The 250,433-nt window shown below is 38.5% G+C and overlaps 3 protein-coding genes and 1 non-coding gene across 6 annotated transcripts in view; 3 read left to right on the top strand and 1 right to left on the bottom strand.

Annotated features, from left to right (window-relative positions):
- Nucleotides 1-38,786: 38,786 nt before the first annotated feature.
- LOC123324218 lies at nucleotides 38,787-38,937 on the bottom strand. The gene has a single exon (XR_006539698.1). It is a non-coding gene; the product is annotated as a small nucleolar RNA SNORA62/SNORA6 family (small nucleolar RNA).
- Nucleotides 38,938-41,845: 2,908 nt separating this feature from the next.
- MOB1B (MOB kinase activator 1B) lies at nucleotides 41,846-101,107 on the top strand. 2 transcript variants are annotated; one of them, XM_021702353.1, is made up of 6 exons: nucleotides 41,846-41,915; nucleotides 84,652-84,818; nucleotides 89,323-89,416; nucleotides 94,951-95,084; nucleotides 97,639-97,802; nucleotides 100,862-101,107. In XM_021702353.1, the coding sequence occupies exons 1-6, from the start codon at nucleotides 41,902-41,904 to the stop codon at nucleotides 100,937-100,939; spliced, it is 651 nt and encodes a 216-aa protein (XP_021558028.1). In that variant the 5' UTR covers nucleotides 41,846-41,901; the 3' UTR covers nucleotides 100,940-101,107. The 2 variants fall into 2 exon arrangements, with proteins under 2 accessions (XP_021558028.1, XP_044768645.1); XM_044912710.1 differs by lacking the exon at nucleotides 41,846-41,915 and adding an exon at nucleotides 79,354-79,382.
- A 10,244-nt stretch (nucleotides 101,108-111,351) lies between these two features.
- DCK (deoxycytidine kinase) lies at nucleotides 111,352-192,164 on the top strand. Of its 2 annotated transcripts, XM_021702394.1 has the most exons (8): nucleotides 111,352-111,489; nucleotides 116,478-116,593; nucleotides 134,288-134,481; nucleotides 135,482-135,629; nucleotides 137,513-137,628; nucleotides 138,420-138,510; nucleotides 173,079-173,141; nucleotides 192,036-192,164. In XM_021702394.1, the coding sequence occupies exons 1-7, from the start codon at nucleotides 111,399-111,401 to the stop codon at nucleotides 173,097-173,099; spliced, it is 777 nt and encodes a 258-aa protein (XP_021558069.1). In that variant the 5' UTR covers nucleotides 111,352-111,398; the 3' UTR covers nucleotides 173,100-173,141; nucleotides 192,036-192,164. The 2 variants fall into 2 exon arrangements, with proteins under 2 accessions (XP_021558069.1, XP_021558068.1); XM_021702393.1 differs by lacking the exons at nucleotides 173,079-173,141; nucleotides 192,036-192,164 and adding an exon at nucleotides 140,902-140,928 and having other exon boundaries at nucleotides 111,399-111,489.
- A 35,884-nt stretch (nucleotides 192,165-228,048) lies between these two features.
- Nucleotides 228,049-250,433, top strand: part of SLC4A4 (solute carrier family 4 member 4) — a 346,412-nt gene continuing 324,027 nt past the window's right edge. Inside the window, exon 1 of the mRNA XM_021702448.1 lies at nucleotides 228,049-228,126. The gene's annotated coding sequence lies outside the window, so the exon portion shown is untranslated. The remainder of the gene's footprint in view (nucleotides 228,127-250,433) is intronic.

Below are 250,433 nucleotides of genomic sequence, written 5' to 3'. Positions count from 1 at the left end.
GACAACTTTTCATCCCTGGGCAAGTTTAGAAATCAATGTAGAGATATTGGAAGCAAATCAACCCCATTTCTGTTAAGCCAGAGAACACTCCTAGAAATACTCGTTTGAGAATTGTCAGTATAAATGAAGCTTCTGGTTTGGATGAGATTGCTAGGACCAAGTTAGAGTGTGAAGGCCTAGAAACAAGTGAGGTACTACCACAGTGAATGCCCTGTAGAGGAAAATGAACTTGCAAGAAGAGAGAGAAGGAGCAGCAAGAGAGTTAAGAGCAAATTAAGGAAAGCCAGCAGAGTGTTTCTCTGGAAGTAAGTAGGGAACATCTAATAGTGTCAAGTTACTAAGATCATTACTTACTTGTCAAGTGAGATGAGAACAAGAAAAAGTGTCTTGGATTTAGTGATATGGGAAGCCTTCAGTCATCTTGTCTACAGTTGTTTGGGGGCAGTGATAGCAGAGGCCAGAATAAAGCAGGGGTGAGGAAATGGAGATTGAAGTGCAAAATAAGTTTGATTTTGTAGGTGAGAAAGGGATAAGGCAGTAAAGGAAGTATAGGTCAAAAGTGGGTTTTGTTTTTCTTGTTTGAATTAAATTGGGTTAGATTAGAGCATGTTGAAATGATATTGGGAAAGGATTCAATTGCTAAGGATTTAATTGAGTAATCAGGAGAAAATAGGCATAGTTGATATGTGGGTTCTTAGAAGGGTGGAAGAGGTTAGGCATCAAAGCTCAGGTGCAGAGATTACCTTTATATGGGAGAGAGCGCTGCAGTTTCTCTAATTAATCATAAAGCATATTGTTCTTCCGGTACGGTCATTAGCACTTACTACAGTACGATATACAGAGTAGCACTAACAAAAGTGTTAACCTACTTCTCTGACGACAATTTATGAGGTAGAGCTAGTCTAAGTTGGTGGAAAGAAACACTCCAGATTTGGGAGAGTAAGGAGAAGGACTGAGAAAAACAATCACCTCCCATTGCTAGGAAAGAATTTTCAAAAAGAAGTCCTCTTAGCTCTAAAGAGCACATTATTGTTAGCTGGGAAAAGACCTGGAAGGGAATGATTGTTCTTACTAAGAAATAAATGAAGGAACACATTTTATTGTCAGTGCCCCTCAATTCTTGGAGGTGAACATACTTTTCTTCTGATATGCAATGAAGTTGAGTTAATCTTAAAGGTCCCACCCCACAGCCTTCTTTGCATTTGAAAAGAACAAAAAAATCATGAACCATGGATGTCAATAAACCTAGGGTGGCAAAAGGAAAAGGAATGGAAGTGAAGTACCATAAAGAAATGGTGCCCATTTGTGTAACCTGTGTTTAAGGTGCTATTCATCATCCAAGATTAAAGGAAGAAATTTATTACATTGAGTAGATGCAAGAGAACTTCAAGAAAGTTACCTCCAAGGAAAGACAAAGAGGTGCATTTTATCACCACTACGACTGCTTTATTCTTTTATCTGACAAGGAAAATTAATCCACGGGAGCCACAAACTCAAAGATTTGTTTTTTGCTGCAGTGATGTGTTTCTTAGGTTAGCTTTGTCAATTGACCTATATTTACTAGTAACAAGTCCATGCTAACCAATTTTTATGTTTCTCCCATAGATTGCATTTGGAAAATCATTCTGTGAAGGAATATAATGTACCTATTTATGATTGACACATGACAGGCCAATAAACTTCTAAATACTGCAGCTTCTTCACTTGTTAAAATTAGCTTTTTGAAGTTAAGATAGTTCTCTAGGAAAGAGAGTAGCTGATTAGCTATTTAAATGAAATGTACTGTCAAGAAAAAGTAATATAAATATAAATAAAAATATTATATTAATAATGGCCCATTTTTCCCATGGCAAATATGAACAAGACTGGAAATAGGAACTCTGTTCCCAAGGGAATTCTCAGAACACATTATCAAATACAGTTATTACAAGGAACTAATTTATCCAGATAGAGGAGGTGGGCACAAAACTGAATTCTCTGTGAATGCTGAGTTGGTACTACTGTGTAAAGCTCATACTGAGGATATTTAGAAAGCGTAATGATGGGCTAGAGCATCCTCTGGCCATATTTACAAAAATAAGGTGGTTTTTACGAGTCAGCTAATAAAAAGTAATCACATCAACTCGCTTTTCGTAGGAGGGCAGAAGCCAGGGTGCAACCAGAGCCCGAGTCTGTGGACATCAATTGACACGCAAGATGCAAAATAACCAAGAAGCCTTTTTTAATAGGCATCATTCTAAATAATAATCTCCTTAAAATAGCTAATACATGGGGGCACCTGAGTGGCTCAGTTAAGTGTCCCCCTCTTGATTTCGGCTCAGGTCATGATCCTGTGGTCGTGAGATTGAGCCCCACTCAGGCTCCCCAGTCAGTGTGGAGTCCGCTTCAGATGCTTTCTCCCTCTCCCTGCCCCTCTACTCCTCCCCACTGGCGCTCTCTCAAAAAAATAAATAAAATCTTTAAAAACAAAATAAAATAGGTAATACATGAACATAGTGTTAAAAAAAAAGTCAAGCCATGCAAGATTATACATACACACATGCACACACGCACACACAGAGTAAGGTTTGCCTCTACCCACTGTCCTCTAGTCATCCAGTTCTCCTCAAAGGTACTGTTCTTGTGTATCCTTTCAGAGATGGTCAGTGCAGTTTCCTCACTTCTAAATTTGGTAATTCTGCTGTACTTGGGATTTTGACAAGTTTTCGACCTGCTAAGAAAGGGTGTTCTGAAGCCAGTGTATTCCTAAATTGAGAGCTAAAGGACAAGGAAATGCAAGAGACAAATGAGATCCTGTCACAAGAAACAAAGGATACTGGGGAAAAAGGCATGAAAGGAAAAGATAAATCAGCTACGATATTTGGAAGAATAATGTTTCCCTCTTTAACAACACAGCTTAATTAGGAAAAACAAAACTTTAGAGTCACATTCTTAAAAAAATTCAGGCTAGGTCATTGTCAAGCTGTGTAACTGGTCATTACTCAATCTTTGAGCTTTCCTCTCCTAAATTATAAAGATAATACTAACTACCACAGAGAGCTGTGAGGTATCCAGCACTTAGGAAGAGCCTGATAAGTGGTGTGTTTTCATTTTCTTAGGTACTGTCTTTTGTTGTTGTTGTTACTTTTTAAATACTTTATTTATTTGACAGAGAGAGCACAAGCAGGAGGAACAGCAGAGGGAGAGAGAAGCAAGCTCCCCGCTGAGTAGAGAACCCGATGCTGGGCTCCATCCCAGGACCCCTGGATCATGACCTGAACCTAAGGCAGACGCTTAACAGACTGAGCCACCCAGGAGCCCCTTAGGTACTGTTTAAAGGAAATGGTTATTGTATTTTAATTGTTTCTTCCCTCTGATTCTACCCCAGCATTTATTTGTTTTTAATTGAAATGTAATTGACATAAACCACTTTAATATTTATTTGTTAATAATGTATCTAAGGATTTAAAATTTATTTTTTAATTCCAGTATAATTAACATACACTGTTAGTTTGTTCATTTGTTTTGTTTCTTGAATTCCACATATGAGTGAAAGCATACGGTATTTGTTTTTCTCTGACTAACTTATTTCACTTAACATTATACCCATCTAGATCCAACCACGTTGTTACAGATGGCAAGATTTCATTCTTTTTATGGCTGAGTAATATTCCATTGTATATATTCACCACATCTATCTATTCATCTATCAGTGGTCACTTGGACTATTTCCATATCTCAGCTATTGTATATAATGCTGCAATAAACATAGGGTGCTTGGAGCATATATCTTTTCAAATTAGTGTATTCATTTTCTTTGGGTAAATACCTAGTAGTGGAATTACTGGATCATATGGTATTCTATTTTTAATTTTTTGAGGAACCTCCATACTGTTTTGCACAGTGGCTGCACCACTTCTATCTAAGGGTTTAAGTCAGCTTCCTCCCTGGGAAAATAAATTTCCCTTGGAACAAACTGTATGGAATTAGAAAACACAAAGCCAAAGGTTAAACTCTAAGAGGGCTGTTCAAGTACATCTTAGGGTCTAGGGAAAATGTATATACCCTACTGGTCTGAAGGACATCATGGGAATGAGAATCATCACTGTAAAAAGATCTTGGAAGTATATACCATATTTAGTCTGTTTTCCCCACTACATTTACAACAAGGCTTTGTATCATAATAAAATCTTTATATCTATCTATCTATCTATATGATATATATCTGTGTGTGTACAAAACACATATAGGTGAATAACTTACCTACACAGTTTTTTGCTCATAATCAGTATTCAGTAAATGTTTATCAAATTAAAATCAGTAGACTATTTTTATTTATATCCACATACATACGTATACACATGTGTGTATGGATTAAGGGATATAGTGCTGGTTTTGTAAATAAGACTTCTGTTTGGCCAAAAAGTAACAAAAATGAAAGAAAAAGCCAATGGTAAATTGGACATCAGATAGGACATTTTTCTAGTAAATAAAGGAGACTATTTTTTTTTCTTTTTAAAGATTTTATTTATTTATTTGACAGAGAGAGAGAGAGACAGCGAGAGAGGGAACACAAGCAGGGAGGGTGGGAGAGGGAGAAGCAGGCCTCCCGCTGAGCAGGGAGCCCGATGCAGGGCTCAATCCCAGGACCCTGGGATCATGACCTGAGCCGAAGGCAGACGCTTAACGACTGAGCCACCTAGGCACCCTGAGCCTATATTTTCTAATGGTCTTTATATGTATTTTTAATTTGACTGTTTGTAGACTCCATTTACTACAAACATTTACCGGAGGCTACCAGAAGTATACATATGGTGCCATGTTGAAGTCACTTAAGTAAATATAATACCATTATCATTTGTAGGGTGGCATGGGAAATATATATCATATATAATTCCATTATGATTACTTGTTATACTTCATTTATACAAAATTAATTATTCCACCTACTACTGTAATCATAAATTATCCCTCAAGATTTCAAGAGAAAAAAGGTTAACTGCAATCTGTGAGGCCTGCTTTCTAGGTTTTTTCCTTCAGATAAGAACATGGCATAGTAGGGAGTGTAAGCTATCACAGGAATTATCCCTAGAAAAACACAAAGTTGCATTTCCACATCCCCCCCCCAACTCCACTCCCATTCTGTGCTCCTTCTTGCAACTTCATGGACATCTCTGTGAGCTCCTAGGTTTCTTCTCCATTCAGAATTTGTATGATGGACTGTGTTTCAATAGTGTCCCCTCCCCAATGTGGTCTGGCCCTTTGAGATATTACCCTACAGTTTGGGGGGTTTTTTTTCCCCCACTCATAACAATTTCTGTTGGTAACAGTTATCGTGAATGTTGACCATGAATCTGACCTTATGCTTTGATAAGATCCTCTATTTGGAGTCCTCTATTCTGAGAGTCATTATTTTTGGAAATATTTACTAATGCATTCTTTGTACTAGACACTGAGAAATATATAATGAAAATAATCCCTACCTTTAAGGCTCTTACATTTTAGTAAGGAAAATGGATAAGAAAATTAATAGCAACATATTGCAATTACTACTATAATGAGGTATATCTGGATACCATTGGTCTTCAAAAGAGGGACTTCTCTCACTCTTTTTGAATCAAAGACTATTTCAAGAGAGTTGACACCAAAGTTGGATCTTGAAGGAATAATAAAGATTAGCAAAATGAAGAAGGGAATGCTGTCCTAGGCAGAGGGAACAGTTTTTACACAACCCCAGAGGCATAAGAGGACTTAGAGAATTCAAGGAATTGCAAATGGTTTGTGGTAGCAGTATTAACATAATGGGAATTTTGGAAAGACTAATAGAAATCAGGTCATTGAAAAGCCTTATACATACATCGTAAGGAACTGGAACTTTATATGGAAGATAATGGGGTGCCCATTGAAGTGGGAAAGTGATATAAGCACATTTACATTTAGAAATTGGACTCTGACCATAGTTTGGAGGAGAACAAGAGGTAGTTACGGAGCTAATGCAATAATTCATAGGATTAAAAAGGAGTGTCTAGACCATAAGAACAATTTCAAGAGCTATTTGGTCTAATGATAGAAATCCTACTTTCCTGAAAGTGTCTTCTATCAGCCTCATGGGAGCCCTGGACACGGGCTGCCAGGTAAAGGTCAAACTAAAGGAGCTAACAGACATGTATCAAAATGTTACAAACTGGGGAAATATCAAACCAATAAAATAATTTTTGCTATATCAGAGAGCATGAAGTCTTTAGGAGAGGAAAAAATGTTAAGGTTATTGAGAGATTCTCATCCAATGTTTGAATCCCCTTTATAGCATCTCTGTCAAGTGGGGATCCATCCCATGTTAAATAATTCCAGTGAGAACAATCCACCATTTCCTAAGAAAGGTCACAAACATTTGCTCTAATTTTAAAAAAGGAAAAGAGAAGAAAAGAAAAGAATAACGGAAAACAGCAAGCTTTGTAGGGACTTGCAGGTCAAAATTCTAGGTGCTATTCAGATTTTCTATTGACTTCATCTTCACTCTTCCTAAAATTCATCCCTGTATAGTGATTTATATGTAGGACTGACTTTATGGGAAGGCTGCCTTTTTTTTTTTTTTTTTTAAGTTTTTATTTATGGGAAGGTTGACTTTAAAGGAAGCTATTCCCTAAGTAATGTCATTTTGGGGGCCAGGAAGCAAAGCTTCTCCACCCTTAACCACCCCTGCCCCAAACTATCATAGAGTCTCAAATCACACCATTAGCATTTCTAAAGAAATGGCACATTAAACTAAGTCGCACTAGGGTGTTAATGACATATCAGATGGATTTTATCCTGACATTGGGGACCCTGAAAGTAAAGAACCACTGGCAAAGGAAAGAGCACTAAAAGTGAAGAAAAAAGCAACACCAAGGCAAGATAAGCCAGTTTGCCAGTGGTCCACATACAGAGATGTTTAGTTGATTGCATACAAAGGACTGGGAATTTGTTCAAAATATTGTTTCTAGGGCTCCTCCTTGTATTATTTTGTCTCAACAGAACTGGGATGAATTCTTGAGCAATTCTGATATGCAGCTAAATTTAGGAACTGCTAGCTGTGAAGCCACATAAAAAAAAAAAACACACACACAAAACAACATGACCCCCCCCACACACACACACACACCCGCCTCACGTAAACACATAAAAGCAATGTCCCTATTCTGCCTAGGGCCATCTTGGTTTGTTTATACAAAGCTCTTGTTCTAAAGTCTCTAAGGTAAAGGTTATGGGGAGAATCAATGGCACATTAGGTACCTCATGAAATGTGCTATTGACTTTTTTAAAGTTTCTAAGTTTACTCAACAGTAGGTTTTCAACAAGCAGAATATGTTGATGAGTACAAAATGATACATAGCACTTTGCCTTTAAAACTTCTTTTGGCAGTTGCAGCATATGTCTCTAAGGATCAGAGTTTTATGAATTTGTAACAAACACTAGGTCATTGGGCCTAATGATATCTTTGTGAATCCAGTGGCAAGTTTCAGCTCTGATTTTTCTTTAGGAAATGGACAAGGAGATAAACATATAACTATTGTTATAGTAGTGCAATGACAGAAAAGTGTTCTCATAATTATGGTTGAAGGACTCAGGTCAAAGATATAAAAACAATAATTAGCATTTGTTTAACACTTTATAGTTTATAAAGCTCATTTGCATATTTGATTCTTCTAATAATTCTGTAATATTGGTAGGTGTTGAGATAGATGAAAATTTCTCAAAACCCCAAGTGTGAGGGAATTTCCCAAGGTTTATAAGAGTATTCTAAGTTTTTTTTTTTTAAAGATTTTATTTATTTATTTGAGAGAGAGAATGAGATAGAGAGAGCATGAGAGGGGGGAGGGGCAGAGGGAGAAGCAGACTCCCTGCCGAGCAGGGAGCCCGATGCGGGACTCGATCCCAGGACTCCGGGATCAGGACCTGAGCCTAAGGCAGTCGCTTAACCAACTGAGCCACCCAGGCGCCCAGAGTATTCTAAGTTTTTAAAACAATTCCAGCTATGAGACAGAATGTCATACACTGTTTTTTGTTTTCTAAATAATTCTAGTAAATTCAAAATACGAATTCAGAAATGTTAATAATGTATACAAAGAGTTGTTTTATCACTCCTGGACATATGTAGTAAATAATTACAGAATTATCTTTGGGGCACCTGGATGGCTCCGTTGGTTAGGCATCTGCCTTAGGCTCAGGTCATGATCCCAGGGTCCTGGGATCAAGCAGGGATTCTCCTTCTCCCTCTACCCCTCCCCCTGCTCACACTTGCGTGCATGCACTCTCTCTCTCTCTCTCTCTGAAATTAAATAGATAGATAAATAAATTTTAAATAAATAAATAAATAGAACTATCTTTTATTGAGCACCTAGTCTGAGCTAAGCACTGTGTCAGGTGCATAAATTATCTCCAGTCCTCATAACAATGCTGTACTTATCTTGCGAAAGAGGAAATTGAGACTCAGAGAGACTAAGTGAGGTGCCCAGTAATTAATAATAATTAACAGATTGCAAAGACAGCATTCAAACTCCCATCTTTCTGATTCCAAAATTATTTTCATTACCCCTTTCTTCAATGATTACAAGGATATTTCCCTTCAGTCATCAATTATGAGTCACTTTAGACTTACTCATTTATATACATATAATATCAGTTCATTTATATGACCATGCATACTGAAAACATTTTTCTCCCAGACAGATTATTTCTAGGGCCTGAACATTAGCTGTGTACTGAATATAAAATGGAGAAAAAAATATCCCTATTATGGAGTTTGTAGTCTAGCCTGGGAACTCTATCAGTGAACAAATAACTAGAATATAAAGTGATGACTACTGCTTGGGAATATCTGCCTATAGCAACTAACAGGAAGTCGTCACTGCCTCAGCTGTGCTTTGGTGTACTAATTTCAAATATGTAAAATATTAAAACCTTTAGTGAACAGCACTTAATTGATTTATTTAATATTATGTAATGTGCTTATAGGTAATGAGAAAAAGTAGATTTTTTTTTAAAGATTTTATTTATTTATTTGAGAGAGAGAATGAGAGATAGCACGAGAGGGAAGAGGGTCAGAGGGAGAAGCAGACCCCCCAGCTGAGCAGGGAGCCCGATGCGGGACTCGATCCTGGGACTCCAGGATCATGACCTGAGCCGAAGGCAGTCGCTTAACCAACTGAGCCACCCAGGCGCCCCCAAAAAAAGTAGATTTTTAAGAAATTCTTTTCCAGGGGGCCACCTGGCTGGCTCAGTTGGAAGAGCATGGGACCATCAATCTCAGGGTTGTGAGTTCGAGCCCCACATTGGGTGTAGAGATTATGTTAAAAAAAAAAAACAAAAACCCAACCTTTAAAGAAATTCTTTTCCTTTTAGAAATGGAAATTTCACAATAAACTCAAATAGTAGGTAAATGCCTTAAGGCATTCAGAAGTTTATGTAATCACTGATGTGGCTAGGGTAATTTTTTCAGTTTAATAGTTATGACTATTACAGTCCTCATTTTTACTCCTGGTCACATGGTTGTAGCTGGTATTTATAACTACTGTCAATTCCATAGTTCCTTTGCCCTCAGCAAACTCCTTATCTGGTTCCTTGCCTGGTAGGGTGACCTCACCTTCATCTCTGAAGGGTGTGGGCCATTAGTCCTGCCTGAACTGGGTTGCTGTAGTTTCTCTCTTGGCTTAAATCCAGGATGTGGCAGTGGTAAGAGCGCTTTGAGAGATCTTCCACAATCCAAACATGCTCTTCCTTATCCCCACTGTGCTGTAGTAACCCAATTTCCCCTTGGTAGTCAGGATCAATCACCACACCAAGAACAGTAACCACCTGCTTTGCCTGTTGATTCATCAGCGTGAGGAGCCCAAAGTTCACCAGGGAGCAGTCTCAACTTCCAGCTTAATGGAACCATTATTGTGTCCTCTGGTGGAAGCACTCCTCCCTTTGGAACTGAGACCTGTATACTAACAGAACCAAAGTCACAAGAATAAGAAGCAAAAAGTTTGCTAGTGGATCACTAGGGATAATAATGAAAGGCGTCACTCCCTTTCCACCCCCTGTAATTCCCAGACCCATGAATTCTGTCTATAGGAGAAAGAGCACCACCTGTATTATTACCTGATTTAGAGCAAATACTGCCTCTTGGAGGATGTTGCCTCAGCTGCACAAGGTATGCCATATGTCATTTAGCTGGTGCATAAATGAGTCTTCAAAAAGCCACTCCATCGGGCGCCTGGGTGGCTCAGATGGTTAAGCGTCTGCCTTCGGTTCAGGTCATGATCCCAGGGTCCTGGGATCGAGTCCCGCATCGGGCTTCCCTCTCCTTGGGAGCCTGCTTCTCCCTCTGTTTCTGTCTCTCGTGAATAAATAAATAAAATCTTAAAAAAAAAAAAAGCCCACTCCACCATTCTATCAAGTCAGTGGCTTTAGGATGAGGGGGGACAAGGTAAGATTTACAGGGTTGATGCTATAAGAAATACCATGAGAGTGGATAAGCCATTCCATAAATCTATGGATGGTGGTTTGGGCATAAACTTTATGCCAGAATGGAGAAGGAATCTCTATATATAGAGTAAGTGTCTATTCCAGTGAGAACAAAGTTCTGGTCTTCCCATAATGGAAGTAGTCCAACATAATAAACCTGCTCCCAGCTAGGTGACAGGTCCCTTTCTGGGAATGGTTCTGTATAAGGGGCTCAGTTTTGATTTGCTCTAGCAACAAAACCACATCTGGAATAGCAGCCATGATTGGAATTGCTATCTAATTGAATTTACAATAATCCACTGTCATTCTCCAAGATCCATCTGTCTTCTACAGGCTCTCCCTAATAGGTAATACATTACAGATGGAATTTTTACTGGCCAATAGGTAATACATTACAGATAGAATTTTTTTCTTCTTAATGTTCATATAGGCATCTTTTTCAATGTGGACACTTAAAGAATTCTATCAAAACTAGAAGGAAAATTAGAGAGTATTTTTATTTTTATAAAAGATTTATTTATTTATTTGAGACAGAGAAAGATAGTACATGTGTGTTGTGGGGGGGAGGGGCAAAGGGAGGCAATCTTCAAGCAGACTCTCCACTGAGCAAGGAGCCCAACTCAGGGCTCATCTCACAATCCTGAGATCATGACCTGAGCGGAAACCAAGAGTCAGATGCCTAACCGACTGAGCCACCCTGGCACCCCAAGAGAGTATTTTTTTTTTAAAGCACTACTTTGGCAACCTCTGCCATAAAGGAAAAAATAAGCACTTTTATCTCTTTATTTATAATAATAGTTACATTTATTGTGAATTTATCCTCATAACAACCTACAAATTAAATATTAACCCCATTAGTTAAATTGGAAAACTGAGATGCAGTGAAATTAAGTGAAATGGTCCAAGTTCCAAGCAGAGTAGAACAAGGTCTTAGCCAGATTTCTCACTCCAAAGCTCTTTCTGTTTATACTCTACAACATTCTAACACAAGAGATTATGTTATTCTCTTTCTAGCACATGTTCTCATATTGCATGATACAATTTTATTCTTTTAAAAGGGATATAAGTAGGGCACCCGGGTGGCTCAGATGGTTAAGCGTCTGCCTTCAGCTCAGGTCATGATCTCAGGATCCTGGGATCGAGTCCCACATCGGGCTCCTTGCTCCAGGAGCCTGCTTCTCCCTCTGCCTGCCATTCCCCCTGCTTGTACTCTCCCTCTCTCTCTCTCTCTGGCAAATAAGTAAATAAAATCTTAAAAAAAAAAAAAAGATATGGGCGCCTGGGTGGCTCAGTTGGTTAAGCGACTGCCTTCAGCTCAGGTCATGATCCTGGAGTCCCGGGATCGAGTCCCGCATCGAGCTTCCTGCTCGGCAGGGAGTCTGCTTCTTCCTCTGACCCTCTTCCCTCTCGTGCTCTCTGTCTCTCATTCTCTCTCAAATAAATAAATAAAAATCTTAAAAAAAAATAAAAAATAAAAAGATATAAGTAGGAGGGTAATGAAAATAAAGTTATATGTTGTCAGGCACTTTTAAACTTTTTGTTTTAACATGCATTTTGAATTTCATAAATACTTTTGTAGCATTTACCTCTTCCGTGTTTTCTGTTCTTCAAAGTAAATAGAGGAGGGGCACCTGGGTGGCTCAGTCGTTAAGTGTCTGCCTTCGGCTCGGGTCATGGTCCCGGGGTCCTGGGATCGAGCCCCGCATCAGGTTCCCTGCTCAGCGGGAGGCCTGCTTCTCCCTCTCACACTCCCCCTGCTTGTGTTCCCTCTCTTGCTGTGTCTCTCCCTGTCAAATAAGTAAATGGAGTCTTAAAAAACAAAAACAAAGTAAATAGAGGAAAATAATGCTAACAATTTTTATGGAACTTAATCAATTCTTACAAAAATAATACCTATGAAACAGGTTTGAAAATCTGCAGTTCCCTATACGGATGCTAGCAATTATTATTTATTGACTCTTCAAATATAGAATATAGAAAAGTTAAATCATATGCAAAAGGTTCAACAATTAATAACTCATGATCAGTCTTGCTTCATTTTTTTACATACGCTTATTTCTTCCTTCACCCACCCATTCCCAGATCATCTTAAAGCAAATTCCTAGATAATTTCATTAGTTGTAAGAGTGTATATCTTCCCCAAATTAAAGAATCAGCAAGAATGTCCTAATGGATATCATTGATCATCAAATAACACATTGTATGAGGTGGGGTCACCCAAGGTTTCATCTTCAAGATGTTTATAATCCTTTCCTGAAGTGTATTTTCTCAAAGTCTGGAGGCTTAGCTCCTGAGGAATGTCTTTCTTTGAGCTACTAAAACAAGATAACTCTGACTTTTTTGACCATACCTACATAGAGCAGAGACTGATGATGGTCCTTTCGTAACAACACTGAAGTTTTTGCCAGGCCATCCAGCTAGACTATTACAGCTAATTGCAATCATTTTTCTAAATCTGATCAATGGAATATGAGAAGTGATTTCTGCCACTACCAGGTCTTTTCCTCAAAGAAATCGGCATGCTTTCAACTTGTTTTTTCCTCTAACCTTCTGGTCTGGATGCAAAAGTGATGGTGGAGGCAAGAACAGCCAGAGACAAAAGCCACATGTTGAAGATGGCAGAGCCTCTTTACCAGCCCAGAACCACCTATTTCTTAGGTAAAGGAGATAAAATGACACCTTTCTTTAGGCTACTGTATTTTTAGATCTCTTTGTTTCAAAAAGCTTAGACTATACTATAATTAATGTATCTATAAAATGTTGAAACTGAAACCAAAGGATTAGATTTTTTGTTTGCTTTTTTTTTTAATAAGCACCTTTTGTTTATATAAGACCCATGGGGTGCCTGGCTGGCTCAGTCAATAGAGCCTGTGACTCTTGATCTCAGGGTTGTGAGTTCAAGCCCCAAGTTGGGCCTGGAGACTACTTAAAAAAAAAAATATGAAGAAGACCCATATTTCTAAGATCTTCAAGGACAGAGATTATGCTTATCATTTTTGTATCACCAGGACACTATCATTTTTGTATCCCTAGAGATATATAGAAATAGTTTAATAAACATATCCCAGGATTTATTTATAGATATTTATATATTTGTATATATTACATAGTATTATATATTATTTATGTTATATATTTATGTTTATATATAATAAATATATCCTTGGATATATATATCCAGGGAGCTTTGGGCCTTCCTCAGATTTCTCTACCAACATCTTAAGTATTTTAACGTGGACTAATCCTATGCTTATATCATTTCTTTCAAAAGAGAAACTATAGAAGCCACAGATGGCAGCACTGACTTGCCTAAAATCATGTGGCAAAAGGACAAGCCTGCTGTTATTCCTTTACTACTGTTCTATAAGAAGTCTTTGGAAATAAAAACAAAAATCACTATCATCTGACAAAGAAATAGAAAAGATACATCTCTACTCAATTTCAATGCCTGACTTTGTTGCCTGGTCCTTTTTTGTCATCTGACTGCTATGAATTGATGTTTTTAGAAATGTGAAATTTCCTATTTGAAATTTGGTTCCATTCGCCTAGATGTGAATAAAAGGTAGAGTTTGAGTTGTAGTGATGTTGATGTAATCCATCGATACAATATGTTATTTTGTGAAAGCAGTCTTTTTTTTTAAGATATTATTTATTTATTTATTTATTTGACAGAGAGAGAGAGAGCACAAGTAGGCAGAGTGGCAGGCAGAGGGAAAGGAGAAGCAGGCTCTCTGCTGAGCAGGGAGCCCGATGCGGGGCTCGATCCCAGGACCCTGGGATCATGACCTGAGCCGAAGGCAGCTGCTTAACCAACTGAGCCACCCAGGCGCCCCAAAAGCAGTCTTTTTTTTTAAGATTTATTTATTTATATGAGAGAGAGAGAGCATGCACACATGCATGCAAGCGAGTAGGGCGAGGGGCAGAGGGAAAGGAAGAAGGAGAGAAGCAGACTCCCCACTGAGGGCAGGGCCTGATGTGGGGTTCCATCCCACAACCCTGAGATCATGATCTGAGCCAAAATCGAGAGTCGACCGCTTAACCAACTGAGCCACCAGGTGCCCCTTGTGAAAGCAATCTTGATATTAACTAATAATAATGCCATTTCATTAAAAAAAATTAAAGTGGTGTTTCTTTCATGCAGCTAAACAGGAACTTAAAGATAGTTTCATATTTAACACTAGCTGTGGGCCTGATTTTCATTGACTGACTAGGCTATTTTAGGAAAGTAAAATTGAGTCCAATTATTAGGAGGGTTAATCCTAAGTAGAACTCAGTTAATTATTACTTGACAGTCACTGGTCAGTTTTTTAAAAAGTAAAAGATACTGAGTAGGTTTTATTACAAGATACACTCTTCAGCAAGATAATAGAATTTTATTAATATATTGAAAAGTAATTAAGCTGCTTTTCTCCTTTCAGTATACCATTTGATAAGAAGAGGACTACTTTTGTCAGAAAAGAGAAATAAGTCCAGTTTTTTTAATTTTAATTTTTTTTTTTTTTTATTCCATGAGAGTCAGAGAGAGAGAGAGAGGCAGAGGCAGAGGGAGAAGCAGGCTCCCCGCCCATCAGGGGGCCCGATACGGGACTCGATCCCAGGACCCCGGGATCATGACCTGAGCCAAAGGCAGACGCCCAACCATCTGACCCACCCAGGCGCCCCAGTCCAGTTTTTGTTTTGCTTGTACTTTGCTACTGACATTCAAGAAAGTATATTGGGTAATTTTAAAGCTAGCAATTATAAACCATATAGTTTGTTCAAAGCAACTGTAATAATTCATGTTTGCTGGCCTAGGTCATGAGAGCAAACTGCTTTCAGTAGAAGTAAGTCAATTATATGAAACAGTATTTTTCTAGATAATTAGGGTAATAATTACAAAGGGATCTAATATTTAGTCACTGATTTCCCTTAGTGACTAAATATTTGAAATAGCTGCCGTGCCCTTGGAATGAACTTTAAATTCTTATCCTCCTACCAAGCTGGATGCATTATGAGACAAAGAGGATGGTATGTATGTAGAGGTCTGAGGAAGGTGTAAAACCATAGCTAGAGGGCACCTGGGTGTCTCAGTCATTAAGCGTCTGCCTTCGACTCTGGTCATGGGATCAAGCCCCGCATCGGGCTCTCTGCTATGCAGGAAGCTTGCTTCTCCATCTCCCACTCCCCCTGCTTGTGTTCCCTCTTTCGCTGTGTCTCTCTCTGTCAAATAAATAAAATAAAAAATCTTAAAAAAAAAAAACAACAGAGCTAGAGAAGCATTTTACCCATTATTTCAAAATAAGCTGAGAACCCATAGCTTCTAATGTCACCCTTAAAAATGGGCTAGTATAGCATTTTCCAAGATTTTCAAACCTAAGTTTTTTCTTTCAAATTATTCTCACACAAAACCTAATACATACTATAGAATAGATATGTAAGGAGTTTCCCTTTGTGGTCCATATGTCTAGGGATAGGGAGGGAAGCAGAGATCCCACACAATAAGTTCCTGCCCCAACAGCTTCTGCTGATCCCTACAGTGTTTCTGAAAATCTGCTCCCCAGATCCTATTGATCAGAATCAAACCTACTGAATCAGCACTACTATTTTCCCTCTGGCCAAAGGTCAAGAAGATACTGTATCATATGATGGAGTATTGGGGCTAATGAATAATAAAAGTTTGCTGACTGATAAAAGTTTGTCTATTGAGAAAATTTGGTTCACTTGAAATAGTCATGTTTGAATACCAATCAGATGCCCTTTGTCATTTGTGTTTTGTTTTTCCATAAGTGTACAAAGTAAATACTTCATCTTCATAGCATAGAAAAATGAATTAAAAATGGAATGATTGGGACGCCTGGGTGGCTTAGTTGGTTAAGCGACTGCCTTCGGCTCAGGTCATGATCCTGGAGTCCCGGGATCGAGTCCCGCATCGGGCTCCCTGCTCAGCGAGGAGTCTGCTTCTCCCTCTGACCCTCCTCCCTCTCATGTACTCTGTCTCTCATTCTCTCTGTCTCAAATAAATAAATAAAATCTTAAAAAAAAAATGGAATGATTATCTGCAAAGCTGTAGTAATCAAAACTGTGTGGTAGTGGGACCAAAACAGATACATCGATCAATGGAACAGAGCCCAGAAATAAACCCATGCTTATATGGTCAATTAATCTATGACAAAGGAGGCAAGAATATACAATGAGGAAAGGACAGCCTCTTCAATAAATGGTGCTGGGTAAACTGTTGAGCTACATGCAAAAGAATGAAGCTGGACCACTTTCTTACACCAAACACAAAAAGAAACTCAAAATGAATTAAAGACCTAAATATGAGACCTGAAACCATAAAACTCCTAGAAGCAAACATAGGCAGTAATTTCTTTGACATCAGTCATAGAAACATTTTTCTAGATATATCTTCTAAAGCAAGGGAAACAAAAGCAAAAATACACTATTGGGACTATACCACATAAAAAGCTTTTGCACAGTAAAGGAAACCATCAACAAAACTAAAAGGCAACCTACTGAATAGGAGAAGATATTTGCAAATGAGTTATCCAGTAAAGCGTTAGTATCCAAAATATATAAAGAACTTATATACAGGGGCGCCTGGGTGGCTCAGTCATTAAGCATCTGCCTTCGGCTTAGGTCATGATCCCAGGGTCCTGGGATTGAGCCCCACATCGGGCTCCCTGCTCAGCGGGAAGCCTGCTTCTCCCTCTCCCACTCCCCGTGCTTGTGTTCCTGATCTCACTATCTCTCTCTCTGTCAAATAAATAAATAAAATCTTAAAAAAAAAAAAACTGCTTTCATTTAAAAAGAAAAAAAGAACTTATACAAGTCAACACCCCAAAACAAATAATCTAATTAAAATGGGTAGAGGACCGGGCGCCTGGCTGGCTCAGTTGGTTAAGCGACTGCCTTCGGCTCAGGTCATGATCCTGGAGTCCTGGGATCGAGTCCCGCATCGGGCTCCCTGCTCGGCGGGGAGCCTGCTTCTCCCTCTGACCCTCCCTCCTCTCATGTGCTCTCTGTCTCTCTCATTCTCTCTGTCTCAAATAAATAAATAAAATCTTTAAAAAAATAAAAAAATAAAATGGGTAGAGGACCTGAATAGACATTTTTCCAAAGAAGACATACAAATGGCAAACATACACATGAAAAGATGCTCAACATCATTCCTCATCAGGGAAATGCAAATCAAAACCACAATGAGATATCACTTTATACTTTTCAGAATGGCTAGAATAAAAAAAGACAACGACTGTTGGCAAGGATGTGGAGAAAAAGGAATCCTTGTGCAACTGGTGGTGGGAATGTAAATTGCTGCAGCAACTATGGAAAACAGTATGAAGATTCCTCAAAAAATTAAAAATAGAACTACCACATGATCCAGTAATTCCACTAATGGATATTTACCCAGAGAAAACAGAAACATTAATTTGAAAACATGTATGCACCTCTATGTTTGTTGCAGCATTATATATAATAGCCAAGATATGGAAACAACCCAAGTATCCATCAATATATGGATGCATAAAGTAAATGTGGTATGTGTGTGTATATGTATATATATACATATATATGTGATGGAGTATTACTTAGCAATAAAAAAGAAGGAGATTTTTGCCATTTGTGACCAATGGATGGACCTGGAGGGTGTTATACTGAGTGAAATAAGTCAGACAGAGATAGGCAAATACTATATGATTTCACTTATATGTGAAATCTAAAAAACAAAAACAAATAAACAAATAACTGATGGTTGCTGAAGGGGACAGGGGTGGGAGGATGGGCAAAATGGGTCAAGGGGAGTGGGAGATACGGGCTTCCATTATGTAATGAATAAGTCATGGGAATAAAAAGTACAGCATAGGGAATATAGTCAATGGTTTGTGATAGTGTTGCATGATGACAGTTGGTAGATGCACTTGTGGTGAGCTTGTCAAATCACGAGGTGTATACCTGAAACTAATGGAACATTGTGTGTCAACTGTACTTCAATTGAAAAGTTTTAAATTATTTGCCCTGATGGTATGAAGAAACAGGCTAAGTCAGCAATAGAGACAACTAAATTATGCTTTGTGAATTTAAATGGGGGAATTACAAAATAGTAGTAAAGTTTATCTTATTTTAATAAAATCTATCATTACAGCTTTTTATTTTTTTAAAGATTTTATTTATTTGAGAGAGAGAGTGAGTGCGAGAGAGCATGAGCTGGGGAGAGGGTCAGAGGGAGAGGGAGAAGCAGACTCCCCACTGAGCAGGGAACCCGATGCTGGGATTCTGGGATCATGACCTGATGCTTAACTGACTGAGCCACCCAGGCGCCCCATTACAGCTTCTTCTTAAATTACAAATCTGATTGGCAATCATCTGCTTAAAAATCCCCCATGGTTCCCCACTGCTCATTAGATCAAGCTCAGATCATTACCCAGGCCACAAAATTGGACTTGGTCTGGTTCCAACCAGATGTCGGAATCCCCCCCAATTTCTACCTGATCTGTTTGTTCCCTGCACTTATGCTCCAGCTGCACAGAACTTTAAACAGTTTTCTGAACAGACCCTGTTATGAATTTTCTTTTTTATCGTATTATAAAAGGAAAACATGATCCATCAGAAAATGCTGAAAAGAAAAAAACCTGAAGTCATTTCCATAATCTCAACACAGTTTACAAAGTGGTGTTGTACTCTGAAAATGAAGAAATGGATGGGGCGCCTGGGTGGCTCAGTCATTAAGCGTCTGCCTTCGGCTGAGGTCGTGGTCCCAAGGTCCTGGGATTGAGCCCCGCATAGGGCTCCCTGCTCAGCAGGAGGCCTGCTTCTCCCTCCCTACTGCCCCCTGCTGTGTTCCCTCTCTCGCTGTGTCTCTCTCTCTCTCTGTCAAATAAATAAAATCTTTAAAAAAAAAAAAAGAGGGGCGCCTGGGTGGCTCAGATGGTTAAGCGTCTGCCTTCAGCTCAGGTCATGATCTCAGGGTCCTGGGATCGAGTTCCGCATCGGGCTCCCTGCTCCTTGGGGGCCTGCTTCTCCCTCTGCCTTTCTCTCTCGCTCTGTCTCTCATGAATAAAAAAAAAAAAAAAAAAAATCTTTAAAAAAAAAAAGAAAGAAAGAAAATGCAGAAATGGAGACACAAGCCAAGGAATGTAGGCAGCTTCTAGACTCTCTGCAGGGGCTCCAGAAGGAACAGTCCTGCTGATACCTCGATTATAGCCCTAGTGAAACCCATTCTGACCTCTAGACTGTAATACAATAAAGCTGTGTTTTCTTAAGTCGTGAAGTTTGTTACAGCAGCAACAGGAAACTAATATCATACCTTATAAAATTTAAGATAGCAGAAGAGCATAGTATATGCCTATTTTAAAATGTATTTTGGCACTAAAGTCCAATGCTTTTATTCGGCCCCATAGTTTTTGAGAAAGTGTATTTGGGAAGTTTCCCAATGCTATAGAAATTTTACAGGTAGTATTTTATGATAACCTTGGGTTATAAGTTAAAAATAAAAGTTGATTATATAATGAAGCTGCACAATAAGAGATGTGCTATCAATGAGGATAGGAACCATATTGATTTTGTTCACTACTGATATTTAATATTTATAGAGTGCTGGGCATATGGCAAGTACTCAGTAAATGTGCATGGAATGAACTGAATGAGTGAAATCAGATTCTTAAACATTCTTCTAAGAGAAGCTACAAGAATACTCATGCATAGGTAATTATCACGCTATTTTGATTAGTACGTGTACTAAAAGTGGGCTTTTCTCTATTGCCAGTAATGTAGGTGAATTCAAGCTCTGGACTTTTTTGTGTGATACATGCATATGAAAGAATACATAATGAAAAGAAGTGGTAGTAAAGAAATATTCATTGGTGAAAGAATAAACCCTTCAAAAGGGCATTTACTAACAAGAGTTCTAGAGCTCAGCAGTTTTTCTGAAGCTGTGAGCTCTGCTTCTTTGGCAAGGTATATCCATTTATCATTTCAGCCATTTACCACCGTTGAAGCAGTTTACAGCAGAAACATTCTGTGGTAGGTTCACTGAGTGGGCCAGTGTCTCTTCTTTTCAGGTGGATGAGCTCAAGAGCTAAAACACAGATTATGTCTTCCAGATAATTGCCACTCCAACACCCCATTGACTACTTACAGAACCTTGTTTTCAGGTCAATAGCATGAGTGAACTCAAATAAAGCTGTTTGAGAAGGGGCACTTTTCTGAGACTTTTATTAAATAGAATATAATGGAGAATCAATAAGTAAACAAACAAACAAAAAGAGATTTACCCATAAAAGATGTTACAAAATCCACAGATAGTCATCCATTTCTTCCTAATTTTAGACCTAACACCAAATTTACTTACCTGGTTTCCGGCACAGATAAGAAGTAGTGAATCAGCAGCAGCAAAACGGCACTGCATGGGCTAACAAGAAAATAGCACAAAAAGAAGTTGTATGAAGCCGTAAAGTATCACCATCAGGAGCCCCCAGGAGATTATAGTAAAATTACCGGTGTAGAGGCCTCTGGGTGGCGCAGCCTGTTAAGCGTCGGACTCTTGGTTTCAGCTCAGATGGTGGTCTTGGGGTCTTGGGGTCGTGGGATCGAGTTCCATGTTAGCTGTGAGCTCAGTGAGGAGCCCGCTTGTCCCTCCCCCTCCCCGTCTAGTCTCCCCCTTATTTATCTCAATAAATAAATAAATAAATCTTAAAAAAAATTACCAGTGTAGCATAATGATTTGGGAAACTGATTCCATTTCAGCAGATTTGGTTCAAATATCAGCTTTACTACTTACTAACTAGTGACCTCAGTTTCCCCATCCATACAACAGAGACAGTAATAGTCGTTACCACATAGTGAAAAGGATCAAACTACACACAACAAGTAAAAAAAAATGTGTTTGGATATGGTAAGTGTTAAGTAAATTTTATGTTTTTCTTTTATTAATTTTATTATCATTATTGCCACTTATAAATCATGTAATCTTAGGAAAGTTACTCAGTCTCCCCGGAACTTAGTACCCTGCCTTACCGCACATGATTGTAACAAAAATATATGTATAGGGGCGCCTGGCTGGCTCAGTCAGTAGAGCCTGTGAACCTCCATCTTGGGGTCATAAATTCAAGTTCCACACTGGGCATAGAGATTACTAAAAAAAAAAAATTAAAATTAAAAAATTTTTTAAAAAGGAAATGTACATGGAAGCCATTTTTAAGCTGTCAAATAATAAATATGTGTATTTTAAGATTTTATTTACTTATTTATTTATTTGAGAGAGAGGGAGACAGAGAGTACATGTGTGCTGGGGGTGGTGGTGGGGAGGAACAGAGCGGGAGGGAGACAGACAAGCAGACTCGGATCCTAACAGGGGGCTAGATCCCAGGACCCAGAGACCACAACCCTGAGACCACCACCACCACCACCACTGGAGCTGAAATCAAGAATTGGCCCGTTCAACCGACTGAGCCACCTAGGCGCCCCAAATATTAAATATATTCTTAAAGGAACAAATCATCCTATAACCTTTCATGGTGTAACCAAAGAGCTACAGTGAAATAGAGCAGAAAAGGGTGGTTGTGGTCATAATGATCTTGAATCATCAAAAATGCATTTAACTAATTTCATTCATTTAGCCAACTAATATTTATTTGATTTTTTAAAAAAAATTTTCATTGTTATTATTATTTTTTAACTTAAATTCAATTAGCCAACATATAGTACATCGTTAGTTTCTGATGTAGTGCTCAATGATTCATCAGTTGCATATAACACCCAGTGCTCATCACATCACTTGACCTCCTTAATGCCCATCACGCAGTTACCCCATCCTCCCACCCAGCTAATGAATATTTATTAAGGAACCCCAAAATGCTATGTGCTGTACCAGGCCCTATCGGGTAGAGCCTCCCTAGGACTTCCTAGCCTGATACAAAATAGTTCGAATACTTCAAATGTGATATGATACATATTGTAATAGATCATGGAAGTAGGAGAAAAAGTACCTCGAAGGGATACTTAAGAGAAATTATAGTTGAATTAAGTGGGTATTAAAAGCTCAGAAAGGGCGCCTGGGTGGCTCAGTTGGTTGAGCGACTGCCTTCGGCTCAGGTCATGATCCCGGGGTCCTGGGATCGAGTCCCGCATCGGGCTCCCTGCTCTGTGGGGAGCCTGCTTCTCCCTCTCCCACTCCCCCTGCTTGTGTTCCCTCTCTCGCTGTGTCTCTCTCTGTCAAATAAATAAATAAAATCTTAAAAAAAAAAAAAAAAAAAAAAAAGCTCAGAAAGAGGGGCGCCTGGGTGGCTCAGTCGTTAAGTGTCTGCCTTCGGCCCAGGTCATGGTCCCAGGGTCCTGGAATCGAGCCCCGCATTGGGCTCCTGGCTCTGCAGGAAGCCTGCTTCTCCCTCTCCCAGTCCCCCAGCTTGTGTTCCCTCTCTCACTGTCTCTCTCTCTGTCAAATAAATAATTAAAATCTTAAAAAATAAATAAAATAAAATAAAAGCTCAGAAAGTACTTGCCTCTCTGGGGAAGAAAGCATTCTCAGTATTTATGGAGGGGTAAAAAGGCATAGCATGTTTGGGAAATTATGGAAAATCCAAGTATGTCCTGGGGATGACATGGAAGAGAGAGAAGCCTACCAAAAAAAAAAAAAAAAAAGTGGGGCCTTGTAGGATTTGCTAAGAGATGTGTATTTGTTGAGATTTTACTGTTATCTGGAGTTGGAATTTTTTATTACAAGAAATTGGAAAAAAGAACATTATTACACAAGCTGAGGGACTCACAAAATCAGCAAGAGGCCGAAGATAAGATTTGGAAAACAGAAGAAAAGTAAGGAGCTCCCACAGGTCAAAAACCAGTACAATAGCTGTTTTTTAGTTAGCCTGGCAGGAGCCCACCTCCACCAGTACAGGCAGGGTGGTTCTGCAGGTTCCCTGAATAGATCTGAGTGTCCCAGGGTTTCAGTGTAACCACCTCCAGAGTCAATGCCCTGGTTAGGAGGATGCAATCTCTTTCCCCTTCAGTTTCCATAGTAAAAGACAGGGCACTGAATCCTATCAAAACCACACACAATAGCAGATTCTCCCAAAATAGGAAAAGGAAGCTTGATAATTGACAACAAAAACAAAAAGCAATCCACAAAAACAATTCCAATAGTCAGCAATACCACCAATAACAAAAAAACTAATACAAGATTTTAAATAGGCAGTGACAAGATCAGACTTATTTGTTCAGCAGCAGATGGCTATAAAATGACTTACATGATGTAAAAGCGGACACATTGAAAAATAATTCTCTTTCCTTCTTCTGATGCCAGGGTTGATATTTGCTCTCCCTAATGACATTTTACCATTTTCTTGCATAATCAAGAACATATGTATATACTTCTATGTTTTTTATCATTTTGGTTGCTAGGTGGATGGGATATTGCTTTTTATATATTAATTTTATAGTCAGCTACTCTAATGAATTGTTTTATTGCTTATAATAGTTTCTCAGTTGATTCTCTTTGGCTGATCAATTTTCCTGGTGTGGCAGGCAAAATAATGACCCCCCAAAAGGTGTTCATATCCTAATCCCTGGAACCTAAGACTCTTTTTTTAAATTTATTTTTTTTATTTAAAGTCAATTAATTAACATATCATGTATTACTAGTTTCAGAGGTAGAGTTCAGTGATTCATCAGTCTTATACAACACCCAGTCCTCATTACATCATCTACCCTCCCTAATGTCCATCACCAGTTACCCCAACCCTCCCCTCCCCTCCCCTCCAGCAACCCTCAGTTTGTTTCCTATGATTAAGAGTCTCTTATGGTTTGTCTCCTAAGACTTTTTTTTTTTTTTTTTAGTAAAGTGATAGAAGCTTATTACGCAAGGATACAGAAAAAGCTCTTCAGAGTGAGAGGGGTCCCAACAGGACTGCCACTGAGGGCTTTTAGGGTTGGTCTTTTATAGAAAGCTAACCAGGGAACTTAAGTCCTTTTAACATCTCTTGATATCACCATTGAGCAAGGACTAGTGATAACACCTTCAATGGCTTACTTCCTTTTTAGGGTCTGGTTATTTGTTGGTCACAGGTGATTATCATAAAAAGACACCCACCCCACACGCCTAGGGCTGGGTGGTCCAGTTTGTTTCCTTATCTCTGGTTTTCCCACACTTCCACATTTTGGGATTTCTATGAGCCTGATCACATAGCCCCCTCCCTATCTGTCTCTCCCTACCAGTCCCTTACTCATCCTCCCCGCACCCCCCACATAACCCTAACTGCCATTAGGGAATAGGATGATGACCACTCTGGCTGCTTCAGGCTGAGAAGGGACGGCTTGAGGGTATGGCAGTCAGAGGCACTCAGGGGTTGGTCAAGAGGTCCATGGTGTGGCTCCAGAGAGATGTTGGAAGGCATGAGGCAACACAGGCATCCGACAAAGACAGAGAGAAAACAAAGACCAATGATTATTCCCACCAGCAAAATGGCATCTCTGAAATATTAACCCCAGTCTCCGAGCCAATCGAACAATCCAGGAGAGACCCTGATTTTGTCCACTTGGGCTCAAATGTCATTTATTAATTGTGAAACCTTATAAGAATTGTCAGTTATATTAAAACAGCACCTGTGTGGGGGCGCCTGGGTGGCTCAGTCGTTAAGCGTCTGCCTTCGGCTCAGGTCATGATCCCAGGGTCCTGGGATCGAGCCCCACATCGGGCTCCAAGCTCTGCGGGAAGCCTGCTTCTCCCTCTCCCTCTTCCCCTGCTTGTGTTCCCTCTCTCGTTGTGTCTCTCTCTGTCTCTGTCAAATAAATAAATAAAATCTTAAAAAAATAAAATAAAATAAAAGCATTTAAAAAAAAAATACAGCACCTGTGTGGAAACTCTTTACAACCTAAGTGATGCTCTGAAGTAGTAGTCAATGGTTGCCCGATTTTCTAGAAATCCTGCCCTAACTTCGCTCAGTTCTTGATTTAGAACTAATGCTTGGGACGTGTCATTTAAGGTTCTGCTGAGCAGGCAGACAGTTTGTTTTATCTCATGATGTAAGATTTTTCCAAGTGCTGGGGGTCAATTTTTAGACTATCCCCTTTACCCAGGCCACATCAGAGGCCACAGGCTATCTTGTGGGAGGAATGCTCTTGGTTTCCATGATTAATAATGTCTTTCAAAGCCTAAATGAATGTCATTTCACACTACACAATGTTACTCGCACAAATCAATTTAAATCAATTTAAAATTTGATTTAAATAAATGAAAAGATAGCACTATTATATGAAGACATCAATGCTCTAATTAAACTATAAATTTAATGCAGTTCTCCACCCAAAAAATATACCATTAGGATGGAGATTTCAAAAAAAAGATAAGATTTTCCAGAAAACCTGAAATGTGCAAGGTTAGCCAGGGGAATTCTAAAAAATAAGGATAGTGGGGTGGGGGAGCAGTTTGTCTGATGTTAAAACATTATAAAGATACAATTTTTTTTGTTTTTTTTTAAGATTTTATTATTTATCTGAGAGAGAGAGGGATAGAGCACAGCAGGGGGAGCAGCAGAGAGGGAGAAGCAGGCTCCCCGCTGAACAGGGAGCCCGATGTGGGGCTCGATTCTGGGACCCTGGGATCATGACCTGAGCCGAAGGCAGACGCCCAACCGACTGAGCCACCCAGGTGCCCCAAAGATACAATGTTTTAAAGCTTGAAAAGTAAGCTAGATCAATAGAAGAGGATAGAAAGAAAAAATATAGATAAAAAATATATAAAGTCAATGCAAGAAAAATAGATTATCCGGTAAATGATAATGGGACAACTGGATAGCCATCAGAAAAATCTTGGATCTCTACCTTAATTTTTTTTTTAAGATTTTATTTATTTATTTGACACAGATTGAGAGAGACAGTGAGAGAGGGAACACAAGCAGGGGGAGTGGGAGAGGGAGAAGCAGGCTTCCCGTGGAGCTGGGAGCCCGATGCGGGGCTCGATCCCAGGACCCTGGGATCATGACCTGAGCCGAAGGCAGATGCTTAACCGACTGAGCCACCCAGGCGCCCCTCTACCTTAATTTTTTATACATTAAATTTCAAGTGGCTCAAACATTTAAACATAAAATTGAATCCATAAAAATGCTAGAAAAGACATTAAAGATTTTTTTAAAGATTTTATTCATTCATTTACTCATTCATTTCATTCATTCATTCATTCATTTCATTCATTATTCAAAAATCTTACATCGTGAGATAAAACAAATTGTCTGCCTGCTCAGCAGAACCTTAAATGACACGTCCCAAGCATTAGTTCTAAATCAAGAACTGAGCGAAGTTAGGGCAGGATTTCTAGAAAATCGGGCAACCATTGACTACTACTTCAGAGCATCACTTAGGTTGTAAAGAGTTTCCACACAGGTGCTGTTTTAATATAACTGACAATTCTTATAAGGTTTCACAATTAATAAATGACATTTGAGCCCAAGTGGACAAAACCAGGGTCTCTCCTGGATTGTTCGAGAGAGGCAGAGAGAGCACACAAGCAGGGGGAGAGGCAGAGGGAGAAGCAGGCTCCCAGCTGAGCAGGGAGCCCAATGTGGGGCTCGATCCCAGGACCTGGAGATCATGACCTGAGCTGAAGGCAGATGCCCAACCATATGAGCCACCCAGGTGCCCCTAAATATTTTTTTAAATACTCTTATCAGGGAGAAAGCCTTTCTTCCAAGCTTGACATAACTCCAGAATCCAAATCCACAGATATTCACAGCAGATACTGATAAATTTGATACATGAAAAAAATTTCCAATAATGAAAAATGTTGATAACACAATGTTTAAGTTGACAAATCAGAGTGAGTATTTACAACATATTTCAGATGTAGTGCTTGTTTCTTTGCCTTATAAACAGTTCTTGTAATTCAGTAAGAAAAAGATCATAACACAATTTTTTTTAAAAAATAGGGGAAAATAAACATAAAGAGAATACTCGGCAACTGCTGGATAAATGTGGCAGATCTATCTGAACTGATTTTAAATGATCTTTCAGGGTTTCAGGGGCACCTGCCTGGCTCAGTCAGTAGAGCATGGGACCCTTGATCTCAGGGTCATGAGTTCATGCCCTATGTTGGGCATAGAGATTACTTTAAAGAAAAAAAAAAGTTAAAAAAAAAAGTAATACATAAGTGATCTTCCAGATATATTACTAAGGGGAAAAAAAGCAAAGGTACAGAAAAAAAATGTCGTAGTTTATCGTTTGTTTTTAAAAAAAAGAGGAGGGGAGGTATTTAAAAGACCACATTATCAATTTCTTTATTGTTGCTAAAACAAATTACCACAAATTTAGTGGATTAAAACAGCACAGATTTATTATTTTACATTTCTGGAGGTCAGAAGTCCAAAAGGGGTTTCCCTGGGCTAAAACCAAGGCATTACCAGGGCTACATTCCTTTTGGAGGATCTAGGTGAGAATCCATTTCCTGGCCTTTTCCAGCTTCTAGAGTGTGCTCACAGTCCTTGACTCATGGCCTTTTATCATTCTAGTAGTTGTTTCTTCATCACCTCTCATTCTCTGACTCTTCTGTCTCTCTCTTCCATCTTTTAAGGATCCTTGTGATTATATTGGACCCACCCAGATAATCCAGGATGATCTCCCCATCTCAGGACCCCTAATTTACTATGATCTGAATATCCTTTTTGCCATATAAGGTAACAACAAAGTGTCAAAGAAACACCAGAACCATGTTAAAGTGGTAAAATCAGATTTTATTCAGGACTATTGCAATAGAGGAAAATAATAGGGTATAGAAGTGAATACTACACGGACAAGTGGGGATTTACAGCCAGGGAGGAGGGTGGGGGTCAGTGGATAGAAAATTACTAAGAGGAAACATCAAGGGTAAAAGGGGATTTCTGGCTAAACCGACTTGACAGGATTATTACTCAAGGCAGGCCAGGGCGATCAGGTATCGCCTGGGGAATGGTGGAGGATGAGGAATTTACTCAGGTATCTAGAATGATTAGATATCAAGGGTGGGTTCCTAGCTAAATTGACCTAACAGGGTTCTTGCTAAAACTGGGCAATGCAAAGACAAACACGGAAGCCCAAAGGTCAAGACCTGGTTGAGAAGATGGCTCCGGGGAGCCTTTTATTAAGGTTCGATCAAGGAGAAAATCTATCAGGAGTCTTAGGAGGTCTCCAGCTCTCAGGCTGGTTACAGACGGATCTAGGACAACTACTATTACCTGGCTCACAAAGTTGGAAGGACATTAAATCACTACATCAGGCTTTTCATCTGGGTAGAGATAAATCTTATCAATTGGTCAAAAATATTTACTGGAAAAATTTGTCAAAAATAGTTCAGCAAGTAACTTCTGCCTGTGAGGTTTGTCTCAGAAACAATCCTCTTGGCAGAAGACCTGCACCTCCGGACAGTCAAAGGACTGGAGGCTATCCTGGAGAACACTGGCAATTAGACTTTACCCATATGCCAAAATCAAGAGGTTTCCAATATCTGCTAGTATGGGTTGATACCTTTACCAACTGGGTAGAGGCCTTTCCATGCAGGACTGAAAAAGCACAGGAGGTAATAAGGGTTTTGTTTCATGAAATAACACCTAGCTTTGGCTTGCCTAAGAGTTTGCAAAGTAATAATGGTCCCTCCTTCAAGGCTACTATCATCCGGGGGATATGGAAGGCCCTGGGAATAGACTATCACATACATTGTGCTTGGAGACCTCAACCCTCAGGAAAGGTAGAAAAAAATAAATGATATCCTGAAGAGACACCTATGGAAGTTATCTCAGGAGACCCAGCTCTCTTGGACTTCAACCCTCCCTATAGCATCAGTCAGAATAAGAAATACTCCAAAAATTCAAGGACTTAGTCCATATGAATTGGTATATGGACATGTCTTCCCAACCAATGATTTTCTGTTTGACCCTGGGACAGATGCCCAAATTAAACATATAATATCTTTAGCTCAGTTTCAGCAACAACTATAACAACTATCCAATAAACAGCCATAGGAAAAAGGAACTCCTGTATATCAGCCGGGGGATCTAGTGTGGGTTAAAACATTACCCACTAATTCCCCTTTGATGGAAGAAATACGGGAAGGACTATATCCTGTCATTCTCTCTACTCCCACTGCTGTTAAAGTTTCAGGTCTCGGGGCGCCTGGGTGGCTCAGTCGTTGGGCGTCTGCCTTCGGCTCGGGTCGTGATCCCGGGGTCCTGGGATCGAGCCCCGCATCGGGCTCCCTGCTTGGCAGGAAGTCTGCTTCTCCCTCTCCCACTCCCCCTGCTTGTGTTTCCTCTCTCGCTGTGTCTCTCTCTGTCAAATAAATAAATAAAATCTTAAAAAAAAAAAAAGAGGTTCTAGACCTATCTGTATGCTAAATACTTTAAAATTAGAAAGTAAAGAAGTATTCTTGAGATAATAGCAATACTTCATGAGATGGAATGTAGAATGTGCAATAAATAGAAATTGAAAGATGGCTCAAAACTTTGAGCCTAAGAAATTTGAGAAAAGTTTGGTTCAGTGACAAGAGAACTGATAAAAGAAGTTGACATGATCCAATGAATGTTAAATAAAAATTGCAATTGAAAATGAAAACCCTAGGGGCCCCTGGGTGGCTCAGTCGGTTAAGCGGCTGCCTTCAGCTCAGGTCATGATCCCAGGGTCCTGGGATCGAGCCCCGCATCGGGCTCCCTGCTTAGCGGGAAGCCTGCTTCTCCCTCTCCCACTCCCCCTACTTGTGTTCCCTCTCTCGCTGTCTCTCTCTGTCAAATAAATAAATAAAATCTTAAAAAAAAAAAAAAAAAAAAGAAAATGAAAACCCTAGGGGCCCTGGGCGGCTCAGTCGTTAAGCGTCTGCCATCGGCTCAGGTCATGGTCCCGGGGTCCTGGGACCGAGCCCCTGTCGGGCTCCCTGCTCCGCGGGAGGCCTGCTTCCCCCTCTCCCGCTCCCCCGGCTTGTGTTCCCTCTCCCGCTGTGTCTCTCTCAGTCAAATAAATCAATAAAATTAAAAAACAAGAGTTTCCGGTCTCAAGTCCTGGATCCATTATTCCTGTATTAAGAAGTGGACATCAGACCTCGACAGTCCTGCAAGTGATCCTCTCACCTATTCCTGTGAGCCTGCAGAAGACCTTCATTCACTATTCAAAAAACAAGGCGAGTGGACCTAAGAACCATGATTTGGGGGTTACTTTTACTATGGAAGGTGTTTTTTTTTACTATGGGAGGTTAGTTTTACTCTTCGGGGTTTCTTTGACATTCATTCTCCATTGCTGTTCTGTGAGAGTGTATAATAAACTCTACTATAAATGATCTAGTTGAGTAGATTTATTATTCTTAAAAAAAAAAAATCCAAGAAGAGATACCTTATAATTACATACCAGTTTACAAAGTGCTTTCACTTGTATGATCTCATTTACTCTGTCAATAACCCAGTAAACTAATGAACTTTGGAGGTAGAGAATTTTTCAGCCATTTAATCCTTAAAAGCAAATAGGCTGAAAAATCTGAGGTTGACTTTCAGTAATCTGAGACTGTCTCTGGATAATTTCCATTTTTTCCCACTGTCTTCTAAACATGGCTGGGTGTGAATGTGAGGTCCCAAAATGCAGTAGTCAATTTACCACCATGTTGAGGATGAAGCTGGCACACAGAGAAAGGCAGACTACTCAAGTGAACCATAGAAAGATGGAGCTGGATCCATTGAATTAAGGCCACCCTGAAACCTTCCCAATTTTGGAACTTCATTACTTTTTTTTTAAAGATTTTTATTTATTTATTTGAGAGAGACATAGAGAGAGGGAGAGCCATAGAGAGAGTGGGAGAGAGAGAAGCAGACTCCCCACCGAGCGGGAAGCCTGATGCAGGGCTCGATCCCAGGACCCTGGGATGATGACCTGAGCCGAAGGCAGAGGCTTAACCAACTGAGCCACCCAGGAGCCCCCGAAACTTCATTTCTGTGAACCAAAAATTTCCTCATTGTTTCAACCAGAAATAGTTTGTATTCTGCCGTGTGTAACTGAAAGCATACTGTCTGATATGGCATCAATTACACTTTTACATGTATTCAAAAAGCTGAGAATAGGGCCTTGGAGGAAGAGAAGAGCGCCTTGGAGGAAGAGAAGAGCACCCTTGATTGGGGAGGGAGGGCTCTAAGAAGTCTGGACCGTCTGTGTCAGTTCATGGGTATGTGTGTAGAAGGGGGTGTAGGGCAGCAGACTGATTGGAAGAGGAGGCAAGAGAAGAGGAAGGAGGTCAATGAAAAATAAAGATAAATTTCATATACTTATTAGCCCAGCTCCTTCTAAGTTGTTTGGACACTTTTAAATTTGAAAGGAAACTCAGAGCATAGTCATCAACCTGTAAATAAAAATAGTAATTGCTGCTTTTTATAATTAAATTTCAGATAGCACTGTAGTAGAGCAGTGTTTCTCAAACTCCAGGTTTTCTCATAACATGTTTAGGTATTTGTCATGTCTAAGTCATGTCATGTCTAAGTCCTATTTTTACCTGGTATTTTCTTTTAAATCAGTAATAACCGAGGGTTATTTTGCCCCTGTGAGGGCATTTGGCAATGTCTGAAGATATTTTGTTTGTCATAACTAGGTGCTACTGGCATCTAGTAGATAGAGGGCAGGGATGCTACTAAAAGTCCTATAATCCACAGTGTGGCCTCCCACGACAAAGAATGGTCTGGTCCACAATGTCAGCAGTGCGAAAGATGAGAAATCCTGATTTAAATCAGCTCATTTTCGGGGCACCTAGGTGGCTCAGTCAGTTACGTGTCTGCCTGTGGCTCAGGTTGTGATCCCAAGGTTCTGGGATCAACCAGGATCCCTGTGTCTGTTGGGCGTCCCTGCTCAGTGGGGAGTCTGCGTCTCCTTCTCCCTCTGCCCTTCCCCCTGCTCATGCTCTGTCTCTCTCTCTCTCTCAAATAAATAAAATCTTTAAAAAAAAATCAGCTCATTTTCTCCTAAACTTCATAATAACTAACATTTATTGAGCAACAGTGTGTTTTGAATATTGTTCTAAGTGCTTAATATGCAATATCTCATTGAATCCATACATTAACCTATGTAAATATTACCATCAAACCTATTTTACAAGTGAGAAAACTGAGGGTTACTTAATGTCCAAGGTCTAATAGCTAGTAAGTACATGAACCTGAATAGTATGATGCTAGAGATCCTGAGCTTCACCAATGAGATCTAATTTCTATCACTACTATAAATGAAAACCGGTATCACATGCTTCAAACAGTAGAAGAAAATATAAATAAATTCAATAGGAGCACAGTCTTATTAAGCTCTAGCTGAATATTGTTGCCGGGTGGGGTCTCTGTATCTATAGCCTGTGGCTCTCTCTTAAAACCAGAGACTTAAGTGTTAAAGAGGTGTTAAAGACACACTAGTTACTAGTATCCAACCAAAACTTCCTCCTCCATAAAATCGGAAGAAATGTAGACAAATTTAAGGGGGAATAACTTTCCTAATATGTGACTCAATATTATATAATATTGTGTGTTTGTGTGTTTGTGGACCACTTAAAATCCCAACTCTTCAATAATATAAAGCCCTGGGATGTTCTGATTCCCCATGAATTCGATAGTACCTGGGTTCAAATTCTGAATCTGCGGGGCGCCTGGGTGGCTCAGTTGGTTAAGCGACTGCCTTCGGCTCAGGTCATGATCCTGGAGTCCCTGGATCGAGTCCCGCACCGGGCTCCCTGCTCGGCAGGGAGTCTGCTTCTCCCTCTGACCCTCCCCACTCTCATGCTCTCTCTATCTCATTCTCTCTCTCAAATAAATAAATAAAATCTTTAAAAAAAAAATTCTGAATCTGCTACTTACTACTGGTGTTATATTAGGTGTGATTTAATACCCTCATTCATAGAACTAGGACAGTAGCCTCTGCCTCAGAGGGGTGTGGTGAGAATTAAATGAGATACAGACTCTTGCAAGATTCCTGGCAGAAAATTACACAGCATAAAATAAATACTCGTTCCCCTCATTTCCTGAGGATTCTGTGGTCTCTTTCCAGTACTGGCTTAGATTTTCACATGCTCCCACGATTATACAAGCTCTCTAAGAGCCATGGCAGGACAGGCAGCCACAGTTGGCTCCAGACTATTACAGCAAACAAAGAGCTGCTTTCAGTCCTATCCAGAGTAGCTACTAAGGCTCTTGGGAGGCACCGGCCTTTTGAACTGTGCTGTGTAGCCACCAACCATCCCTTCCCACCCCCCAGCCTCCTGTGAGAGTTGCTGATGATCCAGGGAAGATTTATGGAAATTGTAAGCATGTAGACCCCGTGACAGTAATTCTAATAGATGGCGCAAGTTCCTGGAGATTGCTGGAGGGAGGAAAGAGGCCACGGAGAAGGAGTCTTTGTCCCTCGGAACAGAGTTGTGGCTCCATCTTAATTTCTTTACACACACACACACACACACACACACACACACACACACACCTGCTCCAATTTTAGACCTGCCATTTGACCATGCAGTCATTGAGTTATGGCTAAAGGCTATACTTTAAATATTCCCAGCACTTACTATAGATTTAATTTGCAATTCTGTGATATCAAGTAAAGCAGAGTTCAACAGAACATTGGTATTATTTTCTGCTTGGTGGTCAGAAGACCTTTTTTGTCTTTATGCTGTGACTCTAGAATTTCTTCACTACTTGATTCCTGATAACTTTACTCTTCTAAAATATTGCTTTAATAAGGCTTGAGATTTCATGCCATAATTAGGGATGATGAAAATGCAGATACAACTGGAGAGTGCCTGGGTGGCTCAGCTGGTTAAGCGACTGCCTTCGGCTCAGGTCATGATCCTGGAGTCCCTGGATCGAGTCCCTCATCGGGCTCCCTGCTCGGCGGGGAGTCTGCTTCTCCCTCTCCCACTCCCCGTTTGTGTTCTCTCTCTCGCTGTGTCTTTCTCTGTCAAATAAATAAAATCTTTAAAAAAAAATTAAAAAAAAAAAAAAAGAAAATGCAGATACAACTAGAGTTAATGCACTGCCAAATTCAAAGTATCTCCTCCCCACTAGAATATAAACTTCTTGGGGTCAGGGAATTTGTTTTGTACCCTACTATATCCCCCTAAATGCTAACATAAGTAACTAGCATATGGTTAGTACTAATAAATACTGTTGAATGAATAAATGAGAGTTCATACTACGGTAGTTGGTTGTAGCAGTCAACATTTCCTTTGTTTACATATGTATTTTTTTTCATGCTTCTGGACTTTACACATGTGGCATCATCTTTCTGTAATGCCTTCTCTCTTCCTTTTACTCCTCTATCACCCCTTCCTGATTTGGAGAAAGTCCATTAACTCTTTAAGCCTTGTTTCTTTGGTAAAAGTCTCTGTGACCCTTATCTTCCTTCTCAAATTAACTCTTTCCCCAGCTGAACTCCTGTAGCCCTTTGCACATAATCCTGTTAGATTTTGTGCTGTAATTATTTGTTTATAGGTCAGTCTCCGGCACTAGAAATGAACTCCTTGAGGATTGTAATGTATTCCTTTTGTATCTCCATCCTTGGCATGACTAGTTTATGGTTGATCTTTAATAAACGTTACTGACTGACTGAATGAATATTGCAAGGGGTCCTCTATCCTGCAGGGCTCCAGAAAGGTCTCAGATCCCTTATAAGGAGTGCATTACAAGATCACTTCCTTTAAATGCTTTATTTTGGATAGGAAATCTTCTTGCTCACCATGGTTTCATTCTATAAAGCCCTTCCCGTGTACTCAAATGGAATGAATGGTGTGGAAACACAGAGTAAAGCCTATAAATAAGGGATTTGGAAATGGTCAAATTTCAAGGTGGGACTGATTATCCTGGGCTGCTTCTCTGTAGATGCGTCCTGATTACCCTGATGCCATACAAACCTTAAAGGTGGTGATATTTTGGGAGGGTTGAAATATTTCTCCCAAGGAAAAACAAATGGTTGGACTATCTGGGACCAGATTCCTGTTGGTGCAGTACAGGGGAATTATATCGTGTAAAGCAGTATCTCACGTCTCCAGCTATAAGAGGATTGTGGCCTGCTCAGGTTGCTATGGTTGTGACCATGACAACTGCGAAAAACATGACAGAATGCCAAGAAGAGGGTGTGGTAATGACCATAAGCAAGAGAGAACAAATGGCCAGGACTAGGGACTGCCTAGGGTCCCCAGAGTCCAGCGGTTGTAATAGGCAAGGATTCAAGACTATATTGGAAGATCTGACTTCCACGTTTCATTATTTACATTGATGCAAACCCTGAACAGCTCGTAACTAATCTCTATTATTCATCCATTCTGCTTTAAGTAACTCTGAGGAGGGGAATGGAGATGGGGGAAGCAGCCTAAGAACATAGGGCACAATTCAAAGGCCTTCAGCTCTTGAGAATAGGCACTATTTAATTAAACCAACTGTGAATTTGTGTGGGTGAAAGTAACAGCTGCTGATTCTTAGGGTATTTTTAAGTTGCAGCCAGTTGGGATACTCTCCATGCCTATATATGGTCCTTCATGCTAAAGGACCTCATGGAGATGGGTGGGCTGAAAACATAGACTCCTTGAAACTGTATCATCATCTCTTGGTCTCTGACAGCACATAAGCAGCTTGCTCTCAGGGAAACTTCAGCAAGGTTAAAAGTTAAGCTGCACATCTGACATACTCAGTAGTGACTCTTCCAGCCCCCAGCCCCCACATTGTTGCTAGGCCTCTTTGAGATTAAAAGAGACTTATTTGTTTAGTCCCCATACACTTTCAAGCTGCTTAGCTACCACATCTTATGCACAACATGCACTCCAGGCAAACGAATTTTCAGGGCACAGCAGACTGATGTGGCAAGCAAGCCTACCAGATTGAACCCCCTGAGCCCATATGCTATATGAAGCAAACCAAAACACAGCTGGTAGAGTTAATTTTAGGCTTTCTGACCTTGGCAATGTCCTATCTATTTGGGAAAAGCAGCTTTGATAGGTTCAAAAAGGACCCTTCCTCCTCCTTCTCCCAACACAGCTGCCTGGGAAAGTGACTACATGGTTTAAGTTTAGTGGGAAAAACAATTAATTATGGCCAATAATAAACTTGACAGATCGAGAAATTCAGTATTTATTGAGCAAGTGCAGAGTCCATGCAAGAAATCTTTTATGATTTTTGTCTTATGAACTAAGATTCTAACAATTGTACTGAAAGTAACACCTTCTAAAAAGTTCTAAAACTGGCTTCTCGAAAACAAAAATCAATTTCGAAGTCATGGTGCTTCAAAACAGCAAAAGTGGGCTGACAATGATAAGAGGGTTAGTAGTTTTATTAAACTATGCTGTTTATAAATATAACAGGAATTTAAATGCAAGGAGTAAATATGTACTATTCATTTCTGAATGCACAGGATCCAATTTTCTGAGAACCAAAAATAGGTAAGGTCCCTGTAATATACGCTCACATATAACATGGACTTTTCCTTCCTGAAACTTATACAATTTTTAATTTTGTTTTTATTTATTTTATTGCCTGTATTTCCCAATGACCTACAGGATTCATAATTTTTTTGCTCCCAGAGGCCATAGTAGACGATAAATACTTGTTCAGTGGATAAATGATTTGCATCCCATCATTGTCTTAAATTTAATATTCTGCTGCACAAACCTCACCTTCAAAAGAATGAACAGCTTGGGGGGGTATTGGGAAGATTTCTTCTTCAGCTATAACACATTAAATAAGCTTTGTGTTTTGATACTTTATGGCTTTTAGTGATAAATGAATGCACTGAGACACACCAAGTTTCATGAACCAATCTTTTATACTTCCATTCTTTTCTCTTATATCAGAATAATGTGTCCTTGAGAAGCATTTATAACCATACACTGGTTTGTGAATAACCATACATGGTTGTTTTTAATGAAGCAAGGTACAGAATTAAAATCTGAAGAGCATTAATAAGGGTTAGGTTGAATTGCTAGGTATGTTAAGTGGGATTGTGTAGCATGCCAAAATTCATTTAGGATATATTCATTCTAATTTAGGTCATCCTGGGAATGGGGAGAGGGAAATGGGCTTTACTGAATTCAAACTGTACTTATTAGCTATGTGATTTTGAGCAAGTTAAATACATAACTTCTTAGCATTAGTTTCCTTACCTATAAATGGGGGAAGTAATACCTAACACCAACTGTATGAGGCAGTGTAAGGAATAAATTACATAAGGATAAAATATATGAAAAGCTTAGCAGAGTGACTAGACCATCAGAAATATTCAATATATGGGGGTGCCTGGGTGGCTCAGTCGTTAGGTGTCTGCCTTCCGCTCAGGTCATGATCTCAGGGTCCTGGGATCAAGCCCCACATCGGGCTCCCTGATTGGCAGGAGGCCTGCTTCTCCCTCTCCCACTCTCCCTGCTTGTGTTCCGTCTCTCGCTGTGTCTCTCTCTGTCAAATAAATAAATAAAATCTCTAAAAAAAAAAAAAAAGAAATTCAATATATGGTAGCTATAAAAACAATCTTATGAAATAAACTAATTAGACGGAATAATTACCACATCAGTCTAGATGTTATGTAACCAAAATACTGCTGCACAACAGAATGCATTTTATCAGGTTACTAAAGATTTGTTGCCCAGGTATACCTTTTCTAGTATTTGCTGTTCAGGTATCTATTCTTTCACAGTTAGATCACATTTCTGAATCAGAAGGGATCAGCTACTTAAGAAATACGGAGGCCCAGATTTAGCCACAGGGTTTGAATTTAGTGTTTCTTCTCTCTGGCATTAACAGCATTTGCTTTTACTTTTATATGTAAAAGAATATCTTAATATATAGGCAGAAAAATCTGGCTAATATGAGGGCAAGGAAAGAATGCTCTAGTCCAAAGAATCATTGTCTGTAACAGCAAATTTTAAGTTCCCATCATTAATAATACCTTTCTAGTCCTCTTCAAAAGGAGACCTGCTATTTATTTTTCTTTTTTATTATGGAAAATTTCAAAACAAAACAGACAGGAGAGTATAAGGATCCTCGCGTACTTGTCTACCTGGCTTTGACAACTATCAGCTCATGGCCAATTTCATTTCATCTATACTCCTACTTCCCTCTCCTACATTATTCTGAAGCAAATCCCAGGCATAGTATTTCACCTGTGAATATTTCAGCATATATTTATAAAACATATGGGCTCTTTAAAAAAACATAACTACAACATCATCATCACAACTGGGTAAATGGTGATCAGAAACCAGAGATATCTGGGAAGAGAAGTAAAGAAAGAACAAACTCAGATGCTTACAGGTAACACTTTGCTATGTCTATCCTTATTGGGCATGTAAATTCCTTTTTGGAAGCCCATCTTATGGATTCAAATACTTTTTTTTTTTTTTAACTTGTAGCAAGAATTACTACTAAACTCCACTCATTGGGCCAGAGACACTTGTGGTATTAGCCAAAGACTTGCCCCTCATGTAGCACACTTCTTACACTTGTGAGTTCATTGGCCAACCAGCCTCAACTCCAAGCTCTAACAATGTGCGGGGCTTCAAATACTATTTACTTACTGAGGTCTGCATGCATGCCTCTAGTTCAGATCTCCCTACTCGCCCTTTGCACAGTAGTCAAAACTCTACCTGACATCACTACTTTGATGTCTAATAGACATCTCAAAGCTAACATATCTAAAATGGAATTTTTAGGGCGCCTGGGTGGCTCAGTTGGTTAAGTGACTGCCTTCGGCTCAGGTCATGATCCTGGAGTCCCTGGATCGAGTCCCGCATCGGGCTCCCTGCTCGGCGGGGAGTCTGCTTCTCCCTCTGACCCTCCCCCCTCTCATGTGCTCTCTCTCATTCTCTCTCTCTCAAATAAATAAATAAAATCTTTAAAAAAATGGAATTTTTAGTTTTACCCCCAAAATGTGACTCATATCTTCCCTATTTCAATAAATGGCTATTTCCATTAGTTGCTAAAGCCAAAAATTATTGGAGTAATCTTTGATTCTATTTTGATTTGATTTGATTCTATTTGATTCTAAATTTCCCAATGCTTTTGAATCTGAATAATTTTAAGTGACAGCCATGGTTTGATTTAAATGTTTAACCTCTGGAATTATATTCTGTATTATTAACATGACACCTCTATCATTTCTAAGACCAATATATTTAAGTTTTATCAGCTGTTTATTTCAGGCAACTCTCCTTGAGATATGAAAAGAAGAACTCAGCAGGTAGTTTAGCAGAGTCTCTCCTCTGCCCATCATTATCCTGATTCAGTGTCATAGAATTCATCTAAATTGTGTTAGAACATCTAATTCTAATAGAATTCATCTAAATTGTGTTAGAGCAAAGCTACATAAGCCAGTTACCAAATCAGGGAGCAGATGGGAACTGTATGCCAGTCATTTGAAGGATACCCCTGACATGAAGAATTTTAGAACTGGAGGATATCTTACAGATCATGTAATAATCCAAGGCCCTCATTTTAACAGGGGTGAGACTGTTGTTCTAACAGGTTAACTGATTTACTCTTCCCAAACATAACTTCCTAATCTGGTAATTCAAGTTTTACTTTCAGAAGACCCTCAAGGAATTAAATAGTAAATTAGTAGTACCAAATCAAGATCTGGGCTTTTGTCATAAATCCATTATTTTCACTATATTAAGATAAATCCTTTCTCCCCCTTCTTTCCTCCATCTTTTGAGTCTTTTTTTTTTTTTTTTAAAGATTTTATTTATTTGACAGAGAGAGACGCAGCGAGAGAGGGAACACAAGCAGGGGGAGCGGGAGAGGGAGAAGCAGGCTTCCCATGGAGCAGGGAGCCCGATGCGGGGCTTGATCCCAGGACCCTGGGATCATGACCTGAGCCGAAGGCAGATGCTTAACGACTGAGCCACCCAGGCGCCCCCATCTTTTGAGTCTTTAAGTCTTCTCAAATTACTTCAGTGACCTCTGCTATTTCCGAGATAATGTCAAGAATCCAATATTTCCTTCTGTTTAAAAAAAACGGCTTGATTTACTGACATACTGAACTAATACTGCACAAACCTCTCAGAATATTTTTCATATTGTTACTTTTTTTTTTTAAGATTTTATTTATTTATTTGACAGAGAGAGACACAGAGAGAGAGGGAACACAAGCAGGGGGAATGGGAGAGGGAGAAGCAGGCTTCCCACTGAGCAAGAGCCCCGATGGGGGGGGGGGGTCTCAATCCCAAGACCCTGGGATCGTGACCTGAGCCGAAGGCAGACACGCTCAACTGACTGGCCACCCAGGCACCCCAAATAGCTGTACATTATTTAAGTTTTGTTCAGATACTTTGAAAACTTACTTGTGGATTTGATGCATGTTGTGAATAAAGAAGATGGACATCTCTTGTGTAAAATAAATGGGTACTCGAATTGATAATGTTGTGGTAGGCTGCTCATCAGTGGCAATGCTGATTAAGCATTTATGGGGCCCAAGACCATTATAACCATTGGACCTTCTGCTGCACAAAACATTCTAGAGGCTGATTCAGTATCCCTTATAGAGAGTCCTGCATTTCGGAGTTAAGGGGTTCAGGGCCAGGCTTTATAATCTATTTAAGAATGCTCCACATACCTTGAATATGTCACTACAGCAGTTTTCCCAGCTACTGATGACAGCCTAACTTGCCTGTCGAAACACTGATGGACCCTGACCTCTCCTAGTTCAGGGTTTTAAGATACAACCATAAAATGACAGGGAGCTTGATTTAGACTTTCTCTCTTCTGGCCGAACCACACCCAAACCATTCCAAACACGTTAAACTTCCTTCTGTTTTTATTTACTAACAAAGAGACTCCATAACCTTTCATCATCCTTTGCTGAACACTTGCAGCGGGCAGAACTCTGGTGGCAATTCCATCCCTCACTGCAGAACCCTGACATCCCAGAGTTGAAGCCCACTTCCTTCCTGACTGCTGAAACCCAGCTAAGCAGTTCGGAGGGCTCTGCCACGATCCCCAATTGGGTGGACTGGCCTTCACTGGCCTGATGGCTCCAGTGTACTCGCTGGGCGTGGTCCGGGGCTGCAAAGATGTCCAGAACTTGGCTGACCCACGGCCACAGCGGGAGGAGGAGGGTGGGCGTGCGCCGCTCTCGCGAGAGCTCGCGGCGTGAGGGCCGCGGGGGGCTAGGGGTTAGGAGGGGGAAGAAGAGGAGTACGGGCAGGTGCGGCGAGCAGCTCAGCAGCCGCGGTGGCTGTTCTCCGGGAAGCAGGCGTGTGGCCCTTTCCCCGCCTTCTTTTCCTTCCCCTCCCAGTGAGTGATTCGGGCCGTGCGCTTCCCACTTCCGCCCCCTCAGCCTGCCATCGGAACTAGGAAAGCCGAACAAGTTGTGGCAGTCGAGCAGCCGGCGCTCCCCTTCCTCCTCCTCTCCTCCTCCTCTTTTCTCCTTCCCTCTTCTTCCCTGGCCGCTGCCGGAACCGCCGCCGCCGCCCCGAGGCCTAGAGACCGCCGAGCCCCCCCAGCCCACGCCGCGGCCGACATGAGCTTCTTGTTGTGAGTAGCCAGGCCCAGCGCGCGCCGGCTTTGTTCGGGAGACCAGGGCCGGGGGCCCCAGCTCGCCTTGCCCCTTGCTGCCCGGGCCGGGCATTCCAATGGAGAAGGTCTCTGGGAACATGCCTGGTGCGCTGGCGCTGCCTGACGGCTGTCGCCTCCACAACCCGCTTCGAGCTCGCCTGGAGCCCTCCAGCCCCCAAGGAGGCTCATTCTCCCCGGACCCCAAGTCCTGACACACCCCGGTGCCTGGATCTGCATTTCTCCATCACCCCGATTGTTCTCTTCTCTCTTCTCTTGGGTTTGTGGGTTTGGACGCCCAGCGCAGATACCACCCACTCCCCCTATGCCCCCTACGCGTCGCGTGCCCGGTGGCCCTGTCTCCGTTTCACTTGCCAATTGCATTTTTCTGGGTCCCAAGCATAGAAAATCGGGGGTTATACTTTTCCCTGTCACCCCAGCACCCCTTTAACTTCCCTCTTAGGTTTTAGGAGTGGAAAGTTGGGGTGACAAGTCCTGTGGATATAACACCCTTAATGAGGCTGCTTTCGGTTCGGGATCCCATTTGGTCTTGGGGTCTGGAGCAGCTCCTTACTTCCCCGAGGCGCCCTTCTTCCCAGTGTGCTCCCCTGAAAAGTACGGGCTTTATCTTTTTAGACAACCACCAAGGAGTCTGAGTATTGTGCCCCGGGGTTGATTAGGTCCGCTGGGGAGTTGTTTTGCAAATCATTTGTAAATGCCGACTTCACGTCACATTTAGGGCTGGTCATTATTTCATTTACTTAACCTTTATTGTAGACGAGTTTGGGGGGATGGGCAGAAAGATGGGATGGCCAAATGGGGGTATGGAGGCAGCAGCCAGCCTCAGGTCGTCAGTAAACAGGACATTACACCCTTGGAATTCCTCTTTTGAAAGCTTCGTTGTGATTCACCTATGTTTAAATCGGTGGTTAGAAAGCTCATAAAAACTCAGAGATTGAAACTCGCACCATATACTCCTTTACTGTTGTGGATAGAATAGCATTTTTCTTCACAACAATAACAATAGCAGTTCTGTTCCGATTCTCCCACCTGTAATTTTTAGTCATCACTTTGGCACTTGGATCCTGAGAATTGAATTAACTCTTAATTTCACGTGCTCAGATGTAGAATATTAATCGTTTTTCAAGCATTCAAGCAATACTGAGTGATCACAGAAGGCTAACTGGCAGGCCGAATTGCTGTTTCTCATATGCACAGGAGTCCTGGCTTGTGTCACCCTGCCTAACGTATGTGAGTTTGTGAAATCTCTTTCTTAGGCTCATTCTAGAAGTTGATTCTGAGTTTGTCATGTAGGTAGTGCTAGATGAGAGGACTGGGTGACTTCGTGAAAGACTTTGTTTCCTATTTTAGATTGAATCAAGGTACCCAGGTATCTCAGCTTGAAGCTTCTCATGTTGACTATATTTTACATTGCTGATGTTTGGTTTCTTAAAGAATTTAAAAGCTGTCTTCAAAATAGCAATGTAGGTGATGTCCATGACTGCTGCTGATGGGCTTATGTTCTTGGAACTCATAGCTAAATTGGTTGGAGCAGGGAAGAACCATATTTGGCTGAAACTAGGGGATGGAGAAGGTTTTGGTGGTATTTTCTGAATACAAATAGAATAGTATCCTATTTTTACATGGCTCAGTATTTAATAGTTACAGAAATGCAGTGGACAAGTTCATTTCTTCTGAAGCATACTAGTTACATAAGAAAAATCTTGCCATGATGAATATATATATATAGCACCTTAGAGGGTTTGTACTATTTGGAGCACAATTTTGCAGTCGGGTCTCATGTAGCAGTTAATGTATTCCCAACATATTTAGCCGTTGTGCTTGACAATACAGAAAAGTAAATCCAACCTTCCTGGTTTGGGGTTTTGTACACCAGTAGTTTTAAATCTAAAGTGGAGACCTCATAGATAGAAATAATTATTATCAGACGTGAAAGAACAAAGTTTTGGTTATTTCATATATATGTTAGTTGGTATAGCTTTCTGAATATTATTTCTCTACCAGTAGGTAAGCAGAGAAATTAAGAGTTGCAGGTTAGGAAATAAATATAAATATTTTCCTCTAGTTCTTGGAAGCCTACTTGTAAGGCTACTGTGAGTGGATGGAGCTGAGGAATGTTTATGAAGGTGCTGACTCATAACTCCTTAGGGCTTTAAGACAGAAGGAAAGAATTATTGATTAAAAAAATCATTTAATGTGCCAGGCACTGATGTTGGCACTGGATATCATTTATGAACAAAACCAACAAAAATTCCTGTATTAGTTCAGCTTATGTTTTGGTAAGTGACCATAAACACCGAATGTCAGTAAATTATATTACATGGTAGAGGATGTAGGTGCCATGGAACAAAGTAGAGCAGGGTAAAGAGGTTTTTTTGGATAGGGAGATGAGGTAGATTAGGTAATCTCCAGAGGATGCCCAGATAATCAGCAGCAGTGATACCTTTTGTAGCTTTTGTACAAATGCTGAGAATAAACTTGTATGGGATATGTAGATATGACTGGGACAAAGCTTTGGTTGTGCTGCAAATTGGTCTTTGTGTATCTTCAGATTAATAAGCTAAACTCCCAAATGTACATAGGGAAACTTCACAGGAACCTAATTTAACTTTGTAGATTCAAATCTTTAAACATCCTCAGCACCTGCTGTGTGCTAAGCATTGTGCAAGATGTGGGACTCCAGAGTGGTAGACAGTTTATAAATAGTCATCTGTAATAGATGCAGTACAATCATGGGGGGTCTAAGAATACGGAGCAGTTTGTTTTATTTGGGCTGGAGGAAGGCTTCATGAAAGAAGTGATGGATAGTTAATGGGATGTATAACAAGGGTTCTCTAAAAGGGTATGGGGAACTGGAAGATTTCAGTCAGAGGAGACATCATAGAGATACGAACTTGGTTGTGAATTGTTCATTTTCAGGTTTGTCCAAGAGGCTGTGGAATTGTGGAGCTAGATGGGATCCATCCATAACATAGCTTGCTCAGCCTCTTAGTAAAATGGCAAAATCATCGACATCAGGTTACTGGTCTAATTATGGGGTTGGGTTCAATCGGAACACAGGTAGGTCTCTTAGGGTTTTTCCTCTTATGGCATTTTATGCATATAACATTCAGGGAAATTTAGGATCAGAGTGAGTTCTCAACATTCGCTCAAAGTATATTGAGTGTTCTCTATGTTTCTAGCATTTTGAAATTGCTAGTCTCTTCTGACCAGTAGAATTTCACAGAAATACTTGACTTGGAGAAGACCAAGGTATTATTTCCTAATGTAGGGCTACTTGGTTGGAACAGAATTAAAACAAATACTTGTAGTTAACTTTAAAATGGAAGTTGGAGGAAAGGTGGTTTAGGGATGTGAATGAATATAAACCAGGTCTGTTTCTGTATAGGAAGAATCAAAGAGATAGGTTGGGAAAAGAAGGAAATATTTATTGAGCATTATGCTGGGTAACTTCAGTTTATCTTTTCTAAAAAATACCAATTTAGGGACGCCTGGGTGGCTCAGTCAGTTAAGCGGCTGCCTTCGGCTCAGGTCATGATCCCAGGGTCCCGGGATCGAGCCCCGCATCGGGCTCCCTGCTCAGTGGGGAGCCTGCTTCTCCCTCTCCCTCTGCTTGTGCTCTCTCTGTCAAATAAAATCTTTAAAAAAATAAAAATTAAAAATAGCAATTTAGGAAAGGAGATGTAGCTGTGTTTATATGTCTGTCTCTGTCACCCTCTCCTATCTTTCCCCCACCCCCAGTAATCCCAGCATCTTTGTTTTAAGGCAAATGAGTTGACTGACGTGAGTGCTTCAGCATCTTCACCTATGAAAGGAGTTAATAATAATGTTATCATTGGGGCGCCTGGGTGGCTCAGTCGGTTAAGCGGCTGCCTTCGGCTCAGGTCATGATCCCAGGGTGCTGGGATCGAGCCCCACAACAGGCTCCCTTCTTGGCGGAGAGTCTGCTTCTTCCTCTCCCTCTGTCTGCTGCTCTACCTACTTGTGTTCTCTATCTCTCTGTCAAATAAATAAAATCTTTAAAAAAAAAATAATGTTATCATTAATAATAAATCTTGCTAAGTACTTGCCATGTGCCAGGCACTAAATGTTTTAAATGATTAACTCAGTTCAGTAACTAGCAGGAACCCTAGTAATTTGTTCAGAATTATGTAGCCAGTGATACAGCTGGGGTCTGAATCCTAGCGGTCTAGATCCAGGGATTCTGCCTCATACTGTTGTATCTGTAATTGATAAAATTATATAAAAAGATAGTATTCAAATAGGCGTTGATTTTAAGAGAAGTCTCTGTTCCCAGGTATTAATATTTCATACTCCTGGGACTGTTTGTTAAGGGTCACCAAGAATATAATGGTAGAAGAAAAAAATATATAAACTTTTAAATTTAAATAATACTTTAAAATTATTTTTGACCTCCATTTTTAATGTAAAAATAATACACATGTTGGAGAAATCACAATATAGTGCTAAGAAAAGGAAGAAAATAAAAGTCACTCATAATGATTACACCTTCCAAAATAACTGTTATTTGTATTGTGTGATACAGTTTCCTAATCTTTTCTGCCATGTTTCTACCATATATAGATTAGGTTTTTCATTTGGGAATTTTTTTTTTTTTTTTTTTTTTAAAGATTTTTTTTTTTTTTTTGAGAGAGAGAGAATGAGAGACAGAGAGCATGAGAGGGAGGAGGGTCAGAGGGAGAAGCAGACTCCCTGCCGAGCAGGGAGCCCGATGCGGGACTCGATCCCGGGACTCCAGGATCATGCCCTGAGCCGAAGGCAGTCGCTTAACCAACTGAGCCACCCAGGCGCCCTCATTTGGGAATTTTTTATGTCAGTAAACATCATTCAGCAACATCATTTTGAATGGCTTTTGACCAAGTGTTAACAGTTTTGTTGCCTGACAACCTGATTTAATATGTTATGTTTTTTTGAGGGGGAGAGGGCATAGAGTAAGTGTGGTCATCTTTTTAGAACTACAGTTTGGGAATTGTAGATATTTGGCTGGCTTTAGTTTATTTTTCATCTCTAATATAGGATTGCTTTTGCTTTACATTACTGAATGCAAAATAATTACTATGTGATTACTTTTACCATTACTGACTTTTTTCCCCTCTGTATAGTTGCAGAGTTTTTGTACTCTGGATTTTCTAATATACAAAAGCACATGTAGTACATCTTTTCAGCTGTATATTCGATTAGGAGGTATTGAGGCAGAATAGCTTTGGGTTACTTGAAAAATATGAAAAAAAATGGTACCTGTTAGGAATGTTGAATTAAGTCCTACAGAGAATTCTTTTTTTTTTTAACTCTCCTTTTCTTTCCACGTTTCCATTTTTTAAAATTGAGATATAATTGATGTATAGCGTTGTATTAGTTTTCCTCTGTGTCAGTTATCTAACTTAAGGCCATCTTTTATAGAGCATTTAGTTAAAAGTGTAGCTGTGAAACCTGTTCTTTTGCAGAAAGTAGTTTTTAAATTTTATTTTGAAAGATTTTTGAATTTTTAGAAAAGTTACGGGGCGCCTGGGTGGCTCAGCCCTTAGGCGTCTGCCTTTGGCTCACGTCATTATCACGAGGTCCTGGGATCGAGCCCCACATCGGGCTCCCTGCTCCGCGGGAAGCCTGCTTCTCCCTCTCCCACTCCCCCTGCTTGTGTTCCCTCTCTCGCTGTCTCTCTCTCTGTCAAATAAATAAAATCTTTAAAAAAAAAAAAAAAAGAAAAGTTGCAAAGAATGGCACAAAGAATGCCTACATAGTTTTTATCCAGAGACCCTATTTAGTGTCATCTATTGCTCCCATAATGTTATCCTCAGCGGAAGGATCCAGTCATGAATCACACCCAATTTTGTTCTGCAGCCTTCTTCAAACTGAAATGTTTCCTTAGTTTCTCCTTGCCTTTCAGGACCTTGATATTTTTGAGGATTATAGTCCAGTCATTTTGTGGAATATCCCTCAGTTTGAGTTTGTCATATTTTCTGGTGGTTAGACCTGGTTCTGCATTTGGGGCAAAAATATCACAGAAGTGTTCCGTGTTTATCTTACAGCTTCTTACCAGGTGCATATAATGTATGTTTGTCCAGTATTGGAATTGATCCTTTGATTAAAGTGTCTACAAAGATTCTCCAGTGTGAAGTTATTATATCTTTTTTTTCCTCTTAGTAATTAATATTTTGTGGGGAGGTGTTTTGAGACTGTGTGACTGTCTCATACCTCATTTTGTTTTCATCCAGTAGTTTTAGTGTTCACTGATGTTTCTTGTCTAAATTATTATTATGATGGTTGTCTGTGTTCTAATTCTGTCATTGCCTTTACATTTATTATTTGACATTTTTACTGAGAACTTACTCTTCCTATTTATTTATTGATCTATCAGTGTGGGCACTTAGATTCCTGTTTTATTTAATGAGTTATAATCTATATACTTAATTTTGGTGCTCATATCTGTTTTGGCTAGTGGGAGTCTTATTCAAGCTGGCTTCTATGTCTCTCTGCTTCTCTCTGTCTTTCCTAGCTTTCTGGCACAACCAGATATTCCAGGTTTATCCTATACTTTCTCTGCCCTATCCCTGCAAATGGTCATTTCTCTAAAGGTGTTGGTTCTGTTCATTGAAAAATACTATTGAGAAAACAGAATGTAGGTAATTGGTATGCTCATTACTGCAGATATGTTTCTGCTCCCAGACCCTCTCAGTGGACAGTGCTAGAAAACAACATTTCCACACACATTTACATACATAGATTTTTTTTCAACATTTCCACACACATTTACATACATAGATATTTTTTTCTATCTGTATATATTGAATGAGTTCACACTAATACCTGCAGTTCTGAGCCAAGTAGCACAGGGTTCATCCCAGCCTTCTCCCTTTACATATTTTTTACTTTGTTAGTGAAAAACTAGGCTCCCATAATCCTCAATATAATGTATTTGCTCAAACCACTGTATATAGCCATTCTCCTAACCCTTCCTGACCACCCTTCTTGTGGCATGGGCCTCCACATGTCATCCACGTCTCCTGAACATGTGCGGGCCCCTGCTTCAGCCATATTACTGTTGAAAGCAGTCTGAGACTCCACTGTGTATGGTATGAGTGTGACAGCTAATCTTTTCTCTATGAATCCTGTGTTTAGGATACCTCAGATGGTGGGAGGATTAGAGATACAGATATGTGAAAGGCCTAGCTCAATAAATTCTAGTTAAGTACAGCAGTGATACCTAGTTCATTATCAATAACTCAGCAGTGTCATGATTGCTAGTAGTTATTATTTTTTATTGACATAGTCATCATTTCTGATTACTTAAATCATAGCCAATTTCTGTAGGTTTATAATCATATGTATCAGAGCTGCTTTGATTTTCTGCAGTTAGAACTTAAAAGCAGGAGTTTGAAGGTAAGCAAATATTTGGGTAATAGTTTATGTCATAGCCAAGTAGCCTTATTATTTATAAAGAAAAGTTTGAATTTTCTTTTATTGCTACTATTGTTTTATCTTTCAGCCTAAAACCTTTTGTTCTCAAATTGAAATTTGATGGAAATAGTTCAGTAGTTGTGGTTTTGGATATTAGAGAAATATTTTTTGTGTGTTTCTTTGTAGAAGTAGGTAATGGTATAACAAACACTTTCTTGGGACACCTGGGTGGCTCAGTCAGTTAAGTGTCTGCCTTCGGCTCAGGTCATGATCCCAGCATCCTGGGATCGAGTCCCGCATGGGGCTCCCTGCTCAGTGGGGAGCCTGCTCCCCCTCTCTGCCTGCCACTCCCCCCCGCTCCGCTGTGTGCTCTCTCTCTCTCAAATAAATAAATAAAATCTTAAAAACAAAAAAACAAAACCCAAGTGCTTTCTTAATATTCAGTGTAAATATAGAATAATTAAGTAGAAGCAGTAGGGGTGAAAACCTTTTATGGCAACTTTTCTGGTTATCTTGGTGCCTAGATTATGTTCCAGACAGAGCAGCAGCATGGCCTCTTTGCTCTGTAGAGAATCTGTTTGCTTGTTAGTGCCCTAGAGCATTAGATTTAACTGCTGAAATAACTTTGTTTAAAAATTCCCCATGGTTATAGTTTTTTACACACATATGCCTGGTTCCATTCTCCCTAACTCTTCCCCACATCCTGCCAAATGTTCAGCTGGCCCTCTTATTTTCAACTCTTAAAAATTTCACTTTTGAATCCGTGAACAATAAACTGATTTGACAAAGCCAAATTCTCTCAACTGGAGCACAGCTTTGTTTTGAGGACTGATGCTTGCTTGTGTCTCTAGTCTATTGTTAGGGACTCCCAAGGGGGTCTTAACAGTCAGCCTGTTTACCTTTTAATCAATCCTTTGTCAACCTTGTCAATTTTTGTTTTTTTGTTTTTTTTTTAAAGTAAATTCTACCTCCAACATGCAGCTCCAACTCTACCGACTGAGCCAGCCAGGTACCCCAACCTTGCAGTTTTTAATTTGGGAAATGACAAGTTATCAAGAACAAAAATAAAAGTTTTTTTTTTTTCTTCCAAACTACAGGTACAGCCAAACTGTTCCAAAAAGTACAAAGTACAATTAGAAGTTGCTAGACATTTGGGAACCAAAATGTGCCTCAATTGAGATATATTGATTTTAGCTTTTGCTTAAGTGGGAACATAATTTGGATGTTGGGACTGTATTCTCTCGTGATAACTCTAGGTTCTAGAGATAACTTTTTTTTTTTGACAGAGAGACAGTGAGAGAGGGAACACAAGCAGGGGGAGCGGGAGAGGGAGAAGCAGGCTTCCCACAGAGCAGGGAGCCCGACGGGGCCTCGATCCCAGGACCCCAGGATCATGACCTAAGCCGAAGGCAGACGCTTAATGACTGAGCCACCCAGGCGGCCCAGAGATAACTTTATTATTATTTTTTAATGCCATTCAACATATAGAAAAAAGTACCACTGTCATTTTATAGCAGCATTCGGAAGAAAGGTTGCTGTTGGCTCTCTGGGGACAGAAGGCTACCGCCCGGACTAAGGAAATCAATATCTCTACATAATTATAGCTCTTGATAAATCTACTTTAGATCCTTAAAGTGTGAAGCTTTGGTATCACCTAGGAGCATGTTAGAAATGCAAGATTTCAGGCCTGAAACCTTGAATTAGAATGAATTTTAAGATTCCTAGGCACGTTCAAGTTTGAGAAGCTTTAGATAATAGCAAGTGGACGATGCCTGTATATTGAGTTAACTGATTCAAAATAAGGTAAAGAAGAAAAATCCTTGAGATTCAATATAGCACTACCTCGGGGCACCTGGATGGGTCAGTCGTTGAGCGTCTGCCTTCGGCTCAGGTCATGATCCCAGGTTCCTGGGATGGAGCCCCGCATTGGGCTCCCTGCACAGTGGGAAGCCTGCTTCTCCCTCTCCCACTCCCCCTGCTTGTGTTCCCTCTCTCGCTGTCTTTCTCTCTGTCAAAAAATAAATAAAATCTTAAAAAAAAACAAACATATATATATATATAGCACTACCTCTGTTCTTGGATACATTCTGTGAGTCCCTGACAGATTCAGTGCTTGACCAAACTTTAGTAAGGCTCTTGAACCTTCTTCTAGGCTCATCTGTGCACTTACAAAGTTTACTTTCAGCAGGAACCCTGCTTGTTCAGTTTAACCAGAAGCCCTTCCCCCAATTTCAAAATCTGATTTAGCTTCGTCATCCTCCACTGTCCCTCAGGTGATGTTTAATCACCTGGCCTGTCTTCAGCAAGAATCCCATTAGGTCAGTCTAGCCAGAACCTTCCTAACACTGATGTTTTCTCCTAGTAATTTTCTGTCCACTCATCACCATACCCTGCTCCTACTTGCTGTAATTCCTTGCACATGCTGTATTTAGATTTGAACCCAATCTCTACCTGTGCTCCGCCCCCCTAGTGTAAAATCCCATTGCACTGGTTCCTATATCTATCTCATCGTTCCTGAATAAAGTCTGCCTTACTGTCTTTGACAATTGTCACTATTTTTTTCTTTTTTAAAGATTTTATTTATTTATTCGTAAGAGACAGAGATGGAGAGAGGCAGAGGGAGAAGCAGGCTCCCAAGGAGCAGGGAGCCCGATGCGGGACTCGATCCCAGGACTCTGGGATCATGACCTGAGCCGAAGGCAGACGCTTAACCGTCTGAGCCACCCAGGCACCCACTATTTTTTTTCTTTAACCACTGTCAAGGAGTTTAAGTCCCTTGGTTGTCTTTGCCCATCTGTGATTATTTAAATTATTAATTAAGGTTTTTCTTCCCTTCTGGACTGTAAGTTTCATAGGGTTTGTTCACTGTTTTATTTACCAGGATGTTTGGACCACTTTCTTCCTGCAGTTCACTTGGGTTTTTCAGGTAGAGACTGGAGTATGCTGGCAGTGGTTGGCAAAATCCCAAGGCATAGAGAGCCTCTGTGATACGGTGTTTCCTTATCACACCAGCGTCATTTGTGCCTTCCTTCCATGTCCTCCCCCACAGAGCCCAGCCATTTTATTTGCATTTCTTTTTTTATTTTATTTTTTATTTTTTGGAGGGGGAGGGGCAGAGGAGAGGGGGAGAGAGGGAATCTTAAGCAGGCTTCATGCCCAGCACAGAGCCCTGGCAGGGGGCTTCACAACCCTGAGATCGTGATCTGAGCTGAAATCAAGAGTCGCATGCTGAATCGACTGAGCCACCCAAGTGGCCTGATTTGCATTTCTTTCAACATGCAGTTCTCCCGAGTCAGCCTGCCTTTGTAAATGCTGTTCCTGTTCTTCTGGCTGGACTGCCCTTCTCCTTCCCACCCTCATTTCTTTAGCTCAAGAGCCAAGTCTTTTTCCCTACCCTGTGCCCCCTTTTCAATTTGTTGGATACCATTTCAGATTCCTTCATATTCCTTATTATAGCCCTTATCAAAAGGATACTGTACTTGTCAGTTTTCAGGCCTTTCTTCTTCATCAGAATGTGTGACCTTGCAATTTCAATTTCAAAAGCCGATTTTAAATCTCTTCCACCTAGCACAGTGCCTAGTATATATTACATACTCAGTAACAAAAATTTTTTTATTTTTATTTTTTATTTTTTTTTAAAGATTTTATTTATTTATTTGACAGAGACATAGAGAGCACAGATAGGCAGAGCGGCAGGCAGAGAGAGAGGGAGAAGCAGGCTCCCCACTGAGCAGGGAGCCCTGTGTGGGGCTCGATCCCAGGACCCTGAGGTCATGACCTGAGCCAAAGGCAGCCACTTAACCGACTGAGCAACCCAGGGGACCCCCAAAATTTTGTTAAATCAGTGACATTTTCAAGTATTTTCATGGTCGTAGGTGGAGGTGTGAGTATTCCTTTTATCCTGCTCTAATTTTGACCTTCAAGAGATTTCTTGGGAAATATAAATAGGTGGCTGCTGTGCACAGAAAGGTTTGGAACACCTGTTTACTGGATTTTTATCTCACAATTTTTTTTTATATTTTAAAGATAATAAACTTTATTGCCCAGCAATTACAAGTTTTCAAGCTTGTATTTTTTTTTTTTTAAGATTTTATTTATTTGACAGAGAGCGCACAGGCAGGGGGAACAGAAGGCAGAGGGAGAGGGAGAAGCAGGCTCCCCACTGAGCAGGCAGCCAGATGCGGGGCTCGATCCCAGGACCCCGGGATCATGACTCGAGCTGAAGGCAGAGGCTTAACCGACTGAGCCACCCAGGTGCCCCCAAACGTGTATTTTTCTACATAACTTATTGTGATGTGATCAGTGTTAAAGAAAATATTAATTTTCATCATTTGTCTCAAGTCATGTCTCCTTGACCAATTCTTCATTTTTCCTTCCAATTGCATGCCTTTGAGGCAATGAAGAATTTTAACCACGGTAGTTACGGACTTGATATTCATCTGCAGCTATCTATATGCTCATTACATGCAGTTGTGCTTTTAGTGGTTTTATTACAGCCGTCCTTTGGGGGTTTCTGGAAAACAATCAGGACGACCTTCAGTCATCTTCATCTCATAGGCTTTGTTGCACCTCGAAGAGCCCAGTGACTGGCCTGCAGACGCTACTGCCCGGCCTGCTTGGCCGATGGTGCTTCAGGCACCCTCCTCCTTTGGTGTCTGCTCAGAAAAGAAAACCATCTCACAATTTTGTAGAGACCTTCTGGTCTTACCCTTTTTTCAGGATTGATATATGCCAGCCACGTTTCCTACCTGCCACTGTAAATTGTGTTCCAGTAGCAGTGAGTATGAGTACCCATTTCCTTGCATCCCTACCACCATTGCACTACTAAGAATAATAATCAAGAAAACTTCTTGGCTTCTTGGGGTTTTCATATTAATACCAAGTAAACAAGTGGTTTTTATTTATTTATTTACGCCCAGCGTGGAGCCCAGTATGGGGCTTGAACTCACAACCCTGAGATCAAGACTTGGGCTGAGATCAAGAGTCGGATGCTTAACCGACTGAGCCACCCAGGCACCCCTGAAGTAAACAACTTAATGGTAAAGATTCTTCCAAAGAATTTCTGTCCCCTTTATTTATTTTTTCTTTCTTTTTTTTTTTTTTTAAGATTTTTTTATTTATTTGACAGAGAGAGACACACAGTGAGAGAGGGAACACAAGCATGGGGAGTGGGAGAGGGGGAAGCAGGCTTCCCGCTGAGCAGGGGGCTTGATCCCAGGACCCTGGGATCATGACCTGAGCCGAAGGCAGACGTCTAACGACTGAGCCACCCAGGTGCCCCATTTTTTTTTTTTTTTTTAAGATTTATTTATTTGACAGAGACAAAGCGAGAGAGGGAACACAAGCAGGGGGAGTGGGAGGGGAGAAGCAGGCTTCCCGCTGAGCAGGGAGCCCAATGTGGGGCTTGAGCCCAGGACCCTGAGACCATGACCTGAGCCGAAGGCAGACGCTTAACAACTGAGCCACCCAGGCGCCCTGTCCCCTTTCTTTCTTTCTTTCTTTTTTTTTTTTTTAAAGATTTTATTTATTTATTTGACAGAGAGAGAGCTAGCGAGAGCAGGAACACAAGCAGGGGGAGTGGGAGAGGGAGAAGCAGGCTTCCCGCGGAGCAGGGAGCCCAATGTGGGACTCGATCCCAGGACCCTGGGATCATGACCTGAGCCGAAGGCAGACGCCTAGCGGCTCAGCCGCCCAGGCACCCCTGTCCCCTTTATTTTTAACAAACTGGTTAGAGTACTTGCTTCCATTACCATCAGTCTTTTTCCTCTTTTATTTTGAAAGGGTAAAATAATATATTTTATGTTATAATTTAGAATGGAGCTCTTTGAATAATTAAAATTTAAAAATTAACTGTCATATAAAAATAATAGAATATAATTAAAAATTTTTTGTTGATAAATGTGTTTAATGGTCACAAAATTAAGTTTTAAAATACTAATAACTTATTAGGAAAATACTAATTTTCTCCAAGATCTGCACAGATAATAGTCTGTAAAGGGGGATTTTACGAAATGAAATATTTATTTATTTATTTATTTTTAAAGATTTTATTTATTTATTTGACACAGAGAGAGAGACAGCAAGAGAGGGAACACACAAGCAGGGGGAGTGGGAGAAGGAGAAGCAGGCTTCCAGCGGAGCAGGGCGCCCGACGCGGGGCTCGATCCCAGAACCCCGGGATCAGGACCTGAGCTGAAGGCAGACGCTTAACGACTGAGCCACCCAGGCGCCCCCAAATGAAATATTTAACGTGAATTTCTTGTTATATTTCTGATATTTTAATGCAGATAATAAACCAATAATTTAATGCAAATAATGAACATGTTTGGGAGGCAGATGGCATACATGGAGCTGTAAAAACGACTTATAGATTCTGAAGATAGATTTAAAGCTGCTTTTTACTTATTTTAACATACTGCTTTTCTCATGGAGTCTGATAGGGAGCTCTGCCTCTCTGTATTATTTTTCTCTCTGTATTGTTTCGAGGTAGAGAGTTTTTTTCCCCCAAAATATGAGTAAATAGTAGTATCTAATTGCTGTTGAATCTGAAGCATATGCTTTTATGAAGTGCTTATAGTTTTGGGCATTTATAGGCTGACTATTTTAAGCCTGAGTAAGTTAATTGGTATCACAACTCAGAACACTTTATCATTTTATCAGTAAATACTTCGCATATTTGTACATGGGAGAAACCCTGCTAACTTTAATGAATTTGTTCCTTTTTCTGATACTTACATTTCACTTAGTTCAAAAAAGAGACTGGAGATGAGGAGAGATTTTTGCAATTAGTTTTATGCATTTTTTTTCTTTTTCTCCTCTTTGGTGGTTTTCACTGATTTGTGTTATCCTTTCATAGTTTTAAATGGCTGCAGTTGAAGCCCATTGCAGGTACTGGGGAGCTTTGCTGAATCCCAGATAATGCAAAAATGTTATTTTTACAGTATTAGGATTAAAGGGGATTTTTTTTTTTAATTGTACTGTTCCTGTACAATTCCAGGAGTTGGTTTTTTTTGTTTGCTTGTTTGTTTTTTAAAGATTTTATTTATTTATTTGAGAGAGAATGAGAGAGAGAGAGAGCACATGAGAGGGGGGAAGGTCAGAGGGCGAAGCAGACTCCCTGCCGAGCCCGGAGCCCGATGCGGGACTCGATCCAGGGACTCCAGGATCATGACCTGAGCCGGAGGCAGTCGCTTAACCAACTGAGCCACCCAGGAGTTTTATATAGCCCTTTCTCTGCCTTGTGTTCCCCAGTTTGACTGCATCTGATTATTTTCATAGGGGCTTTCCTGACATCACACTGGTAACTACAAGCCACAGGTCTTTGCTATAAAAGATAAAAAGATGGTATGAATATATTTAACTGATACCAGTTATTGAGTGCTGACTATGCACAGGGTGGTTTTTTACATTTCTGTACATATCATTTAGTTTTCAGAACTATCCTACATGGTAGGTGATATGATTTCTCTTTTTTGTAATCAGAATGATTAAGTAGCTTACCTAAAGCCATATAACTAGTACAAGCCAAATAAGGGATTTCAGGATACCCAACTGCAAAATTCAAGGTTTCTCCTATTCCACATGAAATAGATAATGGCCTGAGTTAAATGTTATTATAATGTATAATGTTATTCCAGGGACATAGGATTCCAATTAACAGTCACTGTTCTCCCACTACTCTGTGCTACATACAAATCTCAACTTGATATGTATTTAATTGATGGCTTTTGGTTTTTTCAGAAACCATTGGTTTATCAAATTGATTGAATCTGGCAGTTTCTAAGGTGAATGAATCTTTTTGAAACAATTGGGTAGTAGAGCTAAGTAGTAGCAGCCACCAGCTAATAAACCATTAGGATGAGAAGTCTCCGTATATATAGGTGATTTTGACTTACTGATCTATGGTGAACTGTAAGTATGATGAGTCATAATTATATTGCATAGTATGCTTTGATTTTAAAGATAGAGCAGTTTATTAACATTTCTGTAAATAATCCATTTTATTGCCATGTTTTCATAAGCATTCACACTGGTTTTTAAATTAAACTTACATAGTTTTAAAAATTTATTTATATTATACATGTACATGATTTAATTTAGAGTTAAATAGTTCTGTAAGGCTTGTCATAAAAACAATCCCTTTATTCCTGCTTCAGGATACAGCCATTTGAACTCCTTTATCTGATTGTTGTAACTTCTTATCTCTAATTTATGTTGTTACTTACTTTTTTTCAATAATAGATTTTTTCTTTTTTTAATTGAAATATAATTGACATATACAGTTAGTTTCAGGTGTACAACAGACTGATTCATTTGTATACATTGTGAAATGATCACCACTATAAGTCTAGTTAACATGTGTCATCAAAGTGTGATGCAGTATTATTGGCTATATTTCTTATGCTGTATATTATATCCCTATGACTTACTTATTTTATAACTGGAACTTTGTATGCACCCTTACTGCATTTCTTAAATATCCATTTCTTAAAATATCCAAGGTATGGAAACAGCATAAGCGTCCATCAATAGATGAACGGATAAAGAATGTCTGTCTCTCTCTCTCTCTCTCTCTCACACACACACACACGAATACTACTCAGCCATAAAAAAGAATGAAATCTTACCATTTGCCACAACATGGATGGGCCTACAGAGTATTATGCTAAGTGAAAGAAGTCAGACAAAGACAAATACCACATGATTTCACTTAAGTATGGAATCTAAAAAACAAAACAAAACCCAGACACATAGATACATAGAAGAGACTGCAGTAAACATAAGGGTGCATATATCTTGTTCATTTAGTAGTGCTTTTTCCCCCCTTGGATAGATAGTAAGTAATGGAATTGCCGGCTCATATGATAGTTCTTTTTCTAATTTTTTGAGGAACCTCCATACTTTTCAGTAGTGGCTGTAGCAGTTTACGTTCCCACCAACAGTGCACGAGGGTTCCCTTTTTTCCACATCCTCAATAATACTTGTGATTTAATCCATGTTGAGTTAATTTTTGTGTATGATGTAAGACAGTGATCAGTTTCATTTTTTTGCATGTAGCTGTCCGGTTTTCCAACGCCATTTATTAGATTGTCCTTGGGGCGCCTGGGTGGCTCAGCCAGTTAAGCATCTGACTTTTGGTTTCGGCTCAGGTCATGATTTCAGGGTTGTGGAATCGAGCCCCATATGGGCTCTGAACTCGGTGTCGAGTCTGATATTGGTATTCTCTCTCTCCCTCTCCCTTCCCCTGTGTCCTTTTCCTGCCTCTATGTGTGCGTGTGTGCACGCTCTCTCTCTCAAATAAATATTTTTTCTATGCTTTTTTATTTTTTATTTTAATTCAATTAATTGACATATAATGTATTATTGGTTTCAGAAGTATAGGTCTGTGATTCATCAGTCTTATATAATACCCAGTGCTCATTACATCACATGCCCTCCTTGGTGTCCATCACCCAGTTACCCCAACCCTCCATTCCCCTCCCCTCCAGCAGCCCTCAATTTGTTTCCTATGATTAAGAGTCTCTTATGGTTTGTCTCCCTCTCTGGTTTCATCTTGTTTTATTTTTTCCTCTCTTTCCCTATGATCCTCTGTTTTGTTTCTTAAATACCACATATCAGTGAGATCATGGATAATTGTCTTTCTCTGATTGACTTATTTCGCTTAGCATAATACCCTCTAGTTACATCCATGTCGTTGCAAATGGCATGATTTCATTTTTTTGATGGCTGCATAATATTCCATTGTATATATATACCACATCTTCTTTATCCATTCATCTGTTGTTGGACATCTGGGCTCTTTCCATAGTTTGGCTATTGTGGACATTGCTGCTATAAACATTGGGGTACATGTGCCTCTTCAGATCACTACATTTGTATCTTTGGGGTAAATACCCAGTAGTGCAATTGCTGGGTCATAGGGTAGCTCTATTTTCAACTTTTTGAGGAACCTCCATGCTGTTTTCCAGAGTGGCTGCACCAGCTTGCATTCCCACCAACAGTGTAAGGGGGTTCTCCTTTCTCCGCATCCTCACCAACATCTGTCGTTTCCTGACTTGTTAATTTTAGCCATTCTGACTGATGTGAGGTGATACCTCATTGTAGTTTTGCTTTGTATTTCCCTGATGCCAAGTGATGTTGAGCACTTTTTCATATATCTGTTGGCCATTTGGATGTCATCTTTGGAGAAGTGTCTGTTCATGTCGTCTGCCTATTTCTTGATTGGATTCATTGTTCTTTGGGTGTTGAGTTTGATAAGTTCTTTATAGATTTTGGATACTAGCCCTTTATCTGATATGTCATTTGCAAATATCTCTCCCATTCTGTCAGTTGTCTTTTGGTTTTGTTGATTGTTTCCTTTGCTGTGCAAAAGCTTTTTATCTTGATGAAGTCCCAGTAGTTCATTTTTGCCTTTGTTTTCCTTGCCTTTAGAGACGTGTCTAGCAAGAAGTTGCTGCAGCCCAGGCCGAAGAGGTTGCTGCCTGGTGTTCTCTACGATTTTGATGGATTCCTGTCTCACATTTAGGTCTTTCATCCATTTTGATTCTGTTTTGTGTATGGTATAAGGAAATGGTCCAGTTTCATTCTTCTGCATGTGGCTGTCCAATTTTCCCAGCACCATTTGTTGAAGAGACTGTCTTTTTTCTGTTGGATATTCTTTCCTGCTTTGTTGAAGATTAGTTGACCTAATTAGTTCAGGGTCCATTTCTGGGCTCTCCGTTCTGTTCCATTGATCTGTGTGTCCGTTTTTGTGCCAGTACCATACTGTCTTGATGATTAAAGCTTTGTAATAGAAGTCTGGAATTGTGATGCCACCAGTTTTGGTTTTCTTTTTCAACATTTCTTTGGCTATTTGGGGTCTTTTCCAGTTCCATACAAATTTTAGGATTATTTGTTCCAGTTCTGTGAAAAAAGTTGATGGTATTTTGATAAGGATTGCACTGAGTGTGTAGATTGCTGTAGGTAGCATAGACATTTTAACTATATCTGTTTTTCCATTTCTTCGTGTCTTCCTCAATTTCTTTCATGAGTGTTCTATAGTATTCTGAGTATAGATCCTTTGCCTCTTTGGTTAGGTTTATTCCTAGGTATCTTACGGTTTTTGGTGCAATTGTAAATGGGATCGACTCCTTAATTTCCCTTTCTTCTGTCTCATTGTTTGTGTATAGAAATGCAACTGATTTCTGTGCACTGATTTTATATCCTGCCACTTTGCTGAATTCCTGTATGAGTTCTAGCAGTTTTGGGGTGGAGCCTTTTGGGTTTTCCACATAAAGTATCATGTCATCGGCAAAGAGTGAGAGAGGTTGACTTCTTTATACCTATTCGGATGCCTTTTATTTCTTTTTGCTTTATTTCTTTTGAGGCTAGGACTTCTAGTATTATGTTGAATAGCAGTGGTGAGAGTGGACATCCCTGCTGTGTTCCTGACCTTAGGGGAAAAGCTCTCAGTTTTTCCCCATTGAGAATGATACTTGCTGTGGGCTTTTCATATATGGCTTTTATGATATTGAGGTATGTTCCCTCTATCCCTACACTGTGAAGAGTTTTAATCAAGAAAGGATGCTGTACTTTGTCAAATGCTTTTTCTGTATCTGTTGAGAGGATCATATGGTTCTTATCCTTTCCTTTACTTATGTATTGTATCACATTGATTGTTTTGCAGATGTTGAACTACCTTGCAGCCCAGGAATAAATCCCACTTGGTTGTGGTGAATAATCCTTTTAATGTACTGTTGGATCCTATTGGCTAGTATCTTGGTGAGAATTTTTGCATCCATGTTCATCAGGGATATTGGTCTGTAATCATCCTTTTTAGTGGAGTCTTTTTCTGGTTTTGGAATCAAGGCAATTCTGGCCTCTTAGAAAGAGTTTGGAAGTTTTTCTTCCATTTCTGTTTTTTTGAAACCGCTTCAGAAGAATAGGTATTAATTTTTCTTTAAATGTTTGGTAGAAGCCATTGGCCCTGGGCTCTTGTTTGTTGGGAGGTTTTTGATTACTCCTTCAGTTTCCTTGCAGGTTATGGGTCTGTTCTGGTTTTCTATTTCTTCATGTTTCAGGTAGTTTATATGTCTCTAGGAATGCATCTGTTTCTTCCAGATTGCCTAATTTGTTGGCATATAGTTACTCATAATATGTTCTTATAATTGTTTGTATTTCTTTGGTGTTGGTTGTGATCTCTCCTCTTTCATTCATGATTTTATTTATTTGGGTCCTTTCTCTTTTCTTTTTGATAAGCCTGGCTAGGGGTTTATCGATCCTATTAATTCTTCCAAAGAACCAGCTCCTATTTTCATTGATCTGTTCTACCGTTCTTTTGGTTTCTATTTCGTTGATTTCTGCTCTAATCTTTATTTCTCTTCTCCTGCTGGTTTTAGGAATTATTTGCTGGGGGCGCCTGGGTGGCTCAGTTGGTTAAGCGACTGCCTTCGGCTCAGGTCATGATCCTGGAGTCCCTGGATCGAGTCCCGCATAGGGCTCCCTGCTCGGCAGGGAGTCTGCTTCTCCCTCTCCCACTCCCCGTTTGTGTTCCCTCTCTCGCTGTGTCTTTCTCTGTCAAATAAATAAAATCTTTAAAAAAAAAAAAAAGGAATTATTTGCTGTTCTTTCTCCAGCTTCTTTAGGAGTAAGGTTAGGTTGTGTAGTTGAGACCTTTCTTGTTTCTTGAGAAAGGCTTGTCTCACTATCTACTTCCCTCTTAGGACTGCCTTTGCTGTATCCCAAAGATTTTGAACAGTTGTGTTTTCATTTTCATTTGTTTCCATGAATTTTTTAAATTCTTCTTTAATTTCCTGGTTAACCCATTCATTCTTTAGTAGGATGCTCTTTAGCCTCCATGTATTTGAGTTCTTTCCAACTTTCTTCTTGTGATTGAGTTCTAGTTTCAAAGTGTTGTGGTCCAAAAATATGGAGGGAATGATTGCAGTATTTTGGTACCAGTTGAGACCTGATTTGTGACCCAGTATGTGATCTGTTCTGGAGAATGTTCCATGTGCACTAGAGAAGAATGTGTATTCTATTGTTATAGGATGGGATGTTCTGAATATATCTGTGAAGTCCATCTGCTCCATTGTGTCATTCACAGCCCTTGTTTCCTTGTTGATCTTCTGCTTAGATGATCTGTCTATTTCAATGGAGGGGGGGGGTGTTGAAGTCCTCTACTACTATTTTATTATTATCAATGTGTTTCTTTAATTTTGTTATTAATTGGTTTATATAATTGGCTGCTCCCATGTTCGGGGCATAAATATTTACAATTTTTGGATCTTCTTGTTGGATAGGCCCTTTAAGTATTATATAGTGCTCTTCCTTATCTCTTATTACAGTCTTTGGTTTAAAATCTAATTTGTCTGATACAAAGATTGACACTCCAGCTTTCTTTTGATGTCCGTTAGGAGGATAAGTGGTTTTCCACCTCCTCACTTTCAATCTGGAGGTCTTTGGGTCTAAAATGAGTCTCTTGCAGACAGCATATTGATGGGTCTTGCTTTTTTATCCAATCTGATACCCTGTCTTTTGATTGGGGGCATTTAGCCCATTTACATTAAGAGTAACTATTGAAAGTTAGGAATTTAGTACCATTGTATTACCTGTAAAGTGACTATTACTGTATATTGTCTCTGTTCCTTTCTGTTTTATGTTCCTTTTGCGCTCTCTCTTTGCTTAGACGTTCCCTTTTAATATTTCTTGTAGGGCTGGTTTGGTGATCACAAATTCTTTTAGTTTCTGTTTGTCCTAGAAGGTTTTTATCACTCCTAATGACATTCTAGCTGGATAACGTATTCTTGGTTGCATATTTTTCTCATTTAGCACTGTGAATATATCATGCCATCCCTTTCTGGCCTACCAGGTCTCTGTGGGTAGGTCTGCTGCAAGTCTAATGTTTCTTCCCTTGTAAGTTACAGACCTCTTGTCCTGAGCTGCTTTCAGGATTCTGTCTTTGTCTCAGATTTGTAAGTTTCAGTATTATATGTTGGGGTGTTCACCAATTTTTTTATTGATTTTTGAGGGGGGTTCTCTCTGCCTACCAGATTTTGATGACTGTTTTCCTTCCCTAGATGAGGGAAGTTCTCCGCTATAATTTGCTCCAGTATTACCTCCTGCTTCTCTCTCTCTTTCTTCTTCTTTGGGGATCCCAGTTATTCTAATATTATTCATCTTATGGTATCATTTATCTCTCGAATTCTCCCCTCATCATCCAGTAGTTGTTTATCTCTCTTTTTCTCAGCTTTTTATTCTCCATCATTTGGTCTTCTGTATCACTAATTCTCTCTTCTGCTTCATTTATCCTAGCAGTTAGAGGCTCTTTTTTTTTTTTTTTTTTTAAGATTTTATTTTTTATTTATTTGACAAAGACACAGTGAGAGAGGGAACACAAGCAGGGGGAGTGGGAGAGGGGAAGCAGCCTTCCTCCAGAGCAGGGAGCCTGATGCGGGCTCGATCCCAGGACCCTGGGATCATGACCTGAGCCAAAGGCAGACGCTTAACGACTGAGCCACCCAGGCGCCCCTAGAGCCTCTATTTTTTTTTTTTTAAAGATTTTATTTATTTATTCATGAGAGACAGAGAGAGAGAGGCAGAGGGAGAAGCAGGCTCCCAAGGAGCAGAGAGCCCGATGCGGGACTCGATCCCAGGACCCTGGGATCATGACCTGAGCCGAAGGCAGACGCTTAACCATCTGAGCCACCCAGGCACCTGAGCCTCTATTTTTGATTGCATCTCATTACTAGCCTTTTTGAGTTCAACTTGGTTAGATTTTAGTTCTTTTATTTCTCCAGAAAGGGATTCTCTAGTGTCCTCTATGCTTTTTTCAAGCCCAGCTAGTATCTTTATAATCGTTATTCTGAACACTAGTTCCGACATCTTACTTAGGTACATACTAATTAGGTCCCTGACAGTACTGCCTCTTGTTCTCTTTTTTGAGGTGATTTTTTCCCTCTTGTCATTCTGTCCAGAGAAGAACAGATGAACGAGAGAACAAAATACTAAAATGTCAACAACCCTAGAGAAATACACACTAATCAAATCAGAAGAGACTCAAAACCGGGAGGAAAAAAAAGAATATAATCAGACAGGTGAGGAGAATAGAGCAATACACTGGATTCTGTGTGTATTTTGGTCTGTTTTTTAGAAAACTAGTTCCCAAAATTGTAAAGAAAGAAAAACTTATATATGTACAAAAATAAAATTAAATACAGTGAAAGGATAGAATGTAACTGAAAAATGGAAATTAAAAGACAAGAAAAAAACAACAACAAAAAAACCAACAACAACAACAAAAGGGATATAAACAGGGAGGTGAGGAGAACAGAGCAATATAATATCTCCTGAGTATATTTTGGTCAGTTTGTTCGAGGAAACTACATCTCAGAATTGTAAAGAAAGGAAAACTTATATACATAGAAATAAAATTAAATACATTGAAAGGATTGAATGTTACTGTAATATGAAAATTTAAAAAGACTAACAAAAAAAAAAGAATATGATCAGACAGGTGAATGGACTAGAGCCATGCACTAGATTTTGGGTGTATTTTGGTGGTTAGAAGAAACTGCATTTCCAAAATTGTAAGGAAAGAAACATATATACACAAAAATAAGATTAAATACAATGAAGGGTTAGGATGTAACTGTAAAAATGAAAATTAAAAGATTTAAGAAAGGAGTTGATGATAAAATTGGTTCAAAAAGGAAAGAAGAAAAATTTAAAAAAAAGTAAAAAGAAAAAATTAAAAAAAAATTAAAGTTGAAAGACTAAAGAATCGTGGGGAAAAAGCCATATGAATTCTCTGTGCTGTATTCCCCTAGCTCTGGAGTTTTGCCATTCTCATTGATCAGTAAACTTGGTCTTGGCTGGATGTTCTTGCTGATCTTCTGGGGGAGGGGCCTGTTGCAGTGATTATCAATTGTTTTTGCCCCAGCTGGAATTGCACCACCCCTGCCAGGGCACCAGGCTAAGTAAGTGGCTCTGGCTTGCTCTATGTGGCTTTTGTTTCCTGAAAGCTTTTGGTACAGCTTTAGAGGATGAGAATGAGAATGGCGGCCTCCCAGTTTCCTGCCCCAGGGCGAGAGCTCGGGGCCCCACTCCTTGGTGCGCCCTCATAGAAAAGCAGTCAATCACTCCTATCTCCCTGGTCTCCGGCCACACTCCGTGCTCACCTGGCCTGTGACCGAGTGTTTCTGTTTCAGGCACGCAATCCCATTTGGAGTCTCCAAACCCTGCAGATTTCTGTAGTGCGCTCCCGTGCCGCTTCTCCCAGAGGAGAAAAGGGGGTCTCACAGGTTCTGCCGCTTGTTGGGCTTCTCCCCAGAGAGCACGCCTGACTGTGCCCCGATTCACAGCGTAGGGCAACCCTGAGCTGAGAGCTCACTCCTGGGCTCACCGTTTGCACCAGGCTTCCCTGCTCTGATGCCTGGGAACTCTGCTGCACTCAGGCACCCCCAGTCTTCCCTGACCCCAAGGATTCTGAGAGCACACTGTCCCAGGTAGAGTTCTGTCCCTAGTGGAGTTCCGTCCCAGCTTAGCCACCTGAGCAATGTCCCTCAGCAGAGCAGACTTCTAAAAGTTCCGATTTTGTACTCCGCTGCTCTGTCACTTGCTGGTACCTGGCTTATGGAGGTTGCCTCCCCCTGTGGTCTGTCTTCCCATATATCTCCTAGGAGATACTTCTCCACACATCCTACCTTACTAAAAGTGGTTGCTTTTCTATTTGTAGAGTTGTAGCTATTCTTTTCTTAGATCTCTGGTTGAGTTCAAAGGTGTCTAGCTGAATTCCTGGGACCAGACGAAACTAAGGTCTCCTACTCTTTCGCCATCTTGGACTCCTCTCTCAATAAATAAATCTTTAAAAAAAAAAAGAGGAAAGAAGAAAAATTTAAAAAAAAAGAAAGAAAATTAAAAAAAAAGAACAGAAAAGTTGTATACTTTGTATACAATAATTGTATATTTTTGCTTCCTTTGTTGTAAATTTACTATATATGCATGAGTTTATTTCTAAGTTCTCTATTCTGTTGCATTGATCTGTGTGTCTGTTTTTATGCCAATACCATACTATTTTGATTACTGTAGCATTGTAGTATAGTTTGAAATTAGGGAGCATGATACATCTGGCTTTGTTCTTTTTTAAGATTGTTTTGGTTATTCATGGTTGAATTCTTATAATGGAAGAAGAAAATATCACACTCCCCTCCTATACCACATATATACATACTTCCCATTCTGCCAGTTTTCCATATAGTTAGGACTATGTAAACACTGTTCACAATTGAGCCAAGTATGGACTGTAATTTTTTAAAAATATTTTATTTATTTATTTGACAGAGAGAGAGAGCATAAGCAGGGGGAGCAGCAGAGGGAGAAGCAGGCTCCCCGCTGAGCAAGGAGCCCGATGCGGGGCTTGATCCTGGGACCCTGGGATCATGACCTGAGCCGAAGGCAGCTGCTTAACGGACTGAGCCACCCAGGCGCCCCATACTATAATTTTATTTTTCATTTCCTAAACAACTTACAGTGTCTCTGGAAATGTTTTATTTTCTATGTACTCATTGTTCTTTTAATACCCCAGTACTCCCCCAGTTAACCTTTAAAAACATTCATATTCTTTCACTCTATTTTCTTGAATAAGTGCCTGTTGGACTTTTCTGACCTGCTCTAGTCTGTCTGTATTGGCTGATGTTATCTAGTCTTGCTGCATAGCTGTTACTTTTGGAATCTCCTTTCACCTTCATTCTGCGGATTCCCCCTTGCATGGCTTTTGGGTTGGATTTCTTGTTTCTTGGATCTCATGTCCTTTTTCTTAGTTTCCTCCCTTATTTTGGTGGGGCAGATCTGTAAAAACTCCATAGAAACAGTAAGCAGAATGTAAATATTTTGAGACCTTATGTATATAGAAATATATTCTACCTTCCTACTTGATATTATTTTTATTATGTCAGAATATAGAGTTCTAGGTTGTAAATAATTTTTCCACAGAATTTCAGTTTCAACTTATATGGGGTTTAAGCTCCAGTTCTTGAAAAGTCCAGATACCTTTCTGATTCCTAACTCTTTATATGAAACTTAGTTTGTTTTTTTTTTTTGTCCCCTGGACCATTGTAGGGTCTTTTCTTTGTACATACAGTTCTGGAGTTTCATAATGGCATATTTTGATGTGGGTCTATTTTCATCCAGTGAATTGGTGGTCTCTCAGTCTAAAAAGGCATTTTCAATTCTGGGAAATTTTCTGATTTACCTTGATAAAATATTTTTATGATAAAATATTTCCTTATTTTTCTATCTTTTTGGAATTTCTTTTTCTTGGATATTGGGCATCTTAGACTGGTTCTTGATTTTCTCCTTTCCATCTTTTTATTTTGTATGCTTGTGTCCCAAGAGATTACTTCAAGTTTATTTTCTATTTTTTCTATTACGTTTTTGATTTCTGCTACCATTTTTTAAAAGTTTCAAGTGTCTCACTTAGTTTCTCTTTTTTTTTTATAGTGTCCTATTCTTATTTCACAAAGCAATGTTTGTTTGTTTTTTTCGCCTGTAAGTATTAGTCATTATTTTGGAATGGGGTCATTTTTATTCTTCTGCATTATTTATTCTTCAAGGTGCTTTTTTCTATATTAGTGTCTTCTTTCATGTTAGAGGCTTCCTGCAAGTGCCTGGTAACCTTTTTGCTTTCTGCTTTTATTTACAAGTAGGATAACTGAAAAGCTAATTGGAAACTGTGTGCAGGTGTGTGAAGGGCATGTCAACTGTGGTCTTTGTTGAAGGGTGATAGGTCTAGGCTGTTTCCCTGAAGAACTCCTAGGATGAATCTTTTTAGGTCTTTCTACATGGGTGGTCAGATTTGTCAGGAAGAGCTCTTCTGGTGTTTGCTTGGAGATTATTATCCTGGCTGCAAGGTTTTTGGGATCCTGTAGGGGGGGGCAGGTGCAGGGGAGGCTAGGTAGAGGTCTTGACTTTGATTTTTCACACTCATCCAATCTCCCAGTGTTAGTCATGGTACATTTGCCTGCAAGTGTGCCTGATTTCCCAAGCCAGACACCATCTCTGTTTTGCCCTTTTCATAGCATAACTTTAGTTCCTAGTCTTTTCTTAGGATGGGGATAGTATTGAAGCCCACTGTGCAGATTGCAGAGGGAATTTGGGTGTGTAATTTCTTAGACTGTGAAAGTCTTGTTTCATCTTCACTTCCACTTCCAGAGTATTTTACTTTATTTCTGAACCTTTTGTGGGATCTATGGTGTAAATTGGGTTGCTTCTAAGTTTAGGATTAGGTTTCCTTAGGTACGTTAATGCAGTTATTTATTCATCTACTTTCTAATTTTCAAAATTTTGTTGTCTTCCTTTCATTCTCTTTGTCCTTCTGGGATTATGATTTTTAAAAAATTACTTTAGGAGCGCCTGGGTGGCTCATTCGGTTAAGTGTCTTGCATTCAGGTCATGATCCCCGTCTTGGGATCTAGCCCATGTCGGGCTTCCTGCTCAGCAGGGAGTCTGCTTCTCTCTCTTTCTCCTTCTGCCCCTCCCTACCGCTCGTTCTCTCTTTCTCAAATAAATAAAATCTTGAAAAAAATTTTAAAAATCACTTTATTATCATTTTGAGCAGGGAGTGGAAACTAGTAGCCCACCATCTTCAACTATCAGTCTTCAAAATAGTCTTATTATAAATTCTAATTCATTTTATTGCCACATTCTGTTAAGTATCAAGTTGTATGATGTCTCTAAGTGAAAGGAAATTATGTCTCTGTTAAACTACTCCGTTTCTTGAGTTGTTTTTGTTTCGGTGATGTATTAATAGGTAGTGAGTCTAAAGGTCCTTTTTCCAACTAACAGGGTTTAATAACTTATTTTTACAAGGAAACAGAGTAATCCAAATTTGACCTGTAAGGAACTATCTATTTTTATATTTATTATTAGTCTCTACTGATTTTCCACATTATTCAGGTTATGCTTCTGAAGTATGTTTTAGCAAATCTCATTTAAATCTTTAATGTCTTTGACTTTATTAATTGGTTAAAATTTATCTCTAAATCAGGAATGATCTGTTTTATTTAAAAACTAATAAAAACCAGTCAACTGCATTGGAAATTATATATATATATGTTTTTAAGGATTTATTTTATTTGAGAGACAGAGAGAGCAGGGGGAGGGGTAGAGGGAGAGGGAGAGAACCTCAAGCAGACTTCGAGCTGAGCACAGAACCTGGTATGGGGTTTGATCCCATGACCCTGAGATCATGACCTGAGTAGAAACCAAGAGTCGGACGCTTGGTCCGCTCAGTCAGAGTGACTGAGCCACGCAGCTGCCCCTGAAATTATGTTTATAGGAGAAAATGATTTATAACTTTTGTATTCATATCTCCGATATCTTTCTCCAGCTCCAGTAAATAAAAGAAATAAAGTCTTTTCCCATTTTCCTGGACACTTGATCATTTTTCATAGGCAATCATGAGCTTCCTTATTTTTCTTAAGACTATTTAATGTGTTGGGACACCTGGGTGGCTCAGTCAGTCAAGCGTCTGCCTTCAGCTCAGGTCATGATCCCAGGGTCCTGGGATTGAGTCCCGTATTGGGCTCCTTGCTCAGCAGGGAGCCTGCTTCTCCCTCTCCCTCTGCTGCTCCCCTTGCTTGTGCTCTCTCTCTCGTTGACAAATAAAATCTTTAAAAAAAAAAAAGGCTAATGGGTTGAATTTCTTAAAAATGCTATGGTTTTGAACTTTAAAGTATTCTACAAATATGATCAAAGCTTTCTGTTAGAATCACTGTTTATTAAAGAATAAACCATAGAGTATAAACTGTATATTTTTTTCATTGAATAGAAGGCCTGTATTTATTCATCGTGAATGTCTATGTGGTTTTATCCAAAAGAATACATTTATAGGATTAGCAAATAAATGTGGAGCTCATAGAAGATTTCATGAAAATGAATGTTCTTGTAATAGCCTGAGAGAAAGGAGACAGATTAGGGCAGGAGTTCTGTATCTGGGTTTATGAACAGGTTCTAGTGCCTCCCTGAATTCCTGTATGTAAAATATTTTGTCTCTTATGTCTCTAGAGAAAGTTCATAAATGTCTTTCAGATTATCAGAGGCACAAAAAGATTAAGAACTAGAGGCAAGAAAGTCCATTATGAAAAAAATGTTGTTTAAGTGTTTAAGAACATTGTGGGAGGTGTATTTCTATATTATGTAGCTCAGAGATACGTCTTAGGCTCACATTCACTGCTTTAGGTTTATTTTTGTTTTTGTTTATTGAAGTACAATTTATAAACAGTGAAATCCTCAGATCTGAGGTATATAGTTTGATTAATTTAGACAAATGTATACTCTTATGTAACCCATACCCTTTTTAAGACCCAGAACATTTTCATGACCCCAGAAGGTACCCTAACTTTTTTTTTTGATTATTTATTTATTTATTTGAGAGAGAGAATGAGAGAGAGCACATGAGAAGTGGGGAAGGTCAGAGGGAGAAGCAGACTCCCCGCTGAGCAAGGGAGCCCGATGTGGGACTCGATCCCGGGACTCCAGGATCATGACCTGAGCCGAAGGCAGTCGCTTAACCAACTGAGCCACCCAGGCGCCCGGTACCCTAACTTTTTAAAGTAAAACCAAAGGCCATTCTTTGTAGCCCTTTGGTATAAGGACACATTCTTTGTAGCCCTTTTACATACATTCCCCTTCACTTCATGCAGTTCTGGAGAATGTTAACTAAATGAGTTGCTCAGCATTTTTTTTTTTCCGATTAAGCTCAGTGTCCAGTGAGGGGCTTAAACTCACAACTCCAAGATCCAGTCTTACACTCTGCTGACTGAGCCAGATAGGCAGCCCATAAATTTCATTTTATTTTATTATTTTTATTTCTTTTTAAGTAGGCTCGATGCCCAACAGGTCTCTAACTCACGACCCTGAGATCAAGAGTCACACCCTCTACCAACTGAGCCAGGCTGGCATCCCTTGAATTGCTCAGCTTTTAGACTAATTCTCCCCATTGGACAACACAGCCTTTTTTTTTTTTTAAGGTTATTTACTTATTTTAGAGAGGGAGAGAGAGCAAGTGCGAGTGAGGGGAAGGGCAGAGGGATTGAATCTCAAGCAGACTCACTGCTGAACTGGGGGGCCTGATGTGGGTTTAATCCCAGACCCTGAGACCATGACCCCAGTCCAAATCAAGAGTCAGATGCCCAACTGACTAAGCCACCAGGCGCCCCTGGACAACACAGCCTTTTAAACTGATGATCTTTTAGGTGAGCAAAGCACTGAGATGACACTTAAGTACTTCACCTCCTAGGTTCCTAAAGAAATTAGCTCATGTGAATTGTTATAGTTAATCCTGTTACTCACTTAACCCACAGTGGTTAATCAACATCTGATATAATGAGTGAAAGAACTTTAATAAACTTTCCTAAAAATAGTAGTTCAAGGAGTAACAACTTCTAGAAAGATTAACAATTATTGATGATTTATTGCATTAAAAGTAGCTTCTGAAAAAATACCCACATGAGTAAGAGGTGTAGGACCAGCTCTTAAGCACATGGTAATAAGGGAGACAGACTGTAGCATATAATTTTTCAGTTTGGTAAATACAGAAATAGAAGACTGCACAGAGTACAGTATCACCAGGAGGAAGGCATGGTTAATTCTTTAGGGGATGGTCAAGGGCAGTTTCTCTGAGAAGGTACCTAAGTAGGTTTATGTGTGGATAATTGAGAGAATCAGTTATATCAGCCAGCTTCTAATTTTCCATCTGTCAGTACCTTTAGTGATCCTTAAAATGGATAGAGACTAGAGATTTGGGGGCCCTTCTTGAGAAAATGAATAAAATATTATGAATACAAAATTCGGTAGCAAAGTAAATATTTTGAGTAAAAATACCACAATAAATTATATACTTAATAAAGCAAAGTCAATGAATATCACAAAATATAGAAAAATAACATTTTTTAAATTAACTGCCTGATATACCTTAATATATTTTTACTTAACATTTTTTGGCTGCATACTTTTCAGACCTCTTGTCAACACTTTGTAAAATAGGGTTACTGTTTTCTATTGAGAGAATGGAAGGATTATTTCCTCTTTCTTCTAGCATGACTGATCAAAATGTGTTTATTATTATTATTGATAACTTTCAAGAGTTTCAGAGTTGTAACTCATTTTATTGGGAATGTCATGTACTATTTTAAGATTGTTGTCAAATTTGAGTATTTCTCTACTAAGTTTCTCCCATAGGTGATGCATATTACAGTGTTCTTATGTCTCTGCCAGTATCCTGTGGAGCTCATATCTAGATGACTCTGATCCTGTGCACTAGTGTAAATGACACCAGATAAGGCAGTGCTTGGGTGATAGGAATATTCCTGGAAGTCATTCCTATACCTAGACTGGTGGTAATTTAATCATACATGGAAGTGATTGAGAACTACACATATCCTGTGAAACCTAAATATATCTCCCACCTCAACCTCCTTTTAGTGAAATACCCAGAATACCACATTAACCAAGGATGGAGCAGGAGTTAGAGAAAGCAGTCTTACCATTTGCAATTAGCTTACTTTTGCAACTTTTGTGAAAACATATGACCATGGGAACACATTGTTAGGACTCTTTCTCACACTGGAAGGGACCCTGCCATTGAGGATCCCTGAAGTTTAAACTGTTATGTCAGGGTAAATCCAGTCCTACAGTCTCAAGCTGTAATTTTGTGCTTAGACCATTCCATTTGTTAATTGACTATCAAAATGTTAGTTTAAAGCAAAATATGTATACCACTATACATATGTAGTAATGTAGTATGTGCTATGCTATTTATATCTGTTAAGACTGAACCTAATTTTATAAGCCCAGAATATGAATTTAGCAAACATTGCCAAAATATTTGCTTTACCTTACCATTTTTGGCCTGGAGTCCTTTATTGGTTTGGTTCAACAGACATTTATCGAAGATCTAACCTATGCCTTCTGCTAGGTTCTGGAGATGCAGTGTTGACTTAGAAGTAGTTCTTGCTTTGAGAAACTCATAGTACATTGTAAAATAGAGACGCATGATAGTGACCTATGTGAATACAGAGGAGGCTTCCTTAATCCAGTTTAGGCTATCAGGGAAGCCTCCTGAGGAAAGTGATACCTGAATTAATTCTCTGGGGATGACTAGACATCCAGTGAAAAAAGAAAGTTCAGTTAAAAGTATATGAGATAGGGGCGCCTGGGTGGCTCAGATGGTTAAGCGTCTGCCTTCGGCTCAGGTCATGATCCTGGGATCGAGCCCCTCATCAGGCTCCTGGCTCAGCGTGGAGCCCGCTTCTCCCTCTCCCTCTGCCTCTCCCCCTGCTCATGCTCTCTCTCTCTCTCTCTGTATGTCTGTGTCTGAAATGAATAAATAAAATCTTAAAAAAAAAAAGTATATGAGATAAGGAGAGTAGGCTCTGATTTTAACTTCGTATTTTTTTCCTAGTTAGGCTGGTTTTATTATAAGAATTTAATTTCCTAGCATTTAGACCACAACACTGCTATATTTTGCATTGTATACCTATTGCTTTACTACTTTGTATTTGTAGGCAAATGATAGACTACAGGAATTGTAGGTGAACCTTTGCTCTTAGTGTGAACTAGAGATCTATATCTGATACAAAAATTGTTCCAGGGGACACATGGTGGCTCAGTTGGCAGAGCATATGACTCTTGATCTTGGGGTCGTGAGTTTGAGCCCCATGTTGGGCATGGAGCCTACCAAAAAAAAAAACAAAAAAAAGATTGTTCCATTACTGCCAAGGCTGCAGACTTGGTCCTTTATTGCATCCTTTAAAATGGGTCATAGTATTGGGTTAAATACCAGGGTAATTCTGCTGTTTTGCTTTGGAAAAAAAGAATCCTATTATTACAAGGGAAGTGCTTATTAGCTTTTAAAGTATGATTAAATTACTTTAAACTATGGGAGGATATGGCAACCTGTTCAGTTATTAAAAAAAGATATATATATATACACATATATATGAATACATCCACAGAGATGAAAAGTATGGTGTAGGGGCTCCTGGCTGGCTCAGTCATTGGGCGTCTGCCTTCAGCTCAGGTCCTGATCCCAGGGTCCTGGGGTCGAGCCCCGCATCGGGCTCCCTGCTCGGCAGGGGGCCTGCTTTTCCCTCTCCCGCTGCCCCCTGCTTGTGTTCCCTCTCTCCCTGTCAAATAAATAAAGTCTTAAAAAAAAAAAAGTACAGTGTAGAGAATATAGTCAATAATTTTGTAATAACATATGGTGAAAGATGGTGACTACACTTATTGTGAGCATTGAGTAACATATAGATAATTGTTGAATCCATATGTTGTACACCTGAAACTAATATAACATTGTATGTCAATTATAGTTCAATAATAAAAAAAGTATAAAAACTAATTCTTCCCTTCCCTCCCCCTCAGTGGGAGGAGTAAGCTTGTTTAAAATTGCTGAGATGTCTTGCTTTGATTGACCAGTTTTTTTTTTTTTTTTAATTCATGAGAGACAGCGAGAGAGAAAGGCAGAGGGAGAAACAGGCTCCCAAGGAGCAGGGAGCCTGATGCGGGACTCGATCCCAGGACCCTGAGATCATGACATGAGCCGAAGGCAGACGCTTAACCATCTGAGCCACCCAGGCGCCCATGATTGACCAGTTTTTAAACCAAGGTTTAAGTAGGGCAGGACTACAAAGGGCCCAAGATTGAAAATGAAATTTTGGTATCAGGATTAGGAACTAACCCCGATCCATCTGCTACTTCTTTTGTTGCAGTTAAAATCTTTTAGATTTGTTGTGCCAAATAAAGACAGTGGATCAGTTTTTTTTTTTTCTTTAATATTGGGACCAACTGCTCCTTGCAATAAGAACAGTTTTTTCTCCCCTTTCAACATCATTATTTAAAGTTAAATAAACATTTATTAGGTATCTGTTACATCCCAGGTTCTGTGTTAGGTACTAGGGATTCAAGGGTGACTGAGACATGATCTATATTCTTGACTAATTCACATTCTAGTGTGAAATGCAAACAAATAAGCAAGAGAGGGAATGATTTAACCCTTTATGGATTAGTGTAAGTGTGGCAGTAGAATTGCTATGGTCTGAATGTAGATCCCCAAATTTATATGTTGAACTCCTAATGCCCAATGTGATGGTATTAGGAGGTGAGGCCTCATGACTGGGGTTAGTGCCCTTATTCAAACAAACAAACAAAAAACCACAAAAAACAAAAACAACCCACAGAGATCCCTGGCCCCTTCCACCATATGAAGATGCAGAGAGAAGTGGGCAGGCAGCAACCCCAGAAGAGGGCCTTCACCAGTACCTGACAATGTTGGCTCCCTGTTCTTGAACTTTCAGCCCCTAAAACTGTGAGAACTAAACTTGTATTGTTTATTAGCCACTCAGTCTGTGATATTTTGGTACAGCAGCCTGAACAGACTAAGACAGGGATAAAATGAGGATTGGTGTTTTATTTATACATATTCATATACCTATGTGTATACATGCATGTAAATGTGCATATACATATAGTCATTCATTCCCTGAACATTTTAAAGCTGTCAGTTCCTATACCGCGCATATGCTGTGTGACAGCTACCTTAAAACTAAGTTTCTTTAAATATATTGTCATAATAGTCCTACATAATTGGTGATACTAATCTCCAGTGTACTATCTAAAAAAGAACAAACACAAAAATACACACATAAAGTATTACAGGTACTTTAAGCTACAGTGAAACACGAGAGAGAATAGACAGTTTTTCCTGGGGGGTTAGGAAAAAATTTTATAAAAGAAGTGATGTTTAAGCTCCCTAGATGTGTCTTGGTTGAAATACCAGTATATTTGGAATTATTGCCAACTCAGTTGCTAGATTGATGTTCATTCTGATCTCTGCACAAGCAAATTTCAGTTTCTTCCTTTTAATAGTGCAGCAAATTGTATAGGATTCTGAAAATGGAGTCACTGCTGTTGCATGGAAATCACCCAGATATTTGACTCTGGGCACTTCCTAAAATCTCTTGCGGTTTCAGTACCTATTTACTGACTGGAATAATGAACTTAGTGCTGGCAAAGGAAACTGCAGCCTATATATGACTCAAAAGCTCAGAGGGTGGTTGGAGATGAGTGATTAAACTTTAGTGTCTTCGCCTGTAGTTGAGATAATGCCTCAGATCACTTCACAGGTGTAGAAACTAATTGGCCTTTGTGTGTGAAGTGCTTTATTATTTTCTAAGGATTAGATTGTAAAATGTTGTGGGGCATTAAATAGTGAATTGACCAACCCTCTACCTGTTCTTATATGAAGTCACTGAGTTATACTTTATAAAGTTGTAAATGTTGTGAACCTGCTTTACACTGAGGGGCAGCCCAGTTATCAGTTTAATATACTGGTGAAATATTCCCTAATAATGTGTTAAAGACTTTAGCAAGATGTTAAAATACGGAAGAAAAGTTTCCATGACTAAAGATGTTTGGGAAGCCCTGGACTAAATCATAAACAATTTTCTTTACTACTATAGGACTTCTCATAGCTTATAAAATACTCATTTAATAATACACTAGCGCATCTTTTGGCACTGTGCTAACCAGTGAAATTAGCAAAATTATCTGTTACCTTTAGTCTGATCTTTCCTCTGAGCCTGAGTTTTGTGAATACACTTGCCTACCTAACATATCCATATGAATGATAGATATCTCAAATTAATATGTCCAAAACCCATCTCCTCAAACCTATCTCAGTAAATGGCCCATCTTCTACCTACTTGAAACTAAAAACCTAGGTATCCTTGATTCTTCACCGCTTTCCACAAATCTTGAAATCCGATAGTGAGTCTTGTTGGTTCTACCTACAAATAATGGAATCTTTCTTCTTTCCATCCCCACCATGAGAGTAGGGATCTTGTCTTGTTCAGTGCCGTGTCTCAGTGCTTAGAAGAGTGCTACTTAGAACATAGGTGGTGGTCAGAGTATGTTATTTGGAAGACAGAGTGCAAGGTGGATAAGTGGATGAAAGAAACTGACTTACTGAGGTGGTGAGAAGCATTTTTTAATAATAAAGATTATTCTTTGAAAAATGTAAAAAATGGAACACACTATAAAACTCATCCTTTAAAGTGTACAATTTAGTGGATTTTAGTATATTAACAAAGTTGTGCAATCATCCTGGCTATCTAATTCCAGAACATTTTCATCACACCCCAGAAGAAACCTTGTATCATTAGTAGTCACTCTTCCATTTCTTCCTCTCCAGTCCCTATTTTCTGTCTCTACGGATTTACCTATTCTGGACATTTCATATAAATGGAGTCATACAGTATGTGATACTACATATTTTGTGTCTGGGTACTTTTCACCAGCATAGTATTATCAAGATTCACTCATGTTATAGCATGTATCAGTGGGCATGCCCTAGGCCAGGTTTTTTAGATTTTCTTTTTTAAGATTTTATTTATTTATTTGCCAGAGAGAGCACGAGTGTGAGAGTACAAGCAGGGGGGAACCACAGGCAGAGGGAGAAGCAGGCTCCCCGCAGAGCAAGGAGCCTGATGCAGACTCGATCCCAAGACTCTGGGGATCATGACCTGAGCTGAAGGCAAAAGCTTAACGGATTGAGCCACCCAGGCATCCTTTTTTTTTTTTTTTTTTTTTTAATGTTAGACTTTCTCTGTCACTGTATCTCAACATTTTTTTTAAATCTGTGTTTTTTTATTGAAGTATAATTGACATATAATATCCTCCTAATTTCAGATGTATTCTCATCAGCTTTTTAATCTTACCAGAATTCCTCAATTTCTGGTCTACTGATAGCCTTCTTTCTTGCTTTCTAGCAATGTTAAGGACTTTTTACTTTCCTAACATTAATGCTAGCAGCAGTAGTACCACTAATAACAGTGACTTAAAAAGAATGTTAGACATGGGGCGCCTGGGTGGCTCAGTCGGTTGAGAGCCCCACTCTTGGTTTTGGCTCAGGTCATGATCTCGGGGGTTCTGGGATGGAGCCCTGTGTTGGGCTCCATGCTCGGCGGGGAGTCTGCTTGGGATTCTCTCTCTCCCTCTGTCCCTTTCTCTCCCTTCCCCTGCTTGTGTGTGTGCTCTCTCTCTCTCTCTCAAATAAATAAATCTTTTTTAAAAAGAAAAGAATGTTAGGGTTAGGCAGAAATATAAGTAGGTATATTTGTTCAGATTGCTAACTTTCTTGGATGAAGATGGTCTTTTTGATACTCATAGCTTTTAGCCTATAGCCTTTAGCTTTATTATTTTTAGAGCATGTTCTACTTGATTTTGGTAATTTCTAACTTTTTTTGCTGGCACATATCTGCCTTTCTGAAAGCATTAGTATGTTTGGCACCTTTGTGAGAGAAATTGCTCTCTGGCGGGATTTTATTTTTCCTTAATGGTAGTACTAAATATTCATATAAATTAGAAGAGATATGAGGAGAAGAAATGGAATTAAATAGTTTGAAGATTGTTTTAAAAATGTGCCTGATAACTCTCTCAGTTTGAATTAGTCTTGTGCTTTTTCATAAGTGGTTTGATTAAACTATGGTGATTTAGGAAGAAAATTGTTAGAAATAATTGGATAGAAGATAAAGGTAAGCATCATGTAGTCTTTGGTAGTGGGTAAAAGAATGGGCTTTAAAGATTTAAATCCTAGATTTAAATTCTGGCTCCTTTATCTACCACTCTTATAATCTTGAGCAAATTATGTAAGTTCTTTAAGCCTCAGTTTTGTTATCCATAAAATAAAATAACAGCCTGTACATCATAGAGTTAAAAGGATTAAATGAGATGTTAACATGTAAAATACTTCTGAGCACAAAGCCTGTAGTAAATGTTAGTTAATATATCATGTATGTATAATATATATATGAAATAGATAATATATGTTATATAATACATTCATCATTACTATTCTGCTGTAGGAGTTCTTAACCTGAAGTTCATTGAAACTGTCAATTAACAACTGTTTATCAAGTACCTGGTCTTTAGTACTGGACTTAGACCTATGGAAAGAGCTACTGATGTGAATAACAGGTTGGTACCTAGAGGTGGTGCAAAGAGAACAAATATTAGTGGAGTTCTTACCACAGGGTTCAGTAGTAAGGTAGATATTATTATTCCCATTTTATAGATGAGGAAGCTGAGGCTTGGTAATGTTAAGAACTTGTTCAAGATAACTGTCGTGTTCTTCAGTGTCAATAAAACATACAGATACCTTCTAACCCTTGCTGGTGGCCCTGTTTTGAGTTCTCTATGTATCTCCCCCTGCCTCATTTCCTTTAGCCTTAAGATTCTCCTGTCCAAATTTGAAAATATCAACTTCATTGATAGTTGGATTGGACAATAAAGGATTAAAATTAAGGGTAATAATGGATGTGACAGTGTTGAGATGGTAGGAAATGGTTTATGGGAATTAACCTAGGTGTCACTGTGGGAGCTAATCTATTCTTTAGGTTCTCAAAGAGGAAATAAATAATGCTGTTGAAACTTAGAAAAGGTAGATCAAATTGGATGACTAATTAAGTATAAGGGAGGTGGGTTTAGGGTTTTCCCTTAGGAAAACCAACCTGTCTTGCTTTAGAAATTGATTGGCCTGACTTGTGTCAGGCCAACCCCGATGTTTATAGCAGCAGTGTCCACAATAGCCAAACTATGGAAAGAGCCAAGATGTCCATTGACAGATGAATGGATAAAGAAGATGTGGCATATATATTCAGTGGAATATTATGCAGCCATCAAAAGGAATGAAATCTTGCCATTTGCAATGACGTGGATGGAACTGGAGGGTATTATGCTGAGTGAAATAAGTCAGTCAGAGAAAGACATGTATCATATGAACTCACTGATATGAGGAATTCTTTATCTCAGGAAACAAACTGAGGGTTGCTGGAGCGGTGAGGGTGGGAGGGATGGGGTGGCTGGGTGATATACATTGGGGAGGGTATGTGCTATGGTGAGCGCTGTGAATTGTGTAAGACTGTTAAATCACAGACTTGTACCTCTGAAACAAATAATACATTGTATGTTTAAAAAAAAGAAGAAGATAGCAGGAAGGGAAAAATGAAGGGGGGCGGAATTGGAGGGGGAGACGAACCATGAGAAACTCTGAGAAACAAACTGAGGGTTCTAGAGGGGAGGGGGGTGGGAGGATGGGTTAGCCTGGTGATGGGTATTAAAGAGGGCATGTACTGAATGGAGCACTGGGTGTTATATGCAAACAATGAATCATGGAACACTACATCAAAAACTAATGATGTAAAATGTATGGTGATTAACATAACATAATAAAAAATTTGAATATGAAAAAAAAAGAAAAAATTGATTGGCCTTCTGATGTGAATAAGAGGACTGACCAGGACAAACAATCCTGAATCCTGGTTGTTTATTTGGAAAGAAAAGACCTCAGGGTAATGCCATGAATTATCAATTCAACTCCCTTATATGTAATGTATCATTCACATTTTAATCAGAAAGCTCCAAATTCTCATAAAGTTATGATACTGTGTTAGGAGCTGTACAAGAATAATTAGCAGTTAGAATCCTTGTCTAAGACTGAAAATGTGCATAGCTATTTTCATACATTGTTAATGGGATTGTAAAAGGGTACAGCTTATTTGGGGAAAAAATAGACTTATATAAAATTTAAAAATGTGAATGTCCTTTAGCACAGCAGTTTTATTTTTAGTGATTTATCCTTCATATATGCATGTGCAGGAGGATACTTACTTCAGTGTTGTTTGTAATAACAAATGACTGGAAACAACCTAAATGTTTATCATTAAGTGACTAAGACATATTATACATTTATATAAGGAAGTACTATTCAGTCTTAAAAAGAATAAGTTAGATCTACTTCTATCTTAATATACAACCATCTCCTGGATATGTTTACTGAAAAACATTATTTAGTATAGCATGCAACAATTGTGTAAAAACAAAAACAGGCCCAGGTGTTCTTGGCCTTGTTTAGACATAGACTCTTTGGAAGGATATACAAGATATTTCTTCTGAGATTCTTTTGATACACAGATTTCTTCTAAGGAGGGTGGGGTGGAAGGGCAGCATACTTTGTGTTATTGAAAATGTTTTTGAATATTTGCATCAAATGTCTTAAAATGCCATATGAGATATATGCATTTGGCCATACATTGTTATTATGAGAGCTTGTACTCAACGATGAGGACTTTTGTGTATATGCTTTCACATTTGTGCTTTTGAACTTGAGGACTCTGTCAGTTGGTCTTTTGACTTAGAATGGGGAGCAGTACTGACCACCCCTTCCAGGGTAGGGTGGATACTGGTAGAAGTTTTAGGTTGAAAAAGCTGAATGTGGTTTTTAAAAAGAATATTTAGAAAATATAGAGGGTTGAAATGGTTAGGTTATTCTGCCTGAATAAAGCAGAAAGGTTAGAGAGAAAGAAAATTAAAGGACTTGAGAACATTTTGGAAGTTTGAAAGTACTTGGAAAAGAGGAATGGAGAAAGGAGTCAACAGTTTCCAAGGAACTAAAATCATTTTATAAACATTATCTCATCTCTTAAATTACAACCTTTTATAAAAAGTTATTTTCCAGGCTTTCAAAAAACAAAGAAATTGAAGCCCAGATGATAATTTGTGGTTTCCTAAGTAACATAAGAAGAAAATAGCAAAATGAGGAGTAGAACCTTGTTTCTTGATTTCCAGTCTAGCCCCACAATTAGCATCAGATCACCTGAACTTGTTAATGGGAATAGCATGAAAAAACAGAACAAAATTTTTAAAACTTCTTTTGTAAACTTGATGTGTAAAAGCATTTGTTTCCAAAGTAAGGTTATATTTTCCCCCCATCAAGTCTTAGGAGAAGAGGGTGGGAATAGTGGTTGAATCCAGCTTTGGATATTGCTCTACCATTTCCTTTGTTACTCTGTCATTCTGGTTCAGAAACAGGAAGGACAGTGAAAAAAACTAGCATTTTATGTGCACAGCATTTTACGGTTTTAAAAACGTTTTCACATATATTTTCTCATTTTGCAGCAGATCTATCATACAGGTAGTGGTGATGTTTTGTTATTTTTATTAGGCTTTCACTGTTTAAAAAAGAATAGACTCAAGAAAGTTGGGGTATTTGCCTGAGAAAACATAGCTGGCCCTCACAAAATCAAACTCAGATTTTTTTTTTCTTTCTACTCAAGAATAAAGTCTTATGAGATAGATTTACTTAGCTTTGTGGAAGACCAATTCTGGATGGAGCATCAATCAAAAAACATTTGGAAGCCTAAAATTTTGTGGCACAGTGATTCAATAAATAGGGGGAGACGAACCAATAAATAGGGGGAGACGAACCAATAAATAGGGGGCAGGTGAGGCTCTGACCTTCCTCTGAGTGCAGGCACAACTGATGTCCTTGTAGCTCTCATGTACTTTGTCAGCCCTTTTCAGAACAGCATTTCCCATCCTCAGTTGCTATATTAATCTGAAGAGTGGCTAATTAAAGGGAGTGTACTTAACTTACACCCTGCCTGAAGACATGCACCAGATTAGTCACAGGAGAGTTATTTTTGTAATTAATCACACATAAATTAGTGAAATGTCTTTGTCGTTTCTCACACTAAATTTTGATAAACAAAGGGTGAGAAGAGCAGGAAAATGAAGTAAGTCTCAAACTTAGTGTAGCCATAATGATCTTTTCTGTGTTTTTGTATTTTAGAGATGCTGGGAGAGAATTTGGTGTTTAATGCATTATCTGATTAAACTGAAGAAGAGTTTCTGTACTCTACTGTTGGTCCGGGCCTGCCTGTGTCTAATGTTTGACATTTGGATTTACTTTGAGAGCATTGGAAAACCACTGAGTGGTTTTAAGCAGAGGAGTAATGTCTGATCAGGGCTTTTAGAGATACCTTGACTGTTAAGTAGAGATAACCTGGCAGGGAGAGGGGGCAGTGTTAGAGTTGAAGAACCTCAATTTAGTCCAGTTGAACACCTGAGAAGAGACCGGTTTAAAGGAGAATGCCATTGCCTTAGAAATGAAAAATACTTGTCATTTGATTGGATATTTGGGTTGATTTGTAGATTCTTAGTTTATCTCAGGATCCTCAGTACTTTTTGGAAAGCACATCAAGTGACTATAATATGTAAGCAACAAAGAGAACTACCCTTTACCTTGGGGAAGACAGGAGAGATCATGGGGTTAAGCTTGGGAGAAGGGGTAGTGAGTGAAAAGCTATGGAGAGCTTGGAAAGTATAACTATTGTTCATTTATTCTTTTTGGAATTCCTCTTTCATATTTATAAGCTCACATGTCTGAATGTTTTGTGGTATGGATTTAGTAACATTAAACTTTACAGAGTTGCCACTTACCCAGCCTCCTCTAATTCATTCTTAACTGTTCCTTTTTTATATGAAGAGAAGAAAAGGGAAGTATTGAGAAGGGGTGACTGGGATATAATACAGTTTGATAAGAATTTGATAGCATTAACAGAAAAATCCATCTCTTAAAAACTCAAAACCATTTCTTTTTTTTAAAAGATTTTTTTTTTTTTTATTCATGAGAGACAGAGCGAGAGAGAAAGGCAGAGGGAGAAAGGCAGAGGGAGAAACAGGCTCCCAAGGAGCAGGGAGCCCGATGCGGGACTCGATCCCAGGACCCTGAGATCATGACCTGAGCCGAAGGCAGACGCTTAACCATCTGAGCCACCCAGGCGCCCTCAAAACCATTTCTAAGACTAGTTTCATTTGACCCATTTAAAAAATGCATGTGTGTATCCACACGAATTCAGAAATTTGAGCAAGTCAACCATATTAATGTTTAGCTACTTATCTGCGTATGTGAAATTCTGGATTAAGATTGCTGATGCTTCCTATAATTGGGCAGAACATGTAGATTCTCTTTCTCACTCTAGGATTTTTGTGTTTTATTGACATAAAACTATATCTTTAATGAAGGAAATAAATTATTTGTATTAGAACGAGAGACTTAATAGGGGTGAAAAGGAATAAAATGACTGGAAACAAGTACTTTGTAGACTACAACCTATAATCCTGAATCATTAATTTATTGTGAAAAGCTGGATTAATTATAGCTAAAAATTATCTTTCTCCTAGGGAGTTGCAGTAGGGAATGTAGAGGTTTGTAGGAGTTTTGGGTATCAAACATAGTAGCTACAACAATTATTTTGCTGGGATTTAATGTAGCCAATACAATTTAGGGCTATTTGTGGACTTTAGGATCACCTCAGTGTTATTTTATTCAGTAGTACAATGTAGAATATTCTGTTGAAAGTCATGACTTAAATATTGAGGTTCTTTTTTTCTTTTCTATTCGTAGTGGTAGCCGGTCCTCTAAAACGTTTAAACCAAAGAAGAACATCCCAGAGGGTTCTCACCAGTATGAACTCCTAAAGCATGCAGAAGCCACACTTGGTAGTGGCAATCTCCGGATGGCTGTCATGCTTCCTGAGGGGGAAGATCTAAATGAATGGGTTGCAGTGAACAGTAAGTAGCCTATCTGTTTCTAGGTAGACTCTAAATTAGGTTAGTAGCCTCATTGTAGGTGAGTGGATGTTGTTTGTTCAAGGATCTAGTTATCAACCTAATGCCACAGTTATATGATACCTCAATCCACTTTAGCCTTTATGTTATTTTATTTGTGAGTATGGAGTTTTATGAAATTTTTATCTCCTGTTATAATGTAATACAAAGCATAGATTTACCATCTTCAGTAGAAAAAATGGTAATAATAATTAATATTTAGGGAACATTAATTCTATGTCTGGCCCTCAGTTACCCTTTCTACATGGATTCTTTTTATTTCATCTTTATAGCCTAATGATGTAGGTTCTATTGTTATTTCAGTTTAATATAGATAAGGAAGGTGAGACAGAAAGATTAGTAATTTGCCTAGGTCATACAGCTATCAGATGATAGAAACTGGGCTCAGATATAGAGCTTTAGAATTTTAGAAACTACACTTTTTTTTTTTAAGGATATTATTTATTTGACAGACACACAGTGAAGAGAGGGAACACAAGCAGGGGGAGTGGGAGAGGGAGAAGCAGGCCTCCCGCCCAGCAGGGAGCCCAATGCGGGGCTTGATCCCAGGACCCTGGGATCATGACCTGAGCCGAAGGCAGATGCTTAACAACTGAGCCACCCAGGCGTCCCAAAACTACACTTTTTTTTTTTTAAGTTTTTATTTTAATTCCAGTTAGTTAACGTACAGCATTGTATTAGTTTCAGGTGTACGATATTGTGATTCATGACTTCCATGCATCACCCAGTGCTCATCATGACAAGTAGAGACTACACTTTAGCCACTATGCTAAATTGCCTCTTTCAGTAGCATGCTCAGTTATTTGTTTACATTATGCTTTTTTTAAAAGGCAATTCAATAATGATCTTATGAAGTTAGTAAAATATGTTTGAGATACTCTTTTTATTTTTGGGTAGACTTTTTAAAAAATTTTAAATCCAGCGTAGTTAATATACAGTGTTATATTAGTTTCAGATGTATGATAGTGTTTCACCAATTCTATACATTACTCGGTGCTCATCAAGATAAGTGTACTCTTAATGCCCTTCACCTGTTTCACCCATTTCCCCCCCCAGCCCCCACTGCCTCCCCTTTGGCTACCACTAGTTCTCTATAGGTAAGAGTCTGATTTTTGGTTTGTCTCTTTTCTTTGTTTCATTTCTTAAATTCCATATAGGAGTGAAACCATATGGTATTTGTCGTTTTTGACTGGCTTATTTCACTTAGTATTATACTCTCTAGATCCATCCATGTTGTTGCAGGTAGCAAGATTTCATTCCTTTTTGTGGCTAATATTCCTGTGTGTGTGTGAGAGAGAGAGAGAGAGAGAGATATCTTTATCAATTGATCTGTTAATGGACACTTGGTTTGCTTCCATATTTTGGCTGTTATAAATAATGCTGCAATAAATATAGGGGTGCATATATCTTTTTGAATTTAGTGTTTCTGTTTTCTTTGGGTAAATAACCAGTGGTGGAATTACTGGATCATATGGTAATTCTATTTTTAGTTTTTTGAGGACCTTCTATACTGTCTTCCAGTGGCTACATCAGTTTGCATTCCCACCAGCACTGCCTGAGGGTTCCTTTTCTTCACATCCTCTCCAACACCTGTTTCTTGTGTTGTTGATTTTTGCCATTCTGACAGGTGTGAGGTGATGTCTTATTGTAGTTTTGATTTGCATTTCCCTGATGGTAAGTGATGATGAACATCTTTTCATATGTCTGTTGGCCATCTGTATGTCTTCTTTGGAGAAATGTCTGTTCATGTCTCCTGCTGAATTTTTAATTGGATTATTTGTTTTTTGGGTGTTGAGATTTTTAGTTCTTTATATATTTTGGATATTAACCCTTTATCAGATAGGCCATTTGCAAATATGTTCTCCCATCCCTGTTAGTTTTGTTGGTTGTTTTCTTTGCTGTATAGAAGCTGTTTATTTTGTAGTTCCAATAGTTTATTTTTTCTTTTATTTCCGTTGCCTCAGGAGACATATTTAGAAAAATGTGGCTCTCTTCTGTGTCAGAGACATTACTGCCTGTGCTCTCTTCTAGAGTTTTTATGGTTTCATGTCTCACATTTAGGTCTTTAATCCATTTTGAGTTTCTTTAGTGTTTGGTGTAAGAAAGTGGTATAGTTTCATTCTTTTACATGTAGCTGAACAGTTTTCCCATTGCATTACTCTTTTCCTGCTTTGTCAAAGATTAATTGACAGTATAATTCTGGGTTTATGTCTGAGTTTTCTGTTCTGCTCCCTTGATCTATGTGTCAATTTTGGTGCCAGTACCATACTGTTTTGATTACTACAGCTTTGTAATACACCTTAAAATCTGGAATTGTGATACCTCCAGTTTTGCTTTCCTTTTTCAAGATTGCTTTGGCTAGTCAGGATCTTTTGTGGTTCCATACAAATTTTAGGATTGTTTATTCTAGTTCTGTGGAAAATGCCATTGGTATTTTGATAGAGATTACATTAAATCTGTAAATTGATTTGGGTAGTATAGACATTTTAACATTTGCTCTTCCAATCCATGTCCTTCCAAGACATTCCTATTTCTTTGTGTCATCTTTAATTTCTTTGATCAGTGTTTTATAGTTTTCAGAGTGTAGGTCTTTCACCTCTTTGGTTAGATTTAGTAGGTATCTTACTATTATGGGTGCATTTATACATGGGATTGTTTTCTTTTTTTTTTTTTAAGAGAGGTTGTGTGAGGGGGCGAGGCAGAGGGAGAAGACGAGAGAGAATCTTTTTTTTTTTTTTAAGGTTTTATTTATTTATTTGAGAGAGTGTGTGTGAGAGAGACAGAGAGCATGAGTGGTAGGGAGGGGCAGTGGGAAAGGGAGAAGCAGGCTCCGCACTGAGCAGGGAGCCCAACATGGGGTTTGATTTGACCCCGAGATCATGACTTGAGCCGAAGGCGGACGCTTAACCGACTGAGCCACCCAGGCATCTCAAGGACGAGAGAGAATCTTAAGTAGGCTCCACACCCAGGTCGGAGCCCATCATGGGGCTTGATCTCACAACCCTGAGATCATGACCTGAGCTGAGGTCAGATGCTTAACTGACTGAGCCACCCAGGTACCCCAGTGGGATTGTTTTCTTAATTTCTCTTGGAAGAAAGCATATTCATTCGTAGTCAATATGAATGAATGTTGAAAAACCAGAATATTAGGATTGTTATTACTACACCAAGATTATTATTACCAATAGATAAATTTAATAAGATTATTACTGGAGTCAATATAAAAATTAGAAATAGCATCAAAAATATAAAAAACCTAGGAATAAATCCAGTGAAACATAGAAAACTATATTATTAGTCCTTTTTGTGCTCTTCTTAAGAAATTTATTTGTGGAGGGGCGCCTGGGTGGCTCAGTTGGTTAAGCGACTGCCTTCGGCTCAGGTCATGATCCTGGAGTCCCGGGATCGAGTCCCGCATCGGGCTCCCTGCTCAGCGGGGAGTCTGCTTCTCCCTCTGACCCTCCTCCCTCTCATGCTCTCTGTCTTTCATTCTCTCTCTCAAATAAATAAAATCTTTAAAAAAAAAAAAAGAAATTTATCTGTGGAGATAGGTTGGGGAATGGGTGAAATAAATGAAGAGGATTAAGAGTACACAACATGATGAGCACTGAATAATGTATAGAATTGTTGAATCACTATATTTTACACCTGAAACTAATATGCTTCTGTGCTTGCTGTTTCTTCTGTACTTACCTGTGTCTGGTCTCCATTCTGTTCCATTGGTCCATTGGTTTTATTCGTTGTGCTTCATAAATTTTGACGTTCATCTTGTTCAAGAATATGTTGGATATTCTTAGTTCTTTGCATTTTCAGATACATTGTAGCTTTTTTGATAGCTGTGGAATGGCATCCCACTATCATTTAAATTTGCAGTTCCATGATTGCCAATTTCTTGTGCTTTTCGACCATTTGGAAACTTCCTTTTGTTAAGTGCTGGTTCAAAACTGTCTCACATTTTTCTACTATGTTGTCTTTTTCTTTTTAATCCATAGGAGTTCTTTATATATTCTGAATACAGTATGTTTTTCTTCTTTAAGAGAGAGTGCAAGTGGGTGTGGGGAGGTGGTGGAAGTGGTGGGAGAAGCTGAGGGAGAGGGAAAGAGAGAATCTTAAGCTGGAGCCGGATGAGCCTGACATGGGGCTGGATCCCAGGACCCTGAGATCATGACCTGGGCTAAAATCAGGAGTTGGATGCACCCCCAAATTTTTGTTGGCTCTGTGTGTTGCAAAGAATTTCTCCCACTCTGTGGTTGTTTTTTTTCACCCACCTAAGGATGAACTTACTTAATAAATAGAAGCCCCTAATTTCAGAGTAGCCACGTGTTGTGATTTCTGTGTATGCTTTTTGCTTCTTCTTTGTAGAGGAAAGAACACTGATAAATCTAGGATTCTCTTTGAGTAAAATTAAAATTTAATTTTTTACTTATAACTGATACTTGCTTTGCAGCTGTGGATTTCTTCAATCAGATTAATATGCTTTATGGAACAATCACAGATTTCTGTACAGAGGAAAGTTGTCCAGTGATGTCAGCTGGCCCAAAGTAAGACATGGTTTATGATCAATTCTCATTTTTACTTAAAAGTTCTTAGATAAGAAGAAAGTTTCTGACCATACAGTTTCTCTACTTAGCATCTCCTTCAGTGGTTCACTAATTATATATTAAGTCCAGATTTTTTAGCCTGAGCTTTATGGCTCTCCCTGTATAATCCTCCTTCCTCCTTTCCTCTCTTTGCTTATGAATCTCCTCTGGTCTATCCAAACTAGATTACTGGAAACACCTTACTATTCCCTCCATTACTTATACTGTGAAAACTTGCTCATTCCATTCTTTTTTTTTTTAAGATTTTATTTATTTATTTGATAGAGAGAGATACAGCAAGAGAGGGAACACAAGCGGGGGGGGGGGGGAGTGGGAGAGGGAGAAACAAGCTTCCCACTAAGCAGGGAGCCCGATGCAGGGGGCTCTATCCCAGGACCCTGGGATCACGACCTGAGCCAAAGGCAGACGCTTAACAGCTGAGCTACCCAGGTGCCCCTCATTCCATTATTCTTTTGGATATTTTTCTTCTCTTCCCATCTCCCTCCAATCATTACCTGGTAATAGTTCAAAAAATCTTACCCATCTGCAAGGTCCACATCAAATGCTTCTTTCTTTATGAAACCTTTTGATATTTTCAGACTAGATCTGATCTATTTAACTTTTTTGTCTTTGTGATTACATTTCTTTGTTATATTATACTTACACTCTTTATACATGTCTTATTTAACCTATTAGATTCCTTCTTCGTTTAAATCCCTTTTGGTGCAAGAACAATGCCTGCCACCTAGTTAGCACTTGGTAAATGTTTGCTTAGATCAATAAATTTTTGAAATTATTTAATTATTACTGTGGCTGATAATGACTGCTACCATTTATTTAGTGCTACCTAAAATGTTAGGCCTTTCATACATTTCATCTTTTACTTCATACAGCAACCCTATGAGGTAAGAAAAGAAATTGAGTCTGAGAAGGGTTAAGTAACATGTCCATGGTCCTATTATCTAGAAGCAGGCTGAACCAGAATTGAAATTTAAGTCTCTTCGATTCTAGTGCCTCTACTCTTACTTTCTACATTGTATTATTATTTTATTATTATAAGAAATATTAATTGAGGGTGCCTGGGTGGCTCAGTCGGTTAAGCGACTGCCTTCGGCTCGGGTCATGATCCTGGAGTCCCTGGATCGAGTCCCGCATCGGGCTCCCTGCTCGGCAGGGAGTCTGCTTCTCCCTCTCCCACTCCCCCTGCTTGTGTTCCCTCTCTCGCTGTGTCTTTCTCTGTCAAATAAATAAATAAAATCTTTAAAAAAAAAAAAAAGAAATATTAATTGATACTTACAAGACATAAAGAGAGAGGTTTTAATTTTTAGTGCTGACTTTTTATAAAGTGTATCCTATACTCCCATCATATATAAGGTGTAAATATCAAAACAAAACAACACTGCCCAAACTTACGAGTGTTTAGGAGTATTATTGTTATAAGTTGTGACCTTAGATTGCTAATCACTTATTGTAGACTATTTTTGGTGACTTTTAATCTTTTTTTTAAAATTTTTTTATTTTATTATTATTTTTTTTTATTTGACAGAGAGGGAGCACAAGTAGGCAGAGTGGTAGACAGAGGGAGAAGGAGAAGCAGACTCCCCGCTGAGCAGGGAGCCCGATGCGGGGCTCGATCCCAGGACTCCGGGATCATGACCTGAGCCGAAGGCAGACGCTTAATGACTGAGCCACCCAGGCGCCCAATTTTTGGTGACTTTTAAAGAGTCAGATTACTAACTACCCAAGAGATGCAGTGTTATTAGTTCATAATCATACTTTATTTTTTGACCAAATTCACATATTGAGCAAAGTATTACCTAGTTGGAGTTGTCTACCTTATCCTTCAAATTAATTCCAAGTGAGTTTAGATGTTTCTCGGAATCCAGTCCTTTTAAAGAGGACTGACAGCTTGTCATCAGAAAAGATGTTCAAAAGAATATGATTTAAATATTTCTTAAGGTAATTTTTTTGAAAAGAATTTCTTTTCAGACTATTTCAAACTTTGAAGCTTCCAGTAATTTTAAGTTGCCAGAAGAGCATAAGGAATTCCCATATTTCTTTCACAAGAGATTCCCCAGTTATTAACATTTTACTGCATTTGTTTCATCACTACTCTGTATATACTCATTAACATTAATTTTTTCTGAACCTTTTGAGCAAGTTGTAGACATTAATGCCTCTTTTCCTCCTCATATTCAGCTGTGTATTTTCCAAAAACAAGGGCACTCTTCTACATCTCTTCTACATAGCATACAGACCCTCCAGATCACTTCTTCCAGTCCATGGACACCATTCACATTTCATGACTGCTTCAACAATATCTCAGTTTTCCCTTTCTGGTCCAGGATCCAGGATCCTATCTAGGAATATGTATTGCATTTATTTGACTTATCTCTTCAGGTACCTATAATTTAGAATAATTCCTCAGTCTTTTTCTGGTATTGCCCTTTATATGGAAAAGAGTTAACATAGCAGGCCTGACTTATCTCTTGAAAGGCCTATTTACAAGGTTGATCTATGGATAGCAACTGGGAAGTTGGATTTCTTTTTCTTTATTTATTTGACAGTGAGCAAGAGAGAGAGCACAAGCAGGAGGAGCGGGAGAGGGAGAAGCAGGCTCCCCTGTGAGCAGGGAGCCCATGTGGGGCTCTATCCCAGGACCCTGGGATCATGACCTTAGCCAAAGGCAGACGCTTAACAACTGAGCCACCCAGGTGCCTTGGGAACTTGGATTTAAAAAGGGTTTCCACCTCCCTAACTTAAGATAAGACTGGCTCACTGTGCCTAAACTCTTTGTACAAACGGTATGGCTAATGCTTTCCTTCTGGGAATCTAGAATTTTAATATGTTTTTTCTTTTTCGCTGATTTTGGTTTGTGTTCTTTCACTGTAATAAATAATAGCTGTGAGTACAACTGTGTGCTGAGTTCTGTAAGTCCTCTTAGCAAATCATCAAACCTGGGGGTGGTCTTGGGGACGCCTGACACAGGCTGTCTGACATTTCCTTATGACCACATTCAGGCTATGTATTCTTGGCTGGACACCATAGAAATGATCATTTTTTTCTCAGTGGATCATATCGGGGGCACACAATGTCAACCATCCCATCACTGGTGATGTTAACCCTGATTACTTTATCATCTTAATGTCTGCAAGGTTTCTTTACCTCAAATTTGTCATTTCTCCCCTTGAAATTGACTAGTATTTTAACTGTGAGGTTTTCTGATATTATACCAATATCCTGTGAACTAGGGAGAATTACTGCCACTTAGAATACTGCTGTGATCACTTTCTCCACAGAAACCTTCTCTAAAAAGCTGGTTAGAAAGAATGTATGTATTTCTTTGAAAATAACAGGCACAGGATCTCTATAAAGATACTATAAAAACAAAAATGATCTTCCTTTTCTTTTTCCTTCCTTCTCCTTCCTTCCCTTCTTCCCTCCCCTCCTTCTGCCTTTCCTTCCATTTACTTCCCTCCCTTCCTTTTTATTTTGAGAGTCTTAAGTTTTGTCCATTGTTAGTGCTGAGGAGATGCAGTTGTTCTCATGCTTTGCCATCTTTAGCAGAAGATGCTTGGGATTGTACCAAGGAGAGGCATTTATTAGTAGCTTAGTACTGGCCCCTTGCAAAGTGTTATTGAGTGATTACCTCAGAGGATTTTGTCAGTTATTATTTATTATTATTATTAACCAAGAAATGATGAATATTCTACAGTTTGCAGTTGATAAGTTCATACCATGATGACAAATAAATTTCAAAGAGAATGGTCTGCCAAAAGTGGAATAAAAAATCAATGTGGGCAAAATAGAGTTACAGGATGAAGTCATCTTAGGTATAAACATGGCAAAAGAAGAAGAATGGATCAGAAAATCATAAACTGTAGAAGTATAAGCAGTATATCAAAAAGCTTTGGGATATTGAAAGTTAGTATGCTTAAAAAAAGCTTCAGAATATTGAAAATGATTTTTAGGTCAACTGTGTCTGCTTTTGATTTTTGCATTTAAGAATACACCTGATCACTAACAAAATGAAAAATATGATTGGGAGGAAAGGCAAAAATGTTAAGGTTTCTTAACATGTGGGAGAAAACATGGATGAGTCCCTGTCTTTAAGTGAAGAGTAATGATGCTAAAAGTTCTACTATTCGTGGTCTCTGTCTCCTAAGAGGATCAAATAAGAACAGGCTTGAGTCCCCCTTAGACTTTAGTTTCAGATTAGAAAGAATCTCGTGACTGTGAAAGTGATTAAGCAGTGGAAGAGAATACCAAATGTTGGGGAATCTCTTCCTGGAAACCTTCAAAGTAGACTTGCAGTCATCCCTGTTGCCCAGGGTTGGCAGTAAGGTATGCTGTTAGAATGTTTTTTCACGTGTATCGTATTCAGGTTTATTTTTCAGGTGTAAGTAGTTATGATTAAATGGAAAGCTTCCTTATTTAACCTATCTCAAGATCATTTTCATCATTTGAAATACTCTGTAGTATTTTTCCATTGTATTTTCTTTCACCTTCTTTGGTAGACTCACTGACCTATCATTTTGTCAGTTCAAACTGGAACAAGGTTAGAATAACAAAATTGATTCAAAGAGAGAAGCTAAGGGGTAGAAGTAATCTTGTTTCTTGGAAACTAAAATACAAAATGATAATTCAGTTTAGAGATTTTATGCTTTGGAGTTTCAGCTGTGTGCATATTCCTTATCTTAAAAATCAGGTTGTGGTTGTGTGTGGGTGGGTGTGTGTGTGTAACTCTATTACCATTCTTACCGAACTGTTTTTACCTACTCATTTACAAGCCTATCTCCTCTACTAGTCTGTTTTCCTTGACAGTATGGAAAGTTAGTGTCCCTTGGTCAAGAACAGTATTTCTCACGTGGTAGGTGCACATTAAATGTTGATTATAACAAAGGATAGTGTTCTGTTAATACCCAGGTCCTATAGGCATTTTTATTTGGGTTGCCGTTTTTCTTTAAAGGCATATTTAGCTCCTCAACCAAATGTACTCAGATATTGACTCATTTTCTTTGTGCATGTTACTTTGGAGCTTCCATGTCATTCTCTATCCTTAAGCCAAAATTTAAAGCCCCAAGTTAAAAGAATTGTATAAGAAGAATTGCATAAGGAGAAATGTTTTTCAAAGAATAAAAACAACCATAAAGATTAAAGGTGGTTATCAGAGAAGTGGAGAAGTGGAAAGCTAGCTAGGTTTTCTACTATGGCAGTGTATGATTCTAAAATATAAATGCTGTATATAAAGAAAAGCTTACAAAAAATGAGTTTGATGGGACCTGCTTAGTTTGGATCATGATAAATGCAAAATAGTCTAGTAACACTTTAAAGGCTCTAAATTTAAATGCTAAATGCAAAATATCTTTATTTAGAGGAGCAGATTGTTTAAAACATGTCCTGTGTACATTCATAATATGCACACATATATAAAAATACACACATTTTGTATAGGTATATACTGATATTCTGTGTCTATTATCTTTCCAATACAGATATGAGTATCATTGGGCAGATGGAACAAACATAAAGAAGCCTATTAAGTGCTCTGCACCGAAGTATATTGATTACCTGATGACTTGGGTTCAGGACCAGTTGGATGATGAGACATTATTTCCATCAAAAATTGGTATAATTGTTTTGTATAATCGGAATCTGTTATAATTTATCTAATTTTTTTTTTTTAAGATTTTATTTATTTATTTGACAGAGACACAGTGAGAGAGAGAGCACAAGCAGGGGCAGAGGGAGGGGAGAAGCAGGCTTCTCGCTGAGCAGGGAGCCCGATGCGGCACTGGATCCCAGGACCCTGGGATCATGACCTGAGCCGAAGGCAGACGATTAACAACTGAGCCACCCAGGCGCCCCTATGATTTATCTAATTTTATGTGTTTCTAGAGCTTATTGGCTCTCTATTCCAGGAACCATACTAAACTGCCATACCTATCAAAATATTTCTAATTTTATACATTTAAAAGTGTTTTATCTTTTTCACACTGAGTTTATCATGAATGTTAAGTGAAAGCTCCCTGTAATTTTAAACAACGAGAAGATTAGTGTATCTTGGATAGTAACAAAATTTAGCCTGTGTTATAGAAAAAAGATACTGGGTATGCAGAGAGTATCATCTGCCACAGTCATATCCATTTCTTGTTTAGGGAAGGAGTTTATATGCCTTATTTCCAGTTTTACAGTGTATTTGTGGCAGAAAGGGAGTTTGAATTTATGACTACAGTGTGAATCTTACAGACTGTGAAATCAAGCTAGGTGAGAAGAAAACAAGATTTGCGGGGTTAGCCTGTTATCTACTGAGTGACTTTTGCTTTTTTTATATTTGCTTTTAAGGAAATTATATTTTCTTTCAAGTGGAAATTGTTCACATCAAGATAATTCATATGATTTTACCCTCTCAAACTTCTTACAACTTGTGTTTTCTGAAAAAAATAAGAATTTGTTCTTCTGTCAACAGACAACTTTTTGACTATATTGTATGCTTTTAGAGTTTGGAAGAATGATGTGGTGGAGGAGACCGCAATGTAAATAGTTGCTGTTATTATGGATTGTTTTAAACACATTTATTGAATGTTTTAACTACTTTGGAGCCTTTGTAATAAAAGATCTGTTTTTCAGGACTGCATTACTTATATCCATCATAATCATTTTGGTTAAGTGCTATCACCTTAGCTTTTATCTCCTGTAATATATTTTATATATATATTTTATATACATATTTTATATAACCTTTTATTATGACTGAATTTCACATATATTTTATATTTTATAACCTTTTATTTTGACTGAATTTCAGGCTTTTAGAAAATTTGCAAGAATTATGCAAAGAATCCCTATATACCCTTCTTCCAGATTTTTTTCCTTCTTCCAGATTTTTCAGTGGCTAACATTTTACCACATTTGTCTTCTCTCTCCTCCCCCCAATTTCATGTTTTCTTTTTCCTGAACTGCTTGAGAGTAAGTTTTATGTATGATGCCCCTTTATCCAAATGCTTCAATGTGCATTTTCTTAGAAAATCACAGTATAACTATCAAAATCAGGAATTTAACAATGATACAATACTATTTAATTTATAGATTTTCTTCAGATTTTTCAAATGTTCCCAATAATATCCTTTATAGTAAAAGAAAATCTTTGACTTTTGTTTTCATTCACTTGTCATGTTTCTGTAGCTTTCTTTAGTATGGAATATGTATACTTCATTCTTTTTTGGTCCTTCATGACATTGATCTTTTTGAAGAGTATAAGCATACTAATTTATATAGTGTCCCTTCATTTTGGTTTGTCTTATGTTTCTTTGTGATCTATTTATGTATAAATAGATCACTGTATATATATATATACAATATACTATATACATAAATATATAATATTTAAATATATATATACACGTGTGTGTGTGTGTGTGTGTGTATATTTAAGACTTCTGTTTTAAAGTAATCTCTGCACCCAGTATGGGGCTTGAACTTAAAACCCCAACCCTCTACTGACTGAGCCAGCCAGGTGCCCCGTGACCTATAATATTTTAAAATGAGCAGAAGGCAATGTGATAAGGCAATGTGATAACACTGAATCCAATCTGGGTCATTTAGCCAGTTTGACAAAAGACATGGAATTTTGTATTTTTTCTAGTCTTGTATTTGTTTAATTCTGTAAAAGTGCTCTTACTCATAAAACAGTGAACCTCATTGAGGGGGACTGCAGCTAATTTCAGAATAAATGTAGACCTGGAAGTGTTAGGAAATAATTTCCATAGAGAAAACATAAAAATGTATTGCAGGCATTGTAAGCAACACTGAGCATGGTTAATATTGTTTGTGTTCAGCAAATATTTATACTGAGACTTGATGTTAAGAAATCTGAGGATATGAGTGTGAGTTTTAGCTTCATTACCATCTTAGGCATACATTTATTTCATTTTAGTAAAGTGGTAGGTAAAAAGGCTTAAGGGGCTTGCTAACGTCTGGTTCTAATTCCATGGAAGTTTTAAAGTTTATTTTCATTCATGATATGTTGAGAATTTCCAGAAAGTAGAGTGGGTATTATTAGTAATTCACAAATACTTCCTTTTAGCTTTGTCTTGTTAATTTATGTTACCGTTTGTTGACAAACTCCTACTGCCTTGTTCTTGTCTCTTCTTAATAGAGGGCGTTGTTTATCTATTTATTAGGTGTCCCATTCCCGAAGAATTTCATGTCTGTGGCAAAAACTATACTCAAACGCCTCTTTAGGGTTTATGCTCACATTTATCACCAGCATTTCGACCCTGTGATCCAACTTCAGGAGGAAGCGCATCTCAATACATCTTTCAAGCACTTTATTTTTTTTGTCCAGGTAAGTTGAATTATGAGGCCTTTTTTGCTCAGTAAAACCAGTTATCTGCAGAGTTCCAAGGTGAATCCTGCATCCATACTTTTAGGATAAAATTTGCCTTCTCTGTCTAGTCTTTATCCTCTTTTATACTTACCATGATGATAAGGCCTTTTGTTTCTGAATTCCATTCATCTCCAGTTTGGTGGCATGCAAGTCTAAAATGGATCTTTGAGGTCTTGCTTTGAATTTGCTTCATTTAGCAGGCCATATGGAGGGACTGAGTTAGGAACCTGGCTAGTTTGGCAGGCCTGTAGATGAACTTGGTACCTTTAGCACATTAGCATTCCTCCTAATCGTCTTAACCCTTAATTCCTGTCTACCCTAGATTTTTTTTTTTTTAAAGATTTTATTTATTTATTTGAGAGAGAGAATGAGAGACAGAGAGCATGAGAGGGAAGAGGGCAGAGGGAGAAGCAGACCCCCTGCTGAGCAGGGAGCCCGATGTGGGACTCCATCCCGGGACTCCAGGATCATGACCTGAGCCGAAGGCAGTCGCTTAACCAACTGAGCCACCCAGGCGCCCAGATTTTTTTTTTTAAAGTATATTCTGGCCTGGAAATGGACTTTGTATATAATACCTTTTTTTCTTCCTTTTTAAAACCATATTCTGAATAATTTTTAAGTTAGGTACTACTCATTATATCCAAAGAAGAAAAAAAGGTCCCAAGGAGTGTTGCTATTCCAGAGGTCCATTAGTCTTTTCTGACTCTGGTTGACCTCCTCTTCCTTCTCCCTTTAGTTCTCAGAGGTGTAGACTAAGAGAAGTTGGATATTTTCATCCTGCTATAGTGTAGACCACTAATAGGCAGGAGTGAAAAAGAGGTGGAAATGGTTAAGCTGACCAGCTTTTTTGTTGTTGTCGGAGGTTGAGAGGGTAGATGATAGGCAGAAGTCCAAATCTTGAATCTGTGTAATTTTTTTTTATATCTGTGGGCATATACTTATAAATGCCCTCCCCTTACCCCATCTCCACTAAAGAAAAATGTGTCTATTTTCCCTCTATACCTACCTCTCATACTGAACACACACATTTTGTGTCTTAATTTCACCTATATAAACACATTTTAGGAGATCTTAACTTGCCAAAACTGTTGCTCCAAGCAGTTACTTCACCATGGTATCCCACCTACAGACACCCATAGAAACAAAGAAAATGTTATTTCAAAGTTTGCTTCTGTGCTTTGGTTTAGGCAGAACATGATGGCCAATGTTCAGGTTTTAGTGATTTAGGATTGGGTTTTATCTTACTGTATGATCTTACCTTTTTTTTTTTTTTAAGATTTTATTTATTTATTTGAGAAAGAGATAGAAAGAGCATGAGCAGGGGGAGAGACAGAGGGAGAGGGGAGGCAGACTCCCTACTGAGTGCGGATCCTGTCTCATCTTGGGGCTTGCTCCCAGGACCCCGAGATCATGACCTGAGCCGAAGTCAGACTCCCAACCAGCTGAGCCACCCATGCATCACTGTATGATCTCATAAAGTACAATGTTATCTCTCAACTCCTAGCAAATAGTAGGGGATTGATAAATACAGCATTACCACATCTGAGCCTTTTTATATCTTAAGACACTGTGGCCTTCTTAAAGGTAGGTCCATTAATTATACAGTCACCCCTTGACTGAGCAAGAGGGGCCTCTGCCCTGGCCTCACTACTTAGAGAACCCTATTCTGGCACTTCTCTAGCTGTACTCCCTACAGTGTAAGGGACCCACAGGACAAAGAACATACCTCCCAGATTCCACTGGTTTGTGCTTAGGTACCTCACACTTCAGCATTTCCTTTCCACATCGTCCCAGTTGTATTTCCAGTGTCTGCATGGGTCTTATCCTTGGGTCCATTCTTTCAAGGGAAAGTCATATCTCTGATATATGTACCTCTAGATCTAGGCTAGTGGGTAGTCAGATGGCAGCAGTTTGTGAAAGGTGTCTGGCCATGGCCTATATAAATCAGCCAGGTGTCACACTCCTGCAAGTGAGGCCCCTTGAAGTGCAGGGTGGAGCTGGGGGTTGGAAGATCAGGGAGATTTGCTGAGGGTCAGGGACAGGCTCTCCTCATGTTACTACTTTCCAGTGTAGAATCCTGAGGAATTTTGAGAATTCTAAATTTGATTCTGTTTTCTTGCTCACTATGAAGGCACATTTGTCAAGGCGGGAAAATAGAACATGTTTTATTTAACAATGTATTAGCTTAATGTAAAATTTAATAGTCATATGATATATATCCATTTGTGTTCTTAGTCCAGATCCCACAAATCTTAGGGGTAGGCTTGCTCTTAATGCCCCTAATGCTTCTCCCCAGTATTTACTATAGTGGTTGGCATATGACCATGTTAATAAATGAACGAAAATGGGAACTCAGAATGCCCCACTATGGCAGAAGATCAGAAGTATAGACAGTCGATATTTATTAGCCTTACAATTTTATAGTTTGGGGGAAATCTGTTGAGAACTGAACTTCAGAATGACAGGGGTGGAATTTTAAAGAAGCAAAAATTAAATCCAGGCTTCCTAATTTGTTTCTTATAGGACTTTACACGTTACTCATCTTATTCTCATACCCCATTTCATGATAGTTTGCAGGTGTTAACTCTTTCACTCTTCTTATAATGCTGAAATTTGCCTAAGATGCTAGATTTTTTGGTCCCCATTTGGCTGACTATATCTAAATGATACTCAGGTTATTCCCTTTTAACAAGAAGCAGCACTCTCACTTACTGTTATGCCAGGGATTTACATGAAGTGGTTAACACACAGTATCACATTTAGTCCCCACAGTAATTTTATGAGGTAGGGGGATTTACTCTAATATTATAGACATGTACAACATAATATCCAAAGTGCTTAAGTGATTTGTCTAAGGAAGACACAGCTAGGGAAGAGAAAAACATTTTATTGAAAAAAAGATTAGACTTTTATTTACTTTGAAAGCTAATTTCCAACAAGTGTTAATAGGAATCTGCTTTGGAATGAGACGTAAATAATACATCTTTACTGTTTTTTCCTGCCTTTATCATGCATAGGAATTCAACCTTATTGATAGAAGAGAACTTGCACCACTCCAAGAACTGATTGAAAAACTCACCTCAAAGGACAGATAAAAGGATGAAGAGCTGTGCAAGTTGTTCCTCAAATGAAGTGTGTGGAGTGTATATGGATTTTGTTGTGTTTTATTTTTATTTCGGTCGTTTTTGTCTTAGGTTTGGGGGGGCTTGTTTGGGTTAGTTTTTCTTTATTCTGAATAAATGAAACTATATTCTATTGCTAGAGGAAGCCAAGAACCATTCTCTATATATTTGATAGGGGTAAATTTTGTCTTAGTGGCATACAGATTTTTTGTTTTTTTTTTTTACTTGGTTTGATTACTTGCAAAATTTTTGATAATACTCTGTGTTGAAAGAAAATGCTTACTTGATTGGACTGCTGATGGATGGGGGTTCTGTGTTATGTAAATTGTGGCCAATTTTTGAAGTCCCCAAAAGACTTACATTTTTAAGTGCCTTGGCAGGCTTACTTCTGAGGTGCAAAGCACAGACATAGAACTGAACAGGGCTTGAAATATTAGGAATACTACCCAGGGCGCTTACTGATGCATGTTTTAAAATATCTATGATAAAAGCCATAGTTTACCTAAATTGGTGATCTCCAGCTTTTACTACATTGAAGAAATACAATTTGTAAAGGTGTGCATGTAGAACATAAAAAATTAGTATTATTTTTGATATTGGTGGTAATTCTGTTCAACAAATGCTTAAAGTTCTACAAGCAGGTCTTTTTCCATCTATTGATATCTGTGATACTGAAACTTGAGGATGTTGACGTGTAATACCTATTGCATTTTAGCTTCTTTCTACATGTTAACTGCACTGTGGGTGTGAAAATTCAGGTTATATATAGGTTTGCCATCTTCAGAGGTGATGCTGAACTGTGAGGTTTCTTAGCAATTGCCAAATGAGCCATAAGTCTACAGAATTCCCTTCTACTTTGAAGAGGAGGGGATGGATAGGAGTGTGTGTTTGGTTGGGATGGTTAATTTGTATGGGGAGCTATAGATGGGATTAAGTATGGTGAGTCAAGTTCAAAAAGTCTTGTCTTAAAATCCTTGAATAGAGTGGCATGAAGATTTTAATCAATTTCTTGTAAACAAAGTCTTAGAGACTTCCTTTTAGGAATCAACTTCCATGAGAAGTTAAAAATAAAATATTAATTTTAGGTGTAGACGTTAAACATGGAATTTAAGGACTATTTGGGGAAATTGATCATGCTCCAGCATTTCCATTCAGTGAATGGAGCTGGTGTTTGCCTGTCATTTTAAAATGATACAGTACCTTCTTTGCTTATGATAGGCCCAATTTGAAGCATTCTGACTTCTAATTTTTCCACTGTGAAAGGAAATCTTTTTCTTTGCAGTGATACCAGACAATGAAAGTGCTAATTCAGTAGTATTAACTTCTGCATTTTATTTGTCATGACTCTCTAGTAAATTATTCCCATGAGTAAAAAGTTCAGAAACTTAGTTTTTAAAATAATGTTAACATTTTTTACTTCAGTTTTATTCTCAAGAAATATCTTTTTGAGACTTCCAGTTTTAATTTTGTCATTTCTAGTAAATCTCTTTCTCCTTCAGTTACCTATATATATTCTTTCTTCAGTTTGAAATACACACCTTTTTCCTTGTAGAGTAGAAATCTTGTTCTGAAATTATATAGACTAAAAATGGTCACTAGGAAGGAATCTTATGAAATCAGTTTGTTTTGCCATAACAAGAGCAGTGATACAATTTAATGCCATTGCAATTATGATCACTAGGAACTGCCTTTTTCTCCATTTCATTTCTAACAATCATTCTCCAATACCAATAGTAGAAGTAACAGGAGAGCCTGGCAGAGGCAAATATATTGGACACTTACTGGTATTGTGTATGAGAACAAGCTGATTTCCTTAAAACGAACCTTTTATTATCCAAATAGGTAATATCAGCCACTATGGTTGATTCAAAAATAAAATTTGGTGTCAGATAATTTTGAGTCCTATTTATTTATGAAAATGAAGCACGTGGTTTTTCAAGTAGTCTTCCATACTGCATTTGATTTTATATAAACCCAGTAACAAAGGGGTTGCAATAGCCAAGTGTAGAGAACAGTGAAAAATTGTTCTTGCTCTTTTTAAGCCTTACACGGTAGTACACTGTAAAAATGGAAAAAATGTTTCTATAAATTAATGTTCAGTAGTAGGCCCTACTTTCCTACTGTATGTAGATAGGAGTTTGTTGTCACTGTGTCAGAATCTCAGGTGCCTGCTTCTGAGTATTCCTTTCAACAGAGGTATTATTAGGAAGTAAGGAGATGTGTAAGTGTATATATGGTAACAAAGTAGAGAAGTTCTCCCAGGGAGAGGCCTGGAACTGTACATGGTGTTACATGGCTATAGGTAAGGAAACACTCACAGAGCATGTGAGAAATAACTGATTTATCAAAACGTTGCTTTGATTAGTTCCCATGAGCATTAGTAAGATGCCCTTTATAGAATAAGAATCAAATCTCAGTTTTACAGCAGAGTTTGATATAATTGTGTATTAGATTCTTTCCAGATCTCTTAATTTATAAATAAGCAAGATAATGATTTTCCCCCTTGCTCTTTATACAGAGATATAAAGCAAAAGTTGGTTTTCTCAGCCACTAATAAAAGCATAAAATATAAAATAGTAAGTTAACATAGTATTATTGTCACAATGCTTTGGTTAAATTTGAAATGAAGCAAGTTTTAGGAATGATTTTAAATGATGGAGAGAGATTTTAAATGGTGGTGGAGAGAAATTAATAACAGTGAAAATCTGTTACTAAGCAGTAGATGGTGCTACTGGATTTCATTTGCTGACTTGATTATTTTGTTTCCCATAAAAACCATGGCATTAGACTGCATTAAAACAGTAGCACGTGTTAGTTTAGCTGGAAGAGGCTTTGGTGGTCAGTTTACTTTGAATTGAAAGATTTTAGATTGCTCTTTCTCCGTTTGTCATTTGTAAATTCTAAAGGGTCAGCATAAAATGTATTAGGTGGGAGAAGACAGGTTTAGTGTGTAATATATCTCAGACTGAGTTACTGCCTGGCTTATCAGGAAAGATAAAACACTACAATCTCTTATCTTCAGGAAATACAGATGGTGTGGATATTTATATTTTACATGTAATCACCAAACTCCATTTTATGTATTAGCATTTTCCCTGCTTATGGGAAAAGAGCAAAATGACATTTCTTTTATACCTTTATGTACACCCTCTCTGAGAGAGGTTTTGATAACCACTGAAATGGTAAAATATGTGAGATACAATTATTACGTTGTAGGGCTTTCTTTTAAAATAAGCATGTCATGCCTTAAACATCCAAATGAGAGTTGATCTTCAGAGTGATTCCTGGGGAGCACTACTCTTACCAGCTGTGTTTTGAAGGTGTAACGTTTTTGGAACATTTTTAGAGATGCCTTGAGAATTGGTCTATGACTATGCAAGAAAATCTATTCCATCATTTTAGTTGCACTGAAAACTTTTGGCAGCTTAATATGACCTATCTCAGCCACCAAACCAACTCTACTTTGCTGGTTTCTTAGAGCTAAACCATTAGGGAAGTTCAAAAGACTGCCATAGGTTCTAAATTTGCAAGAGAGAACGTTTTGAGCATTGGTAGCATCATTTAATAAAGGGATAGTTTCTTGATGTCACTACTTTGAAGTATCATTTGGATGTATAGGTTTTATTTAATTCTTAAAAATTTAGTTTAATTACCTTACAGCTAAATATAATAATTAAAAAAATCAAAGTCTATCTCTTGTTTTCTACTTTTGTTTCTTTCCCTGATAACTTTTGAATTTTGTCTCAACTACTGTAGGATAGTTTTGATTAAAGGGATAGTAAGAAAAAATGGATCCAATATTTAAGATAGAAGTAGCTTAAGGTAACAACAGCCTTTACTGTTTAAACATATTTTCACTCAAATGAACAAATGAATTTAAAGACTGCAGATCATTGTACAAAGAAATTGGAATAAATTTTATGTAATAATTATGCTGAATTTTAAGCCTGCATATCACAGATAAAATATTTAAAATTGTATAATCATTTCATACATTGTTTATAACTTTAAAATTTTGAATGTCTTTTTAAAAGATGTGGGACCAGAAGTATATTTGTAATTTGAAAATGTGACTGCATACCAAGGGGAAAACTGATTTTGAACCTTAATCTGATATTCTGAAGAACAGACCTAATTTTTAGAAGCGCTATTCTGGATCTGTACTTTAAGAACCACTCCTAAAATAACTTAAATATTAGAGTTTTGTCATAATGTTAAGATTCACCCATAGGAATTACTGTTTTTCAGTATCAGTGTAATGGTGTATGAGATTAATATTTAGAGGTAAAGATATGTCAAGATTTAATGGAAAAGTTTAATTTTAAGATACAGCAATTCTGACTGTAAACAATTTGAATTTTTAAGATGTTTCTAATGAGTTAATCATAGAGAATAATTTATTTTAAAGGTATAATACTGTGTTCCACGTCTTCCATTTATAGCTGACCTGGTACTTAAATGTTGACAAAGGAGAAAAAATACAGGTTAAAATATTGAATAATCTCAGTTTTGCAAGTATGATGCAAGTTCTTTTTCTGCATGTAATGCTGTGCAATAGAAAATTTTAGATTACAATTCTCAAAGATACTGAAATCACTGGCCTTTTTTCATTCTATGTTTGTCATCTCCTTTTCCTTAAGTTACTTCTTACGCTATTGACTTACCACCTCCCAACCCCCCATCGCACTAAGAAAACGAAGTAGGTTGATTGTGCGGGTCCTCCTTGTTAGTGATTCTGAAGTACTTTCTATCAATACATTGACAGAAGTGTTGGAAGGTGCAACATATATAAGCATTTTTGGTTTGTTTTGGTTGACAGCTTCATTTAAATTGTGTCACTAAACCTGAGATTATTAGTGATTTAAAATTTTTGTTAATATTTAATTTTTCTTCTGTGTATTACATTCTTATGTTAGTGTTTTACACATGTTTTCATTTTAATTTTGTTCTGAAATACTTGTGCAGGTTGTAAAATAGATTAGTGCATTTTCATGTTAAGAACATGTTTCTCCTTAAATTGTTCTGCAGAGATAACTATTTTTAGGGGAAAATAGTTTTTTACAGCCACTAGATTGTATTTGTTATTTTTGTACATGCATAACTAAGGTGGTAAGGGCCCTAATCCTGTGGGGAACACTTAACTTTTGTTCTATTTGAAATTTTTCTATACATTATTACTTAAAATTATCAAAGAACTGTCATGAAATCTAGTTGAGAGATAATACAATAAACATGACAAGACTTAAAAGTTGGATAGAGATCATTTCTGGGGACAAAAGCTGAATACTGCCAGTGCCATATAATGGAAGCATAGTGGCAGCATTCACACAGTGTAAATAATGCAGAGAATGCGAAAGACAGGGATCCTGCTCTCATGAAGATACACAATTTTTCTCTATTTTAAGTAGCTGGATGGGGAAAAATGGTCTAAAATAGGAAATACAACATGAACACTATATTGAAAACTGTGCCAAGATTACTCAAATTCTAGTTATTAGTGATCAAAGTTTAACTGCTTCATCATTTTATTTTAAAAGGGGATACTGAATGTCAGAAAATCTGTCATATGTTTAATTGAGAGATGTAAATAATGTATACAGACTTGTATGTGATGGGATGGGAAATATTTAAATTCTAGGTTTTTTTTTTTAAAGGAAGAAACTGAATGTTTATTTAAAAAATTAATAAATAGTTCTGTTTGGCCATGAATCCTGACTTTGCATTACTGATTATTTTTGCTATAGATGTTCTCACATTAAACACATTCCTAGGGAAATACTGAAAGTATGGAATATGTTGGACATTTAAAATTTGTTAGGCATTATTTTAAAGATTTATTTATTTTAGAGAAAGCGCACATGCATGCGTACATGTGAGTTGGAGGATGGGCAGAGAGAGAGAATCTTGAAGCAGACTCCTCGCTGAACGTGGAGCCCGACGTGGGGCTCCATCCCACAACCCATGAGATTATGACCTGAGCCGAAACCAAGAGCCGGATACTTAACCGACTGAGCCACCCAGGTGTCCCTGTTAGGCATTATTTTTAATAAGGTTCACAACCACCCCAGAGGTTAGTATCTCATTGTCTTACATACTAGAAAACTGAAGCTCAGGAATTGTGTAAGTCACTGATTAGGACTAGGATTTAAAAACCCAAATAGGCTTGACCTTGAAGCCAATGCTTTTGTTTGTTTTCTTTAAATATTCTACTGCCAGGAGAACAGTTAGCAAAATAATTATTTGTTGGCCTTTCTATCAAGCTTTTATCTAATATTTTGTTTTCATTATAGGCCATTAAAGAATATTAATAAGCAGTATTGGAGAATCTTCATTTTGCCCTGATACCTAAATTCCAAAAGGAATTGTGTATTTTAGAGTATTCTCAGAGTGTTTAATTATTTACAGATATTTATGTTTAGAGGCATTTGTGTTTGGACAGTCAGGTCCACAGTCGCCCAGTGTCACCAATTGGTATTGTAGAAAAGATTAGGAGTAGAAATATTAGTCCATGCTGATAGGATTTGTGCCTGCATACTTTAAATAAAAACACCTTGTTATTTTGCACATACAGTATCTACAAAGCATCCACTGTGTATAAAGAAATACATACCCATGTAAAAATTAACTATATTTTGGTAATTAGGTCATTTGCCTCTATTGTACTAAATTTAAATAGTTAATTCTTCATTATATAATATTACTTGGATTGATGAATTGTGGTATCAAGTTCTAAATATTCCTTTAAGCAACCACGTTTAATAAATGTTATACTCCTGTTTTAAACAGCTTAATGAGTACAATGTCACAATTTCTTGATGACCTAAGTTTACCTTTACAAGCATGCAGTGTAATATAGCTTTGATAAGGGGCTATATAGGATTGATGGCTCCCTGCTATGCCCTTCTAGCTTGTTATTTTGCTATTGCACTTCAGATTTGCTGGAAGCACCCTGACTCCCCACTCTTGCTGTTATGATGCCTTCTGCATTCATGTGTTTCTAGGCAATAATGAAGGTTACAAGGAGTATATTATAACCAAGCTTATTAAGTCAATCAATATCATTTTACAGAAGTTGTTGGGTTGGTGTGTACAAACGCATGGGCTGTAACCACTACTTATCAATGTTCAGGGACTTTCTTTTTTTTTTCCCTTTGTTCTCATTTTCTGAGTCGGTTTAGAGTTTTCTTAATAAACCTCTATGTCAAGATCATGTCCTTAGTTATACCAGCATTCCCACAGAAGAAAAGGAATTCCCAGATTGAAGGAGTTGTAAAATTTCTGGCAAGAAAGGGTGAAGATGGTGGCATGCTCATGACTGGCTGGGTGTTCCCTGTCTTTTATCTGCAATTCCAAAATCTGAAAAGCATGGAAAACAAAGTATTTTCTTGAATTTAGTGCAAACTTAACCTGTTCTGAAGTTAATAGTTTTTATCCCACCTAATGGGAAATCTGTGTTTCACTGCAAATTATCTGTGTATTTAACACCTCTGCAGGAGGGTAAGGGATGGTTATATATATATGTACTACACGATTGTAAATTTCTTTTCTAAAATCCAAAAATTTTTGCATTCTGAAACATCTGGCTGCAAGGGTTTCAGATAAGGGGTTGTGGATAAAATCAAGGAATTTTTTTTTTTCAAGATTTTATTTATTTTAGAGAGAGAGTGCAAGCAGAAGGAGGAACAGAGGAGGAAAGAATCTCAAGCGGACTCTGGGCCAAGCCCGGAGCCCAATGCAGGGCTCTATCTCATGACCCTGAGATCAGGGCCCTGAGATCACGACCTGAGCTGAAACCAAGAGTTACTTGACTGAGCCACTGAGGTGCCCCAAAAATCAAGGAGATTTTAAAAGTGCTTTTCTCTTATCTCTTCCTTGCATTATCCAAAGGTTATTTAGGAAAATCGTAAATTATGCTGAACCTGATGCCAGGAAAGCCGGGTTTCCTTCTCTGCCCCATCGACTTCGTGTTTTTAAGGAACACTTTCAAGCTTTGAGGAACTCAAGTTCTCACAGCCAGAATCTGGCAGAGCTGGAATTTGAAACCAGTTTTTAATTTTCCACTGCTTAAACCCCTCAATCTCTGCATTATACTACTTTTCTTTTGTGGAAACCACACGGGTTTTCCTATTTCTGAAACCTACACATCTTTATCAGTTCCATATGGAATTTCTTTTCTTCTACTTTCCTCCTGTTTGAAGGTCTCATTCACCCTGCCTTACTCCTCTCTCTGTACTGCCAATATCTTTACCATTTCATGGGTTTTCTAAGCTTGGGTGTGGAATATAACACCCTGTGGCTTCCCTGGCTTCCTTACCATCCCCGATGACAAGCGTTCAGGCTTTTTCATTTCAAGGATCCTGCTGCTAATCCCTAGGGGGATAAACAAAAGTAATAAACAATAAAATAATTACAGGGATGTTAACAAAATGATTTTTGCTGTTTTTATTCTAGAATTCCCCATGAATTCACATTTTGATTTCTGCCTTCTGTTTCTCAGAATGGATTCACCGTTTACACCCCTTCTGACTCTACCATTAAGATGCATTTCAGGTCTGATGGTAACTGCAAGGTAAAAAAAGAGTAACACGGCCTTTGGTTTCTGTAGACCATTTGAACTCAGGAACTTCTAGACTGGGTAGTGTGTTTACTAGATCTTTGCCAAGATTAAAAATGAATTCTGGGTGGTTTTTTTTTTTTTTTAAGATTTTATTTATTTATTTGACAGGGACACAGCGAGAGAGGGAACACAAGCAGGAGGAGTGGGAGAAGGAGAAGCAGGCCCCCGGTGGAGCTTGATCCCAGGACCCTGGGACAATGACTGGAGCCGAAGGCAGACGCCCAACGACTGAGCCACCCGGGCGCCCCAAATTCTGGGTGTTTCTACACTGTATCTATCCCAGCTAGATAAGTCGTCTAGCAAAGTTCATGGCACAGAGGTGTGCATTCAAAAATTCAGCATTTGTTAACTATGTGCCAGGTGTAGGGCATGCAAAATTAAGCTATCTATATTCATGCTGAACAGAAACCCACCCAGTGTGGTAACTTCCAATAGCATTGTAGGAGCAGAAAATTTTTCCCTTCTTCCCTTCTAAGTTCTTTGCCTGATCTAATAGTTGCATTGACACAAGACAGATCAACAGGAGGAAACCAAATTTAATTGTATATATATAGAGAGAGAGAGAAGCTCCATAAACATAGGAAAATCAAAGGAATGACCAAAGTAGGTCATTGTATCTTTTAGACAAACAATAAATTAGAATTGACAAGACAAAGGGGTTTGGGTTTGGGGTAATAAAAGGGTGAAGTAGCAAGGTTTGTTAATAGGCCTTCTCGGCCCTAAATTCCCTATCTGGCCATAAGGAGGCCTTCTACCCTTCTGGTACAGGGGGGATACCTTTCACATAGATTCATCTCCTTTTAGTGGGGACAAAGGAGGGGCAGAGTATCCTTGCACTATTTCTAAAGTACCTTTACTTCGAAATAATCTGTATGCCGTAGTGGCGTATTTTGGGGTGGCATATTCTCTTTCAACATAAATGGGACTCAAATGGAGACGGGTTTGAGATCAGGAAAAGCTTGCTGTGTAGTGGCGTCTGACTGCGTAAATTCCTATCAGATCCACTCACTGCCTTTGAGACTTTGAACAAGTGGCCTCTCAGTGCCTGTTTCCTCACTGATAAATCGGGCTAACGGTGGGACTTCCCGCACTGGACTGCGAGTTAATTCAAGAACAGCTCTCAAAACAGTGCCTGGCACGCAGCAAGAGTGCCATACATTTCCTGAGGGCTGGGGTGCCCAGCGGCACTTTAGCCTGATGGTTGTCCTACAGGCTGACTACACAGGGTAACCCGTTTGATTTTTCCACCTCATACAGCTTCCCAGTCAGTTCTGTTCTAGACGCTCTGTTTATCTCCACAGGCCCCACTGGAAAGGCCAGTTCTCCAAAGTCGGGGCCGGCCCACACCTGGTGACGAAGGCAGGTGGCACCCCCTGCCCTCGCTCGCCCTCCAGCTTCGGCGGTCACCCTTGGTTCCACAGCTCTCCGGAACGCCCGCCCCGAGTCCCGGGCAGAGGCGCTCCATTGCGCGCGCGGTCCCACCCTGTGCTCCCGCGTGACCCGACGTGCCGAGCGCGCACGCAGAGGCCCCGCCCGCGGCGTCGAAGGCCGAGGGGCTTCGCCAGCTCGGGGAGAGGGAAGGGGCGTGGCTTCCCGGCTGGGCGGGCGGCCGCGCCGCAGTCCCGCCCCCATCGGCAGCTGCCTCCGCGCGCCAAAATCAAACCCAGGACCCGGCGGCTGGAGAACCTGCTGCAGGCGAGAGCTCAGCTTGCGTGTCAGGTCACGTTCGGCAGTGGTGTGAGCATCAGTGCGCGCACCTGTGGCCACTTCCCAGCCCTCCCTGCTGGATGCGCTCCGGGCCGCCACAAGACCAGAATGGCCACCCCACCGAAGAGGAGCTGCCCATCTCCCGCGACTGGCTCTGAGGGGACCCGCATCAAGAAAATTGCCATCGAAGGGAACATCGGTAAGGAGCCTCGGGAAATGTTCCCAAAGCAGGGGAGCCGCGGCGGCGGCGGCAGCGCTCCTTCGCTGCATCTCTGCTGCTCCTCAGTGAGGGCTTTCTTCCAGCCTGGCTATGTAGATGCGGACACGGCCTCGAATTCCCTTCGCTCCGAAATCATTTTGCCCTGTCCTGCCCAGCTTCTGTCCCGTTCCCCGAAGGTGGCGGTGGCCCCAGGGCGTCAGTTCGTGCACGCCCGGGCCTTCAGGCCTCGTTAAGGTGCACTTTGGGCCAGTTTCCTCCCCTTGTTGGGATTGCGCAAAGGGAAGGGTTGTTTTTGGTTTTGTTTTTGTATTGAGGGTGTGTGTGTGTGTGTGTGTTCTTGAGGTGTAATTTACATACATTAAATTATCCTTTTTTAGGTGTCCTCTTCAATGAGGTATGACAAACATATAATGCTCTTTTACTACCATCATGATCAAGATTCAGTACATTTTTATCACCTCAAAAAGTTCCCTGGTGCTCTTTTGTAGTCAGCTCCCTCTGCATTCCTACCCCTTGGCAACCACTGATCTGGTTTCTGTTTCTGTAAGTTTTGCCTTTTTCCAGAATGTCTTATAAATGGAACGACAGAGTATGTAGCCTTTTGTGTCTCGCTTCTTTTATTTAGCATAACGCTTTTATTTTAGCATATTGCTTGTATCTGTAGTTCTCTTTTTTTGCTGAGTAGTATTCCATTGCATGGATATACCACAGTTTATCTCTTCCCAATTGTGAACATTTGGATGATTTCCAGTTTTAACGATTATGGATAAAATGGCTCTAAACATTGAAGTACAAGGCAAGAGGTTTTTTTTGTTTGTTTTTTTAAAGATTCTCTTTATTTGACAGAGAGAGACACAGTGAGAGAGGGAACACAAGCAGGGGGAGTGGGAGAGGGAGAAGCAGGCTTCCCGCGGAACAGGGAACCTGATGCGGGGCTCGATCCCAGGATGCCGGGATCAGGACCTGAGCCGAAGGCAGAAGCTTAACGACTGAGCCACCCAGGGGCCCCAAGGGAAGAGTTTTTTTAATGATCTTAATATCATGGCGTTCCTCACCCCTGCTCCCACATCCAAGTAAACACTGGCTTTTTATTCAAAGACCAGTACTGTTTCTGTTCCTAACCCAGATGAGGGCAGACTATACCATGCATGTCATTTTGCAAGGTACATCTGAACTTAAATTCTTTTGTATTTCCTACCACAGGAAACCTATGCCTGACACTTCCTGTTCTGATAGAATTTTTTTGGCTCCAAGTTGGGTACTAGCCATTCATGCATACAGCAAATGTTTTTTAATTCTTACCACATTCAAAGCTCTTGTACTTCTTTAAAAAGATGGGGCAAAGCAGATGCTATAGCAGCATTCCAAGGAGTAGAAAATTGCTGAACACGCTCTTAAAGAGGAGATCTTGTTGCCTTGCTCCAGTATTCAGGCACCAGTGTAAAAGGTCCCTATAATAGACTCTCATTTCCTCTTATGATAAGTTCTTTGAAGTTGAATTCAGTTTACTAGTAGGGTTCCTCATAGCTACATATTGGATAAAGAAGAACATATGTAAAGGAGGAAGTAGTTGAGCAGCCATTTCAAAAGTAAATTTAAATGAACAACCCTTCAGATCAATACCACAATGAATTAATCCCCTTCCCTTTCTTAAATCCAATTAAGCAACATATCATATCTAGAAAGTTACTACTCCCCAAGCATCTTTAATCTTCCCAGCACCTGAAATAATTTCCTAATATGTCACCCCATCTCCAGTTTCTCTTAACTAGCTCCAGAGCAGACTTTCTATATACAAATCTAATTGTGTTATCCCCTACTTAAAATTCTCTGATTTCTCCATTACCTACACTGGAAGGAGTTGCAAACTGGTGGCTTGCATTTGCACAATAGTGGCCTGCATAGATTTGAAAAAAAAATTTTAATGAATTACTAGCATTTAAAAATTTTGAGATTTCTTGTGAACATCTAGATTCTTGGCATTTCTTAAAATATCTGAAGATCTGGTAACACTGGATGTTTGTTTCTGTAAGATAACAATTTGCTATTTAGATGGGTTATGTTCCTTACCATTTACTTTTTTTTTTTTTAAGATTTTATTTATTTATTTGAGAGAGAGAGCACATGAGAGGGGGGAGGGTCAGAGGGCAAAGCAGACTCCCTGCCAAGCAGGGAGCCCGGTATGGGACTCGATCCCAGGACTCCAGGATCATGACCTGAGCCGAAGGCAGTTGCTTAACCTACTGAGCCACCCAGGCGCCCTTACCACTTACTGTCTTCCTGATGCTGAGGCTTTGTCAGTTGCTGTTAATGTGCTAGCACTGTTGTTCCTGTCCCTTCCACCTTATTTGCCAGACCCAAATAAGTATAAATGTACAAATTGCTAATATGTGTGTAGAAGACTATTTAGTGATTCCTAGAATTTAAACTTTAACTGGTCATTTTAGTTTTATACTCAGTAACTTATCTTCTCATGTTCTCTGTTGCTAAAATACTCCCTTGTATTAGATTTATGGAGGCCCTCCCTGCTTCTTTTCATCTTAATAGTTTGTATAGATGATTTTTGGCATCGTAATACCTGGTTGGCATTAGTAATTCTGTTAGGTCCCATGACTTTTAAAGTATTAACATCAGTGTCTTTGGTCCTTGTTCTCCTTTGCTTTCATAGAATATTAATTTATTAATTGGCTTATTTTCTAGCCCCCCACTTTCCCCCCAAAAAGTTAAGGAACTAGATATTAATCTGATTGGGAACTACAGGTAACTGTTGTTACTCTGCTTGAACTGAAGAGTAATTTTAAAGAATAGCTGTTTTTGCTCTTAAAATTTTGGAGTATGATCACATGAAATTTTTCTGTTTGTAGGCATGTCAGAAGACAGCTGAATGTTCTAGCTTTAAATGCTTTCAGATTCTGGCTGATGCCTGATTTTTTCATGTGTTCCTTGGATCATCTTTCTTTTTTTTTTTTAAAGATTTTACTTTTTTGTCAGAGAGAGAGAGAGCACAAGCAGGGGGAGCAGCAGGCAGAGGGAGAGGCAGGCTCCCCACTGAGCAAGGAGCCTGATGTGGGATTCGATCCCAGGACGCTGGGATCATGACCTGAGCCAAAGGCAGACACTTAACCAACTGAGCCACCCAGGTGTCCAGATTGGATCCTCTTTCTGAACATCATGTTTTCCTTTCCTTCTTCCGTCTACCTCAGTGAATGTCCAGTGATCATTTTATATGCTTCTGCTTACCATTCTAAATGCTCCATACGAAATCTGCGGTCACCAGTCTTTTTCCCATGATTAAATCTAATGGTCATCTAGTTTATCCTTAATACCTTTTCTCCTATCCTGTGGGGATAATATGACTTTGTTTTGCTTCTCAGCAGTTCTCTTTTCTATGTTACCTTCTTATTGACCCCCTTCCTCCCCATCCCTGTTTTTGCTCTATGTGTGATCTTTTTTAAAAAAAAAAAAATTTATTGAGAGAGAAAGTGGGGGAGAGGGACAGAGGGAGAGAATCTTCAAGCAGACTCCCCACTGAGCTTGATTCCTGACATGGGGCTTGATCCCATGACCCATGAGATCATGACCTGAGCCAAAACCAAGAGTCAGACACTCAACCGATTGAGCTACCCAGGCGTCCCTCTATGTGTGATCTGTTAAAGTTCTGTTTTTTTTCTTCTTTTCTATTGCCTATGTAATGTCCTAGGTTTGAATATAGTTATTCAAGTCAAAAGTAAGTTCTTTTTGCCCTCTTTGGATCCCATTTTATAAGGATGAGGAAGCTTTCCTTGTAAGCTTATAGAAGATGCTTTTTTATCTTTTAATCTATGTGTGTGTATTTTTATATACATATGGAGACACATAGAGAGTGAGAAAGAGAGAATACATTATGTTGACCAGAGATGTCTAATATAACCACTTTTGGTGACTTCAGATAAGAAGGGTGTGGTGGTCATTGGGATTGTTGCTACACCCTATAAAATTCTAGGTTAAGACTTTCCCTACTGTTAAATGGAATGTATTCCCAAGTAATATTAAAATAGTGAATATAATATGTCCTGATTATACCTGAACTATTTCCGTTATTTTCCATATAGGTGTCTCAGAATCTAGTGAATGATCAGGGAGGAGCAATGTACATACAACTTTTTTTTAAAGGGTTGGATAAGTGCACAGGACCATGAAAGTGAAGCAGAGGAAACATGGCTATTCCTTATAAGGGTCTTTGCAAAACTGTTTTTATAATTTCTGTTAGGTACTATGGCTTAATGTTGTATAGTTATATAATTAGTGTCATATAATCATACTAATTCTCATTGTAAAACTCTGGGTATTGGATACATCTTTATATTGATTTTATAGTTCATTTGGCTGTTTCTAAGTTGGTTTTAGATAGGAAAGACTTAAGTTTGTAAACAGAGAATAGAGCCAGTAGACAGAAAAATTTTGGAAATGCAAGAGCCTGTAATGATTGTCACTGTAGTCATAGCTTGTTTATCACAACAGTTTCCATAAAGAGGGTATTATTATTTCCATTGTATTATGAAGAAACAGGCTCAGAGAGATTCAGTGACTTGCCCAAAATCACATATCTAATTAAGTGGAAGAATAGCCTTAACCATTTCCCACAGTTATCTCTAATTACTTAGTTAAGGAAAGTGAGGCTAGGACTAGGATTTTTTTTTTTTCTGCCATAACACGTTGCCGAAGTTACACCAGATTTTAAATTCTTCTATTCCGTGGCTTTGATAAACTAAAAACAATAACAAATGTGCTTAATACAAGTGGGTGGGGACCCTTTTAGTTTTCACTGAAACAAATCTAAAGAGAAAGTTTGGGAAATTGAGTATTTTTGTTTTTTGTATTGTTTGCTAGTATAAATTTTGAAAAAGCTAATGTCTATTTTGACTTTTTTTTTTTCTAAGTCTAGTTCTTAGTCTCCTTCTTTAATTTTCCTTTTCCTCTCACAACAGCTTCAGGGAAGACAACATTTGTGAATATCCTAAAACAGGTCTGCGAGGATTGGGAAGTGGTTCCTGAACCTGTTGCCAGGTGGTGCAATGTTCAAAGTGCTCAAGGTGACTGTGAGGTATGAAAAAAAAGTTAACTAAATGAATATCTATTGCTTTAGAGGACCAGTGGTATTTAACCTTTTGGGTTTTTGGGTTTTTTTCCTAATAACATTTTCACATCTAGCTTTAAGTCTGTATCTTCATCTTCATACATGGATGTGTGTGTATATGTGTGTGTGTGTGTGTATAAACATTCATTGAGCTGTGCACTTAAGATTTATGTACTCATTGCATCTAAGTAGAATTTTAAGAGTTTTTAAAAATTAATTAAAAAGTTAAAAAAATCTAATGGCAAATTAAATTCCTTGAGTAGCTTTTTACATTTTGTTTAAAAACAAGCGAACAAGGAAAACAAAGACCAAAAAAAACTACCCAGTAACTGAATTTTATTAGTTTACCTTTTTTTTTTAAATAAAGATTTCATTTATTTATTTGAAAGAGGGAGAGACACTGAGAGAGCAGGAACGGGGAGGAGAGGGAGAAGCAGGCTCCCCACTGAGCAGGGACCCCCCCCCCCCCCCCCCCGATATGGGGCTCGATCCCAGGATCCTGAGATCATGACCTGAGCTGAAGGTAGCCGCTTAAAACAACTGAGCCAGCCAGGTGCCCCTATCAGTTTACCTTTTGAGCCTTCTGTATTAGAGAGAAGCATTTATCTTCTTATTTCTTTGTACTTTTCATTCTTGCCAGACTTTCACCCTGGACACAACTGTCAATTTCCCAGGACTTTCCATTCTACATTGCAAATAAGAAAGAAGGAATAACAGTTAAATTTTGGTTTTTTTGCAAAATTTTTTATTGTATGTGTATGAAGGAAAGAGATCTGATTGCTAAGATTTCATTTCTGGAGAAATGAGATTTGAAATTGAAAGCAGCATAGCAGAAATCTTCAAAATGGAAATGTGTTCTAGAAACTTACTTTGTTAGAATTGAGGAAGATGGAGGATTGAACAAAAATGTCTATGTTTTCAAATTTAGCTGTTGGTATAAGGGAATCTGGGAATAATAATTGAGTATTTAAAATGTAGATCATTAGCGAGATATTCTGTAGACTTTGAGGATATATGGTTTTGAATAACCAAAAATATTTTCTCACACACTGATTTGTCAAGCATAGTTAACTTTAGGGGTGCAGCTTAGTACACTCTGATCCTTAGAATAATTCAGGATTAAATCTTGAAGGGACTTCCTTTCCATATGGACTCCACTTTTTTAAGAAATAGAATTTCAGTCTGGTCTGTGGGGAAAGGCAAGATTAGCCTTAAGTAGAATTTTAAAGTGGGCAAATTTATTTGCTTCTTTCTTTCAACATTTTTTTTTTTTAAGATTTTATTTATTTATTTGAGAGAGAGAATGAGATAGAGAGCATGAGAGGGGGGAGGGTCAGAGAGAGAGGCAGACCCCCTGCTGAGCAGGAAGCCTGATGCGGGACTCGATCCCGGGACTCCAGGATCATGACCTGAGCCGAAGGCAGTCGCTTAACCAACTGAGCCACCCAGGCGCCCTTTCTTTCAACATTTTTTATTGACACATGATATAACTATAGACAAGTATAGGAAACTTATTTATAGTTTGAAGAACAATTGGAAAGCTAATCATTAGCCAGGTCAAGAAATAGAATATTACTGATATTCTAGAAGTCCCTGTTTGTCCTTAGGTCACAGTATCTCCTTTCCTAGGGTAACAACTGCTAGGGGTAATCAATCACATAAAATAACTCCTGCAATAATACTTCCTCTGCTTTCTAGAAATAATTTGACTGTATGTGAATATATCTCTAAGAAATATAATTTAGTTTTGTCTGTTTTTGAATGTTATATAAATGAAATCACCTGTTTGCAATCTTTTTCTTCTTTCTTTTTTTGATTATTAAGTATGAAATTTGTCTATATTTTTGCATACGGTTGCAGTTTGTGCATTTTCATTCCCATATAGTATTCAGTTGTATTCACACATGGCTATTTGTCTATTCTATACTTTTGACCAATTTTTGAGTGATTTCTAATTTAGTTTCTGTAAAAACAGCCCTATTACGAACATGAATCCTGGTGCACGCATGCAAGAGTTTCTCTAGGAATAAGAAGTAAAATCCCTGGTTGGTGGGCTATTTGTATGATGCCTGTTTTCCAAAGTGGTTATTATCCAGTTTCCTAATTTTTGCCATTCTGTTGGGTGTTTAATATCTTTCATGTTTTTAATTTTTTTTTTAAATTTTTATTTATTTATTTGACAGAGAGAGACACAGTGAAAGAGGGAACACAAGCAGGGGGAGTGGGAGAGGGAGAAGCAGACTCCCCGCTGAGCAGGGAGCCCGATGCGGGCCTCGATCCCAGGACCCCGGGATCATGACCTGAGCCGAAGGCAGACGCCCAATGACTGAGCCACCCAGGCGCCCCTATGTTTTTAATTTGTATTTCTTTGACTGCTTATGAGATTGTGCTCCTTTATTTAATTAATTTATTTGCCATTTGGATTTCTTTTGTGAAGTCCCTGTTCAGGTCATTTTGTCATTTTCCTTTGGGTGTTCTGTCTTTCCTCCACTCTGCATTTTTATCTTCCAAAGTATGTCTTGTGGCCTCTTTCACTGAAGTGCCCTGCTCAGGTTTGCTTACCTTTAGAAATGAGATATATATATATATATATATGGGGTGCCTGGGTGGCTCATTTGTTAAGCGTCTGCCTTCGGCTCAAGTCATGATCCCGGGGTCCTGGGATCGAGCCCCTGGGCTCCCTGCTCAGCAGGAAACCTGCTTCTCCCTCTCCCACTCCTCCTGCTTGTGTTCCCTCTCCCTTCTTCTCCCTCTCGCACTCCCCCTGCTTGTGTTCCCTCTCCCTGCTTCTCCCTCTCCCACTCCCCCTGCTTGTGTTCCCTCTCTTGCTGTGTCTCTGTCAAATAAATAAAATCTTAAAAAAAAAAAAAAAAAGAAATGAGATATATATGTTCTAAAAACACCTCTTTCCCCCTCATTTTTGGGGTAAACTATCAGTGCAGTTATTTCTCAGGTGTTAGGTAGGAAGTAGACAAAGTAAACCAATGTCAGAAATACAGAAGGGATTCTTTCATTGAGAGAATGTTAGACTAGATTGGATTAGTTAACCTCCATTTAAGGCCCATTCTGGTTTCAGTGTCATAAGCTTCTAACTTATATTCAATATGTGTAACTGATTCTTTGGCACATCAAAGAGACATCTCTGCCTTTCAGTATACCTATAATTAATCTGGGGTGCAGAAACTGATATATAAAAACCAAAATGCCAAAAATTTTAATTTGTAGAGAGAAATGTAATTATCAGATTCACCAAATTAGGTCAATTTATTCTCTGTGGAGGTCCATAATTCTCAACCAGTGGAAGGAACTCATAAGAATCTCACAGTTTTAGGGTGTTTTATAAAATGATAAACAATCCCTTGGGAATTTTAATATGTGGAATGCCTCCTGGTTAAAAATGACTGCCCTAGTGAATCACTGTTAGTGTTGGGATTATATTGACCCCTTTAGTTATGTTGGAGAGGAAAGGTAGAAAACATTGCATTAATATATATGGGAAGACAAATTTATAATAAGCAGGTTGTCTATTAAGCTTAGAATCAGAGCCCAGGGGAATTAGTTATATTATCTTAATGACTGATGTCATCAGACTGTGACACATTGATGCATCTGTCTCTGTTTTAAGACTCTTGGTTTCACGGATCTGATACTCATGTTTATGGGTGGGGCATTTTCTTCCCATGTACTGGAGTCAAAATTCCAAATTGACCTTTATAACTACCATGTAGATGAACCCATATGTTCATCATACAGTTTACTGTGATCTAGTCATGTCTCCATGATATTAAAATTTGATAACCTTAATTGGTGCATATTCTTGGAGAATAGTTTTATTTTTGTGTATATATTGGGGTCTGTTTATGTTGTTAGTGTTCTGTACTTCTACGTGGCATTTCAGACAGTGTGGATAGTATTTTGGAGATAAGGTTGTGGAGTGTGAGGATGGTGGTGGGTGGGTTCTCTCTAGCTTTGGATAGTTTCTTCTTTTATTCCACACCTCCACTAAACTCAAGAAATGGGATTTTCTTCCTTCATCTTTGAGCCCTTCTTCCCCAGACTCATTTCTGATTGATTCCTTGGCCTTATAGTGTGAATCACTCACGGTCCAAATCTCAATTTTCTTAGAAGACGGTCTTCAGACCCAACCTTGGCAAGGCCAGTCCTACTTTGGATGTTCTTCATTTAATCACACTTCTTGGCAGTTGCTGTAGAATTGAAAGAGTTGGGTTGTTGGTACCTTTGATCTCTTACCCTAGTCAGTAACTTAATTTGCACCTGCATGCTTTGCTTGCATTTTGTTTTTTAGCTGTTTCATTTTTTTTACCTGCCACCTAGTGGCTGAAATGTTGCTACAGTATTGAAATGCTGCACAAATTTTAGCAAAATAATGAGGCAGAGTACCTAAAAAGATTATGTAACCTTCCCTCCTTTCCCCTCCCATGGTAAGATTATCTTTAAAGGTGCCACCCAGGTGATCATCAGTCTTTGAATTAAAGGTTTATTTCAAATAGTTGCTTATTTGGTGGTTTATATTATTATTTAGGCCCAAAGCTTTGATTTAATTACTTCCTTTTAGCTTATTTTTGGGATGGACAAATTCTTAAGAACGTATCTCTGTCCTGTTTTTCTTATTGAGCTGAAGTCTTAGGGGATCTTTGTTCCTAATTGTGAAGCATTATTTTACTTTTATCCAACACTTTTTTACCACTAAGGAGCTACTGGAAATTAGAACTATGATAAAGAAGGGATAAAATATACTTGTTTTTCAAATAACAGCATCTTTTGATAAGTCATTCTTGAAAATTAGGAATGCTTGATAAAGTACTTCTCATACCTTCTGAAATTACCTGATAACTTTTGTTGGCTATTTTGTGATTATCTTGTTTGGTAGATTCTAATCTTTTTTGATTGAACTTAATTCGGCTTTTTTGCATTGTTTACAGAGGTTAGATTAGAATTAAAAGATAAATGATTTTGTATCTTTATTCGATATTACTGGTTTTCACTTATCTTGACAATAATTTGTGCTTTCTGCAAAATAATGAAGTATTCTATCATGAAGTGAGTTACAGAATTACAGATATGAATGCCAGAAACAGAGTAAAACTTATTTGTTATCCCACCACCCTATATGTATCTTATGATAGTAATTTACTATATCTAATATTGGCAGTGGGGGGGGGACATAATTTTTTAAAATATTATACAGTAATACATGTTCATTGTTTGAAGTTAAGAAAATATCATAGACTACCAAAGGAAGGAAATAAAACTTGCCTGCAATCTTATTACCCAGAGAAGACTATAGATGTTACTTGGCACAACCGTAAACAATTTTGTGCTTTGTTTTTTTCCTCCCCATAATGCTTATATCAAAGGTAATTAAAAATGACATTCTGTAAATGATTTCTAAAGGCAGCCTAACTTATTGTGTCCATGTACCAGTATTTATATAATATAAATGCCTAATAATAGTGGAACGATACCCTATTTGCTTAGTAATGTGATAAAATCTTTGTGGTTAAATCTGTATTCTGGGTTATTTAAGACAAATTTCCAAAAGTGAAGTTAGGTAGGCCCAAGAATATAGACTTTTAAAAATAAGTATAGCTAAGCTGCTTTCTAGAGATAGTCTATCAACTTTTACATAATATAATTTGACCCTGAGGCATTCACATTTTTTATCTGGATCCTTTTCAGAGGGGAAAAAACTGATAAAATTACACTCAAGTTGGTAAAGATGATACACAGTGTTTTCTTGGATGAATTTTTAATATGTATTTTATTCTTAACATTCATAGTTGCATACAAAAACCCCAGCAATTTGTAGTCTCCAAAACTTCATGCTAGAATCAAAAGAAAGCATTTTGTATGGGCTTTTAGATTACCCTGAAAAACTAGAAAATGATATCCTAGCTTATGGTTAATTTTCTAATTTGGTGTAGTTAAACTCAGACAACAACTAACATGTTGAGAGCTGTAAAATTGTACTGCAGATTTTTTATTTAGTTTTAATTTAAGCATTTATATTTTTAGAGCAACTACCTGACTATTATTTTTATAATTGGGTGATGAGTCAATATTGGTTCTCTAAATTATTTTCATGTAGTAGACTTTGGAATTACTTTGGGCAAGAGTAAAAGAGTATTGGCAAGGCCAGTAAAAGGAGATATGTAGTCTTTTTTTGATTAATATTTTCATTGTGGTAAAAACACATATCATAAATTTTACCATCTTAACCATTTTTAAAAATACAGTTCAGTAGTGTTAAGTGTATTTACAATGTTGTAAAACAGATCTTTAGAATCTTTTCATCTCGTAGAACTAAAACTATATTCATTAAACAATTCTCCTTTGCCCCTTTCCCTTAACCCTTGGGAACTGCTGTTCTTCTCTCTTATATCTATGAATTTGACTACTTTAATTAATTAATTTTTAAGATTTTATTTTTTAAATTTTAAAGATTTTATTTTTAAGTAATCTCTATATCCACTCTGGGACTTGAACCCACAACCTCGAGATCAAGAGTTGCATGCTCCACTGACTGAGCCAGCCAGGTGCCCCTGAATTTGACTACTGTAGATACCCTCATATAATTGAAATCACACAGTATTTGTCCTTTTGTGACTGGCTTATTTCACCTAGCATATTGTCCTCCAAGTTCTTCAAAAAAAAAAGTTTCAAACTTCTTACTATATAACAAGCCCATTTTATATATGTAACTTACTTTGTTATCCCTGTGCATTGCAAATTTATCCTAAGTGTTTTTCAGATAAACCAAGTTCACTTCTAATAGATATTATTAAATGTATGTATCAGGTAGATTTAAGGTAATACTTGCTGCTATAATGAGCTCTAAAATCTCTGTAGTTCAAAATAATAAAATTTTATTTCTCAGAGAACAGTACAGTACGGTGTTTGGTGGATAGCCTACATGCTGTGACTCAGGGATTCATACCCTTTCTAAATTGTGGCTCATTGAACCTCTAGAACAGTGCTTCAAACTTTAATGTTTATTAGAATGACCTGGAAGACTTGTTAAATCACATATTTGGGCCCTACCCCCAGTTTTTGATTTAATAGGTCTGGTGTGGGTGGGTGCTAAAAATGTGCATTTCTCACAAGTTCCCAAGTGCTATTGATATGGCTGTTATGGGGACCATACTTTGTTACCCCTGCCCTGGAGCTGAAGTTGAGAGCCTCTGCTCTAGGATCTTGGTGTCTTTTACTTCTAGCTGATGGAGAAAGAGGGAAACATCACATTTGAGAGGTTTTTAGAGTGAAGCCTAGAAATGGCATACATTGTTTCTGTCCTGCTTCCATTGACTAGAAACTGAGTCACATGGCCACACTCAACTACAAGGGAGGCTGGGAAGTAAAACTTAGTTTGTGTCCAGGACGAGAAACAACGTGGCTTTAGGGAACACATAACAGTGTCTGCCACACACACATTTCTAAATAGGAGTACCTTAAGTTTATTTTTTTAATGTAACTAAAACTCAAAAGTACCAAGTTTAATTATGTGGAAGAGATCGTCAACAAATATTCTCTATTTTCCACTTCTAAGAGATAAAAAAAATAAACTATTAGAAAAACTTAAATATGACCTTTGGCTCACAGTCCTAAGCACATTCATTTTATAAAAGTATGCCAGGGATAATGTAACCAGGCCTAGAGCAAACTAATCCAAGACTTAAATTTTTGTGTTTGGAATTAACATTTTTACTGCAGAGAATTCTGTATATACATGGATACCACTACCACCCTGCCCTCTACTTTAGCATCAAAGATAGGTAATTCCTTTAGGGAAGTGAAAAAACTTCTTTAAATGATGTTAGGATTAAGCTTGGAGTCTACTTTGCTATCAGATAAATGCTAGCACCTATCATGAAATCAACTGTAACTCATGAAATCAACTGTAGCTCATTAATATTCTGGTTAATTTAATGTACAAAGGGAGAAAGCATAAAGGCTCTATTTTACTTTGTTATTTTTCATTTTTTTCATTACTTTATATCACTTTTTTGCCCCTGAAGCTATTTTTGAATTTGATTTACTTTAAAATAACCACAATCATCTACCACCTTTCTGAAGAACTGGGCAAGTGTCTAAAAGCTGGTGTCAATACTGAAAGAAATTTAATATGACCTGGTATTTCTGTTTTATTGAGTTTTTTTGGTTTTTGTTTTGTTTTTTTTTTCACATTGTACATTTATGTTTATGTTTTTTGGTCTACTCATAGACCCTCTTTGAGCGGGAGGAGCTGACGTCCAAGAAAGGAAGAAGTTTTGTAAAGAGAAAATGTTTTTTGATTGGTAAAAAGTTTACCAAATTATTTTATGTCTGCCGAACTCTGAATGACAATACATGATGGAAGTGTGCTTTAAAAACACATATTTAATTACCTTTTCTTTTAAGAGGGAATGTCTGTAATAGTTGAAAGTACTAGATAAGGCATGTATAAATAAGCTGAGAAAAAGGAAGGAAACAAATCATTTGAGCGGCCCCAATGGAGGTCACAAAATTATGCATTAAAATTAATGTGGTTTCTTCATAGGGTATCTACTTAACGCTTTTGACACAATCTAATAAACTTATTTTCTGATTAGAAGGGGCTATCAAGGGAGGGACTGTAAAGACATGGCTATGTCGATGACCTGACACCTAAGGAAGAAATAGAAAAATTGAAAAATAGACAAGAACTAAAAACTAATACCAATTTGGGCTCATTTAGTATAAGGTTGAATAGCAATTTGAACAGTTTGTGCCTGATATTTTATGTGTACATTGGAGGCACAATTACACATAAGCTTAAAATCCAGCAGTCGGTATTTATAAAGTTGTCTAAGAGTAAGTGTCTATTACTGAGTAATTTTCAAAATGCTATCCTTACAAGAGTAGGAAAATAAAATACATACTAGTGTCTTCTCCCTGTAAAAATAACTACATAAAAAAAGTGGTTAAGTTGATAAACTTCATTTAGCTGAAAAGATTCACTTGTGTGAAACATTTTTCCCCTGGAGGATGCTGAATAAGTGGAAAGTCAGTTTATAATTAAATTAACAAAGCCTTTTTAATGAAACTTAATAAATTTATTCTTTAAGCAGTTTGGGAAGGCAACTAACTACACCCTTATTTCAGTTCATCATCTGCTGAGTTTTTTCTAAACAGACCTATTGTTGACAGTTAGCTTCTTGCTATTTTATGCTTTTTTTTTTTTTCAGTTTTGGGAAGAAGATTCAGTTAATTATGTGGTTTGTGGTATGTAATTTAAATTCTGCCTCAGTGCCATGTGTTGTGTGGTTTTTAGTTCTTAACTGAAACTTTGAGGTCAATATTTACACTTCTGGATTTTTTTCCCCCAGAGGAAAACCACCTATTTTGAGCGTGAACTTCTAGGAAGCGTTCAGGGGTGTTTATTTGGACTAAGATTAAGAATAGGAATTAAGCCATCATATTTTATTCCTTGAAAGTTACTATACGAGATTAAAGACTTTATATGACTTTTTGGGGGAACCTTTATATAGCTTGATGTTACAGGCTGAGGAAGCATCCTTTGCCCACCATAGGGATCTATGAAGACAGCTCCTTATTTCTTCCTTTTGTCTGGGACTATGGATAAATATTTGACCCTACAGTGCACGTGGTGGATAAACTGTCTTTCTTTTAAAAACAGTAGTATTCCAGATAATCAGCTGTTAGGGCAGAGCTCATTCTTGGTTTTCTGACAGGCAGGGAAATGATCATTCCTAGTTCACAAAGGGAGGACTTCTCTCCTAGGATGTTTTCCCTTCTGGTTGTCTGGACTATGAATAAAAGCTCTTCTTTGCTAAAGCAATTGCAGTTGAACTAATAATAGTGGGATGTGGTTCCTGTAAATGGAAGCATTAGGTTTATATGTTTGATTTGGCATGTGTTGATCCTTTTAGGGATTACTGTTGGGTCACTGGAATTTAGAGAGAAGGAATATTAGGAAGTGAGAATGACTGACATATCCCAAGGTATGTGAGATTGTCCTTTTCCTTATAGATAAAATTGGAATTGGTTTTATTTTCCTTAATAAAATGGGTTTTTAAAGTTTAAAAAGGGGGGGGGCACCTGGGTGGCTCAGTCGTTAAACGTCTGTCTTCCACTCAGGTCATGATCCCAGGGTTCTGGGATGGAGCCCCACATTGGGGTTCCCTGCTCTCCGGGAAGACTGCTTCTCCCTCGCCCACTCCCCTTGCTTGTGTTCCTGCTCTCCCTATCTCTCTTTCTGTCAAATAAATAAATAAAATCTTAAAAAAAATGAAAGTTTAAAAAGAGAAGCATATGCTTAATGATAAGATTGTAGGTGAAATTCAGTTACATTTTATGCTGTTGCAATAAAATTTTACAGATAATCTAAATATTTATAAGCTCTAATTCAGCTATTATTTAGCCATGTAATCTTAGAAAGCACTTTAGTTTTTCTAAACTTTTCTTTATCATTAAAATGGGAATGATAATGGGAAAAATGAAGCTTGTGTAAGAATTAAATAAGAAAACAAAAATGAAAGTCCACTGGGTTGGGAAGATAAGGTGTTGTATATTAAATTAAAGTACATGCGGTATTTGGGAGATTCTTATACTAAAAAGTTATTTGTTATTTATTTGAAATTCAGATTTAACTGGAGGTCCTGGGTTTTGTTTTTTCTTTCTTAATCTGACAACTCTAATATTAAAGTATTCTAATATATTCTATTACTGTGAAAGAAAGAAAGAATATTGCCACAAAAAGGAAGAAATATCAGTGGCTTCTTTCTGTTCATCCTCTTATTTTGATTTGGAAAGTGTAGAATGGTAGGATTTATTGACTTTGACCCATAGTAGTGAGGTAGCAATGGAAGTCCTCAAATGCTCAAAATTATTTCCTATATATTTTACAAATTAGAGATTCATTTAGAATACCAGGTCTCTTTAAAAAAAATCCACATATTAAATTAGATATCCCCTAATGTAAACTACTTTAATCAGACTATATAAAAATCTAATAACAAAAATTTGTGGGGAGAGGGTATTGTTATGTGAAATAAGTCAGAAAGGCAAAAATATTATTTCATGCATATGTGGAATCCGAAAAAAACAAATGAATAAAAAAATAAACAAAAAGCAGAATCAAATCTATAAATACAGAAAACAAACTGCTGGCTGCCAGAGGGGAGGAGGATGGGGGATGGGCAAAATGGGTATAGGGGAGTGGGAGATACAAGCTTCTGGTTCTGGAATGAATAAGCCACAGGAATAAAGGGCACAGCATAGAGAATATAGTCAATTATATTGTAATAGCATTGTATGGTGCCAGATGGTAGATATACTTGTGGTGAGCACAGTATAAGATACAGATTTGTTGAATCAGTATGCTATACAACTGAAATTAATGTAACATTGTGTGTCAACTATACTCAAATGAAAAAAAGATTTTTTTTTAATGTGAAAACCAAGCACTACTGTGCCTATAGTTCCTCTCAGTAAAAATTACCTAGAACGGGGCGCCTGGGTGGCTCAGTCGTTAAGCGTCTGCCTTCGGCTCAGGTCATGATCCCGGGGTCCTGGGATCGAGCCCCGCATCGGGCTCCCTGCTCAGCGGGAAGCCTGCTTCTCCCTCTCCCACTCCCCCTGCTTGTGTTCCCTCTCTCGCTGTGTCTCTCTCTGTCAAATAAATAAATAAAATCTTTAAAAAAAAAAAAATTACCTAGAACGAAGTCACCCATGTGTCCATTAGGTGGGACATATGCTCTCCAGTTTTTTTTTTTTTTTTTAAAGATTTTATTTATTTATTTGACAGAGAGAGAGATAGTGAGAGCAGTAGCACAAGCAGGGGGAATGGGAGAGGGAGGAGCAGGCTTCTTGCCGAGCAGGGAGCCCGATGTGGGACTCGATCCCAGGACGCTGGGATCATGACCTGAGCCGAAGGCAGACGCTTAACGACTGAGCCACCCAGGCGCCCTCTCCAGTTTTTTATATATATATACATATATATATATATATATATTTGTAGTCTATGGTTATTGAGGAACCAAAGACTTTTAAGTAGGTCTATCAGTATTTAATATATTTGAAATTTAACTTGAAACACTTAAAAAATTTATCAGCTAATTCATTTAAAAATCACAGTAGTAAGCCCATTACATGTTAACATAAATATTTTTCAAAAAAAAAAATTAGTGAGAAAAGTGACATTGTTTTACATGTTGCACATCACTTAATATCTGACTTATTCCTGAGTTCTCATATCTGCTTCTACATTCAAACTCTTGCAATATCATGTATTACATAGTTTCTAGAAAATTATACATTCAGGGCGCCTGAGTAGTCCAGTTGGTTAAGTGTCTGCCTCCTGCTCAGGTCATGATCCCAGGGTCCTGGGATAGAGCCCTGCATCAGGCTCTCTGCTCAGTGGGAAGCCTGCTTCTCCCTCTCCCACTCCCCCTGCTTCTGTTCTGTCTCTCTCTACCAAATAAATAAATAAAATCTTAAAAAAAAGAAAAAAAAATATATACATTCATGAGGGAATGAGAATGGAAAAAGGTACATTTATTATTAAAACCATTTTTTTTTTCTTGTAGACCCCTGCAAGGATCTCAGGGACTCCTCAGTCATTCCCCTGCCACACTTTGACGACCTCTGTTCTAGATAATATTTTTATCTGTAGAAATTAAAGACTCAAGAGAAACTCTAGAAAAAAGGATTCTTTAAAAAAAACCCTGCATCTAAAGGATTAGTAATTCCCCTGTGTCATCACATCTAGTTTGTGTTCATATTTCTCTATTGTCTTATAATTTTCTTATAGTTTGTTATCAAGAGTCAAATAAGGTTCACATGTTATATTTAGTTGATAAGACTTTCAATTTTAATCTATTGGTTCCTCTTCCTCTTTTTTCTTTGCAGTTTATTAGTTGAAGAAACTGGGTCATTTGTTCTTGTACAGTTTCCATCATTCTGGTCTTGGCTGAGTGCATCTCTGTGGTATAGTTTAACATGTTTCTCAATCTCTGTATTTCCTGTAAATTTGTAGTTAGATCTCTAGAGCTTTGATTAGATTTGGTGTTCTTTTTTTGGCTGGACTTCTTAGGTGATGATGTGTATTTTCTTTCACATTCCACCAGGAGGATGTCTTTTGTGATGTTAAAATCAATCAGTCTGTTCTGATTTGCATTTCCCGGGTCTGTTCAGGTTTTATCAGCCTAATTCATACATTATAAAATTCCCTATTAGGGGTCGCCTGGGTGGCTCAGTCGTTAGGCGTCTGCCTTCGGCTCAGGTCATGATCCCAGGGTCCTGGGATCGAGCCCCGCATCAGGCTCTCTGCTCGGCGGGAAGCCTGCTTCTCCCTCTCCCACTCCCCCGCTTGTGTTCCTGCTCTCACTAACTCTCTCTCTTTGTCAAGTAAATAAATAAAATCTTTAAAAAAAAAAAAAATTCCCTATTAGCTTTTCTGTAATGATTTTTAGGATGTATTGCTAATTGTTGCCCTAATCTAATATATCAGTTGGTGTTGGAAAAGGTGATATTCTAATAATCAAGCCTGTTAGCTGAGATTTCTTCGGTCAGAGAAGACCTTTTCCTCATCTACTCTTCCATTAACTTGAAATAACATTTGTATAGAAAGGGCCAGAATAAAATTTTGGATAATTTTTTCTCTCTATCTAGAGATTTCCATAGTAATTAATTGGTGACCTAGCAATCTCCAAAGATGACTGGAGAGTTTTTTTTTTTCTGGTTTTCTTTAGTATTATGAATTTATCAATTTTTGCCTTCCATTCACCATTCCTTTCAGATGTTCAAAGGGTTCTATCTTTTTGACAAGTGGAAGCCCTTTCATGTTGGCTCCCTTTCCCTTGGTACAACCTCAGTTGATTTTGATAGTAAACTTACTTGTTTCCTGGAACAAGAGGTATTAAACTCATCTTGTACATTTCTTTCTTCAGACGTGGAATCAGGTATGTGACCCTAAATCCTTTCAGTGGGAAATGGTATTTAGAGATCATAATCTGGGTGACATTTATGTTTGTTTCTAAAAGGTTGTCATTGTTTATAGACCTTTTGGTGGACAGAGCTAGGAAAAGTGTATTTTATAGAAAGGAAAATAATTCATGAGTTCTAGATGCTATTTCAGATTCATTTATAAGATTACTGAGTTTGGGGCACCTGGGTGGCACAGTTTGGTTGGGTGTTCTACTCTTGGTGTCGGCTCAGGTCATGATGTCAGGGTCATGAGATTGGGCCCCATGTCAGACTCCACGCTCAGCATGGAGTCTGCTTGAGGATTCTTTCTCTCCCCCTCTGCCCCTCCTGCTCATGCTCTCCATCTCTCTCTCTCTCTCTCAAAAAAAAAAGATTACAGAGATTTTGCTTTATTTTTATTCTACATTTTTTTTTCTTAAACTGAAAATATTGGTTCTAAAAATATGATTATGAAATCACAAAATTTTAGGGAGGCCTTGTTCTGTTTTATTAGAAGATTGGGGCCTAAAATGCCTAGACGGGCCAGGTAGCTAACAAATAAATCAGGCCTGTTGAGAGAATCAACAGGGAATGACAGGGGCTGATAAACTGGAGAGCATATGTCCCACCTAATGGAAGCATAGGTGACTTGGCTCTAGGTAATTTTTATTGAGAGGAACTACAGGCACAGTATTGCTTGGTTTTCACATTAAAAAACATTTTTTTTTTCATTTGAGTATAGTTGACACACGATATTACATTAATTTCAGTTGTATAGCAACTGAATACACAAGTGTATCTACCATCTGGCACCATACAATGCTATTACAATATAATTGACTATATTCTCTGTGCTGTGCCCTTTATTCCTGTGGCTTATTCATTCCAGAACCAGAAGCTTGTATCTCCCACTCCCCTACACCCATTTTGCCCATCCCCCATCCTCCTCCCTTCTGGCAACCATCAATTTGTTCTCTGTATTTATAGATTTGATTCTGCTTTTTGTTTATTTTTTTATTCATTTGTTTTTTTCAGATTCCACATATGCATGAAATCATATATTTGCCTTTCTCTGAGTTATTTCATTTAACAATACCCTCTAGGTCCATCCATGTTGTCACAAACAGCATAACCTCATCCTTTTTTTGGCTGTGTACTATTCCACTATATGTATTTATATATATTTTTTATGTTTTATATTTCTATATTTCATATATATTTTGTATATATGATATATATATATACATACATATATATATAACATTTTTCTTATCCATTCATCTGTCAGTGGACACTTAAGTGGTTTCCATGTCTTGGCTATTGTAAATAATGCTGCAATAAAGAGGGGTACATATACTTTTTTGAATTAGTGTTTTTGTTTGCTTTGGGTAAATACCCAGTAGTGGAATTACTGAATCATATGGTCATTCTATTTTTAATTTTTGAGGAACCTCCCAACTGTTTTCACAGTGGCTGCACCAATTTACATTCCCACCAATAATCTATGAGGATTCCTTTTGCTCTATATCCTTGCCAACAACACTTATTATCTTTTTGGACTTTAGCCGTTCTGACAGGTATAAAGTAATATCTCATGGTCTTGATTGGCATTTCCCTGATGATGAGTGTTGTTGAGGATCTTCTCATGTGTCTTTTGGCCATCTGTATGTCTTCTTTGGAAAAATGTCCATTTAGGTCCTCTGTCCATTTTTTAATCAGATTGGGTTTTTTGGTGTTTAGTTGTGTGAGTTTTTTTTAGTATATTTTGGGTATTAACCCCTTATCAGATGGATATATCAATTGCCAATATCTTCTTCCATTCAATAGCTTGCTTTTTGTTTTGTTGATGGTTTCCCTTGCTTTGCAAAAGCTTTTTATTTTGGTCTAGTCGCAATAGTTGATTTTTGCTTTTGTTCCCTTGCCTTAGGAGATGTATCTAGAAAAATGTTGCTATGGCTGATGTCAGGGAAATTACTGCCTGTGTTCTCTTTTGGGTAGTTTTATGGTTTCAGGTCTCACATTTAGGTCTTTAATCCATTTTGAGTTTATTTTTGTGTATGGTGTTAGAAAGTGGTCCAGTTTCATTCATTTACATATAGCTGTCCAGTTTTCCCAACACCATTTATTGAAGAGATGGTCTTTTCCCCATTGTATATTCTCGCCTCCTTTATCATAGATTAGTTAACCATATAAACATGGGTTTATTTCTGGGCTCTCTATTCTGTTCCTTTGATCTATGTGTCTGTTTTTGTGCCAGTACCATACTGTTTTGATTACTACAGCTTTGTAGTTTATCTTAAAGTCTAGGATTGTGATACTGTTACTGAAAGACCCAAGTTCGACTGCTCATCACCTGAAAAGCCAATACTCAAGAGATGAATTCTGATTGGAAAGGCATATGAGCTTTATTCAGGAGATCCACCACATGGGGAGAAGGTGGACTCTTGTCCAGAAACCAACTCCAGGGTTTCTGCCTAGCCCAAAGATTTTTTTTTTTTTTTTTTTAAGATTTTATTTATTTTTTTGACAGAGAGAGACACAGCGAGAGAGGGAACACAAGCAGGGGGAGTGGGAGAGGGAGAAGCAGGCTTCCCGCAGAGCAGGGAGCCCGATGTGGGACTCCATCCCAGGACCCTGGGATCATGACCTGAGCCGAAGGCAGACACTTAACGACTGAGCCACCCAGGCGCCCCTGGCCCAAAGATTTTTAGAGGAACTTTAGGGCAGTTATTCAGTAAAAAGGAGCATAGTGGTCTTTAACACTTCTTGATTGTGTGCAGACTCAGTGGTGCCAGCTACAGACCTTATCATGGTGCTCAGAGGTTGTGTATTGGTGCCCCGGGGTGGGGGAGGGAAGTTGTTCAAGAGGATTTGGTTCCTGGTTTTTCTAGGAAACAATACAGAATCTATAGATACACCAAGAAAGTTTTAGTTAATCCATCACTCGGCTAAAGGTGCTTGCTAAAACTTATAGACTACTAAGTTGGCTGGAGGGGCAGAGGCTGTGGATTCAATACGATTTTCTTTGTTTTTCTTCAGGGTCTTTTTGTGGTTCCATACAAATTTTAGGGTTGTTTGTTCTAGTTCCGTGGAAAATGCTGTTGGTGGTTTTTGCGTTTTTAAAAAGAAGATATAATCTAGGTGTATTATGTGAAATTATTTAGCTATTAAATATTGACAACTGGGGCACCTGGGTGGCTCCGTTGGTTAAGCGTCTGGTCATAACCTTCAGCTCAGGTCATGATCCCAGGGTCCTGGGATCGAGCCCGCTCAGCGGGAAGCTTGCTTCTCCCTTTCTCTCTCCCTCTGCCTGCCACTCTCCCTGCTGTGCTCTCTCTCTCTCTGTCAATAAATAAAATCTTTAAAAAAAAAAGAGTTAAATAACTATTGACAACTAATTCAAATGTTTAAAAGGGCTAAACAAGTATTTTCTGCCATAGGCTTTTAGTTTGTGACTTCTTGTGGACAAGCTCTAAGGAACCGATGGTTAAACTAGCCTTTCAGGTTCTTCTAGACCTCAGGCAACCTGAAAACTGCAATGGGAAAGAGCAGGAGGAAGAGGACTTAATCATCTTGGTTTTGCTAATTGTGATGCATTTATTTATCTAACTTCTCTTTTTGAGCTTTTTAAAAAATTTAAATAGCTCTATTGATCATTAATTTTGCTTTTTGTTTCTTTTTTCACATTCAAAATAGGAACTGACAACATCTCAGGAAAGTGGTGGAAATGTTCTTCAGATGATGTACGAGAAACCTGAACGGTGGTCTTTTACCTTCCAGTCATATGCCTGCCTCAGTCGAATACGAGCCCAGCTTGCCTGTCTTGATGGCAAGCTCAAAGATGCAGAGAAACCTGTATTATTTTTTGAACGATCTATATATAGTGACAGGTATATATAAATGACTTGCCCTTGTCATTCTGGAATCGTGGCTTGGAACTGGGATTTTTATTTCTGTTTCTGATAATTAAAGGAATAAGAGAGGCTGTGTTGAGGATTTGAGATGCAACATTACCTTTAGCAGTTTGGTAGCAACCGCATTCTCTAGTTCTAGCGTTAATAATTGCTAGCTTCCATGGAAACTTTAGGGAATATGATAGCCATCTCATTCAGATTTGCAGAGAAGTTTTTTTTCTTCCAACCCTCTTAAAGTTTTCATCTACTCTGGTTAAGTCTGGATCTATATTCAAGACTTGCATCTTGAGCAAGATCAAAAATCTCTAAGGGGACCTTAGAGTTACCCTGCTTATGTAAGGATTCTTTTAAGCTAGAGAGTTGGCTCAGAACAAATGTTCTCAAACTTTGGTCTCAGGATCCCTTTTCATTCTTAATATAATTATTGAAGAGCCCAAAGAGCTTTGTGTCTTACTGATATTTATGTTATTAAAAATTAAGATTGAAAAATATAAAGAACATTTACTAATTTATTTAAAATTAGTAATAATAAACCCATTACATATTAGCATAAATAACATACTTGTAAAAATTATATTTTTCAAAACAAAAAAATTAGAAGAGGATTGTTTTATATTTTTGCAAATCTCTTTAATGTCTAAATGGGAGATAGCTGGATTCTCATTTATGCTTCTATATTCAATCTGTGTACATGTGGTTGAAGTATTGTATATACAGTAATCTGGCCTCTCATGGAACCCTTGGAAAGATCTTGGGGACTAGCAGGGGTCCTTACACTACATTTTTGAGAACTGCTGGCCAAGAACATATTTCTTGTAGTTGGAGGTATTCTATTGATTTTTTCTGCTGTCTAAGGCATTATCTGCCATGGATTTTAGGAGAATGTTCCATGTCCATTTAGTAGATTTATTTTCTCTTTTCTATTTCTTTGTGTTTTTTGGAAAGGAATTATGTTTTGATGTAGACTCTCTTTCAGGTATGTCTTTGCATCTAATTTGTATGAATCTGACTGCATGAATGAAACAGAGTGGACAATTTATCAAGACTGGCATGACTGGATGAATCAACAGTTTGGCCAAAGCCTTGAACTGGATGGAATCATTTATCTTCGAGCCACTCCAGAGGTGAGACTCAATAAAAATTTGCTTGCTAAGGCGCCTGGGTAGCTCAATCAGTTAAATGTCTATCTTTGGCTCAGGTCATGATTCCAGAATCCCAGGATTGAGCCCCGAGTCAGGCTCCCTACTCAGTCAGGCTCCCTACTCAGTCGGGCTCCCTGCTCAGTGGGGAGTCTGTTTCTCCCTCTCCTTTTGCCCCTCCCCCATGTATGCTCTCTCTCTTCTCACTCTCTAAAATAAATAAAATCTTCAAAAAAAAAGTGTTTTAAAAAAATTTGCTTGCTCCATTGACAATTTAAAGTAATATTTAGAAGTCCTTTTAGTGGTATGCAGTGAAGGCAATTTAGTTTAACTCCACTCCCTACTCTCTACTCCCCACATCCAAATTAGAAACTCAAACTGTATAGACAGAAGTATTCTCTTTTCCCAGCAAAGAAGAAACCCAGATTTGGCAAGTTGCTCTGTTAGGCCCTTCTCTGTGCTTCCTCAGTTTTGTTCTTCATTATTTCTTCCCAACTTCTGCAAGGTCTCTTATCTATCACATTTAGATTAAAAAATTTGCTCAAGCAACTCCTAGAATATAGGCTTCTTGGTCTGAGACCGGGTATTTTAATTACTGTTGAATTTCCATTGCCTAGAACAGGGCCTACGTACATAGTAGGAACTCAGCAAATATTTGTGAATGAATCGCAAAGTTGATGAAAGTCCATTTCAAGAAATCTTTTATGTTTGTTCATGGGTCGGACTGGATAGCCTGTTCAGTTGAGAAGAGACTTAGAGGACCCTTACCATTTTCAGTTAAGGGAGCTTACTTGAAAATGTGCCTTTCGTGATAGGTTATAACATAGCCATTCTTTTTTTTTTTTTTTTTTTAAGATTTTATTTATTTATTTCAGAGAGAGAGACAGAGATAGCAAGAGAGAGCACGAGCAGGGAAGAGAGGGAGAAGCAGTTGCCCTGCTGAGCAGGGAGCCTGATGCGGGGCTCCATCCTAGGACCCTGGGATCATGACCTGAGCTAAAGGCAGATGCTTAATGAGCTGAGCCACCCAGGCGCCCCCATTCTTGTTTATATATGAAATTATGTAATGAATCCAGGAAGTGGATTCCTTTCATAAAGCTAACCTAAATAAGAGCTTACTTTATTAACAAATTTCTGGTTTTCGTGCTTACATTCCAGTTTTTCTATGTTTTTTATTCCTGTGTCTTCCCTAAGCCACAAAGTAGGCTCTGATGAATATAAATGTCATGACTTCTAGCCTGAAAGAATACTGTGTTGTTATTGAAGCTGAATTTTCAAAGAAACTAGGTTTCGGATTCCAAGTGATGATTTTGTTCTTCTTTTTAATATCAAGGAAGCCAGAATTTAACAATAATTTTGAAATTCACTTTTTTATTTTTTGAAAAGAATTTTTTGTTTTTAATTAAGAAAATAGTAAATGCAAATGTAGAACATAAAGAATACTAATAATTTCATTTTGCTAGAAAATATAGCCAATATCTTAAAGTCTAGAAACACAAAACTTTGATTTTTCAATATTATTTATAATATCTTTTGATTGCAGGATCATATAAGTATTTGAAAAGAGGATTTATAATAAATTTTGCAGCACAGTTTGTATATTGAACTTTTTACTGAACTTATTTTATACAGTATTTTTCAAGTATGGATCCCATAAGTTTATAGACTGAAAGTACTACTTGGTTTAGAGATACCAAATGGTTGAAAAGCACAAGGAGGGAAAAATGAACTATTTCAACTTTCTAGAAGGAATAAATGGAGATTTTGGCTAGCATAACTAAAGAGATACTAGAGAAGAAAAATTTAATGGCCTCAGACAAGAATAATTGTTCCTTGCCCCCAACCCCTTTCTTATTGTTTGCTTTTAGAAATGCTTGAATAGAATATATTTACGAGGAAGAAATGAAGAACAAGGCATTCCTCTTGAATATTTAGAGAAGCTTCACTATAAGCATGAGAGCTGGCTACTGCATAGAACACTGAAGTAAGACTTCCTTATTCTTATTTACTATTTATTTTAAAGACCTTTATCAAATTTTAATCTAAACATGTACAGATTTTCATTTTCAGCCATTTTTATTTTGAACTAGTATTATAGGATCTCCCAGAATTAGATGTGAATTTTGCTTCTTTTTATTGTAATGAGATCCTATTTTCTTAAAATTTTTATAGCTTATCTCCTCCAGTGGTATTGACAGCATGATATATGGAATTTAAGTGATGAAGTAGGAAATATATCTGTGTGCAGATATATTAGGTACTCACTTTCAGAGAGAATTTAAGATAAGATACTTCAGATTTATTTTTTAGATCAAGGCTTGGGAGGTAGTATAGCACAGTTATTAAGAGCATGGACTTTGTTGTCATTAGTCAGATCTTGGATCAAATCCAGGTTTGTTAGTGTGTAACCTTAGGCATGCATCCCCTGAGCCTCAGAGTGACCTTCCTGAGCTTTAGTTTTCTCATCTTCAAAATGCAAACATTCCTTACTTTAGGGGAAGTTTTTGGTTTTTGAGAAGAATTACATGTCATAATGCCTAACTTTATATATTTTATACTCGAGATTTTTAGATATTAGTATTATTATATAGTAGTAAGTCTAGGGGAGAAAGAAGGGGCTTCCAGATAAAGTACTTGCTGGATAAATTTAATGTAAGATGATTGACAACATTTTAATTTTCCAGAGATAGTATAAGAGTGAGTTTTTAGTGTTTGTCTTTTATTTATTGCTTTTTCTAATTTTTTTTTTTCCATCTCTCTCTTTTTTTAAAATAGAACCAACTTTGATTTTCTACAAGAAATCCCTATTTTAACACTGGATATTAATGAAGACTTTAAAGACAAACACGACGGTCTGATTGAAAAGGTAGATTTATACAAAGACTATACACTAATATTTGTTTTGTCTTATCTAGAAAAGTGTTGTAACTTGTGAGAAAACAATTTTCTAACAGAAAAGAATACATAAAATTACAGTAAGAAATAGTTAAGAGCTTTAGAGGGGTTTAGACCTCAGATAATAATCCTCTTTAAATTCTAGCTTTGTGGCCTTACCTAAAATGAGGAGGTTCTTTTATCCTTTAGTCCCTTTATCTGTAATATAGGGATAATCACATTAACAAAAGTTCTTACTCACCCCCTTCTCTGCTTTGTTCCCTATTCTTCCCCTCTTCCCTCTATCACCAATCTTTAGGTATTTGAATAATAAACTACTTGTGAAATTAAATTCATCTTTTTCAACTAAATTCAGTATGGAAGATACTTGAAGTTGTAGGATAAAGATTTCATCCATTTTTATATTAGCTAAAGTCTTGAGATTAGAGGATTTTTAGTTTTGAGTTTTATGTGGGACCTTGTCAATGAAGAATTGGCATTGCCTGATCATTGAATCATTGTCCTAATCAGAGTTAATCTATCATCTATGTATTTGGGAGCTGATTACAGTCTATTAGCGAATGGTGCCTGTACTGATAAAGGGGCTGGGAGAAAACCTAATGATGTACACTTGAGAGAGAATAGTAATGAGAACTGTATAATAAATATCCCGTTATCCATGTTAATTAACTTAGTGGTGATCCAAGATCTAAAAACGAAGCCACATTTTTTTGGTTTGTTTAGTTTTAAGAGAAATTTGATTTTTTTTTCTCCTTCATAAAATGCCTGCTATTTACTGTAACAGAAACCTGATATTCATAATGGATATATCTCAAGAATTTTGAAAATCTCAACATTTATTATTAAAACTCTGTACCATATAGTTGTTTTTCTCAGGATAGAAATAAAGTAAAGCATATCTGGAAAATTCAGATGACGTCTTCATACCATAATGATGTTAAAAATATAGGATATAGGGGCGCCTGGGTGGCACAGTCAGTTAAGCGTCTGCCTTCGGCTCAGGTCATGATCCCAGGGTCCTGGGATGGAGCCCCGCATCGGGCTCCCTGTCAAGCAGGGAGCTTGTTCCTCTTTCTTCCTCTTTACCTGCTTCTTCCTCTTTCCCTGCTCATGCGCTCTCTCTCTCTCTCTCTCTCTCTCGCGCTCTCTCAAATAAATAAAACTTTAAAAAAAATTTTTTAAAAATAGGATATAATTCATTTGTAATACTATGAACATAAATGAAATAAAATTAAATCAGCCATTGTAATACTAACAGCCAACCAACATTTTTAACTGAGTTGAATCTATAAAACCACCTTTTAATTTTCTCTAACACTTCTGTTTTGACTAAGAATAGTCTTTAAATGTTATTGTTTACTTTTACTTTCATTAATAATGCTAGTAGTTGGCTTTCTTTTTCTTACTGAAATCCATAACTGACATACAATGTTATAGATAGTTTCAGGTGTACAACATATTGATTCCACAATTCTATATGTTATGCAGTGCTTACCACCATAAGCATAGTCACCATCTGTCACCATATAACATTATTAAAATAGTTATTTTTTCGGTATTTCTTTTTTAGGTATTTCTTTAGGTATTTTAACAAGGCAATAATCTTCGTTTCTTCCGAAGAAGTAATGTGTCATCTAGAATTTATGGAGAACAGAATCTTTTTGCATTGTGATGTTGGTCAGTTGGTTAGGTTCATTCACAACTTATATGACGTTTCCTTGCATATTAACATCACAGATTTGTATACATGATTCAAATTTGTGCTTCAGAAAAATTACAAAGTTTACATGTCTGGACCTTCAGAGTTGTTTAAATCATCACAATTACTTATGTTTTTGGTGCTAAAGCTGTACGTCAGTGGTCTATGTTATTATAAAGAGATAATGAAATTATGTTAAGGCTGTTATAGAACTGTATCAATCTTAGATGTAAATTTAATAGCTCCTGTAATGACATTTTGGGTCATTTATCTTTTTTTTTTTTAGATTTTATTTATTTATTTGACAGAGAGAGACACAGCGAGAGAGGGAACACAAGCAGGGGCAGAGAGAGAGGGAGAAGCAGGCTTCCCACCGAGCAGGGAGCCCAATGTGGGACTCGATCCCAGGACCCTGGGATCATGACCTGAGCCGAAGGCAGACGCTTAATGACTGAGCCACCCAGGCGCCCCAGGCGCCCCTAGGTCATTTCTCTTTTACTACCGAAGTACTAATACATCTTTTGAAAATAAATGCTGTGGCTTTGTGACGGAGTTACTTATACAGTTTGGGTCTTCAGCTGTTCTATACTATTAAATAGAGATGAACATTAGACATTTCCAGTTAGTCAAGGAATTACATTAATATTTATTTCCTCCCCTCAGGTCAAAGAATTTTTGAGCACTTTGTGATTTTGCTGAAGACTACAGGCAACCAAATGATTCCAGCTTTGTGTATCTTCGTAGCTCAATATTGATACAAGTCTCTAGAAGACACAGGTTTTTTACCATTTTTGTTCCAAGAAAAAAATTGTTTTGATGAATTCTATATAAAAGTTTATGAGCAGTTTCTTTTCTTTTTTGCTTTAAAAAAATAAGCCATCTAATTATCTCTCACGACAAAAAGTCTAGAGGTAGATGGTTCCAGAGTAAGTACTGGCTAAATTACATCATAAAGGACCCAGCCTCCTTCTGTTTTCCCCTCTATTATTCTCCTCAGCAGGTTGTCTGCCCATCCCCCCTTGCTTCTTATTTCACTGGTGACCAGTTTCTTAACTGGGAACTTTAATATTACATGTAAATGGTAATGTGACCTGTGTAAATTAGTGTACCTATTGCAAGCTGAAAAGTGGAATTTAAGGAATCCCTAAAAAAGGATTATGAAGTTTTATTTTAAATACTTTTGATCAAGTGTCTCCCCTTCCATCTTAATTTATGTGGAAGATAAGACCAGTTTAGCATTTAATCACTTCATTGGTATTTATGAATGTGTCTATAACTCATTAATAAAGGAGCAGGTCAGACTTTGTTTAACAGCATAACTTATCAGTATTTAATCTTTTTTTCCTGCTTTTGTTTCCACATTTGTGGTATGGGTGAGACTGCATCTTTTTGCATGGGATTTTAGAGGATTAAAGAGGAAATGATAATTTAAAATGTTTCTGTATTTAAAAGATAAATGAGTTTAAAGATTCAATTTATATGGAGCTTAAAATAGCTACCTACTTTCTCTCAGACCATTCTTTTTAGAATGGAATATTACTCTTATAGTTAAAAGATGGTTTAAATTATGATTGTCTTTAACTCATTTGAGGTGAAATTATAGTTTTCCCTAAATTTCTTCCTATTTTTATCGGTAAAAATTTAGTGGAACATAACAAGGGATAAGTTTTTCTATTTTATTTTTTGTTGACCCTGTACAGGGAATGAGTAGTTTTTCTTTACCTTTATACTTGGTGAGAAGTCAAAACAGAAGCTGAAGACAAGATAGATTATCTTCTTAGCAGTGCAGTCTCTTTTATCCCAGCTCTTACTTCCTGCCCTTACTTTCTTGCTCTCTGGATTAATTAGGCAGCTTGCTATTTTCTTCTTCTTTTTTTAAGTTTTTATTTATTTATTTTTTTAGTAATCTCTATACCCAACATGGGTCTCCAACTCACAACACCAAGATCAAGAGTGCATGCTCTTCTGACTGAGCCAGCCAGGCACCCTGGCAGCCTGCTATTTTAAAGTTTAAATGAAAGTCACACATTTCTGCTTTGAGAACATCATGATCACTCATCACTTCACAGTTTGCTTTGCTTCTCTGTAGGGTTATACCTTAGGGTTTTTTCCTCCTCCTCTAAATTACTGATAAAAATCATCTTGTTTTATATGTTCTGTATCTTGAAAGCATTATCATTTTTGTTAAGTATATATAAGGAAATATAATAGTAAAGAAGACAAGGAGGTAGAATAGTTGTAATTTTTAAAAATCTGCATGGATTCATTTTAGGTCTGTAGATAAAGGCTTTTTTCAAGTTTGTTTATTTAAGGTGTGTAGTGTTTTTTCTATGTATTTAACCTTTCTACTTGACATTTTGGAAAAATTCTGTTTTTGAAATGAGGAAAAGAGTCACTTTGACTTTGAAACTCATTTTCCTTTTTAAAATGTCATTTTTTGTTTTGGTTTTTTGATAATCAAGGATGATAATTTTGTAGGTTAAACGTTCCAGATGCACTGATCTTTTGAAAGGGAGACTTTGTCTCAAGTTCTACACTCACCATGAATATTGAAACTATCTCATGATATTGTATGGGGTTTTTTTGTTTGTGTTTGATACAAATAAATTTGCTTACTAAATATTAGCTTAATAAATAAGTATAAATCTCATGAACTGTGATAGAGCTATACCATTGAAATGATTATCTTTTTAAAATTAAAATTTATTCTACTTTTGAAGAAAAAATTATGAATATAAAAAGGTGACAGTGGTTTAAATAACATTGATTCTGTTTTAAGTGAAGACATAATTTAGAGATTTTTAATAACCTCTAGAAATGTTTAACTTAATGCCTTTTTAAAATCTGTAGAATTGAATAAAAGCTTAAAAAATTTGTTTGTTATGACTCAAAAGCTGTACCATTGGGTGGGTACAAGAGTATTGAGCCTAGAGGTCTGAATTATCTCTTTTTTTTTTTTTTAAGATTTTATTTATTTGCGAGAGAGACAATGAGAGACAGAGAGCATGAGAGGGAGGAGGGTCAGAGGGAGAAGCAGACTCCCTGCCGAGCAGGGAGCCTGATGTGGGACTCGATCCTGGGACTCCAGGATCATGACCTGAGCCGAAGGCAGTCGCTTAACCAACTGAGCCACCCAGGCGCCCCTGAATTATCTCTTTGGATCCTATTTCCCATACTAGATCATCTTACATCAGACTATATGTACTAATTTTTATAGTTGACTCTTTTAAGAAGGTAATTTTAATTGTGCATTCCCTCATCAGAATATTTTCATCTTCTATGTCTGAAACTTTGAGCACGGTATACTGAACCCCCTAGAAATTAGGCCTGTCATATTTTAAAGGACATAGAGTCCCAAAGTATTTTTTTATAGAGAGATGTAAATTTTATTACCTCCAGAAATGCTAAGCCAGATTACAGACTTTATTTGGATTTTATCAGTCTCTCTCTCTCTCTTTTTTAACTTTTTAAAATAGACTATTTTTTAGAGCAGTTTAAGGTTCACAGCAAAATTAAGTAGGAAGTACGGTTCCCATATACTCTTTTCTCCCATATTTGTACAGCCTTTTCCACTATCAACATCCCTCACCAGAGTGGTACACTTGTTTTAATCAATGAACCGACATCGACACATTATCACTCAAAGTCCATAGTTTACATTAGGTTTATTCAGTGTTGTGCTTTTGTGAGTTTTGACAAATGAATAATCACATATATCCACCACTGTAGTATCATACAAAATAGTTTTATGGCCCCCAAATCCTCTGTGCTCTGTTTATCACCCCCACCCAACCTCTGGCTACCACTAATCTTTTTATTGTCTGCATAGTTTTGCCTTTTGCAGAAAGTCATTTAGTTGGAAGCATTCAGTATGTAGCCTTTTCAAATTGGCTTCCACTTAGTAATTTGCATTTAGTTTCCTCCATGGCTTCTTTTCATGGCTTGATAGCTTTTTCTTTTTTTTTTTTAAGCACTGAATAATCCATTGTCTCCATGTACCATCGTTATCCACTCCCCTGCTGAAGGACATCTTGGTTGCTTCCAAGTTTTGGCAGTTATGAATAAAGCTGCTATAAACATCTGTGTGTAGATTTTTGTGTGGACAAAAGTTTTCAGGTCACTTGGGTGAATATCAAGGAGTGCAGTTGCTGGATTGTATGGTAAGAGTGTGTTTAGGTTTTTAAGAAACTTCGTAACTGTCTCCCAGAATGGTTGTATAATTTTGCTATCTTACTAGTAATGAATGTGAGTTCCTGTTGCCTCACAACCTTGCCAGTACTTGGTGTTGTCAGTGGTTTGGATTTTGGCCATGCTAATAGGTATATGGTTGTATCTCGTTTTAATTTGCAATTTCCTAATGACATGATATTAACCATCTTTTCATATGTTTATTTGCCATCTGTATATCTTTGCTGAGGTGTCTTTTAAGATCTTTTGCCCTTTTTAATTGGGTTCATTTTCTTACTGAGTTTTAAGAGTTCTTTGTATACTTTAGATAACAGTCCTTTATCAGATGTGTCATTTGCAAATACTTTCTCCCAGTCCATGGTTTATCTTACCCTCTTGACATTGTTTTTCACAGAGCAGAAATTTTAATTTTAATGAAGTCCAGTTTATTAATTATTTCTCTTACAGATTATATCTTATGTTGTTTCTTTTTTGTTGTTGTTTTTGGTTTTTTTTGTCCTATAACTTGTGTTGTTTCTAAAAAGTCATTGCCATACCCAAGGTCATCTAGGGTTTCTCCTGTGTTATCTTCTAGGACTTTTAGAACTATCCATTTTACATTTAGGTCTATGATCCATTTTGAGTTAATTTTTGTGAAGGGTGTAGGGTCAACGTCTGGATTCCTTTTTTTGTTTGTAGATGTCCGGTTGTTCCAGCACCATTTGTTGGAAAGATAATCTTCGCTTACTCTACTGTCTTTGCTCCTTTATTGAAGATCACTTGACTATGTGTACATTGATCTCTTTGTCTATTCTTTTGCCATACTGTCTTGATTAGCTTTATATTAAGTCTTGAAGATGGATAATTTTGTGTTTCCTAGAGGCCTGAGCTACTTAGGTTTAGTAATACTTTGGAGGCTTTTTGAGGCTCTCCTAGTAAGGTTTTTTTTTTTTTTTTTTTTTAAGTATTTATTTGTATGATGAAATTTTTTCTCATCTTCAGTTAGTTGAATTAATTTTTTTCCTTATTCTATATAGTTCCTTACAATGTCATTAATTATAAAGTATGTTAGTCCTGAGATTAGTAATGCCAAATCCAGTCTTCCCCCATAAGAACTGTTCAGTTAATAACTTTTTGCCATAATATGTCTTGGAAAGTTCTATTACTTTACAGACAATCACCCTTTTTGCTCTTTGGGTACAAAGACTTTCTCTACACCAAAATACACTGAACAAGTATGCAATAAAAATCAATATTTAAGCCATTACCATCTCAGACAAAAACATACTAGTTTACCTAACACTTTCTATACAGAGGTTATTTTGAAAACGTGAATTATGCATCAGGTTATTTTGCTTTGCATAAGTATGTCAAATGAGAGGAATGAAGAGGTTGCATCTTCTAGGACTCTAGTTTGTTATGTGCAGATGGCATTTCCATGTGTTTTGAAGTTCCCTAAAGGGTTGTTGTTGTTGTTGTTGTGTTATAAGTTAATTTTAAGTACAGTTTGAATCATTAGTCCCCAAAAGGGTGGAAAATTAGTGGGAAGACATGGTACAGAAAGCAGAATTTATCTTCCAAAGAATGATTTCTTTATTCCTCTCCTCCACTAACCACCATCCACTCTCAAGTTTTCCATCTGGGCAAGTATAATAAACCTTTTTTACAATATATTTTACATAAATCCATATTGTTTATTGCTTGTAAATTTGTTCTTATTATTCAGTTGATGCTTTTTTGGTATCTTGGTATTTAATATCATGTAATCTTGGTATATAATATCATGTATTCTTGGTATATGATATAATGTGTCCTATTAAAATTAATGAGAAAAGTTTTCATTTAAAAACTTTTTACTTAGTGACTGTGCTTTTAGGAATAAAGACAGTAAGTGAGGGATAGGTGTGGAATTTGAATAAGTTTTACCTACTCCCTTGCCTGGTATTTTAAGTATTGAATAAGTTTTACCCCCACCATTTTTTAGATTATTGTGGCTACGGCTCTATAATTGTATGTTTATTGACTTAAGTGGGCTCCACACCCAGTGTTGGAGCCCACTGCGGGGCTTGAAATTCATAACCCTGAGATCAAGACCTGAGCTGAGATCAAGAGTTGGACACTTAACCAACTGAGCCACTCAGATGCCATGAGTTATAAATTCTTAATACAATATTGATGTTCTCAGAATATATCAATGAAGAAATGGTTCAGGGATTTCACAAAAAATTAACACCCAAGTTCTGCTTTGGCAGATTTTAAATTGATAAATATTGAAGTTTTTTTTTTTTTTTTTTTAAAGAATCAAGACCATCCTCAAGGAAGTTTAATAACAATATGGCTATCCTTTGAATTTATTTAGTTTTAGTTCTATGCCTAGTATATGAAAAGTACTATACTAATCAGTGTCCACTGCACCAGAATAAAAGGTGACAATTAGAAGTCAAACTAGGTAATAGTACTTTGGTTTTTGGTTTGGTTTTTCTTTCTTTTTATTTATTTATTTATTTTTAAAGATTTTATTTATTTATTTGAGAGAGAGAATGAGAGAGAGCACATGAGGGGGAGGGTCAGAGGGAGAAGCAGACTCCCTGCCGAGCAGGGAGCCCGATGCGGGACTTGATCCAGGGACTCCAGGATCATGACCTGAGCCGAAGGCAGTCGCTTAACCAACTGAGCCACCCAGGCGCCCTGGTTTGGTTTTTCTAATGAGCTCAAAAATGTTTTATATGTAGACTAGTAAGTACCATAAGTAGGATAAAAGTACCATATAATATTATTATAAAATCCTTTCATAAAACCGTCTTCTAGCCTCACAAGTCTGTAGGAGACAGAATTTATCACCATTTCACGGATGTGAGAGCCTAAGGGATTTCTCAAGATCCCACAAAAATTTAACAAATCTGAAACAAGAACCCAAATATTTGACTCTAGCATGTAGGTTCATTTTATTTAGTCAATAGTGACTCTATTTTTACCTCTGCTTTTTTTTTTTTTTTTTTTAACCTCTGCTCTTTGTATCTAAGGTCATTTTTATTTTCTTCCTTAATTCTGGGCAGTATTTAATGCCTGTTTCTAATAGCAATTTAAAAATAAAAATTTGATTTCAAAAGTAGTTAATAAAGCCCATGATTATTTTATAGTTAAACCCGTAGTTATAGTCATTTGCCACATGAGGTCATTATATACTTGATTCTTTCCTCTCTCTGGCTATAATCCAAGCAAACTTATTTTGATGGTGAGTCCTTGGAAAAAGATAGGAGTTGATGAGAGGTCTTTTTTATTGCCAGAGCAAAGGCATTAATTGATTAATAAATACTTAATTGATACTTTCTGTGTTCAAATGTTGGGCGGAAGAAATGTGCTTCTGGATTAAACATAGGCAATCAAAAGGCCTTATAGAATTATTTTACTATAAGGAAGTCCGCCATACAACTACCTGCTGCTTCTCTAAGTATTCAATTGAGGAATACCAATTTTTTTTTTTTTATGGGATAGTACTTGGTTAGATAATTATTCTTAACAGGTTGACAGGGAATTTAATTTTCTAATGTTTACTCATTAGACTTTATATTAAGGGCTGTCTTGCCAAACTGTTTACCATTTATTTAGCAATTATGTATACGAAGAAACTTACATTTATTTTTACTATCCTATGGAACTACATGGAGCTCAGACAGATGATTATTTTAACAGGGAGAAAGATTTACTTAACAAAGCTAAAGCCAAGAAAGTGATTGGGTAACAGAGGTAGTCAAAACCTGATCTTTGATTGACCCTGCTTCTGAGATGTATTACCTTTTTTTTAAAATATTTTTTATTTATTTGAGAGAGAGAGCACATTGTACGCATGCAGCGGAGGAAGGGCAGAGAGAGAGAGAATCTCCATCAGACTCCACATTGAGTACAGAGCCTGATGCAGGCTGGATCTCACAACCTTGGGATCATGACCTGAGCTGAAATCAGGAGTTGGTTGCTTAACCGAGCCACCCAGGTGCCCTGAGACATATCACCTCTTAATGCTTTTTTTTTTTTTTAAGATTTTATTTATTTGAGAGAGAGAGAGAAGGAGAGAGCACGAGAAGGGGGAGGGTCAGAGGGAGAAGCAGACTCCCCGCTGAGCCGGGAGCCCGATGTGGGACTCGATTCTGGGACTCCAGGATCATGACCTGAGCCGAAATGTGGGACTCGATCCTGGGACTCCAGGATCATGACCTGAGCCAAAGGCAGTCGCTTAACCAACTGAGCCACCCAGGCGCCCCTGACCTCTTAATGTTAATTGGCATCACTTCAAAATGTTGGTGGTGATGCTGGTGTTTGGGGATATTGAATAGATCTATATGTGTATGTAGGTACTTTTTTACCATCATTGCGTGTTTAAAACTAGTAAGGTTCATTCAAAGGTAAAGCATCTCTTAAAACTGCCATTTTGTCCTTGCTGTTATGGTCAGCTAGAGTAGAATCACTTTATGTTAAAAGAGTAAATTAGGAAATTGGCTAATGTTATAAAACAATGTATGCTCCACTTGGCACAGAAATGCTATTTTGTTATGTTATACAATGCTTAGAATACTAGCTATCAAATCTGGCTTGGGAACAGAATAGCCAGTATGGGCATAAGTTATTATTTTGCTGATGGTTGACATGAACTTGTTGCTGGGTTAATTAATGAAATAAATCTGTTAAGTATGGTAACTAACTTAACAGACTGACCTTAAACAGACAATTGAATATTGTCCTCTTCAGAATAGTTACCTTCAGAGACTCTATGTTTATTTCAAAGATTCTGTCGTTATTCAAAACACTCTTAGATCTGAGTTTAGAATCTGAGTCAGGTATTTCAAAAATATGATTCAGGTTCTTTTTTTGTGACTGGATATAATGTGTTTGTTTGATGACCATAAATCATTTAGTTACCGTTCAGTGAATAAAATGGGTAGTAAAACTGGAAAAAAGCTGCTTTGGGCCATAAAATAAGGTAATAGTAAGACGCTTAGATCTCTTGTTAAGCTTATGAAATATATGTGAACGAAATTCATACGTTTTTTGCTAATTCAAATGTTTTGAATAATGGCAGGCTCTAAACTGAATATATAACCTCTTGATATGGTTACTTCGAAGGCACTACTAAGTATAGAAGGTTCTGGTATAATTTTTAAAAAATACACCAAAACATTGTGTTCTGTTCTGTTTACTTCTGGTACATACCAACAGTCATTATTAAGTAAGAATTTATTTATAATATTTTTAACATCACAGAGTCAGTATTGGTTAACAATACAGGCTCCAGGGGTGCGTGGGTGGCTCAGTCGGTTAAGCGTCTTCCTTCAGTTTAGGTCATGATCCCAGGGTCCTGGGACTGAGTCTTGCATCGGGCTCCCTGGGAGCCTGCTTCTCCCTCTGCCTCGACTGCTCCCCCTGCTTGTGCTCTCTCATTTTCTCTGTCAAATAAATAAATAAAATCTTAAAAAAAAAAAAAGAATACAGCCTCCAAAGACAGAGTGCTGGCTTCAAATCCTGACCCTGCCACTTACTGTCTAGTTTTGGGCAAGCCATTATAACCTTAGGCAAGTAATGTATTTTAATTTCCTTATCTGTAAGAGGGACACAAGTAATAGTATACACCTATAAAGTAGTGTAATTTTATTTTATTTTATTTTTTTTTTTTTTTTTTTTTTAAAAAAAAGTCTTTTTTTTTTTTTTTAAGATTTTATTTATTTATTTGACAGAGAGAGAGAGCACAAGCAGGGTGAGTGGCAGGTAGAGGCAGAGGGAGAAGCAGGCTCCCCGCAGAGCAGGGGGAGCCCGACGCGGGACTCGATCCCAGGACCCTGGGATCATGACCTGAGCCGAAGGCAGTCGCTTAACCGACTGAGCCACCCAGGCGCCCAAAGTAGTGTAATTTTAATGTGTAGTATATATAAAGCGTTTAGAACAATTCTCTTTATAAAAGTACAATATGCTTGGGGTGCCTGGGTGGCTCGGATGGTTAAGCGTCTGCCTTCAGCTCAGGTCATGATCCCAGGACCCTGGGATCAAGCCCCACATCAGGCTCCCTGCTTGGCGGGTAGCCTGCTTCTCCCTCTCCCTGTGCTGCTCCCTACTTGTGCTCTCTTACCCTCTCTGTCAAATAAATAAATAAATCTTTAAAAAAAAATACAGTATGCTCATTGAAATAATTTGCAGATTGCAGTTTCAAGTAAGAAGATAACTCTTGGATCTCATCATTCAGAGGTAACACTGTCCTATCAAACTGTTACCTTCCAGCTTTATTTTTTTTAAACATTTATTTATTTGACAGACAGAGAGCCTACAAGCAGGGGAAGCAGCAGAGGGAGAGGGAGAAGCAGGCTCCCCGCTGAGCAGGGAGCCCAATGTGGGGCTTGATCCTAGGACCCTGGGATCATGACCTGAGCCGAAGGCAGATGCCCAACCGCCTGAGCCACTCAGGCATCCCTACCTTCCAGCTTTAGATACTTGCATCTACAAAGAAACATTTTTCTTTCTTACCAAATTGAGATGACACTATTGATTCAATTTTGTGTCCCTTAAAGTATGTTGTAAAAAATTTTTTATGTCTAAGTTATTTTTGAAAATGCAATTAAGCCTATAATTTCTTGCTTATATGAGATTTGAAATGTACAGAAAATATAAGAAAAAAAATATCTGTAATCCTACCATTGAGAGGTAGATAACCAATTTGCACATGAGTATTTCCTTCTGAGCTATTTGCTTCTACCTTCAAACAAACAAAACTTAAATACCCATGATAGCTCCTTATTTAATTTCTTTTGTAAGTGATGATAATTTTGTATATGTGCTGCTGAAGTGAGCACAAGTGATAATAATTTTGAAAAATTAAATAAGGAGCTGTGAGGCTCAGTTTTCTCCTTTGTCAAATTGTAATGCTAGAACCTTTCCAAGTCACAAGCTTGTTGTAAGGAGCCAATAACAAAATCAGTGAAAAGACTTCTTAAATTACAAAACATACAAATGTTAATAGTTATTATTCAAGATGCTCCAAGAAAGAAGAAAGGCAAAGGCAATTCTTGAGTCCAGAAGTTATGGTGAGATTTCCTTTCAGAACAAATGGAAATTCAATATGCAAACCTTCCTGTAAGAAATACAGAATATAGCTTTGCCCTGACTTTCACATCTTTCTTAGCAAAATGTAAAAACTTTCCTAACTGACCACATGTTTAGATCTTAGGACAAGAGAGAATATGATATTTTTTGTACTGTTTTATTATTGAATAAGCCATGTTTATGGTACCTAGCTCTTAGGGAAAAAAAGAAAAAGAGCAAGGGAGAAATGGTATATCTGCCCACCACCACCTGCTATTTTTAGATTGGCTAGGAAGACCTATTTGGCTGCCTTTGCCCATCTCATTTGGCAACTCTTGAGCCTGCATCATTCAGAGATATAAGAAGCCTAGAAGGTGGAAAACTGAATTTCTTTGATTTTCCAGGCGTCATTGCTGAAAAAACATATCACCACAAGCAATTTGAAGGACATTGGCTGTAAGTAAAATACTAAGTGTTTTCATTTAGTGAGATGGGCTTATGCAGTACAAAAGACATGATGTATTTCCACCTTTTTGCCTTAATGGGGGGTGAGGAAGGGATGAACCTTCTGTCCTGATTTGATTTATATTCATTATCAAAAGAAATATTAATTTAGAAAAAGATGCAAATACTGTGCATGCATGCACACACACAAATACATATATGCCCACACATTTTTATGGCTTTTTAGAGTAAAATCCTTGGAAAAGAAAGGGAAACAATATGAATGCCAAGGAAAGAAGCACAGAAACAATCCTGGAAATGACAGACTTTAAGATTAATGTACTAAGATGAATTTGAAAGCTAAATAAATAGAAGATAGAGATAATTGGTTTTCCATTTACATGGATAAAGGGATGTAATATTATACCCATGGATCTGTTTTAAATGAGCATACATGTCAGCATTTTATAGATAACAAAATTTAACCTATTTTATCTATAGTTTCTATGAAGTGTTTTGAAACGTTCCTGTTGGGTTTAGTAATTTACCAAAAGCTCTATTAAAAGTCAGGTTACATATGCTATGTAGTTTTTCTTTTGTCTATATTATTTTATAGCTTTGACACTAACTTTCCTTTAACTGTTAAACTTTTCTTTAATTGTTAAATTATCATTTTCCTGTAACTGAATAATTTTATTAAATGGTTAAGTAAGTGCTTAGTAAGTATTTTCTACTATAGTTATATTGGCATTTTTAATATATGCACAACTTTTAATAAAACTTAAAATTGATTTAAAGGTAGTCCTATTGCAAGCTATTTTAATTATTTTACATAACTGCACATTTAAGATGAAATTCACTTTCTCATAGCTGTTTCAAAGTTGATTATTTTCCTCAATTTCCAAAAGAGTTTGAGGAACGCTTGTATTGCAAGCTTAGTCTTAGTGGTAAAGTAAAATAATTGTGCCTGGTAGGAAAAGCTGTGGATATATTGCTCTATTTAAATCTGTCATTATGAAATCAGTGACATATAAAGGAGAATCAATTTACAATGACTTAAATTCAAAGATAAAATTTTTCTACAGGTTTAACTTACTTGTAAAGGAAGTTCAGGGAGCATTTGTAAATTGCTTTATTGTTTGCCAAGGACCTTTACATACTTTGTCATTAAATCTTCACAATAACTGTGAGGTAAATGGTAGTATTCGCTTTTATAGATGAGGTAGATGAGTGTTTCTGAGGCTCACAGAGGTCCCAATTTGCATGTGACAAAGCCAAGATTTCAGGAGACTAGATGACTAGAAAGTGTCCTGTAGAAAGGATGCCTACATGATGTCTGCACCAGAAGGGATCTTATAAAAGATATTAGGGGGTCCTTTCAAATGCACATTTCTCTGACTTCTGTAGTTTTAAGTGGAACACAGCATGGTATAGAGGAACCATATAGGAAGACCTGAATTTACTATACCCTGGCCTTGAGCAAGTAACTAGCCTCTCTGAACCTCAATTCCTCATCTGTAAAACAGGAACAATTTTGAATAACTTATAGTGTTACTGAAAAGATGAAATGTGGGATGCCTGGGTGGCTCAGTCAGTTAAATGTCTGCCTTTGGCTCAGGTCATGATCCCGGGGTCCTGGGATCGAGTCCCGCATCAGGCTCCCTGCTCAGTGGGGAGCCTGCTTCTCCCTCTGCCTGTTCTGCCTGCCACTCTCCCCCTGCTTGTGCTCTCTCTCTGACCAAAAAAAAGAAAAGACAAGATGAAATGAGATAATGTAGAAAAGGGCCAGGCACTTAACTGCATCATGGTAGAGCTATTGTTAATATGTATAAATCCAAATACAATAGTCCTTCCAACATAATCACAGTTGCCACATTGCTTTAGTGCCATTCCTTTGAAGGGGAGTAGAGTGCTACTTAGCAGCTATTTTGGGTGAATGAGGAAAATGAATGGAGAATTTGTTGAAGATGTTAAGAGCAGAGTAGAGAATTGCATAGAATGGAACCCATGGATATATTTTGAAGTGGAAACCAAAATCACAATTAAAAGCAATGCAGATAGGAGGAAGAACACTGCAGGAGTAAGAAATAGCTCACAACCTAGTTTGGTGGGAAGAAAGAGTATGAGAATCATTTGGCTAAAACCTGGGGACACCATTTCAGGACCCAACCATGTGCCAGAGAAGCCTCCAGCAACCTCTGTGGTTCAGGGAAATGGAAAGTTTCAGCAGTGGAATGGGATGGCTCACATTGGACATGGGCTTTAGAGTCTGTTAGACATAGGTTAAAATTTTGGCTGTGCTACTTGCTGACTGACCTTGGACAAATTATTTGACATCCCATGTCTCTTTTGTAAAAGGAGGATGATAAATCCTATTTCATGGAGTTGTTTCAAAGATTAGATATATATGTAAAGTGTTCACTTTATTTTTTGTTTTGTTTATTGCCTCCTCTGCCAACAATAATTTATAATCTGTATGGGTAGGGCCTTCATTTTGCCTTTGTATCTGTTGTATGCATATAATAGTAGACCCTCAGATATTTGTTGAAAGACTAAACAGATGAACTCATCAGTATCTGTATGTAATAAGCCCATGGCACTCATTGAATGATGTGAAGAAAATATTCCCAAACTGCAGTGGCATTTATAAGATTTTTATCATGATCTATCCTTGTTTAATTTTTATTACATTTATTGCCCAACCAAAATCTATTACATTCATGGTCCAATTGTGGTTAATATTTAATCACATACTATTTTATTGCATAACCTATTGTATGTTTTATTTTTCTAATTGGACTGTTAAACTTGTGGAGAGTGGTGTGTATTTATCATCATCCAGTCTGATGCTATGTTTATAGTATCAGTAGATTGGAATAAGGATATAAGTTGTAAATTATTGAGCCACATAATCAGGAATTTATGCTTGATAATGGTGATCGGTTATGGTAGGATTTTGGCTGAAGATGAAAATAAGTTTTCTTTGGTGGTCTGCAGTGGATGTTTATCAGATGAAAGGCTGAAAGACATGATGTCAGTGGACAAGGAAAGGACAAAAATTTATATGAAAGTATTTATGTTCTAATTCAAGAACAGAGAATACATGTTGGTAGATATTTTGAGGTATTTTTTGACAAACATGGTATTTCTTGCTTCTGGGTCTTTGCATGTGTCTTTGCCTAGAAAATTTCCCGTACTCCCTCTTCTTCATTTGCTAATTCCTGTTCCTAAGTTTTTAGCTCAATGTCACTTTCTCCAAGAAGCCTCTGTAGTACCAACCTGAGTCTGGATTAAGTGTCTCTCCTCTGGGTCCATTTAAGACTCTATACTTTCCCTATTAACAATACATATACAATTATGTTGTAATTTTCAGTTTGTGCCCACTACTAGATGACAATTCCATGAAGACAGGAGTTATATAGGTCTTATTCATGATTATACCCTCACATAGTGCCTATTAATAAATATTTGTTGAATAAATGAATGAAAATGACTAAAGGAAAGGGAGAAAACCTCAAAATAATAGCTATCATTTATTGGATGTCTGTTAAGTGATTGGGCTTTTCTACAAGTTAATATTTAATCCTTGCAACAATCCAGATGGGGCATTTGAGTTCAGAGAACTTAACATGGTCAAAGTGATACTGCTGAGATTTGAACCAGGATCTCTTTAGATCTGAGCCTCTGTTCTTTCCACTTGGTAATGCTTCCTCTCTCATACCTTACATTTGTATAAGTTGTTCCAGGCCAGAAAACTCTTTTACTCCTTATGACTGCCTTGTGAAGCTAGGTATTCTCTCCCATTTTATATCTACTAAGTGGCAAAGCCATAATTTTCAAATTAGGTATTCTAGAGCCACGTTCAATTCCCTTTCCATAACAGCACACCTGTCTTACTCTGGAGAATTCAAAGGTGTAAAGTCTTTACAAAAATGATTAGATGAGGAAAATATAAATACTGATCAGGAGTTTTTGATTCATAAATAATAGAAACAATTTCAGGTAGATGTATTTTAGCAGGCTACAATAAATTCTGTATTTTCCTTGTCATCTTTTTTTCCAAAAAGAGAAAAATAAAGTTGGGAATAATTGCTATTGATATTATCAAGTTGGGGCGCCTGGGTGGCTCAGTCGTTAAGCATCTGCCTTCGGCTCAGGTCAGGATCCCAGGGTCCTGGGATTGAGCCCCGCGTCGGGCTCCCTGCTCCATGGGAAGCCTGCTTCTCCCTCTCCCACTCCCCCGCTGTGTTCCCTTTCTCACTGTGTCTCTCTCTATCAAATAAATAAATAAAATCTTTTAAAAAAATATTATCAAGTTCTTTTTTCTCTTTGATATCTGGTTATTTCCTGGCCTCCTATTGCTATGAGCTCAGAATTCATAGGATCCTTATAAAAGATACTATTGCTGATGGGACAATATGATGCTGTTGGGTGAATCTGATGCAGCTCCTTCCGACAGCAGTCCTCCAACTTATAGCAGTTCGTTTTGCAGTGACTTTGCTTATTCCACACCCCTCAGATTGTGGCTTCTGGTAGGAGGGAGTTTAGTGGGTTTGCCCTGGAGGTTATTGACTTTGGCCACCCTTGGCCTATGACTTTACTTTGCTCTTTACCCCTCCACCAAAATTTACTTCTGTTGAGAAGTAAGGGGAATGAGAATAGGGTAGTGGGGAGTATTGTATTTTTGATTGAAACAAGCAGAGACCCAGAAATAAAGCAAATCACAACACCTTCCGAAATGGAGAAGTATTTTATACATGCAGAGAAGAAAATTCAGTGTGAAAAAGAATTAAACTTTAGAGTGTTTGTCCTGGGCAGTAGGGCAATGCAAATGCAAACTCTCAGAAAGGAAAGTATTTTTTAAAAATTTCAAACAGCATTTTTTAAAATAGTTAAAAAGATTATAGTTTTCTAAACCCACAATTAACCAAAATTTTATCATAATCTCTTAACAAAATGTTAGATTTAAATGAAAACTTTAAAACCAATTACAAATTTGAAAATAAATTGCCCTAAAGCAACTATAATCCTAACATATATCTTGATTATCAGCTACTTTGTTCTGCCCTGTACTGTTCTGTAAATGTTTGATGAAGCCACAGTCACTATTTACTTTTTTTTTTATCTCTCCGTCAGCTAAATATATTTGTGTTTCTGTTTTCCTTGTGACTTTGCATTTGTACTACCTGGCATTGGAATTTTGCTGAATAGATGAGTTTTATTCTTTATGGGAGAGAAAGAGGAATGTGGATAACCCATGTCCAAGTAGGTTATGGTTTAATAAAAGGAGATCTCAGCCTAGTTTTTAAAAATTGGGGTACAGTTTATATATGTAAGCCTGTAAGTTTTAAACAAACATTTTAAAGTACGTATATATGCAACTAACCCCACCAATCATCAAAATAGAGAATATTTTCAGTACTACGGAAGGCTCTCAGATGGGCCCTCCCTGACATTACCTACCCCTAAAGATAACACTATTCTGACTTCCATCACCATAAATGAGTTTTGTCAGGACAGCTGTTTTTAACAGTGCTTTGCATAGAAGACATCGTGACTGGGAATGATTGATACAAAGTTCGGGAATTGGAGTACATTCAAATTCCTTGGGATGACATATATAATAGCCATGGGGTATCAATTTCTTCTTAAAAACAGAAATTTCCAACTTGTTCCCCTCAGTTCTACATTGGTCAGGGGACAGAATTTTCCCTTAGGTATCCATCTCTACATAGGATGTCTAACATCACCACATTAAGTCCCACTTTCTCTTCAAGGGACATTTTAAGACTCTTCAGGCTGGTAAGATGGTTACTGTCCTCAGGCAAAGGATCAGTGTGGGGTCCACATTAAGAATAACTTATCTCTGAGTCCTTTTCTTTGTGTTCCTGGACCTAAAAAGTTCCCACTCATACTTTGAAAGGGCCCCTAGTCCTGGACCTCATCCAGGTCCATTCTCCATCTCTACATGCCCTCTCATATTTATAACTCTTCAGGAACAAAAAAGCTGGAAGCATAATCCATACCTTTTCTGTCTCACACTTAATCCATTGGGTTTTTGGTCTCTGCTTCTGCAGAGAATGGAGATCCTTCCATATCAGTCATATAGATTTGCCTTACTCTTCAGAGTTTTCATATAATTGCATTATATGGATGTATCCCAGTTGTTCCAATATTTTGATATTTTAAGTAATGCTGCATAAATATCTTTGGAGTTGTCTTTTCTCATATGTATCAAATATATGGGATAAAATCCTAGAAGGACTTCTGAGTCCTTCTAGGTGCCCTCCCTGACATGAGCCCTCCCTGACATATCCCTGACATACCAGCTCTATTGAGAGCAATTTGGTGCTATTAAATTTTATGTCAGGGAGGGCTCATCTGTCAGGGAGGGCACCTAGAAGGGCTTAATATATATATATATATATATAATTTAATAGTACCAAATTGCTCTCAATAGAGCTGGGATCATTTTATACTTCCACCAGCAATGTTTGTTACTTTTTATCCATGTTGAAAATCTGTTGTGTGTGTGTGCTTTTTAATTTTGCTTGTAGTGTTTTTGTCTTGCAGAAATTAAAATTTTTATGTATTTGAATTTATCATTTTTTAATGATTTCCAGGTTTTGTGTTATACCTAGTAGGACTCTACCTACTCTATTAAAAAATTCTTTCTTGTTTCTAGAGCTTTTTTTTTAAAGTTTAGAACTTTTATGTACCAAACTTATTTTGATATAAAGGATATGACATACATTTTTTTTTGAATAGATGACTATAACCTAGTTGTTCCTAAACCTAGGAACCTAATTGTTCCTAAATTTTTTTTTTAAAGATTTTATTTATTTATTTGAGACAGAGAGAATGAGAGACAGAGAGCATAAGAGGGAGGAGGGTCAGAGGGAGAAGCAGACTCCCTGCCGAGCAGGGAGCCCGATGCGGGACCCGATCCCGGGACTCCAGGATCATGACCTGAGCCGAAGGCAGTCGCTTAACCAACTGAGCCACCCAGGCGCCCCTGTTCCTAAACTTTTTACTTAATAATCCATCTTTTCTCCCAGTGATGCACAATGCCACCTTTATCCTAAATTCCCTATTATATTTATATCTATTTCTAGATCTTCTATTCTGTTTAATTCATGGGTCACTCATTCAGTGGCACCACACTATTTTAATTGGTGAAGTTTCAAAAAAAAAATAAATATAGTAGACTTGTTCCCCTTTTATTATTAATTTTATATTTTTAGATATAAATGTATATCTAAAGGCTTGTGGCTTTTTCCTTTTTCCATGTGCACTTTAAATGCACTTAGCTATTTTTCCAACAAAAATTCTGATGGTATTTTCACTGGGATTCTATTGAATCTGTATATTTAAGTTTGTGAGACTTGCTATCTTGAACTTGATATTCATTTTCGTGTGTTCAAGGTGGTGGTTTGTACTCCTTAGTGGTGTTTCAAAATTTCCTTCATAGTTCTTGAACATTTTTTGTCAAATTTATTCCTAAGTATTTTGCCATCTTTTGTTGTTATTGTAAATGGGGTTTTATCTTCCTTTATATTTTTAAACTGGTTGTTGTGTGTATGAATAGATATGAAGGCAATTCATGTCTGCATATTTTGTAACTGTTCACATTGCTGAATTCTCTTTTAGTTGTAATTGGTTCCCCACCACCGTGCCTTTATGTTAAAGTAATTGTTAAAGATAATCTACAAATTGTGATGTTTACCTCTTCATTTGCTATTTTTATACCTAATTTCTGTTGACCGATTTCATTGGCTACTGGCTCCTCCAGAACAATGTTAGATAATAATGGTGAGAGTGGTCATCTTTGAGTTAACATTTGAATTTGTGCGAAGTGATCCACAAGGCTATGAAATATGTTTCCTTAAAACCACCACAGAGAATATGTCTTTAGAGAAGAAATGACATGAAGTCTAAATGCTTCCTAAAAGGGTATTTTATAGGTTTGGATCTCTCCAGTTTGTTCAAGTGAATCTTTTCAGTGAAAACTTCCCTGACCACCTATTTAAAATCGTGCCTTCCCTACCCACAGTCCTTCTTATTCTCCTTTCCTGGCTTATTTTTCTCCATAGCATTTATCACAAATAAGCATTTCACTTATTTAATTTTATAATGTATGTTTCCCTCCACTGGAAACAATAGCAGGGATTTTTAACTTTTTTTGTTTACTGCTGTATCTCCAGCACCTAGAACAATACCTGGCACATAATAATGCTCAACAAATACTTCGTAGATGAAGCTTCCTAAAAAAAATCCAGGAAAGGTACTATAAGAGAGATTTGCTTGCCTCTAATTAGATGACAGTATAGAATAGAAATTAATTACCTGAAGAACTAGGTGGAATTTAAAAGTGTTTTGTGACATCATCACATTTTAAATTTCTGTTACATTGTCTTTTTCTCCATAGCGATTAACAGTAAATGAGAATCTTCATATCCCAGTGAATCTGGCAATGTAAGGACCAGGTGTGGTAGGCTGTGACTTGAAGCAGCAGGAATTCCCATGTAGCTCCTTGACTGGCATCCATTTTGAAGGACAAAATATTCATCTGTTTTGTAGCAATGACCACAAAAGTATTTCACTAGAAAGAGAATTCACCAGGAGGACTTGATCTGCAATACAATCTTATTATTGCTCAAAACAGATGTTCCTTTGTACCTAATTTACCATTAAAATTAAACACAGTACAAAGTCTTTCTTTCACTAAAGCAGTGAGAGACTTCATATCTAAAGGAGACCATTTAGGCCCAGGATATAACTATGATTATTAAGGGAAATGAAGGGAGAGAGGGAGGGAGGGGGGAGGGGAAGGAAGGGAGGGAGGGAGAGAGGAAGGAAAGAAGGAAGGAAGGGTCTATGAGATTTAAACAAATTAGCTGGTGAAATTTTGTGCAAGTTCTGTTGGAAAATTGTTCTAATAGCTTCAATGTGGGAAAATGAGTTTCTCAGAAGTGACTACTAAAAATACAGCAACTAGAAAGATGAGGTTACTGCATGTGGCACATTTGCCTGGCCAGTGCTTGGTAGTTGTTTGTTCTAAGTTCCAGTTCTGGTATGGTGCCGTGCCTTTCCTTAAAGTTTGCTCACCACAGGATGAGGATGAACCTGAACCTGGAGGACATATAACAAAGCTCAATTCAGAAGCAGAAATTGGGGATCTCTAGCTCAGAGATGCTCTTCACATTTGTGCTATTAGCACCATGATTAGGCTGAATTTAGACTAGCATTTCTATTTCACCTGATGGGAAAATAGAAGGTTACTGCATTTAGACTGAAGGAAATCATGAATGTCACCCTGCTATTAACAATGTTTTCAGATAAAAAATTGCAAGAGCCACATGTTATGATCTTGAAGTAGACTTCAAAGCAGTCTGTTGTTCATCAGGACTAGTCTGTTCCTCCTTGGCATTGTGATTCCTATAATGAATGTATTCCTTTCCTTCCTTCCTCTCAATCCCAGATAGAAATAAAGGACTGACTTCTTCAGTGGGGTAAAGGAAGGGTAATCCCATCTTTTGCCTCTCATTTCAATCAGAGGCAAAAACAAAGACCTTACACTTCATGATCTCCACCTTCACTTCTTACTACTTTCCTCCTTGCTCATTCACAGCAGACTAACCTCAGTTATTCCTTGAATATGTCAAGCACATTCTTAACCTAGACACTTTGCTGTTGCTACTCGCCTTTGCTTGGGATGCTTTCCCTTCAGATCTGTTCATGGCTCTCTCCAGCACATCCTCAGGTCTCTGCTCGAATATCATCTTATTAAACAGGAGTTATCTGACTAACCTATCTAGTAGCATCCCCTTCTTCCTGTTTTTTTCTCACTGTTCCCTTTGACTGCTTTATGTTTGCTTATTCTTTCTATCCCACCTGTCAAATTATATATTTGTTTATAGTCTGTCTCCTTCCGCTAGAATGTAAGCTCCACAAGGGCAGGGATTTGTTTTGTTTGCCCCCATGTTCTCAGTGCTTAGAATGGTATCTGGAAAATGATGCTGATGCTTGATAAATATTGGTTGAATGAATAAAAGAATCTGCTTTAATCCTTGGCCCTTCAATGTATAGGTTTTCCCCCTGTAATATACTTAATTCTTCTGTGGCCCATGGGAATATATTTGTCATTCAGCCTTAGTAGTTATTTATTTTTATAGAATATTTTATAAAAGTGAACTTAAACAAATTAAATATAATTTAGGGTATATGTGAAGGTTTTGTATGAAGTTGGTTAATGAAATTTGGTCCTGGACTTTTCAGAGTATATACTTTTAATTTTGGTTTCTGTGTTTTTCTACTCATCATACTCTGTTAGGTGGACAAAGATAAGGACCAAAATAAGATATATATTCAACTCTTAATTATCCATCCTAATGAACAAGCTACTTGCTCGAACTATTTTGCTCATGTTTGTTTTTATACTTTCCCTGAGTTAAAGAGGATAAATGTTTTGGTTGAGAAAGTTTGGTTATAGGCAATATAGGGGGAAAATGTAAATAAGAAAAAATGGGCTTTATAGCAGATGGTTTTGTTGGTATCTGTTCAGCTTAATGATGCCTAAGAATTTGAAAGCAAGATTTGCTATGGATCATGCTCCTCTTATTTTATTCTCCTACTGCACTTCCTTGGTTCCTTCCAACAAAAATAGATAATTAAGAGTTTTCTATACAATAACAGACAAAAGAATTACTATCCTGCAAATATATCTAATGACTAAATATGCATTATTTAGAAAAATCAGTACAAATGTATTTATGTTAACTAAGTATGTGTCCCAGGAAAATGCATGTTCAGATAGAATAGGTCTTTTTCATCCCATTATTTGGAAAATCTTGATAAGAAAAAATAAGATTCTATAAGAAACTAGAGGAACTATAAGGAAAAAAGGATGTATTCTATGTAGAAAAGAGCATGAGAAAAGATTTGGATATAGGAGAACCATGGTCCTATAAAGGGGTTCTGGAAGTTAACCAACACATTGTGGGCCCTCAAAATGCATCAGACCATCTTTGTGCAGTTAGCATGCATTTATTCACTTATTTTTCATTTTGTTATCAGACATTACTGAATGCCCACTATGTGCCAGTTTTGTTTGTTCATTGTTTGTTTTTGTATTTAAGAATACAAAGTTGAATGAACAATAGGGTCCTACCCTCAAGTTGCTTACAGCGTACTTCAGAAGAGAACTGTATCGATCAGTAAGTATAAGGAGTTGCTCAGAAATCTATACAAGATTATGGGGAAGTGGTAGAGTTCACCCCAGAAGAGAATTATCAATCAAGCTAGGATGAGTTTGTTTGACGGGAGCATCATGTAGTGGAATCTAGGAAAGACTCAAGGAAAATATCTTGCATGTCAAGTAAGAGTTGGAATGATGTTTAAAAAATTAATCAGTGCAAGAAAAAAATAGATACTTTGGACATCATTAAAATTAAAAATGGAATGGGAGAAGATATTTGCAAATGACATCTGATAAAGGGTTAGTATTTAAAATATATAAAGAATTTATAAAACTCAACACCCAAAAACAAATAATCGAAATTAAAAATGGGCAGAAGACACGAATAGACATTTTTCCAAAGAAGACATCCAGATGGCCAGCAGACATATAAAAAGATGTTCAACATCACTCATCATCAGGGAAATACAGATCAAAACTACAATGAGATAGGGATTAAGGAGTGATGATCACTGGGTATTGTGTGTATGTGTTGAATCACTATATTGTACACCTGAAACTAATATAACACTGTAAACTAACTGGAATTTAAATAAAAACTTACAAAGCCTGCTTCAAAGGATGCCATTAAGAAAGTGAAAGATAATCCAAAGAATTGGAGGAAATTTGTGCAAATCATTTCTCTGATAAGGGATTTGTATTTAGAATACATAAAGAACTTAAAGAATTAAAAAAATGGACAAAACATCTGAATATACATCTCTGCAAAGAAACGTACAAATGGCTAATAAGCACATAAAAAGATGCATAATATCATTAGCTATCAGGGAAATGCAAATCAAAACCCCACTGAGGTAATACTTTTTACCTATTAAGATACCTATAATCAAAAAGACAGATAACAAGTGTTGGCAAGAAGTAGGGAAATTGGCATTATATTCACAAGTTCTACTCACCCAAGGGGAGGGGATTATACAGGGCCCATCTACGAGGCAGTGGGAATCTTGGGGATCATCTTAGAATTTACCTACCACACTTACTTTCACTCTGTCTAAATGTTTCTTTATCCTTTTGTTCTACTTACTGGGAGATTTTGTTCAACTTCATCTTCTAAAACTTCGGTTGAGGGTTTTCAAAATTTTAGCAATTTAACTTCTCAGGGTACTTTCATGTTTTGTGAGTGTTTAAGATATTTTTTCTCAATATCTATATTTATTTTAGAGAAAGGGTGAGAGGAGGGGCAGAGGGAGAAAAGCTTCAAGCAGACTCCATGCTGAGTACAGGGCCTGATGTGGGGCTCAATCTCAGGACCCCAAGATCATGACCTGAGCCAAAATCAAGAGTCAGATGCTTAATCAACTGAGCCAGCCAGGCGCCCCTAAGATAATTTTTAAATCTAAGATAACTTGTATGTAATAACCTGTCTTTATCTCTCTGAGGTTAATTATAGTTAAAAGTTTTTTTTATTCTGTACTTTGCATCAGGTATTTCCACATTATTTGTTTTGTCTTGTTTTTTTAACCCGTTTGTATTTTTTTTTAAAGATTTATTTATTTATTTATTTTAGAGGGAGAGAAAGAGCGCAGGGCGGGCAGGGAGCGGCAAGGGGAGAGAGAGTCTTAAGCAGACTCTGAACATCTCACGACCCTGAGATCATGACCTGAGCCGAAACCAAGAGTTGGCCCCTCAGCCAACTGTACCATCCAGGCACCGCACCCCCCCCCCACCCTTTTGTATGTTTTAGCCTGTCTTTCATGTTGGAGATGGTCCTTAAATGTTTGGTGATTCTTGACTGTTGACTCATATTTAGAAGAGAATTACAGAGAACATGATGAGAGTCTCTGCAGGTTTATATTCTGGTTGGTTTTACTATACAGTAGTTGTACAGGGACCCAGCTGTTCTGTTAGGGAACTCAGAAATGCGAACTGCTGTAGTTTCTTTAAAGAAGAATCCTCCAACCTCCCGCAGAGACAACTTACTGTCAGCATTCTGGAAGCTGAATTGAGGGAGGGGTCCTGGGTTCCACAGTTCAGCATGTAGATTTTCATTTAATCCCTCATCCCTGGGCATAGCTGAGACGCAGCTGTTTTAATATCTCAAGTTAGTAAATCTGTCTTCAGCCAAGGAGGCCCCTGATGACATGGGTTGAGGACGGTCATCTTGGGCTCTAACTTTCTAATAAAGACTCAATCTTTCTGTTTCAGCCACACTACAGGAAGATTAGTGGGGCATAAACTTGTACCATTTAGGGGCTTTCCTTTAAGAAAAAGAATGCAAAATTAATTTCTGGGCTTTGGTAGAGCCTGTGTGAGACAATAAAACTTCATTGACTTCACTTTTCAGGTTTCCTTTCACAGGTAGCAGAGCCTTCAATTTTGCAATGTTCTGGGTGGTGAGCTGAATGAGTTCTGGGCGGCTACTTAAATCTCTGCTCAGCCAAACCAGTTTCACTTGTCCAGGAGCCTTCTACCTCCAGTTATTTTGTTACCATCTCTTCCTCTCCTGTTATTTTTCTGTTGTTGTCTTTTTTCTTGTGAGCTTTTAGGAGGGAGTAAAGAAAAACAAGAGTGTTTAATTTGTCAAGTTTAACCAGAGCTTCTGTGAACTTACTGTGGAGTTGGAAGAAATCTGAGAAACCATCTAGCTCAGGGGTGCCTAACCTGGATTTTAAGGAGGTTTGTGAACCTTCTCCATTCCAAATTGCATGCAAAATTTTGTTGGAACTGTTTGGGTTTATTTTTCTGGGGGTGGAGGGGTTGGGGAGGAAGATCTGTAGCATTCACCAGATTCTCCAAAGTTAACATTCCTTGATATTCACAGTTGGGGAAACTGCTTAAGAGTGATGAATGTCAGACAACTCGTTGATTCTGTGTCTGACAATAAAAAAACCTTGATTTTTAGTAGAGAGGTCACTGAAGGGAAGAATGTTTCAAGTGATGAGCTTTCTGACTCTGGTTTTTCCTCAGTACACTCTAGTCCTCTCTCTCTGGTGTATAAATATGGACACATGTAAGATCTTTGCTCTTGCCTAATGGAGTGCCTTCTCCCTCATTTAATGATAGTTTTGTCCTCCCTTGTGAGGAAGAGTCATTTTCCTTGATGGAATGATGTCCATGGTTGTAAATAAATTAGGGAGATTTCAACTTGCACCTTAACTGTGTTTTTCTTAGGTTTAGCCATTCTGGGAGGTCTTTGTCTTGGGATCCCCTGAATTCACAAGGCCTCTAGGAGTCCACCTGCATAGCAACCTGAGCAGCCTGCTTAGCAGTGACTCATCAGAAAGGAATAAGAGCTACAGGCAGCCTAGAGTTGGTGGGAAGGGGTAATTTTGGGGCACCACATCGAGGCAGTCTTCATTCAGCTCATGCTCTGTCCAGTTTCCATGGATCCTTGTCTGAGTGCTAGGGAGAGCCTGTAAGTAAAATCTCAAAGGAATATTTTCTTTTTTTTTTTTTTTTTAAAGATTTTATTTATTTACTTGACAGAGAGAGACACAGCGAGAGAGGGAACACAAGTAGGGGGAGTGGGAGAGGGAGAAGCAGGCTTCCCGCCGAGCAGGGAGCCCGATGCGGGGCTCGATCCCAGGACCCTGGGATCATGACCTGAGCCGAAGGCAGAAGCTTAACCGACTGAGCCACCCAGGTGCCCCCTCAAAGGAATGTTTTCATGAAAACCTCTGGAACATTGGAAGAACAAAAGCCTTGCTGCTTTGGGATTGTATAATACTTTAAAACTGAGATTATGAAAAGTTACTCCCTACTTTGGCGGAGCTGTGACACAATGTGTATTTTTCAACAACTTCAACCTTTCTATGGCAAGGGTGAGAGTTTTAGAGGGCTTGGCAGTCATCATAGGCAACCAGAAAAGCAGCAAAACAGTGTTTGTTGTTTGGTAGCTGAGAGAATTGTGACCGTCATTGCTTATGAGATAGCTCCTGGGGAGGAGAGGGGGCATTTGGGGTGTTAAAATGTTTAGACATTCCTATTGCAAGCCTCTTACTTGGTTGAGGCAGGGGAAACATGAGACACCTGCCATGTGTTAGGATACCTATAATGAAGGGAAGGGATATGTCTTTTTGTGTTTTGAATTTCAGGTATGCTATTTCATTAAAAAATCTGTAGTCAGAATGATCTCCAACTATCGTTGAACCTTCAAGTCCTAAGATGATAGGATTAAAATTTCACCAAAAAGATTATGTGATTTGCATGTGGATCATATTCCACAGAGGTAAGGCTGCCAAGAAGTCATCGTATGGCATTATCTGGAGATAGACTCTCTAAGTCTTCATGGGAATCAGTAAGGAGGTGTGAAGTGTGAGGACTGTGGGGCTGTGTCCCCCACAACATATAAATGCTGATGATCAGCACTCCTTCCTATGTGATGCCAACACTGGCCCTCTCTTGGGGGGATTAGCATATTGATTGGCCCTCTGGATGGCAGTGACCTTCCCAGTGGGAGAAGTCTGGCTAATCCCTTAGTTTCTCTGACAGCAGGTCCGGAAGGATCCTGTTGCCAGGAATCGAAGGTACTTGTTACCTTGACAGCAGGACTGCAGCATGCTTGCGTCTCTCCTGGTCCCCGTGTGATCCTTTGCTGTGACGCTTGTGTGTTTATACCTGTGCAAGACTCAGGAAGGTGGGGACAGCCCACGTGTGTCCCATATGCCCTTTTCGGGAGGCTGGGCCCGCTGGGGTCAGGGTGTGCTCTGTCTTTGCTGCTCTCTCAGTCATCAACAGATGGGACCACTTAGCCAGAGGGGGACCTCTCAGAGAAGACAGCATGATTCCTGATATGGGCAAAGGGCTGGGTAAGTAAGCGTATTTACACTTTCAACAAACCACCCGGCTAACATGCTTTGCAACACGGGGCACATGGAAGACGATGACCGTCTTCCCTTTCTGAGTGGCCATCAGCATCGTCTCCCGTGTTTCCACCACCCCTATCTTTCTCACTGGATTATTTCCTTCCTTTATGTATTCAAATGCTTTATACATTGCGTCGTGGCTTTTAAGTGTTCGGAGGTGAATTAGGGGACATTTTTAGATGGGAGGCTGTCTCTGTGGTCACTGTTACTGCTCCACTCCTCGTCATCTCACCTGGATTTAATATAGTTAGTTGGCCCTGCTGCAAGGATGCTCATCGCTCATCTTTTAGCTCAGGCTTCCGACGACATTCCAGCTTTTACACAAAGTTCCATTTAAAACAGGCTCCAGGATTACCTGTTTCTCACTGTGTATAATTAAGAGATTGTCACCATGACAAATTCTTAAGTGGATATATTTGATCCTTTGCAGTTTCTCCCTCGCTCCCCTCCCCCTTCCAATCCCTTGCCTAATCAAAAATCCTCTTAGAAGATTCCATATCTTAGAGGGATGCAAAAACACTGGGCAGAATACTCTAATTCAAACTTGTGTTTTATTTTATTACGTTTTTTTCCCCCCTCTGAAGCACAAAGCCTTTCACAGACATGCTGTCTTTTGCAGCAGCTGGTTAGGGTGACTTGAGCATCTCAGCACTTCCCGCCCTGGGAGCACAAAGCATTCACATCTCGATTGCGCCCCCCAACCAACCCATTAGGGTTCCTGTGGAATTCTCCTCCTCCATGTACTTGTGGAAATTCCCCCACAAGATGCTTTTCATCTGTTCACGCGGAGTCCGGGCTAGAGCTCACGACGGGGCTTCCCAAGCTGGGTTGCCAAAGCCGCCCCAACTAGAACTCTGCTGTTGCTACTGCAGTCTGGCTGCAGATCCTGGTGGAAGGCTTGCTGCTGCCGCCTTGTTGGTGCCAGCACGCCACAACGCCGCCGTCCCCGCCTTGCTGTGGCTCTTCTCCCAGGCACCTCAGCCAATGGCGCTTCTGCAAAGTGAGGAAAAGAATACTTCCTTGCTGTACATTACAGTGAAGACAAGGGGTTCTAGAACGGGCTTGGTTAGCCTCAAAGCCCGATGAGTTAGATACACGGTGCTTTCTTCTGAGCTGAACTGCACTGCTTCTGCTACAGCCAGAACTTCCACCTGGAGCTAATCTGGTTGGAACTCTGATGTTGCAGCTCCTTTGAGCCTGGTAAGCTGGGACTTGGCTGCCACCACCGCCTTGGGATCCCTGCTATTATCTTGGCCAATTCTGTTCTTGAGAAGGAAAAATAAAATGCTTCTTCCATCAATTTGGGGAATGGTGGGAGTTCTTGTGCCCCAAAGTTCCTAAGTTGTGAGCCAGCTGTTAATTCATAGGTGCAGGGCTCTAACATGCTGCTGGAATGCCTGGGTCCCTCTGGGTTCTGTTCTCAGCTTTGTTTCAGATATTTTAAAACAAATACAATGTTACAGAAATGGTCAAGGTCCTGTACTTACTTCTCCATAGCCCCTAACTCCCTAAATCCCCCAGAAGTAAGCATTCCTGAAGTAGATTTTTTCCTTCCCATCTGTGTTCTAAGCATTTTGTTTATATGTGTGTATCCATATCAATACATAATATAATTTAATGGGTTTAAAAATTAAATGTATGATATTATTCAGTAAATAACATAATCCAACTTGATTTCAAACTAGATTTTTCAGATTTTTTTCCATGTTGATACATTAGATGTAATTCATTTATTTTAATTATTATAGTGATTATCTTTGAGAATATATCACAACTGGATATATACATCTCTCAGTTGATAGGCCATATGGCTACTTTGAAGAAGAAGCTCCCTTCTTTCCCATTCTTCCAACTTTTGCCTTATTACCTCTAAAATATTTCATTATTACTTCTGATTCTGATTATTGGCTTAGTTCTAGAAGTCTTCTTATTTGGCTCCAGTGTTGGAGGTAAATTGATATCTGAATTGAAAGACATGTCAATTTATGGACAAGAAAGGAGTACAAAGTTATAAGCTCTGAAATGATGATTTAAAGATGCTCCCAGGGGAATGCCTAGCTGGCTTAGTCAGTAAAGCATGCGACTCTTGATTCTTGGGGTTGTGAGTTTGAGCCCCACATTGGGTATAGAGATTACTTAAAAAAAATATTGGGCGCCTGGTGGCTCAGTCCGTTAAGCATCTGCCTTTGGCTCAGGTCATGATCTCAGGGTCCTGGGATCCAGCCCTACATCAGGGTCCTTGCTCAGTGGGGAGCCTGCTTCTCCTTCTCCCTCTACCCCTCCCCCAGTTTGTGCTCTCTCTCACTCTCTCTCAAATAAATAAATAAAATCTTTTGCAAAAAATAAAAATAAAAAAATTAAGTTGCTCTAAGGGTTTATATGAAATTGGTATAGATGCTGTAACTGGGATAGTGGAGCATGTGTGATTTTAGCAATTCTTTCTAACCTCTAAAAACTCTCTAAACCTTAAATCATGAGTAACTTATAGAGTTGTTTTGGGTATTAAATGAAATAATTCATATAAGGCTTGTAGTGAGTGGTTAGGGTAAGTATTCTGTTCATCTTCAATATGAGTAATGGTTATTAGATTACTTGAATGCAGATAACCTTTATTTTGTTAATGGGGTCTATAGATATTTACTCTGTCTCTTGGCTAGAGCTGTCTATGTGTGTGTTCAGGGAGGGATGCAGAGGGAGTAACTGAAAAGCTCTTATAATCTTAAGCCTAGGGGCGCCTGGGTGGCTCAGTCATTAAGCATCTGCCTTTGGCTCAGATCATGATCCCAGGGTCCTGGGATCGAGTCCCGCATCGGGCTCCCTGCTTGGCAGGAAGCCTGCTTCTCCCTCTCCTATTCCCCCTGCTTGTGATCCTGCTCTTCGCTATCTCTCTGTCTGTCAAAAAAATACATAAAATAAAAAAATCTTTAATCTTAAGCTTATATGGAAGAACCCGCAACTTATGCTTCAAAAGGAAGATAGACTTTTGGATGTGTTGAGAATTCTGTATTAATTCAAGGGAGTTGTTCAATATCCTAACATCTTTTTTTTTTTTTTTGAGAGAGAGAGGATGCACGTGTAGTGTTGGGGGGAGGGGCAGAGGGAGAGGGAAAGAGAGAATCTTGAGCAGGCTCCATCTCCATGCCCAGCTTGGAGACCAGTACGGCCACTATCTCAGAACCCTGAGATTACGACCTGAGCCGAAATCAAGAGTCAGGTGCTTAACTGACTGAGTGACCCAAGTGCCCCTGTCCTAACATCTTTTAAGAGCATTATCAATAAAGGGATGTAGATACTGTGTTGAAATATATTCTATAAAGTAACTTCAATAATTCCATGACACTAAATATAATCTAAAATGGTCTTTTCATATGTATGCTTTAAATGCTTTAACTTATTGGAGGTCTCCGTGCACTCAACTCTTATGTAAACCCACCTCTAAATGAAAATGTTTATTAGAAAACAAACGTGCATATATGCAAATAAAAGTAGGTATGGGCCATCAGATTTAGAGGGAAACTTTGTCTTTGAGGGATTTCAGTTACTCCATCTTCATTCTCATACAGCCTGTGTTATGTTACTCCTCCTTGAAGACATTATTCATCCAAACACACACAAATGCTGTTGAAAGAGGTAAGGTTTGTTCTTTGCTCGGAAAAATGCTAAGGCTAAAGGTAGGATGGGAAACTCTTCAGAGTGGTTTTATCTTCCCAAGTCTCAAATAAGTAGTAGGGGTTATGCAGAGTTTGGTTATTTCAAATGGCTCTACTAAGACAAGTGACTGTAACGATTGTACCCAGAGACACGGAAACAAATGGTGCCAAATAGGGGTGTTGAACACAAGGAAAATTCACACAGAAGGCTCTTCATGTGAAAATATTTTAAAGAGTAATACAGTAATCCTGGGGATAAAGTGGGCTGTTGGTTTTGTCCCAAACTTCCAAGCAGCCAGCAATGGGTCATGGCATTCTCATAGTCTGAATTCCTATTCTCTTTATTCGGTGGGCATTCTAAAAATTTCAGTTCTTTCACAGGGACAGAAAATACAGAGAGGTATGGGCTTTAGGAAATATGGCATGTCTGTGTCAGGATCTGACTCCTAATACTTGCTTTGTACCCATTTTCGAAAACTGCATGCATTATGCTAAGACTTTCCTCTCTCGAATATAATAATGTCTGTAATAACAATTAAGATAACATGAAGTTTTTTTTTACTTCATTTGTACAATAACTAGTAAATCTTTGGGGACTATATATGGACTATATGTAGAACTACTTGGTAAGGCAATATAGAGATGATTTTCATTAAGGGATACAAGATAATGTAAACATATAAACAGGATTGGGCAGTCTGTTAAATAAGGATAATCTGGCCACAGTTTTTTTTTTTTTTTTTTTTTTTTTTTTTTGAGAGAGGGAAAGAAAGAGAGAGATCAGGGGGAGGGGCAGAGGAGGAGGGAAAGAATCCTTAAGTAGACTCCCTGCTGAGCATGGAGCCCAACGTGGGGCTCTATCTCAGGACCCTGAGATCATGACCTGAGCAGAAACCAAGAGCCAGATGCCCAACTGACTGAGCCACCCAGGCCCCCCTGGCCACAGTTTCTATGCTTCAATTCATTTTAAGTATGAATTTTTCTTAGAGAATTCAAATTCTTATGATTGATGAAATTCAATACATTTTTATTTCTATATATTTCAATAGCATTCCATTTTTCCTACATTTTTCTTGGAGGGACTTTTTCATTTTGATTAACATCCTAAAATGAATATTTGTATTTATATATTTCAAATCTCAGTAAGAGATTAGGAGTAGATAGAAGTTCCTGCAGAGTTTTACTTAGACATATTTCCTATATATTTTCAAGAAAGAAATAATTGATTTTCAGTATTTTGTCAATTAAGGGAAATTTGCACATCATATTACCTCAGCAATAAGAGTGCAGAAATCTAAAAATAGAATGCCAAGAACAGACCCTGAAAGAGGGTCAAGAAGAGAAGGAATGAAGAGATTCTTAGATTGACTTAGGTATCATGAGTTACTATACTCTCAATGAAAAATTTTATATTATTTGAGATTCATCAAATAATTGTTATTTTTCTTCTTACAGATACCCATACCTGCTTCATAACTGCCTCCGGCTATAAACCTCAACACCGATGCTTGACCTGTTGTAAGTCAGAAAGTCATACATATATGGAAAAAAAACAGCTTTGCATTTTAACCTTTGTCCTATCTTTACTTAAAAAAATTGGGGTGCCTGGGTGGCTCAGTCAGTTAAGCATCCTTCTCTTGATCTCAGCTCAGGTCTAATCTCAGGGTCGTGGTTAGGGACAGAAAAGCCTTTTCTGTGTCTGTAAGCAAATGTCTGACCTTGTTCTGAATTGATAAACTGCATAGGTCTAGCTTTACTAATTTAAACTCCCAGAGCTCCTCTTGTGGTACTGGTGGATAGTCAATAAATCATTGTTATTCTTGTGAGATGAGAATATAGGAGGTGATGAATATAGGTGAGAATATGAGGATGCATTTTTTCCTTCTGTGGCTTGATATAAAAAATGTCCTTTTCAAACCATTATAGGGAGATATCTATTATTTGTAGGTCTTACAACAGTGGGTCATTTATGCATCCTATTATAATTTGATCTCGATACAGTAGTTTTTATCTTTGCGTGGAAACAAATCGGAGAGAAGTAATAAAACAGCATTTGGAATTGTTGGCAACTTTAAGTGTTCAAAAAAATGAAGTCACAAAAGCAAGAGAACAAAAGGACTCATCCTGGCTGATTAGATGATTTAACCAGCAGTTGGTGTTGGCACCAAAACGTCAGCCAGACTGTTAAAAAAAATCTCCGGGGCTGATAACTCTGTCATCTTGGGGAAAAGATCTAAAGTGTGTCCCTCATTATACCTTTCGGTACACAGATTTCCCTTATGAATTTCTTTTTTTTTTTTTTTTAAAGATTTTATTTATTTATTTGACAGAGAGAGAGATAGCGAGAGCAGTAACACAAGCAGGGGGAATGGGAGAGGGAGAAGCAGGCCCCCATGGAGCAGGGAGCCCGATGTGGGACTCGATCCCAGGATCCTGGGATCACGACCTGAGCCGAAGGCAGACGCTCAACGACTGAGCCACCCAGGCTCCCTCCCTTATGAATTTCTAACTGGAAGAAAAATATGAGGATACGGCTTTATAAGAAAAGCCAAGAGTGGGACACAGTAATAAAATGCAGTGGCCCTTCTGCAAGGGAGTTTTATCCTTTGCAATTTGGGAGGCAGGCAGAGACTCAAGTCTTGTATTACCCGGCTGTCCCCTTCTGTCTTCATCTAAGCATCCACGGCTTGCATATTGATGCTCAGAGGGAGAGATCCTAGGAAAAATGGATTGGAAAAGTAGTCACATTTATTGTAAAGAGACTTTGCAGCATGGAGTGGCACATGCAGGCTCTTTCTCCAAACGCTAGGCAGTGTGTGTCTATTTTTGGCACTACATTATAAATAGGGCTTGTGCTTATATTGACACAGAAAAAAAAAACACTTTTAAGAGGATTTACATTCAGCTCTACCATTTTATAATATTTAAGGCTGCAGTATTTTCATGGATGATGCTAATCTATTAGTGTGTTTTATTAGCTATGTAAGTCTCAGGCTTTAATACATGTAAGGATATGTGGTCAAGGGAAGCTCTGAGAGTGTTTTCTGACAAATCCCCCACATGTTAATAGGGAGTATTAACCACACACAGTGAGGTTAATGAAGCTCTCTATTTTCTCTTTCTAGTTTTTTTTTTTTTTGCACTTTTTTTTTGTAATTACAAGAAACTGGATTTTTGTGCATGTGTTCAGTTCATATGACAATCTTCATTCTTTCAGGATAAGAAAGGTCTCTTTCTTCTCCTTCAGTCTTCAATGAAGTCACCAGGGCCAAGTCCTACATTTCCTAGCTTGAAATTGTTGACTTTTATTCTACATATACTCCATCAGTTTTCAATGGACAGGCTAAAATTTAGGCAATTGAGGGCTTTTTTTGCTTTTCTTTGTTTGTTTTTGTAACCTATAGAATTGGACTTATTTTAAATTGTTGACCAGTAAGACCATATGTGTTAGTTTCACACATTGTATAATATTGCTTTCTGTTGGATCAGCATAATCTTTTCAGAAGAGCCTTATGAATCTAACTATGTTAAGAAAGGGTTTCAAACTTCACAGTGAGCTTTCGGGATCTAGAAAACTTGAATTTCTTTCCTACTGCTGTGTGAAGCTATTCTGTATGACTCTTGGTGAGATGTAATCGCCAGCAAACAGCAAGTAAAACCCCTATATCCCGGGAAAGATCAATGGGCAGCAGAGCATTTGATCACAGAAGAGCAGAAATGAGTTTCAGGAGGGATGCTAAAGGCCAGATGGCCCTGCAGAGGTCTGCCAAGATTTCAGAGGCCACAGGACAATCAAGCCAGCGAATGCACTGTGCTCTGCCTATTATACAGACAGCATTAGAGCAAGGAGTCCTGGTTATTTAGCAAAAATATGTGTCCAAGATTAGGAAAAAAAGTGGGACTTTATTTAGCTGCTTCCTAATAGTGGCTGGACTTTGTGATCTTTGCAATGGCTGCCTTTTGCTCTTGGCTCACTTGCTTATTGATTGCACAGGTTCTGTTTGGAATGGTGTTTTATTCTCACTGACTGCCCTCCTTCCCTTACATAATTACTTATTAAGTAACTGAGAAATCCTGGGCACTGTGTTAGAGCTGGATATATATAATGAATAAGATGGGTATGGCTTCTGCCCTCATGGACTTTGTGGTCTAGTGGAGAAGATAGAAAATGAAACTAGGTACAATAATGCATAATAAGGGGTATGAAAGAGAAGGGACAGAGTCCTATAGGTACACAGAGAAGGAGAACCTAATATAATCTAGAGGTCAGAGAAAGTCTCCCTGGAAAGGATATGTAGGCTGAAACTTGACGGATAAGTAGGAGTTTGCTAGCAAAATAAAGAAATATGCCAGATGAAGAGGACAGTGTGTATGAAGTTGTGAAATTGAGAAATATTTTGGCATAGTTGAGCAACTGGAGGATAAAGTGGTGGGAAGGATAAAATGGAGGACCTGGAGGGTATCTGGTTCTTTCTCTCCCTTCCTGTACCCTAGGGTAGGAGGCAGGCATGATGGAGGTGGGGAGAGGGTTTTGGTGGGCACAGAGATTCAAATTTTGGCAGGAGGAAGTACTTCATTGGAAGTGGGAAGTATGTCTCCAGAAATGCATCACGGGAACAGGAATTGACCACAAAGGCAGAGACCTGGGGGTTAGATTAGGGTTAAATTATCTATATACTGTGGCTGGAAACAGTTTGAGAATCAATAGAATATGGAAGTAGCTGAGATAACCCAGGTGGTATGTGTAGAAAAAGGAGAGAAGACTTAAAAAGAGCCCTAACGAACATTGACATTTAGTTGACAGACAGAGGAAGAGCTACAAAGAAGATTGAGGAGAGGCCAGAAGGAGAGGAGAAAAATTAGCAAACTGTGATACCACAGCGGTTGACACCAAGAGAGTCCTTTCAGGGCTGGAACTTGCCTCAGGTCACAAAATTTAGGGAGTGCCAAAAACCCCCATAATTAAGATAAATAACATTTTAACACAGTATTTTATTTTATTTTATTTTATTTATTTATTTGACAGAGAGAGAGAGAGCGTGCACGCACAAGCAGGGGAAGCTACAGAGGCAGAGGGAGAAGCAGGCTCCCCACTGAGCAGGGAGCCCGATGCAGGACTCCATCCCAGGACCCAGGGATCACGACCCGAGCCGAAGACAGTCACTCAACTGACTGAGCCACCCAGGCACCCAACACAGTATTTTTTAAAAAAACCTAGGTTAAAGCAAAAATTCGTGATGAGCAAAACATCAAACTTCTAAATAAAGACAAGATCAGAATTGGGGTGCCTGGGTGGCTCAGTTGGTTAAGCATCTGCCTTCGGCTCAGGTCACCATCTTGGAGTCCTGGGATGGAGCTCCACGTTGGGCTCCCTGCTCAGCGGGGAGTCTGTTTCTCCCTCTCCCTCGCCCCTCCCCCGACCCAGCACCCCACCCCACCATGCTCGCTCTCTCTCTTTCTCACTCTCTCTTGAATAAATAAATAAAATCTTAAAAAAAAAACCCAAAAAACTGTTAAGAAAAAAAAAAGACAAGATCAGGATTACTGAATTTCCTTTTGTCTCAGGCTTCAGTAAGCCTCAGGACACTATTACAATATTAGATTTAAAAATTTTTTATATTTAGAAGTTCGATATTTTATTCATATAAAAAGAAGGAGTGATAAATTGTGTTAAATGTGGCTGAGAAGTCAGTCAAGAAATGGGTTGAAATGAATCCATTTGGATTTAGGGACCAGCTATTGTATCTTTTCTCTACCTTGCTTTAATAATTCGTAATAGAGGTTATCTTATTGTCTCTGCAAGCATAATCACCACCTCATAAAAAGCTAAGTCTTTTCCTGAATCAGGAGATTGTATAAAACATAAACATATGTTTTTTTCTTTAAAAAATTTTTTTTATTATTGAAAAATACATGTAGCATAAAATTTACCAACCTAACTATTTTCAGTAATATTAAGTACTTCATAGTGTTGTGTAAACATTGCCACCATCTATCTGCAGAATTCTTTTCATCTTGCAAAACTAAAGCTATATACATATTAAAAACCTTTTTTGACTTAAAGTTTATTTGTCTGATTTAGTATAGTCACTCCTGCTCTTTGGTTACTGTCCGCATCAAATGTCTCTTTCCATCCTTTCACTTTCAACCTGTTAGTGTCTTTGGATCTAAAGTAAGTTTCTTGTAGACAACATATAGTTGAATTGTGTGTGTGTGTGTGTGTGTTTTCCATTTTGCCAATCTCTGTCTTTTGATTGGAGAGTTTAGTCTATTTACATTTAAAGTAATTACTGATAAGGAGGGACTTCTGTCATTTTGCTATTTGTTTTCTATATGCCTTATAGTTTTTTTTGTCTCTCATTTCCTGTGCTAACAGATGAAATTGACTGATAGTAAACACAACTTTATAGTCCAAGGCTTCCCCTGGAAGTTGCAAGCCTTTAATAGTCTCCAGAGTTCCCAAATAGTTATATCAGACAGATTCTGCCAGTGTAATTGTTGTCTGGGTGGGGAGACAGATTCCTGGTACTTTCTACAATAGCATCTTCCCGGGATCCTCTTTCCTCAACTATACATTTTTAATCTCAAGGTATCTTTCACGTTAACTTTAACGTGAAGGGAAATAATTCCTTACTTTAATGAATTCATCTTTATAAGTTCTCTGGATGGATCCTTGTTCTTACCTAAATCCATGAGCAGGCATATATGAGGGCAGAAATATAGGCTGGGGAGCCAGGTAACTAGGTACCATTGCTAAGAATGTTCATGTTTGCCCCTGAGAGAGAGAAGTTAATTTCTATTTTGTTTGTAGCTTTAAAACAAAAACTAAAACAAATGGGGAGGCACTAGACTCTTATTTTATTTTATTTTTATGGCACTAGAGTAGTTTTAAATAATTTGTTTCTTGACAAGTTCTTTAGTTTGAAGTGCTATGTATAAGTCAGTGCTATGGACAGTACAATCCCAGATCCCTCCCTAATAAATATGTTTATCTACATTCCTTATAAGTGCTCTGTTGCTTATTATTTAGATCATACCTTTTGCCTTAGGCTCCAATAAGGCTTACAAAAATTTTTTTTTTCGCTCAGATGCTATTTTTTACTTTAATCATGGTTGGGATACCTCGGAAGATTAGAAGTAACTTGTCACATCCCAGCCATGTGCCCCAAATCTGGGGAGCTCCAGCTTTACCCCTCAGTGTGTCAAAAGCTTAATTACATTTATAAGGTTAAAAATTTTCATTTAGATCTCATAAACTCCACCTCTGGCCTTACGATGACCAACTGTCAGGGTTTGGCTACAGCTGTCCAGGTTTTAACTCTGAAGTCCCGTGTCCTGGTAAACACATTTGTACTGAGCAAACCTGGGCAATTAGTCACCCTATTTGACCTACAAATATTCCTGGATTGCTTTATTAAAGTCATTTAACCCTTCCAGGTCTATGAGTAACAGATGACTTTGCTAATTTTAGATGTTCATGTTCTTGCTGAATTTCTGAGGACTCTGTTTAAGGATATCGCACAGTCATGGACTGCTGGTGATTTGGAGTGAGAGGGGAGTTAGGAGATCCTGCGCTGCAACCATCTTATTTTACAGATGAATAAAATCCCAACTGCACTGGAAAGTTTTGGCCATCTTCATTTTACTCTGGCTGCTACGGTACCAGATTTCTGCAGTGTCTTCAAACATCTCCTTTCCCACTAATTAAAAACAAATGATTATATTGGAACATCAGCTACAGTAACAGGAAAAAGTAGCATTCAGCTAGTTTTAAATTGTCCAATAATCTTTTTCTAATGCCTCTATTTGCGTCACAGGCATTTTAACTTCCCTAGTGTCTAAAGTTCAATGTCTCTCATGGATTACTCATATTATCTGAGTGTGAAAATAAATATCGTCAAGGTTAATTATCATCAATTTTAATAAGATCCCAAAGTAATTTTACACAATGCTTCCTGGAAAGAAAGAAATTGAGCTTGATAACTGAAATGATGGGATTTAAAATAGAAGCAATGCAAGGGGCACCAAAGAAAATAAGCACAGAAAAAAGGAGGAAGATACTGTGTGTAATGTGTGTGATATATGGACAGGTTTTCTTTTCAGAATCACACAAAGGACCTTTGTTATTTTGCCTCCAAGGGAAGTCAGAGTCCAGTGGTTTTCAAATGAGCAGACTGATCTTGTAGGCTTGTTGAAAATTCAAATACCTTGCTCCCATCCTTGGTCATTCTGATTCAGTAGCTCTAGAGTGGGACCTGGGGATTTCTATTTTTAATAAATTTCAAAGTGGCTCAAATGCAACTGGTCTGGGAATGACTGAGCTAGGCTATTTGAAGAGGCTTTCCTATTTTTCACTTTGGGAAAACTATTTAATGGTCATTTCTCAGACTTCACTTTTTGAAAGGGCAGGTATGATTTTGCTTCCTTTAAAGAGAGGGAAATTGAGGAAGTTAGAGTCACATTGTAGTGTAAGAATATGAAAAAATGACAATCTTTGTACCCAAGTTTCACCCTGAAGAGTATATTAAGGTCCTGAAATAGGACCTGCTATAAAGAGCAAGGGTGAATTCCTCCAGAGGGCAAGTGGGACTATGCAAAGCAATCTGTATATTCTACATTTGACCAAAATGAAGAGGCAGAATAGGAGTGGCCCCTGGAAACTGCCCAAGAGTCCAGCATTTTTCAACCCTAGTCTGACTTGTGCTGTAGAGATTGTCTAACCCTAATTGAGTGGAGAAGAAATGGCTGAAGTCTCTCTTGTTCACTATCCATGATAGAAGTATCTTTTTTTTTTAAAGATTTATTTATTTATTTATTTGAGAGAGAGAGAGAGACAGAGAAACAGCATGAGAGGGGAGAGGGTCAGAGGGAGAAGCAGGCTCCCCGCTGAGCCGGGAGCCCAATGTGGGACTCGATCCCAGGACTCCGGGATCATGACCTGAGCCGAAGGCAGTTGCTTAACCAACTGAGCCACCCAGGCGCCCGATAGAAGTATCTCTTATTAAGTGCATGTTTACAAGGCCATGTACACATACCCACATACCCTGAAAAGTCCTCTGGGAAACTAACATGAAGCCCCAAGCTCTTAATTAGCAGAACAGATTCCCCAGACCTGTCACTTAATGGCATAGCAGAAGATGTGCTTGGCAGTTAATTGGATGAGCTGTAAAACTGGAATCTTGACCACTTGTGGTCATTAAAGATCCCAGGGTACTTTCCTTATGGCAGGTGGAGTCTTGGAATAATTCCAACTCTGATAATTAAATTAGATTCTGCCCAGCTTCCATTTACACTTTCAGTTGGACTCTGTTCCCTTTATATCTCTAATTGCAGTGAATTTTTACATTAATAGAGAACCACTGGATTCTACAGATGACTACAAATGGTAACAATGTCTCCTAACTTACGGAGTAAGATTTACTAGGTTAATGGTCGGCAGGTGTACTTTGTACAAAAGTAAATTGTTGGATTGGCATCTAAAGAGACCTGGTATCACTCCTGAAAAATTAAACCTGTTAAACATTTCAGTATATAATTAAAAGTACATGTCCTAATAACACTTATAAATCACTTTTTTGATGATAGCTTTCTATAAACAAAATAATTAATAGGCATACTTGTTAGCAGACTGGATCCATGTGTTTAATAAAAAAAATCAAAAATAAAAGGCTGATCTTAGTTACTAGGATAGAGCTAGGGATAAGAATAGTGAGACACACTAGGAACCCAATTTGATGGCTTGAAATTTGTTGATGGAAAATTTTACTTCATGTTCTTCATTAAAAACAATTACTCTGCACCTAATCTACTACATTTTTCCAAAATGAGGAGATTTGGATGGCAGTGGTCTTGTGTGTGGATGTATATATATATATATATATATATATATATATATATATACATACATAGTATATGTATATCTATATAATAGATATATTTATTAATATATATAATAGATATATATATTAACAGTTTTTTTTTACTACCACAAATGGTTTTATTAATATAGATGTATTCTCAGGCAAATGAAAATTCAGTGAACTGTATGTTTACTGAAAATAGAGTGCTATTATATAAGGTGAGCAAACTTTTATACGTTATTTAATTAATTAATTAATTAATTAATTTTTTAAATATTTCATTTTATTTTGACAGAGAGAGACACAGCGAGAGAGGGAACACAAGCAGGGGGAGTGGGAGAGAGAGAAGCAGGCTCTCCGCAGAGTAGGGAGCCCGATGCGGGTTCGATCCCAGGACCCCAGGATCATGACCTGAGCCGAAGGCAGATGCTTAACGACTGAACCACCCATGCGGCCCTATTTATTTATTTTAAATAGAAAGATAACACAAATATTTAATTTCATTCTACAAGTTATTATTTGGTAGGTTGTTTCTGGGAATTAAAATTCTCTTAGAAATATTTTTAAAGATATGAATGAAATATTATTTTCTTATTGTGTAACTTTCCATTTGAAAAGTATTTAACCACACTCTGTTAATAGATCAAAAAAGGCTTTTATTTAGTATGCAGATTAACTCAGACACATTCAAGAAAGTAAAATGTAGTCCCCTATTTATATGGTTTGTCAACATGTTTGAGACTAAGTTCAGTTGAAGATTGTTTTTGTCTGCTTTTGTTATCTTGAAACTAATTTTCTGTCTCAAATAACATACCTGGCTCAAAATTTCCTACCTTTAACACAAAATGGATCAGCGCACACATCCACACACTCCCCCGCCCCCACCTAGTGCTTAAAACTTGAGAATTTTATAACGATTTTCTGTGCATCTGTTCTCTAACCCACAGTAAATATTGTTTCACTTGAGTTGGGGAAAGAGGGAAAAAGATAGAAATCAGAAGGTAGATACCAGCTGGTTTTCATTGTAAGAAAACTAGTTTTATTATCTGAGTTAATGTGAGGAAGAATTTTTTTGAAAGTGCATTTAAGGGTGCTTGTAAAAATATTTTAAGTATAAATAAAGTTCTGTAATGAAAAGAAGTGGAATTAGCAAAAATTCTCAGCAATACAGATGGCTTGTAAATCAATCTGTCTTATACTTGAAAAAAAAACTAGGTAGGGATTGTTTATTTGTTTATTTAAATGGTAAAAATTTAAAAGCCTAAAGAAAGGAAAAAAGGGAGAAATGGTGCATAGGATTGTGTTATTTCGTATAGCTGTTTAAAATGACTTAATGGAATTTTGCTATAACTGGCTGATTGAAAAGTGTGTTCATCTCCTTTTCCTCTAGAGACTTCTCTAAACTGAAAGTAATAAAAACTCTTCACACTCTGCAGTGTCAAAGAGAGTGGGATAGTGGCCATTCTCTAGTGGGAGAATTCCCACATTACTAATATGGCAGAGGGATCTACCCTTCCAAGGATGAACTGTTAGCCCTTCCAAGATGGAAGGGGTCTGATGTAATAACTCTATTGTGTTCAAAATAATTTCTCATTTCCATTATGATTTCTTCTTTGATAATGCAAAATTCAGAAGTTTATTTCTTAACTTCCAAATATATTTTCTAGTTGTCTTTTTGTTATTGATTTCTACCTTAGTTGTTTTTGGAAATCATATGCTCTATTTCTATTCCTTTAGTGGTTTCCCTAGAAGTTACAACATGAATATTTAATTAATCAAAGTCTAATCAATACCGGTATTCTCTTCTTAGACAATAAAGGTCCTTAGGACAACTTAACCTCATATATGTCATTCCTGTTTGGACAGGTGGTATTGTTGTCATGAGTTGATTAATTCAATGGCTATTACTATTGTTATTTTATAAAGACAATTTTTTTAGATTTATCTACATACTTACCACTTTATTTTCTCTTTATTTCTTTTGTCGTCTTTAGGATTCTATCTAGAAGTATTTTCCTTGTGCCTGAAGTATACTCTTCAGAATTTCCTTTACTGAAGATTTATTGGTGGTGGTCTCTGTTTTTGCTTTTCTTAAAATATCTTTATAATGCCTTTATTCTTGAACAATTACTAGTTGTAGAATTCCAGTTGGCAAATACTCTCTTTTAGCACGTTAAAGATATAATCCCACTATCTTCTGGCTTCCACTGTTGCTGTTGAGAAGCTAACTGCCTGTTTCTTATTTTTAGTTAATTTCCTTCTTATCTCTGGATGCTTTAATGATTTTTAAAATTTACGGTTTTCTTTGCAGTGCTGCTCTTTCCACTTGAATTTCTTTTTATTTATCCTGTTTGCCATCTCCAGTGAAGTTTTGCATCGCTTCTGTCAGGCAGCAGTAAAAACCAGCCTGGAATCACCTTAACTGTGTTCATGGCTCCAGGTTCCTTGATCCACCCAGATGATAATGCTTCCCTATTTTGTGAATTGTAGTCCTTTGGAACCTTAACTTACTGAAGAGAGCTTCTCTTATTGGAATCTAAACAGTGAGTGTGCCCCAGGCCTTTTTTTAAATTCCCTTGGGTTGTCAAATGCCATTAGGGCAATACTGCTTCTGTGCTGGCTTATCTCTCTCTAGTCTCTGCTTTCCTTTCAGTTTTGGCCTGGTAATTGCTTCATGTCTTGTGATCTCTTTGATGCTTTAAAGAAGATGGAACAAATATTTGATCTGGCAATTTTAGTCATTTTCACTTGGAGGGTGGTCTTTTCTGCTGTTGTTGGAAACCAGAAAGATTTCAACAGAATTCTGGAATCAGTAAGTAGATGGACTAGAGATCATTGCTATAGCTAAGTGGTATAATGGTAAATTTACCATTGCGTGTTTTCAGAAGAAGACACAGAATTATAGAAATTTGATTTGTGCCCACAGAACTTTGTAAAGGCTTCAGGTTCAGAGACGCTAGACAAAGAGGAAAGTGGAAGTAAGATGTAAGGCCTTAAAAAGACTGATTGCATAACAATAGCTGCAAATTACTCCTCATACTCCCCCATTAGTACTTTCTTCCCTGAAGAAATTGAACTTTCCAGGGTGCTTGGGTGGCTCAGTCAGTTAAGCATCTGCCTTCCGCTCAGGTCACAATCTCATTGTCCTGGGATGAATCCCTGCATCAGGCTCAGTGGGAGTCTGCTTCTCCCTCTCCCTCTGCACTCTCTCTCTCTCTCTCAGATAAGGAAATAAATAATCTTAAAAATGAAAAAAAAAAATTGAACTTTCCTGGATTTCCACATGCTGGCCTTAGAGTTTCCCCCAGATGATTCCCATGGACATGTCCTTGCCTACCCACCATAAAGAGGAATCCATTGGTTAAAACACTTACTCTAAGGATGCCTGGGTGGCTCAGTCGGTTAAGCATCTGCCTTCAGCTCAGGTCATGATCCCAGGGTCCTGGGATTGAGTCCCACATCAGGCTCCTTGCTTAGCAGGGAGCCTGCTTCTACCTCTGCCTGCCACTCACCCTGCTTGTACTCTCTCTCTTTCTCTGACAAATAAATAAGATCTTAAACAAACAAACAACCACTTACTCTATACAGAACTTCCAACCATTTTTTTCATGTGTATGTGCCTCTTGTTAATATGAACAGCAATCAAGGAACAGCAAAAAATTGTAGAAAATTTGCTTTGTGAAAGAAGAGACAGAAATAAACAAGTAGACAACGTAAATACAGAGAAACAGTGATACTGCAGAGAACTTCAAAAGACAAACCAAAACTAATGTTCTTATAGTGATAAGAAAGATACTACATCCATAAAACTAGAGCAGGATAAAATGAAAAGATAAAAGAGAACAAGAAAGATCTCCTGAAAAGTAAAATGTAATGGCTGAAAAAAATCAATGGAAGAAAATCTCTCAGATAGTATAACAAAAAGTAAAAGATATGAAAATGGGAGAGAAGAGACTTAAAGGAGGAGTCAACTAATTGGCATTCTAGGAAGAAATAACAGAGTAAACAGAAAGAAGAAATATAACAAATATGTAATATAAAAGCTGAAGTATAGCAGGTTTCTAGATCAAAAGGGCACTTTGAATGCTTTTGAAATGAATGCAAAAGACTCATATCAAGGCACATAAGTATTACACTGCAATATGCTAGGGAAAAAGAAAAATTTTTTAAATTTCCAAAGAGAAAATTTAGATTACTTTCAAAGAGGAGATACCAGAGTGTCACTGAATTTCTCAAGGCAACCTGATTGCTTGAAGGCAATAGAGGAAAACTAAAATTTGAGAGAAAATTATTTCAAAGCTAGAATTCTCTACCTAATCCAACTATCAATAAAACTGTCACAGAATAAAGACTTTTTAAGATGTGCAAGGGCTCAAGAAATTTATCTCTCGGGGCGCCTGGGTGGCTCAGTCGTTAAGCGTCTGCCTTTGGCTCAGGTCATGATCCCAGGGTCCTGGGATCGAGCCCCGCATCGGGCTCCCTGCTCGGCGGGAGGCCTGCTTCTCCCTCTCCCACTCCCCCTGCTTGTGTTCCCTCTCTCGCTGTGTCTCTCTCTGTCAAATAAATAAATAAAATCTTTAAAAAAAAAAAAAAAGAAATTTATCTCTCACATACTGTTTCTTAAGAAATTTATTGAGGAAGTTTTCTAGTAAAACAAAAGAAGAAACTTAAGAAAGAAGAAGATTTAAGATATAAAAATTAAAAAAGAGTCATTAAAGTCCCAGGGTAACTCTTCTGCCAGAGGCCTAGAATGCATTTAAATTGCAGTAAAATGCCAGAGGGCTCAGAAGGTTATTTCTCCCCATACTGTAAAAGATAGCATAGTATCATGGATCAATGGAGCTTTTAGAAATAAAAATGGAGAATAATTATAATAAAGATTCTACAAGAAGGAAGAAAAGGCAATTAGAAACTTCAGGAAAAACATTTATCTAAGAGAGAAAACATCTGTTTCTTCAGTGAATGATATTTATATGATCACATATGCAAATATTATTTATGAACTTCTTAAAAATAATTATATAACCAGTAGTATGCTGGTAAACTAAAAAATGCTCTAAAAATGCACATATCTACATACATACATTTATGATAAATTTTACTTGTATAAAGGATATATAACCCACAATTTATAAATAAAGAAATATACAAGACTATAGTAAATTCTATAAAGTCATTGATTCTCACATTGTACTTTTGTTGAGTTTTGCTGAATTCTCAGAACCATAGCTAACCTATGGTTGTGAAAGACAAGATGAACATACTTCTGATGTGAATGTTAATTGAATTTTCTTTTACCTTAACAAGTAAGAGAAATATGGGGCACCTGGGTGGTCCAGTTGGTTAAGTATCCAACTCTTGGTTCTGGCTCAGATCATGATCTCAGGGTCGTGAGATCAAGCCCTGCATGGGACTGCACTGAGTGCAGAGTCTGCTTGAGATTCCCTCTCCCTCTGCCCCTCCCACTCATGCTTTCTATCTCTCAAAGAAATAAAATACATCTTTAAGAAAAATGAAACAATGAAGACATATGTTAGAACTGCACTCATTTGCTAATGACATGAACAACTTCTTTGCTGAAATGAATAATGGAAAAGTATTCCTTCATTTTTTGTTCTATTCACAATGTAATGGGTACAGACATAACACACTTTTAAGTTATATCTAAATTATTAAACTTTTCTCCATTATTTTCCTGAGTCTAAAGTTTAGACAATTAACCAATCAATCAAAGCCCAGATTTGTGACATCTGCTGATTGCAGTGGTGACATGCTCCCACCACGGTCAATATCAAGTTATCAGTGTGCCACTGGACACAGAGTTGGGAAGGTATAAGTAGTAGTATAGCATTGTATATAGTATTTGTACCACACAGATACAATAAATGTAAGTAACTTCAATAGCATAGATAATAGTAAAATGTAGTGACATAATTAGGAAGTGTAAATGTTTATGTTCATTACCTTTACTTTTTAAAAAATATTTATTTATTTGAAAGAGAGACAGAGGGCGCCTGGGTGGCTCAGTTGGTTAAGCGACTGCCTTCGGCTCAGGTCATGATCCTGGAGTCCCTGGATCGAGTCCCGCATCGGGCTCCCTGCTCGGCGGGGAGTCTGCTTCTCCCTCTGACCCTCCTCCCTCTCATGCTCTCTGTCTCTCATTCTCTCTCTCGCAAATAAATAAATAAAATCTTAAAAAAAAAAATGAAGTCTATTTTGGGGGGGGCCTGGGTGGCTCAGTCATTAAGCGACTGCCTTCGGCTCAGGTCACGATCCTGGAGTCCCTGGATCAAGTCCCGCATCGGGCTCCGGGGAGCCTGCTTCTCCCTCTGACCCTCCCCCCTCTCATGTGCTCTCTCTCTCTCATTCTCTCTGTCTCAAATAAATAAATAAAATCTTTAAAAAAAAAAAAAAAGAAAGAGAGACAGAAAGAGAGAGAGCTGCAGAAGGGGCAGAGGGAGAGGATATCCAAGCAGATTCCTCCTGAGATGGAGCCTGACTCAGGGCTCCATCTCATGACCCATGAGATCAGGACCCGAGCTGAAACCGAGTCGAACGCTTAACCAACCAACTGAGCCACCCAGGCACCCCTCGTTACCTTTACTTTTAATATAACTTGTTTAATTATAAGCTTGTGTAATTTAATTTTTAATAATGGTTATATTTAACATTTAATTGGCTTGAAAAATTCCTGAAACAATTAGCTTTTGCAGTTTGGTGCTAGTAGGCTCCAACATCCCAGTGGATATAGTGCTTTTATGTAGACTTGGGGGAAAACTAGGTTGGAAGTGGTATAAAGTAGATGAATCTTCATTTCTCATAGCATAAAGCAAAAATATAATAACTAAACATGTTAAAGGAAAAATACATTTTTTAGAGATTTTTATATAATCATTAAATTATTTAAATATGATTAGAGAGATAAGGATTGAGAGACTGAGTAGTTGTAGGGCAAGAGAGAGCTTTTATTAGGGTCCTTTCATTTAATATTTAACCCTGAGTATGTAGTAAATTAAGTTTATTAAATTAAATTAAATTAACCTCTGGGTATATACTTTAACATATTAACAAGAATAAAATAAATGTAAAAAAATGTGTTTTAATAACATAGACATTTTGGAATAGTGTGAGATGGTATTCTTCCTCATTCTGTCCTATATTATTCACTGCTCTGCTCTATCAACAAAGTAAATGGTCTCATTTACTGTTCCAGATGTTTTGTGTCAAATCATTTATGGATCTAAAATTTGACATAACATTTGGATATTTCTGACTGAGCTGGTCTGAAGCTGGTATTTAACATTTTGCCAATTTTTGGTTGAGAGTGTCAATTCGGACAAATTTGAGATGTTTCCACTCTGAGTATGTAATTTGCTGCTTTCTTTTGGCAGTCACTGAACTCTTATGGTTTTAGGCCATTGTTGGCTCACTAGGATTTTAATTAGGCAGCTGAGTCCCATATGTTTGTGTGCACTGCTTTAATTTCACTAGTATGTTTATTTCTGTGGTTGTGGCATTTTGACACCCTGCCTTCCCAGAGGACATACAGACAGTCTGGTAATTTGATATAGGATCTAACCACAGGACACACACCAGTTTATCAAATGTCCTAAACCCACCCACAACTTCAAAACCTGTCTGGAAAGTGAGTACATTGTAAATTCTGTTTATTCTTCTTTTATCAGGTCAATTGCTTTTGTTTCTTCTTTCTCATTCTCATTTCCACACTACTCATTTTCATTATATCCCTTCAGTTTTGGATTATTGCACTGGCCCCCTAACGCATCTTTCTACCTTCAAACTCCATTGTTGAATCCATCTTGGTTAACATCACTAAACTTATTTTCCAAAAGTACCACTTTAATGTCTCTCCCCTGCTCAACTATCTTCAATGTTTTTGTTTTTGTTTTCTAAGATAAATTCTCACCTACTAACTCAGCCAGTAATCTCCAAAGTGAGGTGGGTACAGCCAGGTGATGTGAAAGACAATCAGAATAATGTAGCAGAACCTTTTATTCCTATCCCTATACTATATAAACAATTATATATAGCTTTAGGTAAAAAAGAAAATAAATTAACCTTTCCTAATGTCTCATACACAGATTGATGCAGGAATTGCCTTTCAGACTGTATGTCACATGATCATACCACTCATGACACCTGAGATATCTTGAAGTAATTAAATTTCAAAGTAGTTAGAATATAGCAGTGGTTCCCTCATTTTTGGGGTTAACTTCCAGCATATTGTGATGTTCTTCTATTTAGATGCATCTAGTAATGATTTATTGATTGTATGGTTTCAAGAATGGGCAAAGGACTTAAAAAGATTGCAGGAAAGAAATCAGATTGAAGAGAATAGTAACTGCACGCATAAGAGAACGACAAAAAAGGTCAAGCTGTTACTTCTGTTCTTAGTGTAAATGCTTTGTAAGCCATATTATATGGTAAAAAAAAAAAAATCAGGTCTGACAAGAATTTGATCAAAAAGATTCAAAATTACCGAAGTAACAATTTGAGATAAGAATTCATGTCCTTATGTTTAACAATACATTTCACCTTAAGTGTTCATTGTGTTTCAGATTTTAGTTAGTGATAGTACAGAGCCGTTAAATTAGCAAGATATTTTTATTTATTTATTTATTTATTTATTTATTTTAAGATTTTATTTATTTATTTGACAGAGAGAGAGAGAGCACAAGTAGGCAGAGAGGCAGGCAGAGGGAGAGGGAGAAGCAGGCTCTCCAAGGAGCAGGGAGCCCGACGTGGGGCTCGATCCCAGGATTCTGGGATCATGACCTGAGCCGAAGGCAGCCGCTTAACCAACTGAGCCACCCATGCGCCCCAGCAAGATATTTTTAAACTGCGCACCTAGAGAGGACAATATTCTGATTTTGCGGAGCTTGAACCTCAGTTAGTTTTGGAGGATTCTTTAAGGAAAAAAACACAAAATGGCAAATGCAAAGGCAAGTGTGAAAGTGAACATTTATTTAGAATGAGAAGAAATCACAACAAATTATTCATTTTAAAAAGCAGGAAATACCACAAACAACACAAGATCCAGAAAAATAACATAGTGTTTTTATAAATAAACTGCCGACATGCCTCTATAATACTTTCTTCCTATATCTATCATCTATCAATCTATTTTTTAAAAATATTTTATTTATTTATTTGACACAGAGAGAGAGAGCACAAGCAGGGGGAGCTGCAGTCAGAGGGAGAGGGAGAAGCAGGCTTCCTGCTGAGCAGGGAGCCTGATGCAGGGCTCGATCCCAGGACCCTGGCATAATGACCTGAGCTGAAGGCAGACGCGTAGCCGACTGAGCCACCCAGGCGCCCCTTCTTCCTATATTTTTTTTTAGCTACATCTTCTTTGAACACCCTTTTGTATGACAATGACTTTGTGGTATTTTCTAAAGACATAATAGGATACTCATACTTTTCTTTAGCATAACTGATCAAACTTTTTATTATTAATAATTTGTTACTAATAATGTTACACAGGTTTTTAGGGTTGTAGTCAAATTTGGGGAAACTTTTATCCTGTTAATACTTGAGCTGTAAGATTTGGGGGGAGGTTAATATTTTATCATGCAAGACTAACTTTAAATGCTCTTTGAACTAATAATACCGATTGATCAGAGGAAATTCAAATGCATTTAAAAAATGCCCTCATGTTGCAGTGAGCTACATAACTGTATAGTCAAATTATTCTTATGCTATATATTTTGGCTTATTGATAAACAAACATGTAGGAGTTCTGTTGTAGGAACATCTATTCTTTATCCATTTTGCTATGTTGGTGGCAATTTTGTATGCCACTTTATCTGGTCCTGCCAGATTTCATCAGGACAAGATACATGAGACAGACTCGGATGTGCTCTGATAGATGGCATACATAAACCATGTGACTTCACACATAGACTTACTCAGTGATTGTAGTACTGCTGTAGGTCTGTGCCTCACAAACACAAGAATAATAAATTCTGTTTCATGTGAATACAATAAAAATAAAACTAAAAAAAAATATATGATTTATTTAAAAATGAATATGGTGACAGGAGAATATCCAGTGAGAACCAAATGGTTTGTTTATAATGTTACCTATCTGATGACTGGAAGAATTTTCCACAGATTGGCTTCTGGTTCCATAATTTCGGACGTTGTTTCTCTCCGCTTCCATGTATTTTTGATACTGCATGCTATAGAACACATTCATGTTGTGGTATGCCCTCTGGTTGTGTGCCTTTGCATTACACGAGTCAGTGTAGTGGGCAGGAGCATTTCTGGAAGGCATCTTCTACTGGGCCGGCTAGTGATAACCTAACTACACATGGAAGAGCTTAAGACCCACAGAAAGGGATCTCACTAAACCTGAGCTAAATGTACTCCCAACTCTACTTCCCCTTATTCAGATCCCCAAAATGGTTGTATCTACTTATGTTCCCTCTAACACAAAAGAGGTGTAACAGAATACTCAGAGTGGAAAAGAACACTGCCTTAATTATGGTTAAAATATCTTACCTTCATCTCACCTCTGCAACCTTTACAGAAATATACATTGTGGGGGAGATACTCATGCAGGTGAACAGTCTTGCACTTAGCCTTCATGAGCATCATGGTCTCTATCTTCAAAAAATCAAGTCAAATAGCTATAAATATTTTAATCCTGTTTAAAGGCATGTGACACTTAATAAAATATAGAATGTTGCTGGACTTAATGATAAATTCTTTTGAGATTCCTTTCTTATTTAAAAAGTGTATATCTTTTGCCACCCATGTCAGCCACTAACTACGCCCTTTAGTGGGTTTGCTCAAAAATCTTTACTAATAAGATGTACGATCCCAAATATCTGGGTATCATTGAATTAGGCATTAATGACCCTCAAAATTTGGCCCCAAAGGACCCCATCTCTTTAGCTAGCCTGAATTATTCCTAGTCCCTAAAACAAATCTTTATATTCCTAACCCACTGTCATTATCCAAGTACATCCTATCCCAGCTTCCAACTTGGAATATCCCCTTTTCTTCTGGCTAACTCAAATCTTACTTATCTTCAAGGACCTGTTTTTTAAAGCTTCCCTTGACTTTTTCAGTTTCCAGAGTTCTCTAATTTTGTTAAATGAATAATACTATTTTTTAAAGATTTATTTATTTATTTATTTGAGAGAGACAGAAAGAGAAAGAGAGAGAAACCATGTGATGGAGGAGCAGAAGGAGAGAGAGAGCAAGAATCCCAAGCAGACTCTGAACTAAGCTCAGAGCCTGACACAGGGTTGATCTCACAACCCTGAGATCATGAGCTGAGCCTAAATCAAGAGTCTGATGCTTAACCAACTGAGCTACCCAGGCAACCCTAGTATTTACTGTTTTTAATATGCTGTTAGCACTAAGTGATAGCACACTGTAAAGCTTCTCTTTTATTGTATTACTTGTTTTAATGCAATGTAAATCATACTTTGCAGCTTCTCAGAGGCAAAACCTCTCTCTTATACTTTTGTATCCCCACAGCACCTAACACAAGTCTATGCAAATAATAGTTCCTCTATGAAGATTTGTACAATCAGTACCTTTTTTGGAAAAAATCAAGTTAAGAGGAGATATCTTTGGAGTTCACAAAACCTTGTGTGGGGGGAGGGTGTGTGTGAAGGCAGTCATAATGACAGCCTTTTTCTTCCCAGTGACACACTGGGAGAAAGTTCTTCCCTTTATACATCTATCCTGTGCTGAGAATGTCGTCCTCATGATGAATATCAAGTAAGAGTTAAACACTAGAATCTCAAACTATGACACTAAAGGGAAAGAATGGCTTCATTTAGAGTCCCAGTGTGATTAGCATATTCTCTTTCCAAATGAGATAATTTTATCTTCTCAACAGCTTACTTTTTTTATTCATCCATAAGATCATACTCACTAGCAATGGCAGATGGGAGGGTGGGGGTGTGTCTGTCCATCTCTCGCTAGTTTGGCATCTCTGTGGAAGGAAAGCAAATTGATAAAAAAAAAATTCCTGTGTTCTTTGTGAATGTCCTGGTGGAAGCGCCTTTGTGTTTTCCTTTTCAGACGTGCACTTTCCCTGTCCCTCTATAGATGTTGGTTCCTTTTTAACAGCAGAGGTCCTCCTTGCTCAGTAGTCTTCCAGGATCAAGCAGCTACTCATCCTAAAAGCGTGAGATAGTTGGGAACTGCATGACTTAGACGAATTATTAAAAAGCCATTGTCTAGGGCGCCTGGGTGGCTCAGTTGGTGAAGCGACTGCCTTCGGCTCAGGTCATGATCCTGGAGTCCCTGGATCGAGTCCCACATCGGGCTCCCTGCTCGGCAGGGAGTCTGCTTCTCCCTCTGACCCTCACCCCTCTCATGTGCTCTCTCTCATTCTCTCTCTCTCAAATAAATAAGTAAAATCTTTAAAAAAAAAAAAAAAAAAAAAAAAGCCATTGTCTATGCTGTAGCTGGGTTTATGATGTCTTTTCATCTCGACACCTGCCGACATCTCAAGGTTCTAATTAACTGTCAATCAGGGCAGAAAGCTCAGAATAAGCAGCATTGTGCCTGGAATTACTATGTGGAAGTATATGCAAATTACTTAGGTTAAAGCTAAGAAAGAATCTGTACTTTAGAAAATGAAAAGCTATATTAATCCAGGATTATCAAACACTGGTAAATGTATTATTGACCTTGTCATGATGCCAGACAGAATAATACTGTGATCTAGAGCCCAGATTTCCTGGACACTGGTAAAACATGCTGGCTCTGGCCTGGGTAGTTCCATTAGAATCACAAGGAGTAGAGAAAACCAAGCCTTTTGCTAATCTGAGTATGTCTGGGGTCTCATGCCCATGAGATTAGGACAAGCTCTACCCTGTGCCACCCACTTTTCCCATCTGTATCCATCTCCTACTGTGTTATCAGATGCTCCAGATGGAGCTTCCTGTGCCATTGTTAATTATTATTATTATTTTTATCTCTTCACCCATAATGTCTCTAAATCTCCTGGCACTGCAACTGTTGTCTTTGTTGGAAAGAGATGATAGCCTTCTGAGATGGTGATGGTGGCATTTCTTTGTGAGCTCTCAGGAGCAATGTGGATACTATTCAAGTTTTAAAAAATAATAATTATGTCCTGACACTTAAAAAAGTGAATTTCTTTGTAATTAGTTCTAGTATTTGGGATTGCTTTGAAATTCACTAGGGTTTTTCCTTTAAACAAGAAGAAAAGGTTCAGCTTATTTCTCTTGTTTGGGATCCTTTGGGATGAAAAGCACTAAAGAAATGTAAGCTATTATTAATCCACCCCTTCTCCAGACACATGTCAACGGGGGCTCTAAAATGTATATCAGCTAGCGATATATCTTGGTTCAAAGGAAGCTGCAAAATTATTTTTAAGCATGTACTTTGAATTTGCCCAAAGCCTGTCTATTTCCATGGCAATGGAAGTGGCATCCTGTGGCTGAGGCTCCTGTTGGTTTTAGCAGTTATAGCAGGTGCAGCTGGATGGATGCTACCTCCTGGATAAAGCCCAGTGCTTTTCTCTAAGTAGTTTGTATAGTAAGGGTGGGGAGTGGGGTTGGTTCTGCCTTGATGCAGGGGGATGGACAGATCTTGCATCTTCCTCCAAAACCTTGCATCCTATGATATGAACCGTTGATGACTGTTCTCTCCTTTGCAGTTGTTCACCGATATTGCATAGTGAGAAGAAGAGGAAGTCATCATGTCTTGTCCCACATAGCTTTACCAGTTGTTTGCCTAGTTGGAATTTTTGAGTAGTACTTCCTTTACCATTGTTGCTTCATAGCTGGTGTTGACTGAGCCCAAACAATTCAGAAATCATGGTCACTCCTACCATTGTCCTCCATGGGATATTAAGTACCCGCATGTGTGTATTTCTGTGCTGGGCACTGCATAGGCAAGACAGAGACAGCTCAAGACCACTCCGATGCAGGGGACATGTGGAGAATGTGGTAGAACTAGCAAGCTCTGAACATCATAGCAATAGACAAGGCTATAGATTTGCATTGCTTATCAGTTAAAGTAAGTGTGTTTGTTGAATTTCCATGTTTACCAGAATGGTATTTGTGGAAATTTGGGATGTTTTCATTACAATTTGGAAATGAGTGAAAGCACTAGAACCCTTTCTAGTTCCCTGTCCCTGAATTCCTCAGGGAGAACTTTTGGAGCCATAGGGTAGTAGCATGGGAAGCATCAAGACATCTTCTCTCCCACTTGGACCCTATTTTCCAGATAGCTCTATGAGGCTGAATCTTTACAGTGTGCTTCAGTTATCTATTCTCCCTGAAACTCAGTGGTTTAAACAATGATCATTTATTTGCTTATGATTCTTCAGTCTTTGTTCTCTTTGCTTTTTGGCTTTTGAGGATTTTATTAATGTGTCCTCAAGCTCAGAGATTCTTTCCTCAGTTGTGTCCAGACTACGAATAAACCCATCAAAAGTTTTCTGGGGGCTGCCTACCAGCTTGCCTGGGCCTTCACTATATTTCTGACTCTCAAATAGAGGCCTGAATACACCTACATATATGGAACAGTGTGCCAAGGAGTGTGGGGGAATTGCAAGAGAAAAACATGAATCATCTTCTCTGAAAGTTGATTTTATTCCAAAATACAGATTTAAAAAATTCTCATTTCATTATTATTTTTAATACAAAAGATATTCTATGAAAGCACACATATATGAGCATATTCTATTGACAATTTAAGATAGAACACAAGGCTTTAAAGCTTAGTGTGGCTGCTCCAGCCTGTAGCCCCAGACTCCCATGTCCCTGCAGGTCTGTTCAGTTTTTGCTACTAGAGACTGTCCTTCTCGTCTTGCTTATCCTGCCATCCATCCAGGTCCAGATTAGACTACATAATGGCCTGGGTCCTGACTATGGTACTTATGATGCTTGTCTACAGTAGCTTCCCTGTAAAGGGAGAAACCTGTTCTGTGAAGGAGGAGGAAAAATACATTGTCTCTGTGTCCTCTCTCTGGGCCCAAATCCTGTTCTAAACTTTGCTCCATTATAACGAGACCCTGCCTTCTGCTATGTGTACCTCCCACGTACTTGCTTTCTCAGCCTCTCAATACCACTGATTGAGAATACTCAATTAATATAATATTGGATTGTATTACTCTGAATAGAAGCCCCAGGGACCAGGGATTTTCTCCCTCTGTTGCTAAGCATGGCTGAGAGGCTTCAGTAGTGCTGTTGAGAACTTCAGCAATTCCTCATTTCTGATTCCCCAGTATTCTGTGAAGACTCTGAAGCCTGTGCTGCTCCATTGTCTTGAGTCCGTTGCTGTGGACCACAGTCCTATTTCCCCAGTGGGGAAAGGTTGGTGCTTAGGGAGCTTGGTGGTGAATTTTAGACAGGCCCCAGGGATGCTAGCATAGTCTCCTCTGTGTATGGCAGAGGCTGGGGCTTCCCGCTCTAAAAAAGCCAAGGTGGTGGAGCCTCTAGGGAAGGGGTGACATGAAGCAGTGGACCACGGTCAGTGCTTGCTGGGGATGATGGTTGTTGGGACTCTCATGCAGAGCTCCAATAAGCCTTTAATAAACTACAGAGGAATAAAGTTGCTCTTTAGCATGGCTCAAATATCTTCACTAGATTCTAGAGGTGAATACTTGTCTTCTTTGAGTTGTGGAAGCCCAGCCTCGCCAGTTCCTGAAAGAACTTAGTATTTTAGATTCAACTGAGACCCTCAACCCACTTCTGATGTTCTTCTGACTAAGTTTCCAAACCCTCACAACCCTAGAGGTTCATGGTGCTGCAGAGACAGGAATTTGGGGCATCACAAGATCTTGAATCTCCTATTTTTTTTTTTTAATCTATAGTCCTGTGCCCTCCTGTAGCTTCAGAGCCTAGTGCAATCATGCTGTCTGTGAACACAGGCCCAGTGTTCACCTCAACCCTGTTTTAATGTTTCTGAATCCAGTGTTAGTCTCATCCTAGGGTCTTTAGTTGGGTGCTCTGGGCCTAGGGAACACAGTATCATGCATGTCCTTGATGACCTAGAGACCAGCAGAACTGCTTTCAAGCCCGATGTAGTTAAAGAAGAATCCTCATGCACAGCTGAATGCTTTTCTCACTAATCTTACATGGGAATATATGTTTTGAGTTCTCTTGAGAGACAGCCAGATGTTCACATGCCACTTGGAACAGATTAGAGTAGAGCTAATTTAGAAAGACCTTTAGTAACTGCAGAAGAGTCAGTGTTAGGGTGGGGTTATCTATAAACCCCATATGTGATGTACACCATCCTAGAGGAATCATCTGGGAGGGGCCATCTGAAATTCCAAAATAGACTCAAGACTCAATTATGGTTTCATACTTTCAAGGATCAGTATATTGTAAGAGCAAAGGTTCTAGTGTCAGACAAACTGGTTTGAAATACCAGTTCCTCCTGTACGAATTGTGTAACCTTGGCCAAGTTACATAATCTCTTGGGGTCTCCCTTTTCTCATTTATAAGTGTGTGGTAAAACAATAGTACTTACCTCAAGGGATGTTGGGTGGGCCAAATGAGATGATGTGTCTGGTATGTGGTAAGCCTTCTATAATTCTTGAAATAAAACAGCAACAACAACTACAATTTTTTTGTGTGTACAACTTAGAGGAAGTCTGGCACAGTATTAAGCACATTGCATGTTTTACGTACAAAGGGGCTATGTTACTATCACCAGGCTATTGTTAGCTAACAGATGGAGAAGCTGAAACTTCTTCCTGAATCCAAAGCCTATGCTTTTATTCTTGGCCAAAGAAGAGATATCTCTACGTCCTGGTAGCTCCTTCCCATGAAACTAGCTGTAGGAACCCTTGAAGAGGAAGATGGTGTGATGACTGGTCTGGCACCCTTACCAGTTCATCTACCAATTCCCTAAGTTGGATTATATCTCCAATTTAAGCTTATATCTGGTTCAGATTCTGACCCAGGCTCCCCTCTAATCAAGGAGAATATAAGCTCAAGGCCAAGAGGCATTTTACTGACAACTCTGCTCTGACTCTGTACAGTTTTCATAGAAGCCACCATCTTGGACCCAAGGTCCCCACCTTATAATCCACGCAGGACCTTAGTTCTTCAGGAGTCATCCTCTACTGATTGCCAGTCCATGAAACTTCTTGATCCTGATCCCTTATCTATCTAGACATCAGTCTGTTCTCTGGCCAGGATACCTGAACATTTTGCTCAGCGTTCCTCCTATGGTATAAAAAGTGATGCCTCCTGAAATAGCTTCTTAACCTGAATGGACATTTTAATTCATTCATTCATCCAATAATATTTAGTGAACATGACCATAAGCTTCCGGGTCTCAAGATCTTTTAACCACCTTCTCTTTTAGGGCCTTCTCATCGCTTGAACAAGCCCTTATTTATCCTGACAAATAGCTCCTGGTTCTGCCACAACTTCATTCTTATCTGCTTTCTGCATATTTCCTGGACATTCAACATTCATAGGATTGAAAATTTTCAAGGGGTTGCTACCTGTCCCCCTTATAAACTTGAGCTCTGAGGGCAATTCTAACCACTGGTACCATCTGAAAAAAGAAGTGGAGATGAATAAAGGTGCTGAGATATGTTGTGTTAACACAAAAACACTTCTGTGTCTGGTTTGTTCTACTCGCAAGCTTAAAGGCAAAGGAGCACTTTAACAGGAAGTTTCATCAAAAAAGCAATTTCATGAAATAGGCCCCAATACTTTGGTTAACAAGGGTGGCTCTTAGCACACAGAGAAAATGCCCTGGGGATTTGCTCTTTTGCTGATATTGTGTTCTAATAAAATGATCTTGTTAGTTTTTTTAATATGAGAATGCTCCATGGATATATTTGCCAAATTCCTTTCTATATTTAACAGTGTCATAGCAGGGCTCCAAAAGACAGACTTCATTCATTATGTCAGTGTGGCCTTGGAATGACAGACCAACTAGTTAAGTTGATATATGAAGGGTATATTTTGCCACCACATCAAATAAAAAGCAGCCAGAGGGTTCAATAAATGAACTCTTTCTGGAGGCCAGTGTTATCACCCCTATTAAAATATTAACACTATCCATTTCCTGGCTGCCTCACTAATCAATTTGTTTTTTTTATATTAATTTAGTTTGAGGCCAGCCTCTTTCCCAAAGCTTGCCCAGGCAAAGAAGATAAATCACAGGTGGCAATCATATCAAACGATGGTCATGGTTAGTGTCAACTCTCTTGCAAAACTCTAAGTAGGGTCTATGGGAGGGAACTGTCACTGTCTTTAGTAGGAAAAGAAAGATGCAACCAAGAGCACACCAAGACCTTCCATCTTTCCAGTTTGAGGAGTTGGTGTGTTATTAAATCTCACTCAGTTCGTATTATCTCCAAAGATCTATACAGTCAGTGAACAAAGTTCTCTTGAACAAGCATTATCTTAAGGTTCACAGATTATCCAAACACTATTTCTTCTCTGCACTGATTATAGCCATCCACCTTTGTCACAGTGATTCACACTTCTCTGCCAGGGAAACTGTTTTGTTCTTTTGCAGGGAGGGGAGGAGGCTTATGGGATATGCTGGGAGCCAGAGGAAAGGTATAGGTAAAAAAAAGAGAAAAATCAATGAGTCAATGATTGATCCATCTTTCTGTATTTAACCAGAAGAGATCATCTAGTTGGAAAGGAAGTGATTATTAATCTAATTCATCAAGCTAAACTGCTTCTTTTGGGATAGTTGTGATCCTTGATACTTTTTTTGTTTCCCCCCCCCCTTTTTTTTTTCAGTAAAACTTTTAAAATGGGTTGTTTTTGAACAGATCATAACATCTAATGGTAATAAATAAAATCTGTTAACAACTTCCAAATTTAGATCTAGAAGTTTCACTTCTCTTTGATCTTCAGATGTCTGTATTTAATTGCTTTGGATTTTCATTTGGATTTGTAATGGACATCACAAACACATTGTTTTGGTTTTTTCCTCCAAAGCTGCTTCTCCTTGGCCTTAACTGCCCCATCTCATTAAATGGCATTATTTACATTTCACTATTGCTCAGGCCCCAAACCTAGGATCATTCTTGATTTCTTTCTTCCACACTTCCCCACACCAGGACAATCCATTGATGGTTTTCTTTCAAAATATGTATCAGATATGACCACTTCTCATCACCTCCAGTACAAGAACAGTGGTTCCAGACCCCATCAATCGTCTCTCACCTGGATAATTGCAGACTCTGAGGCTTCTACTCCTGCTCTCCTTCAGTATAATCCTATAGCCAAAGTGATCATGCAACTTCCTTGCTCAAAACTCTTGAATGACTTCCTGTTACATTTAAAATAAAATCGAAATCTCTTACCATGTCTGCAAGGCCCTTATGATCTCTTTGTGCTCATTTTCTGCTTTTCTTTCTTGCCTTCATGCATCCAGCCACACGGCCTCAAACATTTCAAGATTTTCCCCTCTCAGAGCTTGTGCTCTTGCTGTTTTCTTCTCTTTAACTGTTCTTCCCTCATACCTTCACCTGGCTTGCTCTTGAGTCTCAGTAAAATATCTTCAGAAATGTCTTCTTGATCATCTTGCCATAAGTACATTTTATTTTATTTTATTTTTTTATTTTTTTTTTTTTTTAAAGATTTTATTTATTTATTTGAGAGAGACAATGAGAGAGAGATAGCATGAGAGGGGGGAGGGTCAGAGGGAGAAGCAGACCCCCTGCTGAGCAGGGAGCCCGATATGGGACTCGATCCCAGGACTCCAGGATCATGACCTGAGCTGAAGGCAGTCGCTTAACCAACTGAGCCACCCAGGCGCCCGCCATAAGTACATTTTAAAACTTTGTTTATATTTTGTTTTTTCCACTAGAAGTTAATTCCAAGAGGTCAGGGACCTTGTCTGCTTTCCTCATTAATATCTCCAGTATCTAGAACAGCACCTGGAACATATTAGTGTTTAACAAATGTTTTCTTTAAGAGATTTTATTTATTTGAGAGAGAGAGTGAGAGAGCACAAGCAGGGGGAGTGGCAGAGAGAGAGGGAGAAGCAGGCCCCCCGCTGAGCAGGGAGCTGGTTGCGGGGCTCCATCCCAGGACCCTGGGATCATGACCTGAGCTGAAGGCAGACGCTTAACCGACTGAGCCACCCAGGCACCCCCATCTTTTAATCAAAAGGCTTAAACTAAAATAAAATAACACTTATTGATAATTTATTATGTCCAAAGCATGGGAGCAGGATATGCAAAGTTGCATAACACATAGCTCCAAATACTTGTGTGGATGTGTGTGTGTGTGTGTAAGAGGGACAGGTCTTATTCTGAAAAGGAGTAGGGAAACTTCTTCCACAAACTGCAGGTAGTAAATGCTTTACAATCAGACCTAATGCATAGAAATGCTATAAGATACTCTGCAGTTAGAGTATAGCTCTAGGACAGAGCTTCCCAGTGAATTTGCCAGTTACAAGTGTGCCTCATAAGCAGCCTCCTCCTTTTTCTAAAACCAAAATAAACATATTAAGTGTAAAACTAAACACGATGCATAAAAAAGAGTGGGAAGCATTTAAGCATAAAACGGAGGAGGGAGGTGTTTTCGAATCCACTGAAATAACCGCTCTGGAATCTTGTGGGGCCATTTCAGGGTATCTATGGCATTTGCACTCAACCATGGTTCTTGCTGTCCCTCTGTTTTCGGAGAAAAGATTGCCTTGGTGACCATCCACCCATGATATGGAGAGCAGAGGCTGCATCCTATTATGGGGGTCTTTTTGCAGCACCTCCCGTGCTCTCCTTGGAGGTGATACCCAGGAGTTGTTAATACAGTAGAGTGAACTCAACTCTTTGCATTCATGCCAAAGGAGTAACCTTTTTTTTTTCTTTTGAGAGAATCACATGGGGGTATTGGGAATTGTGTATGGTTTTATTGTTTGCTCTTTCTCTCCTCCTTCTGCTCTTCCTGTCCTCTTTTCATCCTCCTCACCTCTGTTTGCTGTCTCCCCAGCGCTCCCTGGGGTTGGCGGTTGATGACAATCAGTGAGTAATAAGCAGTCAGAGAGATAAATTCCAAAGCCAACTGTGGGAAACGAAACCACACACCACAGTGATGCTTTTCCTTCCTTTCCCCTTGCACTTCTCCCCTGCATGAACCAAGGACTTGGGTGGGTTTTTTTTGTTTTGTTTTGTTTTTTTGCCAGTGTCCTATGATGGAGTGGAGCAGGAGAAAGAGGAAATAGGAAACAAATGGGGCTTGACTTAATCACACCAGTTGATTTGTCAGAATACCAAGTTAATTTATAGCGTCACGACGCAGAACATCTATTTCAGGACATGGAGTTAAATCAAGTAGGATCTGATGGTTTTTAAGATAAGGTCTTTCTGAGGTGGGGACCTGAGGAATCACTGAAGCCATCTGCATGGTAGCCAGAAAAAGAGCTGTTTTCCACATTTCTAAGGCTGGGTTTGTTTTGGCTGGATTCCGTGTGCCTGGTAAAGTACTGGTCTGGCCTGGTTGTCCTGAGGGAAGGCAGAGCCCTTCCAATAAGCAGTGACTCTGGAGGGAACAAGGCTGGTTTCAAGAAAACAACGGGCCTGACCAATTAGAGATTCAGTTCCTTCTTGCCTTTGTTAGCTCAGGTAAGCAACTAGATTCAGAAGCTTATTTCAGAATGCTAGGAGGAGACTCCTGGACCCACAGAAACTGGAAAGGACTTTAAAGGCCATGGACCTCCCCACTGACTGATGCTCCTTCCTTCCTCTCTACTTCTGTCCTCTATCTGAACAGTGACAAGGAATTTCCCAGGTCATGACATGGCACATCCGATACTTCTAATTTCACAGACAGCTCTGATGATTGAAAAGCTCTTCTTCCTATTGAGCTAACATCTCTTCTCTGCCTAAAGTTTTCCCACTGGCCCTACTCAGTGCTCTTCGGGGACCCTGTGAAACAAGTCTTGGATCAGTCTAGAAGGAAGATGGGTTTTCAGACCCTCTAAAGGCATGAATCTTTAAGGTTCTTAGTAGAAACAGCCTCAATCCTTGAAGCTGGGATTTAAGGAAGTGGTTTAAGCAAGATGTGCCATGACCTCAGTAAGCTTAATCAGAATGGCATAATTCTCTTTCTTGAATTTCCTCACTATTAGTTCTTCAGAAGATGTCATGGAAATCCTTTTTACTACTACTATTATTATTAGTTTAAAACTAAAGGCCTAGGGTCACCTGGGTGGCTCAGTTGGTTAAGTGCCTACCTTTGGCTCAGTTATGATCCCAGGGTCATGGGATTGAGCCCCACATCAGGCTCCTTGCTCAACAGGGAGCCTGCTTCTCTCTCTCCCTCTGCCTGCTGCTCCCCCTACTTGTGCTCTCTCTCTGTGTCAAATAAATAAATAAAACCTTAAAAACAAAATAAACTAAAGGCCTAAAAATAGATTCAACACTAGGAAAAAAGTCATAGGCAAATTCTCCCCCTGCCCCCAAATAATAAAGTCTTTTTCTGGGATCTCTTCAGATATGATTCAGGGCCATTGGTTCAAAAAGGACATAGAAATCAGACACAGCTTTTCTTTGGCAGGGAACAGGAAGTCCTAAATTTTGTGTGCTAAAAGCAGGGAGTGTGACAGCATTGAAGTCCTATAGCTGAATCAAACTACAGGAGACCTTTAAACTTTCAGGTGTGAGTCTGAAACTCTATCCATAGGTCTATAGAGTTATTTTTTTTTTTTACTCTGTTTCTCATTATTTATTTGTTCAACAAATGTTTAAGTACCAATCACATGTCAGGCACTGTACTCCAAATGGATAGAGGTGGGAGAGAGGCAATGTTCTCTTTTACCTTCCAAGGCTTGGAACTAGTTTTGTCAATTCTGCTGATAGGTTTGGATGAGATTTTCTGTTTGCTAATGGGTTTTCTGTTTCTATCACTATGAAAATGCAGTGGGGCCAGAGTTTTACTGGCCTACTTTCAAAGATGGCATTATTTTTTGATTCATCAAATGGAGCCCCTAAATCCAATTAGCCATCTGGCTTAACTGTTTATAAATTTAAGTGTGAATTCTATTATATATTAATATTATCTGCTTATAAATACTTATCTATAGTGTATATGTTCATAAAACAATTTTTATGCTTGACTTCCCTTAAATTTCGTGGCCGAAAAAGAAAATACATTATTAATCTTGAGTATTGTTGCAAAAATAAATGTTGAGCCCTGAAAATCCTTGGAGTGTCCAAGCAGTGAGTTTCTGTACACAGTGATGTTGCCTAGGGAAACAGAGAGTATCTGGGAACAGAGAAACCAAACTCGGGTTTGGCTGAGGGTGGAGGGGGGAGGTAGCCAATAGGTTCTGGGGAGAACCAAGAGCCATATGGTGAGATGTGGCTGGGAAAACAGATGCCCTTCTCATAAATGGAGATGGTCTGCAAGTTGCCTTCCTCCGGGAACCAAGGTTTAGGTTCAGCCAGAAATAGTGGTATGTAAACACCCCGATTCCCTCATGTGCAGGCAGAGAACTGAGCCAGTAAATACACAGAACCTTTTTTTAGTCCACAGAAGGCAAATGGAAGCTCAGTTAAGTGTGTTGCCTAAATGAAGAGGTAAATTCAATTTGCAAAATGCTATAAAGGCCCTGCCATTTAGCAAGAAGAGCAGAAAAGATGATTTAAAAAATGAAATCCTTTGCCTATCCCATCAACCGCTTGCAACTAGCAACTCTTCAAATAAGTGCACAGGGGTGGGAAAAGGAGAAGCAAAGGTGGGGATGCAATGGGGCTTGCAACCTGGATTCTCTTGGAGATAGCTTGCTTTGCCCGTTAGGTTGGTAAGTGCTCTGGGCTACCTGCCCCCACCCCACCCCCAACCCTGGCATAGTTGAGCATGCCTTTTCCATCAGCTGTACTCATTTTTCTTCTTGTGTGTTTTGGTTTTTTTTCCAATCTTCTCATAAGTCTAAAGGAATATGGGGGTCATGGTAGAAGAAGATTTATGGTGGGATCAGGTGCGTTGGAGGGGAAATATTTTACTGCTTGAAAGTCCATGCCTCAGATTGTTTCCATATGATTTCCTTTTCATTCCTAATTGTGGGGAGATGAGGATATCCTGCACTGTCCAAGACAGTAGCCACTAGCCACATGTAGCCAACCTTGTGGTTAGTGTGGCTGAAATCTTCATTTAATGATATATTTGAGAGGACTGAGGAGAGAAGATATTTGTACAAGAGAAGGTGCCGTAAAGAATTATCACAGGAGCACCTGGCCCTCCAGGTACAATCGACAGAGAATCTGTACAGGTAGTTAATAATTGGGGTTAATAGAATTAGAAAGTCATTGTTAAAATGTACATTGGACTTGGTTAATGGGAAAATAGAAAGAGAATAATAAATATTATAAGTACTAATACCCTGAGGCAAAGTAGAGATGCTAAAATACAATAGTGACAAAGTCAGGAGGACAAAGGTCATAATAGTACATAGTATACATTAAGAAGAAACTGGAGGGGCAGCTGAGAGGCTCAGTCGGTTAAGCGTCTGCCTTTGGCTCAGGTCATGATCCCAGGGTCCTGGGATGGAGCCCCACGTCGGGCTCCCTGCTCGGCGGGGAGCCTGCTTCTCCCTCTCCCACTCCCCCTGCTTGTGCTCTCTCTCTCTCTCAAATACATAAATAACCTTTAAAAAATTTAAAAAAAGAAGAAACTGGAAAAAAAAAGCAGATCTGTGCCAAGTAAAAGAAGGATAGTTATAAATAATCACTTTTATTTTTTATATTTGTGAAGGAAAATTTGATAATCCATGCTATGGAAAAGATTAGTATATAGTTTGTTTTTGTATCATCTTTAAAATGAGAAAATTGGATTTCATCTATAATTCATTTCATTCTTTTTTTTTAAAGATTTTATTTATTTGTTTGACAGAGAGAGCGAGGGAAAACAAGCAGGGGGAGCGGCAGGCAGAGGGAGAAGCAGGCTCCCCACTGAGCAGGGAGCCCGATGCAGGGCTCGATCCCAGGACCCTGGGACCATGACCTGAGCCAAAGGCAGCCACCCAGGCGTCCCTAATTCATTTCACTCTTATATATTGCCAAGGGCTTGGGTATTGCCTAAGTTTTTGAATTATAAGTTGCAACCCACTGGTAGGTCACAAAATCAATTTAGTGGGTCACAATGAGCATTTGAAAATGGAATTATAGATACTATCAGAGTAATGCATTTCATAAGGTAAGGGAAATTACTGTCTCATGCCATTTATTTTTATTATTTTGTGTGTGTGCATGTGTGTTTATGTATGATATGTCTGTGGTTGAAAAAGTTTGAAAGCCACCAACCTAGATGAGTTCTCATGAACCCTTCCAATTCTGGTGTATAATGATTCTGTATGTTAATCAAGTTGAGTTTCAAGATGAAAATTATTTTGTAGGATTTCAGGTAGCTTTTCTATCTGGGAATAGCACTAGGTTCTGTTAAATGGAATTTGACTTAGGGTATCTCCACATGGGACATAAAAAAGAGCATTTAATTATTAAAGAACAAAATAAAGAATAGACACCATTGGTTTCAACTTTAAGGCAGTCCAGATATGTGGAGCTGGGAGCCGTAATGAAGGGCAAACTCCATTATATGAAAATATTTCTTCTATATTTCTGCTGTATTTCTCTGTATGAGTTTATTTGACTTATCCAATTGGCATTTTAAGCGCATGAATTAGCATAAATGTATGATTTTTTTAAAAAACCTGTTTGGTATTACAGGTATTGGAAACATTTCCTTGCATTTCTTGGTAATTATAAGTATGCATAAACTTTGCACATCACTATTCTTTATAAAGCAGTCCGTGCAGAATTTACAAGAATACGCATAATCTTGGCTGGCTTTTCACGCACTAATTTAATAATAAAGGACCTTAGTCCATCTTTCTTTATTATGTTTCTTTGCCATTATTCATATAAGTCCAGTTTTGGACATGTGGGAATAATGACGCACTGTCTAAACAGGCAATTCTATGGCATATAATTCCACAGAGTGCTGCCAAAGAAGCTGCCGGGGGTGTGTGTGTGTGGGGGAGGGTTAGGCTCCTCACAGCCTGTACAGCTCATGCATTGGTTGGAGGTTTTGGTGAACCTGATGAAGGATTCTTGACACTTTACCATAGTTGGATGAGGTGAATATTTTTGATGTGTAGCTATACAGATTTCATTATTACGATGTATTTTCACTCTGTGCAGAGCTATGTACACACCTCATGTACACATGACATGTTTTTGGTACATCCTCATGGTCTTTGACTCCTCTATGCTCACAAGTTTCTTGCTTCGGCAGCACAGATACTACGCTCACGAATTTTACAAGTAAAAATTATAGGGCTTTCCTCACAACTGACTCTGATAGGATTAAACATATTGGTATAAAGACAGTAAAATTATACCTTGAGAAATGTTGGCCTATGTCCAAAGAAGCACCCACCTCGTGATTCTGCAGGCAGCTGATATAAAAATACCATATCAAGAGAGAAATAATAGCCCTTGAAACATGTGAGGCTTATGTGATAGTGAAGCCATCTTGTAACCACTAGGACTCTCCCATGGATTTCTTGCATTTCCTCAGTGGTGGTTTTTGGCTTCGTTTTAGCAGTGCTGAAGTGACGTTTCCTTTTTGCTCCGAACCCTTAAGAGCTTTAATTAATAGTACTTATTCAGCTCATGCTTAGCAGTTTTATTTCTGCAAAGTGATTTATAATCATTTTTATTAGTTATTCTAAATTGAGATTTAGAATGGCATGTCATAAAGAAAATGCTTCATGTTTGAGAAAGGAGACTATTCCTACCCAGCATTTGTCTAAATAGTGTAATTATGGCTGCATTACTCATGGATTGTTAATTATTTATTCCTTAATCTGTAGATGTAAATACACCACTCCAACCTGCAATTATGGAAGGTCTATAAACCTGATGTGTGAAGCTCAACTGATACCTGTAAGAATTCTTAAAGCAAAGTTGAGTATGTGTCTATGGCTAAAACACTACTGAAGATAAATGAAGTTGGAGCAGTGATATAAATTATTAGACACTAATGACAATCTTGAGTTTAGTAGTGTGTATAATGACGCCATGCCATTAGAAATCAGGAATATCAGAATAATATCACTTTTATTTATTTAAAAGTGACACACATTAATATAACACATTTTAATAGAATATGTATTAATGTGTTTATAACAAGACCAAAACTGGTAATTGGAAAATACCTTTTCACATGATATGAATCAAGGTTGTCATTAGAATGCTTATTTTTGAGTTGGATTTTCTGGATTTTCATATACCAGAAGGACAAAAAATTAGCATAAGCAATATTTTAATGACTTTGCATTTGTTACTTTAGCATACATTATAGAATGTAATGCACAAATTCAAAGCTCTGAAATTAGGAAACTTGAAATGCAATGTAATGTTCTAATTACAGTAACTCAGTATATAACTTTCCACTGATCATTCAAATACCTTCTAATCTTCGGATTATATGTACTTCGGTTTGCCTTCTGTGCCTGCCTTCTGGATATTACACTACACATCTGAGCATCTTTATAAGTGGAGGCCCCCAGAAGGGACAAGTAGGGAATCAGTGATCACCTTGCTTGCTTGCTGGTATCTCTGACAATGAAGGAAATGGTGGCAAGGGGAAAATAAGACCCTGAGGAACCCTATATACCAGGTAAATGCACCCACTTGATTTAAAACCCTATTTTCAGAATTTAAATCCAATTTTCAGACCATCAAATGATGAGAAATGTATTTCATGAAAAGTTTTCTTTCCCTGGTTACCATGGTGTTCATAAGAGAAAGAAACTGTGAACAACAACCTAAGTTTATGGGGAAAAAACCAATTAAAAACTCAGAATGCCAGGCAAACACATCCTTGACTCAGTGTGTCTCTTTTTTAGGAACGAGTAATATAAACATGTAGCCACACAGCATCTGCATAGATATTAAATATGATAAAAAGATTTATGAATGTACAACTGTGACCTGAATGAAAGGGCATGTCTAAACACAATGAATCCAATTTTCTGCTTACACTGGCAAAGAAACCAACCACTGTGCCTAAAAAAACAGTTTAGTTTTATTAGCTAAATAAACAGACTAATCAACACCACTGGTTCCCTGCTCCCACTTACCCAAAGCTTTTTGAGAAGCTAAGATGTTTCTCAAAGGCAAGCTACAGATTTTAAATGCTGAATTGAGGTTTTAAATACACCAAAATCCAAGTGATGGTTTCCATGGTGACCTTCCGCAGCCACTTACTTGGAATGGCAAAGTAACCCCCCTTCACACATCAAATTCCTAAGTCCCTTTAGCCTTGTAGTAATGTGCTGAAAGAGAAATGGCTGGCTTTGAGAAGGGTGTTTGGGATTGGCAGTCAATTCTTATTTCAGTATAGATTCTGATTCCTCATCTGACCTGATTCTGGGCATTCTGCTACAACTCCATCCTTTTTTGCCACCATGGTGTTCTGGGTCAGGGCAGAGGGAGAGTATGGGTAAAGTGTGGGTGGGCCAGTAAGAGATGAGTTAGCTTGTGTGTGCTTTTCAGATTGCAAGTACCTAAAGGGGAATCTGATGTGTGCTGGAGAGTAGAGTCCTGAAGTAACATGTCCCATTCTTTTCACTTGGGAGATCTTAAAAGTCCAGTATTTTTACCCAGGAAACATCTGGATGGATCTCACAGTACCTCATATGTAGTTTATTTGAAAAATATATGTCTAGGGGCGCCTGGGTGGCTCAGTCATTAAGCGGCTGCCTTTGGCTCAGGTCATGATCCCAGGGTCCTGGGATCGAGCGCCACATTGGGCTCCCTGCTCAGCGGGAAGCCTGCTTCTCCCTCTCCCACTGCCTCTGCTTGTGTTCCCTCTCTCGCTGTCTCTCTCTCTCTCCATTAAATAAATAAATAAATAAATAAATAAATCTTTAAAAAAAAATAAAAAATACATGTCTAATATAATAACAAAATAAACATCAAGAGATATAACTTTAATTATAAAAGAAAAATATAGATACAAAATTATATGTGTATATTTATGTGTGTGTGTGCATAGCTATACATCTATGTCTATATAATGAGAATATGTGCAGGACTCTCCTGTATTGCCAAATGATGATCAACAAGCCTATGTGACAATCTGGGTAGTTTTCCAATGCATTTGATTTGAATTTTCTGTAGTAAAAGAAAGACCTAGATCTTTGCAATTTGGAATCTATCTTAATAATGGCTAACGTTTATTGAATGTTTCCTATGTATCAGACCTTCTAAGCACTTTACATCTATTTAATTCATGTACTTTTCACAACAAATTGATGAAGTGGATACTTTTTACTAGTGTGGACACTGAGCCTCAGAGAAGTTAGGTAACTGACGAGAGTCACAGGGTAGCAAATGAAAAAGCCAGGATTTAAACCCATGTAATTTCAATCTAGAGTAGACAGTTTTTGTTTTTGTTTTTTTTTAAGATTTATTTATTTGAGGGAGAGAGAACGTGTGGGGTGGGGAGGAGCAGAGGGAGAGGGAGAAGCAGATTCCCTACGGAGCAGGGGACCCGATGCTGGGATGCTGGGCTCAACGCAAGGCTCGACTCAGGGCTCAATGCTAGGACCCTGGGATCATGACCTGAGCTGAAGGCAGACGCTTAACCCACTGAGCCACCCAGGCACCCCTAGAGTAGACAATTGCACCTAGTAGTACTCCCTCTTCCTTGATGGTTTGTTTGGAAGGAAATAAACACCTCCCCTATTGTTTTATCTTATATACATGTCCAGGTAAGTGTTAACTCTGGGACCTCCCCTGCCACACACACACACCTGCAAACACAGGGATAGCCATTATAAATGTCAAATTTTGCTCAATGGCATTTTTTGGATGCTTGATAAAATTGTAATTCTTCTATGTATTGAGATTTTCTTATGTGAAGCTCCATTTTACTTCTATAGCAATTTAATAGGAGCAAAGGAACATTCACCTTATAGATTCAGAAACCAGCTTAAAACAAGGGGGAGAGGAAACCAGAAGTAAAGGGAGAGATGGGAGCAGAGAGGAGGGGAGCGTAATATCATGGAGTTGAAGGGAGTATCATGAGATGGATGACAGTACAGATGAAGGATGAGAAAAAGGTAGGAGCTTAGAAAAAAGGACAGGGCTTTGATAAAAAACAAACAAACAACAAACTTGGTCTAAAGAAAGTAACGAAATGAAGGGGATTTGGCAAAAATATCCACAGACTAGCAACATAATATTTGTGGCTAGGAATGGATCTTTTTACCCCATTTGAAGAGTCAAAAAAACAACCTTAATAATTTTTTTAAAAAATGAGCCTTGCCTTGTTACTGGCAATACTCCTTTCATATACTGGCTAGATGTTAAAAATGAGGCTTCGATGAACTCTGAAGGAAGATCTATATTTTGGAGATTACTTTCAATAATATTCACCTTCCAGATAAATATAAAGATCTTAGAATGAATTAAATTGCAAAGAAACTGTATTTCCACAGTATCCATTGGGCTTCTATGCCTGATTGGGGATGTTCATATCAAAGGGCAGAAAGAGGAGAGAATTCAGTTTTTCCAACTTGACTTTCTTTCCCTTACAAAGATGGGAACATGAGTGAGCCATAGGGTTCTGATAGACACATCACCCTGAGCTCTTCTTCACAAAGCAAATAAGCCTCTCAGTGTGCTTTAAATAAACAATTTGTGTGATTTCCCTAAAGGCAAGTACAATGTTATAGAGTGAGAAAAGATATCATGTGGCAATATGATTATACATTAACTTACTCTACGAGAACAGTTATTGCCCCACCCAAGCATCATCATCCATATCCCATTGTTTGATTTTACTGAGGGAATGATGTCAGTGGCAGGGAATGTAAAGATAGGAAAGTCATCTCCACTTGGCATCCCATTAGGTGTAGAAGGGATAGCTCACCAGAGTTTGGTAGGGCAGATCTCCATCTATGATCTTTCAAAGATAACTATTGTCTAACCCTATTTGTAATTAATAAATTGCCTACTTGTATATTTATTTAATATTTATCTTTCATAGGAACTCTACAGTAAGCTCCACGAGGACAAGACTGTATCATGTCTTGTTAACTGTTTATTCCCATTACTAAGCATAGTGTTTGACACATAAATGCTGTAAGTTGTTTAATGAACGAAAAGCAAAGTTCAGACAAAAAAGCAAAACAGAATAGGAGAATGGCAGGCAGTAAGAGACAATGATAGACTCTAGGTCCAACATTGTGTGTTAGGATAATTTTATTAAGACCTTTTAAAAGTTGAAAGAAAAACAACATGATAAGATGGGAAAGAATAAGGTCTACCCTCATGGATTATTTAGTTCTGTCCTTAGAATTTAAGAAAGGAATAAAAAAGTATAGAAATGGATATGTTCCTCTCTTCTCTAGTTCTGACCATACTTCCACCCTGATCTATTAATTGGATGTAGGATTCCAGTGAGGTTTGCATTTCCATAGGAAATTGGGAATGGATTAAATGATGAATACTCTCCCAGTGTTTCTTTCCATGCCAAGTGCTGGCTTTAATTCAATCAACATCACTTAGAAGAGAGAAATTCTTGCTCACCCAATTGAAGATAGAATATAGATTGAGGCATTCAGTATGTTTGATGGACTGAGAAGGTTATTTGAAATTACTTTGGCGCTAAAATTGTGTCTTTTTCTCTCATGGTTACTGAAATACCAGCGATACCCACACCTCTACCACCAGCACTGAGAGCCTACCGCCACCATAATAATAGAGATTACTCAGAGAATAAATAGTAGAAATAAGTTTCAAACCCATGAGTCTCCAAAACTCATGCTCTTCTGTTTCACTCTTGTTACAAAGTGTAATTTTCATCCTGTAAGGAATAGGACAGTTATATTCCATTTGAGATCACTATTAGGTAACTGCATGATCATTAATCAGATAATTCCAAGGTTTTAGTGGTTTTAGTTCAAGGCTAAACAGCAGAACACCTGAGTTCAGTCCCTGCTGACCTTGCCCTGATCCCTTGTTGGTATCTTTTAAATGGAATTGTGGTTCATGAGAATGAGTATGAATCACTAATGAATGTAGATCATAAGGGAAAGTGGATTAGTGGATTAGCTCAGAAAAGAACTAAAGATTACTACCGTGAGAGAATATTTTACATTATGCTTGATTTTGGATCAAGGTGTCTTTTTTTTTTTTAAAGATTTTTACTTATTTATTTATTTATTTATTTATTTATTTATTTGAGACAGAGAGAACGAGAGAGAGAGCACGAGAGGGAGGAGGGTCAGAGGGAGAAGCAGACTCCCTGCTGAGCAGGGAGCCCGATGTGGGACTCGATCCCGGGACTCCAGGATCATGACCTGAGCCAAAGGCAGTCGCTTAACCAACTGAGCCACCCAGGCGCCCGATCAAGGTGTCTTAAAACTTGGAGAGACAGTGGAAAATAAAAATAATTTTTTAAGGCTACCATATATGGTCAAAATTTCTTTATGTAAGATAAGGAAGACAATACACTCAAGGACTCACTACATTTATTTGATATTTCAATCCATTTTTTTCACCTATTCTATTGTTCCGGATTTTGTTGTATATACTACCTTTGGTAATATTCTTTTTCACTAAAACAATGTTCCTAAAATTGTTCTATAGTTCTTTATCAGTAATGATTCAATCTTTGGCAGAGACTATGGGGTCAGGGAACTAGAAATCCAAATCATATAGGCAGAAGATAGATGATTTTTTAGCAGGTGATCGGTAACACAAACAGGGTAAGTAAATAAAAATTTCGGGGCGCCTGGGTGGCTCAGTCGTTAAGCGTCTGCCTTCGGCTCAGGTCATGATCCCGGAGTCCCGGGATCGAGTCCCACATCGGGCTCCCTGCTCGGCGGGAAGCCTGCTTCTGCCTCTCCCACTCCCCCTGCTTGTGTTCCTGCTCTCGCTCTCTCTCTCTCTGTCAAATAAATAAAATAGTAAAATAAAAAAAAAACTATTAAAAATTTCAAGCCAGGTTGACCATATCAGATTTATTATTTGGCCATAGAAGTAGACAGGCCATTAAATACTTCATAAAGTTAATCTTTTAATCTACTGTTTTCCTTCACTTTTACTTAATAATAAGAATGGGTAGGGTGTGGGCTTTATTTTTGTCATTCTAATTTTATTAGGTTGTTTAATTTTAGTGAACTGGGAGTGTCCACTTCATTGTGTGTGATATCAGAGCCTCTGAGGGGTATACCCCCTATTAGCCACGTCAGCTGTCAGTTTTAATTTAGGTGTAGCTATGCAAGGTCATACGGTGCTTTGCTAAATATCCTGAACTAGTGTTTTCACACCTCCCTCCAAATCTAAAATAGTAGACCTAGGCTTTTAGTCTGTTATTTTCTGCAATGGTGTCCCAGAGTAGTTTTGTAGCATTCCAGTCATTGATGTAATACGATAATTGACTTATCTCAGTCTGCTGGAACACAGGAGGTGGGCTGAGTGAGGGAGTGTGATACAGTCTGCAATAAAACAAAACGAGAGTATAAAGAAGGACGTACTAAGAAGATTTGAAAGGTAGATCTTTTCATAAATAAACATGATTGCATTCCAATATGTTTTATTAACATAGTCTGCCTTTAGTCTCAGCCAGGGGTTGGCAGAGTGCGGCCCTCTGTGGCCAAATCTGGCCACACCCGTCATTTGCATATTGCCTACAGCTGCTTTCTCACAACAATGGCAGAGTTGAGAGTAGTTGAGACAGAGTATATGGCTGGCAAAGTCAAAAACATTTGCTATCTGATGCTACAGAAAAAGTTTGGTGAGCCCTGGTTTAAACTAATTTCTTATCCTATTTCTTATTGGGTATACATTCATGAAATATAACAAGCCCCTAAATTGAAACTCTTCAGCAAACAAAAAATATATATTCTTTAAAGATTTTATTTATTTATTTGAGAGAGAGAGAATGAGAGAGAGAACGTGAGAAGGGGGAGGGTCAGAGGGAGAAGCAGACTCCCCACTGGGCAGGAAGCCCAATGTGGGACTTGATCCCAGGACTCCAGGATCACGATCTGAGCCGAAGGCAGTCGCCCAACCAACTGAGCCACCCAGGCACCCCTATTAGTTTTGGAAGTTGTTATAGTACCTCATTTAAAAAATGACATGACCCTGTAAGTCCCCAAATAAAAATTTCCATATGGCAGCTGAAAGATTCTAAGGCTGTAAATGCTGATTATGTTAGTTTATTTCTTTGGAAAGAAATGAAAAAAGAGTGTAAGCACGTGTAATTACCATTTTCTAGGGGCTTCCAGAATCTTAGCACTCTATTTTAAATAGAGCACCAATACTGATATTATCCATATGGCATAATAGTGAAGTTCGACGTAAAGTTAATAGCCTTGAGTTCCGTTTATTTTGCCCATACCAGACTAAAAGTTTCATATTGATTATGGATCTGTAAGGGTAATCAAAATGTATTGGATCACTGAGGAGTAAAACATGATCAAAGACCAGCGCTGTCAGAGCCAGGAAGCAGTGGCCGAAATAACAGCTACCCCGGAGAATGTAATTCATTGCTAGTGCTTGCTAAAGTCGTTCACATAATTTTATTAAATATTTCTGATTGTTGTAGAGGCAAAACAAATTGACTTTACTCACAGGTACTAATTCTTAGGAAAATAATTTAAATTATTTTTATATATATATAATATATTATATATATAATATAACAGGTACTAATTCTTAGGAAAATAATTTACTTTAAAAAATTTAGTATGTGGTGTTAAAGTAGTTTTCAAATCAAAGTATTATTTTGAAAGAAATATCCTAATATCCAAGGCCAAATTCCCCTATTTCATACTTTTTTTTTAAAGATTTTATTTATTTATTTGTCAGAGAGAGAGATAAAGAGAGAGGGAGCAGAAGCAGGGGAACGACGGGCGGAGGGAGAGGGAGAAGCAGACTCTCCACTGAGCAGGGAGCCCAATGCGGGACTCGATCCCAGGACCCTGGGATCATGACCTGGGCCGAAGGCAGACGCTTAACCCACTGAGCCACCCAGGCGTCCCTCATCCTTTTTTGAAAGAAAAGTAAAGAGAAAATATTGACTGTTAAAAAAATAAAAAATGGAGATTGTTTTTTTTTTTTAAATTTATTTATTTGAGAGAGAGAGAATGAGAGAGAGCACATGAGAGGGGGGAGGGTCAGAGGGAGAAGCAGACTCCCTGCTGAGCAGGGAACCCCATGCAGAACTCAATCCCAGGACCCCAGGATCATGACCCGAGCCGAAGGCAGTCGCTTAACCAACTGAGCCACCCACCTTTTTCTCTAAACCTCCTCTCAAACCACTGGCTCCTTCTCTTGTTGCCTCCTACTCTTACCAACTTTTGTTCTTCAACCCCCAAGAGTCTTTGAACCTGCTGTTTCCTCAGCCTGGATGCTTTCCCCACAGCTTTCTGCAAGACGGGCTCATTTAAAGTCAGCTGTTACCTCCTCAAGTCTTCACTGACTATCCAATCTAAAGTATTATGTCTTATTACTCTCTCCATTATCATGTTAATTTCTGTAATAGAACTTACTGTTCTGTATATTTGTTTACTTGTTTATTGCCTCTCTTTCTAACTAGAATTTAAGCTCCCTGAAGGCCTTTTCTGTTTTGCACCCTTGTTTCTTCAGGACTTTGTTGGGTCTTATGTGTCATAGGCATTTCATTTTTTTTAACAAATAAATGAAAGATTGTTTAAAACAAGGAGAAATTATATGTTTATGTTTAATTTCTTGTGAAAACGTACCCATAGCTAAAGCCCATGACTGAACATAAAAGATGATTTTTACATTAATAACCACAGAAAAGTAAAAACTTTTAAGTGTTTGTTGGTTCAATCTGACCGTTCCAGGTAGATCTTTCTATATTTGAGTTTGTAATTATCATTAACTAAACCTAAGCCTCATTTATTCATTCAGTTTTTAGTGAGAACCTCCTATATGTATGGGACTGCACTAGAGGAGGTAAAAAATAGAAAAATGCATGATACATTTCCTACTTCCATAGAGCCAATAATTTTGTGGGGGAAATGAGGAAAATATACTAAAAACCTCATTACATTGAGATGGTTCAAGTGACAGGTAAGTGACATTATCTAAATGCTATCAGTATGGAGGAGAAAGAGGTCTTCTGTGCTAAATGAATCAGAGAAGATAATATTGATTAGGTAGCATTGTAATTGGATGTTTAAAATAAATAGCATTTTAATTGGATGTTTAAAAATAAATAGGTTTGGGGCACCTGGTTGACTCAGTCAGTTAAGTGTCTACCTTCAGCTCAGGTCATGATCCCAGAGTCCCAGGATTGAGCCCCGCATCGAGCCCCAGCATTGAGCCCTGCATTGGGCTCCCTGCTCCGCGGGAAGCCTGCTTCTCCCTCTCCCACTCCCCCTGCTTGTGTTCCCTCTCTCGCTGTGTCTCTCTCTGTCAAATAAATAAAATCTTTAAAAACAAAGAAAATGAGATTTTCAGCGGTGTGGGGCTCCCTACTCAGCGAGGAGTCTGCTTCTCCCTCTGCCCCTCACCCCGCTCGTGCTCTCTCTCAAATAAATAAATAAAATCTTTAAAAAAATAAAATAAAAATAAATAGGCTTTCCATAGATGGAGAAGGAGGTGGAAGAAAGAAAGGCATTCCTGGTAAAATAAATTGGCGTGAGCTAGTAACCAGGACCAAGAAAACAAAATGCGTATTTAGGAAGTGGTGAGAAGTCTAGGCTGTGTGGAGCATCAAGCTGTGCATGGGATCAGTAGCAAATACAGCTGGTTGAAACCAGGTTGTGAAAGGGCACTAACTCCAAGCTAAATAACTTGGACTTTATTCAGCAGCTGATGAACAACATTGAAAGTGATTTTTTTTTTTTTTTTTTTTTTGGTTAGGGGAAGGCAGGTACTTAATCAAAATAGTCCTGCTTTGTGTGCAGTTTAGATTGAAAATAGGGAGTGTGGGGAGGAAGGAGTGTGGAGGTAAAAAGCCCAAACTTTTTCCCTCAAGGACCAGGGACCTTGTAATTTCAACTTTTCCGTGTATCCCCCTAGGGATAGATTGAGGAAGCTTGGTATAGTGGAAAGAGCAGGGGCTTACGCTTAGTTTCAGAACTCTAGTTTCATAACTTTTTTTTTTTTTTAAAGATTTTATTTATTTATTTGAGAGAGAGAATGAGAGAGAGAGCATGAGAGGGGGGAGGGTCAGAGGGAGAAGCAGACTCCCTGCTGAGCAGGGAGCCCAATGCGGGACTCGATCCCGGGACTCCACGATCATGACCTGAGCCGAAGGCAGTCGCTTAACCAACTGAGCCACCCAGGCGCCCTCTGGCTCCATAACTTTGGTATTTGTATGATCTGAGGTCAATGGCTTGACATTTCTGACCTCTGTTTCCTTAATCATGAAGGAGGGATAATTTGTATCTTATCATACAGGGTTTCCATGAGGATTAGGAAGTTCTTGACAAATGGTAGCTATTATTAATTATTGAATGTGGCATTGAATTTGTTTGCCTACAGTCTTTTAGCATTACACTGGACTACCCCCATTTGCCTTGATGGGTGGTCTATGCTTAAAGCAAGATTGTGAAAGCAATTTGTTAGGACAGAACCACTATGCCTAGTATGTAATATTTTCTTCAGTATTCTCTGAAAAATCACCTCCATCTACTTGATTACTCTGCTCTTTGTTCCAAATAGTAACTGCAGCATCAGCAGAAACTTTTGAATAGTTGTTTCTCTAAATGGAATGTCTTTTACTTTTGCCAGGATAGACAAAGTGTTAAATAAGTGCTCAATACTTATTATATTTTAATTTAATCAAAGAAGCAGTAATAGCATTTGAGGGCCACTGGCTGGAGCAGAGAGAGCAGTCTAGCACTCTTGCTTCTGATTTGGTCCATTTGCCACTTATTCTTTCTTCCTCTTTAGATTTTATTGTAATACCTTCCTTGGACTAAGATGCCAGGCTATTGGTTCCAAGGCATTACTAAACTTATGAAGAAACATGAGTACCAAGAAATGTTTGGAGTTAGTTTCCCTGGATCAAAGTTGCCAAAGTACTCACGTGGCAAATTGAGAGGAAAGGAATGTAGCTTTCAGTAATGTGAAAATCACTTCTCTCTTCCAGTTTCTGATTTACCATTACATATGCTAACACATGTTTTCTGACAAATTTTTGCTACATACTAATTTTTGAATTTAAGCAAGTAAGAATTGCTGAGAGAAACTTGTTACCCATTTCCATGTAATCCTGGATTAAATGCTCGTTTTGATAAAGAGAGATAAAATTTTTTAAGATTTAACTTAAGGATGAAAATTGCTAGTACCAGGCCCAGGCCCTAAATACCAAAACAACGATAACACTATCAGAACACCAAGGAAAATATTTTCTTCCCCCACATATTTTAATATGCAAAATCAAAAGGTCAAGGGGGAAGAGTATAAGCAAATACCATGGTTTGCTGGTTCCTGGGAAGTGATTAATTGCCTTCAAACATATATGTTGCATATCTATTGTGTGCCTTATAGGGATGATTGGAAATAGCACATAATGTGACTAAAGCTAAAAGAAAACACCGCTGAAAATCTCATTTTCTTTTTTTTAAAAGATTTTATTTATCTGACAGAGAGAGACACAGCGAGAGAGGGAACACAAGCAGGGGGAGTGGGAGAGGGAGAAGCAGGCTTCTCGCGGAGCAGGGAGCCTGATGCGGGGCTCGATGCGGGGCTCGATCCCTGGACTCTGGGATCATGACCTGAGCCGAAGGCAGACGCTTAATTACTGAGCCACCTAGGCACCCCGAAAATCTCATTTTCAAAAGCTGTGATGAAAAAGTAGCCAGGTTAAAAAAAGAAAATAGTCCCAAAACATAGTGTCTTCAGCTTCCAAAAATTCCAAAAATTCTGGTTTTGAATAACTGAGTTCTCAGAAGTATATTCAGGTGTTGGTATTAGTATATATGTGCTCTGTTAGATTTGGTTGGAATTGGAGCAGTAAATGCAATTCAGGTGTCACTTTGTGTGCATTTGTCCAACAGTTAGCTAATTCTTCCAGATCAGATGTTTAAGTTCACAGAGAAAGACAAACCCTCAATTCCAAACTTCTTCAAATTTTGAGGAAATCTGAAACAGTTGACATGTATGAAAAGTATGGGTTCTGGTATTCATATTGCTTTCTTTTTGATGTTGAGAGTGATGTCACTAATGGGGTGATTATAAAGATTGAGAGAGTTCATTTATGTTAAGTAATTAGAATGGTCCCTGGAACATAGTAATGACTATGTAGGTATTGGCTATTTTTTTAATATAATACTTTATTTTTAAACAATCTCTACACCCCACATGGGACTTGAACTTACAACCTGGAGATCAAGAGTCACATGCTCTACCGACTGAGCCAGCCAGGCGGCCCAACATTGGTTATTCTGAATATAAGTATTAGGACTATTAGTGGGGCAATCAATATTTTCATTGCCAGATAGCAGAAACTGTCAATAGAGACCCTATTCCATATGAATTTTCACAAACAGAAGGGCAGTTCTAGAATTGTGCTGACTTAAGAGCCCAGCAACTATCAACTGCGTTTAGAAAGATGGCACTGAATCCAGATCCTACCACACGCCCTTTTTTTTTTCTCGCTAGAAACTTGTATTGAAAATATGCCAGGATATTAGCAGTTGTCTCTGAAAGAGGATATTTCTCACTGCTGTTCCATCTATTTTTCTCTATTTTACAAGTTTTAAATAATGAAACTATATTATTTATAATGGAAAAAAGCAACAGATTTTCAGTTTTGAAAACCAGACAGCCATAATCAAAGGTGCAGCAAGATCCCCAATAAAATGTTATTTTAAGATTTTTGTACTGATTTTATTTGCCCAAGTGCCAGAAAAGCAGCAATATCTTTTTGAAGATCTTTTTGTCCCATGACACTGATGTGAACAGAGCCCAGGTGGGCAGTGAGCAAACACTGTTAGCCCTGAACAGTATCCAATAGCTGTGAAGGGACTCAGACATTCCAGCTCTGTCATTGGTTTGTAAGAATATTAGAATATTAATCTCATTGTTTATCAGAACAGTTTCTGTTTAATTACATACTTATTTGTATGGAGAAATAGCTCCAAGGTGTAAAGGGAATTATTTATGTATTTTCAATTCAAATTTAAGTTAAAAATAAACAATTTATTCACATGGCTCAAAATTCAAAAAAGAATAAAGGATACAGTGAAAAGTCTTCCCATGATCACTTAATTTCCCTTCCTGGAGGCAAATAGTGTTTTTAGTTGCTTATGTATCCTTTGGAGATATTTTATGCACATGCCAATAAATACATAGATGTACTCTAAAAGTTCTTGTTTAAGAAGAATCCTGTCTTAAGGAATATGTGGAATCTGAATTTATCTTAATAGAAGTATATTCTGGTTGACGAAGTCTCTCTAGTTTTCATGTTCCAAAACAAGTGGATGCAATCAATCATCCTATAAGTCATTACCGAGTTCCTACTATGTGTAAGGCCGCCTGCCAGGTGTTGTTTGTTATGTCAAGTTGCCTTTAAAATTTTTCATATTTATGCATCTTGTCATTCCAATCTGTGTGCTCAGACATCACCGGGTCAGAGAGGCTTTCCCTAACATCCACTTGAAAGTAGCTCTCCCCTGTCCTCTCATTGTGTTTTATTTCTTCTAGAGCTAGGGTGATTCTAAATTTCTAATCAATTTCTCTTTTGAGAGAGAGGGGGGTTGCTGTTATTAAGACACAGGGATAAGAAGGGTAAACTGGAACTGTGAACTGGGATGCTTGCCCCCCGCCATTCATGGCATCTGCTATTTCATAACATTCTGTATTCCAAGGAAATGGAAAATATCTTGTTATTTATCTGTTTATTGGTAAGCTCCATGAAACAGGAATTCTGTCTGCTTGTTCTAGGAATCCATCACCTGGAAGAGTCCTTGACACATAGTGAGTAAGTAGATTCTTGAGTGTGGACTGAATGGATGATCTGGTTATGCTCTGTGTTCTCTGTAGAACTGAGCATCTTTTGGTTGGCGGTGAGAAACTGAAAAGCCGTAAAGGGCAAATTTGCTCAGAATGTTTCCTCCCTTAGGATAGGGGAAAAAGGAGCCAACTTTTAAAATTTTGCAGCATTTCCTGTAAAGAAATCAGTCTGGCAGATGTGCACTAGAAGTGTCCACTCTTCTGTTCCTTGCAGGGAGACTGAGGGGCTATGGTCTCCAGGATAGGCCTGGCCTGGGGAGCAGACCAGTGGGACGAGAATGGTCATGGTCCAGGTTGATGCAGTGGTGGGCTAATCTGTGGAAAACAGGTCCCCACATAATGGAACGGCTGTGTCCACGTGACTCAGCGAGAGCAACTTCAGAGCAGCCTGCCGTCTGTGCTCATTCATCCCCTGAGGAGGCAGGGAGGCTGGAGGGATACAAGGAAACAAGCACCTTTCTATGTCTGGGAGATGGCCGATGCAGACACACACACACACACACACACCCACACACCCACACACTGATTAGCAGAGTCCTTGGGCCCCAAGGGTCAGTTCTGGCAGAGAAGTTTGACTTTATTCTCTACTGTCTTACCTAAAACCAGACCAATCTTTTAAATCAGGGGGCATAGGTGTAGTAGCTCAGTTCAAGTTTTGCTTTCCAAACAGAGAGGCCTGTGTCCTATGTGATGCTGCTCATGGAAGAATTTCTGTAGGAGGAAGAGGCTGGATCTCTGGCCTAGGGTTATTAAGCAGAGCATTCATAATAAATGTGTCAATACCATTCCTGAAAGATTTGCATGTTTCTCTGTCACAAACATACTCTTCAGATTTTACTAGAGAAAAATATTCTGGTATCCTATTAGAATTATTATTATTATTATTTAAGAAAAAATCTCAAGCCCCTTGATTTTACTGCTGAGGGAACTTAGGCCCCGAAAGATTGACTAACCTTGCCCTCCTTGACATTAACAGAGATAGGCTCCTGTTTTTAGAGGTTAGAACCTCTCCTAATATTTGACTTTAGGTTTGTGTTTTAAAAATGACTGTTGGAGGGCGCCTGGGTGGCTCAGTTGGTTGGGCGACTGCCTTCGGCTCAGGTCATGATCCTGGAGTCCCTGGATCGAGTCCCGCATCGGGCTCCCTGCTGAGCGGGGAGCCTGCTTCTGCCTCTGACCCTCCCCCCTCTCATGTGCTCTCTCTCTCTCATTCTCTCTGTCTCAAATAAATAAATAAAAAAAATCTTTTAAAAAAAAATGACTGTTGGATAAGTTGAGAGCTTAGTAGTTTAAGTTATGAAGCAACTTATGACACATGTTTAACCAAATAAAATTATTTTCTCTTGCTCATGCCATGCAGACAGCTTGCAAAAACTGTGTTCACTTTTCCTCTTTCCTCTTAGGAAGGGGTTGGTTATTTTTCAACCTCAGATTTGAGGGAGGGAATATAGATTATAAATCTCAGCTGAATTTATTCAGGAATTTGTCAGACTGAATATGAACTTTCTGGAGTGTAAATGAAACAAAAATGAGGTCTTTAAGTGATCTCTCTCTCTGTCTTTATCTATATCTGTCTTCAGTTTCATCCCAGACTGGCTCCAGGGTGAGAAGAAAAAGTGATTTTTCTCTTTCCTTAGACTCACATCATGAAGTGGTTGACTAAATTGATGGATTGGCAACTTTAGTGATCATTCCATTGCAATATTGTTTAATAACAAAACAAATGCAACTCAAAACAAAAATCAGCACAAAGAAAACTATTGTGTATGGCAAAATGTTTGTCAAACTTCTACCAATAAGCCTTCTATTTAAAAGGAACCTGATATTGAGAAATAATTCTGATTATTCTTTGAAGTTTGTAGTAACAGGATGTAGTTTGTAGTAACAGTAACATATCTGCTACCACCTTTTTGTTTAGGCCCCCAAATGAAATATGTATGATTGTTATAATTTTGAATAACTCCAGGATAAACATTCAGTGATATCTTCCACCTTCTTTTTCTTTTCTAATAAAATAGAATAATGAAGAGACCTCCAAATATAATAGCTATATTTTTGGGTTTTGCTAAAATTGAACAAAGCGCTTTATAGATAATATTTGGTGATAAGCCATCACTTTCCTTATTTTATATGAGGAAACTTAAACACAAGTTGTTTTTTTTTTTTTAAAGATTTTATTTATTTATTTGACAGAGAGAGAGAGAGATGGCGAGAGAGGGAACACAAGCGGGGGAGTGGGAGAGGGAGAAGCAGGCTTCCCGCCAAGCAGGGAGCCTGATGTGGGGCTCGATCCCAGGACCCTGGGATCATGACCTGAGCTGAAGGCAGACACTAAATGACTGGGCCACCCAGGTGCCCCAAACACAGAAGTTTTTAAGTACAAAAATACAGAGGTGTGACTTCAAAAAATGCTTTACGGCAATAATCCTGTCTGCACATCACATCTGCACCCTACTTACTTTGAATAATTAACAAAGGGCCTATTGGTTCTATTATTTCCCTACAGACAACTTTCTTGTTTTAGAATTGAAGAGTGCCATGCTTATACATGACCAGGAATGCCTGGACTGCCTATTTACAAACTTCATCTTCATTCTTGTTGGACCTTACGTAGTCTGGAGGTTTCATCACCTCCTGCCACTAGATGGTGCTTGTCATTGAAACAGGTTCCTCCTCCCATCTTTCTGTTTTCTCTAGGTGCCTATTAGGACCTTGGCTGATATGAAAAAACTTGATTGATAAGCTAAGTAGTGCATGGGTATTCTAGAAGGTCATTTAGTACAAAGAGTTATTGATTAAAAAAGCAAATCATTATCAGTAAAGATTACTTATGCTGTTTTTTAAATTCCATTAATTTTTCTGTTCCTTTTCTTTGTCATCAAGCTGTGTGAACCCCAAGACAAAAAGAACAAATGAATCTTTCTCTGGGCTCATGGGAATCGAGGGACGTAACTCAAGTTTTAGGATAGGTAAAAAAAAAGATCTCAGGATTCATTGTCCTCACTCAGAATAGCAATAGCAAAGGTGACCACATGCAGAGTTGACAAGAAAAGTTAATCAATGACCTTTTAAAGGAAAAACACATATATCTCAATTACTGGACAATAATCAATAGGAAAGGAAATGGAACATGCTCTTTTAATTGTGGGATAGCAAACATCAAGTAATGAGAATGATAACAGAGGTTGTTGGCTCTTTGCCAAAGACAACTCTTTTTCTCATTAAGGCACACACAAAACGTCACCTCATAGTGTTCTAATTCTCTCCCTGCCTCCCACCCCACACACCAATTTTATACCCCTTTCAGGGTGAAGTTGTGCCAATCTCAATAGTGAAAGGCTTCCAGGGGTTACCTATTTGGTTTGTGTGAAGGACAGTTTGATATATTTTGCACCAGAATATTAGAAAACATAAGTTCCTTGCACTATTCCTTTCCCAAACATTCACCGACGCTGACCATTCATGGCTGGTTCACGATTATAATGAGAAATTGCCAGCTATGTTGAAATACATAATCCACAGTGTGAAAAACTGCTGAACAGCAGTGTCAAATTCTTAATACAAAAGTGGCTTCCCTTTGCCTGTGAGCTTACTTTGGGGTTGCTGATTCTTGCTAACTGTGTGCTCAGGCACTGAAAGTTAATTTTAACATTAGTCTAAAAACAAAATATAACTATGTAGGCACAAGTTTTAAAGCTAATTTTTTTTTTTTCCAATCTTCTGTTTCTAATTCCCCATGTCACTGCAGTGGGGTATGTAGAATGCGTGAACATATATGTGAGCCAGATGTAACAACAACTGGACACACGACATTAGTACATTTTAATTTCAGACAGTAGACAGCTTTAGGTGGTTCCTAGTGCCTTCTGAGCATTAACTGAGGATTTTAAATATACTCCCCTTTTTTTTTCTTCTTTAAATGCCTGTGTCCTAAGCACTGGTGAGGTACAATGGATCTCTTCCAGTTTTAAATACTAGAAAGAGAAGCTTCTGTCCCTAAGTTATTTTCCTTCAGAATATCCCACCCTCCCTCCACCCCCCAGAGGTCTTATTAGTTATTGCTTAATATTGAAGAAGGATTTGGAAGCAGGAGCAGGTAGTCTGTATGTGCAATTATTTTTCTTGGGTTTTATGTGTTTTGGTGGTTACTGTTGAAAATGCAGTTTGGTCAGTGACTTCCACACATATGTTATATATATATGATATGTATTAATAGGAAACTCATATATGCTTGCATCACACACCGCGTGGCTCACATCCATTAAGTGGCTGCTCTCTAGCAGTACCCAGAACCTTAGACAGTGTCCGTGCTGACAGTCTGTTGATATCTTAATAGTTTACTTCACTGATCATAATGGGGCTCGGTCACTGATGTATTATTAGTATTATTTGCTTAGCAAAGGGTACTTAAACCTCAATAATTAGCCTTAGGAACAACGTAAATACAAATAATAACTTTGTACGCTCAAGAAGACTCCCTTGGAGGGCTAAAGATGTTTCTCAAACTGCCTGAGGAAGACAGAAACCACTCGTGACATAAGGGCAAGGCTGAGAACCGTACTCTCCCCGGACATCCTCTGCTAAAGGTGAACGATGACTGTGTGCTGGCAGCACTCTCTCTACCTAGACGCCTCAAGTTTTATAAAGCAGTCTCAAGAGTGATCCGTGGCTAGGAAACGCAAGCAACTTCGGTTCTGCCCGAGAGAATAGGCTGTCCCCAGCGGGGAACTGCTGTGACTAGGACAAAAAGCTGGACCTAGCAGCTAGCTTAGGGCGTGAGAGAGAAGGAACCCAGGAAGGCGAAGGCAGCCGGTCGGGAGCCGGGTCGTTGGCCAGTTCCAGGCGGGCGCGGCGCGCAGAGCCCGAGCCCCCGGCGGAGGCGGTGCGGCCCCAGGCCCCTCCCCGCCGCCGCCGATGCCCGGGCGGCTGACGCCGAGCCGCGGCCCGGAGCGGTGGGGGCCGGGCGGCGCGAGCGAGGGCAGGGCAGGGGGCCGGCCGAGGCCACTCGCGGCTTTAAATATGGATCGCGGGCTCGCGCTCGTGGCACAGCCTCCGCCACGGCCGCCTTTCCCGATTCCCCGTCCCCCAGCTCGCTCCCGAGGGGTGCCCGGGCCGGGCACCACTGCTGCAGTGTTAGTTACTGGCAAAAACATCGGAGATCCCCATAAATATGCAGAAGCTGCAGAAGGCAAAGTAGAGTAGACGCCCGCGCTCTCACACACTCGCTCGCCCCGCACCACGCGGGCCGTGTAGACATCTCCCCCCTACCCCCGCGCCACCTTCTCCCCCTTCCTCGTGGGCCGTTCGGGTTCCAGTCCAGCTTGCTCCGAAGACCCTCCCGCCCCAGCGCCCTCACCCCGTCCTCGCCTCCCTCCGCTCCGGAGGGTGCACCCACCCAGGCGGCAAAGTTGTGACTACTTGGGCGCGGGTGGCTTGCGCCCCGCTCGATCCGCGCCTCGCGCCGACAACTTCCCGCGGCTCGGCCCCGCCGCGCCCCGGGCCCGCGCCTGCTGGGATCCCGCGGGCCCCCAGCCTCCAGCCCCGGCGGCGCGCCGGGCAGCGCTTCTGTGGCCGCGGCGGCTGTGGTGGCAGCGAAGGCGGCGGCGGCGGCAGCGGCCGCTGCAGCCCCACACTCCGCCGCCAAACTGGAGGAGCGACGGAAGGCAGACCCCAGGAGGTGAGCGCCCGGCCCGGGCAGCGGCGGGGAGGGTCGGCCGAGGCCCCCGGGTCGCGGCGGCAGCGGCAGCGGCAGCGGGCGCAGGGGCGGGGGGCCCAGGGGCCGGTCCCAGAGGGCACGCGGGCGGCCTCGGCGCACTCGGGGAAGGGAGAAAGGTCAGTTGCGGGCCGGGCATCCCCCGGGCTGGGCGCCCGCGGAGTGTGAAGGCTGCTTCCGCGGAAAAGTACTTTTTTTTTTTTTCCTTCTTAGCGTTTAGAGGAGCAGTTTGAGCAGTTCTATTTCTCCCGCACTGTAGAGCCCCCTGCGCGTTGTTGCCCGGACTGTGGGGCCAGTGTACGCGGCGGGCTGGGCTCCGGCGCAGTGACACGTGTGTTCCTGTGAGCCTGGGTGGTCCCAGTGTGGCCGGACACCTGCCACACAAACATCCCCAAACCCACCGATGGTGGAGGCTTGGGGGACTCTCGGTACCACCGAGACCGCGGCCCCCACTTCACTGCCCGCTCCGGGACGGAGCATTCACATCTCTCCCTGGCACACCAAAAGCGGGGGGTGAGTCAGGCAGATTCTCTGCAAGTGGCACACACACACAATTATTTGCAATGGATTTGGAAGAGGGAGGCCGAGGTTAAACTGGGGTTTCTCTTGGCCAGCGACAGTGGAGCTCTTCCTCAGGTACTGGGCAGCATGTGCGTCTTGGCAAGGAGAGGTGATTTCCTTTTTCTTAAGTGCATTTTACCCAGCCCTTGCCAGTCCGTTAATAACAGTCACCAAAGAAAGGTTAGGAGTTGGGAACCACATCAGCAAACTGCAGCAAGCACCGCAAGGAAAAAAGTTCTTTAAGAACAAAAGAACAACGACGACAACAACAAAAAACAAACAAAAAACCACAGCAAACCCTGAACTTGACTCGAAAGATGGAGAAGGAAGCCATCCTACCTCTGTTCTACCAACGTAAAGCATTTTTTTTTTCTTTTTCCAGTTCCTTGTGAAACTTTTGTTTTTCCATCCCTCATTCCTTCTCAGGGCCTTACCTTCTCAGCCTAATTCTCCGAAGCAAGCTCTTTTCAGTCTTGACAATGGAAGAGCAGTTAACCACTTTGGTTTGCCCTCTTCACTTCCTTTCCCATTTCACTTCTGTGTTGGAGAAAGTTGCTCCTAATGGGAACTCATGAACACTGAGCTGTACTAAACTCACATTGTCTTAAATCCTGGAACAGTTCCTTTCCTGAGAGACACTGCATTGTACAGTATTTACCTTTTTTTCTTGTATCTGGGACTTGGACTTAAACTATTACCTGAATTAAAGTGTACATTGACCATTAGGATTTATTTTATTATTTTTTTTTTAAATTTTGATTTGAATGGCTTTTTCAGTGCAGTTAAAACAGTATTCAGTAGTGTCTTATAACCAATGTAATGTCTTTGGAAAAGGTTTCTAAGAACTCTCCTTGTATCTATCACATTGGCATTTAAATAATTTTCATGATCATTATAGCAATTAGATTGAGGTTATTAGCATAACTTCATTCAAAGGAAGCATGTCTGCTTATTTTTCTATAGTTTTAATAACAGAAAAAAACTTTTACTTTCATTTTAAAGTTAAATATAGTGATAGACTTCTGTTCTCTATGAAATCTGGAAATTGAATTGCCTTAACTATCTCAGAGTCTCTGGTAAGGTGACACAAAAACTCCCACATATGTGGACAGAAAAGAAAGTGGTACTCTTCGGAACTGTTGAGACATAGGACATTTATAAGAATGGGAACGGGAGGGATAAGTTTGGATATTTGGATAGTTCCAGGCATATCTACCTTTGAGAAAAAAGAGAACTAAGAAAACCCTCCCCCAACATTGTGTATGAGTGTTTTCAAAATGAGGTTTTTAGTATCATTTAATGTCTTGAGGTCATTCTGGAGACTTATTAACATACAGAAGGCGCCTTAGCCAATGAAATTGACAGTATGTACCCTGAGTGTATAATGGTGTATCTCTTTTAGTTTATTTTCTCAACAGAAAAGAACTTTAAATGTTTGTTAGTGTTACTATTTTAGTCTTTTAAATGATTAGCATAACTTTGTAGTTTGCAATAATGTGTGAAAAGAATACAGGGAATCATTTAGAGAAAAAAAAAATGTGATAGAAATCGGGTAAACTTCGGGACAATTTCCAGCATGGTCTGGTGGTAATTTGATTTTTCACTGAGCTCTGGCAAGTACAATTTTGAGGTTCTGATCCTTTGTTCTGAAAGCAAGAAAGATATCCTGGCCATAGCTTGCATTGTAAAGAAAAACACAACACTTAAGGAAAGGAAATACACATTAGCTGGTGAATCATGTAGATAATCAGGTTTCTTTGCTTGCCTCTGAGGGCGCTGCAGTCCACAGGACTGCCTGCTATTGTTAGGGGGAGCGTCCCGAGGGGATTCACTGCTCCTCAAGTAAGTGCGGCAATAGACTGCATCTGCTCCTCTCTTGGAGGTTCTTTGTATTCACTTTTAATAACATGCATAAAGTTTAAGACCAGGGTTGATAACAAGTTTGGAAGTGGAAAGAAAGAACCGAGAAGAGAAGAATCTAATGACGGTGAAAGTTTCTAAGTACTTGTTCCTTGATTGCTAAGTGGAGAGAATCAGGGTACATGATTTATTGGGACAAAGGAAGCTCTAAGCAGAACATATAGCTCAGTTATCACTATCGATGCAGTTCCTGAGGCTAACCTATGATTTGACATTTATGTCTTTTGGGGGAGTCATTTAGCAAAGTGGATAGTGTAGGAACATCCGGGAAGTTAGTTAGACTTTACAAAATGAGGTCTTGCTACTTTCAGGATTTTTTTTTTTTTTCACTATGCAGGAATTTTAAGGGAAGGGAAAAATGTTTCTTTCATATAAGGTCAGGGGTAAGTTGTATTCCAAATATATTTTGCCTTTCTCCCAATAGCTCCACATTTGATGTATTTGAGTCACAGAATAGAAAATATGCTACTGTCCTTCTAACATAAAGATGATATTTTATATCCCTGTGGTGCATGCCTTAGTTATTTTTCCAGTAGTGGAGATGGATTTTCCTAACTTACCCTTTTACTCATTTCCTTTGTATGATGTACATTTACACACACACACACACGCACACACACACTACTTGTTTGGAGGGATGACTGATTTTATTTTACCTAAAGCCATATTTATGACTGTCATAATGATTTCGTGGCAATGACTTTGTTACATTTCTCTAGTCTCAGCAGTACAATGACATTTCAAACAAGACATCAAAAGGACAGGCAGCTATGAATGGTGATGGATTTATTTACCTGCTGTGGCGAAGAAGAGATAGAACTTTGTTTTTCCAATCTTTTCATGATGTTCATAATCCTATTCCTTATTGATCTCACTTGCCTTTGAATTAAGTTATATATCCAAAAAAGATGGTGGTAGAAATAGGCTTGGTGAAACCATGTATATCTGCAGTTGTTTTCATAAGCCAAAACATCATCTTGTTCTTCCCTGCAAATTAAGTAGATGTAAGGGATTATTATGCTCATTGAAAAAAAATGAGGAAACTAGGCACAGAGAACTTTGTATGCTTTTCTTTTCTTCCTTTTTCTTTTTTCTTTTTTTAGTATGTTTTCTTAAACTAAAGGGAAAATTATTGGTGGAGGTGGGGATGAACCTTTTCTCTTTGAACTAGTGCTACCTATGTATTGAATGACTGTCATCAAATGAATGAATGTTGTTTTAGTCACAGCTGAAGATACTAAGGCAGATAAGTGTTTATCCTGGTTTGAAGGGACGGCTCTGGCCCTGTTAGTGATTCTGCTCAGCAGCAGTGCCCATTGGCCTCGACTTTATTTCCTGTCCAGTGGTGCCAGGGGCATTTCACTAGTGAAGACTATTCAATTTGTGTGGAGCAATTTTAGCTCCAGTTTTTAAGAGTTAACTTTTGTTTTTCACAGAGAGTGGATACAGAAGGAAGTTACATGAAACTAGGATGTTAAAGGAAATAAAAAACCACCAAAGATAGTTTGGGATTATTGTGTAGAAAAAGGCTATCCTCAGTTTAACTTGAATTTTTGACTTAGAATCCTTAAAAAGGTTTTAAATAAAACCTGTAGTAGTATACTTTTGGGGGAGTTTAAAAATAAAAATACAAAATGAGAAAGGAATATATTGTCTTTAAAACTGGTGTAATTTTCTATGAGTGATACAACTAGAAAAATTCTTTATAATGTCTTTATAAGAAGTCATTGGTTTCTTTTCTTTTTTTGGAAGTATATTTATTGATTGATAATGTCCTTTATACTACTTGCAAATAAGTAAACTTGTGGGATCTGGATTTCTGTGTTAGTTAGTTCTAGGTTTGGCCTGGAGACTAGTATTCACGAATAGGGTCCAGTAACAACTTCATCTATTTGGAACTCCTATGTTTGGCATATTCTTCAGCAAAAAAAGCCTCTGAGCAGGCAAAATAAAGGGTTACAAAAAGACATACATTAAAGAGGATTCACTTTACTCATAGGAGATTCCTCAGAATCTGTTTACTCTTAATTCACATACAGTTCTAACATGACTGATTATAGCATTTCTAACCCCATAGCAAACACTGAATTACAAATTATAAGACAGGAATGGCCTGATATTGGCAGCTACATTGATAACATTGAAAAGTGCCAGGGGACAGGTTGGTAGTAAAGGAAGAGATAGACCAGGTACTAAAAGCAGTTGTAGGAATTACAGCAAACACAGTGGTAAGGACTATTTAGGTGTACCCTGATAGGATCACTTTATTATACTCCCTTCTTCCTCTCTCCCTGTCTTTCTTCCTTTCTTTTTTGCTCTCCTATCCCTATTCCTATCTTATCTTTATCTATCTATCTATCTATCCATCCAAAATTTTTATTGAAATATAAAATGTATAGAGAAAAGTATGCAGGTTGTTGAGATATAAGTAAACAGCTTGGTGATTTACCTAAGTGAATACACCAAAACCAAGATATAGACCATTGTCAGCAGCCAGAGTCCCCCCTCTCTCCCTCTTCTCTCACCCAAGGCATTATTTCCCAGAAAAGATAACTTCTCTCCTGGCTTCTGAGACTATAGGCTATTTTTATCTATTATTGAACTTTCTACAGAATATATGTTGTGTATCCTTGTATCTGACTACTTTTGCTCAGCATTATGTTTGAGAGATTCATTTATGTTTGTGTGTAGCAATAGCTTATAGTCATTGTTCTGCAGTCTTCTGCTTTATGAGAATGCCACAGTTTAGTTACCATTTTGCTTTTGATGGGCATTTGGATCATTTCTCCTTTTTGGCTATAATCCATAGTGCTGCTATGAACATTCTTACATATGTCTTTTGGTAAACATGTGGGAATAATAGATAGTGCCTTCCTTCAAAAGTGGTACCAATTCACAGTCCTACTAGCATCTTATAAGTGTTTTGGCTTTCATCCTTACAAACTGCCGGTATTATCTTTTTTGTTTTAATCATTAAAGTGGATGTATAGTTGTATCACATTGTGGTTTTAATGTGCATTTCCCCAAGTATTTTTTGTTCCTTTTCATATGTTTATTGGCAATAGCCTTTTGTGAAGTACATGTTCAGGTTTTTTGCTCATGAAGTTTTTGTCCAGTATGTTATACCAAGCAAGAAAGGTTTTAATATCTGGGAAGTAAACTTCTTTTATTTGTTTAGAAAACTCAGATAACCATCCACACTCACTCACCAGTGTTTACATATAATAAGTAAAATAGGGCGCCTGGGTGGCTCAGTTGGTTGAGCGACTGCCTTCGGCTCAGGTCATGATCCCGGAGTCCCTGGATCGAGTCCCGCATCGGGCTCCCTGCTCGGCGAGGAGCCTGCTTCTCCCTCTAACCCTCCCCCCTCTCATGTACTCTCTCTCTCTCTCTCTCATTCTTGCTCTCTCAAATAAATAAATAAATCTTTAAAAAAAAATAAGTAAAATAAATGGGTGAAGATATTAAAAGCACTTTGAACTTGTAAGCGTTACAGCCTGGATCTGTGAAACCCTGTCCTTAAACACACACACACACACACACACACACACACCAGCTTTAACACAATACTCACAAACCTGCAGAACTTGTTGCCTTCAGTGCTTAACATAAAAGCAAAAGCATTTTGTAACTTAGTGTTGCCCAGTGACCAACAGAGATATGCATTTGGAAGATATGGGTTAAAGACCCAGCTCTCTTATTTGCTAGTTATTTGATTTTGGGAATTTAAAAAATCATCTTTCTTTCTTTTTTCACTATTAAAATGATTGTAAAACCTAGCTCGCAGGGGTGTTATGAAGGACAAAAGTGATCGTTATGAAACCTTGTTCAGAACTGTAAATGACTTTACATATGTTAGTTATTATTGTTGTTGTTGTGTTCTACAACATTCCTTATTCTTGAGTTGAATTGTGCCAGCACTGAGAACAGTTCCTGACATATTAATAAATGTTTGTTGGCTGAATGAATGAACAACACTTTTAAGTGTCTTTCTTGAGCTGTTCCTCTGAGTAATCCAAACTCAGAAAACATTTTTTCTCTAGGACTTTTACTTTTTATTGCTAAAGTTGAGTTGGGAACAGGGTTTATTAAACATCAGCTTGAAAAATTGAGTCTAATAGCCAGCAGTTTGAGATCACCCGTTTCACTGTATCACTCATATCAACTTTATGCCCCAAGTAACACACATAGGACCTGGAGGACCCTTGAAAATGATTACAGTGCTCTTCACCCCATGGGTGATCCCCGAAAGCTTACACACTGAATATTTTTAGCTTCTATAATTAGAACGCTGGCCAACAAATTTCTAGATTTAAAATATAGTCGTGGCGTCTCTAGTGCTGATACCTTGGAAACCATATTTCATGAAAAATTGAATGTTTAAGGATGAATAATAGCTGAAAACTGGAGCTTGTAGGGAGCCTTTTCAGCTTGATATGGATGAGGCATTTCCCACATATGTTGATTATAATGTCAAAAGCAAACTTGCAGCATAAACCTTATAAACATTTGTGTAAAGCAACAATTGAAAGGTCTGAGCCTCAAGTACTGTTTGACTTTGACCTCTATTTTCTTCATCTGAAAAGAGGTTTAGGCCAAATATTCATTTCTAAATTACATGGAGTTAAACTTCGTATGATTTTTGTTTTTGAGAATTATAAGATAAATAATAGTAGGTATCCCCTTGCAAAATCAGGCCTGCAGCAGAAGGAACTTGGATTTTGATGTGGAAATCTACTTAAATTTTTTAACCCAAAGATTGATTTTCTTTTCCTTTTATTTAAGGGTGGTTGTTGTTATTCTCATTTTTCTTTTGAGAGCTGGTGGTGATCTTGATTGGTTGGCTCTTATCAGAGTACTGAATATATAACATATTGCTTCAAATAACATAAGTCAGTCTGCATCTTTGAGGATGTTTACATTTCAGGTAGTATCCCTCATATATGCTTAACCCAGATGTGGTTGCTTTCACCTGATTTAGGGGAAAATGGAATCATCTGGTATAGTAGACAGCTTTTGTTTTCTGTTACAAACAAAATGCTATGGAAAATTGAAATAAATACAAAGGGTAATTATGGCGAGCCTTGTGAAACTACTGTTTTAAAAATAGTGAATTTCAGAAAACATCTTCTGTTCTTGGTGCTTTCATTCCTGTGAGAAATTAAACTGGGTCCTTATAAAACAAAAGCATCCAGGCCTGTCTGGTGATTGCTGTATTAAATGCTGGAAGCAAGGCTCCTCCCCTATGGTATCTACTCAGCCCAGGAGGCTTTTAAAAAAACAATGGTGCTAGGACTGGATTTAGGGAAGAGCAACTATTCAAGGAATAGGATCATGACAGTAACTTCTAAACTGATACCCCATGGGCCCCGGGGTTAGCTCTTCCTCGCTCCGGCTCTTCAGCTTGGAAATCTGTTATCTAAATGGCCTGATGGGAATCTTTCTAGTGTCTTTAATTCAAACCAGGTTTTTGTACCTTCTCCCCTAGAGTGATCATGAATGAAGTTCTGAAAGCATGATGGGGTGAAACGTGTTTGTTCGGAGTGCAGACTCCGTGGGCTCATCAGTCAGGGTGAAGGTTGAGCGGACCCCGAGTGCTGATGGCTGCGCTCCCGGGACCCTCGCCGCGTGTGTTACGTGCTTCCTGCAGCTGCCGCGAGCCCTCACAGCAGAACTGCTGCACAAATGCCTTCATTCCTTCGACCTCTGGACACCGTGGCCTTAGGACTGTGTGATGAGCGCTCACGATGTTAGCCGAGTAAGGGCCGCGTGGTAGGAGACTGCTGAAGCAGTGATTACAATCGCCTTCGGAAAATTGCTGAGCGCGAACACATTAAGCAGAAGCACACAGCTCACACGTTTGCACTTTTTACAAGTTGAGCTCCTCTGCCAGGGAAAAGAGAGAAGGCAGATAGGAAAGGTCTTAAAAGATTTAGATAAATGAGATCAGATAATTTCCCTTGAAAAATACATTATGAAACCAAACCCTCGTCCAGAAACATCAGAAGAAAGTACGGTTCAGGCACTCACGAGTTTTTCCTGCCAAAACTTGAGGCAGTGGCCTCTACATTTGAACCAATGACTTTATGGCGAATTGCTCAGCCCCACCCTTTGTCTCACACGTGCGCACGTGGTCCCGCACCGTAGGCTTCCTCACTGCGGTGGCCGTGTCAGGACGTCCTTTCGTGCTTCCTGCAGTGGCTAGCATATTTTGTAGTGAAAATACTTATTTAATGGAAGGCTACGCAAAAACTCCGGACAAGCCAGTCAGAGACGCCCAGCCATTCCACCCAGCTTTATTTGAACTCTTACTTCTAGAGAGATTCCTCCAGTGGAGTAGCTCTGATCATTGCTGTCAGGTCTTTTACATATTTCTTGTGAAATTTGTGGTCATGAAGTTTGGAATCCAGTAATTTTGGCGATGAAACTTTGTTTTTAGGGTTTGTGATGTGTTACATAGTTCCTTGGAAAACCTACCGCACTTTTCTATTCGGATATATTTCATCTGTTCTCTGAATTGGACACAGTCTTATTTACCTTTTCTTTTTTTTTTTTTTGAGATTGAAAGTGAGTTGTTATTGGTGAGGATGCGGAGAAAGGGGAACCCTCTTGCACTGTTGGTGGGAATGCAAACTGGTGCAGCCACTCTGGAGAACAGGATGGAGGTTCCTCAAAAAATTAAAAATAGAACTACCCTGTGATCCAGCAATCGCACTAAGAGGTATTTACCTGAAGAATACAAAAATACTAATTTAAAGGGATACATGCCCCCCCCTCCAGTATTTATAGCAGCATTATCTACAATAGCCAAATTATGGAAATAGCCCAAGTGTCCATCAACTGATGAATGGATAAAGAAGTGGTAAATATATACAATGGAGTATTACTCAACCATCAAAAAGAATGAAATCTTGCCATTTACAGTGATATGGATGGAGCTAGAGAGTATTGTGTTAAGTGAAATAAGTCAGAGAAAGACAAGTACCATATAATTTCACTCATATGTGGAATTTAAGAAACAAAACAAATGAGTAAAGGGAAAAAAAAGAGAGAGAGAGGCAAAGCAAGAAGCAGACTCTTAACTATAGAGAACAAATTGATGGTCACCAGAGGGGAGGTGGGGGGGGATGGGTGAAATAAGTGATAGGGATTAAGGAGAGCACTTGTGATGAGCACCAGGTGTTGTATGGAAGTGTTGAATCGCTTTATTGTACACCTGAAACTAATATTACACTGTATGTTAACTAACTGGAATTTAAACAAAAATTAAAAAAAATAAAAGTGAGTTGTTAGTCCTTAAATTTTTTATTTTTTTTTGACATAATCATAGGCTCACAAAAAGCTACAAAAATATAGTACAGTTCTCACATAGCCTCCTCCCAGCTTCCCCCAATGCACCCTGCTTTTAAGGTTTTAAAAAGGCATTTACCTAAAAAGATTTATAAGGAATTGCAATTTTTATGCCTTCTCTGAAGAATATATAGTAGGAAAAAAAAGAATATATAGTAGGTATTGTAAAAAATGCAGAATTAGTGTTTTCTGGGTTTCAGTTAGAAAGGTGCTCCTGTGGTAGGCAAGGGGGAAGAGTCATTCATTCATTTATTCACATCCGTGAATTTGGTGTTTGCCTCATTCAAATAATTTTCTATATTGATCATATTTAACTAGGAAGTTTTAAATCCAGATATTCTCAGGGAATCTCTGGAAGATATAATATAAATATAAATGAGGGAAAATAGAGATCTTTTATGGTACTGGTATTAGGGCACCATGATAATATTGGATTTTATGTAAAGGTGAGAGAATATCATTGTACTATCTATCTATATGTTAGGTGTATATTTCCCTTATATGTGCCTTACAATGTATGCAAATGCACAATATATTGAGACATTTAGAATAGATGTTTTATTCATTATATATACATTATAATATTTCCAGTGAAATCTCAATATGTTTCACTATTCTTTATATTGATAAATATTACATTTGAATACATAAATTTAAGTTCAGTTATAACATCTTAATAGGGATCTTCTAATGCTGTAAGTCCATGTTCATCCATGTGTCTGAACCTTATGCCGTCTTACCTAGAATGCTCCCTCGGAGGCTAGGTCTTGCACCTTGAGACAGACATAACTGGGGAAGGTCTAGAGAAATGCACTGCATATCATGAGAATAAAGGAGTGTCTTTCAGAGAACAGACAGTCTGTTTGAATGCTTATAATCTTAAGCAGTGAAGTCTGAAAGGAGACCTCCCAACCTAATGTCATGAACATTGGACTCCAAATCCAAGAACACCAGAACTAGGAGGACCACTTACAACTTCAAGAAATAGGTTTAGCATAAATTATTTAGTTTAAATTTATGTAGCGGGTATTTAATGTGAGCAGTTTTTCACTCCAAGAGGAGAAAATGGCTTTTTCAAGAGGAGAAGGTCCAGAACAAATCTTTGGGGTAGATTAAGTATTCATACAGTTATAAAGAGAATATGGCTATTTTTGGTAAAGAGAACTTTTTGGATAGTATTCTCTCTTTTTACCCAGGCTTTCTCACAGCCTTTGCTTATCACTTATCATTTTGTAGAATAATTTCTTGTTCTTTGATGTCACTGAATGTTGGTCTATAGTATTGTGGGTTTGACCTCATGCAATGTTTCCTATAAAGTTTACTGCCTCGGCTGTCTTATCTCAGTTCTAGACCTTGACCAGAAGGCACTAGTATAAGTGAGCATTGTTACACATCAGGTTAAAAAGTGATCGGATCGTTTAGACCTCCTTGTAAAATTTCCCTAAATCAAGACTACATCTTGCTGCTGATAAAATGAAATTGGGTGTTATTTCTGAATCGAAACCAACGCCTTTGGTGCTGGGTTCATTTGGGATAATTGCACTAATCTGAAATAGTTTGCTTTCCCAATTAAATGAAGCATATTTTATTTTGTGCAGGTTTAAAAATCATTGTGTTGGGTAACTTTCCTATGTGTAATATTATGCTCATAAATTAAATAGTTTGGAAAGTCCAATGCCATATATTTCTGTTTGACCCACAGCTTTTAGCTTCTGTTATGGAAGGACTCTAGTATTTGGGCTTGGATAACACAGTGTCTTTTATATAAAAACCAGAGTAGTAGAAAAAAAAACAAAACAGGCTGGAGCATGTGGCCCAGGCTTCAAGCAGGTTGCTGCTTGAGTCAGGAGCTGGTGGAATAACGTCTTAGTTCTGTAGAGACAGTGAGGGATTCATTTCTTTTTTCTTTTCTTTTTTTTTAAATTTATTTGAGACAGAGAGAATGAGAGGGAGGAGGGTCAGAGGGAGAAGCAGACTCCCTGCCGAGCAGGGAGCCCGATGTGGGACTCGATCCCGGGACTCCAGGATCATGACCTGAGCCGAAGGCAGTCGCTTAACCAACTGAGCCACCCAGGCACCCCGAGGGATTCATTTCTAAGGTAGATGTCCACATATGGGATCTATAGAACTCTGATGACTTGGGAACTGCAAAGGGATGGTGTTAATCCTTGAAGTGTGGGCAGTAGGTACCATGAGTTGCAGAGTCTGTGGAATCAAAGAAATGGAAATAATACCTAAAGGAGACTGTTTCTGGGAAATTGTGAATCTGCTTAAATTGCAGGAGTGGTCTATTTATCTACTGTCATTAGAGTATATTTACTTTAATTGAATTTTCTTACAACTGAAGCTTACCTTATTGAATGTCCAGACTAAAATTGTCTTAAAATAGGTTTCTGAGGTACGTCATTCCCAAATAAATTGCACTTATCACCTTTCCTAATAAGACATTGAATATACTTTCCCCTTTGGCTCATCTCTCACGGCCCATCATTAGGCAATTTGGCAAAGCTCTTAGGGCTGGAGATGTGTGAAGCCATATGCCAGGTGTGCCCATATTGTTGTGCTTTATACGTTGTGTCGCCTATCTTTTATGTTGTAAAGACGGTGTCTTAGCTGTGCCTAAAGAGGGCTTAAGGGTCTCCCTGTTTTCTTACATGATGGGCATGATCCCGGAGGAATCTGTTTTCATGAATTGACCGAGGCCGGCCCAGAGGTGGGAGAGAGTGAGAGGGGAGGCATCATGGGAGGCGTGATGCTGGCAGCTCCCTTGCCGTGCCTTGGGGGCGTGGGGGGGTTGCTTAGCCATATTGGGAGAGAGGCTGTAAGACCTGCAAGCCGAGGTAGTGCGCGAGGTGAGCTCTGAGAGGGCTGCTTCGGGGTGCAGGGGCAGACTGTGGCTCTGGGGTGACGTGGCCTGAGGCGGTGGTTGTGTGCATCCGTGACCTGAAGGCTTGGGGCATTGGGAGACCTGGAGAGAGCGTCCTGGGCAGGGAAGTGGGGTTCTGAAGAAGTCTTTGGCCGTCAGTGAGCAGCCCGAGTGGAAGGACATGAAAGGACTGGTGATGGGCACGGCTGACAGGAGCCCAGGAGTGACTGGGGGGCTCTGAGAAGGTGCTGGGAGGCAGCAGGAGGTCATCGCTCCTGAGACCTCTGTGCCTAGCGGCCATGGAGGCTTGTGGAACCTCCCGGGGAAGCTGGTTTGTGAGTCGGCGCCGACTGTCAGGACTTCCCCTAGCTGGTTCCGAGCGTGGACTCCGGAGCCAGAGTGCCTGGGCTGGAACCCCGCGTCCACGCCGTCTTCGGTGAGGTTCTCCGGGAAGCACTTTCCGATGGCGCAGGAAGTTGACTGGTGTGGAGGGTGGTCCCCGCCAGGGAGCGAAGGACGCTGGATTGGGCAGAGGGAGGTGTGCAAGGGCGATCCCATAGCCACAGGGGCCTCCACGGATCCCACCAGGCCCTGGAGTCCAGGAGGCCCTGCGGAGCTCGCGCACCTTGAGATGAGGGAGCCCACGCGGCCCAGGCGGGAGATGTGGGCAGTCCTGCGCCGGGGGCGTGACCATGGGTCAGGTGGCTCCCTTCGGCTAAGACCATTTCCGGAGCAAGACCGCGCCGAGCACGGTCGGTACGGACCCTGGCCCTGGCGCTGGCCCTGACCCAGGCCGGGGAAGCACCTGCGTTCCCAAGGGGAGATGTGAGCCGTGCACCTGGCACCCACAGACTCCGTGCCTCATGACTCGGGCGATTCCGTGCTTCCAGTTCTTCATGCGACCCTACCTCATTTTATTCCTGGGGTTTAAGTAAGTTAATATATGTGAAATGCTTAGAAAAGTCCGTAGCCCCTCGTGAGTATGATTCCGGTGTTAGTAATTACGCTCATACCCAACTTCATCAGCTCGACCTTTCTCTTAAAATACGGTTCTTTTGATTCACTGTGAGTTGGACGGCGAATGCTCTCATTATTAGTTTTTTTTTTCTTCTGTTTTTCTTTGCAAGAGAAAACATCTGACAGTATCTTAGTAAGAAATAATTCGAGGTACCAGGTATTTTAGTAGTATTTGCATTTTTAGTTTTTACCAGAAGAGAGATGCAAAAGGAATAATCACTGATGTTGAAATTTGAAGGATTTGGACGTGTAGTGAATGAAATTTTTAGGTAGCTATGTGTGTGAGTTCTTAGGCGCCTTCAAAGTAACTTACATAAATAATGATCTTCCAAATTTACAGGGAGTGACCGCTATGCTGAGTTGACTTGGGGAATCATTCAGTAAAAGCATTTCATGAGCAGGTGGTAGCGTCCATCTGAGGAGGTCCTCGGAGTCTTGGGCTGTCTTTCCTGTCTCTCCGGTTCTAGATCTAAAGGTTGCAACGTAGAATCAATAACTACAACCCTGCCACTTAATTAAATTGCTTCATTTCTTAAACATTTCAGAATCATTCTTTTCACTATTTCAGCATTTAAATTCTGTAAATATAGAGCAGATCACCTGGAGTGCTTTAGAAATTTGGTTTAGATTCAAAGTAATGTTCTCATGCAGGCTCAGTCCCTGCCAATTCATTTCTTACTCATTTGGGGACATGTCTAATTCCTTTGGCCAGTTTTTCTCTCCTTCATATTCATATGGATGGAAAACATTTAATTTGAAATGACTTCCCACCCCCATACAGCAACTGTATCATGTTGTTTATTTTTAAGGAACTATCTGATGGTCCTGTTAACATTAAAGCAAAGATAGTTAAGATGTATGCCCCAAATACTTCTTTAAAACATAAAAATGTGCCTGTTTCTTCTGTTTGTACAAGCAGCCCATTACTGGCATAATAGAGCAGAGGAGGAAACACCAGGATAACTTCTTTGAAAGAATTTTTTTTAAAAGGGCCGTTTCTGGATGCATTTTCCTCTTCAGTTTTAGATTCCTTGTAGATACTCTTTTCTTTTAAGGGATGAAAATAATTACCATTTTTTTAAGAATGAAAAACAATTTATCTGAATAGTTATTATATAATGATCTGTAGAAGATTATATCAGATATGTAGTAAATATCAACCAGAGTCAGTGAGAGATTTTCTTAGCTGTTTTGGCATTAACCTGTTTGGAGTAGAGCAGCCTATTGTGGGTTCCTTGCAGAATTCCATAGTAACTTTTGTTACATGAGCCAGGGGCCTAATTGAGATCATCTCCCTAAAGCAACCAGCTTTTTTTTCCCTTCCTTTATTGAGATTCAGAATGTGGAGCACGTTTAAGATTTCACTTCACATTTTTTTTGGGGGGGGGTGAGATGTTTGGAAGGTGAATATGGATAAAAGATTTAAGTGTAAGGTTGACTAATAGATATGCAAAAGGTATTAATTTAAAGTGGTAAAAACTCATCTTGTAACAGACCCTTTCTAAAAGCAATGATGACTTTTAAACTGTGCGTTTTGAGTTTAAAATACATAAATCTTTTAATGAGCTCCATCTAATGGGTAACAAGTCCCATATCCAAGAAGATTATGTCAGTACAGCTTTTAATTTTCAAAAACATGAAATTATGATTTTGTATATATGATCTTTCACTGTGGGAGGGATCTGAAGTAAAAAAAAAAATTACTTGGGACAAAATTATTTATTGTTTCCAAAATGGACAGAAGTGTGAGTGAGTTCTGCTCTTATGTATTTAATCCCAAATTGACCACGGTTATTGTGTGATGGCTTTGCAGAGCGTGACCTGCTCTCCATTTAAAAACTACTTAATGCCTCCCTCTTTTTTTTTTTTGCATGGATGCAGGTGGGTTTTTTTTTTTTTTTAAGATTTTATTTATTTATTTGACAAAGAGACAGCGAGAGCAGGAACACAAGCAAGGGGAGTGGGGGAGTGAGAAGTAGGCTTCCCGCCGAGCAGGGAGCCTGCTGCGGGGCTTGATCCCAGGACCCTGGGATCATGACGTGAGCTGAAGGCAGACGCTTAAGGACTGAGCCACCCAGGTGCCCCTGCAGGTGGGTTTTTATGTGGGTTTTAGTTATACTTCAGTGAAAAAAAAAAAATCTCAATTTTGGGTCACTGTTTTGAGTTTTAAAGTGAAAAAATATAGATAAGTATATGTTATAGATAAGGACGAAAAACTGTCTAACCAAATAATTTCTTATTTAAATAGAGTAAGTTATTATTTTCATTTAGAGCATTAATCAAGGTTAATCAGTTCTTAGATTGTTTATCTAAATTTATACAGGTAATGTAATGCAGCCATGGACACCTAAATAAATATGCTTCCTGGGGCGCCTGGGTGGCTCAGTTGTTAAGCATCTGCCTTCGGCTCAGGTCATGATCTCAGGGTCTTGGGATCGAGCCCCGCATCAGGCTCCTGCTCAGCAGGAAGCCTGCTTCTCCCTCTCCCACTGCCCCTGCTTGTGTTCCCTCTCTCGCTGTCTCTCTCTGTATTAAATAAATAAAATCTTTAAAAAAAAAAAATGCTTCATTAGGGGTGCCTAGGTGGCTCAGTCAATTAAGTGTCTGCCTCAGGCTCAGGTCATGATGGGGGGGGGTGGCCCTACCTCCTTGCTCAGCAGGGGGTCTGCTCCCCCTGCTTGTGCTCGGGCTCTCTCTCTCTCTGTCAAATAAATAAATTTAAAAAAAATATGCTTCCATAATGATAACTATAGTAGAAGTATGTTACACTAGATTTTAATTACTCTCATAGTTTTACAAATGAAATCTTTAGTGAATTCACTATTTATTATATTACTTAAAGGCAGAAGAGGAATGATACCTAATATGCCTATCACTGTAAATTCTGGCAAAACCACATTATTAGAATTTATATTTCTCTGAAAATTAAGGACTAGTTTTTTACTCAGAGGGCACTCAAAGGTTGAGCAAAAAGGAAGGAAAGTTCCATATGAGTGTTGGTTGTTTGGTCTAATGGTCTAAATGAAATGGAAAAAGAAAGCATAGTCTTATACTCAATTTCCAAGAGTAAACCTGGTGAGTTCACTCTAAGTGCGGTTTTCTGAAAATTGATGATGATTTTCAGCACTTAGCTTCTTATCTCCAAAGCACTTTCCAAATGTTGAATAATTAATTGCCACAACCCCCGTGTGGGGGTAGAATAGCAAGCATGTCTTTCTGTTTACCAGGAAACCATTAAGGCAGAGTCTGGAAATGTTGATTTTTATTTTTAGAGGTTTCTGTGTTTTCCAAGGTGACCAGCTTTTTAAGTGCTGTCCTGGTTTCCAATCACAGGCTCATGGGAAAAGTTACCAAGGATGTTGAATACTTGAAAACTTTCTCTTCTCATTGTTTCCCTATGGATTTCATTCTTCATCTCACTTCTGCCTACTCATCATTTGCAATACACTTAAAACAATGCAATATTAAGTATTAGTAAGTTTACTGTCTGCAGTTTGTATGGTCTCTTCTTACCTGGTAAATCGAGAATTTGGAAAATCTGGTGGAAGTATGAGAACAACTCTAAGTGGCAAAATAGTTGCATTCTGAAAGTGGTTCTAATAAATTAAAGGAATGCCTCTTTCAAACAATAGTTTTTGTAACTTCAGTTTAATTTTGGAGTCTGAGGAATAATCAGTATAGACTATATATATGGTTGATAGTGTGTTATAAACAGTTGAGCTATGTGACATTTATAGAGGACAAACTTACATTAAAAAATTGGGTAACAGGAAAGAATATGCGAGAGGCTTATTTAGACAAAATAAGTTTAAGGTTGATAATTGATTAATAAATCCAAAAGGAGTTTGAGAAGAGAGAGGTCATGAGTGAAGGTGTGACAAGAGCCTTGGGAAGGTAAATGGGTTGAATTTATGAGATGTGTTCCGGTGGTGACTGTGGCCTACCAGATACCTACATTAGCTAGACCAGTTCCTGGCTTGTTTCTGTTGCCAGCATCAGGGTATCTACTGATGAGCTCTCTGGAGAGATGCGGGATGAAGTCACCATGGCAGATGCAGAAGGCTGTCCATCCCTCAGGCCCTCAGTCCTTAAAATAGACAGCCAGTGCCTTTCCTGGAGAGCAGTTAATCCCTTTATGCCTTGATAACAAAGAGAATGCTATGGTGATTATTTTTGATGAGTACTGAGTTTCTTTGCATATGATTAACACCTTTAAAGGCAGAGCAGGGTTAGATTGTTCTTGTTGTTTCAAGGAAATGAAGTCCTAGAAATCAGAAGTGTTGGTTCACACTTGTCTACTGAACGGAGGGATAGGTTCTTGATCTTGAGGTCTGGAGTCCACAGGCGGCTTAGGGGGCTCATGAGCCCCTAGGTATTGTATACAGAATTTGTGTGTATATATGTTTCTGGAGGAGTGCATCCAAGTATTCATGATGTTGCTAAGCTGTGATATACACAAGACATTTAATATTTAATGTGGACTAGTGTCCTTTAAGAATGTTTACTTAGACCCCTTCAAATAACAGAACAAAATACAATTTCCAGCTATCTAGTTCCCCAAAGTCTGGATGGAAAGGAAACGAGAGTCTGTCAGCTCCAGGATATCATCTCTAAAAATCTAATGTTTTTATATTATCAGAAACATCAGAAAGTGCAATGATGCAATCAAAGCCAGTGAACATAGTTATTTAACTACAGTACATTAAATTTAGAAGGGTAGTGATCAAGTCCATCTTATCTCTAATAGGTCATGGGGCTTTCTTACTATCAGATCTGAAGATGGTGGTGCCCATAAGGATAAGGCATTTATAATTTAGCTTACTTTCAGACATGAGGTGCTTTAATAGCATTTTCGTGGGAAACTGCTCATTGAATATGTGATGGACTCATATGGGAAGTAGGGGAATTCTTTTCCTCCGTGCAATTCCTGGTATAAGCAGAGTAGCTGTTTTCCTGAATATTTGTAGATTAATTTATTTTTTGTAAATAATATCACGTTTATGTGAAATTTTTCAAATAAGACCTTGATTACAACTCATTAGGGGAAACTTGATATTTAAAGGAATACTGCAATGTCAGAGAATCAATAAATACTAGTATAAAATGAGACCAAAAAATTAGAGTTTTTTTCATGTGAGTTCATGGTTGGCTTTTGGGGGACAGGGATTCAATAACCTCATGAAGTTATAGCAGCATTTTAATTATATAATCATATATCCCTTTTAATTTGAGGTTAGAATCCACATGTTTCATCAGATTTTCAAAAGACCCATGCCCCCCCCTAAAAAAGTTAAGAATCATTAGCTTGTAATGCCAGAATCCTATATATGCTTATCTAAAAAGAAGTCGTCTACAATTTTGAAGATTTTGCTTATCTTTAGAAATTTGAAGACAAGTCATTGATAAGGAATAAAATGACACAACAAAATGGAGTTCTAAAGTATTAAGGGCTGCTATGGTCTGAATATTTGTGTCCCCCCAAAATTTGTATGTTGAAATCTTAACCCTCAAAGGTGATGATATTAGTAGGTGGAGACTTTGGGAAGTGAGTAGATGAATGGGATTTGTGCCTCATAAGAGATCCCACAGAGCACCCCCAGGTCTGCCATGCCCCTATACAGTGAGAAGTCTGTGACCTGGAAGAGGGCCCTCACCTGGCCCATCTGGCACCCTGATCTAAGATTTCCACCCTTCAGAATGCTGAGCAATGCATTTCTGTTGTCTATAAGCTCTTTGCTTGTGATATTCTGTTGTAGCAGTCTGAAGGGACTAGGGCAAGGGCTAAAAGTTCTGGAGATCAATTGCACAACAATGTGAATATATTTAACACTACTGAACAGTACACTTAAAAATGGTTAAGGTGGTAAATATTATGTTACGTGTTTTCCGTCACAATTCAAAAAAAAGTGTTTAGGGCTGAGTACAGTGCTTGATAAATATGTATTAGATTTGACATCTGTAAAGCAAGAGGGCGCCTAGGTGGCTCAGTTGGTTAAGCGTCTGCCTTCGGCTCAGGTCATGATCCTGGAGTCCTGGGAATGAACCCCACATTGGGCTCCCTGCTCAGTAGGGAGTCTGCTTTTTCCTCTTCCTTTGCCTCTGCCCCCGCTTGTGCTCTCTCTCTGTTTCTCACTCTCTCTCTCAAATAAATAAAATCTTAAAAAAAAAAAAAAAAGATAAGCCAGAAAGATCAAATCAGTAACTCCGTTAACTGAGGGCCTGAGATTGAATATATGGGTTGAAATCTGTGGGTAATCCATAAATCTCATTATGACCAGTAGTTGGAATCATTTTACCTATGAAATGCACCTTCATTTTGATTACTTAAAAAAAAAGCGTGGGGGGAGAAGAAGGTTTTCTTACCCTAGTGATGGGCTTGGGTTTTATTTCCTCTTACTGTGGTTATCTGTGGGAGGCAAATCATGCAGTGGTTAAGTATTCAGGTCTGGCACCAGACTGGATGTCATATTGCATTGACATTTATGACTGTGGTCTTGGGAAAGTCACTTGACACCCCTGTGCCCCTCATCTATAAAATAAACAGAGCAAAATTACTGATTTCATAGAGTAGTTGTGGAAAATCAAACGCTCTAGTATATATTGACAACAGTGTCTGTCTCATGGTAAGGACTTAATTGTTAGTTTATTACTACTTTTAGAGTGACGCCTGTCAGTAAGTTAGATAAGGTAGTGCAGGCTGAAAGGACCCAAAGAAGAAATAAGGTGTTGGCTGTATTCCAAGCACTGTAATCATCCCTTGAATAAATGAGAATTGACAGCTTATGTTACTGACACTAGTCTGAAGTCTCATAGAGATTTTTTCACGTGATTTAATATGCCTAGACACATGGGTCTTCCAAATAAAATATTTCTAAGCTTATTAATTGAGAAATGCAAAAATTAAAGTCTGTAACCATGTTTGAGGATAAATTTATAGGATATGCTTCCATATCCTTAAAGGAAATTATGCCTATAGGTACAAATCACTATTGATTTTAAATATGATTTCTCATCATTAAGTGGATATTTAGCTTTTTCTTGTGTACACAGAGACACACAGACGCACACACACACATGCACTTTAAAACACTGAAATCAGATCTTTGAGTGAATAAACTTAATTTTCATCTTTCTGCAGTGGTAGAGGAAGCTCTGGAAGTGGGAAAGTGATACAAACTTTGCTACTTCACATTCTCCTCCATGATTGACTTCATGGTGGTCCAAACAACTTTATATTTCTAAGAACTGCATGGAAGCTTTTTTTTTTTTTAAAAGATTTTATTTATTTATTTGACAGAGAGAGACACAGCGAGAGAGGGAACACAAGCAGGGGGAGTGGGAGAGGGAGAAGCAGGCTTCCCGCTGAGCAGGGACCCCGATGCGGGGCTTGATCCCAGGACCCTGGGATCGTGACCTGAGCCAAAGGCAGACGCTTAATGACTCAGCCACCCAGGTGCCCCCCCCCCTTTTTTTAGTGTAGACAAAATTAATGCTTGAGTTCTCCTTTCTCTCTTTTCATTTACATTTGAGTTTAAGAAAATTTTGAGGGCTTTCTCCCTTTGAGAAATTAAAAATAATATGATATAACAAGGTTACTGTTATAGACATCCAGATATATTACTGGCTAATCATATCTCCAGATTAAAAGAAAAAGATTATTGGAAATAAAATCTAATATTACACAGTTTATCACATTACATCAAAAGGACTGTATTGTATGTGGAAGTTAACATGGTTCCTTCCTTTTAGTACTAAAATCTCGTGATCTCATTTTATGATTTGTCAGTTATGGTTTTCTTTACTTTTATGGTCTTTGCTTTCATTATTATCATCTGGAGTCTTCTATTTTAAATCACCTTCCTGTTTATGGTGGAGTGAAAAGCAAGGTAACCTAATTGAGTTGGGTTCTAGGATGTCTGGATCTGTTTTCCAGGTTGTTTGTATCATCGCTTGAGAATCGTGGATAGAACTTAGGTAACCCTCACTTGGGTCTAGCGTAATTGTTGAGACGGGACCAAAAAAAGTTTGATATAAGATTAGTATTTCTCAGTTTTTTTCCTGGAGTTTTCAGACTTGAAATTGACTAGTAATCGGTTGGAACATTTTTTATGACAAGTTAGTTTAGTAACACTGATAACCTTCTGATCTTTAGAATGGCTCTCTGCTCTTTATGCAATGCTAAAACTCTTCAAAAAGTCTGTGTTGAATATTCCCTCCTTTGAGATTCAGTCTGCATGATCAGTATAAGTATGGCTTAAGGGACTCTATATGCCACGAGCACATATTTATTTTTCAATGCCCAATATAACATGCAAATCAAAAGGACCTCCTACACTATTTGTGCTATTGGACACAATATGTTATATTTTTACTTTTGAAATTAACTGTGGCATTTTTATTTAATAGGAACCTATTGTTTTGAGCATTGTATTAGGATCTTGGTAGAAAGAAGCATGGCCACGTCCCCTCTAATGTCTAACAGCCTATTGGGGGAGATAATTTAGATACATGTAGAAAGTAGAATGCTACAATGGTGCTGTAAGAACAGGTTCAAGAG

Source organism: Neomonachus schauinslandi, chromosome 2 (assembly GCF_002201575.2).
Source record: "Neomonachus schauinslandi chromosome 2, ASM220157v2, whole genome shotgun sequence".
NCBI lineage: Eukaryota > Metazoa > Chordata > Mammalia > Carnivora > Phocidae > Neomonachus > Neomonachus schauinslandi.
Note: the sequence above shows the minus strand (reverse complement) of the source record. Positions and strands in the feature narration are given on the sequence as shown.

Coding starts and splice junctions, on each gene's coding strand:
- MOB1B (XM_044912710.1), top strand. CDS start 79,354: ATGGAAAGAGCTACTGATGTGAATAACAG. Junction 95,085..97,638: donor ATTATTTCCATCAAAAATTG/GTATAATTGTTT, acceptor TCTATTTATTAG/GTGTCCCATTCCCGAAGAAT. Junction 97,803..100,861: donor ACTTTATTTTTTTTGTCCAG/GTAAGTTGAATT, acceptor TATCATGCATAG/GAATTCAACCTTATTGATAG.
- DCK (XM_021702393.1), top strand. CDS start 111,399: ATGGCCACCCCACCGAAGAGGAGCTGCCCATCTCCCGCGACTGGCTCT. Junction 111,490..116,477: donor TGCCATCGAAGGGAACATCG/GTAAGGAGCCTC, acceptor CTCTCACAACAG/CTTCAGGGAAGACAACATTT. Junction 137,629..138,419: donor CTACTGCATAGAACACTGAA/GTAAGACTTCCT, acceptor TTTTTAAAATAG/AACCAACTTTGATTTTCTAC.